Source organism: Phyllobates terribilis, unplaced genomic scaffold, assembly GCF_046119375.1.
Source record: "Phyllobates terribilis strain yellow unplaced genomic scaffold, ASM4611937v1 Scaffold_4__5_contigs__length_816908805, whole genome shotgun sequence".
Classification (NCBI taxonomy): Eukaryota; Metazoa; Chordata; class Amphibia; order Anura; family Dendrobatidae; genus Phyllobates; species Phyllobates terribilis.
Window position 1 is genome coordinate 9725938 of NW_027362764.1, and position 288358 is coordinate 10014295.

Here is a 288358-nt window from a genome sequence, read left to right on the forward strand (position 1 = left end):
GGTTATTAATGGAGAGGGGTCTATCAGACATCAAGCCCTGGGGTCAGTAATGGAGAGGGGTCTATCAGGAATCAAGCCCCGGGGTCAGTAATGGAGACGAGTTTATTACACATGTAGCCCTGGGGTTATTAATGGAGAGGGGTCTATCAGACATCAAGCCCTGGGGTCAGTAATGGAGAGGGGTCTATCAGACATCAAGCCCTGGGGTCAGTAATGGAGAGGGGTCTATCAGAAATCAAGCCCCGGGGTCAGTAATGGAGAGGGGTCTATCAGACATAAAGCCCTGGGGTTAGTAATGGGGAGGGGTCTATCAGACACCAAGCCCTCCGGTTAGTAATGGAGAGGGGTCTATCAGACATCAAGCCCTGGGGTCAGTAATGGAGAGGGGTCTATCAGACATCAAGCCCTGGGGTTAATAATGGAGAGGGGTCTATCAGACATCAAGGCCCGGGGTCAGTAATGGAGAGGGGTCTATCAGACATCAAGCCCCGGGGTTAGTAATGGAAAGGGGTCTATCAGACATCAAGCCCCGGGGTTAGTAATGGAGAGGGGTCTATCAGACATCAAGCCCCGGGGTTAGTAATGGAAAGGGGTCCATCAGACATCAAGCCCTGGGGTCAGTAATGGAGAGGGGTCTATCAGACATCAAGCCCTGAAGGTCAGTAATGGAGAGGGGTCTATCAGACATCAAGCGCTGGGGTCATTAATGGAGGGCGGGCTATTAGACATCAAGCCCTGGTGTCAGTAATGGAGAGGGGTCTATCAGACATCAAGCCCTGGGTTCAGTAATGGAGAGGGGTCTATCAGACATCAAGCCCTGGGGTTAGTAATGGAGAGGGGTCTATCAGACATCAAGCCCTGGGGTTAGTAATGGAGATGGGTCTATCAGACATCAAGGCCTGGGGTCAGTAATGGAGAGGGGTCTATCAGACATCAAGCCCTGGGGTTAGTAATGGAGAGGGGTCTATCAGACATCAAGCCCCGGGGTAAGTAATGGAGAGGGGTCTATCAGACATCAAGCCCCGGGGTTAGTAATGGAAAGGGGTCCATCAGACATCAAGCCCTGGGGTCAGTAATGGAGAGGGGTCTATCAGACATCAAGCCCTGGAGTTAGTAATGGAGAGGGGTCTATCAGACATCAAGCCCTGGGGTTAGTAATGGAGAGAGGTCTATCAGACATCAAGCTCCGGAGTCCGTAATGGAGAGGGGTCTCTCAGACATCAAGCCCTGGGGTTAGTAATGGAGAGGGGTCTATCAGACATCAAGCGCTAGGGTCAGTAATGGAGAGGGGTCTATCAGACATCAAGCCCCGGGGTTAGTAATGGAGAGGGGTCTATCAGACATCAAGCCCTGGGGTCAGTAATGGAGAGGAGTCTATCAGACATCAAGCCCCGGGGTCAGAAATGGAAAGGGGGCTATCAGACATCAAGCCCCGGGGTCAGTAATGGAGAGGGGTCTATCAGACATCAAGCCCTGGGGTCAGTAATGGAGAGGGGTTTATCAGATATCAAGCCCTGGGGTTAGTAATTGAGAGGGGTGTATCAGACATCAAGCCCTGGGGTCATTAATGGAGGGCGGGCTATTAGACATCAAGCCCTGGGGTTAGTAATGGACAGGGATCTACCAGACATCAAGCCCTGGGGATAGTAATGGAGAGGGGTCTATCAGACATCAAGCCCTGGGGTTAGTAATGGAGAGGGGTCTATCAGACATCAAGAACTGGGGTTAGTAATGGAGAGGCGTCTATCAGACATCAAGCTCTGGTGTTAGTAATGGGGAGGGGTCTATCAGACATCAAGCCCTGGGGTTAGTAATGGAGAGGGGTCTATCAGACATCAAGCCCTGGGGTCAGTAATGGAGATGGGTCTATCAGAGATCAAGCCCCGGGGTCAGTAATGGAAAGGGGGCTATCAGACATCAAGCCCCGGGGTCAGTAATGGAGAGGGGTCTATCAGACATTAAGCCCCGGGGTTAGTAATGGAAAGGGGTCCATCAGACATCAAGCCCTGGGGTCAGTAATGGAGAGGGGTCTATCAGACATCAAGCCCTGGAGTTAGTAATGGAGAGGGGTCTATCAGACATCAAGCCCTGGGGTTAGTAATGGAGAGAGGTCTATCAGACATCAAGCTCCGGAGTCCGTAATGGAGAGGGGTCTCTCAGACATCAAGCCCTGGGGTTAGTAATGGAGAGGGGCCTATCAGACATCAAGCGCTAGGGTCAGTAATGGAGAGGGGTCTATCAGACATCAAGCCCCGGGGTTAGTAATGGAGAGGGGTCTATCAGACATCAAGCCCTGGGGTCAGTAATGGAGAGGGGTCTATCAGACATCAAGCCCCGGGGTCAGTAATGGAAAGGGGGCTATCAGACATCAAGCCCCGGGGACAGTAATGGAGAGGGGTCTATCAGACATCAAGCCCTGGGGTCAGTAATGGAGAGGGGTTTATCAGATATCAAGCCCTGGGGTTAGTAATTGAGAGGGGTCTATCAGACATCAAGCCCTGGGGTCATTAATGGAGGGCGGGCTATTAGACATCAAGCCCTGGGGTTAGTAATGGACAGGGGTCTACCAGACATCAAGCCCTGGGGATAGTAATGGAGAGGGGTCTATCAGACATCAAGCCCTGGGGTTAGTAATGGAGAGGGGTCTATCAGACATCAAGAACTGGGGTTAGTAATGGAGAGGCGTCTATCAGACATCAAGCTCTGGGGTTAGTAATGGGGAGGGGTCTATCAGACATCAAGCCCTGGGGTTAGTAATGGAGAGGGGTCTATCAGACATCAAGCCCTGGGGTCAGTAATGGAGATGGGTCTATCAGAGATCAAGCCCCGGGGTCAGTAATGGAAAGGGGGCTATCAGACATTAAGCCCCGGGGTCAGTAATGGAGAGGGGTCTATCAGACATCAAGCCCTGGGGTCAGTAATGGAGAGGGGTCTATCAGACATCAAGCCCTGGGGTTAGTAATGGAGAGGGGTCTATCAGAAATCAAGCCCTGGGGTCAGTAATGGAAAGGGAGCTATCAGACATCAAGCCCCGGGGTCAGTAATGGAGAGGGGTCTATCAGACATCAAGCCCTGGGGTTATTAATGGAGAGGGGTCTATCAGACATCAAGCCCTGGGGTCAGTAATGGAGAGGGGTCTATCAGAAATCAAGCCCCGGGGTTAGTAATGGACAGGCGTCAATCAGATATCAAGCCCTGGGGTTATTAATGGAGAGGGGTCTATCAGACATCAAGCCCTGGGGTCAGTAATGGAGAGGGGTCTATCAGACATCAAGCCCTGGGGTCAGTAATGGAGAGGGGTCTATCAGAAATCAAGCCCCGGGGTCAGTAATGGAGAGGGGTCTATCAGACATAAAGCCCTGCGGTTAGTAATGGAGAGGGGTCTATCAGACATCAAGCCCCGTGGTTAGTAATGGAGAGTCGTCTATCAGACATCAGGCCCTTGGGTCAGTAATGGAGAGGGGTCTATCAGACATCAAGCCCTGGGGTCAGTAATGGAGAGGGGTCTATCAGATATCAAGCCCTGGGGTCAGTAATGGAGAGGAGTCTATCAGACATCAAGCCCCGGGGTCAGTAATGGAGAGAGGTCCATCATACATCAAGCCCTGGGGTTAGTAATGGACAGGGGTCTATCAGACATCAAGCCCTGGGGATAGTAATGGAGAGGGGTCTATCAGACATCAAGCCCTGGGGTTAGTAATGGAGAGGGTTCTATCAGACATCAAGAACTGGGGTTAGTAATGGAGAGGCGTCTATCAGACATCAAGCTCTGGGGTTAGTAATGGGGAGGGGTCTATCAGACATCAAGCCCTGGGGTTAGTAATGGAGAGGGGTCTATCAGACATCAAGCCCCGGGGTTAGTAATGGAGAGGAGTCTATCAGACATCAAGCCCCGGGGTCAGTAATGGAGAGGGGTCTATCAGACATCAAGCCCTGGGGTTATTAATGGAGAGGGGTCTATCAGACATCAAGCCCTGGGGTCAGTAATGGAGAGGGGTCTATCAGAAATCAAGCCCTGGGGTCAGTAATGGAGAGGAGTTTATTACACATGTAGCCCTGGGGTTATTAATGGAGAGGGGTCTATCAGACATCAAGCCCTGGGGTCAGTAATGGAGAGGGGTCTATCAGACATCAAGCCCTGGGGTCAGTAATGGAGAGGGGTCTATCAGAAATCAAGCCCCGGGGTCAGTAATGGAGAGGGGTCTATCAGACATAAAGCCCTGGGGTTAGTAATGGGGAGGGGTCTATCAGACACCAAGCCCTCCGGTTAGTAATGGAGAGGGGTCTATCAGACATCAAGCCCTGGGGTCAGTAATGGAGAGGGGTCTATCAGACATCAAGCCCTGGGGTTAGTAATGGAGAGGGGTCTATCAGACATCAAGGCCCGGTGTCAGTAATGGAGAGGGGTCTATCAGACATCAAGCCCCGGGGTTAGTAATGGAAAGGGGTCTATCAGACATCAAGCCCCGGGGTTAGTAATGGAGAGGGGTCTATCAGACATCAAGCCCCGGGGATAGTAATGGAAAGGGGTCCATCAGACATCAAGCCCTGGGGTCAGTAATGGAGAGGGGTCTATCAGACATCAAGCCCTGAAGGTCAGTAATGGAGAGGGGTCTATCAGACATCAAGCCCTGGGGTCATTAATGGAGGGAGGGCTATCAGACATCAAGCCCTGGTGTCAGTAATGGAGAGGGTTCTATCAGACATCAAGCCCTGGGTTCAGTAATGGAGAGGGGTCTATCAGACATCAAGCCCTGGGGTTAGTAATGGAGAGGGGTCTATCAGACATCAAGCCCTGGAGTTAGTAATGGAGAGGGGTCTATCAGACATCAAGGCCCGGGGTCAGTAATGGAGAGGGGTCTATCAGACATCAAGCCCTGGGGTTAGCAATGGAGAGGGGTCTATCAGACATCAAGCCCCGGGGTTAGTAATGGAGAGGGGTCTATCAGACATCAAGCCCCGGGGTTAGTAATGGAAAGGGGTCCATCAGACATCAAGCCCTGGGGTCAGTAATGGAGAGGGGTCTATCAGACATCAAGCCCTGGGGTTAGTAATGGAGAGAGGTCTATCAGACATCAAGCTCCGGAGTCCGTAATGGAGAGGGGTCTCTCAGACATCAAGCCCTAGCGTTAGTAATGGAGAGGGGTCTATCAGACATCAAGGCCCGGGGTCAGTAATGGAGAGGGGTCTATCAGACATCAAGCCCCGGGGTTAGTAATGGAAAGGGGTCTATCAGACATCAAGCCCCGGGGTTAGTAATGGAGAGGGGTCTATCAGACATCAAGCCCCGGGGTTAGTAATGGAAAGGGGTCCATCAGACATCAAGCCCTGGGGTCAGTAATGGAGAGGGGTCTATCAGACATCAAGCCCTGAAGGTCAGTAATGGAGAGGGGTCTATCAGACATCAAGCCCTGGGGTCATTAATGGAGGGCGGGCTATTAGACATCAAGCCCTGGTGTCAGTAATGGAGAGGGGTCTATCAGACATCAAGCCCTGAAGGTCAGTAATGGAGAGGGGTCTATCAGACATCAAGCCCTGGGGTCATTAATGGAGGGAGGGCTATCAGACATCAAGCCCTGGTGTCAGTAATGGAGAGGGGTCTATCAGACATCAAGCCCTGGGTTCAGTAATGGAGAGGGGTCTATCAGACATCAAGCCCTGGGGTTAGTAATGGAGAGGGGTCTATCAGACATCAAGCCCTGGAGTTAGTAATGGAGAGGGGTCTATCAGACATCAAGGCCCGGGGTCAGTAATGGAGAGGGGTCTATCAGACATCAAGCCCTGGGGTTAGCAATGGAGAGGGGTCTATCAGACATCAAGCCCCGGGGTTAGTAATGGAGAGGGGTCTATCAGACATCAAGCCCCGGGGTTAGTAATGGAAAGGGGTCCATCAGACATCAAGCCCTGGGGTCAGTAATGGAGAGGGGTCTATCAGACATCAAGCCCTGGAGTTAGTAATGGAGAGGGGTCTATCAGACATCAAGCCCTGGGGTTAGTAATGGAGAGAGGTCTATCAGACATCAAGCTCCGGAGTCCGTAATGGAGAGGGGACTCTCAGACATCAAGCCCTAGCGTTAGTAATGGAGAGGGGTCTATCAGACATCAAGGCCCGGGGTCAGTAATGGAGAGGGGTCTATCAGACATCAAGCCCCGGGGTTAGTAATGGAAAGGGGTCTATCAGACATCAAGCCCCGGGGTTAGTAATGGAGAGGGGTCTATCAGACATCAAGCCCCGGGGTTAGTAATGGAAAGGGGTCCATCAGACATCAAGCCCTGGGGTCAGTAATGGAGAGGGGTCTATCAGACATCAAGCCCTGAAGGTCAGTAATGGAGAGGGGTCTATCAGACATCAAGCCCTGGGGTCATTAATGGAGGGCGGGCTATTAGACATCAAGCCCTGGTGTCAGTAATGGAGAGGGGTCTATCAGACATCAAGCCCTGGGTTCAGTAATGGAGAGGGGTCTATCAGACATCAAGCCCTGGGGTTAGTAATGGAGAGGGGTCTATCAGACATCAAGCCCTGGGGTTAGTAATGGAGAGGGGTCTATCAGACATCAAGGCCCGGGGTCAGTAATGGAGAGGGGTCTATCAGACATCAAGCCCTGGGGTTAGTAATGGAGAGGGGTCTATCAGACATCAAGCCCCGGGGTTAGTAATGGAGAGGGGTCTATCAGACATCAAGCCCCGGGGTTAGTAATGGAAAGGGGTCCATCAGACATCAAGCCCTGGGGTCAGTAATGGAGAGGGGTCTATCAGACATCAAGCCCTGGAGTTAGTAATGGAGAGGGGTCTATCAGATATCAAGCCCTGGGGTTAGTAATGGAGAGAGGTCTATCAGACATCAAGCGCTAGGGTCAGTAATGGAGAGGGGTCTATCAGACATCAAGCCCCGGGGTTAGTAATGGAGAGGGGTCTATCAGACATCAAGCCCTGGGGTCAGTAACGGAGAGGGGTCTATCAGACATCAAGCCCCGGGGTCAGTAATGGAAAGGGGGCTATCAGACATCAAGCCCCGGGGTCAGTAATGGAGAGGGGTCTATCAGACATCAAGCCCTGGGGTCAGTAATGGAGAGGGGTTTATCAGATATCAAGCCCTGGGGTTAGTAATTGAGAGGGGTCTATCAGACATCAAGCCCTGGGGTCATTAATGGAGGGCGGGCTATTAGACATCAAGCCCTGGGGTTAGTAATGGACAGGGATCTACCAGACATCAAGCCCTGGGGATAGTAATGGAGAGGGGTCTATCAGACATCAAGCCCTGGGGTTAGTAATGGAGAGGGGTCTATCAGACATCAAGAACTGGGGTTAGTAATGGAGAGGCGTCTATCAGACATCAAGCTCTGGTGTTAGTAATGGGGAGGGGTCTATCAGACATCAAGCCCTGGGGTTAGTAATGGAGAGGGGTCTATCAGACATCAAGCCCTGGGGTCAGTAATGGAGATGGGTCTATCAGAGATCAAGCCCCGGGGTCAGTAATGGAAAGGGGGCTATCAGACATCAAGCCCCGGGGTCAGTAATGGAGAGGGGTCTATCAGACATCAAGCCCTGGGGTCAGTAATGGAGAGGGGTCTATCAGACATCAAGCCCTGGGGTTAGTAATGGAGAGGGGTCTATCAGAAATCAAGCCCTGGGGTCAGAAATGGAAAGGGAGCTATCAGACATCAAGCCCCGGGGTCAGTAATGGAGAGGGGTCTATCAGACATCAAGCCCTGGGGTTATTAATGGAGAGGGGTCTATCAGACATCAAGCCCTGGGGTCAGTAATGGAGAGGGGTCTATCAGAAATCAAGCCCCGGGGTTAGTAATGGACAGGCGTCTATCAGACATCAAGCCCTGGGGTTATTAATGGAGAGGGGTCTATCAGACATCAAGCCCTGGGGTCAGTAATGGAGAGGGGTCTATCAGACATCAAGCCCTGGGGTCAGTAATGGAGAGGGGTCTATCAGAAATCAAGCCACGGGGTCAGTAATGGAGAGGGGTCTATCAGACATAAAGCCCTGCGGTTAGTAATGGAGAGGGGTCTATCAGACATCAAGCCCCGTGGTTAGTAATGGAGAGTCGTCTATCAGACATCAAGCCCTTGGGTCAGTAATGGAGAGGGGTCTATCAGACATCAAGCCCTGGGGTCAGTAATGGAGAGGGGTCTATCAGATATCAAGCCCTGGGGTCAGTAATGGAGAGGAGTCTATCAGACATCAAGCCCCGGGGTCAGTAATGGAGAGAGGTCCATCATACATCAAGCCCTGGGGTTAGTAATGGACAGGGGTCCATCAGACATCAAGCCCTGGGGATAGTAATGGAGAGGGGTCTATCAGACATCAAGCCCTGGGGTTAGTAATGGAGAGGGGTCTATCAGACATCAAGAACTAGGGTTAGTAATGGAGAGGCGTCTATCAGACATCAAGCTCTGGGGTTAGTAATGGGGAGGGGTCTATCAGACATCAAGCCCTGGGGTTAGTAATGGAGAGGAGTCTATCAGACATCAAGCCCTGGGGTTAGTAATAGAGAGGAGTCTATCAGACATCAAGCTCTGGGGTTACTAATGGAGAGGGGTCTATCAGACATAAAGCCCTGGGGTTAGTAATGGAGAGGAGTTCATCAGACATCAAGCCCTGGGGTTAGTAATGGAGAGGGGTCTATCAGATATCAAGCCCTGGGGTCAGTAATGGAGAGGAGTCTATCAGACATCAAGCCCCGGGGTCAGTAATGGAGAGAGGTCCATCATACATCAAGCCCTGGGGTTAGTAATGGACAGGGGTCTATCAGACATCAAGCCCTGGGGATAGTAATGGAGAGGGGTCTATCAGACATCAAGCCCTGGGGTTAGTAATGGAGAGGGTTCTATCAGACATCAAGAACTGGGGTTAGTAATGGAGAGGCGTCTATCAGACATCAAGCTCTGGGGTTAGTAATGGGGAGGGGTCTATCAGACATCAAGCCCTGGGGTTAGTAATGGAGAGGGGTCTATCAGACATCAAGCCCCGGGGTTAGTAATGGAGAGGAGTCTATCAGACATCAAGCCCCGGGGTCAGTAATGGAGAGGGGTCTATCAGACATCAAGCCCTGGGGTTATTAATGGAGAGGGGTCTATCAGACATCAAGCCCTGGGGTCAGTAATGGAGAGGGGTCTATCAGAAATCAAGCCCTGGGGTCAGTAATGGAGAGGAGTTTATTACACATGTAGCCCTGGGGTTATTAATGGAGAGGGGTCTATCAGACATCAAGCCCTGGGGTCAGTAATGGAGAGGGGTCTATCAGACATCAAGCCCTGGGGTCAGTAATGGAGAGGGGTCTATCAGAAATCAAGCCCCGGGGTCAGTAATGGAGAGGGGTCTATCAGACATAAAGCCCTGGGGTTAGTAATGGGGAGGGGTCTATCAGACACCAAGCCCTCCGGTTAGTAATGGAGAGGGGTCTATCAGACATCAAGCCCTGGGGTCAGTAATGGAGAGGGGTCTATCAGACATCAAGCCCTGGGGTTAGTAATGGAGAGGGGTCTATCAGACATCAAGGCCCGGTGTCAGTAATGGAGAGGGGTCTATCAGACATCAAGCCCCGGGGTTAGTAATGGAAAGGGGTCTATCAGACATCAAGCCCCGGGGTTAGTAATGGAGAGGGGTCTATCAGACATCAAGCCCCGGGGATAGTAATGGAAAGGGGTCCATCAGACATCAAGCCCTGGGGTCAGTAATGGAGAGGGGTCTATCAGACATCAAGCCCTGAAGGTCAGTAATGGAGAGGGGTCTATCAGACATCAAGCCCTGGGGTCATTAATGGAGGGAGGGCTATCAGACATCAAGCCCTGGTGTCAGTAATGGAGAGGGTTCTATCAGACATCAAGCCCTGGGTTCAGTAATGGAGAGGGGTCTATCAGACATCAAGCCCTGGGGTTAGTAATGGAGAGGGGTCTATCAGACATCAAGCCCTGGAGTTAGTAATGGAGAGGGGTCTATCAGACATCAAGGCCCGGGGTCAGTAATGGAGAGGGGTCTATCAGACATCAAGCCCTGGGGTTAGCAATGGAGAGGGGTCTATCAGACATCAAGCCCCGGGGTTAGTAATGGAGAGGGGTCTATCAGACATCAAGCCCCGGGGTTAGTAATGGAAAGGGGTCCATCAGACATCAAGCCCTGGGGTCAGTAATGGAGAGGGGTCTATCAGACATCAAGCCCTGGGGTTAGTAATGGAGAGAGGTCTATCAGACATCAAGCTCCGGAGTCCGTAATGGAGAGGGGTCTCTCAGACATCAAGCCCTAGCGTTAGTAATGGAGAGGGGTCTATCAGACATCAAGGCCCGGGGTCAGTAATGGAGAGGGGTCTATCAGACATCAAGCCCCGGGGTTAGTAATGGAAAGGGGTCTATCAGACATCAAGCCCCGGGGTTAGTAATGGAGAGGGGTCTATCAGACATCAAGCCCCGGGGTTAGTAATGGAAAGGGGTCCATCAGACATCAAGCCCTGGGGTCAGTAATGGAGAGGGGTCTATCAGACATCAAGCCCTGAAGGTCAGTAATGGAGAGGGGTCTATCAGACATCAAGCCCTGGGGTCATTAATGGAGGGCGGGCTATTAGACATCAAGCCCTGGTGTCAGTAATGGAGAGGGGTCTATCAGACATCAAGCCCTGAAGGTCAGTAATGGAGAGGGGTCTATCAGACATCAAGCCCTGGGGTCATTAATGGAGGGAGGGCTATCAGACATCAAGCCCTGGTGTCAGTAATGGAGAGGGGTCTATCAGACATCAAGCCCTGGGTTCAGTAATGGAGAGGGGTCTATCAGACATCAAGCCCTGGGGTTAGTAATGGAGAGGGGTCTATCAGACATCAAGCCCTGGAGTTAGTAATGGAGAGGGGTCTATCAGACATCAAGGCCCGGGGTCAGTAATGGAGAGGGGTCTATCAGACATCAAGCCCTGGGGTTAGCAATGGAGAGGGGTCTATCAGACATCAAGCCCCGGGGTTAGTAATGGAGAGGGGTCTATCAGACATCAAGCCCCGGGGTTAGTAATGGAAAGGGGTCCATCAGACATCAAGCCCTGGGGTCAGTAATGGAGAGGGGTCTATCAGACATCAAGCCCTGGAGTTAGTAATGGAGAGGGGTCTATCAGACATCAAGCCCTGGGGTTAGTAATGGAGAGAGGTCTATCAGACATCAAGCTCCGGAGTCCGTAATGGAGAGGGGACTCTCAGACATCAAGCCCTAGCGTTAGTAATGGAGAGGGGTCTATCAGACATCAAGGCCCGGGGTCAGTAATGGAGAGGGGTCTATCAGACATCAAGCCCCGGGGTTAGTAATGGAAAGGGGTCTATCAGACATCAAGCCCCGGGGTTAGTAATGGAGAGGGGTCTATCAGACATCAAGCCCCGGGGTTAGTAATGGAAAGGGGTCCATCAGACATCAAGCCCTGGGGTCAGTAATGGAGAGGGGTCTATCAGACATCAAGCCCTGAAGGTCAGTAATGGAGAGGGGTCTATCAGACATCAAGCCCTGGGGTCATTAATGGAGGGCGGGCTATTAGACATCAAGCCCTGGTGTCAGTAATGGAGAGGGGTCTATCAGACATCAAGCCCTGGGTTCAGTAATGGAGAGGGGTCTATCAGACATCAAGCCCTGGGGTTAGTAATGGAGAGGGGTCTATCAGACATCAAGCCCTGGGGTTAGTAATGGAGAGGGGTCTATCAGACATCAAGGCCCGGGGTCAGTAATGGAGAGGGGTCTATCAGACATCAAGCCCTGGGGTTAGTAATGGAGAGGGGTCTATCAGACATCAAGCCCCGGGGTTAGTAATGGAGAGGGGTCTATCAGACATCAAGCCCCGGGGTTAGTAATGGAAAGGGGTCCATCAGACATCAAGCCCTGGGGTCAGTAATGGAGAGGGGTCTATCAGACATCAAGCCCTGGAGTTAGTAATGGAGAGGGGTCTATCAGATATCAAGCCCTGGGGTTAGTAATGGAGAGAGGTCTATCAGACATCAAGCGCTAGGGTCAGTAATGGAGAGGGGTCTATCAGACATCAAGCCCCGGGGTTAGTAATGGAGAGGGGTCTATCAGACATCAAGCCCTGGGGTCAGTAACGGAGAGGGGTCTATCAGACATCAAGCCCCGGGGTCAGTAATGGAAAGGGGGCTATCAGACATCAAGCCCCGGGGTCAGTAATGGAGAGGGGTCTATCAGACATCAAGCCCTGGGGTCAGTAATGGAGAGGGGTTTATCAGATATCAAGCCCTGGGGTTAGTAATTGAGAGGGGTCTATCAGACATCAAGCCCTGGGGTCATTAATGGAGGGCGGGCTATTAGACATCAAGCCCTGGGGTTAGTAATGGACAGGGATCTACCAGACATCAAGCCCTGGGGATAGTAATGGAGAGGGGTCTATCAGACATCAAGCCCTGGGGTTAGTAATGGAGAGGGGTCTATCAGACATCAAGAACTGGGGTTAGTAATGGAGAGGCGTCTATCAGACATCAAGCTCTGGTGTTAGTAATGGGGAGGGGTCTATCAGACATCAAGCCCTGGGGTTAGTAATGGAGAGGGGTCTATCAGACATCAAGCCCTGGGGTCAGTAATGGAGATGGGTCTATCAGAGATCAAGCCCCGGGGTCAGTAATGGAAAGGGGGCTATCAGACATCAAGCCCCGGGGTCAGTAATGGAGAGGGGTCTATCAGACATCAAGCCCTGGGGTCAGTAATGGAGAGGGGTCTATCAGACATCAAGCCCTGGGGTTAGTAATGGAGAGGGGTCTATCAGAAATCAAGCCCTGGGGTCAGAAATGGAAAGGGAGCTATCAGACATCAAGCCCCGGGGTCAGTAATGGAGAGGGGTCTATCAGACATCAAGCCCTGGGGTTATTAATGGAGAGGGGTCTATCAGACATCAAGCCCTGGGGTCAGTAATGGAGAGGGGTCTATCAGAAATCAAGCCCCGGGGTTAGTAATGGACAGGCGTCTATCAGACATCAAGCCCTGGGGTTATTAATGGAGAGGGGTCTATCAGACATCAAGCCCTGGGGTCAGTAATGGAGAGGGGTCTATCAGACATCAAGCCCTGGGGTCAGTAATGGAGAGGGGTCTATCAGAAATCAAGCCACGGGGTCAGTAATGGAGAGGGGTCTATCAGACATAAAGCCCTGCGGTTAGTAATGGAGAGGGGTCTATCAGACATCAAGCCCCGTGGTTAGTAATGGAGAGTCGTCTATCAGACATCAAGCCCTTGGGTCAGTAATGGAGAGGGGTCTATCAGACATCAAGCCCTGGGGTCAGTAATGGAGAGGGGTCTATCAGATATCAAGCCCTGGGGTCAGTAATGGAGAGGAGTCTATCAGACATCAAGCCCCGGGGTCAGTAATGGAGAGAGGTCCATCATACATCAAGCCCTGGGGTTAGTAATGGACAGGGGTCCATCAGACATCAAGCCCTGGGGATAGTAATGGAGAGGGGTCTATCAGACATCAAGCCCTGGGGTTAGTAATGGAGAGGGGTCTATCAGACATCAAGAACTAGGGTTAGTAATGGAGAGGCGTCTATCAGACATCAAGCTCTGGGGTTAGTAATGGGGAGGGGTCTATCAGACATCAAGCCCTGGGGTTAGTAATGGAGAGGAGTCTATCAGACATCAAGCCCTGGGGTTAGTAATAGAGAGGAGTCTATCAGACATCAAGCTCTGGGGTTACTAATGGAGAGGGGTCTATCAGACATAAAGCCCTGGGGTTAGTAATGGAGAGGAGTTCATCAGACATCAAGCCCTGGGGTTAGTAATGGAGAGGGGTCTATCAGACATCAAGCCCTGGGGTTAGTAATGGAGAGGGTTCTATCAGACATCAAGCCCCGGGGTTAGTAATGGAGAGGAGTCTATCAGACATCAAGCCCCGGGGTCAGTAATGGAGAGCGGTCTATCAGACATCAAGCCCTGGGGTTATTAATGGAGAGGGGTCTATCAGACATCAAGCCCTGGGGTCAGTAATGGAGAGGGGTCTATCAAAAATCAAGCCCCGGGGTCAGTAATGGAGAGGAGTTTATTACAAAAGTAGCCCTGGGGTTATTAATGGAGAGGGGTCTATCAGACATCAAGCCCTGGGGTCAGTAATGGAGAGGGGTCTATCAGACATCAAGCCCCGGGGTCAGTAATGGAGAGGGGTCTATCAGAAATCAAGCCCCGGGGTCAGTAATGGAGAGGGGTCTATCAGACATAAAGCCCTGGGGTTAGTAATGGGGAGGGGTCTATCAGACACCAAGCCCTCCGGTTAGTAATGGAGAGGGGTCTATCAGACATCAAGCCCTGGGGTCAGTAATGGAGAGGGGTCTATCAGACATCAAGCCCTGGGGTTAGTAATGGAGAGGGGTCTATCAGACATCAAGGCCCGGGGTCAGTAATGGAGAGGGGTCTATCAGACATCAAGCCCCGGGGTTAGTAATGGAAAGGGGTCTATCAGACATCAAGCCCCGGGGTTAGTAATGGAGAGGGGTCTATCAGACATCAAGCCCCGGGGTTAGTAATGGAAAGGGGTCCATCAGACATCAAGCCCTGGGGTCAGTAATGGAGAGGGGTCTATCAGACATCAAGCCCTGAAGGTCAGTAATGGAGAGGGGTCTATCAGACATCAAGCCCTGGGGTCATTAATGGAGGGCGGGCTATTAGACATCAAGCCCTGGTGTCAGTAATGGAGAGGGGTCTATCAGACATCAAGCCCTGGGTTCAGTAATGGAGAGGGGTCTATCAGACATCAAGCCCTGGGGTTAGTAATGGAGAGGGGTCTATCAGACATCAAGCCCTGGGGTTAGTAATGGAGAGGGGTCTATCAGACATCAAGGCCCGGGGTCAGTAATGGAGAGGGGTCTATCAGACATCAAGCCCTGGGGTTAGCAATGGAGAGGGGTCTATCAGACATCAAGCCCCGGGGTTAGTAATGGAGAGGGGTCTATCAGACATCAAGCCCCGGGGTTAGTAATGGAAAGGGGTCCATCAGACATCAAGCCCTGGGGTCAGTAATGGAGAGGGGTCTATCAGACATCAAGCCCTGGAGTTAGTAATGGAGAGGGGTCTATCAGACATCAAGCCCTGGGGTTAGTAATGGAGAGAGGTCTATCAGACATCAAGCTCCGGAGTCCGTAATGGAGAGGGGTCTCTCAGACATCAAGCCCTGGGGTTATTAATGGAGAGGGGTCTATCAGACATCAAGCGCTAGGGTCAGTAATGGAGAGGGGTCTATCAGACATCAAGCCCTGGGGTCAGTAATGGAGAGGGGTCTATCAGAAATCAAGCCCCGTGGTCAGTAATGGAGAGGGGTCTATCAGACATAAAGCCCTGGGGTTAGTAATGGGGAGGGGTCTATCAGACACCAAGCCCTCCGGTTAGTAATGGAGAGGGGTCTATCAGACATCAAGCCCTGGGGTCAGTAATGGAGAGGGGTCTATCAGACATCAAGCCCTGGGGTTAGTAATGGAGAGGGGTCTATCAGACATCAAGGCCCGGGGTCAGTAATGGAGAGGGGTCTATCAGACATCAAGCCCCGGGGTTAGTAATGGAAAGGGGTCTATCAGACATCAAGCCCCGGGGTTAGTAATGGAGAGGGGTCTATCAGACATCAAGCCCCGGGGTTAGTAATGGAAAGGGGTCCATCAGACATCAAGCCCTGGGGTCAGTAATGGAGAGGGGTCTATCAGACATCAAGCCCTGAAGGTCAGTAATGGAGAGGGGTCTATCAGACATCAAGCCCTGGGGTCATTAATGGAGGGCGGGCTATTAGACATCAAGCCCTGGTGTCAGTAATGGAGAGGGGTCTATCAGACATCAAGCCCTGGGTTCAGTAATGGAGAGGGGTCTATCAGACATCAAGCCCTGGGGTTAGTAATGGAGAGGGGTCTATCAGACATCAAGCCCTGGGGTTAGTAATGGAGAGGGGTCTATCAGACATCAAGGCCCGGGGTCAGTAATGGAGAGGGGTCTATCAGACATCAAGCCCCGGGGTTAGTAATGGAAAGGGGTCCATCAGACATCAAGCCCTGGGGTCAGTAATGGAGAGGGGTCTATCAGACATCAAGCCCTGGAGTTAGTAATGGAGAGGGGTCTATCAGACATCAAGCCCTGGGGTTAGTAATGGAGAGAGGTCTATCGGACATCAAGCTCCGGAGTCCGTAATGGAGAGGGGTCTCTCAGACATCAAGCCCTGGGGTTAGTAATGGAGAGGGGTCTATCAGACATCAAGCGCTAGGGTCAGTAATGGAGAGGGGTCTATCAGACATCAAGCCCCGGGGTCAGTAATGGAAAGGGGGCTATCAGACATCAAGCCCCGGGGTCAGTAATGGAGAGGGGTCTATCAGACATCAAGCCCTGGGGTCAGTAATGTAGAGGGGTTTATCAGATATCAAGCCCTGGGGTTAGTAATTGAGAGGGGTCTATCAGACATCAAGCCCAGGGGTCATTAATGGAGGGCGGGCTATTAGACATCAAGCCCTGGGGTTAGTAATGGACAGGGGTCTACCAGACATCAAGCCCTGGGGATAGTAATGGAGAGGGGTCTATCAGACATCAAGCCCTGGGGTTAGTAATGGAGAGGGGTCTATCAGACATCAAGAACTGGGGTTAGTAATGGAGAGGCGTCTATCAGACATCAATCTCTGGGGTTAGTAATGGGGAGGGGTCTATCAGACATCAAGCCCTGGGGTTAGTAATGGAGAGGGGTCTATCAGACATCAAGCCCTGGGGTCAGTAATGGAGATGGGTCTATCAGAGATCAAGCCCCGGGGTCAGTAATGGAAAGGGGGCTATCAGACATCAAGCCCCGGGGTCAGTAATGGAGAGGGGTCTATCAGACATCAAGCCCTGGGGTCAGTAATGGAGAGGGGTCTATCAGACATCAAGCCCTGGGGTTAGTAATGGAGAGGGGTCTATCAGAAATCAAGCCCTGGGGTCAGTAATGGAAAGGGAGCTATCAGACATCAAGCCCCGGGGTCAGTAATGGAGAGGGGTCTATCAGACATCAAGCCCTGGGGTTATTAATGGAGAGGGGTCTATCAGACATCAAGCCCTGGGGTCAGTAATGGAGAGGGGTCTATCAGAAATCAAGCCCCGGGGTTAGTAATGGACAGGCGTCTATCAGACATCAAGCCCTGGGGTTATTAATGGAGAGGGGTCTATCAGAAATCAAGCCCTGGGGTCAGTAATGGAGAGGGGCTATCAGACATCAAGCCCTGGGGTCAGTAATGGAGAGGGGTCTATCAGAAATCAAGCCCCGGGGTCAGTAATGGAGAGGGGTCTATCAGACATAAAGCCCTGCGGTTAGTAATGGAGAGGGGTCTATCAGACATCAAGCTCCGGAGTCCGTAATGGAGAGGGGTCTCTCAGACATCAAGCCCTGGGGTTAGTAATGGAGAGGGGTCTATCAGACATCAAGCGCTAGGGTCAGTAATGGAGAGGGGTCTATCAGACATCAAGCCCCGGGGTTAGTAATGGAGAGGGGTCTATCAGACATCAAGCCCTGGGGTTAGTAATGGAGAGGGGTCTATCAGACATCAAGCCCTGGGGTTAGTAATGGAGAGGAGTCTATCAGACATCAAGCCCTGGGGTCAGTAATGGAAAGGGGTCTATCAGACATCAAGCCCCGGGGTTAGTAATGGAGAGGGGTCTATCACACATGAAGCCCCGGGGTTAGTAATGGAGAGGGGTCTATCACACATGAAGCCCCGGGGTTAGTGATGGAGAGGGGTCTATCAGACATCAAGCCCCGTGGTTAGTAATGGAGAGTCGTCTATCAGACATCAAGCCCTTGGGTCAGTAATGGAGAGGGGTCTATCAGACATCAAGCCCTGGGGTCAGTAATGGAGAGGGGTCTATCAGATATCAAGCCCTGGGGTCAGTAATGGAGAGGAGTCTATCAGACATCAAGCCCCGGGGTCAGTAATGGAGAGAGGTCCATCATACATCAAGCCCTGGGGTTAGTAATGGAGAGGGGTCTATCAGACATCAAGCCCCGGGGTCAGTAATGGAGAGAGGTCCATCATACATCAAGCCCTGGGGTTAGTAATGGAGAGGGGTCTATCAGACATCAAGCCCTGGAGTTAGTAATGGAGAGGGGTCTATCAGACATCAAGCCCTGGGGTTAGTAATGGAGAGAGGTCTATCAGACATCAAGCTCCGGAGTCCGTAATGGAGAGGGGTCTCTCAGACATCAAGCCCTGGGGTTAGTAATGGAGAGGGGTCTATCAGACATCAAGCGCTAGGGTCAGTAATGGAGAGGGGTCTATCAGACATCAAGCCCCGGGGTTAGTAATGGAGAGGGGTCTATCAGACATCAAGCCCTGGGGTTAGTAATGGAGAGGGGTCTATCAGACATCAAGCCCTGGGGTTAGTAATGGAGAGGAGTCTATCAGACATCAAGCCCTGGGGTCAGTAATGGAAAGGGGTCTATCAGACATCAAGCCCCGGGGTTAGTAATGGAGAGGGGTCTATCACACATGAAGCCCCGGGGTTAGTAATGGAGAGGGGTCTATCACACATGAAGCCCCGGGGTTAGTGATGGAGAGGGGTCTATCAGACATCAAGCCCCGGGGTTAGTAATGGAGAGCGGTCTATCAGACAGCAAGCCCCGGGGTTAGTAATGGAGAGCGGTCTATCAGACATCAAGCTCCGGGGTCAGTAATGGAGAGGGGTCTATCAGACATCAAGCCCTGAAGGTCAGTAATGGAGAGGGGTCTATCAGACATCAAGTCCTGGGGTCATTAATGGAGGGTGGGCTATTAGACATCAAGCCCTGGGCTCATTAATGGAGGGCGGGCTATTAGACATCAAGCCCTGGTGTCAGTAATAGAGAGGGGTCTATCAGACATCAAGCCCTGGCGTCAGTAATGGAGAGGGGTCTATCAGACATCAAGCCCTGGGGTTAGTAATGGAGAGGGGTCTATCAGACATCAAGCCCTGGGGTTAGTAATGGAGAGGGGTCTATCAGACATCAAGGCCTGGGGTCAGTAATGGAGAGGGGTCAATCAGACATCAAGCCCTGAAGGTCAGTAATGGAGAGGGGTCTATCAGACATCAAGTCCTGGGGTCATTAATGGAGGGCGGGCTATTAGACATCAAGCCCTGGTGTCAGTAATGGAGAGGGGTCTATCAGACATCAAGCCCCGGGGTTAGTAATGGAGAGGGGTCTATCAGACATCAAGCCCTGGGGTTAGTAATGGAGAGGGGTCTATCAGAAATCAAGCCCTGGGGTTAGTAATGGAGAGGAGTCTATCAGACATCAAGCCCTGGGGTCAGTAATGGAGAGGGGTCTATCAGACATCAAGCCCTGGGGTCAGTAATGGAGAGGGGTCTATCAGACATCAAGCCCTGGGGTTAGTAATGGAGAGGGGTCTATCAGACATCAAGCCCTGGGGTTAGTAAAGGAGAGGGGTCTATCAGACATCAAGGCCCGGGGTCAGTAATGGAGAGGGGTCTATCAGACATCAAGCCCTGGGGTTAGTAATGGAGAGGGGTCTATCAGACATCAAGCCCCGGGGTTAGTAATGGAGAGGGGTCTATCAGACATCAAGCCCTGGGGTTAGTAATGGAGAGGGGTCTATTAGACATCAAGCCCTGGGGTTAGTAATGGAGAGGGGTCTATCAGACATCAAGCCCTGGGGTTAGTAATGGAGAGGGGTCTATCAGACATCAAGCACTGGGATCAGTAATGGAGAGGGGTCTATCAGACATCAAGCCCTGGGTTAGTAATGGAGAGGGGTCTATCAGAAATCAAGCCCTGGGGTCAGTAATGGAAAGGGAGCTATCAGACATCAAGCCCCGGGGTCAGTAATGGAGAGGGGTCTATCAGACATCAAGCCCTGGGGTTATTAATGGAGAGGGGTCTATCAGACATCAAGCCCTGGGGTCAGTAATGGAGAGGGGTCTATCAGAAATCAAGCCCCGGGGTTAGTAATGGACAGGCGTCTATCAGACATCAAGCCCTGGGGTTATTAATGGAGAGGGGTCTATCAGACATCAAGCCCTGGGGTCAGTAATGGAGAGGGCTCTATCAGACATCAAGCCCTGGGGTCAGGAATGGAGAGGGGTCTATCAGAAATCAAGCCCCGGGGTCAGTAATGGAGAGGGGTCTATCAGACATAAAGCCCTGGGGTTAGTAATGGAGAGGGGTCTATCAGACATCAAGCCCCGTGGTTAGTAATGGAGAGTCGTCTATCAGACATCAAGCCCTTGGGTCAGTAATGGAGAGGGGTCTATCAGACATCAAGCCCTGGGGTCAGTAATGGAGAGGGGTCTATCAGATATCAAGCCCTGGGGTCAGTAATGGAGAGGAGTCTATCAGACATCAAGCTCCGGGGTCAGTAATGGAGAGAGGTCCATCATACATCAAGCCCTGGGGTTAGTAATGGAGAGGGGTCTATCAGACATCAAGCCCTGGAGTTAGTAATGGAGAGGGGTCTATCAGACATCAAGCCCTGGGGTTAGTAATGGAGAGAGGTCTATCAGACATCAAGCTCTGGAGTCCGTAATGGAGAGGGGTCTCTCAGACATCAAGCCCTGGGGTTAGTAATGGAGAGGGGTCTATCAGACATCAAGCGCTAGGGTCAGTAATGGAGAGGGGTCTATCAGACATCAAGCCCCGGGGTTAGTAATGGAGAGGGGTCTATCAGACATCAAGCCCTGGGGTCAGTAATGGAGAGGGGTCTATCAGACATCAAGCCCCGGGGTCAGTAATGGAAAGGGGGCTATCAGACATCAAGCCCCGGGGTCAGTAATGGAGTGGGGTCTATCAGACATCAAGCCCTGGGGTCAGTAGTGGAGAGGGGTTTATCAGATATCAAGCCCTGGGGTTAGTAATTGAGAGGGGTCTATCAGACATCAAGCCCTGGGGTCATTAATGGAGGGCGGGCTATTAGACATCAAGACCTGGGGTTAGTAATGGACAGGGGTCTATCAGACATCAAGCCCTGGGGATAGTAATGGAGAGGGGTCTATCAGACATCAAGCCCTGGGGTTAGTAATGGAGAGGGGTCTATCAGAGATCAAGCCCCGGGGTCAGTAATGGAGAGGGGTCTATCAGACATCAAGCCCTGGGGTCAGTAATGGAGAGGGGTCTATCAGACATCAAGCCCTGGGGTTAGTAATGGAGAGGGGTCTATCAGAAATCAAGCCCTGGGGTCAGTAATGGAAAGGGAGCTATCAGACATCAAGCCCCGGGGTCAGTAATGGAGAGGGGTCTATCAGACATCAAGCCCTGGGGTTATTAATGGAGAGGGGTCTATCAGACATCAAGGCCTGGGGTCAGTAATGGAGAGGGGTCTATCAGAAATCAAGCCCCAGGGTTAGTAATGGACAGGCGTCTATCAGACATCAAGCCCTGGGGTTATTAATGGAGAGGGGTCTATCAGACATCAAGCCCTGGGGTCAGTAATGGAGAGGGGTCTATCAGACATCAAGCCCTGGGGTCAGTAATGGAGAGGGGTCTATCAGACATCAAGCCCTGGGGTTAGTAATGGAGAGGGGTCTATCAGACATCAAGCCCTGGGGTTAGTAATGGAGAGGAGTCTATCAGACATCAAGCCCTGGGGTCAGTAATGGAAAGGGGTCTATCAGACATCAAGCCCCGGGGTTAGTAATGGAGAGGGGTCTATCACACATGAAGCCCCGGGGTTAGTAATGGAGAGGGGTCTATCACACATGAAGCCCCGGGGTTAGTGATGGAGAGGGGTCTATCAGACATCAAGCCCCGGGGTTAGTAATGGAGAGCGGTCTATCAGACATCCAGACCCGGGGTTAGTAATGGAGAGCGGTCTATCAGACATCAAGCTCCGGGGTCAGTAATGGAGAGGGGTCTATCAGACATCAAGCCCTGAAGGTCAGTAATGGAGAGGGGTCTATCAGACATCAAGTCCTGGGGTCATTAATGGAGGGCGGGCTATTAGACATCAAGCCCTGGTGTCAGTAATGGACAGGGGTCTATCAGACATCAAGCCCTGGGGATAGTAATGGAGAGGGGTCTATCAGACATCAAGCCCTGGGGTTAGTAATGGAGAGGGGTCTATCAGACATCAAGAATTGGGGATAATAATGGAGAGGGGTTTATCAGACATCAAGCCCTGGGGTTAGTAATGGAGAGGGGTCTATCAGACATCAAGCCCTGGGGTTAGTAATGGAGAGGGGTCTATCAGACATCAAGCCCTGGGGTTAGTAATGGAGAGGGGTCTATCAGACATCAAGCTCTGGGGTTAGTAATGGGGAGGGGTCTATCAGACATCAAGCCCTGGGGTTAGTAATGGAGAGGGGTCTATCAGACATCAAGCCCTGGGGTTAGTAATGGAGAGGGGTCTATCAGACATCAAGGCCCGGGGTCAGTAATGGAGAGGGGTCTATCAGACATCAAGCCCTGGGGTTAGTAATGGAGAGGGGTCTATCAGACATCAAGCCCCGGGGTTAGTAATGGAGAGTGGTCTATCAGACATCAAGCCCTGGGGTTAGTAATGGAGAGGGGTCTATCAGACATCAAGCCCTGGGGTTAGTAATGGAGAGGAATCTATCAGACATCAAGCCCTGGGGTCAGTAATGGAGAGGGGTCTATCAGAAATCAAGCCCCGGGGTCAGTAATGGAAAGGGAGCTATCAGACATCAAGCCCCGGGGTCAGTAATGGAGAGGGGTCTATCAGACATCAAGCCCTGGGGTTATTAATGGAGAGGGGTCTATCAGACATCAAGCCCTGGGGTTAGTAATGGAGAGGGGTCTATCAGACATCAAGCCCTGGGGTTAGAAATGGAGAGGAGTCGATCAGACATCAAGCCCTGGAGTTAGTAATGGAGAGGGGTCTATCAGAAATCAAGCCCCGGGGTCAGTAATGGAAAGGGAGCTATCAGACATCAACACCCGGGGTCAGTAATGGAGAGGGGTCTATCAGACATCAAGCCCTGGGGTTATTAATGGAGAGGGGTCTATCAGACATCAAGCCCTGGGGTCAGTAATGGAGAGGGGTCTATCAGAAATCAAGCCCCGGGGTTAGTAATGGACAGGCGTCTATCAGACATCAAGCCCTGGGGTTATTAATGGAGAGGGGTCTATCAGACATCAAGCCCTGGGGTCAGTAATGGAGAGGGGTCTATCAGACATCAAGCCCTGGGGTCAGTAATGGAGAGGGGTCTATCAGAAATCAAGCCCCGGGGTCAGTAATGGAAAGGGAGCTATCAGACATCAAGCCCCGGGGTCAGTAATGGAGAGGGGTCAATCAGACATCAAGCCCTGGGGTTATTAATGGAGAGGGGTCTATCAGACATCAAGCCTTGGGGTCAGTAATGGAGAGGGGTCTATCAGACATTAAGCCCTGGGGTTAGTAATGGACAGGCGTCTATCAGACATCAAGCCCTGGGGTTATTAATGGAGAGGGGTCTATCAGACATCAAGCCCTGGGGTCAGTAATGGAGAGGGGTCTATCAGACATCAAGCCCTGGGGTTAGTAATGGACAGGCGTCTATCAGACATCAAGCCCTGGGGTCAGTAATGGAGAGGGGTCTATCAGAAATCAAGCCCCGGGGTCAGTAATGGAAAGGGAGCTATCAGACATCAAGCCCTGGGGTTATTAATGGAGAGGGGTCTATCAGACATCAAGCCCCGGGGTCAGTAATGGAGGGGGGTCTATCAGACATCAAGCCCTGGGGTCAGTAATGGAGAGGGGTCTATCAGACATCAAGCCCTGGGGTTAGTAATGGAGAGGGGTCTATCAGACATCAAGCCCTGGGGTCAGTAATGGAGAGGGGTCTATCAGACATCAAGCCCCGGGGTCAGTAATGGAGAGGGGTCTATCAGACATCAAGCCCTGGGGTTAGTAATGGAGAGGGGTCTATCAGACATCAAGCCCCGTGGTTAGTAATGGAGAGTCGTCTATCAGACATCAAGCCCTTGGGTCAGTAATGGAGAGGGGTCTATCAGACATCAAGCCCTGGGGTCAGTAATGGAGAGGGGTCTATCAGATATCAAGCCCTGGGGTCAGTAATGGAGAGGAGTCTATCAGACATCAAGCCCCGGGGTCAGTAATGGAGAGAGGTCCATCATACATCAAGCTCTGGGGTTAGTAATGGAGAGGGGTCTATCAGACATCAAGCCCTGGAGTTAGTAATGGAGAGGGGTCTATCAGACATCAAGCCCTGGGGTTAGTAATGGAGAGAGGTCTATCAGACATCAAGCGCTAGGGTCAGTAATGGAGAGGGGTCTATCAGACATCAAGCCCCGGGGTTAGTAATGGAGAGGGGTCTATCAGACATCAAGATCCGGAGTCCGTAATGGAGAGGGGTCTCTCAGACATCAAGCCCTGGGGTTAGTAATGGAGAGGCGTCTATCAGACATCAAGCGCTAGGGTCAGTAATGGAGAGGGGTCTATCAGACATCAAGCCCCGGGGTTAGTAATGGAGAGGGGTCTATCAGACATCAAGCCCCGGGGTCAGTAATGGAGGGGGGTCTATCAGACATCAAGCCCTGGGGTCAGTAATGGAGAGGGGTCTATCAGAAATCAAGCCCCAGGGTTAGTAATGGACAGGCGTCTATCAGACATCAAGCCCTGGGGTTATTAATGGAGAGGGGTCTATCAGACATCAAGCCCTGGGGTCAGTAATGGAGAGGGGTCTATCAGACATCAAGCCCTGGGGTCAGTAATGGAGAGGGGTCTATCAGACATCAAGCCCTGGGGTTAGTAATGGAGAGGGGTCTATCAGACATCAAGCCCTGGGGTTAGTAATGGAGAGGAGTCTATCAGACATCAAGCCCTGGGGTCAGTAATGGAAAGGGGTCTATCAGACATCAAGCCCCGGGGATAGTAATGGAGAGGGGTCTATCACACATGAAGCCCCGGGGTTAGTAATGGAGAGAGGTCTATCACACATGAAGCCCCGGGGTTAGTGATGGAGAGGGGTCTATCAGACATCAAGCCCCGGGGTTAGTAATGGAGAGCGGTCTATCAGACATCCAGACCCGGGGTTAGTAATGGAGAGCGGTCTATCAGACATCAAGCTCCGGGGTCAGTAATGGAGAGGGGTCTATCAGACATCAAGCCCTGAAGGTCAGTAATGGAGAGGGGTCTATCAGACATCAAGTCCTGGGGTCATTAATGGAGGGCGGGCTATTAGACATCAAGCCCTGGTGTCAGTAATGGACAGGGGTCTATCAGACATCAAGCCCTGGGGATAGTAATGGAGAGGGGTCTATCAGACATCAAGCCCTGGGGTTAGTAATGGAGAGGGGTCTATCAGACATCAAGAATTGGGGATAATAATGGAGAGGGGTTTATCAGACATCAAGCCCTGGGGTTAGTAATGGAGAGGGGTCTATCAGACATCAAGCCCTGGGGTTAGTAATGGAGAGGGGTCTATCAGACATCAAGCCCTGGGGTTAGTAATGGAGAGGGGTCTATCAGACATCAAGCTCTGGGGTTAGTAATGGGGAGGGGTCTATCAGACATCAAGCCCTGGGGTTAGTAATGGAGAGGGGTCTATCAGACATCAAGCCCTGGGGTTAGTAATGGAGAGGGGTCTATCAGACATCAAGGCCCGGGGTCAGTAATGGAGAGGGGTCTATCAGACATCAAGCCCTGGGGTCAGTAATGGAGAGGGGTCTATCAGACATCAAGCCCCGGGGTCAGTAATGGAGAGGGGTCTATCAGACATCAAGCCCTGGGGTTATTAATGGAGAGGGGTCTATCAGACATCAAGCCCTGGGGTTAGTAATGGAGAGGGGTCTATCAGACATCAAGCCCTGGGGTTAGAAATGGAGAGGAGTCGATCAGACATCAAGCCCTGGAGTTAGTAATGGAGAGGGGTCTATCAGAAATCAAGCCACGGGGTCAGTAATGGAAAGGGAGCTATCAGACATCAAGACCCGGGGTCAGTAATGGAGAGGGGTCTATCAGACATCAAGCCCTGGGGTTATTAATGGAGAGGGGTCTATCAGACATCAAGCCCTGGGGTCAGTAATGGAGAGGGGTCTATCAGAAATCAAGCCCCGGGGTTAGTAATGGACAGGCGTCTATCAGACATCAAGCCCTGGGGTTATTAATGGAGAGGGGTCTATCAGACATCAAGCCCTGGGGTCAGTAATGGAGAGGGGTCTATCAGACATCAAGCCCTGGGGTCAGTAATGGAGAGGGGTCTATCAGAAATCAAGCCCCGGGGTCAGTAATGGAAAGGGAGCTATCAGACATCAAGCCCCGGGGTCAGTAATGGAGAGGGGTCAATCAGACATCAAGCCCTGGGGTTATTAATGGAGAGGGGTCTATCAGACATCAAGCCTTGGGGTCAGTAATGGAGAGGGGTCTATCAGACATTAAGCCCTGGGGTTAGTAATGGACAGGCGTCTATCAGACATCAAGCCCTGGGGTTATTAATGGAGAGGGGTCTATCAGACATCAAGCCCTGGGGTCAGTAATGGAGAGGGGTCTATCAGACATCAAGCCCTGGGGTTAGTAATGGACAGGCGTCTATCAGACATCAAGCCCTGGGGTCAGTAATGGAGAGGGGTCTATCAGAAATCAAGCCCCGGGGTCAGTAATGGAAAGGGAGCTATCAGACATCAAGCCCTGGGGTTATTAATGGAGAGGGGTCTATCAGACATCAAGCCCCGGGGTCAGTAATGGAGGGGGGTCTATCAGACATCAAGCCCTGGGGTCAGTAATGGAGAGGGGTCTATCAGACATCAAGCCCTGGGGTTAGTAATGGAGAGGGGTCTATCAGACATCAAGCCCTGGGGTCAGTAATGGAGAGGGGTCTATCAGACATCAAGCCCCGGGGTCAGTAATGGAGAGGGGTCTATCAGACATCAAGCCCTGGGGTTAGTAATGGAGAGGGGTCTATCAGACATCAAGCCCCGTGGTTAGTAATGGAGAGTCGTCTATCAGACATCAAGCCCTTGGGTCAGTAATGGAGAGGGGTCTATCAGACATCAAGCCCTGGGGTCAGTAATGGAGAGGGGTCTATCAGATATCAAGCCCTGGGGTCAGTAATGGAGAGGAGTCTATCAGACATCAAGCCCCGGGGTCAGTAATGGAGAGAGGTCCATCATACATCAAGCTCTGGGGTTAGTAATGGAGAGGGGTCTATCAGACATCAAGCCCTGGAGTTAGTAATGGAGAGGGGTCTATCAGACATCAAGCCCTGGGGTTAGTAATGGAGAGAGGTCTATCAGACATCAAGCGCTAGGGTCAGTAATGGAGTGTGGTCTATCAGACATCAAGCCCCGGGGTTAGTAATGGAGAGGGGTCTATCAGACATCAAGATCCGGAGTCCGTAATGCAGAGGGGTCTCTCAGACATCAAGCCCTGGGGTTAGTAATGGAGAGGCGTCTATCAGACATCAAGCGCTAGGGTCAGTAATGGAGAGGGGTCTATCAGACATCAAGCCCCGGGGTTAGTAATGGAGAGGGGTCTATCAGACATCAAGCCCCGGGGTCAGTAATGGAGGGGGGTCTATCAGACATCAAGCCCTGGGGTCAATAATGGAGAGGGGTTTATCAGACAGCAGTCTACTCTACAGCAGATAACAAGGGTCTGCTCAGGGTGGAGACCAGTCTACTCTACAGCAGGTAACACAGGTCTGCTCAGGGTGGAGAGCAGTCTATTGTACAGCAGGTAACACAGGTCTGCTCAGGGTGGAGAGCAGTCTATTGTACAGCAGGTAACACAGGTCTGCTCAGTGTGGAGAGCAGTCTACTCTACAGCAGGTAACACAGGTCTGCTCAGTGTGGAGAGCAGTCTACTCTACAGCAGGTAACAGGTCTGCTCAGTGTGGAGAGCAGTTTACTCTACAGCAGGTAACACAGGTCTGCTCAGGGTGGAGAGCAGTTTACTCTACAGCAGGTAACACAGGTCTGCTCAGTGTGGAGAGCAGTCTACTCTACAGCAGGTAACACAGGTCTGCTCAGTGTGGAGAGCAGTCTACTCTACAGCAGATAACACAGGTCTGCTCAGTGTGGAGAGCAGTCTGCTCTACAGCAGGTAACACAGGTCTGCTCAGGGTGGAGAGCGGTCTACTCTACAGCAGGTAACACAGGTGTGCTCAGTGTGGTGAGCGGTCTACTCTACAGCAGATAACACAGGTCTGCTCAGTGTGGAGAGCAGTCTACGCTACAGCAGGTAACAAAGGTCTGCTCAGTGTGGTGAGCAGTCTACTCTACAGCAGATAACACAGGTCTGCTCAGTGTGGTGAGCGGTCTACTCTACAGCAGGTAACACAGGTGTGCTCAGTGTGGAGAGCAGTCTACTCTACAGCAGGTAACACAGGTCTGCTCAGTGTGGTGAGCGGTCTACTCTACAGCAGATAACACAGGTCTGCTCAGTGTGGAGAGCAGTCTACTCTACAGCAGATAACACAGGTCTGCTCAGTGTGGAGAGCAGTCTACTCTACAGCAGGTAACACAGGTCTGCTCAGTGTGGAGAGCAGTCTACTCTACAGCAGGTAACACAGGTCTGCTCAGTGTGGAGAGCTGTCTACTCTACAGCAGGTAACACAGGTCTGCTCAGTGTGGAGAGCAGTCTACTCTACAGCAGGTAACACGGGTCTGCTCAGTGTGGAGAGCAGTGTATTGTACAGCAGGTAACACAGGTCTGCTCAGTGTGGAGAGCAGTCTACTCTACAGCAGATAACACAGGTCTGCTCAGTGTGGAGAGCAGTCTACTCTACAGCAGATAACACAGGTCTGCTCAGTGTGGAGAGCAGTCTACTCTACAGCAGGTAACACAGGTCTGCTCAGGGTGGAGACCAGTCTACTCTACAGCAGGTAACACAGGTCTGCTCAGAGTGGAGAGCAGTCTACTCTACAGCAGGTAACACAGGTCTGCTCAGGGTGGAGAGCAGTCTACTCTACAGCAGGAAATACAGATCTGCTCAGTGTGGAGAACGGTCTACTCTATAGCAGGTAACACGGGTCTGCTCAGTGTGGAGAGCAGTCTACTCTACAGCAGGTAACACAGGTCTGCTCAGTGTGGAGAGCAGTCTACTCTACAGCAGGTAACACAGGTCTGCTCAGTGTGGAGAGCAGTCTACTCTACAGCAGGTAACACAGGTCTGCTCAGTGTGGAGAGTAGTCTACTCTACAGCAGGTAACACAGGTCTGCTCAGTGTGGAGAGCAGTCTACTCTACAGCAGGTAACACAGGTCTGCTCAGTGTGGAGACCAGTCTACTCTACAGCAGATAACACATGTCTGCTCAGTGTGGAGAACAGTCTACTCTATAGCAGATAACACAGGTCTGCTCAGTGTGAAGAGCGGTCTACTCTACAGCAGGTAACACAGGTCTGCTCAGTGTGGAGAGCAGTCTACTCTACAGCAGGTAACACAGGTGTGCTCAGTGTGGAGAGCAGTCTACTCTACAGCAGGTAATACGGGTCTGCTCAGTGTGGAGAGCAGTCTACTCTACAGCAGGTAACACAGGTCTGCTCAGTGTGGAGAGCAGTCTACTCTTCAGCAGGCAACACAGGTCTGCTCAGTGTGGAGAGCAGTCTACTCTACAGCAGGTAACACAGGTCTGCTCAGTGTGGAGAGCAGTCTATTGTACAGCAGGTAACACAGGTCTGCTCAGGGTGGAGAGCAGTCTACTCTACAGCAGGTAACACAGGTCTGCTCAGTGTGGAGAGCAGTCTACTCTACAGCAGGTAACACAGGTCTGCTCAGTGTGGAGAGCAGTCTACTCTACAGTAGGTAACACAGGTCTGCTCAGTGTGGAGAGCAGTCTACTCTACAGCAGGTAACACAGGTCTGCTCAGTGTGGAGAGCGGTCTACTCTACAGCAGGTAACACAGGTGTGCTCAGTGTGGAGAGCAGTCTACTCTACAGCAGATAACACGGGTCTGCTCAGTGTGGAGAGCAGTCTGTTGTACAGCAGATAACACAGGTCTGCTCAGTGTGGAGAGCAGTCTACTCTACAGCAGGCAACACAGGTCTGCTCAGTGTGGAGAGCAGTCTACTCTACAGCAGATAACACAGGTCTGCTCAGTGTGGAGACCAGTCTACTCTACAGCAGATAACACAGGTCTGCTCAGTGTGGAGAGCAGTCTACTCTACAGCAGGTAACACAGGTCTGCTCAGTGTGGAGAGCAGTCTACTCTACAACCGATAACACGGGTCTGCTCAGTGTGGAGAGCAGTCTGTTGTACAGCACATAACACAGGTCTGCTCAGTGTGGAGAGCAGTCTACTCTACAGCAGGTAACACAGGTCTGCTCAGTGTGGAGAGCAGTCTACTCTACAGCAGGTAACACGGATCTGCTCAGTGTGGAGAGCAGTCTACTCTACAGCAGATAACACAGGTCTGCTCAGTGTGGTGAGCGGTCTACTCTACAGCAGGTAACACAGGTGTGCTCAGTGTGGAGAGCAGTCTACTCTACAGCAGGTAACACAGGTCTGCTCAGTGTGGTGAGCGGTCTACTCTACAGCAGATAACACAGGTCTGCTCAGTGTGGAGAGCAGTCTACTCTACAGCAGATAACACAGGTCTGCTCAGTGTGGAGAGCAGTCTACTCTACAGCAGGTAACACAGGTCTGCTCAGTGTGGAGAGCAGTCTACTCTACAGCAGGTAACACAGGTCTGCTCAGTGTGGAGAGCTGTCTACTCTACAGCAGGTAACACAGGTCTGCTCAGTGTGGAGAGCAGTCTACTCTACAGCAGGTAACACGGGTCTGCTCAGTGTGGAGAGCAGTCTATTGTACAGCAGGTAACACAGGTCTGCTCAGTGTGGAGAGCAGTCTACTCTACAGCAGATAACACAGGTCTGCTCAGTGTGGAGAGCAGTCTACTCTACAGCAGATAACACAGGTCTGCTCAGTGTGGAGAGAGGTCTACTCTACAGAAGGAAATACAGGTCTGCTCAGTGTGGAGAGCAGTCTACTCTACAGCAGGTAACACAGGTCTGCTCAGGGTGGAGACCAGTCTACTCTACAGCAGGTAACACAGGTCTGCTCAGAGTGGAGAGCAGTCTACTCTACAGCAGGTAACACAGGTCTGCTCAGGGTGGAGAGCAGTCTACTCTACAGCAGGAAATACAAATCTGCTCAGTGTGGAGAACGGTCTACTCTATAGCAGGTAACACGGGTCTGCTCAGTGTGGAGAGCAGTCTACTCTACAGCAGGTAACACAGGTCTGCTCAGTGTGGAGAGCAGTCTACTCTACAGCAGGTAACACAGGTCTGCTCAGTGTGGAGAGCAGTCTACTCTACAGCACGTAACACAGGTCTGCTCAGTGTGGAGAGCAGTCTACTCTACAGCAGGTAACACAGGTCTGCTCAGTGTGGAGAGCAGTCTACTCTACAGCAGATAACACATGTCTGCTCAGTGTGGAGAACAGTCTACTCTACAGCAGATAACACAGGTCTGCTCAGTGTGAAGAGAAGTCTACTCTACAGCAGGTAACACAGGTCTGCTCAGTGTGGAGAGCAGTCTACTCTACAGCAGGTAACACAGGTGTGCTCAGTGTGGAGAGCAGTCTACTCTACAGCAGGTAACACAGGTCTGCTCAGTGTGGAGAGCAGTCTACTCTACAGCAGGTAACACAGGTCTGCTCAGTGTGGAGAGCAGTCTACTCTTCAGCAGGCAACACAGGTCTGCTCAGTGTGGAGAGCAGTCTACTCTACAGCAGGTAACACAGGTCTGCTCAGGGTGGAGAGCAGTCTATTGTACAGCAGGTAACACAGGTCTGCTCAGGGTGGAGAGCAGTCTACTCTACAGCAGGTAACACAGGTCTGCTCAGTGTGGAGAGCAGTCTACTCTACAGCAGGTAACACAGGTCTGCTCAGTGTGGAGAGCAGTCTACTCTACAGTAGGTAACACAGGTCTGCTCAGTGTGGAGAGCAGTCTACTCTACAGCAGGTAACACAGGTCTGCTCAGTGTGGAGAGCGGTCTACTCTACAGCAGGTAACACAGGTGTGCTCAGTGTGGAGAGCAGTCTACTCTACAGCAGATAACACGGGTCTGCTCAGTGTGGAGAGCAGTCTGTTGTACAGCAGATAACACAGGTCTGCTCAGTGTGGAGAGCAGTCTACTCTACAGCAGGCAACACAGGTCTGCTCAGTGTGGAGAGCAGTCTACTCTACAGCAGATAACACAGGTCTGCTCAGTGTGGAGACCAGTCTACTCTACAGCAGATAACACAGGTCTGCTCAGTGTGGAGAGCAGTCTACTCTACAGCAGGTAACACAGGTCTGCTCAGTGTGGAGAGCAGTCTACTCTACAACCGATAACACGGGTCTGCTCAGTGTGGAGAGCAGTCTGTTGTACAGCACATAACACAGGTCTGCTCAGTGTGGAGAGCAGTCTACTCTACAGCAGGTAACACAGGTCTGCTCAGTGTGGAGAGCAGTCTACTCTACAGCAGGTAACACAGGTCTGCTCAGTGTGGAGAGCAGTCTACTCTACAGCAGGTAACACAGGTCTGCTCAGTGTGGAGAGCAGTCTACTCTACAGCAGGTAACACAGGTCTGCTCAGTGTGGAGAGCAGTCTACTCTACAGCAGATAACACAGGTCTGCTCAGTGTGGAGAGCGGTCTACTCTATAGCAGGTAACACAGGTCTGCTCAGTGTGGAGAGCAGTCTACTCTACAGCAGATAACACAGGTCTGCTCAGTGTGAAGAGCGGCCTACTCTACAGCAGGTAACACAGGTCTGCTCAGTGTGGAGAGCAGTCTACTCTACAGCAGGTAACACAGGTCTGCTCAGTGTGGAGAGCAGTCTACTCTTCAGCAGGCAACACAGGTCGGCTCAGTGTGGAGAGCAGTCTATTGTACAGCAGGTAACACAGGTCTGCTCAGGGTGGAGAGCAGTCTACTCTACAGCAGATAAAACAGGTCTGCTCAGGGTGGAGAGCAGTCTACTCTACAGCTGGTAACACAGGTCTGCTCAGTGTGGAGAGCGGTCTACTCTATAGCTGGTAACACAGGTCTGCTCAGTGTGGAGAGCAGTCTACTCTACAGCAGGTAACACGGGTCTGAACAGGGTGGAGAGCGGTCTACTCTACAGCAGGTAACACAGTTCTGCTCAGTGTGGAGAGCGGTCTACTCTACAGCAGGTAACACAGGTCTGCTCAGTGTGGAGAGCAGTCTATTGTACAGCAGGTAACACAGGTCTGCTCAGGGTGGAGAGCAGTCTACTCTACAGCAGATAACACAGGTCTGCTCAGGGTGGAGAGCAGTCTACTCTACAGCTGGTAACACAGGTCTGCTCAGTGTGGAGAGCGGTCTACTCTATAGCAGGTAACACAGGTCTGCTCAGTGTGGAGAGCAGTCTACTCTACAGCAGGTAACACAGGTCTGCTCAGTGTGGAGAGCAGTCTACTCTACAGCAGGTAACACAGGTCTGCTCAGTGTGGAGAGCGGTCTACTCTACAGCAGGTAGCACAGGTGTGCTCAGTGTGGAGAGCGGTCTACTCTACAGCATATAACACAGGTCTGCTCAGTGTGGAGAGCAGTCTACTCTACAGCAGGTAACACAGGTCTGCTCAGTGTGGAGAGCAGTCTGTTGTACAGCAGATAACACAGGTCTGCTCAGTGTGGAGAGCAGTCTACTCTACAGCATGTAACAAAGGTCTGCTCAGTGTGGAGACCAGTCTAGTCTACAGCAGATAACACAGGTCTGCTCAGTGTGGAGAGCAGTCTACTCTACAGCAGGTAACACAGGTCTGCTCAGTGTGGAGAGCAGTCTACTCTACAACAGATAACACGGGTCTGCTCAGTGTGGAGAGCAGTCTGTTGTACAGCAGATAACACAGGTCTGCTCAGTGTGGAGAGCAGTCTACTCTACAGCAGGTAACACAGGTCTGCTCAGTGTGGAGAGCAGTCTACTCTACAGCAGGTAACACAGGTCTGCTCAGTGTGGAGAGCAGTCTACTCTACAGCAGATAACACAGGTCTGCTCAGGGTGGAGAGCAGTCTACTCTACAGCAGGTAACACAGGTGTGCTCAGTGTGGAGAGCAGTCTACTCTACAGCAGGTAACACAGGTCTGCTCAGTGTGGAGAGCAGTCTACTCTACAGCAGGTAACACGGGTCTGCTCAGTGTGGAGACCAGTCTACTCTACAGCAGATAACACAGGTCTGCTCAGTGTGGAGAGCAGTCTACTCTATAGCAGGTAACACAGGTCTGCTCAGTGTGGAGAGCAGTCTACTCTACAGCAGGTAACACGGGTCTGCTCAGTGTGGAGACCAGTCTACTCTACAGCAGATAACACAGGTCTGCTCAGTGTGGAGAGCAGTCTACTCTATAGCAGGTAACACAGGTTTGCTCAGTGTGGAGAGCAGTCTACTCTACAGCAGGTAACACAGGTCTGCTCAGGGTGGAGAGCAGTCTACTCTACAGCAGGTAACACAGGTCTGCTCAGGGTGGAGAGCAGTCTACTCTACAGCAGGTAACACAGGTCTGCTCAGTGTGGAGAGCAGTCTACTCTACAGCAGGCAACACAGGTCTGCTCAGTGTGGAGAGCAGTCTAATCTACAGCAGGTAACACAGGTCTGCTCAGTGTGGAGAGCAGTCTACTCTACAGTAGGTAACACAGGTCTGCTCAGTGTGAAGAGCAGTCTAATGTATAGCAGGTAACACGGGTCTGCTCAGTGTGGAGACCAGTCTATTGTACAGCAGGTAACACAGGTCTGCTCAGTGTGGAGAGCAGTCTACTCTACAGCAGGTAATACAGGTCTGCTCAGTGTGGAGACCAGTCTACTCTACAGCAGGTAACACGGGTCTGCTCAGTGTGGAGAGCAGTCTACTCTACAGCAGGTAACACGGGTCTGCTCAGTGTGGAGAGCAGTCTACTCTACAGCAGATAACACAGGTCTGCTCAGTGTGGTGAGCGGTCTACTCTACAGCAGGTAACACGGGTCTGCTCAGTGTGGAGAGCAGTCTACTCTACAGCAGGCAACACAGGTCTGCTCAGTGTGGAGAGCAGTCTACTCTACAGCAGGTAACACAGGTCTGCTCAGTGTGGAGAGCAGTCTACTCTACAGCAGGCAACACAGGTCTGCTCAGTGTGGAGAGCAGTCTACTCTACAGCAGATAACACAGGTCTGCTCAGTGTGGTGAGCAGTCCAATCTACAGCAGGTAACACGGGTCTGCTCAGTGTGGAGACTAGTCTATTGTACAGCAGGTAACACAGGTCTGCTCAGTGTGGAGAGCAGTCTACTCTACAGCAGGTAACACAGGTCTGCTCAGTGTGGAGAGCAGTCTACTCTACAGCAGGTAATACAGGTCTGCTCAGTGTGGAGACCAGTCTACTCTACAGCAGGTAACACGGGTCTGCTCAGGGTGGAGAGCAGTCTACTCTACAGCAGATAACACAGGTCTGCTCAGGGTGGAGAGCAGTCTACTCTACAGCAGGTAACACAGGTCTGCTCAGTGTGGAGAGCAGTCTACTGTACAGCAGGTAACACGGGTCTGCTCAGTGTGGAGACCAGTCTACTCTACAGCAGATAACACAGGTCTGCTCAGTGTGGTGAGCGGTCTACTCTACAGCAGGTAACACGGGTCTGCTCAGTGTGGAGAGCGGTCTACTCTACAGTAGGTAACACAGGTCTGCTCAGTGTGGAGAGCAGTCTAATCTACAGCAGGTAACACGGGTCTGCTCAGTGTGGAGAGCAGTCTACTCTACAGCAGGTAACACGGGTCTGCTCAGTGTGGAGAGCAGTCTACTCTACAGCAGGTAACACGGGTCTGCTCAGTGTGGAGAGCAGTCTACTCTACAGCACGTAACACGGGTCTGCTCAGTGTGGAGAGCAGTCTACTCTACAGCAGGTAACACGGGTCTGCTCAGTGTGGAGAGCAGTCTACTCTACAGCAGGTAACACGGGTCTGCTCAGTGTGGAGAGCAGTCTACTCTACAGCAGGTAACAGGTCTGCTCAGTGTGGAGAGCAGTCTACTCTACAGCAGGTAACACGGGTCTGCTCAGTGTGGAGAGCAGTCTACTCTACAGCAGGTAACACGGGTCTGCTCAGTGTGGAGAGCAGTCTACTCTACAGCAGGTAACACGGGTCTGCTCAGTGTGGAGAGCAGTCTACTCTACAGCAGGTAACAGGTCTGCTCAGTGTGGAGAGCAGTCTACTCTACAGCAGGTAACACGGGTCTGCTCAGTGTGGAGAGCAGTCTACTCTACAGCAGGTAACACAGGTCTGCTCAGTGTGGAGAGCAGTCTACTCTACAGTAGGTAACACAGGTCTGCTCAGTGTGGAGAGCAGTCTACTCTACAGCAGGTAACACGGGTCTGCTCAGTGTGGAGAGCAGTCTACTCTACAGCAGGTAACTCGGGTCTGCTCAGGGTGGAGAGCAGTCTAATCTACAGCAGGTAACTCGGGTCTGCTCAGGGTTGAGAGCAGTCTAATCTACAGCAGGTAACACGGGTCTGCTCAGTGTGGAGAGCAGTCTAATCTACAGCAGGTAACACAGGTCTGCTCAGTGTGGAGAGCAGTCTAATCTACAGCAGGTAACACGGGTCTGCTCAGTGTGGAGAGCAGTCTACTCTACAGCAGGTAACTCGGGTCTGCTCAGGGTGGAGAGCAGTCTAATCTACAGCAGATAACACAGGTCTGCTCAGTGTGGAGAGCAGTCTACTCTACAGCAGGTAACACATGTCTGCTCAGTGTGGAGAGCAGTCTACTCTACAGCAGATAACACAGGTCTGCTCAGTGTGGAGAGCGGTCTACTCTACAGCAGGTAACACAGGTCTGCTCAGTGTGGAGAGCAGTCTACTCTACCGCAGGTAACACAGGTCTGCTCAGTGTGGAGAGAAGTCTACTCTACAGCAGGTAACACAGGTCTGCTCAGTGTGGAGAGCAGTCTACTCTACAGCAGATAACACAGGTCTGCTCAGTGTGGAGAGCGTTCTACTCTACAGCAGTTAACACAGGTCTGCTCAGTGTGGAGAGCAGTCTACTCTACAGCAGGTAACACAGGTCTGCTCAGGGTGGAGAGCAGTCTACTGTACAGCAGGTAACACAGGTCTGCTCAGTGTGGAGAGCAGTCTAATCTACAGCAGGTAACACGGGTCTGCTCAGTGTGGAGAGCGGTCTACTCTACAGCAGGTAACACGGGTCTGCTCAGTGTGGAGAGCGGTCTACTCTACAGCAGGTAACACGGGTCTGCTCAGTGTGGAGAGCGGTCTACTCTACAGCAGGTAACACGGGTCTGCTCAGTGTGGAGAGCAGTCTACTCTACAGCAGGTAACACAGGTCTGCTCAGGGTGGAGAGCAGTCTACTGTACAGCAGGTAACACAGGTCTGCTCAGTGTGGAGAGCAGTCTACTGTACAGCAGGTAACACAGGTCTGCTCAGTGTGGAGAGAGGTCTACTGTACAGCAGGTAACACAGGTCTGCTCAGTGTGGAGAGAGGTCTACTCTACAGCAGGTAACACAAGTCTGCTCAGTGTGGAGAGCAGTCTACTCTACAGCAGGTAACACGGGTCTGCTCAGTGTGGAGAGCAGTCTACTCTACAGCAGGTAACACGGGTCTGCTCAGTGTGGAGAGCAGTCTACTCTACAGCAGGTAACACAGGTCTGCTCAGGGTGGAGAGCAGTCTACTGTACAGCAGGTAACACAGGTCTGCTCAGTGTGGAGAGCAGTCTACTGTACAGCAGGTAACACAGGTCTGCTCAGTGTGGAGAGAGGTCTACTCTACAGCAGGTAACACAAGTCTGCTCAGTGTGGAGAGCAGTCTGCTCTACAGCAGGTAACACGGGTCTGCTCAGTGTGGAGAGCAGTCTACTCTACAGCAGGTAACACGGGTCTGCTCAGTGTGGAGAGCAGTCTACTCTACAGCAGGTAACACAGGTCTGCTCAGTGTGGAGAGCAGTCTACTCTACAGCAGGTAACACAGGTCTGCTCAGTGTGGAGAGCAGTCTACTGTACAGCAGGTAACACAGGTCTGCTCAGTGTGGAGAGCAGTCTACTCTACAGCAGGTAACACAGGTCTGCTCAGTGTGGAGAGCAGTCTACTCTACAGCAGGTAACACAGGTCTGCTCAGTGTGGAGACCAGTCTACTCTACAGCAGATAACACAGGTCTGCTCAGTGTGGTGAGTGGTCTACTCTACAGCAGGTAACACGGGTCTGCTCAGTGTGGAGAGCAGTCTAATCTACAGCAGGTAACACAGGTGTGCTCAGTGTGGAGAGCAGTCTACTCTACAGCAGGTAACACGGGTGTGCTCAGTGTGGAGAGCAGTCTACTCTACAGCAGGTAACACGGGTCTGCTCAGTGTGGAGAGCAGTCTACTCTACAGCAGGTAACACGGGTCTGCTCAGTGTGGAGAGCAGTCTACTCTACAGCAGGTAACACGGGTCTGCTCAGTGTGGAGAGCAGTCTACTCTACAGTAGGTAACACAGGTCTGCTCAGTGTGGAGAGCAGTCTAATCTACAGCAGGTAACACGGGTCTGCTCAGTGTGGAGAGCAGTCTAATCTACAGCAGGTAACACGGGTCTGCTCAGTGTGGAGAGCAGTCTAATCTACAGCAGGTAACACGGGTCTGCTCAGTGTGGAGAGCAGTCTAATCTACAGCAGGTAACACGGGTCTGCTCAGTGTGGAGAGCAGTCTACTCTACAGCAGGTAACACAGGTCTGCTCAGTGTGGAGAGCAGTCTACTCTACAGCAGGTAACACAGGTCTGCTCAGTGTGGAGAGCAGTCTACTCCACAGCAGATAACACAGGTCTGCTCAGTGTGGAGAGCAGTCTACTCTACGGCAGGTAACACAGGTCTGCTCAGTGTGGAGAGCAGTCTACCCTACAGCAGGTAACAGGTCTGCTCAGTGTGGAGAGCGGTCTACTCTACAGCAGGTAACACAGGTCTGCTCAGTGTGGAGAGCAGTCTACTCTACAGCAGGTAACACAGGTCTGCTCAGTGTGGAGAGCAGTCTACTCTACAGCAGGTAACAGGTCTGCTCAGTGTGGAGAGCGGTCTACTCTACAGCAGGTAACACAGGTCTGCTCAGTGTGGAGAGCAGTCTACTCTACCGCAGGTAACACAGGTCTGCTCAGTGTGGAGAGAAGTCTACTCTACAGCAGGTAACACAGGTCTGCTCAGTGTGGAGAGCAGTCTACTCTACCGCAGGTAACACAGGTCTGCTCAGTGTGGAGAGAAGTCTACTCTACAGCAGGTAACACAGGTCTGCTCAGTGTGGAGAGCGGTCTACTCTACAGCAGGTAACACAGGTCTGCTCAGTGTGGAGAGCGTTCTACTCTACAGCAGTTAACACAGGTCTGCTCAGTGTGGAGAGCAGTCTACTCTACAGCAGGTAACACGGGTCTGCTCAGTGTGGAGAGCAGTCTACTCTACAGCAGGTAACACAGGTCTGCTCAGGGTGGAGAGCAGTCTACTGTACAGCAGGTAACACAGGTCTGCTCAGTGTGGAGAGAGGTCTACTCTACAGCAGGTAACACAAGTCTGCTCAGTGTGGAGAGCAGTCTACTCTACAGCAGGTAACACGGGTCTGCTCAGTGTGGAGAGCAGTCTACTCTACAGCAGGTAACACGGGTTTGCTCAGTGTGGAGAGCAGTCTACTCTACAGCAGGTAACACAGGTCTGCTCCGGGTGGAGAGCAGTCTACTGTACAGCAGGTAACACAGGTCTGCTCAGTGTGGAGAGCAGTCTACTGTACAGCAGGTAACACAGGTCTGCTCAGTGTGGAGAGAGGTCTACTCTACAGCAGGTAACACAAGTCTGCTCAGTGTGGAGAGCAGTCTACTCTACAGCAGGTAACACGGGTCTGCTCAGTGTGGAGAGCAGTCTACTCTACAGCAGGTAACACGGGTCTGCTCAGTGTGGAGAGCAGTCTACTCTACAGCAGGTAACACGGGTCTGCTCAGTGTGGAGAGCAGTCTACTCTACAGCAGGTAACACAGGTGTGCTCAGTGTGGAGAGCAGTCTACTCTACAGCAGGTAACACAGGTCTGCTCAGTGTGGAGAGCAGTCTACTCTACAGCAGGTAACACAGGTCTGCTCAGTGTGGAGAGCAGTCTACTCCACAGCAGATAACACAGGTCTGCTCAGTGTGGAGAGCAGTCTACTCTACAGCAGGTAACACAGGTCTGCTCAGTGTGGAGAGCAGTCTACCCTACAGCAGGTAACAGGTCTGCTCAGTGTGGAGAGCGGTCTACTCTACAGCAGGTAACACAGGTCTGCTCAGTGTGGAGAGCAGTCTACTCTACAGCAGGTAACACAGGTCTGCTCAGTGTGGAGAGCAGTCTACTCTACAGCAGGTAACAGGTCTGCTCAGTGTGGAGAGCGGTCTACTCTACAGCAGGTAACACAGGTCTGCTCAGTGTGGAGAGCAGTCTACTCTACCGCAGGTAACACAGGTCTGCTCAGTGTGGAGAGAAGTCTACTCTACAGCAGGTAACACAGGTCTGCTCAGTGTGGAGAGCAGTCTACTCTACCGCAGGTAACACAGGTCTGCTCAGTGTGGAGAGAAGTCTACTCTACAGCAGGTAACACAGGTCTGCTCAGTGTGGAGAGCGGTCTACTCTACAGCAGGTAACACAGGTCTGCTCAGTGTGGAGAGCAGTCTACTCTACAGCAGATAACACAGGTCTGCTCAGTGTGGAGAGCGTTCTACTCTACAGCAGTTAACACAGGTCTGCTCAGTGTGGAGAGCAGTCTACTCTACAGCAGGTAACACGGGTCTGCTCAGTGTGGAGAGCAGTCTACTCTACAGCAGGTAACACAGGTCTGCTCAGGGTGGAGAGCAGTCTACTGTACAGCAGGTAACACAGGTCTGCTCAGTGTGGAGAGAGGTCTACTCTACAGCAGGTAACACAAGTCTGCTCAGTGTGGAGAGCAGTCTACTCTACAGCAGGTAACACGGGTCTGCTCAGTGTGGAGAGCAGTATACTCTACAGCAGGTAACACGGGTTTGCTCAGTGTGGAGAGCAGTCTACTCTACAGCAGGTAACACAGGTCTGCTCCGGGTGGAGAGCAGTCTACTGTACAGCAGGTAACACAGGTCTGCTCAGTGTGGAGAGCAGTCTACTGTACAGCAGGTAACACAGGTCTGCTCAGTGTGGAGAGAGGTCTACTCTACAGCAGGTAACACAAGTCTGCTCAGTGTGGAGAGCAGTCTACTCTACAGCAGGTAACACGGGTCTGCTCAGTGTGGAGAGCAGTCTACTCTACAGCAGGTAACACGGGTCTGCTCAGTGTGGAGAGCAGTCTATTGTACAGCAGGTAACACAGGTCTGCTCAGTGTGGAGAGCAGTCTATTGTACAGCAGGTAACACAGGTCTGCTCAATGTGGAGAGCAGTCTACTCTATAGCAGGTAACACAGGTCTGCTCAGTGTGGAGAGCAGTCTACTCTATAGCAGGTAACACAGGTTTGCTCAGTGTGGAGAGCAGTCTACTCTATAGCAGGTAACACAGGTCTGCTCAGTGTGGAGAGCAGTCTACTCTACAGCAGGTAACACGGGTCTGCTCAGTGTGGAGAGCAGTCTACTCTACATCAGATAACACAGGTCTGCTCAGTGTGGAGAGCAGTCTACTCTACAGCAGGTAACACAGGTCTGCTCAGTGTGGACAGCAGTCTACTCTACAGCAGGTAACACAGGTCTGCTCAGTGTGGAGAGCAGTCTACTCTACAACAGATAACACGGGTCTGCTCAGTGTGGAGAGCAGTCTGTTGTACAGCAGATAACACAGGTCTGCTCAGTGTGGAGAGCAGTCTACTCTACAGCAGGTAACACAGGTCTGCTCAGTGTGGAGAGCAGTCTACTCTACAGCAGATAACACAGGTCTGCTCAGTGTGGAGAGCAGTCTACTCTACAGCAGATAACACAGGTCTGCTCAGTGTGGAGAGCAGTCTACTCTACAGCAGATAACACAGGTCTGCTCAGGGTGGAGAGCAGTCTACTCTACAGCAGATAACACAGGTCTGCTCAGGGTGGAGAGCAGTCTACTCTACAGCAGGTAACACAGGTGTGCTCAGTGTGGAGAGCAGTCTACTCTACAGCAGGTAACACGGGTCTGCTCAGTGTGGAGAGCAGTCTACTCTACAGCAGGTAACACGGGTCTGCTCAGTGTGGAGAGCAGTCTACTCTACAGCAGGTAACACGGGTCTGCTCAGTGTGGAGAGCAGTCTACTCTACAGCAGGTAACACAGGTCTGCTCAGGGTGGAGAGCAGTCTACTCTACAGCAGGTAACACAGGTCTGCTCAGGGTGGAGAGCAGTCTACTCTACAGCAGGTAACACAAGTCTGCTCAGTGTGGAGAGCAGTCTACTCTACAGCAGGCAACACAGGTCTGCTCAGTGTGGAGACCAGTCTATTGTACAGCAGGTAACACAGGTCTGCTCAGTGTGGAGAGCAGTCTACTCTACAGCAGGTAACACGGGTCTGCTCAGTGTGGAGAGCAGTCTACTCTACAGCAGGTAACACAGGTCTGCTCAGTGTGGTGAGCGGTCTACTCTACAGCAGGTAACACGGGTCTGCTCAGTGTGGAGAGCAGTCTAATCTACAGCAGGTAACACAGGTCTGCTCAGTGTGGAGAGCAGTCTAATCTACAGCAGGTAACACGGGTCTGCTCAGTGTGGAGAGCAGTCTACTCTACAGCAGGTAACACGGGTCTGCTCAGTGTGGAGAGCAGTCTACTCTACAGCAGGTAACACAGGTCTGCTCAGGGTGGAGAGCAGTCTACTCTACAGCAGGTAACACAAGTCTGCTCAGTGTGGAGAGCAGTCTACTCTACAGCACGCAACACAGGTCTGCTCAGTGTGGAGACCAGTCTATTGTACAGCAGGTAACACAGGTCTGCTCAGTGTGGAGAGCAGTCTACTCTACAGCAGGTAACACGGGTCTGCTCAGTGTGGAGAGCAGTCTACTCTACAGCAGATAACACAGGTCTGCTCAGTGTGGTGAGCGGTCTACTCTACAGCAGGTAACACGGGTCTGCTCAGTGTGGAGAGCAGTCTAATCTACAGCAGGTAACACAGGTCTGCTCAGTGTGGAGAGCAGTCTAATCTACAGCAGGTAACACGGGTCTGCTCAGTGTGGAGAGCAGTCTACTCTACAGCAGGTAACACGGGTCTGCTCAGTGTGGAGAGCAGTCTACTCTACAGCAGGTAACACAGGTCTGCTCAGTGTGGAGAGCAGTCTACTCTATAGCAGGTAACACAGGTCTGCTCAGTGTGGAGAGCAGTCTACTCTACAGCAGGTAACACGGGTCTGCTCAGTGTGGAGACCAGTCTACTCTACAGCAGGTAACACGGGTCTGCTCAGTGTGGAGAGCGGTCTACTCTACAGCAGGTAACACGGGTCTGCTCAGTGTGGAGAGCAGTCTAATCTACAGCAGGTAACACAGGTCTGCTCAGTGTGGAGAGCAGTCTAATCTACAGCAGGTAACACAGGTCTGCTCAGTGTGGAGAGCAGTCTAATCTACAGCAGGTAACACAGGTCTGCTCAGTGTGGAGAGCAGTCTACTCTACAGCAGGTAACACAGGTCTGCTCAGTGTGGAGAGCAGTCTACTCTACAGCAGGTAACACGGGTCTGCTCAGTGTGGAGAGCAGTCTACTCTACAGCAGGTAACACAGGTCTGCTCAGTGTGGAGAGCAGTCTACTCTACAGCAGGTAACACAGGTCTGCTCAGTGTGGAGAGCAGTCTACTCTACAGCAGGTAACACGGGTCTGCTCAGTGTGGAGAGCAGTCTACTCTACAGCAGGTAACACAGGTCTGCTCAGTGTGGAGAGCAATCTACTCTACAGCAGGTAACTCGGGTCTGCTCAGGGTGGAGAGCAGTCTAATCTACAGCAGGTAACTCAGGTCTGCTCAGGGTGGAGAGCAGTCTAATCTACAGCAGGTAACACGGGTCTGCTCAGTGTGGAGAGCAGTCTAATCTACAGCAGGTAACACGGGTCTGCTCAGTGTGGAGAGCAGTCTACTCTACAGCAGGCAACACAGGTCTGCTCAGTGTGGAGAGCAGTCTAATCTACAGCAGGTAACACGGGTCTGCTCAGTGTGGAGAGCGGTCTACTCTACAGCAGGTAACACGGGTCTGCTCAGTGTGGAGAGCAGTCTACTCCACAGCAGGTAACACAGGTCTGCTCAGTGTGGAGAGCAGTCTACTCTACAGCAGGCAACACAGGTCTGCTCAGTGTGGAGAGCAGTCTACTCTACAGCAGGTAACACGGGTCTGCTCAGTGTGGAGAGCAGTCTACTCTACAGCAGGTAACACGGGTCTGCTCAGTGTGGAGAGCGGTCTACTCTACAGCAGGTAACACGGGTCTGCTCAGTGTGGAGAGCAGTCTACTCCACAGCAGGTAACACAGGTCTGCTCAGTGTGGAGAGCAGTCTACTCTACAGCAGGTAACACGGGTCTGCTCAGTGTGGAGAGCGGTCTACTCTACAGCAGGTAACACGGGTCTGCTCAGTGTGGAGAGCAGTCTACTCCACAGCAGGTAACACAGGTCTGCTCAGTGTGGAGACCAGTCTACTCTACAGCAGATAACACAGGTCTGCTCAGTGTGGAGAGCAGTCTACTCTACAGCAGGTAACACAGGTCTGCTCAGTGTGGAGAGCAGTCTACTCTACAGCAGATAACACAGGTCTGCTCAGTGTGGAGAGCGGTCTACTCTACAGCAGGTAACACAGGTCTGCTCAGTGTGGAGAGCAGTCTACTCTACAGCAGGTAACACAGGTCTGCTCAGCGTGGAGAGCAGTCTACTGTACAGCAGGTAACACAGGTCTGCTCAGTGTGGAGAGCGTTCTACTCTACAGCAGTTAACACAGGTCTGCTCAGTGTGGAGAGCAGTCTACTCTACAGCAGGTAACACGCGTCTGCTCAGTGTGGAGAGCAGTCTACTCTACAGCAGGTAACACAGGTCTGCTCAGGGTGGAGAGCAGTCTACTGTACAGCAGGTAACACAGGTCTGCTCAGTGTGGAGAGCAGTCTACTGTACAGCAGGTAACACAGGTCTGCTCAGTGTGGAGAGAGGTCTACTCTACAGCAGGTAACACAAGTCTGCTCAGTGTGGAGAGCAGTCTACTCTACAGCAGGTAACACGGGTCTGCTCAGTGTGGAGAGCAGTCTACTCTACAGCAGGTAACACAGGTCTGCTGAGGGTGGAGAGCAGTCTACTGTACAGCAGGTAACACAGGTCTGCTCAGTGTGGAGAGCAGTCTACTGTACAGCAGGTAACACAGGTCTGCTCAGTGTGGAGAGAGGTCTACTCTACAGCAGGTAACACAAGTCTGCTCAGTGTGGAGAGCAGTCTACTCTACAGCAGGTAACACGGGTCTGCTCAGTGTGGAGAGCAGTCTACTCTACAGCAGGTAACACGGGTCTGCTCAGTGTGGAGAGCAGTCTATTGTACAGCAGGTAACACAGGTCTGCTCAGTGTGGAGAGCAGTCTATTGTACAGCAGGTAACACAGATCTGCTCAATGTGGAGAGCAGTCTACTCTATAGCAGGTAACACAGGTCTGCTCAGTGTGGAGAGCAGTCTACTCTATAGCAGGTAACACAGGTCTGCTCAGTGTGGAGAGCAGTCTACTCTATAGCAGGTAACACAGGTCTGCTCAGTGTGGAGAGCAGTCTACTCTACAGCAGGTAACACGGGTCTGCTCAGTGTGGAGAGCAGTCTACTCTACAGCAGATAACACAGGTCTGCTCAGTGTGGAGAGCAGTCTACTCTACAGCAGGTAACACAGGTCTGCTCAGTGTGGAGAGCAGTCTACTCTACAGCAGGTAACACAGGTCTGCTCAGTGTGGAGAGCAGTCTACTCTATAGCAGGTAACACAGGTCTGCTCAGTGTGGAGAGCAGTCTACTCTACAGCAGGTAACACGGGTCTGCTCAGTGTGGAGAGCAGTCTACTCTATAGCAGGTAACACGGGTCTGCTCAGTGTGGAGAGCAGTCTACTCTACAGCAGGTAACACAGGTCTGCTCAGTGTGGAGAGCAGTCTACTCTACAGCAGGTAACACGGGTCTGCTCAGTGTGGAGAGCAGTCTACTCTACAGCAGATAACACAGGTCAGCTCAGTGTGGAGAGCAGTCTACTCTACAGCAGATAACACAGGTCTGCTCAGTGTGGAGAGCAGTCTACTCTACAGCAGATAACACAGGTCTGCTCAGTGTGGAGAGCGGTCTACTCTATAGCAGGTAACACAGGTCTGCTCAGTGTGGAGAGCAGTCTACTCTACAGCAGGTAACACGGGTCTGCTCAGTGTGGAGAGCAGTCTACTCTACAGCAGATAACACAGGTCAGCTCAGTGTGGAGAGCAGTCTACTCTACAGCAGGTAACACAGGTCTGCTCAGTGTGGAGAGCAGTCTACTCTACAGCAGGTAACACGGGTCTGCTCAGTGTGGAGAGCAGTCTACTCTATAGCAGGTAACACGGGTCTGCTCAGTGTGGAGAGCAGTCTACTCTACAGCAGGTAACTCGGGTCTGCTCAGGGTGGAGAGCAGTCTAATCTACAGCAGGTAACTCGGGTCTGCTCAGGGTTGAGAGCAGTCTAATCTACAGCAGGTAACACAGGTCTGCTCAGTGTGGAGAGCAGTCTACTCTACAGCAGATAACACAGGTCTGCTCAGTGTGGAGAGCAGTCTACTCTACAGCAGATAACACAGGTCTGCTCAGTGTGGAGAGAGGTCTACTCTACAGCAGGTAACACGGGTCTGCTCAGTGTGGAGAGCAGTCTACTCTACAGCAGGTAACACAGGTCTGCTCAGTGTGGAGAGCAGTCTACTCTACAGCAGGTAACACAGGTCTGCTCAGTGTGGAGAGCAGTCTACTCTACAGCAGATAACACAGGTCTGCTCAGTGTGGAGAGCTCTGCTTATTCTTGCAGTAATGACGATGAGGAAGGCCGGGGAGCGCGGACCAGGGCCGGCAGGGAAGGGGTTACTGGTCAGCGACTATTCTTGGTCCGAGGTTCAGTGTTTCCATATATTCATCCTGTCCAGGATGGAGGAAGAGGAAGGACACGAGGAAGTAATGACTCCGACCTCCCAGCAATCACATGTGTATGAGGCACCCGGGACTCCCATCATCCACAGGACAACTCAGGTCATCATCCGTGCGGGGCTGAGAAATGGGGAAGCTGTGAAGTGTGCGACATAGGGGGCGCTGCACCGTGCGACATAGGGGGCGCTGCACCGTGCGACATAGGGGGCGCTGCACTGTGTGACATAGGTGGCGCTGCACTGTGTGACATAGGGGGCGCTGCACCGTGCGACATAGGGGGCGCTGCACCGTGCGACATAGGGGGCGCTGCACCGTGCGACATAGGGGGCGCTGCGTGTATACAGCACTGTGTGACATAGGGAGCGATGCGTGTATACAGCACTGTGTGACATAGGGGGCGCTGCACCGTGTGACATAGGGGGCGCTGCGTGTATACAGCACCGTGTGACATAGGGGGCGCTGCACCGTGTGACATAGGGGGCGCTGCGTGTATACAGCACCGTGTGACATAGGGGGCGCTGCGTGTATACAGCACTGTGTGATATAGGGGGCGCTGCGTGTATACAGCACTGTGTGACATAGGGGGCGCTGCGTGTATACAGCACCGTGTGACATAGGGGGGGCTGCGTGTATACAGCACCGTGTGACATAGGGGGCGCTGCGTGTATACAGCACTGTGTGACATAGGGGGCGCTGCGTGTATACAGCACCATGTGACATAGGGGGCGCTGCGTGTATACAGCACCGTGTGACATAGGGGGCGCTGTGTGTATACAGCACTGTGTGACATAGGGGGCGCTGCGTGTATACAGCAAAGTGTGACATAGGGGGCGCTGCGTGTATACAGCACAGTGTGACATAGGGGGCGCTGCGTGTATACAGCACTGTGTGACATAGGGGGCGCTGCACTGTGTGACATAGGGGGCGCTGTGTGTATACAGCACAGTGTGACATAGGGAGTGATGCGTGTATACAGCACTGTGTGACATAGGGGGCGCTGCGTGTATACAGCACAGTGTGACATAGGGGGCGCTGCGTGTATACAGCACAGTGTGACATAGGGGGCGCTGCGTGTATACAGCACAGTGTGACATAGGGGGCGCTGCGTGTATACAGCACAGTGTGACATAGGGGGCGCTGCGTGTATACAGCACTGTGTGACATAGTGGGCGCTGCACCGTGTGACATAGGGGGCGCTGTGTGTATACAGCACTGTGTGACATAGAGGGCGCTGCACTGTGTGACATAGGGGGCGCTGTGTGTATACAGCACTGTGTGACATAGGGAGCGATGCGTGTATACAGCACCGTGTGACATAGGGGGCGCTGCGTGTATACAGCACTGTGTGACATAGGGGGCGCTGCGTGTATACAGCACAGTGTGACATAGGGGGCTCTGCACTGTGTGACATAGGGGGCGCTGCGTGTATACAGCACAGTGTGACATAGGGGGCGCTGCGTGTATACAGCACAGTGTGACATAGGGGGCGCTGTGTGTATACAGCACTGTGTGACATAGGGGGCGCTGCACCGTGTGACATAGGGGGCGCTGCACTGTGTGATATAGGGGGCGCTGCGTGTATACAGCACCGTGTGACATAGGGGGCGCTGCGTGTATACAGCACTGTGTGACATAGGGGGCGCTGCGTGTATACAGCACCGTGTGACATAGGGGGCGCTGTGTGTATACAGCACTGTGTGACATAGGGGGCGCTGTGTGTATACAGCACAGTGTGACATAGGGGGCGCTGTGTGTATACAGCACTGTGTGACATAGGGGGCGCTGCACCGTGTGACATAGGGGGCGCTGCACTGTGTGATATAGGGGGCGCTGCGTGTATACAGCACCGTGTGACATAGGGGGCGCTGCGTGTATACAGCACTGTGTGACATAGGGAGCGATGCGTGTATACAGCACCGTGTGACATAGGGGGCGCTGTGTGTATACAGCACTGTGTGACATAGGGGGCGCTGTGTGTATACAGCACTGTGTGACATAGGGGGCGCTGCATGTATACAGCACTGTGTGACATAGGGGGCGCTGCATGTTTACAGCACTGTGTGACATAGGGGGCGCTGCATGTATACAGCACTGTGTGACATAGGGGGCGCTGCGTGTATACAGCACTGTGTGACATAGGGGGCGCTGTGTGTATACAGCACTGTGTGACATAGGGGGCGCTGCGTGTATACAGCACTGTGTGACATAGGGGGCGCTGTGTGTATACAGCACTGTGTGACATAGGGGGCGCTGCACTGTGTGATATAGGGGGCGCTGCGTGTATACAGCACTGTGTGACATAGGGAGTGATGCGTGTATACAGCACCGTGTGACATAGGGGGCGCTGCGTGTATACAGCACTGTGTGACATAGGGAGCGATGCGTGTATACAGCACCGTGTGACATAGGGGGCGCTGCGTATATACAGCACTGTGTGACATAGGGGGCGCTGCGTGTATACAGCAATGTGTGACAAAGGGGGCGCTGCGTGTATACAGCACTGTGTGACATAGGGAGCGCTGTGTGTATACAGCACCGTGTGACATAGGGGGCGCTGTGTGTACACAGCACTGTGTGACATAGGGGGTGCTGTGTGTATACAACACTGTGTGACATAGGGGGCGCTGTGTGTATACAGCACTGTGTGACATAGGGGGCGCTGCGTGTATACAGCACTGTGTGACATAGGGGGCGCTGCACTGTGTGACATAGGGGGCGCTGTGTGTATACAACACTGTGTGACATAGGGGGCGCTGCGTGTATACAGCACTGTGTGACATAGGGGGCGCTGCGTGTATACAGCACTGTGTGACATAGGGGGCGCTGCGTGTATACAGCACCGTGTGACATAGGGGGCGCTGCGTGTATACAGCACCGTGTGACATAGGGGGCGCTGCGTGTATACAGCACTGTGTGACATAGGGGGCGCTGCGTGTATACAGCACTGTGTGACATAGGGGGCGCTGTGTGTATACAGCACTGTGTGACATAGGGGGCGCTGTGTGTATACAGCACTGTGTGACATAGGGAGCGCTGCGTGTATACAGCACTGTGTGACATAGGGGGGGCTGCGTGTATACAGCACTGTGTGACATAGGGGGCGCTGTGTGTATACAGCACTGTGTGACATAGGGGGCGCTGTGTGTATACAGCACTGTGTGACATAGGGGGCGCTGTGTGTATACAGCACTGTGTGACATAGGGAGCGCTGCGTGTATACAGCACTGTGTGACATAGGGGGGGCTGCGTGTATACAGCACTGTGTGACATAGGGGGCGCTGCGTGTATACAGCACTGTGTGACATAGGGGGCGCTGTGTGTATACAGCACTGTGTGACATAGGAGGCGCTGTGTGTATACAGCACTGTGTGACATAGGGGGTGCTGCGTGTATACAGCACTGTGTGACATAGGGGGCGCTGCGTGTATACAGCACTGTGTGACATAGGGGGCGCTGTGTGTATACAGCACTGTGTGACATAGGGGGCGCTGTGTGTATACAGCACTGTGTGACATAGGGGGCGCTGTGTGTATACAGCACTGTGTGACATAGGGGGCGCTGCGTGTATACAGCACCGTGTGACATAGGGGGAGCTGCGTGTATACAGCACCGTGTGACATAGGGGGTGCTGCGTGTATACAGCACCGTGTGACATAGGGAGCGCTGCGTGTATACAGCACCGTGTGACATAGGGGGCGCTGTGTGTATACAGCACCGTGTGACTTAGGGAGCGCTGCGTGTATACAGCACCGTGTGACATAGGGGGCGCTGTGTGTATACAGCAGTGTGTGACATAGGGGGTGCTGTGTGTATACAGCACTGTGTGACATAGGGGGCGCTGTGTGTATACAGCACCGTGTGACATAGGGGGCGCTGTGTGTATACAGCACTGTGTGACATAGGGGGCGCTGCGTGTATACAGCACCGTGTGACATAGGGGGAGCTGCGTGTATACAGCACCGTGTGACATAGGGGGTGCTGCGTGTATACAGCACCGTGTGACATAGGGGGCGCTGTGTGTATACAGCACTGTGTGACATAGGGGGTGCTGCGTGTATACAGCACCGTGTGACATAGGGGGAGCTGCGTGTATACAGCACCGTGTGACATAGGGGGTGCTGCGTGTATACAGCACCGTGTGACATAGGGGGAGCTGCGTGTATACAGCACCGTGTGACATAGGGGGCGCTGTGTGTATACAGCAGTGTGTGACATAGGGGGCGCTGCGTGTATACAGCACTGTGAGACATAGGGGGTGCTGGGTGTATACAGCACTGTGTGACATAGGGGGCGCTGCGTGTATACAGCACTGTGTGACATAGGGGGCGCTGTGTGTATACAGCACTGTGTGACATAGGGAGCGCTGTGTGTATACAGCACCGTGTGACATAGGGGGCGCTGTGTGTATACAGCACCGTGTGACATAGGGGGCGCTGTGTGTATACAGCACTGTGTGACATAGGGGGCGCTGCGTGTATACAGCACTGTGTGACATAGGGGATGCTGTGTGTATACAGCACCGTGTGACATAGGGGGAGCTGCGTGTATACAGCACTGTGTGACATAGGGGGCGCTGCGTGTATACAGCACTGTGTGACATAGGGGGAGCTGTGTGTATACAGCACCGTGTGACATAGGGGGAGCTGCGTGTATACAGCACTGTGTGACATAGGGGGCGCTGCGTGTATACTGCACTGTGTGACATAGAGGGCGCTGCACTGTGTGATATAGGGGGCGCTGCGTGTACACAGCACCGTGTGACATAGGGGGCGCTGCGTGTATACAGCACCGTGTGACATAGGGGGCGCTGCGTGTATACAGCACTGTGTGACATAGGGGGCGCTGTGTGTATACAGCACTGTGTGACATAGGGGGCGCTGCGTGTATACAGCACCGTGTGACATAGGGGGCGCTGCGTGTATACAGCACCGTGTGACATAGGGGGCGCTGCACCGTGTGACATAGGGAGCGCTGCGTGTATACAGCACTGTGTGACATAGGGGGCGCTGCGTGTATACAGCACCGTGTGACATAGGGGGCGCTGCGTGTATACAACAGTGTGTGACATAGGGGGCGCTGCGTGTATACAACAGTGTGTGACATAGGGGGCGCTGCACTGTGTGACATAGGGAGCGCTGCGTGTATACAGCACAGTGTGACATAGGAGGCGCTGTGTGTATACAGCACTGTGTGACATAGGGGGCGCTGCGTGTATACAGCACCGTGTGACACAGGGGGCGCTGCGTGTATACAGCACCGTGTGACATAGGGGGCGCTGCGTGTATACAGCACTGTGTGACATAGGGGGTGCTGTGTGTATACAGCACTGTGTGACATAGGGGGCGCTGTGTGTATACAGCACTGTGTGACATAGGGGGCGCTGTGTGTATACAGCACCGTGTGACATAGGGGGCGCTGTGTGTATACAGCACTGTGTGACATAGGGGGCACTGCGTGTATACAGCACTGTGTGACATAGGGGGCGCTGCGTGTATACAGCAGTGTGTGACATAGGGGGCGCTGTGTGTATACAGCACTGTGTGACATAGGGGGCGCTGTGTGTATACAGCACTGTGTGACATAGGGGGAGCTGTGTGTATACAGCACCGTGTGACATAGGGGGAGCTGCGTGTATACAGCACTGTGTGACATATGGGGCGCTGCGTGTATACAGCACTGTGTGACATAGGGGGCGCTGCACTGTGTGATATAGGGGGCGCTGCGTGTATACAGCACCGTGTGACATAGGGGGCGCTGCGTGTATACAGCACTGTGTGACATAGGGGGGGCTGCGTGTATACAGCACCGTGTGACATAGTGGGCGCTGCGTGTATACAGCACTGTGTGACATAGGGGGCGCTGCGTGTATACAGCAGTGTGTGACATAGGGGGCGCTGCGTGTACACAGCACCGTGTGACATAGGGGGCGCTGCGTGTATACAGCACCGTGTGACATAGGGGGCGCTGCGTGTATACAGCACTGTGTGACATAGGGGGCGCTGTGTGTATACAGCACCGTGTGACATAGGGGGCGCTGCACCGTGTGACATAGGGAGCGCTGCGTGTATACAGCACAGTGTGACATAGGGGGCGCTGTGTGTATACAGCACTGTGTGACATAGGGGGCGCTGCGTGTATACAGCACCGTGTGACATAGGGGGCGCTGCGTGTATACAGCACCGTGTGACATAGGGGGCGCTGCGTGTATACAGCAGTGTGTGACATAGGGGGCGCTGCACTGTGTGACATAGGGGGTGCTGCGTGTATACAGCACCGTGTGACATAGGGAGCGCTGCGTGTATACAGCACTGTGTGACATAGGAGGCGCTGTGTGTATACAGCACTGTGTGACATAGGGGGCGCTGCGTGTATACAGCACCGTGTGACACAGGGGGCGCTGCGTGTATACAGCAGTGTGTGACATAGGGGGCGCTGCACTGTGTGACATAGGGGGTGCTGCGTGTATACAGCACCGTGTGACATAGGGAGCGCTGCGTGTATACAGCACTGTGTGACATAGGAGGCGCTGTGTGTATACAGCACTGTGTGACATAGGGGGCGCTGCGTGTATACAGCACCGTGTGACACAGGGGGCGCTGCGTGTATACAGCATCGTGTGACATAGGGGGCGCTGCGTGTATACAGCACCGTTTGACATAGGGGGCGCTGCGTGTATACAGCACTGTGTGACATAGGGGGCGCTGCGTGTATACAGCACTGTGTGACATAGGGGGCGCTGCGTGTATACAGCACTGTGTGACATAGGGGGCGCTGCGTGTATACAGCACCGTGTGACATAGGGGGCGCTGCGTGTATACAGCACCGTGTGACATAGGGGGCGCTGCGTGTATACAGCACTGTGTGACATAGGGGGCGCTGTGTGTATACAGCACTGTGTGACATAGGGGGCGCTGCGTGTATACAGCAGTGTGTGACATAGGGGGCGCTGCGTGTATACAGCACTGTGTGACATAGGGGGCTCTGCGTGTATACAGCACCGTGTGACATAGGGGGCGCTGCGTGTATACAGCACTGTGTGACATAGGGGGCGCTGCGTGTTTACAGCAGTGTGTGATATAGGGGGCGCTGCGTGTATACAGCACCGTGTGACATAGGGGGCGCTGCGTGTATACAGCACCGTGTGACATAGGGGGCGCTGCGTGTATACAGCAGTGTGTGACATAGGGGGCGCTGCGTGTATACAGCACTGTGTGATATAGGGGGCGCTGCGTGTATACAGCACCGTGTGACATAGGGGGCGCTGCGTGTATACAGCACCGTGTGACATAGGGGGAGCTGCGTGTATACAGCACCATGTGACATAGGGGGCTCTGCGTGTATACAGCACCGTGTGACATAGGGGGCGCTGCGTGTATACAGCACCGTGTGACATAGGGGGAGCTTTGTGTATACAGCACTGTGTGACATAGGGGGCGCTGTGTGTATACAGCACTGTGTGACATAGGGGGCTCTGCGTGTATACAGCACTGTGTGACATAGGGAGCGATGCGTGTATACAGCACTGTGTGACATAGGGGGCGCTGCATGTATACAGCAGTGTGTGACATAGGGGGCGCTGCGTGTATACAGCACCGTGTGACAGAAGGAGCTGCGTGTATACAGCACCGTGTGACATAGGGGGCGCTGCGTGTATACAGCAGTGTGTGACATAGGGGGCGCTGCGTGTATACAGCACCGTGTGAGATAGGGGGCGCTGCGTGTATACAGCACTGTGTGACATAGGGGGCGCTGCGTGTATACAGCACTGTGTGACATAGGGGGCGCTGCGTGTATACAGCATTGTGTGACATAGGGGGCGCTGTGTGTATACAGCACTGTGTGACATAGGGGGCGCTGCACTGTGTGACATAGGGGGCGCTGCACTGTGTGACATAGGGGGCGCTGCACTGTGTGACATAGGGGGCACTGCACTGTGTGACATAGGGGGAGCTGCGTGTATACAGCACTGTGTGACATAGGGGGCGCTGTGTGTATACAGCACTGTGTGACATAGGGGGCGTTGCGTGTATACAGCACTGTGTGACATAGGGGGCGCTGCACTGTGTGACATAGGGGGCGCTGCACTGTGTGACATAGGGGGCGCTGCACTGTGTGACATAGGGGGCACTGCACTGTGTGACATAGGGGGAGCTGCGTGTATACAGCACTGTGTGACATAGGGGGCGCTGTGTGTATACAGCACTGTGTGACATAGGGGGCGTTGCGTGTATACAGCACTGTGTGACATAGGGGGCGCTGCACTGTGTGACATAGGGGGCGCTGCACTGTGTGACATAGGGGGCGCTGCACTGTGTGACATAGGGGGCGCTGCGTGTATACAGCACTGTGTGACATAGGGGGCGCTGCACTGTGTGACATAGGGGGCGCTGCGTGTATACAGATGCGTGAGATGATGGGAGTTATGAAATCGTCTGAGTATTAGAGATTGGAGAAGAGAAGTTTATAATCTTCAGCAGCAACAAAAGAGGCTGCTGCTCCCCCTGCAGGTCACAGAGGAGATGACAGCGAACTTCTCAGAAGTCTGCTTCTCCCACCTCTGCATGGTGGGGGACTTGGTGACGTCTTCAGGGGAGCACGGAGGGGGCTCGGTGACGTTTACAGGGGAGCACGGCGGGGGAGCTCGGTGACATCTACAGGGGAGCACGATGGGGGGGCTCGGTGACGTCTACAGGGGAGCACGGCGGGGGAGCTCGGTGACATCTACAGGGGAGCACGATGGGGGGGCTCGGTGACGTCTACAGGGGAGCACGGCGGGGGGCTCGGTGACGTCTACAGGGGAGCACGGGGGGGGGGGCTCGGTGACGTCTACAGGGGAGCACGGCGGGGGGGCTCGGTGATGTCTACAGGGGAGCACGGCGGGGGGGGCTCGGTGATGTCTACAGGGGAGCACGGTGGGGGGGCTCGGTGATGTCTACAGGGGAGCACGGTGGGGGGGCTCGGTGACGTCTACAGGGGAGCACGGCGGGGGGGGCTCGGTGATGTCTACAGGGGAGCACGGTGGGGGGGCTCGGTGACGTCTACAGGGGAGCACGGCGGGTGGGCTTGGTGACGTCTACAGGGGAGCACGGCGGGGGGGCTCGGGGATGTCTACAGGGGAGCACGGCGGGGGGGTTCGGTGACATCTACAGGGGAGCACGGTGGGGGGGGCTCGGTGATGTCTACAGGGGAGCACGGCGGGGGGGGCTCGGTGATGTCTACAGGGGAGCACGGTGGGGGTGCTCGGTGACGTCTACAGGGGAGCACGGTGGTGGGCTCGGTGACGTCTACAGGGGAGCACGGCGGGGGGGCTCGGGGATGTCTACAGGGGAGCACGGCGGTGGGGCTCGGTGACATCTACAGGGGAGCACGGTGGGGGGGGCTCGGTGACGTCTACAGGGGAGCACGGCGGGGGGCTCGGTGACGTCTACAAGGGAGCACGGCGGGGGAGGGCTCGGTGATGTCTACAGGGGAGCACGGTGGGGGGCTTGGTGACGATACAGTAAAGTGACGTACCCCTTGGGGCCGTGGGGGTACTCGGTAGCCGGGCCGGTCCTTTCTATTTGGGGTAGTCACGGCGGCAGTGACCCGGTCCGTGGCCCACGGCGGTCAATCAATAAAAAGTCAGTTGGGGGAATAAAGTTTGTGACGCCACCTGTGGTATGTGGCTATAGGGGGCCGCCGCTGCGGTGCAGATCCTCTGGAGCTGATGGTGACGCAGCAGAGATAGTGCAGCTCTCCACCGGCAGAGCTCAGCTCCAGGGTGGGATATAGTGGATAATGAGGTAGATGTAGCTGATGTTGTGCAGGGCAGGTGACGCAGCAATTAGTCTAGGACACGGTGGGGTGCAGTCTTCAAGTGTTTACTCACAGTTATCAAGCTGCTCCAGGTTACAATGGTCAGATTATAATCGCCCATGTCGTCCTGTGTCCTCCGGGGAAGTGATCCAGCCAACTCTCAGATAACTTGGGTGCACTAGATCGGGACCCCCTTCTTGTGTACCTTTCCAGGTCGTCTCTCTCTTTGCTGGCTCTTGCCCTCCTGCCCTGCGCCTCACACACAGTGTCCTGAGATAGTGGCCGTGGGCCTTGTCGGGCGATGTCCTCTCGGTCCCCTTGGTCCTATATGGCCACCTTTTCAGCGAATGTGTGTGGTTTTCGGCTATGGCACATGAAGATACTGCAACCTCAGGTTTGCTAGCTGAGTCTTGTAGTCCTCCACTAGTCTGGGGCCGGTCCCCTCCTGCGGCCTGATCCCTCCACGATCAACGTTAACTCGGGTGCACGGGTGGACTCCGCACTTCCCGTGCCCCTAGGTTCCCTTCTATCTCTGGAGCCCTCTTCACTGCTCCGGTCTTCTCTTCTCACTCTCCTACTGGGCCTCTCTCTTCTAGAACTCCTAACTCCTTCTAGATGTTTCTACCCTTGTTTTATGCTGTTCTGTCAGTGCTCCCCTAAACTCCTTCCTCCACCCACCTCCTCCACTTAGTTCCACCCTCCAGACGGGGACCAGGCCTGTGCTCTCCCTCAGGAGCTATCTGGACCTCCCGTTACGAGGTGGTGTAGTGTTGGATGTGGGTGGTTGGGTCCCGGGTAGTGCTCCCTCCTTACCTGAGAGTGGGGTACCACACCTCTGGCTGAGATGCAGTACCTCTGTGGCAACTGGACCCGCAGGGGTGCCACAAAAGCATGGTGGAGACTCGGTGATAATACAGTAAAGCATGGTGGAGGCTCGGTGATAATACAGTAAAGCATGGTGGAGGCTCGGTGATAATACAGTAAAGCATGGTGGAGGCTCGGTGATAATACAGTAAAGCATGGTGGAGACTCGGTGATAATACAATACAGCATGGTGGAGGCTCGGTGACAGTATAGTAAAGCATGCTGGAGGTTCTACAATCACGCCTCTCATTGCCATCACCCATTATTGCCGTTCACGTCCCCCGCGCTCAGAAACGAAGAGCACAATGGAAGAGACCGAGTGACAGCAGAAATAAATTATTCCTCCATTTCTTGTTAACCCTCAACTGGTGAGGTGGGGTTTTGTCACACGACTGGTCAGGTGGGGTTTTGTCACACGACTGGTCAGGTGGGGTTTTGTCACACGACTGGTCAGGTGGGTTTTGTCACACGACTGGTGAGGTGGGGTTTTGTCACACGGCTGGTGATGGGGGGGTTTTGTCACACGACTGGTGATGGGGGAGTTTTGTCACACGACTGGTGATGGGGGGGTTTTGTCACACGACTGGTCAGGTGGGTTTTGTCACACGACTGGTGAGGTGGGGTTTTGTCACACGACTGGTGAGGTGGGGTTTTGTCACACGACTGGTGATGGGGGGTTTTGTCACACGTCTGGTGATGGGGGGGGTTTTGTCACACGACTGGTGATGGGGGGGGTTTTGTCACACGACTGGTGATGGGGGGGTTTTGTCACACGACTGGTGAGGTGAGGTTTTGTCATACGACTGGTGAGGTGGGTTTTGTCACACGACTGGTGAGGTGGGGTTTTGTCACACGACTGGTGAGGTGAGGTTTTGTCACACGACTGGTGATGGGGGGGTTTTGTCACACGACTGGTGATGGGGGGGGGGTTTTGTCACACGACTGGTGATGGGGGGGTTTGTCACACGACTGGTGATGGGGGGGTTTTGTCACACGACTGGTGAGGTGGGGTTTTGTCACACGACTGGTGAGGTGGGGTTTTGTCACACGACTGGTGATGGGGGGGTTTTGTCACACGACTGGTGATGGGGGGGTTTTGTCACACGACTGGTGATGGGGGGGTTTTGTCACACGACTGGTCGGGTGGGGTTTTGTCACACGACTGGTGATGGGGGGGTTTTGTCACATGACTGGTGATGGGGGGGTTTTGTCACACGACTGGTCAGGTGGGGTTTTGTCACACGACTGGTCGGGTGGGGTTTTGTCACACGACTGGTGATGGGGGGGTTTTGTCACACGACTGGTCGGGTGGGGTTTTGTCACACGACTGGTGAGGTGGGGTTTTGTCACACGACTGGTGATGGGGGGGTTTTGTCACACGACTGGTGAGGTGGGGTTTTGTCACACGACTGGTGATGGGTGGGTTTTGTCACACGACTGGTGATGGGGGGGTTTTGTCACACGACTGGTGATGGGGGGGTTTTGTCACACGACTGGTGATGGGGGGGTTTTGTCACACGACTGGTGATGGGGGGGTTTTGTCACACGACTGGTCAGGTGGGGTTTTGTCACACGACTGGTCAGGTGGGTTTTGTCACACGACTGGTGAGGTGGGGTTTTGTCACACGACTGGTCGGGTGGGGTTTTGTCACACGACTGGTCGGGTGGGGTTTTGTCACACGACTGGTGAGGTGGTTTTTTTTTTCACACGACTGGTGAGGTGGGGTTTTGTCACACGACTAGTCAGGTGGGGTTTTGTCACACGACTGGTCGGGTGGGGTTTTGTCACACGACTGGTGATGGGGGGGCTTTGTCACACGACTGGTCGGGTGGGGTTTTGTCACACGACTGGTGATGGGGGGGGGTTTTGTCACACGACTGGTCGGGTGGGGTTTTGTCACACGACTGGTGAGGTGGGTGTAACATACCCGGCGGCGTCCTTGCATGGTGGTCCATCTCCCACTGTGCAAGAGGGCGCACTTGATCTCCTGTCCAGAATGTCTCTCTGGCTTCCCTCCATGCTGTCTGTTTGTGTCTGTTTCTGCTGCTTAAGGGCGGCGCCCGATCACTTCCTGCCTTTTGTACCTGCTGTGGGTCACACCCCTTGTGCGTCCTCAGCCTATTGCTGTCTGTCACTTGGTATATAGCTCAGCAGCTCCCTTCTTTCCCGGCCTGAGCATAGTGTTTCCTTCAGTGTGTGCTTGCACTCTGAAGGTGCCAGGTCCCGTCTCTTGTCTCCTGCTTTTTGTATCAGTTCCCGTGTCTGAACTGAGTCCTGTATGCCTCCTGCTTTGCGGTATCAGCTCCCGTGTCTGAACTGTGTCCTGTATGTTTCCTGCTTTGCGGTATCAGCTCCCGTGTCTGAACTGACTCCTTTCTGTGTTCTCTTGTCTGTCCTGTCTGAACACGCTCCTTGCCTGTTCGTTCCGCCTTCTAGTGGCCGATTTCCTAGACCCGCTCCTGTGTCTGGTCTGTCCTGTCTGAACACGCTCCTTGCCTGTTCGTTCCGCCTTCTAGTGGCCGATTTCCTAGACCCGCTCCTGCGTCTGGTCTGTCCTGTCTGAACACGCTCCTTGCCTGTTCGTTCCGCCTCTCTGGGGGCCGTATTCCCAGACCCGCTCCTGTATCCCTCTGCAGTGTCGGTCTCCTCCGTACACTCAGTTCCAGTCTGATCTCTCTCCTGTCCTTTACCTGTTTTGCCTCTATGTCCGTTCCCTTCCTTTTTCTGCAGAGTCTGAACTCGTACCTAACTCCTGCTTGTTGTCTCTGCAAGTACTGTGTGAGTATCTGGCTCTGTCTTTCCCTTCCTGTCTGTTCCGTGTGAACAGAGCCCTGTCCTCCCTGCTCAGCCTTGTCTGCACTCTAGCTGTGCTTGCCTGTAACCCTCTGCCTGTATTGTTCCTGAGTCCCGGTGTGTACTGGGTTCTATCCCGCCTGTGTTCCTACCTGCTAGTGCCTCCCTGTCTGCACTCTAGCTGTGCTTGCCTTTACCCCCCTGCCTGCATACCCGCCTGCCTGCATACCAGTCGTGCCTGCCTATACCCTCCAGTCTGTGTGCCAGCCTACCAGCCTGTTCCTGTATTCCCCTGTGTGGGTCAACAGCCGTGTCCGGGGTCTGACCTGGAGTAGCACCTGGTCCCTCTGCTCGGTTCCTCCTTGGTGCACTGGCGTCGTATGCCGTCGTGCGACCCTGGTCGGATCGGGTGAATACTTAGTCACGCCCCTCCAGGCATTCACTCTCCGGCACGGTCCAGTGGAATCACTACCAATCCCACGCACACGCCGCTTAGCCCGGGCGTGTGCATAACAGCATGCTCAGGCCATGGTTCCCGTTGAGCCCCACGGCCTTCGCTCTTTGAGAAGTTTTTCCAGCGAATACATGCATTAAAATAAAATAAATAAATTTTTTTCCCCCTTTAGCTGAGTTCCAGGCGAATTACGCACCCGTCCAGATGGATCTATCAGCCCTCGTTCCTGCGGATCCGCCACGTTACTATGGGGATCCAAGACAGTGTCGTGCATTTGTGGAGCAATGCATGCTACACTTTAAGGCCTACCCTCTCTATTTTCCTTCCGATTGGGCTAAAGTGGCCTTTATGATTGACTACCTAGCGGGTGATGCCTTGAAATGGGTCACTCTCCTATGGGAAGCATGGGATCCTGTCATCCTTGACCTGCAGGCCTTCCTGGTGGCCTTTCGTATGGTCTTCGAGGACCCTAACTCTGAAGCCCCTGCTGAAGCTTCACTTCCCAATATCCCGGAGCAGCCCCGACGGGTAATGTGTGTGGGTAGCGCAATAGTCCTCCAGCCCAATGAGACTACTGCCCACCCAGAATCCTCACAGGGTGACTACGCTTTCCGGAATACTTCTCTCAACCTCAAGAGGCAGTCCAGACGTGCTAGACTTAGAGGCAAGCCGTCACGCCAGGGTCTGTCCTCCCTGAGACCTCCTGACCCCAACCTTGAAGTCCCTACTGAAGCTTCATCTCCCTGTATCCCGGAGAAACCCCAATGGGTAATGTGCGTGGGTAGTGCACCAGTTCTCCTGGCCGAAGAGACTCCTGCCCATCCAGACTCCACACAGGAGAACTTCCTGCACCCGGCATCAGATGCTTCTTTCTCTTTAACCGGTGTGCATGTCCAAGGATGCTCCAAAGCTGTGGTTACCTCAGAGTCTGTGCACCTCTACTACCTGGCGGAGGATCCCCTGTTGCCTCCTGAACCCTCCGGGATACCACTCGATGACAAATGGAGAGAGACTTCTCTACACCCGGTACTCAATACTTTGTCCGCTTCGTCCTGTGAGCCTGACAATGGGTACCCCAAAGTGGTAGTTACCTCCGAGTCTCTACACCCCTCCGACCAGGCGGAGGATCTCCAGTTGTCTCCTGAACCCTTCGGGGTGCTACCTGGTAGCGAAAGGACAGAGACTCTCCTATACTCTGTACCTGATACCTCGCTCGCTTCGTCCAGTGAGTCCAACCTAGTGTACTCCGAAGCAGAGGTTACTCCTGAGTCTCTACACCCCTCCGACCAGGCGGAGGACCTCCAGTTGTGTTCAGAATCCTTCGGGGTGCCACCTGGTGGTGAATGGACAGAGACTTTCCTATATCCTGGATCTGATACCTCGCTTGCTTCGTCCAGTGAGTCCGACCTAGTGTACTCTGAAGCAGAGGTTACCCGTGAGTCTCTACACCCCTCTGACCAGGCGGAGGACCGCCAGCTGTCTCCAGAACCCTTCAGGGTGCCACCTGGTGGTGAATGGACAGAGACTTTCCTATACTCGGTACCCGATACCTCGCCTGCTTCCTCCAGTGAGTCCGACCTAGTGTACTCTGAAGCAGTTGTTTTCTCTGAGCCTCTGCACTCTTCTGACCCGGCGGAGGACCTCCAGTTGTTTCCTGAATCCTCCGGGATACCACCAGATAACAAAGAGACAGTGACTTTTCCTCATTATGTACCTGATAACCCGTCTATTTCTTCCTGTGAGCTTGACAAGATGTACCTCGAAGCAGAGATTACCCTTAAGTCTCTGTCCCCCTCCAACCCAGTGAACGACTGGTCCTCGAATTCCCTGCGGAAGATTCTGGCAGGCCTGAAGAAGAGGGGGCGTAAGGGGGGAGGTACTGTAACATACCCGGCGGCGTCCTTGCATGGTGGTCCATCTCCCACTGTGCAAGAGGGCGCACTTGATCTCCTGTCCAGAATGTCTCTCTGGCTTCCCTCCATGCTGTCTGTTTGTGTCTGTTTCTGCTGCTTAAGGGCGGCGCCCGATCACTTCCTGCCTTTTGTACCTGCTGTGGGTCACACCCCTTGTGCGTCCTCAGCCTATTGCTGTCTGTCACTTGGTATATAGCTCAGCAGCTCCCTTCTTTCCCGGCCTGAGCATAGTGTTTCCTTCAGTGTGTGCTTGCATTCTGAAGGTGCCAGGTCCCGTCTCTTGTCTCCTGCTTTTTGTATCAGTTCCCGTGTCTGAACTGAGTCCTGTATGCCTCCTGCTTTGCGGTATCAGCTCCCGTGTCTGAACTGTGTCCTGTATGTTTCCTGCTTTGCGGTATCAGCTCCCGTGTCTGAACTGACTCCTTTCTGTGTTCTCTTGTCTGTCCTGTCTGAACACCCTCCTTGCCTGTTCGTTCCGCCTTCTAGTGGCCGATTTCCTAGACCCGCTCCTGTGTCTGGTCTGTCCTGTCTGAACACGCTCCTTGCCTGTTCGTTCCGCCTTCTAGTGGCCGATTTCCTAGACCCGCTCCTGCGTCTGGTCTGTCCTGTCTGAACACGCTCCTTGCCTGTTCGTTCCGCCTCTCTGGGGGCCGTATTCCCAGACCCGCTCCTGTATCCCGCTGCAGTGTCGGTCTCCTCCGTACACTCAGTTCCAGTCTGAACTCTCTCCTGTCCTTTACCTGTTTTGCCTCTATGTCCGTTCCCTTCCTTTTTCTGCAGAGTCTGAACTCGTACCTAACTCCTGCTTGTTGTCTCTGCAAGTACTGTGTGAGTATCTGGCTCTGTCTTTCCCTTCCTGTCTGTTCCGTGTGAACAGAGCCCTGTCCTCCCTGCTCAGCCTTGTCTGCACTCTAGCTGTGCTTGCCTGTAACCCTCTGCCTGTATTGTTCCTGAGTCCCGGTGTGTACTGGGTTCTATCCCGCCTGTGTTCCTACCTGCTAGTGCCTCCCTGTCTGCACTCTAGCTGTGCTTGCCTTTACCCCCCTGCCTGCCTGCATACCAGTCGTGCCTGCCTATACCCTCCAGTCTGTGTGCCAGCCTACCAGCCTGTTCCTGTATTCCCCTGTGTGGGTCAACAGCCGTGTCCGGGGTCTGTCCTGGAGTAGCACCTGGTCCCTCTGCTCGGTTCCTCCTTGGTGCACTGGCGTCGTATGCCGTCGTGCGACCCTGGTCGGATCGGGTGAATACTTAGTCACGCCCCTCCAGGCATTCACTCTCCGGCACGGTCCAGTGGAATCACTACCAATCACACGCACACGCCGCTTAGCCCGGGCGTGTGCATAACAGTGGGGTTTTGTCACACGACTGGTGATGGGGGGGTTTTGTCACACGACTGGTGATGGGGGGGTTTTGTCACACGACTGGTGATGGGGGGGGTTTCTTATAACCCAGTGTTTAGTAATCTCTTATCTTTACAGAAAGCTCCGTTTGTTTTAATCGTTTTCTTGTTGGCGAGTGATTACACATTTTTGACACCTACAAATGGATGGAAGCTCGTGAGACACGTTTCCTCACACCAGCATCTTTCAATGAATGGCAGCCGAACAAAAATTCCCTGGGGTGTGGAAACCCCACCTCACCAGCTGAGGGTTAAGCAGCACATCTTCCTTGGGCTCCGTCCACACCTGTAGACTCCCTCATTGATGGGCGGCCGGTAACGCACCTCACCTGATAACAGCAGCTAAGTACCTTGCGCTGGCAATCACGTGTTTACTACAGATCATGTGACCCTCCCTATGTCATGTGACGATTTGGAGTCGCGTGACGTGCGGCGCTGGGCGGCTCTGTCGCGGGGTCTGTCGGGATGTGTAGTTCGTACATGATGGGAAGTTCAGCGCAAACGGCGGAGTCAGGACTACGCCTCCCAGCGTGCACCGCGGCTGCAGCCTGTGTCCGGGCCGCCAGGAGCTGTACGGCTGAGTGAAGCCTGCAGGGGGCAGGATGGAGGTCGCAGGGCAGGTAAGGTAGGGGGGATAGCTCCGGGTATACTGGGGTCAAGAGGAGCGCTATACCGAGCTGACGTCACTGACAGACTTCTCATATGTGTTATTAAAGGAGACTGCAAAGAATTGTCTACAGTGACGTCACCAAACTGCAGAGACCCCCTATATATAGATAGAGAGCAGAGACCCCCCATATATATAGAGATAGACTGCAGACACTCCCCATATACAGAGAGAGTGAGAGGAGAGACCCCCATTTATAGAGGGAGAGCAGAGACCACCATATAGAAAGAGAGGAGAGACCCCGATATATAGAAAGAGAGGAGAGACCCCCCATATATTTATAGAGAGAGAGAGCAGAGACCCCCCCATATATAGAGAGAGAGAGGAGAGACCCCCATATATATATAGAAAGAGAGGAGAGACCCCCATATATAGAGAGAGAGACTGCAGAGACCCCCATATATATATAGAAAGAGAGGAGAGACCCCGATATATAGAAAGAGAGGAGAGACCCCCCCATATATTTATAGAGAGAGAGAGCAGAGACCCCCCCATATATATAGAGAGAGAGGAGAGACCCCCATATATAGAAAGACTGCAGAGACCACCATATATATATAGAAAGAGAGGAGAGACCCCCATATATAGAGAGAGAGACTGCAGAGACCCCCATATATATATAGAAAGAGAGGAGAGACCCCCATATATAGAGAGAGACTGCAGAGACCCCCATATATATATAGAAAGAGAGGAGAGACCCCCCATATATAGAGAGAGAGACTGCAGAGACCACCATATATATATAGAAAGAGAGGAGAGACCCCCATATATAGAGACTGCAGAGACCCCCATATATATATAGAAAGAGAGGAGAGACCCCCATATATAGAGAGAGAGACTGCAGAGACCCCCATATATATATAGAAAGAGAGGAGAGACCCCCCCATATATTTATAGAGCGAGAGAGCAGAGACCACCATATAGAGAGAGAGGAGAGACCCCCCATATATTTATAGAGAGAGAGCAGAGACCCCCCCCATATATATATATATATATATATATATACAGAGAGAGAGACTGAAGAGACCCCCCATATATATATATATATATATATATAGAGAGAGAGAGGAGAGACCCCCCCATATATATATAGAAAGAGAGGAGAGACCCCCCATATATTTATAGAGCGAGAGAGCAGAGACCACCATATAGAGAGAGAGGAGAGACCCCCCCATATATTTATAGAGAGAGAGAGAGCAGAGACCCCCCCCCATATATAGAGAGAGCAGAGACCCCCCATATATAATTACAGTTATATGGAAAAGTTTGGGCACCCCTATTAATCTTAATGTTTTATAAAAATTGGTGTTTTTGCAGCAGCTCTTTCAGTTTGATCTATGTAATAACTGTTGGACACAGTAATGTTTCTGCCTTGAAATGAGGTTTATTGTACTAACAGAAAATGTGCAATCTGCATTCAAACAAAATGTGACAGGTGCATAAGTATGGGCACCTCACCAGAAAAGTGACATTAATAGTTAGTAGATCCTCCTTTTGCCTCTAGTCGCTTCCTGTAGCTTTTAATGAGTTCCTGGATCCTGGATGAAGGTATTTTTGACCATTCCTCTTTACAAAACAATTCCAGTTCAGTTAAGTTTGATGGTCGCCCCCGAGCATGGACAGCCCTCTTCAAATGAACCCACAGATGCTCAATGATATTCAGGTCTGGGGACTGGGATGGCCATTCCAGAACATTGTAATTGTTCCTCTGCATGAATGCCTGAGTAGATTTGGAGCGGTGTTTTGGATCATTGTCTTGCTGAAAGATCCATCCCCTGCGTAACTTCAACTTTATCACTGATTCTTGAACATTATTGTCAAGAATCTGCTGATACTGAGTGGAATCCATGCGTCCCTCAACTTTAACAAGATTCCCGGTGCCGGCATTGGCCACACAGCCCTAAAGCATGATGGAACCTCCACCAAATTTTACTGTGGGTAGCAAGTGTTTTTCTTGGAATGCTGTGTTTTTTTGCCGCCATGCATAACGCCTTTTTGTATGACCAAACAACTCAATCTTGGTTTCATCAGTCCACAGGACCTTCTTCCAAAAAGAAATTGGCTTCGTCCAATGTGCTTTTGCATACCTCAGCCGACTCTGTTTGTGGCGTGCTTTCAGAAACGGCTTCTTTCGCATCACTCTCCCATACAGCTTCTCCTTGTGCAAAGTGCGTTGTATAGTTGACCGATGCACAGTGACACCATCTGCAGCAAGTTGATGCTGCAGCTCTCCAACTATGTTGAATAATCTTTGTTTTCAGATCATTTGACAGTTGTTTTGAGGAGCCCATGATGCCACTCTTCAGAGGAGATTCAAACAGGAGAACAACTTGCAAGTGGCCACTTTAAGTAGCTTTTCTCATGATTGCATACACCTGGCTATGAAGTTCAAAGCTCAATGAGGTTACAAAACCAAAAAAGTGCTTTAGTAAGTCAGTAAAAAGTAGGTAGGAGTATTTAAAACAAGAAAATGATAAGGGTGCCCATACTTATGCACCTGTCAAATTTTGTTTGAATGCAGATTGCACATTTTCTGTTAGTACAATAAACCTCATTTCAAGGCAGAAACATTACTGTGTCCAACAGTTATTACATAGATCAAACTGAAAGAGCTGCTGCAAAAACACCAATTTTTATAAAACATTAAGCTTAAGATTAATAGGGGTGCCCAAACTTTTTCATATAACTGTAGAGAGAGAGGAGAGACCCCCCCCATATATATAGAAAGAGAGGAGAGACCCCCCATATATATATAGAGAGAGAGCAGAGACCCCCCATATATATAGAGAGAGAGCAGAGACCCCCCATATATATAGAGAGAGAGAGAGAGGAGAGACCCCCCATATATATAGAGAGAGGCGAGACCCCCCCCCCATATATATATAGAGAGAGAGAGAGGAGAGACCCCCCATATAGAGAGAGCAGAGACCCCCCCCATATATATAGAAAGAGAGACCACCCCCATATATATAGAGAGAGAGCAGAGACCCTCCATATATATATATATATATATATATTATATAATATATAGAGAGAGAGCAGAGACCCCCATATATACTGTATATAGAGAGAGCAGAGGCCCTCCATATATATATAGAGAGAGAGCAGAGACCCCCATATATACTGTATATATAGAGACAGCAGAGACCCCCATATATAGAGAGAGAGGAGAGACCCCCATATATACTGTATATAGAGAGAGCAGAGACCCTCCATATATATATAGAGAGAGAGAGAGCAGAGACCCCCATATATACTGTATATAGAGAGAGCAGAGACCCCCATATATAGAGAGAGAGGAGAGACCCCCCCATATATATAGAGAGAGAGAGAGAGCAGAGACCCCCCCCATATATATAGAGAGAGAGACCGGGGATGCGTGTTTCTGTCTGAAGCCTCGATAGACGGCACATGCGTGACGCACAGTCCGGCTCCAGACAGAAGAGGCATCCAGCCGTTGCAGGTAAGAGGAGGTGTATGGCGCTAGAGATCGCAGTATGCGTAGGCACTGAACGCACACTGCGATCTCCCGCGCCATACTTACCTGATGGGGAAGAGCGTTGCCGCGGCGCCTCTCTTCAGCGGAGACCGGGGGCGGAGTGAGATGTCGGATCGGCGCAGGCGCACAACGCTATCCGGCGCCATTTTACAGTGTGTCTTCAGCAAAATGGTGCCGGACAGCGCGGTGCTCTGGCGCCGCACTCCTCCCCCGGCCTCCGGCAGAACAGGACGCTGCAGCGCTGGAGCACAGAGAAGAAAGGTGAGTATAACGGTTTATTTTTTGGGGGATGCTTGTATAGTGGGGGGGTGAGGGGTGCCACGCATACCGGGATTAGGGAAGTCATGCATACCAGAATAGGGATGAGGGGTGCCACGCATATTGGGATGAGGGGTGCCACGCATACCGGGATTTGGGATGAGGGGTGCCACGCATACTGGGATTTGGGATGAGGGGTGCCACGCATACTGGGATTTGGGATGAGGGGTGCCACGCATACTGGGATTTGGGATGAGGGGTGCCACGCATACCGGGATTTGGGATGAGGGGTGCCACGCATACCGGGATTGGGGATGAGGGGTGCCACGCATACCGGGATTGGGGATGAGGGGTGCCACGCATACCGGGATTGGGGATGAGGGGTGCCACGCATACCGGGATTGGGGACGAGGGGTGCCACGCATACCGGGATTGGGGACGAGGGGTGCCACGCATACCGGGATTGGGGACGAGGGGTGCCACGCATACCGGGATTGGGGACGAGGGGTGCCACGCTTACCGGGATTGGGGACGAGGGGTGCCACGCTTACCGGGATTGGGGATGAGGGGTGCCACGCTTACCGGGATTGGGGATGAGGGGTGCCACGCATACCGGGATTGGGGATGAGGGGTGCCACGCATAATGGGATAGGATGGTGGGGGCAGCACATACCAACATGGGAGACCATATACCAATAAAAATGCTCGCCAGGCGTAGAACGGGTTCAGTAGCTAATATATATATATACAGTACAGACGAAAAGTTTGGACACACCTTCTCATTTAAAGATTTTTCTGTATTTTCAGGACTATGAAAATTTGTACATTCACACTGAAGGCATCAAAACTATGAATTAACACATGTGGAATTATATACTTAACAAAAAAGTGTGAAACAACTGAAAATATGTCTTATATTCTAGGTTCTTCACAGTAGCCACCTTTTGCTTTGATGACTGCTTTGCACACTCTTGGCATTCTCTTGATGAGCTTCAAGAGGTAGTCACCGGAAATGGTCTTCACTTCACAGGTGTGCCCTGTCAGGTTTAATAAGTGGGATTTCTTGCCTTATAAATGGGGTTGGGACCATCAGTTGTGTTGTGCAGAAGTCATGTGGATACACAGCTGATAGTCCTACTGAATAGACTGTTAGAATTTGTATTATGGCAAGAAAAAAGCAGCTAAGTAAAGAAAAACGAGTGGCCATCATTACTTTAAAAAATTAAGGTCCAGCAGTCCGAAAAATTGGGCAAACTTTGAAAGTGTCCCCAAGTGCAGTTGCAAAAACCATCAAGCGTACAAAGAAACTGGCTCACATGAGGACCTCCCCAGGAAAGGAAGACCAAGAGTCACCTTTGCTTCTGAGGATAAGTTTATCCGAGTCACCAGCCTCAGAAATCGCAGGTTAACAGCAGCTCAGATTAGAGACCAGGTCAATGCCACACAGAGTTCTAGCAGTAGACACATCTCTACAACAACTGTTAAGAGGAGACTTTGTGCAGCAGGCCTTCATGGTAAAATAGCTGCTAGGAAACCACTGCTAAGGACAGGCAACAAGCAGAAGAGACTTGTTTGGGCTAAAGAACACAAGGAATGGACATTAGACCAGTGGAAATCTGTGCTTTGGTCTGATGAGTCCAAATTTGAGATCTTTGGTTCCAACCACCGTGTCTTTGTGCGACGGAGAAAAGGTGAACGGATGGACTCTACATGCCTGGTTCCCACCGTGAAGCATGGAGGAGGAGGTGTGATGGTGTGGGGGGCTTTGCTGGTGACACTGTTGGGGATTTATTCAAAATTGAAGGCATACTGAACCAGCATGGCTACCACAGCATCTTGCAGCGGCATGCTATTCCATTCGGTTTGCGTTTAGTTGGACCATCATTTATTTTTCAACAGGACGATGACCCCAAACACACCTCCAGGCTGTGTAAGGGCTATTTGACCAAGAAGGAGAGTGATGGGGGGCTACGCCAGATGACCTGGCCTCCACAGTCACCAGACCTGAACCCAATCGAGATGGTTTGGGGTGAGCTGGACCGCAGAGTGAAGGCAAAAGGGCCAACAAGTGCTAAGCATCTCTGGGAACTCCTTCAAGATTGTTGGAAGACCATTTCCGGTGAAGACCTCTTGAAGCTCATCAAGAGAATGCCAAGAGTGTGCAAAGCAGTCATCAAAGCAAAAGGTGGCTACTGTGAAGAACCTAGAATATAAGACATATTTTCAGTTGTTTCACACTTTTTTGGTAAGTATATAATTCCACATGTGGTAATTCATAGTTTTGATGCCTTCAGTGTGAATGTACAATTCTCATAGTCATGAAAATACAGAAAAATCTTTAAATGAGAAGGTGTGTCCAAACTTTTGGTCTGTACTGTATATAGAGAGAGAGCAGAGACCCCCCATATATAGAGAGAGAGCAGAGACCCCCCATATATAGAGAGAAGAGACCACCTGTATATTTAAAGAGAGAGAGAGAGCAGAGACCCCCCCCCATATATAGAGAGAGAGCAGAGACCCCCCATATATAGAGAGAGAGCAGAGACCCTCCCATATATAGAGAGCAGAGACCCCCCATATAGAGAGAGCAGAGACCCCCCCCATATATTTAAAGAGAGAGAGAGATCAGAGACCGCCATATATATAGAATAAGAGAGCAGAGACCCCCCATATAGAGAGAGAGAGCAGAGACCCCCCATATAGAGAGAGAGAGCAGAGACCCCCCATATAGAGAGAGCAGAGACCCCCCATATAGAGAGAGAGAGCAGAGACCCCCCATATAGAGAGAGCAGAGACCCCCCATATAGAGAGAGAGAGCAGAGACCACCTGTATATTTAAAGAGAGAGAGAGATCAGAGACCGCCATATATATAGAATAAGAGAGCAGAGACCCCAATATATTTATATATTTAGAGAGAGGGATAGAGAAGAGACCCCCCCATATATATAGAGCAGGACCCCCCATATATATATAGAGAGAGAGAGAGAGAGAAGAGACCCCCATATATATAGAGAGCAGAGACCCCCCCCATATATATAGAGAGAGAGCTGAGACACCTCATATTTAGAGAGAGCAGAGACCCCCATATATATATATATATATATATATATATATATATATATATATATATATATATATATATATATATATAGAGCTGAGACCCCCATATATAGCGAGAGAGAGCTGAGACCCCCCCATATATATAGAGAGCTGAGACACCCCATATATAGAGGGAGCAGAGACCCCCCCATATATATATAGAGAGAGAGAGATCAGAGACCCATATATATAGAGAGCAGAGACCACCTCTATATTTAAAGAGAGAGATCAGAGACCGCCATATATATAGAATAAGAGAGCAGAGACCCCAATATATTTATATATAGAGCAGAGACCCCCCATATACAGTTGTACTCAAAAAGTTCACATTCCCCAGTTCTTAATACTGTGTATTGCCCCCTCTAACATCAATGACAGCTTGAAGTCTTTTGTGGTAGTTGTGGATGAGGGTCTTTATTTTCTCAGATGGTAAAGCTGCCCATTCTTCTTGGCAAAAAGCCTCCAGCTCCTGTAAATTCCTGGGCTGTCCAGCATGAGCTGCACTCTTGAGATCTCCCCAGAGTGGCTCAATGATATTGAGGTCTGGAGACTGAGATGGCCACTCCAGAACCTTCCCTTTGTTCTGCTGTAGCCAATGACAGGTCGACTTGGCCTTGTGTTTTGGATCATTGTCATGTTGGAACGTCCAAGTACGTCCCATGAGCAGCTTCCGGGCTGATGAGTGCAAATTTGCCTCCAGTATTTGCTGATAACATGCTGCATTCATCTTTCCTTCAACTTTCACCAAGTTTCCTGTGCCTTTGTAGCTCACACATCCCCAAAATATCAGCGATCCACCTCCGTGCTTTACTGTAGGAATGGTGTTCCTTTCATCATAGGCCAAAAAGTTCAATTTTGGTCTCATAACTCCAAATGACCTTGTTCCAGAGGTTTTGAGGCTTGTCTCTGTGCTGTTTGGCGTATTGTAGGCGAGATGCTTTGTGGCATTTGCGCAGTAATGACTTTCTTCTGGCGACTCGACCATACAGCCCATTTTTCTTCAAGTGCCTCCTTATTGTGCATCTTGAAACAGCCACACCGTTAGTTTTCAGAGAGTCCTGAATTTCAGCTGATGTTATTTGTGGGATTTCTTTGCATCCCGAACAGTTTTCCTGGCAGTTGTGGCCGAAATCGTTTTGTCTACCTGACCGTGGTTTGGTTTTTACAGAGCCCCTGATTTTCCATTTGTTAATCACAGGTTGAACGCTGCTGACTGGCATTATGAATACTTTGGATATCTTTTTGTATCCCTTTCCTGTGTTATACAGTTCAGCTACCTTTTCCCGTAGATCCGTTGACAATTCTTTTGCTTTCCCCATGACTCACAATCCAGAAACGTCAGCGGCTGGATGAAAGATGCAAGAGTCTGTCTGGATCCCAGAAACTCACTCAGCTTTTATGCACATACACTGATTAAAAGCAAACCGGTCACAGGTGAGGATGTTACCTTTAGTAGCCATTCAAACCCATTTGTGTCAAATTCTGTGCATGTTATCAGGCCAAAATCACCGGGGTATGTGAACTTTTGATCAGGGTCATTTGGATGTTTTTAGTTGTCTTTAAGATTTAAAAAGAGAAAACACAGTAGTTTGACAATAAATGGCTTCACCCAACCAATAACCATGAGGGGAGAAAAAGGTTTTTATTATCATTCATATTCTCTGAAACAAGGCCAAGAAAGGAAAAATTCTGCTGGGGTGTGTAAACTTTTGAGCACAACTGTATTTGCCATCTCTATCTGGTGCTCTGCTTACTTATTCATCTGTATGCTCTTATAACAGCTCACTGATTGGTCACTGACCTGCCTCCTATTTTACATAATGCATCTAGTAGTGCAGGGCTCGGTAAAATAGGAGGCAGGTCAGTGACCGATCAGTGAGCAGAGCACCAGATAGAGCGCCCCCCACAGGCCGCCCCGGAGCACCAGATAGAGTGCCCCCCACAGGTCGCCCCGGAGCACGAGCATATCATTATCTCCAAACTGAAAGTAAAGATTACACAAGAACCACAGAGCGGATTTCATCAACCAAAGTATCATTTTAATCAATGTAATGTCGCCCACCTGACAGGGCATGTAGTATAGTGAGCACAATCCTGCTGACAGGTGTGTTTTAAGAAGGTCAGTCAGGGGTGCTGCCATCATGGCAAAGTTTGGGATGAACCTCCTGTAGTATCCCACGATTCCTAGAAAGGCTCTAACTTGCTTTTTTAAAAATGGTCTTGGTCAGGTTTGGATTGCCTCCACTTTACTGATTTGGGATTTGATCTCACCTCTACCCACTACATATCCCAGGTATTTTGCTTTTTGTTTCCTCATGGCACATTTTTTTGGGTTTAGGGCATCAAACACCGCCTGGACCTTTTCCAAATGACTTCCCCAGTCTGGGCTGAAGTTTACAATATCGTCCAGGTATGCTGCGGCTTATTCATTATAGGGTGCAAAGATTCGGTCCATGACCCTCTGGAAGGTGGCCGGGGCCCCCTGCAGTCCAAATGGCATCCGGACATATTGGAAGCATCCGTCCGGTGTAGAAAACTGTCTTCTCCTTGGCTTCCAGTGACAAGGTGATCTGCCAATATCCCTTTCGTTAAATCCAAGATTCTTATATACCTTGCTGGTCCAAGTCTCTTGATCAGCTCATCGACACGCGGCATTGGATATTCTTCGAATTTGGAGACCTCATTCAACTTCCGACAATCACTGTAGAATCACCATTGGGTTTTGGGACCAGGACAATCGGGCTCAACCAACTGCTCTTGGATTCCTAAACGACCCCGAGTTTCAACATACGCACCACCTCCTTGGTCAATTCTCGTCAGGCCTCCGAAATTCGATAGGGCTTCAAGTTTACGCGCATATGTGGTTCCGTCAGAACTTCGTGCTCTACGACCTTTGTGCACCCCTGCAATTCCAAGAACAGATCCCTGTTCTTCTACAGTCATGGCCAAAAGTTTTGAGAATGACACCAATGATCTTTTCCCATGATCTGCTGGCCTCTGGTTTTTCTTAGTGTTTGTCTGATGTTTATATCACATACAGAAATATAATTGCAATCATATTATGAGAACCAATAGGTTATATTGACAGTTAGAATGAGTTAATGCAGCAAGTCAATATTTGCAGTGTTGCCCCTTCTTCTTCAAGACCTCTGTAATTCTCCCTGGCATGCTCTCAATCAACTTTTGGACCAAATCCTGACTGATAGCAGTCCATTCTTGCATAATCAATGCTTGCATTTTGCCAGAATTTGTTGGTTTTTGTTTGTCCACCCGTCTCTTGATGATTGACCACAAGTTCTCAATGGGATTAAGATCTGGGAAGTTTCCAGGCCATGGACCCAAAATCTCTGTTTTGTTCCATGAGCCATTTAGTGATCACCTTTGCTTTATGGCAAGGTGCTCCATCATGCTGGAAAAGGCATTGTTGGGCGCCAAACTGCTCTTGGACGGTTGGGAGAAGTTGCTCTTGGAGGACATTCTGGTACCTTTCTTTATTCATGGCTGTGTTTTTAGGCAAGAGTGAGCCGATTCCCTTGGCTGATAAGCAACCCCACACATGAATGGTTTCAGGATTCTTTACAGTTGGCATGAGACAAGACTGGTGGTAGCGCTCACCTCTTCTTCTCCGAATAAGCTGTTTTCCAGATGTCCCAAACAATCGAAAAGGGGATTCATCAGAGAAAATGACTTTGCCCCAGTCCTCAGCAGTCCACTCCCTGTACCTTTTGCAGAATATCAGTCGGTCCCTGATGTTTTTTCTCGAGAGAAGTGGCTTCTTTGCTGCCCTCCTTGAAACCAGCCCTTGCTCAAAGAGTCTCCGCCTCACAGTGCGTGCAGAAGCACTCACACCAGCCTGCTGCCATTCCTGAGCAAGCTCGGCACTGCTGGTAGTCCGATCCCGCAGCTGAAACAGTTTTAAGATACGGTCCTGGCGCTTGCTGGTCTTTCTTGGGCGCCCTAGAGCCTTTTTGACAACAATGGAAGCTCTCTCCTTGAAGTTCTTGATGATGCGATAGATTGTTGACTGAGGTGCAATCTTTGTAGCTGCGATACTCTTCCCTGTTAGGCCATTTTTGTGCAGTGCAATGATGACTGCACGTGCTTCTTTAGATATAACCATGGTTAACTGAAGAGAAACAATGATACCAAGAACCAGCCTCCTTTTAAAGTGTCCAGTGATGTCATTCTTACTTAATCATGACTGATTGATCGCCAGCCCTGTCCTCATCAACACCCACACCTGTGTTAATGGATCAATCACTAAAACGATGTTAGCTGCTCCTTTTAAGGCAGGACTGCAATGATGTTGAAATGTGTTTTGGGGGTTAAAGTTCATTTTCTGGGCAAATATTGACTTTGCAAGTACAGTAATTGCTGTTAAGCTGATCACTCTTTGACATTCAGGAGTATATGCAAATTGCCATTACAAAAAATGAAGCAGTAAACTTTTGAAAAATTACTATTTGTCTCATTCTCAATACTTTTGGCCATGGCTGTACAGCAACTCCTGCTCAGCAAGCACAGAGTTTCAGCCGGCTCTCTGTCTTGCTATGGCTTGATGAGGTTGACGTGGTAGATCTGATATGTTTTCCGTCTTCCTGGTTGATGAATCTTATAATTCACAAAACCAAGCTTCTCAACCACCTCATACTGCCCTTGCCATTGGGCCAAGAATTTACTCTTCACAATTGGAATTGGCACGAGGACTCGGTCTCCTGGATTGAACTGCCTCACTCTGGCTGACCGGTTGTAGACCCCTGCCTGAGCTTCTTGTGCCTGGCGGAGATGTCCTTTCACGATGGGCATCACCTTCGCAATCCTCTGCTGCATCAGTGCAACGTGCTCGACACAGGCTTCTGTGGGGCGTGACTTCAGCATCCCAGGTTTCCTTTGCTATGTCAAGGAGACCTCGCGGATGTCGGCCATACAGGAGTTCAAATGGCGAGAACCCCCGTAGAGGCCTGTGGAACCTCACGGATAGAGAACAACAGATACGGTAGGAGACAGTACCAGTCTCTACCGTCCTTTTCTATGGCCTTCCTCCACATACTCTTCAGCGTTTTATTAAACCTTTCCACAAGGCCATCTGTCTGAGGATGGTACACTGAAGTCCTCAGTTGGGAGATTTGCAGGACCTTGTATAACTCCCTCATCACCTTACTCATAAAAGGTGTTCCCTGGTCGGTCAGGATCTCCTTTGGTAAACCTGTCCAGGAAAAAACGTGAACCAATTCGCGAGCTATACGCTTTGCGGAGGAGTTTGTCAAGGGGATCTCTTCAGGATAGCATGTGGCATAGTCCAGGATGACCCATATATATTGATGCCCACGGGCAGATTTAACCAGGGGACCGACCAAGTCCATAGCAATTCTCTCGAATGGCACTTCAATAATGGGCAATGGCACGAGTGGACTTCGAAAGTGAGATGTGGGGGGCGGTTAACTGGCATGTAGGGCAGGACCTGCAATATTTCCCGGTGACACCCAGGCCAATAGAACCTCTGCACGATCTGTTCCTGCATTTTTTACACTCCCAGATGGCCCCCAAGATATATGAATGGGCCATGTACGACACCTTACGTCTATAGGGCCCCGGCACCAACAACTGTTCCACAAGCTCCTCCCTCACTTTTGTAACCCGGTACAACAACTCCCCATTCAACGTAAAATAGGGAAACCTTGTGTCAGCCCCCGTCTCCTGAGCATACCCCATTTATGGCTGTGACATTATTAAAGGCTTCCCTCAGAGTTAGGTCCCTATGTTGGGCAGACCCAAAATTCTTGCTGGTCGCCCGTAACTCTGGAATGTCAGACTCAGGGGATACTACCTCCTCATCCCCTACAAGGACACAAAAGGGAAACCCGTCTGACTCGGTGTGGGGATACCTCATCAGAGTTAACTGGTTTCTTAACCAAGCCAGCGAACTCTGAAACCTTCCCCCACAGGTCCCAAAATAAACAAAAGTCCCGGCCTACAATAACCGTGGGCAACAAGTCCTGAATGACGCCGACCTCGTGGACTGAGTACTATGGGCCGTTTCAATGTCCACTCTGGCCATGGAGTAGTCCTTAGCATCACCATGAATGCACCGTACGCCAACCTTTTTCCCTGCTGGATCAGTAGGAGAGGAAGCTTGGTCCGCACAAGGGTTAACAGACTCCTGGAGTCTAGCAGTGCCGTTACCTGCCGACCGTTCACCTTCACGGGACATGCTTGTGGGCCCTTTCTGGGTGGACAGTTCACACTGCAGGCCGGATACGCATAATGTGAACAACGGCGTCCTATGCTGCAATCCATTTGTTCACAGGGCAGCAGGCTGCTACATTGCCTGGGCCGTGACACCGCCAACAAATAATCTCTCCCGCAGGGACTTTGGGTACCACTTCCCCCGCCCTTTTTGACCTTGAACGCGCCACTCCCTTTTGGGCCTCCGCCCCCGACTGGGACCCCGTATACGGAGTGGGCTGTTTTCCCACGGAACCCTCGACCCCTTGGTACCTCTCAACCAGACCAACCAGTTCATCAGCGTTCCGGGAATCACCCTGGGCAACCCAAGTCTGCATTGGCCTTGGCAGGTAATGTACGAACCGGTCCATAACCACTCGCTCTACCATCTGCGCAGGGGTAGAGGACTCAGGCTGCAACCATTTTTGGACCAGGTGCAGTAAGTCAAACATTTGGAAGTGAGGGAGTTTCTCACGGTGATACGCCCAACGATGGACCCGCTGCCCCCTGACAGAAATTTTGACGCGCCTGGGGATGACAATAACTGTTTTTAGATTTCCATATTCCTGGTAGTCTTGCAGGGCCAAGTCATAGTAAGCCTTCTGGGGCTCCCCCATCAAGTATGGCATCAGCACCTCTGCCCATTGCTCTGGCAGCAATTTCTCCCTCTCTGCCACCCTCTCAAAAACAGTCAGGAACGCCTCAACGTCATCACCCGGGGTCATCTTTTGCAAAGCTCTTCTTACCGTCTTCGTGACGTGTGAGTCATCACCTGGACCTGGGGGATGGGCGGTTTCTCTGCCGTGGACCTTCCCTGCTAGGTTTTCCATCTGGTGTTGCTGCTGTTGGATCTGTTGCATCAGGAGTTTATTTGTCTCCTGCTGTACCTAATACTGCTGCTGCATCTGCTGTTGCTGGAACTGCTCCTGCTGCTGCGCCTGCTGTGCATGAAGCAGATGTTTGAGCAGGTCCTCAACTTTGTCCAGCGTCGCTTGCTGGCTTGTGGCAGACTTCACCCATGGCATGCAGTCCTTCCTGTAACAGTCACACGTATCAGCTGGGAACACTGCCCGCACTACTAACACCAATTGTAGGGATTTTACTACTCACTTGGGTGCGACGGGAGGCAAACAGGAAGCATGTTCCCTTAAATGTCAGTTTATTACCACATTAACCCAGCAACACGCAAAAAGGGAAACAAACAGCTTTTAATTCAGGCAAAATGAAGTAAAGTGTCCTTTAAGCAAGTCTCTGCTTAGCCAGTCTTGTGGGCACACAGGCTGGGTAGCATTCAGCTCACTGGCTCAGTCCGGAGATAACAACACACAGGAGGCCTTCTCCCTCCAAACACAGACCATGTGCCAAACAATAGCCTCCATTTTATAGGTTTTTAACCACACACAGAGGTGAGATATGTGTACCCACCCATCTCTCCAAGCTACCCATAACCTGGTTCCAGGTCCATTAATCAGTCCTCTTAGTGCTTACATGCACTAGAGAAACACACCAGATTACATCACAGAGGACAGCCATCTCTGTTATACATACATCCCATCAACTATACGACAATTACCACCTTACAATGTACACGGCTTAAAAAAATAAAGGGACCCCTGAAATCCCCCCTCCTAGATCTGAATGAATGAAATCTTCTCATTGAATACTTTGTTCTGTAGAAGCTGAATGTGCTGACAACAAAATCACACAACAATCATCAATGGAAATCACATTTATTAACCAATGGAGGCCTGGATTTGGAGTCACCCCCAAAATTAAAGTGGAAAAACCCACTACAGGCCGATCCAACTGTGATGTAATGTCCTTAAAACAAGTCACAATGAGGCTGAGTATTGTGTGTGGCCTCCACGTGCCTGTATGACCCCCTACAACGCCTGGGCATGCTCCTGATGAGGCTGAGTATTGTGTGTGGCCTCCACGTGTCTGTATGACCTCCCTACAACGCCTGGGCATGCTCCTGATGAGGCTGAGTATTGTGTGTGGCCTCCACGTGCCTGTATGACCTCCCTACAACGCCTGGGCATGCTCCTGATGAGGCTGAGTATTGTGTGTGGCCTCCACGTGCCTGTATGACCCCCTACAACGCCTGGGCATGCTCCTGATGAGGCTGAGTATTGTGTGTGGCCTCCACGTGTCTGTATGACCTCCCTACAACGCCTGGGCATGCTCCTGATGAGGCTGAGTATTGTGTGTGGCCTCCACGTGCCTGTATGACCTCCCTACAACGCCTGGGCATGCTCCTGATGAGGCTGAGTATTGTGTGTGGCCTCCACGTGCCTGTATGACCTCCCTACAACGCCTGGGCATGCTCCTGATGAGGCTGAGTATTGTGTGTGGCCTCCACATGCCTGTATGACCTCCCTACAACGCCTGGGCATGCTCCTGATGAGGCTGAGTATTGTGTGTGGCCTCCACGTGCCTGTATGACCTCCCTACAACGCCTGGGCATGCTCCTGATGAGGCTGAGTATTGTGTGTGGTCTCCACGTGCCTGTATGACCTCCCTACAACGCCTGGGCATGCTCCTGATGAGGCTGAGTATTGTGTGTGGCCTCCACATGCCTGTATGACCTCCCTACAACGCCTGGGCATGCTCCTGATGAGGCTGAGTATTGTGTGTGGCCTCCACGTGCCTGTATGACCTCCCTACAACGCCTGGGCATGCTCCTGATGAGGCTGAGTATTGTGTGTGGCCTCCACGTGCCTGTATGACCTCCCTACAACGCCTGGGCATGCTCCTGATGAGGCTGAGTATTGTGTGTGGCCTCCACGTGCCTGTATGACCTCCCTACAACGCCTGGGCATGCTCCTGATGAGGCTGAGTATTGTGTGTGGCCTCCACGTGCCTGTATGACCTCCCTACAACGCCTGGGCATGCTCCTGATGAGGCTGAGTATTGTGTGTGGCCTCCACGTGCCTGTATGACCTCCCTACAACGCCTGGGCATGCTCCTGATGAGGCTGAGTATTGTGTGTGGCCTCCACGTGCCTGTATGACCTCCCTACAACGCCTGGGCATGCTCCTGATGAGGCTGAGTATTGTGTGTGGCCTCCACGTGCCTGTATGACCTCCCTACAACGCCTGGGCATGCTCCTGATGAGGCTGAGTATTGTGTGTGGCCTCCACGTGCCTGTATGACCCCCTACAACGCCTGGGCATGCTCCTGATGAGGCTGAGTATTGTGTGTGGCCTCCACGTGTCTGTATGACCCCCTACAACGCCTGGGCATGCTCCTGATGAGGCTGAGTATTGTGTGTGGCCTCCACGTGCCTGTATGACCTCCCTACAACGCCTGGGCATGCTCCTGATGAGGCTGAGTATTGTGTGTGGCCTCCACGTGCCTGTATGACCTCCCTACAACGCCTGGGCATGCTCCTGATGAGGCTGAGTATTGTGTGTGGCCTCCACGTGCCTGTATGACCTCCCTACAACGCCTGGGCATGCTCCTGATGAGGCTGAGTATTGTGTGTGGTCTCCACGTGCCTGTATGACCTCCCTACAACGCCTGGGCATGCTCCTGATGAGGCTGAGTATTGTGTGTGGCCTCCACATGCCTGTATGACCTCCCTACAACGCCTGGGCATGCTCCTGATGAGGCTGAGTATTGTGTGTGGCCTCCACGTGCCTGTATGACCTCCCTACAACGCCTGGGCATGCTCCTGATGAGGCTGAGTATTGTGTGTGGCCTCCACGTGCCTGTATGACCTCCCTACAACGCCTGGGCATGCTCCTGATGAGGCTGAGTATTGTGTGTGGCCTCCACGTGCCTGTATGACCTCCCTACAACGCCTGGGCATGCTCCTGATGAGGCTGAGTATTGTGTGTGGCCTCCACGTGCCTGTATGACCTCCCTACAACGCCTGGGCATGCTCCTGATGAGGCTGAGTATTGTGTGTGGCCTCCACGTGCCTGTATGACCTCCCTACAACGCCTGGGCATGCTCCTGATGAGGCTGAGTATTGTGTGTGGCCTCCATGTGCCTGTATGACCTCCCTACAACGCCTGGGCATGCTCCTGATGAGGCTGAGTATTGTGTGTGGCCTCCACGTGCCTGTATGACCTCCCTACAACGCCTGGGCATGCTCCTGATGAGGCTGAGTATTGTGTGTGGCCTCCACGTGCCTGTATGACCTCCCTACAACGCCTGGGCATGCTCCTGATGAAGCTGAGTATTGTGTGTGGCCTCCACGTGCCTGTATGACCTCCCTACAACGCCTGGGCATGCTCCTGATGAGGCTGAGTATTGTGTGTAGCCTCCACGTGCCTGTATGACCTCCCTACAACACCTGGGCATGCTCCTGATGAGACTGAGTATTGTGTGTGGCCTCCACGTGCCTGTATGACCTCCCTACAACGCCTGGGCATGCTCCTGATGAGGCTGAGTATTGTGTGTGGCCTCCACGTGCCTGTATGACCTCCCTACAACGCCTGGGCATGCTCCTGATGAGGCTGAGTATTGTGTGTGGCCTCCACATGCCTGTATGACCTCCCTACAACGCCTGGGCATGCTCCTGATGAGGCTGAGTATTGTGTGTGGCCTCCACGTGCCTGTATGACCTCCCTACAACGCCTGGGCATGCTCCTGATGAGGCTGAGTATTGTGTGTGGCCTCCACGTGCCTGTATGACCTCCCTACAACGCCTGGGCATGCTCCTGATGAGGCTGAGTATTGTGTGTGGCCTCCACGTGCCTGTATGACCTCCCTACAACGCCTGGGCATGCTCCTGATGAGGTTGTGGATGGTCTCCTGTGGGATCTCCTCCCAGACCTGGACTAAAGCATCCGCCAACTCCTGGACAGCCTGTAGTGCAACGTGACGCTGGTGGATGGAGCGAGACATGATGTCCCAGATGTGCTCAATCGGATTCAGGTCTGGGGAACGGGCGGCCAGTCCATAGCTTCAATGCCTTCATCTTGCAGGAACTGCTGACACACTCCAGCCACATGAGGTCTGGCATTGTCCTGCATTAGGAGGAACCCAGGGCCAACCGCACGAGCATATGGTCTCACAAGGGGTCTGAGGATCTCATCTCGGTACCTAATGGCAGTCAGGCTACCTCTGGCGAGCACATGGAGGGCTGTGCTTCCCTCCAAAGAAATGCCACCCCACACCATTACTGACCCACTGCCAAACCGGTCATGCTGAAGGATGTTGCAGGCAGCAGATCGCTCTCCACGGCGTCTCCAGACTCTGTCACGTCTGTCACATGTGCTCAGTGTGAACCTGCTTTCATCTGTGAAGAGCACAGGGCGCCAGTGGCCACTTTGCCAAGCGTCCTGCATGGTGTTGTGCTGTGAGCACAACCCCCATCTGTGGACGTCGGGGCCTCATACCACCCTCATGGAGTCGGTTTCTAACCGTTTGTGCAGACACATGCACATTTGTGGCCTGCTGGAGGTCATTTTGCAGAGCTCTGGCAGTGCTCCTCCTGTTCCTCCTTGCACAAAGGTGGAGGTAGCGGTCCTGCTGCTGGGTTGTTGCCCTCCTACGGCCCCCTCCATGTCTCCTGGTGTACTGGCCTGTCTCCTGGTAGCCCCTCCAGCCTCTGGACACTGCGCTGACAGACACAGCAAACCTTCTTGCCACAGCTCGCATTGATGTGCCATCCTGGATGAGCTGCACTACCTGAGCAACTTCTGTGGGTTGTAGAGTCCGTCTCATGCTACCACGAGTGTGAAAGCACAACCAACATTCAAAAGTGACCAAAACATCAGCCAGAAAGCATTGGTACTGAGATGTGGTCTGTGGTCCCCACCTGCAGAACCACTCCTTTATTGAGGGTGTCTTGATAATTGCCAATAATTTCCATCTATTGTCTATTCCATTTGCACAGCAGCATGTGAGATTGATTGTCAATCAGTGTCGCTTCCTAAGTGGACAGTTTGATTTCACAGAAGTTTCATGTACTTGGAGTTATATTCTGGTGTTTAAGTCTTCCCTTTATTTTTTTGAGCAGTGTATATAGAGAGAAAGCAGAGACCCCCCATTTATATAGAGAGATTAGAGACTTCTCATATACAGTGAGTTGTGAAAGTATTTGCCCCCTTGAACTTTTCTGCCTTTTGCCACATTTCTGGCTTCAAACATAAAGATATAAAATTCTAATTTTTTGGGAAGAATCAACAACAAGTGGGACACAATCGTTAAGTGGAACCAAATTTATTGGATATTTTAATCTTTTTTTAACAAATTAAAAACTGAAAAGTCGGGCGTGCAATATTATTCGGCCCTTTACTTTCAGTGCATTAGTTCAGTGAGGATCTCTGAAGGATCCAATGTTCTCCTAAATGACTGGTAATGATAAGTAGAATCCACCTGTGTGTAATCAAGTCTCCGTATAAATGCACCTGCTCTGTGATAGTCTCAGGGGTCTCTGCTCTATGATAGTCTCAGGGGTCTCTGCTCTATGATAGTCTCAGGGGTCTCTGCTCTGTGATAGTCTCAGGGTTGTGTTTCAAGTGCAGAGAGCATCATGAAGACCAAGGAACACACCAGGCAGGTCCGAGATACTGTTGTGGCGAAGTTCAAAGCCGGATTTGTATACAAAAAGATTTCCCAAGTTTTAAACATCTCAAGGAGAACTGTGCAAGCGATCATATTGAAATGGAAGGAGTATCAGACCACTGCAAAACTACCAAGACCCGGCCGTCCTAAACTTTCATCTCGAACAAGGAGAAGACTGATCAGAGATGCAGCCAAAAGGCCCATGATCACTCTGGATGAACTGCACAAATCTGGCCTTTATGGAAGAGTGGCAAGAAGAAAGCCATTTCTCAAAGATATGCATAAAAAGTCTCGTTTGAAATTTGCCACAAGCCACCTGGGAGACACACCAAACATGTGGAATAAGGTGCTCTGGTCAGATAAAACCAAAATCGAACTTTTTGGCCACAATGCAAAACTATATGTTTGGCGTAAAAGCAACACAGCTCATCACCCTCAAAACGCCATCCCCACTGTCAAACATGGTGGTGGCAGCATCTTGGTTTGGGACTGCTTTTCTTCAGCAGGGACAGAGAAGATGGTTAAAATTGATGGGAAGATGGACGGAGCCAAATACAGGACCATTCTGGAAGAAAACCTGTTGGAGTCTGCAAAAGACCTATAACTGGGACGAAGATTTATCTTCCAACAAGACAATGATCCCAAACATAAAGCAAAATCTACAATGGAATGGTTCAAAAATAAACTTATCCAGGTGTTAGAATGGCCAAGTCAAAGTCCAGACCTGAATCCAATCGAGAATCTGTGGAAAGAGCTGAAAACTGCTGTTCACTGTCAGGAATATTATAAAATATTAATATCAGGGAAATGTTCGTCCATATCTGCCTGAGATAAATGTTCACCCCCCTCCCTTATTCCCCTTCTGCTCAGCACAAAAGCCCCAATTAGTCCACGCCTGGTAAATAGTTTACGCAAACAAGGCCAGGCAAGGAGTGTTATAACTTCGTTAAGAAGCAAGCATCTTGTCCCTGAAAGACACAGGAGGTAATTAAAATGCAGGCTTGCACTAATTTGCGTGTAACTGTTGAAGCTGCTTCCCGAGCTTCAAAGGGGAATTTGCAGACATGAGTTCCATACGTCCGGCAATAACGAGACCCAAATGGGTAGTGACCAAATCAGCCCAGGAATGTGTAGGTAGTTTTCCAGGGCTGTAACCAAAATCAGGGAGCTGCAGCGCAAAAACACCAGAATGGCAGACTGCAGCTATGTGAAGTGTGATATCAAAATAAAGATAAAATCATAAGGGAAAAAATGGCGTAGTCTGCAAGCTTCTGCGATCAACGGGTGATGAGTTATCGCAGAAGTTAGCGTTTCTAATAAAAATGTACAGGCTGGAGACCGGCCCACATGATGTCACCACAAGGGGCGTGTGGCCAGATCTCCCTTAGGTTTAAAAGAGTTTATGGAGAAGACAGGAGCACTCATTGCCAGGGGGGAATAAGAATTATAAGCAAGGGGTCCTGTTCAATAACAGCATATTCCAACTGGAGAGCCCCTCCACCTATATTGAATCGTCTCCACGATCGTATAGAGTAAGTTGTCTTCTTTTTACCCTGTTTATTTTATGTAACTGCTTATGTATTTTAATGTCTCCTTTGTAACATCCTTGTATATATTTTTCCTAAACACTGCTTCCCTTTTGGATTAAATATAAAATTTAATAGTTCTGTTTCTTTTGTTCTGTAATCGTTCCCTTCCCCGAAGCCATATTAGCTACTCAAACGCAGGCGTCCAGCCAGGCCTGTATTTTATTTCAAACTCGGCCGGTGGTGGCAGAGAGTATTAATAATTGGGCTATCGTGAAGCGAACAGTGACCGTACGGAGGGCGTTAAACACGGTTTCCAGGCTGTGGAACCCAGGGTGTTGTGCCATACGCTCACTGGTCGCTTACCGATACCTACGTAGAGAGTAGTCTGGATCGCGTGCTCGCGACTCCGGACGAAATATGGACAGCGTGACAGCACGGTGAGATATTGTGTGATCTCCCCGGTGTCGTCCTGACTGTGTGTGTGGGTGGAATCCCTGACAAATTGGTGGCAGCGGTGGGATATTGTGTGATCCTGCCGGTGTCGTTCTTGACATTCACAAACGCTCTCCATCCAACCTCACTGAGCTCGAGCTGTTTTGCAAGGAAGAATGGGCAAGAATTTCAGCCTCTCGATGTGCAAAACTGATAGAGACGTACCCCAAGTGACTTGCAGCTGTAATCGCAGCAAAAGGTGGCGCTACAAAGTATTAACTCAAGGGGGGCGAATAATATTGCACGCCCCACTTTTCAGTTTTTAATTTGTTAAAAAATATTAAAATATCCAATAAATTTCGTTCCACTTCACGATTGTGTCCCACTTGTTGATTCTTCCCCCCAAAAATTAGAATTTTATATCTTTATGTTTGAAGCCAGAAATGTGGCAAAAGGTATAAAAGTTCAAGGGGGCAAATACTTTCACAATGCACTGTATATAGAGAGAACAGAGACATATGTATATATATAATGAGAGAGAGCAGAGACCCCCCACAACCCCTTTAAATATTTCACGCTTTGTTTCATTGCAGCCATTTGGTAAATTCTAAAAAGTTCATTTTTTTCTCATTAAAGTACATTCTGCACCCCATCTTGACTGAAAAAAACCAGAATTGTAGACATTTTTGCAAATTTATTAACAAAAAATCTGAAATATCACATGGTCATAAGTATTCAGACCCTTTGCTCAGACACTCATAATTAAGTCACTTGCTGTCCATTTCCTTGTGATCCTCCTTGAGATGGGTCTACTCCTTCATTGGAGTCCAGCTGTGTTTAATTAAACTGATAGGACGTGATTTGGAAAGGCGCACACCTGTCTATATAAGACCTCACAGCTCACAGTGCATGTCAGACCAAATGAGAATCATGAGCGCAAAGGAACAGCCCAAGGAGCTCAGAGACAGAACTGTGGCAAGGCACTGATCTGGCCAAGGTTATGAAAGAATTTCTGCATTACTCAAGGTTCCTAAGAGCACATTGGCCGCCATAATCTTTAAATGGAAGAAGTTTGGGACCACCAGAAGTCTTCCTAGACCTGGCCGTCCAGCCAAACTGAGCAATTATGGGAAAAGAGCCTTGGTGAGAGAGGTAAAGAAGAACCCAAAGATCACTGTGGCTGAGCTCCAGAGATGCAGTTGGGAGATGGGAGAAAGTTCCACAAAGTCAACTATCACTGCAGCCCTCCCCCAGTCTGTCTTTTATGGCAGAGTGGCCTGACGGAAGCCTCTCCTCAGTGCAAGACATACGAAAGCCCCCATAGAGTTTGCTCAAAAACACATGAAGGAATCCCAGACTATGAGAAATAAGATTCTCTGGTCTGATGAGACGAAGATAGAATTTTTTGGTGATAATTCTAAGCGGTATGTGTGGAGAAAACCAGGCACTGCTCATCACCTGCCCAATACAATCCCAACAGTGAAACATGGTGGTGGCAGCATTATGCTATGGGGGTGTTTTTCAGCTGCAGGGACAGGACGACTGGTTGCAATTGAAGGAAACATGAATGCGGCCAAGTACAGAGATATCCTGGATGAAAACCTCTTCCAGAGTGCGCTGGACCTCAGACTTGGCCGAAGGTTCACCTTCCAACAAGACATTGACCCTAAGCACACAGCTAAAATAACAAAGGAGTGGCTTCAGATCAACTCTGTGACCATTCTTGACTGGCCCAGCCAGAGCCCTGACCTAAACCCAATTGAGCATCTCTGGAGAGACCTGAAAATGGCTGTCCACCAACGTTCACCATCCAACCTGACGGAGCTGGAGAGGAACTGCCAGGAAGAATGGCAGAGGATCCCCAAATCCAAGTGTGAAAAACTTGTTGCATCATTCCCAAGAAGACTCATGGCTGTACTAGCTCAAAAGGGGGCTTCTACTCAATACTGAGCAAAGGGGCTGAATACTTATGACCATGTGGTATTTCAGTTTTTCTTTTTCAACCCTTTAACAACCTTGGGATTTTCCGCTTTTGCGCTTTCGTTTTTTTCTCCCTTTGTTCCCAGAGCCATAGCGTTTTTATTTTTCTGTCAATATGGCCATGCGAGGGCTTATTTTTTGCGGGATGAGTTGTACTTTTCAAACGCCATTACTTGGTTTACCATATTGTGTACTGGAAAACGGGAAAAAATTCCAAGTGCGGTGAAATGGCAAAAAAAATGCAATTCCACAGTTGTTTTTTTTTTACCACATTCACGGAATGCTAAAACTGACCTGCCGTTATGATTCTCCAGGTTTTTACGAGTTTGTAGACGCCAAACATGGGTAGGTTCTTTTACATTAAAGTGGTGAAAAAAAAATCCAAAGTTTGCTTAAAAAAAAAAAATGGCACCGTTTTCCGAGACCTGTAGCGTCTCCATTTTTCGTGATCTGGGGCTGGGTGAGGGCTTATTTTTTGCGTGCCGAGCTGACGTTTTTATTGATAACATTTTGGGGTAGATCCGATGTTTTGATCGCCCGTTATTGCATTTTATTGCAATGTTGCGGCGTCCAAAAAACCTTAATTCTGGAGTTTAGAATTTTTTTCTCGTTACGCCGTTTACTGATCGGATTAATTATTTTTTATTTTAACTTTTTTTTTTTTTTACTTTTTACATGCTTCTATAGTCTCCATGAGAGACTAGAAACTGCACTTGTCTGATTGCTTCTTCTGCATACAGGAGACGAGCAGATCCCCTGTATGCAGCAAAAATGCTCACTTGCTATGAGCGCCGACCACTGGGCGGCACTCATAGCAATCAGGACATGACAACCACTGGAGTCTGCGATTGACCCGCAGAGATTGACAGCGGCATTTAACTAGTTAACAGCCGCAGGTGGATCGCGATTCCACCCACGGCTGTTGCGGGCACATGTCAGCTGTATTTATCAGCTGACTTGTGTCCAGTTCAGTGCTGGCTCAGCGCCGGAGCCCGCGCTGAACCGGGGGTGCTAGCCTGCGCCGTACTAATACGGCAAAGGCTAGAAAGGGGTTAATAAATTTGCAAAAATTTCTACATTTCTGTTGTTTTTTTCAGTCAAGATGGGGTGCAGAGTGGACTTTAATGAGAAAAAAATGAACTTTTTAGAATTTACCAAATGGCGGCAATGAAACAAAGAGTGAAAAATTTAAAGGGGTCGGAATACTTTCCGTACCCACTGAATATAGAGAAAGCAGAGATCACCCATATATATTTAGAGAGAGCAGAGATCCTCTATATATAGATAGAGAGAGAGCAGTGACACCCCATATATAGAGAAAGCAGAGACCCCCAATATACAGTACAGACCAACAGTTTGGACACACCTTCTCATTTAAAGATTTTTCTGTATTTTCATGACTATGAAGATTGTACATTCACACTGAAGGCATCAAAACTATGAATTACCACATGTGGAATTATATACTTAACAAAGAAGTGTGAAACCACTGAAAATATGTCTTATATTCTAGGTTCTTCACAGTAGCCACCTTTTGCTTTGATGACTGCTTTGCACACTCTTGGCATTCTCTTGATGAGCTTCAAGAGGTAGTCACCGGAAATGGTCTTCCAACAATCTTGAAGGAGTTCCCAGAGATGCTTAGCACTTGTTGGCCCTTTTGCCTTCACTCTGCGGTCCAGCTCACCCCAAACCATCTCGATTGGGTTCAGGTCTGGTGACTGTGGAGGCCAGGTCATCTGGCGTAGCACCCCATCACTCTCCTTCTTGGTCAAATAGCCCTTGCACAGCCTGTAGGTGTGTTTGGGATCATTGTCCTGTTGAAAAATAAATGATGGTCCAACTAAACGCAAACCGGATGGAATGGCATGCCGCTGCAAGATGCTGTGGTAGCCATGCTGGTTCAGTATGCCTTCAATTTTGAATAAATCCCCAACAGTGTCACCAGCAAAGCCCCCCACACCATCACATCTCCTCCTCCATGCTTCACGGTGGGAACCAGGCATGTAGAGTCCATCCGTTCACCTTTTCTGCGTCGCACAAAGACACGGTGGTTGGAACCAAAGATCTCAAATTTGGACTCATCAGACAAACCACAGATTTCCACTGGTCTAATGTCCATTCCTTGTGTTCTTTAGCCCAAAGAAGTTTCTTCTGCTTGTTGCCTGTCCTTAGCAGTGGTTTCCTAGAAGCTATTTTACCATGAAGGCCTGCTGCACAAAGTCTCCTCTTAACAGTTGTTGAAGAGATGTGTCTGCTGCTAGAACTCTGTGTGGCATTGACCGGGTCTCTAATCTGAGCTGCTGTTAACCTGCAATTTCTGAGGCTGGTGACTCGGATAAACTTATCCTCAGAAGCAGAGGTGACTCTTGGTCTTCCTTTCCTGGGGCTGTCCTCATGTGAGCCAGTTTTTTTGTAGCGCTTGATGGTTTTTGCAACTGGACTTGGGGACACTTTCAAAGTTTTCCCAATTTTTCGGACTGACTGACCTTCATTTCTTAAAGTAATGATGGCCACTCGTTTTTCTTACTTAGAATTTGTATTATGGCAAGAAAAAAGCAGCTAACAGTCTATTCAGTAGGACTATCAGCTGTGTATCCACCAGACTTCTGCACAACACAACTGATGGTCCCAACCCCATTTATAAGGAAAGAAATCCCACTTATTAAACCTGACAGGGCACACCTGTGAAGTGAAAACCATTTCCGGTGACTACCTCTTGAAGCTCATCAAGAGAATGCCAAGAGTGTGCAAAGCAGTCATCAAAGCAAAAGGTGGCTACTGTGAAGACGCTAGAATATAAGACATATTTTCAGTTGTTTCACACTTTTTTGTTAAGTATATAATTCCACATGTGGTAATTCATAGTTTTGATGCCTTCAGTGTGAATGTACCATTTTCATAGTCATGAAAATACAGAAAAATCTTTAAATGAGAAGGTGTGTCCAAACTTTTGGTCTGTACTGTACATGCATGCATACATACATACATACATACATACATACATGCATACATATATTGTGAAAGTTCACAGCCGGGAAGTTCGCGCGGATCCCACCCTCTGCCTCCAATCGTGAGGACAATTGCACAATTGAGTGACATGAATGAGGCTGCGGCTGCTTCCACTACTAGGCCGGTTATTGGGAAACTAACAGTGAGCATATGGTATACACACCTCCAATTCCAAGGCATGGAATACATGCATACCCCCGTGCAGTCACTGCTAATTCCACAATATCAAAAGGAACTGCTAGCTGCCATCACCAATCGTTCATACAGGCTGTTTGGACGCCCTTTACAGGTAGCGTATGGCTTCAGGGATGTGGTTTACAGAGCAAAGGAACAGAGCTATTAAATGTTATATTTATTCCAGAAAGATAAGCAATGTTTTTATAAAATTATACAAAAGATTTTACAAAGGGGACAAAACAATACAGCATATAAAATTATATAAAATAAAAAGTAATAACGAAAGAAAATTCCTAAACCTGGGTCTCGGAAATGGCTCAGATTTAAGGAGGGAAGAACTCCAGTGAAACGTGGATCAACCCTACACAGCATACACCCTAAAATTTAACTACATATCTTTAAAAGTATCCTAAATAGTATATAAGGGACTATCCAAATAAAAGTATGGGGAGGGGTAGCAGAATAACTAATAGACTGCCAGACTTACCCTACCCCGAAGACAGGCTGAATACCATCTGTGCTGTGTGAATGGAAGCTTTGTGCCCAGTAAACTCCTCATTTTGGCATCTGTTTTCCAAAATAAAACCTTTCCTGTTTAATTACCTGTAAACTACAGGGAGCCCCGGCTTCACAGAGGTATAGCGTTATCTCTCTTGCCAATTCCCTTGTTTAATTACTTTCTCTTCCCCTTAGGTCTACGTAATCACAGATGTCCCATGTGTAATTCTACTTCAAAAGGTTTTGAGTGTCTGCTCTTTTACTTCTGGAGATGTATTATGAATTTTAATTTTCCCTTTCTTGAGATTACATTGGACACTGATTTACAGATCGTCTCCTCGACATCCCCCTGGCCAGACAACCCATCAGCGTTGCCATGTTCGCTACTCTACTTGTGCTGAATCGTAAAATCGTATTGCTGTAGAGCCAATCTCCACCGCAGTAGTTTACCATTGTCACCGGCCTCCCGATGATGCCAGCTGAGCGGGCTCTGGCCAGTCACTATGGTGAAATTGCACCCATATAGGCAGCGCTGCAGATTCCACATGGCCCACACTATAGCGAGACACTCCTCCGCTTCCACAGGGCCCACACTATAGTGAGACACTCCTCCGCTTCCACAGGGCCCACACTATAGCGAGACACTCCTTCTTCGCTTCCACAGGGCCCACACTATAGTGAGACACTCCTCCGCTTCCACAGGGCCCACACTATAGCGAGACACTCCTTCTCCGCTTCCACAGGGCCCACACTATAGCGAGACACTCCTTCTCCGCTTCCACAGGCCCACACTATAGTGAGACACTCCTCCGCTTCCACAGGGCCCACACTATAGTGAGACACTCCTCCGCTTCCACAGGGCCCACACTATAGCGAGACACTCCTTCTCCGCTTCCACAGGGCCCACACTATAGTGTGACACTCCTCCGCTTCCACAGGGCCCACACTATAGTGAGACACTCCTTCTCCGCTTCCACAGGGCCCACACTATAGCGAGACACTCCTCCGCTTCCACAGGGCCCACACTATAGCGAGACACTCCTTCTCCGCTTCCACAGGGCCCACACTATAGCGAGACACTCCTTCTCCGCTTCCACAGGGCCCACACTATAGCGAGACACTCCTTCTCCGCTTCCACAGGGCCCACACTATAGCGAGACACTCCTTCTCCGCTTCCACAGGGCCCACACTATAGCGAGACACTCCTTCTCCGCTTCCACAGGGCCCACACTATAGCGAGACACTCCTTCTCCGCTTCCACAGGGCCCACACTATAGCGAGACACTCCTTCTCCGCTTCCACAGGGCCCACACTATAGCGAGACACTCCTCCGCTTCCACAGGGCCCACACTATAGTGAGACACTCCTTCTCCGCTTCCACAGGGCCCACACTATAGCGAGACACTCCTTCTCCGCTTCCACAGGGCCCACACTATAGTGAGACACTCCTTCTCCGCTTCCACAGGGCCCACACTATAGTGAGACACTCCTCCGCTTCCACAGGGCCCACACTATAGTGAGACACTCCTCCGCTTCCACAGGGCCCACACTATAGTGAGACACTCCTCCGCTTCCACAGGGCCCACACTATAGTGAGACACTCCTTCTCCGCTTCCACAGGGCCCACACTATAGTGAGACACTCCTTCTCCGCTTCCACAGGGCCCACACTATAGTGAGACACTCCTCCGCTTCCACAGGGCCCACACTATAGTGAGACACTCCTTCTCCGCTTCCATTGGGCCCACACTATAGCGAGACACTCCTCCGCTTCCACAGGGCCCACACTATAGTGAGACACTCCTTCTCCGCTTCCACAGGGCCCACACTATAGTGAGACACTCCTTCTCCGCTTCCACAGGGCCCACACTATAGTGAGACACTCCTTCTCCGCTTCCACAGGGCCCACACTATAGTGAGACACTCCTTCTCCGTTCCACAGGGCCCACAATATAGCGAGACACTCCTTCTCCGCTTCCACAGGGCCCACACTATAGTGAGACACTCCTCCGCTTCCACAGGGCCCACACTATAGTGAGACACTCCTCCGCTTCCACAGGGCCCACACTATAGTGAGACACTCCTTCTCCGCTTCCATTGGGCCCACACTATAGCGAGACACTCCTCCGCTTCCACAGGGCCCACACTATAGCGAGACACTCCTCCGCTTCCACAGGGCCCAAACTATAGTGAGACACTCCTTCTCCGCTTCCACAGGGCCCACACTATAGTGAGACACTCCTTCTCCGCTTCCACAGGGCCCACACTATAGTGAGACACTCCTTCTCCGCTTCCACAGGGCCCACACTATAGTGAGACACTCCTTCTCCGTTCCACAGGGCCCACAATATAGCGAGACACTCCTTCTCCGCTTCCACAGGGCCCACACTATAGTGAGACACTCCTTCTCCGCTTCCACAGGGCCCACACTATAGCGAGACACTCCTTATCCACAGTGGCGTAGGCCGCTTCTCGCAGTAAGAGCTTGCAGCTGAGGAACATCACCGGATGTTTTTCGCCCTCACCATTTACCTGGCTGAGCCCAGCACCAAGGCCATATGCACTGGCATCTGTTTGAACTACAAACTGCCGGGTGAAGTCCAGCGCTTGTAGGACTGGGGAACTGGTGAGGGCAGCTTGAAACGCTGCAAAGCATCACTCACAGTCAGCCGTTTCGTTGACTGTTTGCGATAACTTTTTGGTGAGGTTCATCAGAGGCTTGGCAAGGGCACTATAGTTGGGAATGAACTTCCTCCTGTACCCTGCGATACCTAAGAAGGACATCACCTGCTTCTTGGTTTTGGGGGTAGGCCAAGAGGTGATGGCATCAACCTTCCCAGGCTCTGGCTTTAGAGTTCCGCCACCTACTCGGTGACCGAGGTACTACACCTTCGTCATGTCTATCTGACACTTTCTTGGCTTTAAAGTCAAACCAGCGCCCTGAACACGCCTGAGTACCTGCTCCAGGTGGGACAATGTCGTCCAAGTAAGCGACCTCAAACCCAAATGCCAAAGTGCCTGATTAGGGATTCATACAGTCTGAATGGGGTAATGAAGGCGCATCTCTCCTGTGCCTCCTTGGACATAGAAATCTGTCAGTAACCCCGACTTAAGTCCATGATTGTCAAGTACCAGGCACCGGCTAAGCGAACCAGCAGCTCATCAATGCGTGGCATTGAGTATCCATCTGGGGCTATGATGGCATTTATCCTCCTGTAGTCCACGCAGAACCGGATCGTTTTCGGGACCAGGACTACAGACGAGGCCCATGCATTTTTGGTCCTTTGGATCACCCCCAGACACAACATTTTCATCTATCTACTTATTTATGTCATTTTGCTCCTCTAGTGAGACACGGTATGCAGGTTGGTGGCTTTTGAGGTGACTCCCTGTGTCCACCAGGTGGATGGCTAGCTGCATTCTTCCTGGTACACCCGTGAAGATAGTCGGGTAGGGCCTGAACACCTCCTGCAGCTGGGACCTCTGGTCCATGGATAGTTTCGGGTTGAATTCCACATTCTCAAAAGACCCTCCGTCCCGGGCTTCTGCTAGCAAATCCTCCAGGACTTCTGTCTCGCTTTCATCGGGAAAGCTACACACAGGAAGGCTACAGGCTTCCTTGTCATGATGTAACTAGCAAATAAAAGCTGCACTCTGCAGCGCTATAATATGCAAACATGAAATATATAAAATTGGAATTGCATTACTGCTCTAGAAAATAGGAAAAAACTAAGATACTTATTGCATAAATTGGCTGTCAGGGATTCCAACACACACAGAGGGACGACACCGGGGAGATCACACGATATCTCACCGTGCCGTCACGCTGTCAGTATTTCCTCCGGAGTCGCGAGCACACGATCCAGACTACTTGCTACGTGGATATCGGCAAGCGACCAGTGAGAGTATGGTGTCACACCTCAGGGATTCCAATGCATGGAATCCGTGTTTAACGCCCTCCGTACGGTCACTGTCAGCTTCACGATAGCCCAATTATTAATATTCTCTGCCACCACCGGCCGAGTTTGAAATATCATACAGGCCTGGGCGGATGCCTGCGTATATGGCTTCAGGGAAGGGAACGATTACAGAACAAAAGAAACAGGACTATTACATTTTATATTTAATCCAAAAGGGAGGCAGTGTTTGGGAAAAATGTATACAAGGATGTTACAAAGGAAACATTAAAATACATAAGCGATTACATAAAATAAACAGGATAAAAAACGATAACTTACACTATACGATCGCTGAGACGATTCAGTATAGGTGGAGGGGAGACACTCCCTTTATTGTTATCAAACAGGGTCCTCCGCTATGATAGACATATACTCCCAGGCAAAGAACACAGCTTCAGCCTCAACAAACTATTTTATGCTGAAGTGAGAGACCCCCCTGTGATGACATAACAGAGGCTGGGCTCCACCTTTCAGATTTGTATTAAAAACCTGTTTTTTGGGATAACTCATTGCGCGTTGGTCCCAGAATCCCAAAAGTGATATCATATTTTCTATTATGATTTTATCTTCAGTCAGAGACCACACATCGCATAGCAGCAGTCTGCTATTCTGGTGTTTTTGCGCTACAGCTCCCTGATTTTGCTTATAGCCCTGGAAAACTACCTATACATTCCTGGGCTTATTTGGTCACTAAACATATGGGTCCCGTTACTGTCGGACGTATGGAACTCACAATATTTCATATTTCATTTCGGAGTCGACCTGGCTATGGCTAGTGGCTGGGAATTGTTTGTGAGTGCCTTTGAACTTAGCGAACCATTTCTTCTTTCATCCAAACTCTGGCCTGGGAGAAGATGTTAATCTATCTCAGGTCTGTGTTAAGAGGAAATACATTTGCATTTTAGTTAGCTTGTACAGTTCTTGGCTGGCATTTGTTTGTGTAAGGCCTCCCTCACGACTGTGCTAATTGGGGCTTTTGTGCTGAGCAGAAGGGGAATAAGGGAGGGGGATGAACATCTATGTCAGGCAAATATGGACGAACATTTTTTTGACATTAATATTTCCCTGACATTGGCCAATTTATGTGAACCCAGCTGCCATAAGGCAATCTTCTTTCCTGGGAAACAAGCCTAATGTGATTCCTCTCCTGGGCTGATATTTATATGGGTAGGTAGGATCCTGCTGTGATTAAAACTGCCATAGGCTGATGGGATGAGTGGACTTTATTTGTTGGATACATATATGGAGATGGATACTCTTAGTATGCACCTGTTCACACCTGTTCTGTTTAGAAGTGACGGTCAGTCTTTGATTTTTGCATACACAGGCTTCCTGACTGAGCACTCCACCCATCAGCATATTGGTCTGTGGGTGATACGAACTCTATACCGGGTGCTGCACCTGCATTTTCTTAGAGAGCCTTTATTAAACGAGACTTGAACGGAGTCCCCTGATCTATAAGCATCGACCTAGGATATCCTACTCAGGGAAAATATGCCCAAAAGGGCATCTGCCACCTTACCGGCCATAATTGAGGACAGAGCCACTGCCTCCGGGTACCGGGAAGCCTACCACAGTAAGGTTGAAACGTTTTCCAGAGCTGCTGGGGATTGTCAGCAGACCAACAATGTCCACAACAACCCTCTGGAACAGCTCCTCTATCACCGGCACAGGGATCAGATGAGCCTTGGGCATACGCTCAGAGTTCCTCACTCTTCGACACATGAAACCGTATAGGACCTGTTCTGGATCCACAACTGGTTCTGTTATCCCTCTGGAGGATCAAGGTCCATAAAGCAATGCGTTACCTGCGTTCTGGGCACTCTGACTGCGCATGACAGTGGCTATGTAGGCTGTCTTCCCGCGGGATCACAGTCCTTTCCCATCAGCTTGACAGGCTGTAGGTACCACTTTCCCTTCCTCCCCTAATACCTTAGGAGCAGTGCTAATCATGGGGCAGCTACCACCGTGCATGTCTCAGTTCATTGTGACACTGGTCAGCTGCACGGGACCACCTGCTTCATGATCCCAGTGCCTGTTCCCATTGCCCTTAGCACTTGCGCTGGCTCCTTTTAGGGGATCCTCAGCAACATCACCCCGCAGTGTGACATGGCTGAGTTCTCCTGTAACACAAAATCCATTATCCTTATGCATCACATTGACTTTCACATTATCAACATTTGAAATCCATGACGTACCAGATCTGGGAGGGTTGTCAGGAATGTATTGGGCAACCAACCGTCCCAGATCAGTTCCCAATAGCACATTAGTGGGGAGATTCTCCGTAACCCCTACTTCCCTTAACTCACATCTAGGAAAGCCCAGGCCATCGGCAAAAGACGGTGGACACCCCCAATCCTGGCGACAGTCAGGGTCTAGTCAGTGATTTCCCTGGGGCTCTATTGTCCTGGTCAGGGATTTCTCTGGGCAATATGGTCCTGGTCATTGATTTCTCGGGGCGCTATGGTTCTGGTCATTGATTTCTTGGGGGCTCTATGGCTCTGGCCAGTGATTTTCCGGGGATGCTATGATCCTGGTCAGTGATTTTTCGGGGGTTCTATTGTCCTGGTAATTGATTTTTTTGGGGTTCTATTGTCCCGGTCAGTGATTTCTCGGGGGCTCTATTTCCCTGGTCAGTGATTTCTCGGGCGCTCTATGGCCTGATCAGTGTTTTCTCGGGGGCTATATGGCCCTGATCAGTGATTTTTTGGGGGCTCTATGGCCCTGGTCATTGATTTCTTGGGGGCTCTATGTCCCCAAGAAATCAATGACCAGGGCCATAGAAATCAGTGATTTCTTAGGGCTCTGTGGCCCTGGTCAGTGATTTCTCGGGGGCTCTATGGCCCTGATAGTGATTTCTCTGGGGCTCTATGGCCCTGATAGTGATTTCTCTAGGGCTCTATGTCCCTGATAGTGATTTCTCGGGGGCTCTATGGCCCTAATCAGTGATTTCGTAGGGCTCTGTGGCCCTGGTCAGTGATTTCTCGGGGGCTCTATGGCCCTGATAGTGATTTCTCGGGGCCTCTATGGCCCTGATAGTGATTTCTCTGGGGCTCTATGGCCCTGATAGTAATTTCTTGGGAGCTCTATGGCCCTGGTCAGTGATTTCTCTGGATTCTGTGGTCCTGGTCAGTGATTGCTCGGGGGCTTTATGGCTCTGGTGTTACACACGGTGTGGGAAGACTAAAGCAACACGAAGGGAAGAGGGGAAGGAAGCCCAAACACTAGTTAAAGGGGGAGTGGAGACCCCCTAGGCAGATCTAATAACACCCTGCCTACCCTACCATCCCTATATTGGTTCCACACCAATTGCCGAGCAGGAAACCTAAGACCTGTTCAGTGATTTCCCAAGAGTTTTATGGCCCTGGTCAATGATTTCTCGAGCTCTATGGTCCTGGTCAATGATTTCTCAGGGGCTTTATGTCCCGGTCAGTGATTTCTCAGGGTGTCTTTGCTCCTGGTCAGTGATTTTTTTGCGAGTTTTATAGCTGTGGTGAGTGATTTCTCAAGCTCTATGGATCTGATTCTCCTTGTGCGCTATGCTTTTCGTTGAAGATTGGCTTTGTGTTTTGAGCACTGTGTCCCTCGTGTGTTGTCTATGTACTGTCAAGATTATTTCCTTTTTGCCACTTTCTAGGAACCTCTGATGTTTGATGATGTGGCCATATATTTCACTCTAGAGGAGTGGGGGAGCTTAGAAGAATGGCAGAAGGATCTGTACAAGGAGGTGATGATGGACAATTACCACACGCTCCAGTCACTAGGTAAGAAGACGGGGAGCGACTGATAAATAGATCTGATGTAAGAGCTCAGGACAATCACTAGTGACAGCCAGTGTCTTCCTAGCCCACAACCTTCTTACTAGTCACAGCTAATGTCTTCCTAACCCACACCCTTTTCACTAGTCACAGCCAGTGTCTTCCTAACCCACACCCTTCTTGGTAGTCACATCTGTAGTCTTAGCCCATATACTTCTGAGTAGTCAGAGGTGCTGCTGCCTGTGTGACGCATGGTCTCAGGCGCTGCACACTCTTTGTGGTGTTAGAGGATCCTGTGGACAGCAGTGAGAAGGTTTGTCTGGCTCAGTCTTATTCTGAGGGCCTGCAATGAAGGACTGGTGAACCGACGGTGCTGAGATTCCACCACCACATGTGCACCTGGGATACACAACACTAACTCCAGAAAAGTTTGGCCTCTGTGTAAAATATGCAGGAACAAGAATGTGATGATCAAGAAACCTCTTATCTCCATATTTTATCAAGGGATTGGATGTTAGAGATTTCTCCATTTCATTTGGTAAATTGCCTCATTTAGAAACTGATGGCAGCAACAAATCTCAGAAGAGTTGGGACAAAGATAACAGAAGGCTGGAAATGTAAGTGATACTAATGAAAAACTGCTGCAGGGTCAAGACATAACAGTGTATAAGGATCATGGGAGGGAGACAGAGTCTCTCCAAAGCAAAGATGGTCGGAGTTCACAATATGTGACCTGTGTCTAACTGTGGAACAATTTCAGAGACGGTCTGGGCATAATCGGGGATATGACCCAGGAACAATGGGGGACATGTCCCAAGCGCAAGGGTGGACACGACCCAAGCACCATGGGGGACACAGGCCTGGCACTATGGTGGACATAGCCCTGGTACAACTCTTCCATGTCCATCATGGTGCCCGGCCTGTGTCCCCCATGGCGCTTGGGTCATGTCCACCATTGCGTTCAGGTCTGGTCCCCCATTGTTCCTGGGTCTTATCCCCAATTATGCCCAGGCCATCTCCGAAATTGTTCCACAGTTAGACGCAGTTCACATATCGTGACCTCTGACCATCTTTGCTTTGGCGAGACTCTGCCTCTCTCCCATGAGCCTTATACACAGTCATGTCTCAACGCTGCTGGAATTTTTTTTATTAGTACCACTTTCTTTTCCAGCCTTTTGTTATCCTTGTCCCAACTCTTCTGAGATTTGTCACTGTCATCAGTTTCTAAATGAGGTAATTTATCAAATGTAAAGGTGAAATGTCCTATCTGTTGTGTGCTAAATATGGAGACTAGAAGTTCCTGATCATCGGACTATGTTTTCTGCACATGTTACACAAAGGTCAAACTTTCATGGAATTGTGGTTGTAAATCAGAAGTGTCGGTCATCACCAGGACTGCTACGTGCTTACAGTATGGGGGGAGCCATCGCCAGGTCATGGCACTAGGACCCGCCAGCGCTGACATTTATAGGTGGTCTGGTGACTCCTCTTTATCTCGGGGCAGGGATTCCCGTGGTCAAGTCGGAGCTCCTGTTACTGATCGAAGGAGGAGAGGAGCCGTGTGTTCAGGGGCATCCAAGATGGGAGAAACTGGGCTGCGAACCAAAACCCGTGCAAGGTGCGTGTTGACCTGAGACCTCCATATTGTGTGCTGTGAGCGGGGGATAGAAACGGTTGAGGGGTCCGATCTGGAACCAGTCAACATGTGACATGGGGGACGGACATGTGACGTGGGTGGATTGTGTGATGGGAGATGGACTTGACGTGGAGCGTGTGATGGGTAAGGACATGTGACGTGGAGTGTGCGACAGATGACAAACGTGTGACGTGGACCGTGTGGCGAGGAAGGACATGGGGGCGTATCCGGATGAGGAGCTGAGCGGCTGCAAGTAACATCGGTTCTGTTCTTCCACGACCTATAAGAGGCTCACATCAGTACAAACAGCAGGGAATCCCCCCGATTCGAGGCAGCACAAGTACCAGGACACTCTGGTCTGCGATGAGGAGCAGGGACGCGGCATCGGGCAGAATCTCTGTCTTTGTGCCAGCGCCCAGGAAAAATCAAGATGGCCGCATCAGCACTTGCCATGCAGCTAGAGACGCTGCAGAGGGCTCCATGAGGTCTGATCCACTGCCATCGGGTCAGGCCTCGCCAGATAAGAGCGTATACAGCCCCAGGCCATTACCGGAGCATCATACCCTGACAGGGGACCTGAGCATCTCGTCATCCAGCAGCCCAGAGAGACCCCCAGGCACAAAACCGCAAGTATCTGCTGCACCTGACACCGGGCACAGCTCTGCCCCCATCACAGGGGCTACACTAAAGCCGCCATCGACGTCACCTCAGCCTTCACTGCATTACAGAAGGATATTGTCCATATTGGAGATAGAACTGCACATAGAGGAGAAGCTGGAGGAGTTTATTACCGCATGCAGTCACTTGGTGGACGCTCATAATCAGGCAGATGAGGAGATTACCGCTTTAAATTGGTACTGGCGGATCCGGAGATGCAACAATCTGCGGTTCAGGCGGAAACCGGAAAGCATTGCTGCAGACGCATTGAAGGAGTTCTTAACAGACTTCTTCACCGCATTAATCCCCGAAATGGACCAACGGGACCTCCTAATAGACAGGGCGCACAGGATCCCCAAACCCAAAAGTGCCCCCAACTCTGCACCCAGGGGTGTGATCGCCTGGCTACATAATAGACAAGGTGCACAGGATCCCCAAACCTAAAACTGCCCCCACCTCTGCACCCAGGGATGTGATCACCCGGCTACATAATAGACAAGGTGCACAGGATCCCCAAACCTAAAACTGCCCCCACCTCTGCACCCAGGGATGTGATCACCCGGCTACATGATAGATAGGGCACACAGGATCCCCAAACCTAAAACTGCCCCCACCTCTGCACCCAGGGATGTGATCACCCGGCTACATGATAGATAGGGCACACAGGATCCCCAAACCCAAAAGTGCCCGCACCTCTGCACCCAGGGATGTGATCACCCGGCTACATGATAGATAGGGCACACAGGATCCCCAAACCCAAAAGTGCCCCCAGCTCTGCACCCAGGGATGTGATCGCCCAGCTACATGATAGATAAGGCACACAGGATCCCCAAACCCAAAAGTGCCCGCACCTCTGCACCCAGGGATGTGATCACCCGGCTACATGATAGATAGGGCACACAGGATCCCCAAACCTAAAACTGCCCCCACCTCTGCACCCAGGGATGTGATCACCCGGCTACATGATAGATAAGGCACACAGGATCCCCAAACCCAAAAGTGCCCGCACCTCTGCACCCAGGGATGTGATCACCCGGCTACATGATAGATAGGGCACACAGGATCCCCAAACCTAAAACTGCCCCCATCTCTGCACCCAGGGATGTGATCACCCGGCTACATGATAGATAGGGCACACAGGATCCCCAAACCCAAAAGTGCCCGCACCTCTGCACCCAGGGATGTGATCACCCGGCAACATAATAGACGAGGTGCACAGGATCCCCAAACCCAAAAGTGCGCCCAACTTTGCACCCAGGGGTGTGATCGCCTGGCTACATAATAGATAGGGTACACAGGATCCCCAAACCTAAAACTGCCCCCACCTCTGCACCCAGGGATGTGATCACCCGGCTACATGATAGATAGGGCACACAGGATCCCCAAACCCAAAAGTGCCCGCACCTCTGCACCCAGGGATGTGATCACCCGGCAACATAATAGACGAGGTGCACAGGATCCCCAAACCCAAAAGTGCCCCCAACTTTGCACCCAGGGGTGTGATCGCCTGGCTACATAATAGATAAGGTGCACAGGATCCCCAAACCTAAAACTGCCCCCACCTCTGCACCCAGGGATGTGATCACCGGCTACATGATAGATAGGGCACACAGGATCCCCAAACCTAAAACTGCCCCCACCTCTGCACCCAGGGATGTGATCACCCGGCTACATGATAGATAGGGCGCACAGGATCCCCAAATTCAAAAGTGCCCGCACCTCTGCACCCAGGGATGTGATCACCCAGCAACATAATAGACAAGGTGCACAGGATCCCCAAACCCAAAAGTGCCCGCACCTCTGCACCCAGAGATGTGATCATCCGGCTACATGATAGATAGGGCACACAGGATCCCCAAACCCAAAAGTGCCCGCACCTCTGCACCCAGAGATGTGATCACCCGGCTACATGATAGATAGGGCGCACAGGATCCCCAAACCCAAAAGTGCCCGCACCTCTGCACCCAGAGATGTGATCACCCGGCTACATGATAGATAGGGCACACAGGATCCCCAAACCCAAAAGTGCCCGCACCTCTGCACCCAGAGATGTGATCACCCGGCTACATGATAGACAAGGTGCACAGGATCCCCAAACCCAAAAGTGCCCCCACCTCTGCACCCAGAGATGTGATCACCCAGCAACATAATAGACAAGGTGCACAGGATCCCCAAACCCAAAAGTGCCCGCACCTCTGCACCCAGAGATGTGATCACCCAGCAACATAATAGACAAGGTGCACAGGATCCCCAAACCCAAAAGTGCCCCCACCTCTGTACCCAGGGATGTGATCACCCGGCTACATGATAGATAGGGTACACAGGATCCCCAAACCCAAAAGTGCCCCCAGCTCTGCACCCAGGCATGTGATCACCCTGCTACATGATAGATAGACAAGGTGCACAGGATCCCCAAACCCAAAAGTGCCCGCACCTCTGCACGCAGAGATGTGATCACCCGGCTACATGATAGGGCTCACAGGATCCCAAAACCAAAAAGTGCCCCCAGCTCTGCACCCAGGCATGTGATCACCCTGCTACATGATAGATAGACAAGGTGCACAGGATCCCCAAACCCAAAAGTGCCCGCACCTCTGCACGCAGAGATGTGATCACCCGGCTACATGATAGGGCTCACAGGATCCCAAAACCAAAAAGTGCCCCCAGCTCTGCACCCAGGCATGTGATCACCCTGCTACATGATAGATAGACAAGGTGCACAGGATCCCCAAACCCAAAAGTGCCCCCAGCTCTGCACCCAGAGATGTGATCACCCGGCTACATGATAGGGCTCACAGGATCCCAAAACCAAAAAGTGCCCCCAGCTCTGCACCCAGGGATGTGGTCGCCCAGCTACATAATAGATAGGGCACACAGGATCCCCAAACCCAAAAGTGCCCCCAGCTCTGCACCCAGGGATGTGATCACCCGGCTACATAATAGATAGACAAGTCGGTACATTTCCCTCCTGGTGTGTGAAGACTTTATTATCAGCCCGTGTCCCCAGTGCCCCGACGTAGGCAAGGTGTGTATACATGGGGTCTTCCGTGGGCATAATACCACAGGGTGAGGGTTAAACAGCGCGGCAATACTTTATTGAACCACAAGAGACAATAAACATATAGAACAGTCCCAGCAAATACCCAAGATGGTGCAAAGTTACACAGTCTCACCCTTCCGCCCGCTGAAAATAGAGCAGCTGCGACTTTGGGACTTCCAAGGTCAACTACCTCAACCAGTGGCCCCCTCCCTGCTTTTGGCAGGCCCCCACAAAGAGGAGGTAGCGGCAAGCTTAGGAAGCTGACAGTCCATCGAGATACAAGGTCAGGTGACCGAGGGTCCCACCCTGGCCTCCAAGAGTTTCCATGGGGCCAGAAGACTGGCTGATCACAATCTGGCTTCTTTGAACGTCTCCATGGGTTCCAGGCAACCGGAGGGTCCCACCTGGCAACCCCAAACAACATATCCATGGGGCCAGGTGACCTCTCTGATGGTCAGTGGAGCAGATCTGTATCCTTCCAGTCAGGGCCTTATACACTTAGGCTGGAAACCTGTAGAATCCAAATCTGTGTGTCTCTGTCCTGAAGAATGTCTGTCTGATTCTTTATTCTCTTTGCAGCAGGATAGAAAAACCCTTTTTATATTTACATATGTGGCTAAAGTCATCATTCACAGGTCGGGGGAAAGGTGCAGTGCTCAGGTCTCATTGTTTGAGCATTTAATGAATTTGCATATTTTGTCCTCCTGTTTTGTGAGTCAACAAGCCACAGGGTCCACACAATATTTAATCAACATATTTAGCAAACATTCTTTGTTCCACCCTATGTCACAGTCCCTCTTGACCAGCCAAAGAAACATACATTCAAAAGTCAATACAAACACAATAGTGTTTTTCTCTTGGCTTAACAAATCTAGACGCCACACGTCTGTACATTCCTCTTTATTATTACCCCGTGCCGCAACATAGACAAATCTGTACATTCCCCTCCTGGTGTGTGAGGACTTTATTATCACCCTGTGCCCCGACATACATACAGTGAAGGAAATAAGTATTTGATCCCTTGCTATTGTTGTACGTTTGCCCACTGACAAAGACATGAACAGTCTATAATTTTAAGGGTAGGTTAATTTTAACATTGAGCAATAGAATATCCAAAAAAAAACCGAGAAAATCAAATTGTATAAATTAGATAATTTTTTTTGCATTTTGCAGTGAGAAATAAGTATTTGATCCCTCTGGCAAACAACACTTAATACTTGGTGGCAAAACCCTTGTTGGCAGCACAGCAGTTAGACGTTGTTTGTAGTTGATGATGAGGTTTGCGGACATGTCAGGAGGAGTTTTGGTCCTCTTTGCATATCATCTCTAAATCATTCAGATTTTGAGGCTGTCGCTTGGCAACTCGGAGCTTCAACTCCCTCCATAAGTTTTCTATGGGATTAAGGTCTGGAGACCGGCTAGGCCACTCCATGACCTTACTGTGCTTCTTTTTGAGACACTCCTTTGTTGCCTTGGCTGTATGTTTTGGGTCATTGTCTTGCTGGAAGACCCAGCCACGACCCATTTTTAATGTCCTGGCGGAGGGGAAGGAGGTTGTCACTCAGGATTTTACGGTACATGGCTCCATCCATTCTCCCATTGATGCAGTGAAGTAGTCCTGTGCCCTTAGCAGAGAAACACCCCCAAAACATAATGTTTCCACCTCCATGCTTGACAGTGAGGATGGTGTTCTTTGGGTCATAGGCTGCATTTCTCTTCCTCCAAACACGGCGAGTTAAGTTAAGGCCAAAGAGCTCAATTTTTGTCTTATCTGACCACAGCGCCTTCTCCCAATAGCTCACAGAATCATCCAGGTGTTCATTGGCAAACTTCAGACGGGCCTGCCCATGTGCCTTCTTGAGCAGGGGACCTTGTGGGCACTGCAGGATTTTAAACCTTTAAGGCATAATGTGTTACCAATGGTTTTCTTGGTGACTGTGGTCTCAGCTGCCTTGAGATAATTAACAAGTTCCCCCCGTGTAGTTTTAGGCTGCTCTCTCACCTTCCTCATGATCAAGGATACCCCACAAGGTGAGATTTTGCATGGTGCCCCAGATCGATATCGATTGACAGTCATTTTGTATTTTTCATTTTCTTACTATTACACCAACAGTCGTCTCCTTCTCACCCAGCGTCTTACTTATGGTTTTGTAGCCCATTCCAGCTTTGTGCAGGTCTATGATCTTGTCCCCAACATCCTTAGAAAGCTCTTTGGTCTTGCCCATGTTGTAGAGGTCAGAGTCTGACTGATTGAGTCTGTGGACAGGAGTCTTTTATACAGGTGACTATGTAAGACAGCGGTCTATAATGCAGGTAACGAGCTGATTAGAAGCGTCTAACTGGTCTGTAGGAGTCAGAACTCATAATGGTTTGTAGGGGATCAAATACTTATTTCTCACTGCAAAATGCAAAAAAATTATCTAATTTATACAATGTGATATTCTTGATTTTTTTTTGGGATATTCTATCTCTCAATGTTAAAATTAACCGACCCTTAAAATTATAAACTGTTCATGTCTTTGTCACTGGGCAAACTTACAAAAACAGCAAGGGATCAAATACTTATTTCTCCCACTGTAGACAAGTGTGTACATTCCCCTCCTGGTGTGTGGGGACTTTATTATCACCCCGTGTCCCTGTAACAGAGTGCACCCCCTCAGCCTATTTTCATGGACCATACTGGACATAGGCCTATGCTAGCATTTTCTGTCCTGCATCTAGTGGGGGCCTGGGGGTCTTTGTTCCTCTCTGCAGGGGTCTTCCCTTGAATACACATCTCTGCTGACAGACTGAAGTTCTGGAAGTGTCTTCATTATTTGAGGTACCTGTAGTAAATGTTTTAGGGGGTGGGTTGTGAGTATCTCTGCCCCCCCAGGGGACTGATCCCAAGAGAAGGAGAACAATAAGCCCCATGTTTGGTTTGTTAGATGATGCTGAGGCCAGGTCCTGGTGCCGTATATGAAGATTGGAGATCAGTTGCCACGTGGGATTGGGATTTCTTGCCACCCTGCTGGATTTGAGGACTTAGTCTAAGACTGTTGTTGCATTTTACTTGGCGTCGGATTAGCGGGTGGCGCCCCCGGATTTGTCCTTGTTGTGTGGTCACCTTGAAGACTCTAAGGAACCTGATCTATGTTTGGTGTTATATTCTCTCAGTCCCAATAAAGGTTGTCGGATTGTTCACCGGCCTGCTGTCCCCGCCTGCTTCGTCACACACCCCGTCACATACTGATGGCAGCAATGGGTATCAGAGCAGAGGGAATGGATAGCGGCCCAGCAACGAATGGAGTCAGAACCTGAGGATGCAGGAATTGGACTGTGGGGAACCTACAAACAAAGGCCCGTGAATTAGGGGTCAGTTACAAAGAACTGTCCAAAGATCAACTGATTGAGGCTTTGGAAGGAGCCAGCCTTCAAGACTGCACAAGAGAGGGATTCCCAGAACAATTGGAGGAAAGACAGGACCTGGAGGTAAATACTCCAAAAAGTCAGTGTGTTGTGTGGTATGAGGAGGAGATGGCATTGCTTGGGTTTGAAGCCACCATAGAAGATAAACAGAAGGCCATTCAAAGAGTTCATGAAGGAAAGCTCGCTGTGGAAGCAGCTAGAAGCCCCAGGCGGACAATAATCACAACGCCCACCATGAGGGAAGCCCCAAGCTTGGCCCGTAAGGACTTTAAGCTATTTAATGAGGCTTCACGGGACATTGAGGGATTCTTCCAAGACTTTGAACATCAATGTCAGTTAATGGAAGTTCCAGAAATGGAGCGGGTCAGACATCTGGTGGGCTCTTAGAGGGTGGAGTCCTTACATTCCCCTCCTGGTATGTGGGGACTTTAATATCACCCTGTGCCCCAACATAGACAAGTTCCCAAAAGAAAGAAAAATCCTGTTCACTCTGACTCTGCTGGCAGAAGAACTCTATGATATGTGGCGGGTTTTGCCGACTCCGAATGTGATTACACGTTCTATTCACATAAAGGTTACTCAAGAATTGATGTAATTATCACAGATTAATAGTCATTGCAGGACATCCAAACAGCCATGATAGGCAACATCATGTGTTCGGACCAGGCCCCTGTCTCGTGTCACAATAAAGAGGGATTCAACTACCCAACATATTCCCCATGGAGAGTAAGTAATTACCTAATTGCATCCATATAATTAGGAAAAAAAAGTTTTGAAATTTTGGAAATTGGATACCACTTCGCTGGAAAACTTTTTCTTCTATGTTGATTACTGGTCACAGGACGGTGTCCGTGCGAGTGAGTATCTAACGGGGCAGATTTATACTACTGGCTGGGGAGCTGCTTCACCTCTTTTTATTACATATAATGAGGCCCCAACTACAGGAGAATATTTCATGATCAATAATACGCCTGACATGTCCCTATCAACAGTATGGTGCAGTCACAAGGCTTACATCGGGGGAAAATGAATCCAAATCCCGAAATAAAAAAGATAGTCTACGCCAAATAGAGAAAATTCATCCAAAATATCGCCTCTTTAGAAGAGACGCCCAAACATAGCCTCACAAGCACAAATCTCCAAAAACTAAGGTATGAGCGATAAGAACTGCTCCAACACAAATACGAGCATAACTTATGGAAAAGCAGAGCCAAAGACTACTGGCAAGGAAACCGGGCCGGGAAAATACTAGCCAACAAAGTCAAAGCCAAAGTGACCAAACAAAGGTTACCCCATATATACAACTACCAAAACAATACAATATATAACCCTAAAGAGATTGTCAACAGCTTCACAAACTACTATTCATCCCTCTACAATTTACAAGAAAATAATTGGGCGCCACAACCCAACGCCCAACTGATAGAGAAATATAAAACTACCCAAAATACCAGAGGACAAATTAATCATTTTAAACCAACCAATATCCCAGTCTGAAAAAAAGCAAACGATATTAGAGAAAGGAAAAGCAAAAGTCCCTCGGCCCTGATGGGCTAACAAACCAATGCTTCAAATTGTTTGAAGACCTTAACCCCTCATGTAGCTTCAGTTTTCCAAAAATATCATTGAAAATGGCAAAATCCTGAAAGAAATGATCCAGGCAACAATTGTACACCTCCCAAAACCAGGTAAAACACCTGACCGAGCCATCAGGCCGATATCATTACTGAATGAGAATCTAAAAATCAACTGCAAAATTCTAGCTAATAGTATCTCCGAAATAATCCCGGTGTTAGTGCAAAAGATCAAGTAGTATTTGTTAAATGTAGACAAACGCTGGACGTCACGAGGAGGATGATGGATATCATCCATATAGTGAGGAGGAGTTGGACGGCACGAGGTGGATGATCATTATCATCCATACAGCAGGAAGGAGTCGGACGGCACAAGGAGGATGATCATTATCATCCATATAGTGAGGAGGAGTTAGACGGCATGAGGAGGATGATGGATATCATCCATACAGCTGGGAGGAGTCGGACGGCTCGAGGAGGATGATCATTATCATCCATACAGCAGGAAGGAGTCGGACGGCTCGAGGAGGATGATTGATATCATCCATACAGCAGGAAGGAGTCGGACGGCTCGAGGAGGATGATTGATATCATCCATACAGCAGGAAGGAGTCGGACGGCTCGAGGAGGATGATTGATATCATCCATACAGCAGGAAGGAGTCGGACGGCTCGAGGAGGATGATTGATATCATCCATACAGCAGGGAGGAGTAAAACTGCTCGAGGAGGATGATCGATATCATCCATACAGCAGGAAGGAGTCGGACGGCTCGAGGAGGATGATTGATATCATCCATACAGCAGGAAGGAGTCGGACGGCTCGAGGAGGATGATTGATATCATCCATACAGCGGGGAGGAGTCGGACGGCACAAGGAGGATAATCGATATCATCCATACAGCGGGGAGGAGTCGGACGGCACAAGGAGGATGATCGATATCATCCATACAGCAGGGAGGAGTCGGACGGCTCAAGGAGGATGATCGATATCATCCATACAGCCGGGAGGAGTTGGACGGCTCGAGGAGGATGATTGATATCATCCATACAGCAGGAAGGAGTCGGACGGCACAAGGAGGATGATTGATATCATCCATACAGCAGGAAGGAGTCGGACGGCTCGAGGAGGATGATCGATATCATCCATACAGCGGGAAGGAGTCGGACGGGACAAGGAGGATGATCGATATCATCCATACAGCAGGAAGGAGTCGGACGGGACAAGGAGGATGATTGATATCATCCATACAGCAGGAAGGAGTCGGACGGCTCGAGGAGGATGATCGATATCATCCATACAGCGGGGAGGAGTCGGACGGCACAAGGAGGATGATTGATATCATCCATACAGCAGGAAGGAGTCGGACGGCTCGAGGAGGATGATCGATATCATCCATACAGCGGGAAGGAGTCGGACGGGACAAGGAGGATGATCGATATCATCCATACAGCAGGAAGGAGTCGGACGGGACAAGGAGGATGATTGATATCATCCATACAGCAGGAAGGAGTCGGACGGCTCAAGGAGGATGATCGATATCCATACAGCAGGAAGGAGTCGGACGGGACAAGGAGAATGATTGATATCATCCATACAGCAGGAAGGAGTCGGACGGCTTGAGGAGGATGATCATTATCATCCATACAGCAGGAGGAGTAAAACTGCTCGAGGAGGATGATCGATATCATCCATACAGCAGGAAGGACTCGGACGGGACAAGGAGGATGATTGATATCATCCATACAGCAGGAAGGAGTCGCACGGGACAAGGAGGATGATTGATATCATCCATACAGCGGGAAGGAGTCGGACGGCTCGAGGAGGATGATTGATATCATCCATACAGCAGGAAGGAGTCGGACGGCTCGAGGAGGATGATTGATATCATCCATACAGCAGGAAGGAGTCGGACGGCTCGAGGAGGATGATTGATATCATCCATACAGCAGGGAGGAGTAAAACTGCTCGAGGAGGATGATCGATATCATCCATACAGCAGGAAGGAGTCGGACGGCTCGAGGAGGATGATTGATATCATCCATACAGCAGGAAGGAGTTGGACGGCTCAAGGAGGATGATCGATATCATCCATACAGCCGGGAGGAGTTGGACGGCTCGAGGAGGATGATTGATATCATCCATACAGCGGGGAGGAGTCGGACGGCACAAGGAGGATGATCGATATCATCCATACAGCGGGGAGGAGTCGGACGGCACAAGGAGGATGATCGATATCATCCATACAGCGGGGAGGAGTCGGACGGCTCAAGGAGGATGATCGATATCATCCATACAGCCGGGAGGAGTTGGACGGCTCGAGGAGGATGATTGATATCATCCATACAGCAGGAAGGAGTCGGACGGCACAAGGAGGATGATTGATATCATCCATACAGCAGGAAGGAGTCGGACGGCTCGAGGAGGATGATCGATATCATCCATACAGCGGGAAGGAGTCGGACGGGACAAGGAGGATGATCGATATCATCCATACAGCAGGAAGGAGTCGGACGGGACAAGGAGGATGATTGATATCATCCATACAGCAGGAAGGAGTCGGACGGCTCGAGGAGGATGATCGATATCATCCATACAGCGGGGAGGAGTCGGACGGCACAAGGAGGATGATTGATATCATCCATACAGCAGGAAGGAGTCGGACGGCTCGAGGAGGATGATCGATATCATCCATACAGCGGGAAGGAGTCGGACGGGACAAGGAGGATGATCGATATCATCCATACAGCAGGAAGGAGTCGGACGGGACAAGGAGGATGATTGATATCATCCATACAGCAGGAAGGAGTCGGACGGCTCAAGGAGGATGATCGATATCCATACAGCAGGAAGGAGTCGGACGGGACAAGGAGGATGATTGATATCATCCATACAGCAGGAAGGAGTCGCACGGGACAAGGAGGATGATTGATATCATCCATACAGCAGGAAGGAGTCGCACGGGACAAGGAGGATGATTGATATCATCCATACAGCGGGAAGGAGTCGGACGGCTCGAGGAGGATGATCGATATCATCCATACAGCGGGGAGGAGTCGGACGGCACAAGGAGGATGATTGATATCATCCATACAGCAGGAAGGAGTCGGACGGCTCGAGGAGGATGATCGATATCATCCATACAGCAGGAAGGAGTCGGACGGCTTGAGGAGGATGATCATTATCATCCATACAGCAGGAGGAGTAAAACTGCTCGAGGAGGATGATCGATATCATCCATACAGCAGGAAGGACTCGGACGGGACAAGGAGGATGATTGATATCATCCATACAGCAGGAAGGAGTCGCACGGGACAAGGAGGATGATTGATATCATCCATACAGCGGGGAGGAGTCGGACGGCTCAAGGAGGATGATCGATATCATCCATACAGCCGGGAGGAGTCGGACGGCTCGAGGAGGATGATTGATATCATCCATACAGCGGGGAGGAGTTGGACGGCACAAGGAGGATGATTGATATCATCCATACAGCGGTAAGGAGTCGGACGGCTCGAGGAGGATGATTGATATCATCCATACAGCGGGGAGGAGTTGGACGGCACAAGGAGGATGATCGATATCATCCATACAGCAGGAAGGAGTCGGACGGCTCGAGGAGGATGATCATTATCATCCATACAGCAGGAAGGAGTCGGACTGCACAAGGAGGATGATCGATATCATCCATACAGCCAGGAGGAGTCGGACGGCACAAGGAGGATGATCGATATCATCCATACAGCCAGGAGGAGTCGGACGGCACAAGGAGGATGATCGATATCATCCATACAGCCAGGAGGAGTCGGACGGCACAAGGAGGATGATCGATTTCATCCATACAGCAGGAAGGAGTCGGACGGCTCGAGGAGGATGATCATTATCATCCATACAGCAGGAAGGAGTCGGACGGCACAAGGAGGATGATCGATATCATCCATACAGCCAGGAGGAGTCGGACGGCACAAGGAGGATGATCGATATCATCCATACAGCCAGGAGGAGTCGGACGGCTCGAGGAGGATGATGGATATCCATACAGCGGGGAGGAGTCGGACGGCACAAGGAGGATGATCGATATCATCCATACAGCCAGGAGGAGTCGGACGGCACAAGGAGGATGATCGATATCATCCATACAGCCAGGAGGAGTCGGACGGCACAAGGAGGATGATCGATATCATCCATACAGCCAGGAGGAGTCGGACGGCACAAGGAGGATGATCGATATCATCCATACAGCAGGAAGGAGTCGGACGGGACAAGGAGGATGATCGATATCATCCATACAGCCAGGAGGAGTCGGACGGCTCGAGGAGGATGGTGGATATTAACCATATACGAAAACCAAAAATAAATTAGACCCTTAAAATATAGATTTTAATAAATTATCTAAAAAGGACTAATCAATCCACACAAAAACAACAAAATACATTATTAGGGAGTATCAAGGTTAGGTTGAGTTGGTGGTAATACTTCCCATTGAACAAAAATAAGTTATGTCGCAGGACAAAATCCAATAATTCCGAAAGGAACTTATTGTGTGGCCCCAGGTATGTCCCTCTGCCCCTCAAGTAATGCTCAACTGCCTCCAAACCCACTTCATTTCGAATACTACGCTACAAGGCCTCAACGTCAATTGTGGCCACGACAGTAGTAGAGTTTATGGACAACACCGTCCAGCTTATTTAAGAGATCCATCGTATCCCTCAAATATGATGGAAGAGCCAGTACGAATGGTCTCAAATGGTACTTTGGCCCCCCTTTGGCGTCTGAGGACTCAAGGTCGGAGGAAGAGATGTCTACAGGGAAATTGGTCCCCTCACATAAGGCTGGATAGGCACGCTTCTCACGAAAGTCCGCATAATTTCTCAAGAATCTCTTGTGCTTTCTATCTTTGATATTTAGTTGAAATCGTTCTACCGCATTCTTAAGGTTCTCTTCTTTGTTCAAAAAGTCAGGATTAATCTTACGTTTCAAAGCTCTGTTCTTTTAATCTTATGGAGGTTTTTTCTAATGTTACCTTCTCTTCGTCCAACAAAAGTTGAATGAACCTCACTGAGGATGCTATTGACTCTTCTTCCCACTTAGAAAACAGGCTGGGGGTCCTGCACCTCGGAGCTGGTGAAATATATATCCCAAGACCCCACGGAACTATTTTTTGCTTAATATAGCTATCAAGAGATTGCACCTTATACCACGACTTGATATTGTCTTTAAATGCACCAAGAAGCTCACTAAACACTGCTTTAAGGGTGGGGACTGCTGAGGAACTATTATCCAACTCCACCTCAGAAAAAAACTTCTTGAGCGTCATCCATCCATCTCTTCGTATCAAGAGGGCCTGACAAGAAACCAGCCGTGCTACTAATCTGTTAAACATCTAGGCAAAAATGAGTAAGCACGGCCCAATTCAACATGAAAACCCCCCAAAAATTAGACCCCTAATCTATAGCTTTTAATAAATTATCTAAAAAGGACTAATCAATCCACACAAAAACAACAAAATACATTATTAGAGAATATCAAGGTTAGGTAACACACTGGCCAGGAGAGAAAACGGGCTATTCCTGTCCTTTTGTCCCTTATTTCTCTCCCTTCCTGACAGCGGAGGTTGGCACCCTAATTTGTGCTACGTGGCGCCCCAGCTCAACGTCGGTGTCCCTTATGTCCCTAAAAAAAAAACTATCCTAGTATGTAAAAACTACAATCGTGAACGAAGAAGAAAAGTGAACATATAGATTCAGAAGCCGACAATTATCATAAATATTCTTTTAAAAAGACCAAGTCTGCTCATTAGAACAGATAGCAGCGCTAGTGGGATTAGGAGGCGATATTTGTCTCAGAATGGCTGGACTGGTAAATTCATATATAAGATACAGTGGTTAATACCATAATCCAGCATATGATTACATACAATGGTTATTCTTGCTTTCTTAGCTGTACACCAAGAGAGTCCCTAGAACATAGTCATGAAAATACAGAAAAATCTTTAAATGAGAAGGTGTGTCCAAACTTTTGGTCTGTACTGTATATATACTAGCTATTGAGCCCGTTCTACGCCCAGGTGGCGAGCATTTTTATTGGTATATGCTCTCCCACCCTGATATTTGTGCTGCCCCCATCCTGTTGTGTGCTGCCGTCATCCCTATCCTGATAATAATAATAATTTTTATTTATATAGCTCCAACATATTCCGCAGCACTTTACAATTAAGTGGGGACATGTACAAACAATAAATTCAATACAAGGTAAGACAGTTTAAACAGTCACATTAGGAGCGAGGGTCCCTTCTCGCTTCTTACATTCTACAAGGAAATGGGGGGACACAATAGTTAGCTTTTTAAAGCGCGCTTGAAGACATGGGGGCTAGGCATCATTCGGATAGTCTGGGGTAGAGCATTCCAGAGAACTGGTGCCGCACGAGAGAAGTCTTGGAGACGGAGGTGCCAGGTTTGGATTATGGGGGATGTTAGTCTTAGGTCATTTGTAGAACGGAGGGCACGTGTAGGACGATAGAATGAGATGAGAGAGGAGATATAAGGTGGTGCAGAACTGTGGAGAGCTTTGTGGGTGAGAGCAATGAGTTTATATTGGACCCTGTAGTGAATGGGTAACCAGTGTAATGACTGGCACAAGATGGAGGCATCGGTGAAATGGCTGGACAGAAATACGACCCTGGCTGCCGCATTCAGGATGGATTGGAGAGGAGAAAGTTTGGTAAGAGGGAGACCGATCAGAAGAGAGTTGCAGTAGTCCAGACGAGAGTGAATAAGAGCGACAGTCAGAGTTTTAGCAGTTTCAAAGGTGAGAAAAGGTCAGATTCAGGAGATGTTTTTAAGATGCAGGTGACACGAGCGAGTGAGTGATCGGATATAGGGGGTAAAGGAAAGGTTAGTGTCGAATATCACCCCAAGGCAGCAAGTGTTCTGCTGGGAGTTATGGTTGAACCCTCCAAGGTAATTTCGATGTTAGGTAGAGTTGGGTTAGTAGAGGGGGGAAACACAAGAAGTTCAGTTTTAGAGAGATTCAGTTTAAGATAGAGGGAGGACATTATGTTAAAAGACAGCAGACAGACAATCCTTGGTCTTTTGTAGTAATGCAGGGGTGACGTCAGGGGAAGAAGTGTATAGTTGGATGTCGTCAGCATAGAGATGATACTGGAACCCAAATCTGCTGATTGTTTGTCCAATAGGGGCAGTGTATAGAGAGAAGAGGAGGGAGCCAAGGACTGAGCCCTGCGGACCCCGATAGTAAGGGGATGAGGAGAGGAAGAGGAGCCGGCAAAAGATACAGTGAAGGAGCGGTCAGAGAGGTAGGAGGAGGACCAGGAGAGAACAGTGTCCTTGAGGCCAATAGAGCAGAGGAGCATAGTGAGGAGTAGCTGGTGATCCACAGTGTCGAATGCTGCAGAGAGATCCAGTAGAATCAGCAGAGAGATCCAGGAGATCAGCAGGGAGCAGTGACCTTTGGATTTAGCTGTTAGTAGATCATTAGAGACTTTAGTGAGGGCAGTTTCAGTGGAGTGTGAAGAGCGGAAACCAGATTGTAGAGGGTCAAGAAGAGAGTTATCTGAGAGATAGCGGATTAGACGGGAGTGGACCAAGAGTTCCAGGAGTTTAGAGATGAAAGGAAGGTTAGAGACCGGTCTGTAGTTAGCAGCTCAGTTCTGGTCCAGGGATGGCTTTTTAAGTAAAGGGGTTATGATGGCGTGTTTAAATGAGGAGGGAAAGATACCTGAAGAAAGAGAGAGGTTAAATATTTTAGTCAGGTGAGTGGTGACCACCGGTGAGAGAGACTGCAGGAGATGTGAAGGAATGGGGTCACTGTTGCAGGTTGTAGGTCGAGAAGAAGCGAGGAGCTGGGTAACTTCTTCTTCTGTAACAGGCTCAAAGATGGCTAGTGAGCTTGAAGTGCAGCAGGGAAGGGGATCCAGACGCTGAGGAGATTGGGCTGAGATGTCCTGATGGATGTGGTTGATTTTTTTCTAGGAAATTAGTGGCCAGATCCTCCCCGCTGAGGTTGGCGGTGGGGGCCTGTGCTTTAGGTTTCAGCAGGGAGTTTAAGATTTCAAAAAGTCGCTTTGGATAGTGAAGTGATGAGGGTGGTGAAGTAGGATTGTTTAGCCAGATGAAGGGCAGAGTTAGAGGTTTTGAACATGAATTTATAGTGGATGAAGTCCTCTGCTAAGAGATTTCTCAATACGCCTTCCACAACAGCATTGGAGGATGTTGTCCACGCCCTACTGGGGGACAGGAACATAGAGAGTTTAAAAGCCCCTCCCCACCGTCAATCCCCAGTGTTTTCCTGTCCCCCTTGGGGCATGGAGAGATCCTGCAGTGCTGTCGGGCCGGCAGGGCAGCGCGCTGTATTTTTTACCTGTGTTGCCGGGCAGTGGTCGGTCGGGGTGCTCCCTCCTCCCTAATTGCTTCTCCCCTTTGGGGACCACCCTGGCTTCCTGCTCCCCACTGAGGGTAAAGCAAGCCAGGGGATCGTTCATGCCGGAGGCCGCTCCTGCCCTCCGGCATCTCTTTCCTGGAGCGCCGATGTGACGTTGACGCGCGCGCACCGGAAGTGGCGTCGCCTCAGGCCCTGCCTCTCCGGCCTGAGCATTCTATGCCGAGATGTGTGTTCCACGCTCCTGAGCCGACGGGCGGTTTGGGCGTGCGCCGGGTAACGTCACTGCGGGTCCCATCGCTCCGGTCGGGGCGTTCCACGTGGACGCTGAATGGTGTCCAGGACCATCAAGGCCCATACCAACCCTGGATTATTATTATTATTATTATTATTTATTATTATAGCGCCATTTATTCCATGACGCTTTACATGTGATAGGGATATACATAACAAAAGCATTTACATAATCTTAACAAAACGAGTCAGCGACTGGTACAGGAGGAGCGAGGACCCTGCCCGCGAGGGCTCACAGTCTACAAGGGATGGGTGAGGATACAGTAGGTGAGGGTAGAGCTGGTCGTGCAGTGGTGTTTACTGCAGGTTGTAGGCTTGTCGGAAGAGGTGGGTCTTCAGGTTCCTTTTGAAGGTTTCTACGGTCGGCGAGAGTCTGATATGTTGGGGTAGAGAGTTCCAGAGTAGGGGGGATTTCGGGAGAAATCTTGTATACGATTGTGGGAGGAGGAGATAAGAGGGGAGTAGAGCAGGAGATCTTGTGAGGATCGGAGGTTGCGTGCAGGTAAGTACCGGGAGACTAGGTCACAGATGTATGGGGGAGACAGGTTGTGGATGGCTTTGTATGCCATGGTTAGAGTTTTGAACTGAATTCTCTGGGCAATAGGGAGCCAGTGAAGGGATTGGCCCTTTAAAGTGACCGGAAAGGGGAGGGGTGACGTCCCTTGCTGGGAGGCACGGTTTTATTTAAAACCCGCCTGAAGACACCAAAAGGTAAGGCTATTCCCACCATATTCCCACTATGGAAGGTGATAGGTCCTGTACCCCTGCATTTGCAGAGCCCAGCATGCCCTCGGCTACAGTGAGTAGTACCTGGGTGGTCACTATGGGATTATCTCGGCCTCCTTTTTTAGATGTCATTAGATCTCCCCTCCTTCTAGTTACATGAGTCCCCTTCTCTTCCCTTTTCTTAGGAAGACAAGGCCCCCGCCGCTAAGAAGGATGAAGACCAGCCCCGTAGATGTGACATCTGTACAAAAAAGCTGTCCTCATCCTATAAGAAGTTGTCAGCCCTGTATGGATAAAGCAATTAGAGAAGAAAACCCCTCACTGATCGAGGAGTTTAGATCATTTGGCATCCGTAGGGCCTGCCAAAACAGTAGAAACCGGTAGCTATTATTTTTCCTCGGACAACTTAGAGGAACTACTGGACGCAGTTAGAGGCACTATGGGGCTGGAGGAAGTGGAGGTTCCCTGTTCTGTTCAGGACGAGATGTTTAGGGGTCTTAAAACCAAGAAGCAGACTGGTTTTCCAGTCCATAAGGTAATTAGGGATCTCATCCGACAGGAATGGGAGTCCCCAGAAAATCGTCTTACCACCCCTTCGGAATTAAAACATAGGTTTCCGTTAGAGGGTGAAGGATTTGAGTGGGAAGTCCCTAAGGTGGACATCCAGGTGGCTAGGGTAGTGAGGAAAACCTCACTTCCCTTTGAGGACTCGTCCCAATTAAAGGATCCTTTGGACCGCAAAATGGAAAGCGTCCTTAAAAAATCATGGGAAACCTCCTCTGCCTCTCTCAAAGTCAATATTTCCTCGACTTGTGTGGCCAGATCCCTCTTCAAATGACTGACCCAACTGGAGGAACATCTGTCTCAGGGCACGTCCAGGGCAGATCTGCTTGACTCCATCCCTCTCCTTCAAAAAGCCACAGGTTTCTTAGCGGATGCCTCGGCTGAGTCAGTCCGTATCGCAGCCAGGGCAGCTGTCCTGTCCAATACTGCTCGCCGTGCACTATGGCTCAAAACATGGAGTGGGGACATCACCTCTAAAGTCAAGCTCTGTTCCATTCCATTTCCAAGGAAAATATGTATTTGGCCCAGCCCTGTATGAAATCCTGGAAAAGGCCTCGGACAGGAAGAAAACCCTTCCCGAATAGAAACAGGCTAAGAAACGTTCTTTTCGGCCTTCCCAAAGTCACCCCTCACAGTATAGAAGAAAGGGAAAATCTGGGCGCTGGAGCTATCCTAAAGGAGGCAAGGGCCGCAATATCCTTGTACCCCAGAAACAACACCAGCAGCAGGACAGGCAATGACTTGGTCCGTGTAGGGGGGTGTCTCTCGAATTTATTTCCCCAGTGGCGGGCAATATCTTCCTGCCAGTGGATCCTCAATACCATCGAGGAAGGTCTATAAAATCAACTATTCCCCTAATAGGAAAAGACTTCGTCATGGCGACCATAGATTTTAAAGATGCGTACTACCATGTGCTGATTCATCAGTTCACTACCAGTACAACGTACTGCCCTTCGGCATCTCTTCAGCACCCCGGGTTTTTACGAAGATTATGGCAGAAGTCATTGCACTCATCCAGAAACGGGGAGTGTGCATAATTCCATACTTGGACGACATGTTGATTGTCGCTCCTTCAGTAGCAACTCTCAATCTTCACGTCTCTATAACCTTAAGAACCCTTCGGTCTTTAGGTTGGGTTCCAAACCTAAAAAAATCCGAACTCCTCCCTTCATCAAGGAGGAAGTTCATTGGTGTACTACTGGACTCCAACAAACCGATGTCCTTTCTACCATTGGAGCATCAGTCAGCTCTCAAATTCAAAATCTCAAATTTCAGACACCAAGAGAATTCAACGTTGAGAGCAACAATGTCTATGACAGCCTGTATCCAGTCAGTGTTGTGGGCCCAGGCCCACTCAAGGCCTCTCCAGGATCATATCCTAAGATCCCGGAACAGACAAAGGGACTCGCTAAACAAACGGTTCAGGACCCCCGGTCGGATAAAAGCTTCTCTTTCTTGGTGGCTAAGCTCCCGAAATCTTCAGAGGGGGATTTCTTGGACCCAGGACCCGCTAATTACTGTGACTACCGACAACAGTCTACGAGGCTGGGGAGCTATGGTGGCCCAGATTCCCTGTCAAGGCAGATGGAGTCCCGAGATCCAGTGCCAGATCTTCCAACTTCAGGGAGCTAATGGCAGTAGAAAAAACGCTCAGAGCGGCAGTCAACTTAATCCAGGGTTCTCACATCAAGATTCTCTCGGACAACGTGACTACAGTTGCCTTCCTTCGTCATCAAGGAGGTATGAAGGTACACAGCCTAAAATCGATTGCAGGCCGAATATTTTTTTGGGCAGAACAACATCTATCACTTTCAGCAATCCACCTGAAAGGCTCAAACAACGTTCAAGCAGACTTTCTAAGCAGGAAAGATATCCAGCCAGGAGAATGGAGCCTGAATCCTCAGATTTTCCAGTCGCTGGTAGCAAAATGGGGTCTCCCCGAGGTAGATCTCTTTGCCAGTCAGTCAGACACAAAACTTCCCCTCTTCATTGGACAGACGAGACAATGCCATGAATTTGGACGCATTAGCCCATCCCTGACATTTCAAGCTGGCCTATGTGTTTCCTCCGATACCGCTGATAGCAAGAACCATCCAGAAAGTCAGGTTAGAGAGAGGCAACAATTCTGGTGGCCCTTCTGTGGCCCAAAAGGCCTTGGTTTGGGGCCATCACAGCTCTCTGCCTAGAGGGTCCGGTAATACTACCACAGGTCAACAACCTTCCCTCTCAAGGGCCCCTGTTCCATCCCAATCCTCAGTGGCTAAACCTAGCAACCTGGTTACTTATGCCAAGATCTTAAGATCCAAAGGTCTCTCGGAAGAAGTTATAAAAACTCTTCAACAGAGTAGGAAGCCAGTAACCAACGCGATATATGGCAAAATATGGAAAAAATTCCAATCATGGTACGCCCCGGATATTCCTGATACCTCACATCCCAACATTGCTCGGATCCTTGATTTTCTACAGAGTGGAATGGAGTTGGGTCTCAAACCCAGGACTCTTAAGGTGCAGATTTCAGCCCTAAGATTTGGCCTCTCATAGGTGGATCAAGAGATTCATAACTTCAGCACTCGGACTTCAACCAAGAATTCAGTCTCAGGTCCCATCCTGGGATCTAAATGTGGTACTCAAGGGTTTAACCCTCTCTCCCTTTGAGCCTCTATCCTCTAGCACAATACAGACTCTCTCTCATAAGACTGCCTTCTTAGTAGCCATCACTTCAGCACGGAGAGTAGGAGAACTTCAGGCCCTTTCTATCAGAGAACCTTACATGAATGTGACCGAAGATAGAATTACGCTTCGCCTGGACCCTTCCTTTCTCCCAAAGGTAGTTACGGACTTCCATCATTCCCAGGAAATCATCCTTCCCTCCTTCTGCCAGAATCCTTCCAATCCAAAGGAAGCAGAGTTCCACCTCTTAGATGTCCGCAGAACTGTCCTTTATTATCTTCAACAAACTGAGTCTTGGAGATTGGATGGGAACCTATTTATACAGCACTCAGGGCAGAACTGAGGAAGGAAGGCAGCTAAATCCACTATAGCAAACTGGATCAAAGAGGCAATTGGGGAAGCTTATAGCAATCAACAAATTAATCCACAGATTGCCTTAAAGGCTTATTCTACCAGATCCACATCAACTTCATGGGCCGAAAGAGCGGGCGCTTCTACTGAGCAGATTTGCAGGGCAGATACATGGTCTTCCCTTCATACGTTTTCTAAACATTATAGATTAGACTTATCATCCACTAGGGATTTAGCCTTTGGTGGGAAAGTCCTACAAGCTATGGTCCCTCCTTAATAAAATATCGTTGGTATTCTTCCAATGCTGTCGTGGAAGGCGTATTGAGAAAATAGAATTAGTCCTTACCGGTAATTCGGTTTCTAGAAGCCTTCCACGACAGCACGAATTTCCCTCCCTTTGGATTCCATATAACTGTCAGGTAACCATTTTTCCAGGTGATCTTGGTAAACACTGGGGATTGACGGTGGGGAGGGGCTTTTGAACTCTCTATGTTCCTGTCCTCCAATAGGGCGTGGACAAAATCCTTCAATGCTGTCGTGGAAGGCTTCTAGAAACCGAATTACGGGTAACAACTAATTCTATTTTTCTCCACTGACGCTCAGCACACCTTGAGCAACGCTGAAGAAAGCGTGTTTGCATTGTGTGCCAGGGCTGCTGTTGTCTGTCGGGTCTTTCTGCGTGTAGAAGGAGCTGCTTCATCTAGGGCGCTGTTCAGTGTATTATTGTAGTGTGACAATGCTAAGTCCGGACAGGAGAGGGAGGAGATGGGGGCTAAAGATGTGTGGAGATTGTCCATAAGCTGCTGAGTATTAATGGTACGTGTATTCCTATAAGTGTGGTAAGTGGGGGTGTCCCAGGTGAGGAGACAGTTCTTGACAGAGAACCAAAGAAGGTTGTGGTCCGAGAGCAGAGAGGCGAGTTAGTAAAGTCATGCAGCGAGCAGAGACGGGAGAAGACCAGGTCCAGAGTATTCCCGTCTTTGTGCTTAGAAGAAATAGTAAATTGTGAGAGGTCGAATGAGGAGGTTAGAGAATGTAGATGAGAGGCAGATTGAGAGAGGGGATCATTGATGGCGATACTAAATTCTCCCATGATGATGGTGGGGATGTCACAGGATAGAAAGTGAGGAAGCCAGGTGGCAAAGTGATCCAGGAACTGGCGGGAGGAGCCTGGAGGGCGATACACAACCGCCACTCGCAGGGAGAAGGGTTTGAAGAGTCTGATGGTGTGCACTTCAAAGGAAGGAAACATAATTGAGGGAACCGGGGGAGCGGGGGGATGACCTGGAAAGCACATTGTGGTGAAAGGAGCTGACCAACACCTCCACCCTGTCTGTTCTCAGGTCTGGCGGTATGTGAAAATTTCAGCCCACCAAATGAGAGAGCAGCAGCTGCGGTGGTGTCTGAATGCTGAATCCAGGTTTCAGTAATAGCCAGAAGGTTAAGGGAATTAGAGAGGAAAAAATTGTGAGTGTAAGTTAGTTTGTTACACACAAACCGTGCGTTCCAGAGAGCGCAATGGAAAGCGATAGGAGAGGGCATGCACTGAATGTTAGTAAGATTAGCAGGGTTTCTATATTCAGCTGGAGGAGAGTGGTGTATGCTAGTGGAGGGAGGCCCAGGGTTGGGGGAGATGTTGCCAGCGACTAGGAGAAGGAGAAAAAAGAGCAGGTGGTGCAATGATTTGTATGAACGTTTTGAGTGCTGTATGGAGGTAGTGGATGGTTTGGAATGGGTGAGAAATGTCAGTAGAGCCTCAGAGTTATACATGGGAGAGGGTAGAAGGGAGGGGTGGATATGGAGAGAGTGCACAGAAGGTGTTAAAGGGCGGGCCCGATGTGAGAAAGCTGAGGTTAAAACAAGTAAGAAACAGATTGCTATGACCAATGCATAATGCAATACAACTGACCAACAAGCAGCATGTTTGTATGAATATCTTATACACCTTACCTGTCTCCTGCCCTGTCTCACTGCCGTTGTATAACTGCTTATTAAAAGCACTTTAAGCTATTGCACTTAAAGTCTGTTGCACGCGTGCTATCCTTAGCCAGAGCTGAATATATATGAATTGAAATGTCTGCTAACATGCAGCACCAATTGGCCAAACTGAGTAATTAGCCAAATAGCACCAGGCCAGAGCAGGCAATTCTATGCAGGATAAACCAACCATTAGACAACACGGGGCCATAAAACAGTGAAATAGATAGCTTTGAACACTTTAAAAAAGAACCAAAGAAAAACCACAGCAGCAATGGATGAAATACCATGTAGAAATCTTGCTGGAATATGACTTTGTTCACACCCAGACAGCTATGGTATGCATGGCCCCCTCACCCTCCAATCCTGGTATGCATGGCCCCCTCACCCTCCAATCCTGGTATGCATGGCCCCCTCACCCTCCAATCCTGGTATGCATGGCCCCCTCACCCCCAATCCTGGTATGCATGGCCCCCTCACCCCCCAATCCTGGTATGCATGGCCCCCTCACCCCCCAATCCTGGTATGCATGGCCCCCTCACCCCCCAATCCTGGTATGCATGGCCCCCTCACCCTCCAATCCTGGTATGCATGGCCCCCTCACCCTCCAATCCTGGTATGCATGGTATCCTCTGCACACATACAAAAAAAATAAACACTTATACTCACCTTTCTTCTCTGTGCTCCAGCCTCTTCTGTGTCCTCTTCTGCTGGAGGCCGGGGGAGGAGTGCGGCGCCACTGTAAATGTGTCTTCAGTAAAATGGCGCCGGATAGCACTATGCGCATGCGTCAATTCCGACGCCTTCACTCCGCCCCCGGTCTCCGGCCAGAAGAGAGGTGCCGAGGCAACGCTCCTCCCGGTTAGGTAAGTATGGTGCCGGAGATCGCGGTATGCGTTTAGTGTCTACACATACCGTGATCTCCAGCGCCATACACCTCCTCTTACCTGTAACGGCTCCATGCGTTCTGTCTGGAGCCAGACTGCGCGTTGCGCATGCGCAGTCTATAGAGGCTTCAGACAGAGGGACGCATCCCCGGTTATATTATAGATAGGGAATAGCACTTATTGTTAGTAGTCCCTTATATGATGTCCTGACGTGTTTCTCCCTGGTTGCCACCAGGGTTCATCAGGGGACCAGGGGAGGACATCATTCTCTCTCCCCAGACGGCCAGTTAATGCTGCATATACGGAAATGAAGCACAACATCCCAAATATATAGACAACCACCCTCCCGATGTTTAATCATTGTACCTGTGATATGGTGCCCATTCTACACGTGTCCTCAAAGGGTTCACAGGGTCTGTGGAACGCACGCTCAATGACCGGAAATGACGCTCCCATGTCTTCATTGGCAAGTGATGATGCGGACTGGAAGTGAGGTCACTGGAACGCATACTGTGCATGTAAAACGCACGTTCAATAACCGGAAGTGACGCTCCTATACCACTATTGGTCAGCGATGACGTGGGCCGGAAGTGAGGTCACTGGAGCGCACAACCGGCGAGCGGAACTGATGCCCACAACAAGCCGACAGCTAGAATTCACCCACAGCTGCCATGTTAACCTAAAAGGACGCCCGTAACTGCCCGGCAGCCACAATCTGCAAATAGCTGTCTTAGACTATACTAGATCCATAGATAATACAGGAACACAAACACCATTGTAATGCTAGGTGAAATGATGTATTAGCCTTTCTAAAGAGGGGAGAGAAAAATAGAAAATAATAAATATAGGGGCATACATATCAAATTTGGTAAGGTTAATTAACATATCCCTACTGATAATAAAAAGAGGGATGATCACATTTCCTATAATACAATATAAGTGTTATCCACACATCTCATCTGCCCTTTATTCATTTCAAAGTTGTTAGAATAAGGATATAATACAGATAAAAAATCACCATAATGGGTAAATGTCAGTGATAGGACACACAGGCCAATATCACATTGATGCTGGTTCTATTTGGTCCTTAATATCATAATCTGGACTTAAATGAAGCTGGAGAAGCTCAACTGCTCTTGAAGACCCCCCAAAGGGGCCGTAGACTCCATCCAAAAAATCCAACGGGACGGAGGCTGACGCAGATATGATGCTTATCTGGTGGAACTGCGATAAAGTAAAGCGGCTCTGGGACGCAATCTCCCATCTAATATCTCAGGTCAGCCGCATCCCGCTGACCATCACTAAGGAGCCGGCGCTGCTGCCAATCATCTGGACTTAATTCCGTACAAATCTCAAACACTGATCGTGCAGATCCTCACAGCTACTAAAATTAAAATCACAAGCAATGGATGATAAACGTGTGACGTGGAGCATGCGATGGATGACAAACGTGTGACGTGCAGCACGTGATGGATGACAAACACGTGACGTGGAGCGTGCAACAGATGACAAACATGTGACGTGGAGCGTGCAACAGATGACAAACATGTGACGTGGAGCGTGCAACAGATGACAAACGTGTGATGTAGAGTACGCAATCGATGATAAACGTGGAGCGTGCAACAGATGACAAACGTGTGACGTGGAGCGTGCAACAGATGACAAACGTGTGACATGTAGCGTGCAACAGATGCAAAACGTGTGACTTAAAGCATGCGATGGATGACAAACGTGTGACGTGGAGCGTGCAACAGATGACAAACGTGTGATGTGGAGCGTGCAACAGACGACAAACGTGTGATGTGGAGCGTGCAACAGACGACAAACGTGTGACGTGGAGCGTGCAACAGATGACAAACGTGTGACGTGGAGCGTGCAACATGACAAACGTGTGATGTGGAGCGTGCAACAGACGACAAACGTGTGACGTAGAGCGTGCGATAGATGACAAACGTGTGACGTGTAGCACGTGATGGATGACAAACGTGTGACGTGGAGCGTGCAACAGATGACAAACGTGACGTGGAGCGTGCGACAGATGACAAACGTGTGATGTGGAGTATGCAACAGATGACAAACGTGTGACATGGAGCATGCAACAGATGACAAACGTGTGACTTAAAGCATGCGATGGATGACAAACGTGTGACGTGGAGCGTGCAACATATGCAAAACGTGTGACTTAAAGCATGCGATGGATGACAAACGTGTGACGTGGAGCGTGCAACATATGACAAACGTGTGACGTGGAGCATGCAACAGATGACAAACGTGTAACGTGGAGCATGCAACAGATGACAAACGTGTAACGTGGAGCGTGCAACAGGTGACAAACGTGTGATGTGGAGTACGCAATCGACGTGCCGCACGTGATGGATGACAGACGAATGACGTGGAGCGTGCAACAGATGCCAAACTTGTGACGTAGAGCGTGCGATGGATGACAAACGTGCAACGTGAAGGGTGCAACAGATGACAAACGTGTGACGTAGAGCGTGCGATGGATGACAAACATGTGACGTGAAGCGTGTGATGGATGACAAACGTGTGACGTGGAGTGTGCGATGGATGACAAACGTGTGACGTGATGTGTGCGATGGATGACAAACGTGTCACGTGAAGCGTGCAACAGATGACAAACGAGTGACGTGAAGCGTGCAACAGATGACAAATGTGTGACGTGGAGCGTGCGATGGATGATAAACGTGTGACGTGGAGCATGCAACAGATGACAAACGTGTGACATGGAGCGTGCAACAGATGCAAAATGTGTGACGTAGAGTGTGCGATGGATGACAAACGTGTGACGTGGAGCGTGCAACAGATGACAAACGTGTGACATGGAGCGTGCAACAGATGCAAAACGTGACGTAGAGCGTGCGATGGATGACAAACGTGTGACGTGGAGCGTGCAACATATGACAAACGTGTGACGTAGAGCGTGCGATGGATGACAAACGTGTGACGTGGAGCGTGCAAGATGACAAACGTGTGACGTGGAGCATGCAACAGATGACAAACGTGTGACATGGAGCGTGCAACAGATGCAAAATGTGTGACGTAGAGTGTGCGATGGATGACAAACGTGTGACGTGGAGCGTGCAACAGATGACAAACGTGTGACGTGGAGCGTGCAACAGATGACAAACGTGTGACATGGAGCGTGCAACAGATGCAAAACGTGACGTAGAGCGTGCGATGGATGACAAACGTGTGACGTGGAGCGTGCAACATATGACAAACGTGTGACGTAGAGCGTGCGATGGATGACAAACGTGTGACGTGGAGCGTGCAAGAGATGACAAACGTGTGACGTGGAGCGTGCAAGAGATGACAAACGTGTGACGTGGAGCGTGCAACAGGTGACAAACGTGTGATGTGGAGTACGCAATCGATGATAAACGTGTGACGTGCCGCACGTGATGGATGACAAACGAATGACGTGGAGCGTGCAACAGATGCTAAACTTGTGACGTAGAGCGTGCGATGGATGACAAACGTGCGACGTGAAGGGTGCAACAGATGACAAACGTGTGACGTAGAGCGTGCGATGGATGACAATCATGTGACGTGAAGTGTGTGATGGATGACAAACGTGTGACGTGGAGTGTGCGATGGATGACAAACGTGTGACGTGAAGTGTGCGATGGATGACAAACGTGTTACGTGAAGCGTGCAACAGATGACAAACGTGTGACGTGAAGCGTGCGATGGATGACAAACGAGTGACGTGAAGCGCGCGACAGATGACAAATGTGTGACGTGGAGCGTGCAACAGATGACAAACGTGGAGCGTGCAACAGATGAAAAACGTGTGACGTAGAGCGTGCAACAGATGATAAATGTGTGACGTAGAGCGTGCGATGGATGACAAACGTGTGACGTGGAGCGTGCAACAGATGACAAACGTGGAGCGTGCAACAGATGAAAAACGTGTGACGTAGAGCGTGCAACAGATGACAAACGTGTGACGTGGAGCGTGCAACAGATGACAAACGTGTGATGTGGAGTACGCAATCGATGATAAACGTGTGACGTGAAGCGTGTGATGGATGATAAACGTGTGACGTGGAGCGTGCGATGGATGACAAACGTGTGACGTGAAGCGTGCAACAGATGACAAACGTGTGACTTAGAGCGTGTGACGTGAAGCGTGCAACAGATGACAAACGTGTGACGTGGAGCGTACAAGAGATGACAAACGTGTGATGTGGAGTACGCAATCGATGATAAACGTGTGACGTGAAGCGTGCAAGAGATGACAAACGTGTGATGTGGAGTACGCAATCGATGATAAACGTGTGACGTGAAGCGTGCGATGGATGACAAACGTGTGACATGAGGCATGCGATGGATGACAAACGTGTGATGTGAAGCGTGCGATGGATGACAAACGTGTGACGTGAAGCGTGCGATGGATGACAAACGTGTGACATGAAGCATGCGATGGATGACAAACGTGTGATGTGAAGCGTGTGATGGATGACAAACGTGTGACGTAGAGCGTGCGATGGATGACAAATGTGTGACGTGGAGCGTGCGACGGATGACAAACGTGTGACGTGAAGCGTGCGACGGATGACAAACGTGTGACGTGAAGCGTGCAACAGATGACAAACGTGTAACGTAGAGTGTGCGATGGATGACAAACGTGTGACGTGAAGCGTGTGATGGATGACAAACGTGTGACGTAGAGCGTGCGACGGATGACAAACGTGTGACATAGAGCATGCGATGGATGACAAACGTGTGACGTGAAGCGTGCAACATGACAAACGTGTGACGTAGAGCGTGCGATGGATGACAAACGTGTGACGTGAAGCATGCAACAGATGACAAACGTGTGACGTAGAGCATGCGATGGATGAAAAACGTGTGACGTGAAGCGTGCAACAGATGACAAACGTGTGACGTAGAGCGTGCGATGGATGACAAACGTGTGACGTGAAGCGTGTGATGGATGACAAACGTGTGACGTGAAGCGTGCAACAGATGACAAACGTGTGACGTAGAGCATGCGACGGATGACAAACGTGTGACGTAGAGCGTGCGACGGATGACAAACGTGTGACGTGGAGCGTGCAACAGATGACAAACGTGGAGCGTGCAACAGATGAAAAACGTGTGACGTAGAGCGTGCAACAGATCATAAAAGTGTGACGTGGAGCGTGCGATAGATGACAAACGTGTGACGTGAAGCGTGCAACAGATGACAAACATGTGTCTTAGAGCATGCGAAGGATGACAAACGTGTGACGTGAAGCGTGCAACAGATGACAAACGTGTGACGTAGAGCGTGCGATGGATGACAAACTTGTGACGTGAAGCGTGCAACAGATGACAAACGTGTGACGTAGAGCGTGCGATGGATGCCAAACGTGTGACGTAGAGCGTGCGATGGATGACAAACGTGTGACGTGAAGCGTGCGATGGATGACAAACGTGCAGCGTGCAACAGATGACAAACGTGTGGCGTAGAGCGTGCGATGGATGACAAACGTGTGACGTGAAGCGTGTGAAGGATGACAACCGTGTGACGTGAAGCGTGCAACAAATGACAAACGTGTGACGTAGAGCGTGCGATGGATGACAAACGTGTGACGTGAAGCGTGCAACAGATGACAAACGTGTGACGTGAAGCGTTCAACAGATGACAAACGTGTGACGTAGAGCGTGCGATGGATGACAAACGTGTGACGTGAAGCGTGCGATGGATGACAAACTTGCGACGTGAAGCGTGCAACAGATGAGAAACGTGTGACGTAGAGCGTGTGATGGATGACAAACGTGTGACGTAGAGCGTGCAACAGATGACAAACGTGTGACGTAGAGCGTGCGATGGATGACAAATGTGTGACGTGAAGCGTGTGATGGATGACAAACGTGTGACGTAGAGCGTGCGATGGATGACAAACGTGTGACGTGAAGCGTGTGATGGATGACAACCGTGTGACGTGAAGCGTGCAACAAATGACAAACGTGTGACGTAGAGCGTGCGATGGATTACAAACGTGTGACGTGGAGCGTGCGATGGATGACAAACGTGTGACGTGAAGCGTGTGATGGATGACAAATGTGTGACGTGGAGCGTGCGATGGATGACAAACGTGTGACGTGAAGCGTGCAACAGATGACAAACGTGTGACGTGAAGCGTGCAACAGATGACAAACGTGTGACGTGAAGCGTGTGATGGATGACAAACGTGTGACGTGAAGCGTGCAACAGATGACAAACGTGTGACGTAGAGCGTGCGATGGATGACAAACGTGTGACGTGAAGCGTGCGATGGATGACAAACGTGTGACGTAGAGCGTGCGATGGATGACAAACGTGTGACGTGAAGCGTGCAACAGATGACAAACGTGTGACGTGAAGCGTTCAACAGATGACAAACGTGTGATGTGAAGCGTGTGATGGATGACAAACGTGTGACGTGAAGCGTGCAACAGATGACAAACGTGTGACGTGAAGCGTGCAACAGATGACAAACGTGTGACGTGAAGCGTGTGATGGATGACAAACGTGTAACGTGAAGCGTGTGATGGATGACAAACGTGTGACGTAGAGCGTGCGATGGATGACAAACGTGTGACGTGAAGCGTGCAACAGATGACAAACGTGTGACGTGGAGCGTGCGATGGATGACAAACGTGTGACGTGGAGCGTGCGATGGATGACAAACGTGTGACGTGAAGCGTGCAACAGATGACAAACGTGTGACGTGAAGCGTGTGATGGATGACAAACGTGTGACATGAAGCGTGTGATGGATGACAAACGTGTGACGTGAAGCGTGCAACAGATGACAAACGTGTGACGTAGAGCGTGCGATGGATGACAAACGTGTGACGTGAAGCGTGCGATGGATGACAAACTTGCGACGTGAAGCGTGCAACAGATGACAAACGTGTGACGTAGAGCGTGCGATGGATGACAAATGTGTGACGTGAAGCGTGGGATGGATGACAAATGTGTGACGTGAAGCGTGCAACAGATGAAAAACGTGTGACGTGAAGCGTGCGATGGATGACAAACGTGTGACGTGAAGCGTGCAACAGATGAAAAACGTGTGACGTGAAGCGTGTGATGGATGACAAACGTGTGACGTGGAGCGTGTGATGGATGACAAACGTGTGACGTGAAGCGTGTGATGGATGACAAATGTGTGACGTGGAGCGTGCGATGGATGACAAATGTGTGACGTAGAGCGTGCGATGGATGACAAACTTGCGACGTGAAGCGTGCAACAGATGACAAACGTGTGACGTAGAGCGTGCGATGGATGACAAATGTGTGACGTGAAGCGTGTGATGGATGACAAATGTGTGACGTGGAGCGTGCGATGGATGACAAACGTGTGACTTGAAGCGTGCGATGGATGACAAATGTGTGACGTGGAGCGTGTGATGGATGACAAACGTGTGACGTGAAGCGTGTGATGGATGACAAACGTGTGACGTGAAGCGTGTGATGGATGACAAATGTGTGACGTGGAGCGTGCGATGGATGACAAACGTGTGACGTGGAGCGTGCGATGGATGACAAACGTGTGACGTGGAGCGTGCGATGGATGACAAACGTGTGACGTGAAGCGTGTGATGGATGACAAACGTGTGACGTGGAGCGTGTGATGGATGACAAACGTGTGACGTGAAGCGTGTGATGGATGACAAACGTGTGACGTGGAGCGTGTGATGGATGACAAACGTGTGACGTGAAGCGTGTGATGGATGACAAATGTGTGACGTGGAGCGTGCGATGGATGACAAACGTGTGACTTGAAGCGTGCGATGGATGACAAATGTGTGACGTGGAGCGTGTGATGGATGACAAACGTGTGACGTGAAGCGTGTGATGGATGACAAACGTGTGACGTGAAGCGTGTGATGGATGACAAATGTGTGACGTGGAGCGTGCGATGGATGACAAATGTGTGACGTGGAGCGTGCGATGGATGACAAACGTGTGACGTGGAGCGTGCGATGGATGACAAACGTGTGACGTGAAGCGTGTGATGGATGACAAACGTGTGACGTGGAGCGTGTGATGGATGACAAACGTGTGACGTGAAGCGTGTGATGGATGACAAACGTGTGACGTGGAGCGTGTGATGGATGACAAACGTGTGACGTGAAGCGTGTGATGGATGACAAATGTGTGACGTGGAGCGTGCGATGGATGACAAACGTGTGACGTGAAGCGTGTGATGGATGACAAATGTGTGACGTGGAGCGTGCGATGGATGACAAACGTGTGACGTGAAGCGTGTGATGGATGACAAACGTGTGACGTGGAGCGTGTGATGGATGACAAATGTGTGACGTGGAGCGTGCGATGGATGACAAACGTGTGACGTGAAGCGTGCAACAGATGAAAAACGTGTGACGTGAAGCGTGTGATGGATGACAAACGTGTGACGTGAAGCGTGTGATGGATGACAAATGTGTGACGTGGAGCGTGCGATGGATGACAAACGTGTGACGTGAAGCGTGTGATGGATGACAAATGTGTGACGTGGAGCGTGCGATGGATGACAAACGTGTGACGTGAAGCGTGTGATGGATGACAAACGTGTGACATGAAGCGTGTGATGGATGACAAACGTGTGACGTAGAGCGTGCAACAGATGACAAACGTGTGACGTAGAGCGTGTGATGGATGACAAATGTGTGACGTGAAGCGTGCGATGGATGACAAACGTGTGACGTGAAGCGTGCAACAGATGAAAAACGTGTGACGTGAAGCGTGTGATGGATGACAAACGTGTGACGTAGAGCGTGCGATGGATGACAAACGTGTGACGTGAAGCGTGTGATGGATGACAACCGTGTGACGTGAAGCGTGCAACAAATGACAAACGTGTGACGTAGAGCGTGCGATGGATGACAAACGTGTGACGTGGAGCGTGCGATGGATGACAAACGTGTGACGTGAAGCGTGCGATGGATGACAAACGTGTGACGTGGAGCGTGCGATGGATGACAAACGTGTGACGTGAAGCGTGCAACAGATGACAAACGTGTGACGTGAAGCGTGTGATGGATGACAAACGTGTGATGTGGAGCGTGTGATGGATGACAAACGTGTGACGTGGAGCGTGCGATGGATGACAAACGTGTGACGTGGAGCGTGCAACAGATGACAAACGTGTGACGTGAAGCGTGTGATGGATGACAAACGTGTGACGTGGAGCGTGTGATGGATGACAAACGTGTGACGTGAAGCGTGTGATGGATGACAAACGTGTGACGTGAAGCGTGTGATGGATGACAAACGTGTGACGTGAAGCGTGCAACAGATGAAAAACGTGTGACGTGAAGCGTGTGATGGATGACAAACGTGTGACGTGAAGCGTGTGATGGATGACAAATGTGTGACGTGGAGCGTGCGATGGATGACAAACGTGTGACGTGAAGCGTGTGATGGATGACAAACGTGTGACGTGAAGCGTGTGATGGATGACAAACGTGTGACGTGGAGCGTGTGATGGATGACAAACGTGTGACGTAGAGCGTGCGATGGATGACAAACGTGTGACGTAGAGCGTGCGATGGATGACAAACGTGTGACGTGGAGCGTGCGATGGATGACAAACGTGTGACGTGGAGCGTGTGTTGGATGACAAACGTGTGACGTAGAGCGTGCGATGGATGACAAACGTGTGACGTGGAGCGTGCGATGGATGACAAACGTGTGACGTAGAGCATGCGATGGATGACAAACGTGTGACGTGGAGCGTGCGATGGATGACAAACGTGTGACGTGAAGCGTGTGTTGGATGACAAACGTGTGACGTAGAGCATGCGATGGATGACAAACGTGTGACGTGGAGCGTGCGATGGATGACAAACGTGTGACGTGGAGCGTGTGTTGGATGACAAACGTGTGACGTAGAGCATGCGATGGATGACAAACGTGTGACGTGGAGCGTGTGATGGATGACAAACGTATGACGTGAAGCGTGTGATGGATGACAAACGTGTGACGTGGAGCGTGTGATGGATGACAAACGTGTGACGTGAAGCGTGTGATGGATGACAAACGTGTGACGTGGAGCGTGCAACAGATGACAAACGTGTGACGTGGAGCGTGCGATGGATGACAAACGTGTGACGTGAAGCGTGGGACAGATGTGGGACATTACACGTCTGGTGACATCATCTCTCTGGGGGGCACTGACATCACATCCTCTTACACGTCTGGTGACATCATCTCTCTGGGGGGCACTGTGACATCACACCCTCTTACACGTCTGGTGACATCATCTCTCTGGGGGGCACTGTGACATCACACCCTCTTACACGTCTGGTGACATCATCTCTGGGGGGGCACTGTGACATCACGCCCTCTTACATGTCTGGTGACATCATCCCTGGGGGGCACTGTGACATCACATCCTCTTACACTTCTGGTGACATCATCTCTGGGGGGCACTGTGACATCACATCCTCTTACACGTCTGGTGACATCATCTCTGGGGGGGGCACTGTGACATCACATTCTCTTACACGTCTGGTGACATCATCTCTCTGGGGGGCACTGACATCACATCCTCTTACACGTCTGGTGACATCATCTCTCTGGGGGGCACTGTGACATCACACCCTCTTACACGTCTGGTGACAACATCTCTCTGGGGGGCACTGTGACATCACACCCTCTTACACGTCTGGTGACATCATGTCTCTGGGGGGGCACTGTGACATCACATCCTATTACACATCTGGTGACATCATCTCTCTGGGGGGCACTGTGACGTCACACCCTCTTACACGTCTGGTGACATCATCTCTCTGGGGGGGCACTGTGACATCACACCCTCTTACACGTCTGGTGACATCATCTCTCTGGGGGGCACTGTGACATCACACCCTCTTACACGTCTGGTGACTTCATGTCTCTGGGGGGCACTGTGACATCACACCCTCTTACATGTCTGGTGACATCATCTCTGGGGGGCACTGTGACCTCATATTCTCTTACACGTCTGGTGACATCATCTCTCTGGGGGGCACTGTGACATCACACCCTCTTACATGTCTGGTGACATCATCTCTGGGGGGCACTGTGACATCACATTCTCTTACACGTCTGGTGACAACATCTCTCTGGGGGGCACTGTGACATCACACCCTCTTACACGTCAGGTTACATCATGTCTCTGGGGGGGCACTGTGACATCACATCCTCTTACACGTCTGGTGACATCATGTCTCTGGGGGGCACTGTGACATCACATCCTCTTACACGTCTGGTGACATCATCTCTCTGGGGGGCACTGTGACATCACATCCTCTTACACGTCTGGTGACATCATCTCTGGGGGGGCACTGTGACATCACACCCTCTTACACGTCTGGTGACATCATCTCTGGGGCGCACTGTGACATCACACCCTCTTACACGTCTGGTGACATCATCTCTCTGGGGGGCACTGTGACATCACACCCTCTTACACGTCTGGTGACATCATCTCTCTGGGGGGCACTGTGACATCACACCCTCTTACACGTTGGTGACATCATCTCTGGGGGGGCACTGTGACATCACACCCTCTTACACGTCTGGTGACATCATCTCTGGGGGGCACTGTGACATCACACCCTCTTACACGTCTGGTGACATCATCTCTGGGGGGCACTGTGACATCACACTTTCTTACACGTCTGGTGACCTCATCTCTGGGGGGGCACTGTGACATCACACCCTCTTACACGTCTGGTGACATCATCTCTGGGGGGGCACTGTGACATCACACCCTCTTACACGTCTGGTGACATCATTTCTGGGGGGCACTGTGACATCACACCCTCTTACACGTCTGATGACATCATCTCTCAGGGGGGCACTGTGACATCACACACTTGCACGTCTGGTGACATCATCTCTCTGGGGGGCACTGTGACATCACATTCTCTTACACGTCTGGTGACATCATCTCTCTGGGGGGCACTGTGACATCACATTTTCTTACACGTCTGGTGACATCATCTCTCTGGGGGGGCACTGTGACATCACATCCTCTTACACGTCTGGTGACATCATCTCTCTGGGGGGCACGGTGACATCACATCCTCTTACACGTCTGGTACTGTGACATCACACCCTCTTACACGTCTGGTGACATCATCTCTCTGGGGGGCACTGTGACATCACACCCTCTTACACGTCTGGTGACATCATCTCTCTGGGGGGCACTGTGACATCACACCCTCTTACACGTCTGGTGACATCATCTCTGGGGGGGCACTGTAACATCACACCCTCTTACACGTCTGGTGACATCATCTCTGGGGGGCACTGTGACATCACACCCTCTTACACGTCTGGTGACATCATCTCTGGGGGGCACTGTGACATCACACTTTCTTACACGTCTGGTGACATCATCTCTGGGGGAGCACTGTGACATCACACCCTCTTACACGTCTGGTGACATCATCTCTGGGGGGGCACTGTGACATCACACCCTCTTACACGTCTGGTGACATCATCTCTGGGGGGAACTGTGACATCACACCCTCTTACACGTCTGGTGACATCATCTCTGGGGGGGCACTGTGACATCACACCCTCTTACACGTCTGGTGACATCATCTCTGGGGGGGCACTGTGACGTCACACCCTCTTACACGTCTGGTGACATCATCTCTGGGGGGCACTGTGACATCACACCCTCTTACACGTCTGGTGACATCATCTCTGGGGGGGCACTGTGACATCACACCCTCTTACACGTCTGGTGACATCATCTCTGGGGGGAACTGTGACATCACACCCTCTTACACGTCTGGTGACATCATCTCTGGTGGGGCACTGTGACATCACACCCTCTTACACGTCTGGTGACATCATCTCTGGGGGGGCACTGTGACGTCACACCCTCTTACACGTCTGGTGACATCATCTCTGGGGGGCACTGTGACATCACACCCTCTTACACGTCTGGTGACATCATCTCTGGGGGGCACTGTGACATCACACTTTCTTACACGTCTGGTGACATCATCTCTGGGGGGGCACTGTGACATCACACCCTCTTACACGTCTGGTGACATCATCTCTGGGGGGGCACTGTGACGTCACACCCTCTTACACGTCTGGTGACATCATCTCTGGGGGGCACTGTGACATCACACCCTCTTACACGTCTGGTGACTTCATCTCTGGGGGGCACTGTGACATCACATCCTCTTACACGTCTGGTGACATCATCTCTGGGGGGCACTGTGACATCACACCCTCTTACACGTCTGGTGACATCATCTCTGGGGGGCACTGTGACATCACACCCTCTTACACGTCTGGTGACATCATCTAAGGGGGGGCACTGTGACATCACACCCTCTTACACGTCTGGTGACATCATCTCTGGGGGGCACTGTGACATCACACCCTCTTACACGTCTGGTGACATCATCTCTGGGGGGGCACTGTGACGTCACACCCTCTTACACGTCTGGTGACATCATCTCTGGGGGGCACTGTGACATCACACCCTCTTACACGTCTGGTGACATCATCTCTGGGGGGCACTGTGACATCACACCCTCTTACACGTCTGGTGACATCATCTAAGGGGGGGCACTGTGACATCACACCCTCTTACACGTCTGGTGACATCATCTCTGGGGGGCACTGTGACATCACACCCTCTTACACGTCTGATGACATCATCATCCTGCCCTCATGTCTTGCAGGTTGTCAGAGCCGGGGACACACAGCGGAGTTGGGCCGATATGATGGCGTGTGGCGGGATCGCCGGCCGCTCGCGTACCGCAGACGTGAGTTCAGGGTGCGCCTTTATCCCCTTGTTACGGCCCCACATATATTACGGCACACGCTGTTTACGTTCCAGGGGTGGTGAGGAAGCGCAGTGGCCGCAGATCCCCCAACTTCTCCCGCGTAGAACTGGAGTGCTTCGTCTCATTGATGGATCGTTACCTGCCAGACGAGCTGCAGAGGGCGGGGGCCATCTCTCTGCGCCAGCGCCGCGCCATCCTCCAGGAGATCGCCCGTAGCCTGGAGCCCATGTCCGGCTGCCTCCGCACCCCGCGCCAGCTGCTCCACCGATGGGCAGATTTCAACAATAGAGACCCCGAGCGGCTGATGGAAATAAGGATGCAACTGCTCTATGGTGAGAGCTGGGAGATGGGCTCATGGAAGTGATGGCGGGTACCATCATACACACGGTACACGTGATACATGCGATACCGCAAGGAGGGATAAAGGGTCCGCTGTCTGGGGGGATATGGAAACAAAGAGTTGATTATGGAGGGGCCCCCTGATAATGGCACCTGACCAGGTAACAAACTCTTCTCATCTGTTGATGCAGCCGCCAGTTGTGACCAGAGCTGGGACTCCTCGGCTGTGCAGACAGCGCCCTCACCAGGTACGAGTCACGTACTGCAGCTTGTGATGTGTTTGGTCAGAGCTCAAGTGGTGACAGGCGCCCCATGTGGATGAGTAGAGTGGTGACAGGAGCCCGTGTGGGTGAGGAGAGCAGTGACAGGAGCCTGTGTGGGTGAGGAGAGCGGTGACAGGAGCCCTTGTGGGTGAGGAGAGCGGTGACAGGAGCCCGTGTGGGTGAGGAGAGCAGTAACAGAAGCCCGTTTGGATGAGTAGAGCGGTGACAGGAGCCTGTGTGGGTGAGGAGAGCAGTGACTGGAGCCCGTGTGGGTGAGGAGAGCGGTGACAGGAGCCCGTGTGGGTGAGGAGAGCAGTAACAGAAGCCCGTGTGGGTGAGGAGAGCAGTGACAGGAGCCCGTGTGGGTGAGGAGAGCAGTGACTGGAGCCCGTGTGGGTGAGGAGAGCGGTAACAGGCGCCCCGTGTGGGTGAGGAGAGCAGTGACTGGCGCCCCATGCGGGTGAGGAGAGCGGTGACAGGAGCCCGTGTGGGTGAGGAGAGCAGTGACAGGAGCCCGTGTGGGTGAGGACAGTGGTAACAGGAGCCCGTGTGGGTGAGGAGAGCAGGGACAGGAGCCCGTGTGGGTGAGGAGATCAGTGACAAGAGCCCGTATGGGTGAGGAGAGCAGTGACAGGAGCCCGTGTGGGTGAGGAGAGCAGTGACATGAGCCCGTGTGGGTGAAGAGAGCAGTGATAGGAGCCCGTGTGGGTGAGGAGAGCAGTGACAGGAGCCCGTGTGGGTGAGGAGAGCAGTGACATGAGCCCGTGTGGATGAGGAGAGCGGTAACAGGCGCCCCGTGTGGGTGAGGAGAGCAGTGACTGGCGCCCCATGCGGGTGAGGAGAGCGGTGACAGGAGCCCGTGTGGGTGAGGAGAGCAGTGACAGGAGCCCGTGTGGGTGAGGACAGTGGTAACAGGAGCCCGTGTGGGTGAGGAGAGCAGGGACAGGAGCCCGTGTGGGTGAGGAAATCAGTGACAAGAGCCCGTGTGGGTGAGGAGAGCAGTGACAGGAGCCCGTGTGGGTGAGGAGAGCAGTGACATGAGCCCGTGTGGGTGAAGAGAGCAGTGACAGGAGCCCGTGTGGGTGAGGAGAGCAGTGACAGGAGCCCGTGTGGGTGAGGAGAGCAGTGACATGAGCCCGTGTGGATGAGGAGAGCGGTAACAGGCGCCCCGTGTGGGTGAGGAGAGCAGTGACTGGCGCCCCATGCGGGTGAGGAGAGTGGTGACAGGAGCCCGTGTGGGTGAGGAGAGCAGTGACAGGAGCCCGTGTGGGTGAGGACAGTGGTAACAGGTGCCCGTGTGGGTGAGGAGCGTAGTGACAGGAGCCCGTGTGGGTGACGAGAGTAGTGACAGGAGCCCGTGTGGATGAGGAGAGCGGTGACAGGAGCCCGTGTGGGTGAGAAGAGCGGTGACAGGAGCCCGTGTGGGTGAGGAGAGTGTTGCAGGAGCCCGTGTGGGTGAGGAGAGCGGTGACAGGAGCCCGTGTGGGTGAGGAGAGCGGTGACAGGCGCCCGTGTGGGTGAGGAGAGCAGAGACTGGCGCCCCATGCGGGTGAGGAGAGCGGTCACAGGAGCCCGTGTGGGTGAGGAGAGCAGTGACAGGAGCCCGTGTGGGTGAGGACAGTGGTAACAGGAGCCCGTGTGGGTGAGGAGCGTAGTGACAGGAGCCCGTGTGGGTGAGGAGAGTAGTGACAGGAGCCCGTGTGGGTGAGGAGAGTAGTGACAGGAGCCCGTGTGGGTGAGGAGAGTAGTGACAGGAGCCCGTGTGGGTGAGGAGAGCAGTGACAGGAGCCCGTGTGGGTGAGGAGAGCAGTGACAGGAGCCCGTGTGGGTGAGAAGAACGGTGACAGGAGCCCGTGTGGGTGAGGAGAGTGGTGACAGGAGCCCGTGTGGGTGAGGAGAGCGGTAACAGGAGCCCATGTGGGTGAGGAGACTAGTGACAGGAGCCCCGTGTGGGTGAGGAGAGTGGTGACAGGAGCCCGTGTGGGTGAGGAGAGCAGTGACAGGAGCCCATGTGGGTGACGAGAGGAGTGACAGGAGCCCGTGTGGGTGACGAGAGGAGTGACAGGAGCCCGTGTGGGTGAGGAGAGTGGTAACAGGCGCCCGTGTGGGTGAGGAGAGCAGTGACAGGAGCCCGTGTGGGAGAGGAGAGTTGTAAAAGGCGCCCCATGTGCGTGAGAAGAGTTTTAAGAGGCGCCCCGTGTGGGTGAGGAGAGCAGTGACAGGCACCCTTGTGGATAAGTTGAGTGGTAACAGGCGCCCCATGTGGGTGAGGAGAGTAGTGACTGGCACCCGTGTGGGTGAGGAGAGTGGTAACAGGCACCCGTGTGGGTGAGGAGAGCAGTGACAGGCGCCCGTGTGGGTGAGGAGAGTGGTAACAGGCTCCCATGTGGGTGAGGAGAGCGGTAAGAGGTGCCCCGTGTGGGTGAGGAGAGCAGTAACAGGCGCCCCGTGTGGGTGAGGAGAGCAGTAACAGGCGCCCCGTGTGGGTGAGGAGATCAGTGACAGGAGCCCGTGTGGGTGAGGAGAGCAGTGACAGGAGCCCGTGTGGGTGAGGAGAGCATTGACAGGAGCCCGTGTGGGTGAGGAGAGCGGTGACAGGAGCTCGTGTGGGTGAGGAGAGCAGTAACAGAAGCCCGTGTGGATGAGTAGAGTGGTAACAGGCACCCTTGTGGGTGAGGAGAGCAGTGACAGGAGCCTGTGTGGGTGAGGAGAGCGGTGACTGCCGCCCCGTGCGGGTGAGGAGAGCGGTGACAGGAGCCTGTGTGGGTGAGGAGAGAAGTGACAGGCGCCCGTGTGGATGAGTAGAGTGGTAGCAGGCGCCCGTGTGGGTGAGGACAGCAGTGACAGGAGCCTGTGTGAGTGAGAAGAGCTGTGACAGGAGCCCTTGTGGGTGAGGAGAGCAGTGACAGGCGCCTGTGTGGGTGAGGAGAGCGGTGACAGGAGCCCGTGTGGGTGAGGAGAGCGGTGACAGGCGCCCGTGTGGGTGAGGAGAGCGGTGACAGGAGCCCGTGTGGATGAGGAAAGCGGTGACAGGCGCCTGTGTGGATGAGGAGAGCAGTGACAGGAGCCCGTGTGGGTGAGGAGAGCAGTGACAGGAGCCCGTGTGGATGAGGAGAGCGGTGACAGGAGCCCGTGTGGATGAGGAGAGCGGTGATAGGAGCCCGTGTGGGTGAGGAGAGCGGTGACAGGAGCCCGTGTGGATGAGGAGAGCGGTGACAGGCGCCCCGTGTGGGTGAGGAGAGCAGTGACAGGCGCCCCGTGTGGGTGAGGAGAGCAGTGACAGGAGCCCGTGTGGGTGAGGAGAGCAGTGACAGGAGCCCGTGTGGATGAGGAGAGCGGTGACAGGCGCCCCGTGTGGGTGAGGAGAGCAGTGACAGGCGCCCCGTGTGGGTGAGGAGAGAGGTGACAGGAGCCCGTGTGGGTAAGTAGGGCAGTGACAGGAGCCCGTGTGGATGAGGAGAGCGGTGACAGGAGCCTGTGTGGATGAGGAGAGCGGTGACAGGTGCCCTTGTGGGTGATGAGAGCGGTAACAGGCACCCATGTGGGTGAGGAGAGCGGTAAGAGGTGCCCCGAGTGGGTGAGGAGAGCAGTAACAGGCGCCTCGTGTGGGTGAGGAGAGCAGTAACAGGCGCCCCGTCTGGGTGAGGAGATCAGTGACAGGAGCCCGTGTGGGTGAGGAGAGCAGTGACAGGAGCCCGTGTGGGTGAGGAGAGTAGTGACAGGAGCCCGTGTGGGTGAGGAAAGCAGTGACAGGAGCCGTGTGGGTGAGGAGAGCAGTAACAGAAGCCCGTGTGGATGAGTAGAGTGGTAACAGGCACCCTTGTGGGTGAGCAGAGCAGTGACAGGAGCCCGTGTGGGTGAGGAGAGCAGTGACAGGAGCCCGTGTGGGTGAGGAGAGTAGTGACAGGAGCCCGTGTGGGTGAGGAGAGCAGTGACAGGAGCCCGTGTGGGTGAGGAGAGCGGTGACAGGAGCTCGTGTGGGTGAGGAGAGCGGTAACAGAAGCCCGTGTGGATGAGTAGAGTGGTAACAGGCACCCTTGTGGGTGAGGAGAGCAGTGACAGGAGCCCGTGTGGGTGAGGAGAGCGGTGACTGCCGCCCCGTGCGGGTGAGGAGAGCGGTGACAGGAGCCTGTGTGGGTGAGGAGAGCAGTGACAGGAGCCCTTGTGGATGAGTAAAGTGGTAACAGAAGCCCGTGTGGGTGAGGAGAGTGGTAACAGGCACCCGTGTGGGTGAGGAGAGCAGTGACAGGCGCCCGTGTGGATGAGTAGAGTGGTAGCAGGCGCCCGTGTGGGTGATGAGAGCGGTGACAGGAGCCCATGTGGGTGAGGACAGCAGTGACAGGAGCCTGTGTGAGTGAGAAGAGCTGTGACAGGAGCCCTTGTGGGTGAGGAGAGCAGTGACAGGCGCCTGTGTGGGTGAGGAGAGCGGTGACAGGAGCCCGTGTGGGTGAGGAGAGCGGTGACAGGAGCTCGTGTGGGTGAGGACAGCGGTGACAGGAGCCCGTGTGGGTGAGGAGAGCGGTGACAGGAGCCCGTGTGGATGAGGAAAGCGGTGACAGGCGCCTGTGTGGATGAGGAGAGCAGTGACAGGCACCCGTGTGGGTGAGGAGAGCGGTGACAGGAGCCCGTGTGGGTGAGGAGAGCGGTGACAGGAGCCCGTGTGGGTGAGGAGAGCGGTGACAGGAGCCCGTGTGGATGAGGAGAGCGGTGACAGGAGCCCGTGTGGATGAGGAGAGCGGTGACAGGAGCCCGTGTGGGTGAGGAGAGCGGTGACAGGCGCCCGTGTGGGTGAGGAGAGCGGTGACAGGCGCCCGTGTGGATGAGGAGAGCGGTGACAGGCGCCCGTGTGGATGAGGAGAGCGGTGACAGGAGCCCGTGTGGGTGAGGAGAGCAGTGACAGGAGCCCGTGTGGGTGAGGAGAGCGGTGACAGGCGCCCGTGTGGATGAGGAGAGCGGTGACAGGCGCCCGTGTGGATGAGGAGAGCGGTGACAGGAGCCCGTGTGGGTGAGGAGAGCAGTGACAGGAGCCCGTGTGGGTGAGGAGAACAGTGACAGGAGCCCGTGTGGGTAAGTAGGGCAGTGACAGGAGCCTGTGTGGATGAGGAGAGCGGTGACAGGAACCTGTGTGGATGAGGAGAGCGGTGACAGGTGCCCTTGTGGATGAGGAGAGCAGTGACAGGCGCCTGTGTGGGTGAGGAGAGCGGTTACAGGTGCCTGTGTGGGTGAAGAGAGCGGTTACAGGTGACTGTGTGGGTGAGGAGAGCGGTGACAGGCGCCCGTGTGGGTGAGGAGAGCAGTGACAGGAGCCTGTGTGGATGAGGAGAGCGGTGACAGGAGCCCGTGTGGGTGAGGAGAGCGGTGACAGGCGCTTGTGTGGGTGAGGAGAGCGATGACAGGCGCCCGTGTGGGTGAGGAGAGCGGTGACAGGAGCCCGTGTGGGTGAGGAGAGCAGTGACATGCGCCTGTGTGGGTGAGGAGAGCAGTGACAGGAGCCTGTGTGCCTGAGGAGAGCTGTGACAGGCGCCTGTGTGGGTGCGGAGAGCGGTGACAGGCGCCTGTGTGGGTGAGGAGATCCGTGACAGGCGCCCGTGTGGATGAGGAGGGTGTTGACAGGTGCCTGTGTGGATGAGGAGAGCAGTGACAGGAGCCCGTGTGGGTGAGGAGAGCGGTGACAGGCGCCTGTGTGGATGAGGAGAGCAGTGACAGGAGCCCGTGTGGGTGAGGAGAGCTGTGACAGGCGCCCGTGTGGGTGAGGAGAGCGGTGACAGGCACCCGTGTGGGTGAGGAGAGCGGTGACAGGAGCCCGTGTGGGTGAGGAGAGCGGTGACAGGAGCCCGTGTGGGTGAGGAGAGCGGTGACAGGAGCCCGTGTGGGTGAGGAGATCGGTGACAGGAGCCCGTGTGGATGAGGAGAGCGGTGACAGGAGCCCGTGTGGGTGAGGAGAGCGGTGACAGGAGCCCGTGTGGATGAGGAGAGCGTTGACAGGAGCACGTGTGGGTGAGGAGAGCGGTGACTGGAGCCCGTGTGGATGAGGAGAGCTGTGACAGGCGCTTGTGTGGGTGAGGAGAGCGGTGACAGGCGCCCGTGTGGGTGAGGAGAGCGGTGACAGGAGCCCGTGTGCATGAGGAGAGCGGTGACAGGAGCCCGTGTGGATGAGGAGAGCGGTGACAGGAGCCCGTGTGGGTGAGGAGAGCAGTGACAGGAGCCCGTGTGGGTGAGGAGAGCGGTCACAGGCGCCTGTGTGGATGAGGAGAGCGGTGACAGGAGCCCGTGTGGGTGAGGAGAGCTGTGACAGGCGCCCGTGTGGGTGAGGAGAGCGGTGACAGGCACCCGTGTGGGTGAGGAGAGCGGTGACAGGAGCCCGTGTGGGTGAGGAGAGCGGTGACAGGAGCCCGTGTGGGTGAGGATAGCGGTGACAGGAGCCCGTGTGGATGAGGAGAGCGGTGACAGGAGCCCGTGTGGGTGAGGAGAGCGGTGACAGGAGCCCGTGTGGATGAGGAGAGCGGTGACAGGAGCCCGTGTGGGTGAGGAGAGCGGTGACAGGAGCCCGTGTGGGTGAGGAGAGCTGTGACAGGCGCCTGTGTGGGTGCGGAGAGCGGTGACAGGCGCCTGTGTGGGTGAGGAGAGCCGTGACAGGCGCCCGTGTGGATGAGGAGGGTGTTGACAGGTGCCTGTGTGGATGAGGAGAGCGGTGACAGGAGCCCGTGTGGGTGAGGAGAGCGGTGACAGGCGCCTGTGTGGATGAGGAGAGCAGTGACAGGAGCCCGTGTGGGTGAGGAGAGCTGTGACAGGCGCCCGTGTGGGTGAGGAGAGCGGTGACAGGCACCCGTGTGGGTGAGGAGAGCGGTGACAGGAGCCCGTGTGGGTGAGGAGAGCGGTGACAGGAGCCCGTGTGGGTGAGGAGAGCGGTGACAGGAGCCCGTGTGGGTGAGGAGAGCGGTGACAGGAGCCCGTGTGTGTGATGAGAGCTGTGACAGGAGCCCGTGTGGGTGAGGAGATCGGTGACAGGAGCCCGTGTGGATGAGGAGAGCGGTGACAGGAGCCCGTGTGGATGAGGAGAGCGGTGACAGGAGCCCGTGTGGGTGAGGAGAGCGGTGACTGGAGCCCGTGTGGGTGAGGAGAGCGGTGACAGGAGCCCGTGTGGATGAGGAGAGTGGTGACAGGAGCCTGTGTGGGTGAGGAGAGCGGTGACAGGAGCCCGTGTGGATGAGGAGAGCGGTGACAGGAGCCCGTGTGGGTGAGGAGAGCAGTGACAGGAGCCCGTGTGGGTGAGGAGAGCGGTGACAGGCGCCTGTGTGGATGAGGAGAGCGGTGACAGGAGCCTGTGTGGGTGAGGAGAGCGGTGACAGGAGCCCGTGTGGATGAGGAGAGCGGTGACAGGAGCCCGTGTGGGTGAGGAGAGCAGTGACAGGAGCCCGTGTGGGTGAGGAGAGCGGTGACAGGCGCCTGTGTGGATGAGGAGAGCGGTGACAGGAGCCCGTGTGGGTGAGGAGAGCTGTGACAGGCGCCCGTGTGGGTGAGGAGAGCGGTGACAGGAGCCCGTGTGGGTGAGGAGAGCGGTGACAGGAGCCCGTGTGGGTGAGGAGAGCGGTGACAGGAGCCCGTGTGGGTGAGGAGAGCGGTGACAGGAGCCCGTGTGGGTGAGGAGAGCGGTGACAGGAGCCCGTGTGGATGAGGAGAGCGGTGACAGGAGCCCGTGTGGGTGAGGAGAGCAGTGACAGGAGCCCGTGTGGGTGAGGAGAGCGGTCACAGGCGCCTGTGTGGATGAGGAGAGCGGTGACAGGAGCCCGTGTGGGTGAGGAGAGCTGTGACAGGCGCCCGTGTGGGTGAGGAGAGCGGTGACAGGCACCCGTGTGGGTGAGGAGAGCGGTGACAGGAGCCCGTGTGGGTGAGGAGAGCGGTGACAGGAGCCCGTGTGGGTGAGGATAGCGGTGACAGGAGCCCGTGTGGATGAGGAGAGCGGTGACAGGAGCCCGTGTGGGTGAGGAGAGCGGTGACAGGAGCCCGTGTGAATGAGGAGAGCGGTGACAGGAGCCCGTGTGGGTGAGGAGAGCGGTGACAGGAGCCCGTGTGGGTGAGGAGAGCTGTGACAGGCGCCTGTGTGGGTGCGGAGAGCGGTGACAGGCGCCTGTGTGGGTGAGGAGAGCCGTGACAGGCGCCCGTGTGGATGAGGAGGGTGTTGACAGGTGCCTGTGTGGATGAGGAGAGCAGTGACAGGAGCCCGTGTGGGTGAGGAGAGCGGTGACAGGCGCCTGTGTGGATGAGGAGAGCAGTGACAGGAGCCCGTGTGGGTGAGGAGAGCTGTGACAGGCGCCCGTGTGGGTGAGGAGAGCGGTGACAGGCACCCGTGTGGGTGAGGAGAGCGGTGACAGGAGCCCGTGTGGGTGAGGAGAGCGGTGACAGGAGCCCGTGTGGGTGAGGAGAGCGGTGACAGGAGCCCGTGTGTGTGATGAGAGCTGTGACAGGATCCCGTGTGGGTGAGGAGATCGGTGACAGGAGCCCGTGTGGATGAGGAGAGCGGTGACAGGAGCCCGTGTGGGTGAGGAGAGCGGTGACTGGAGCCCGTGTGGGTGAGGAGAGCGGTGACAGGAGCCCTTGTGGATGAGGAGAGTGGTGACAGGAGCCTGTGTGGGTGAGGAGAGCGGTGACAGGAGCCCGTGTGGATGAGGAGAGCGGTGGCAGGAGCCTGTGTGGGTGAGGAGAGCGGTGACAGGCGCCCGTGTGGGTGAGGAGAGCAGTGACAGGCGCCCGTGTGGGTGAGGAGAGCGGTGACAGGAGCCCGTGTGGGTGAGGAGAGCGGTGACAGGAGCCCATGTGGATGAGGAGAGCGGTGACAGGAGCCTGTGTGGGTGAGGAGAGCGGTGACAGGAGCCCGTGTGGGTGAGGAGAGCGGTGACAGGCGCCCGTGTGGGTGAGGAGAGTGGTGACAGGCGCCTGTGTGGGTGAGGAGAGCGGTGACAGGCGCCCGTGTGGGTGTAGAGCTGCGTTTGGTCAGGCCTGATGGGTGGCACTGCTGGGAGAAGTGCACCGTTTATGGGACTGTTGTTGTCACTTGTCTCATGTTCTGATTTTATCTTTGATAGTGATAGGAGCCCGTGTGGATGAGGAGAGCGGTGACAGGAGCCCGTGTGGGTGAGGAGAGCGGTGACAGGAGCCCGTGTGGATGAGGAGAGCGGTGACAGGAGCCCGTGTGGGTGAGGAGAGCTGTGACAGGCGCCCGTGTGGGTGAGGAGAGCGGTGACAGGCACCCGTGTGGGTGAGGAGAGCGGTGACAGGAGCCCGTGTGGGTGAGGAGAGCGGTGACAGGAGCCCGTGTGGGTGAGGAGAGCGGTGACAGGAGCCCGTGTGGGTGAGGAGAGCGGTGACAGGAGCCCGTGTGGGTGAGGAGAGCGGTGACAGGAGCCCGTGTGGATGAGGAGAGCGGTGACAGGAGCCCGTGTGGGTGAGGAGAGCGGTGACAGGAGCCCTTGTGGATGAGTAAAGTGGTAACAGAAGCCCGTGTGGGTGAGGACAGTGGTAACAGGCACCCGTGTGGGTGAGGAGAGCAGTGACAGGCGCCCGTGTGGATGAGTAGAGTGGTAGCAGGCGCCCGTGTGGGTGATGAGAGCGGTGACAGGAGCCCATGTGGGTGAGGACAGCAGTGACAGGAGCCTGTGTGAGTGAGAAGAGCTGTGACAGGAGCCCTTGTGGGTGAGGAGAGCAGTGACAGGCGCCTGTGTGGGTGAGGAGAGCGGTGACAGGAGCCCCTGTGGGTGAGGAGAGCGGTGACAGGAGCTCGTGTGGGTGAGGAGAGCGGTGACAGGAGCCCGTGTGGATGAGGAGAGCGGTGACAGACGCCCGTGTGGGTGAGGAGAGCGGTGACAGGAGCCCGTGTGGATGAGGAAAGCGGTGACAGGCGCCTGTGTGGATGAGGAGAGCAGTGACAGGAGCCCGTGTGGGTGAGGAGAGCAGTGACAGGAGCCCGTGTGGATGAGGAGAGCGGTGACAGGAGCCCGTGTGGATGAGGAGAGCGGTGATAGGAGCCCGTGTGGGTGAGGAGAGCGGTGACAGGAGCCCGTGTGGATGAGGAGAGCGGTGACAGGAGCCTGTGTGGATGAGGAGAGCAGTGACAGGCGCCCCGTGTGGGTGAGGAGAGCAGTGACAGGAACCCGGGTGGGTGAGGAGAACAGTGACAGGAGCCCGTGTGGGTAAGTAGGGCAGTGACAGGAGCCTGTGTGGATGAGGAGAGCGGTGACAGGAGCCTGTGTGGATGAGGAGAGCGGTGACAGGTGCCCTTGTGGGTGAGGAGAGCGGTTACAGGTGCCTGTGTGGGTGAAGAGAGCGGTTACAGGTGCCTGTGTGGGTGAGGAGAGCGGTGACAGGCGCCCGTGTGGGTGAGGAGAGCAGTGTCAGGAGCCTGTGTGGATGAGGAGAGCGGTGACAGGAGCCCATGTGGGTGAGGAGAGCGGTGACAGGAGCCCGTGTGGGTGAGGAGAGCTGTGACAGGCGCCTGTGTGGGTGCGGAGAGCGGTGACAGGCGCCTGTGTGGGTGAGGAGATCCGTGACAGGCGCCCGTGTGGATGAGGAGGGTGTTGACAGGTGCCTGTGTGGATGAGGAGAGCAGTGACAGGAGCCCGTGTGGGTGAGGAGAGCGGTGACAGGCGCCTGTGTGGATGAGGAGAGCAGTGACAGGAGCCCGTGTGGGTGAGGAGAGCTGTGACAGGCGCCCATGTGGGTGAGGAGAGCGGTGACAGGCACCCGTGTGGGTGAGGAGAGCGGTGACAGGAGCCCGTGTGGGTGAGGAGAGCGGTGACAGGAGCCCGTGTGGGTGAGGAGAGCGGTGACAGGAGCCCGTGTGGGTGAGGAGATCGGTGACAGGAGCCCGTGTGGATGAGGAGAGCGGTGACAGGAGCCCGTGTGGGTGAGGAGAGCAGTGACAGGAGCCCGTGTGGATGAGGAGAGCGTTGACAGGAGCACGTGTGGGTGAGGAGAGCGGTGACAGGAGCCCGTGTGGGTGAGGAGAACGGTGACTGGAGCCCGTGTGGACGAGGAGAGCTGTGACAGGCGCTTGTGTGGGTGAGGAGAGCGGTGACAGGCGCCCGTGTGGGTGAGGAGAGCGGTGACAGGAGCCCGTGTGCATGAGGAGAGCGGTGACAGGAGCCCGTGTGGATGAGGAGAGCGGTGACAGGAGCCCGTGTGGGTGAGGAGAGCAGTGACAGGAGCCCGTGTGGATGAGGAGAGCGGTGACAGGAGCCCGTGTGGGTGAGGAGAGCGGTGACAGGCGCCCGTGTGGGTGAGGAGAGTGGTGACAGGCGCCTGTGTGGGTGAGGAGAGCGGTGACAGGCGCCCGTGTGGGTGAGGAGAGCGGTGACAGGCGCCCGTGTGGGTGAGGAGAGTGGTGACAGGCGCCTGTGTGGGTGAGGAGAGCGGTGACAGGCGCCTGTGTGGGTGAGGAGAGCGGTGACAGGCGCCCGTGTGGGTGTAGAGCTGCGTTTGGTCAGGCCTGATGGGTGGCACTGCTGGGAGAAGTGCACCGTTTAAGGGACTGTTGTTGTCACTTGTCTCATGTTCTGATTTTATCTTTGATAGTGACAGGAGCCCGTGTGGATGAGGAGAGCGGTGACAGGAGCCCGTGTGGGTGAGGAGAGCGGTGACAGGAGCCCGTGTGGATGAGGAGAGCGGTGACAGGAGCCCGTGTGGGTGAGGAGAGCTGTGACAGGCGCCCGTGTGGGTGAGGAGAGCGGTGACAGGCACCCGTGTGGGTGAGGAGAGCGGTGACAGGAGCCCGTGTGGGTGAGGAGAGCTGTGACAGGCGCCCGTGTGGGTGAGGAGAGCCGTGACAGGCGCCCGTGTGGATGAGGAGGGTGTTGACAGGTGCCTGTGTGGATGAGGAGAGCAGTGACAGGAGCCCGTGTGGGTGAGGAGAGCGGTGACAGGCGCCTGTGTGGATGAGGAGAGCAGTGACAGGAGCCCGTGTGGGTGAGGAGAGCTGTGACAGGCGCCCGTGTGGGTGAGGAGAGCGGTGACAGGCACCCGTGTGGGTGAGGAGAGCGGTGACAGGAGCCCGTGTGGGTGAGGAGAGCGGTGACAGGAGCCCGTGTGGGTGAGGAGAGCGGTGACAGGAGCCCGTGTGTGTGAGGAGAGCTGTGACAGGAGCCCGTGTGGGTGAGGAGATCGGTGACAGGAGCCCGTGTGGATGAGGAGAGCGGTGACAGGAGCCCGTGTGGGTGAGGAGAGCGGTGACTGGAGCCCGTGTGGGTGAGGAGAGCGGTGACAGGAGCCCGTGTGGATGAGGAGAGTGGTGACAGGAGCCTGTGTGGGTGAGGAGAGCGGTGACAGGAGCCCGTGTGGATGAGGAGAGCGGTGGCAGGAGCCTGTGTGGGTGAGGAGAGCGGTGACAGGCGCCCGTGTGGGTGAGGAGAGCAGTGACAGGCGCCCGTGTGGGTGAGGAGAGCGGTGACAGGAGCCCGTGTGGGTGAGGAGAGCGGTGACAGGAGCCCATGTGGATGAGGAGAGCGGTGACAGGAGCCTGTGTGGGTGAGGAGAGCGGTGACAGGAGCCCGTGTGGGTGAGGAGAGCGGTGACAGGCGCCCGTGTGGGTGAGGAGAGCGGTGACAGGAGCCCGTGTGGGTGAGGAGAGCTGTGACAGGCGCCCGTGTGGGTGAGGAGAGCGGTGACAGGAGCCCGTGTGGGTGAGGAGAGCGGTGACAGGAGCCCGTGTGGGTGAGGAGAGCGGTGACAGGAGCCCGTGTGGATGAGGAGAGCGGTGACAGGAGCCCGTGTGGGTGAGGAGAGCTGTGACAGGCGCCCGTGTGGGTGAGGAGAGCGGTGACAGGCGCCCGTGTGGGTGAGGAGAGCGGTGACAGGAGCCCGTGTGGGTGAGGAGAGCGGTGACAGGAGCCCGTGTGGGTGAGGAGAGCGGTGACAGGAGCCCGTGTGGGTGAGGAGAGCGGTGACAGGAGCCCGTGTGGGTGAGGAGAGCGGTGACAGGAGCCCGTGTGGATGAGGAGAGCGGTGACAGGAGCCCGTGTGGGTGAGGAGAGCGGTGACAGGAGCCCGTGTGGGTGAGGAGAGCTGTGACAGGCGCCTGTGTGGGTGCGGAGAGCGGTGACAGGCGCCTGTGTGGGTGAGGAGAGCCGTGACAGGCGCCCGTGTGGATGAGGAGAGCGGTGACAGGCGCCTGTGTGGATGAGGAGAGCGGTGACAGGAGCCTGTGTGGATGAGGAGAGCGGTGACAGGAGCCCGTGTGGGTGAGGAGAGCGGTGACAGGCGCCTGTGTGGATGAGGAGAGCAGTGACAGGAGCCCGTGTGGGTGAGGAGAGCTGTGACAGGCGCCCGTGTGGGTGAGGAGAGCGGTGACAGGCACCCGTGTGGGTGAGGAGAGCGGTGACAGGAGCCCGTGTGGGTGAAGAGAGCGGTGACAGGAGCCCGTGTGGGTGAGGAGAGCGGTGACAGGAGCCCGTGTGGGTGATGAGAGCTGTGACAGGAGCCCGTGTGGGTGAGGAGATCGGTGACAGGAGCCCGTGTGGATGAGGAGAGCGGTGACAGGAGCCCGTGTGGGTGAGGAGAGCGGTGACTGGAGCCTGTGTGGGTGAGGAGAGCGGTGACAGGAGCCCGTGTGGATGAGGAGAGTGGTGACAGGAGCCTGTGTGGGTGAGGAGAGCGGTGACAGGAGCCCGTGTGGATGAGGAGAGCGGTGGCAGGAGCCTGTGTGGGTGAGGAGAGCGGTGACAGGCGCCCGTGTGGGTGAGGAGAGCAGTGACAGGCGCCCGTGTGGGTGAGGAGAGCGGTGACAGGAGCCCGTGTGGGTGAGGAGAGCGGTGACAGGAGCCCATGTGGATGAGGAGAGCGGTGACAGGAGCCTGTGTGGGTGAGGAGAGCGGTGACAGGAACCCGTGTGGGTGAGGAGAGCGGTGACAGGCGCCCGTGTGGGTGAGGAGAGTGGTGACAGGCGCCTGTGTGGGTGAGGAGAGCGGTGACAGGCGCCCGTGTGGGTGTAGAGCTGCGTTTGGTCAGGCCTGATGGGTGGCACTGCTGGGAGAAGTGCACCGTTTATGGGACTGTTGTTGTCACTTGTCTCATGTTCTGATTTTATCTTTGATAGTGACAGGAGCCCGTGTGGATGAGGAGAGCGGTGACAGGAGCCCGTGTGGGTGAGGAGAGCGGTGACAGGAGCCCGTGTGGGTGAGGAGAGCGGTGACAGGAGCCCTTGTGGATGAGTAAAGTGGTAACAGAAGCCCGTGTGGGTGAGGACAGTGGTAACAGGCACCCGTGTGGGTGAGGAGAGCAGTGACAGGCGCCCGTGTGGATGAGTAGAGTGGTAGCAGGCGCCCGTGTGGGTGATGAGAGCGTTGACAGGAGCCCATGTGGGTGAGGACAGCAGTGACAGGAGCCTGTGTGAGTGAGAAGAGCTGTGACAGGAGCCCTTGTGGGTGAGGAGAGCAGTGACAGGCGCCTGTGTGGGTGAGGAGAGCGGTGACAGGCGCCCGTGTGGGTGTAGAGCTGCGTTTGGTCAGGCCTGATGGGTGGCACTGCTGGGAGAAGTGCACCGTTTATGGGACTGTTGTTGTCACTTGTCTCATGTTCTGATTTTATCTTTGATAGTGATAGGAGCCCGTGTGGATGAGGAGAGCGGTGACAGGAGCCCGTGTGGGTGAGGAGAGCGGTGACAGGAGCCCGTGTGGATGAGGAGAGCGGTGACAGGAGCCCGTGTGGGTGAGGAGAGCTGTGACAGGCGCCCGTGTGGGTGAGGAGAGCGGTGACAGGCACCCGTGTGGGTGAGGAGAGCGGTGACAGGAGCCCGTGTGGGTGAGGAGAGCGGTGACAGGAGCCCGTGTGGGTGAGGAGAGCGGTGACAGGAGCCCGTGTGGGTGAGGAGAGCGGTGACAGGAGCCCGTGTGGGTGAGGAGAGCGGTGACAGGAGCCCGTGTGGATGAGGAGAGCGGTGACAGGAGCCCGTGTGGGTGAGGAGAGCGGTGACAGGAACCCGTGTGGGTGAGGAGAGCTGTGACAGGCGCCTGTGTGGGTGCGGAGAGCGGTGACAGGCGCCTGTGTGGGTGAGGAGAGCCGTGACAGGCGCCCGTGTGGATGAGGAGAGCGGTGACAGGCGCCTGTGTGGATGAGGAGAGCGGTGACAGGAGCCTGTGTGGATGAGGAGAGCAGTGACAGGAGCCCGTGTGGGTGAGGAGAGCGGTGACAGGCGCCTGTGTGGATGAGGAGAGCAGTGACAGGAGCCCGTGTGGGTGAGGAGAGCGGTGACAGGCGCCCGTGTGGGTGAGGAGAGCGGTGACAGGCACCCGTGTGGGTGAGGAGAGCGGTGACAGGAGCCCGTGTGGGTGAGGAGAGCGGTGACAGGAGCCCGTGTGGGTGAGGAGAGCGGTGACAGGAGCCCGTGTGGGTGATGAGAGCTGTGACAGGAGCCCGTGTGGGTGAGGAGATCGGTGACAGGAGCCCGTGTGGATGAGGAGAGCGGTGACAGGAGCCCGTGTGGGTGAGGAGAGCGGTGACTGGAGCCTGTGTGGGTGAGGAGAGCGGTGACAGGAGCCCGTGTGGATGAGGAGATTGGTGACAGGAGCCTGTGTGGGTGAGGAGAGCGGTGACAGGAGCCCGTGTGGATGAGGAGAGCGGTGGCAGGAGCCTGTGTGGGTGAGGAGAGCGGTGACAGGCGCCCGTGTGGGTGAGGAGAGCAGTGACAGGCGCCCGTGTGGGTGAGGAGAGCGGTGACAGGAGCCCGTGTGGGTGAGGAGAGCGGTGACAGGAGCCCATGTGGATGAGGAGAGCGGTGACAGGAGCCTGTGTGGGTGAGGAGAGCGGTGACAGGAACCCGTGTGGGTGAGGAGAGCGGTGACAGGCGCCCGTGTGGGTGAGGAGAGTGGTGACAGGCGCCTGTGTGGGTGAGGAGAGCGGTGACAGGCGCCCGTGTGGGTGTAGAGCTGCGTTTGGTCAGGCCTGATGGGTGGCACTGCTGGGAGAAGTGCACCGTTTATGGGACTGTTGTTGTCACTTGTCTCATGTTCTGATTTTATCTTTGATAGTGACAGGAGCCCGTGTGGATGAGGAGAGCGGTGACAGGAGCCCGTGTGGGTGAGGAGAGCGGTGACAGGAGCCCTTGTGGATGAGTAAAGTGGTAACAGAAGCCCGTGTGGGTGAGGACAGTGGTAACAGGCACCCGTGTGGGTGAGGAGAGCAGTGACAGGCGCCCGTGTGGATGAGTAGAGTGGTAGCAGGCGCCCGTGTGGGTGATGAGAGCGGTGACAGGAGCCCATGTGGGTGAGGACAGCAGTGACAGGAGCCTGTGTGAGTGAGAAGAGCTGTGACAGGAGCCCTTGTGGGTGAGGAGAGCAGTGACAGGCGCCTGTGTGGGTGAGGAGAGCGGTGACAGGAGCCCGTGTGGGTGAGGAGAGCGGTGACAGGAGCTCGTGTGGGTGAGGAGAGCGGTGACAGGAGCCCGTGTGGATGAGGAGAGCGGTGACAGACGCCCGTGTGGGTGAGGAGAGCGGTGACAGGAGCCCGTGTGGATGAGGAAAGCGGTGACAGGCGCCTGTGTGGATGAGGAGAGCAGTGACAGGAGCCCGTGTGGGTGAGGAGAGCAGTGACAGGAGCCCGTGTGGATGAGGAGAGCGGTGACAGGAGCCCGTGTGGATGAGGAGAGCGGTGATAGGAGCCCGTGTGGGTGAGGAGAGCGGTGACAGGAGCCTGTGTGGATGAGGAGAGCAGTGACAGGCGCCCCGTGTGGGTGAGGAGAGCAGTGACAGGAACCCGGGTGGGTGAGGAGAACAGTGACAGGAGCCCGTGTGGGTAAGTAGGGCAGTGACAGGAGCCTGTGTGGATGAGGAGAGCGGTGACAGGAGCCTGTGTGGATGAGGAGAGCGGTGACAGGTGCCCTTGTGGGTGAGGAGAGCGGTTACAGGTGCCTGTGTGGGTGAAGAGAGCGGTTACAGGTGCCTGTGTGGGTGAGGAGAGCGGTGACAGGCGCCCGTGTGGGTGAGGAGAGCAGTGACAGGAGCCTGTGTGGATGAGGAGAGCGGTGACAGGAGCCCATGTGGGTGAGGAGAGCGGTGACAGGCGCTTGTGTGGGTGAGGAGAGCGATGACAGGCGCCCGTGTGGGTGAGGAGAGCGGTGACAGGCGCCTGTGTGGGTGAGGAGAGCGGTGACAGGAGCCCGTGTGGGTGAGGAGAGTGGTGACAGGAGCCCGTGTGGATGAGGAGAGCGGTGACAGGAGCCTGTGTGGGTGAGGAGAGCGGTGACAGGAGCCCGTGTGGGTGAGGAGAGCGGTGACAGGCGCCCGTGTGGGTGAGGAGAGTGGTGACAGGCGCCTGTGTGGGTGAGGAGAGCGGTGACAGGCGCCCGTGTGGGTGTAGAGCTGCGTTTGGTCCGGCGTGCTGGGTGGCACTGCTGGAAGAAGTGCACCGTTTATGGGACTGTTGTTGTCACTTGTCTCATGTTCTGATTTTATCTTTGATAGTGACAGGAGCCTGTGTGGGTGAGGAGAGCGGTGACAGGAGCCCGTGTGGGTGAGGAGAGAGGTGACTGGAGCCCGTGTGGGTGAGGAGAGCGGTGACAGGAGCCCGTGTGGGTGAGGAGAGTGGTGACAGGAGCCCGCGTGGATGAGGAGAGCGGTGACAGGAGCCCGTGTGGGTGAGGAGAGCGGTGACAGGAGCCCGTGTGGATGAGGAGAGCGGTGACAGGAGCCCATGTGGATGAGGAGAGCGGTGACAGGAGCCCGTGTGGGTGAGGAGAGCGGTGACAGGAGCCCGTGTGGGTGAGGAGAGCAGTGACATGCGACTGTGTGGATGAGGAGAGCGGTGACAGGAGCCCGTGTGGATGAGGAGAGCGGTGACAGGCGCCTGTGTGGGTGAGGAGAGCCGTGACAGGCGCCCGTGTGGATGAGGAGGGTGTTGACAGGTGCCTGTGTGGGTGAGGAGAGCAGTGACAGGAGCCCGTGTGGATGAGGAGAGCGGTGACAGGAGCCCGTGTGGATGAGGAGAGCGGTGACAGTCGCCTGTGTGGGTGAGGAGAGCTGTGACAGGCGCCCGTGTGGGTGAGGAGAGTGGTGACAGGCACCTGTGTGGGTGAGGAGAGCTGTGACAGGCGCCCGTGTGGGTGAGGAGAGTGGTGACAGTCGCCTGTGTGGGTGAGGAGAGCTGTGACAGGCGCCCGTGTGGGTGAGGAGAGTGGTGACAGGCGCCTGTGTGGGTGAGGAGAGCGGTGACAGGAGCCCGTGTGGATGAGGAGAGCGGTGACAGGAGCCCGTGTGGATGAGGAGAGCGGTGACAGGAGCCCGTGTGGATGAGGAGAGCGGTGACAGGAGCCCGTGTGGATGAGGAGAGCGGTGACAGGAGCCCGTGTGGGTGAGGAGAGCGGTGACAGGAGCCCGTGTGGATGAGGAGAGCGGTGACAGGAGCCCGTGTGGATGAGGAGAGTGGTGACAGGAGCCTGTGTGGGTGAGGAGAGCGGTGACAGGAGCCCGTGTGGATGAGGAGAGCAGTGACAGGAGCCCGTGTGGGTGAGGAGAGCTGTGACAGGCGCCCGTGTGGGTGAGGAGAGCGGTGACAGGCACCCGTGTGGGTGAGGTGAGCGGTGACAGGAGCCCGTGTGGGTGAGGAGAGCGGTGACAGGAGCCCGTGTGGGTGAGGAGAGCGGTGACAGGAGCCCGTGTGGGTGAGGAGAGCGGTGACAGGAGCCCGTGTGGGTGAGGAGAGCGGTGACAGGAGCCCGTGTGGGTGAGGAGAGCGGTGACAGGAGCCCGTGTGGATGAGGAGAGCGGTGACAGGAGCCCGTGTGGGTGAGGAGAGCGGTGACAGGAGCCCGTGTGGGTGAGGAGAGCGGTGACAGGAGCCCGTTTGGATGAGGAGAGCGGTGACAGGAGCCCGTGTGGTTGAGGAGAGCGGTGACAGGAGCCCGTGTGGATGAGGAGAGCGGTGACAGGAGCCTGTGTGGGTGAGGAGAGAGGTGACAGGCGCCCGTGTGGGTGAGGAGAGCAGTGACAGGCGCCTGTGTGGGTGAGGAGAGCGGTGACAGGAGCCCGTGTGGGTGAGGAGAGTGGTGACAGTAGCCCGTGTGGATGAGGAGAGCGGTGACAGGAGCCTGTGTGGGTGAGGAGAGCGGTGACAGGAGCCCGTGTGGGTGAGGAGAGCGGTGACAGGCGCCCGTGTGGGTGAGGAGAGTGGTGACAGGCGCCTGTGTGGGTGTGGAGAGCGGTGACAGGCGCCCGTGTGGGTGTAGAGCTGCGTTTGGTCCGGCCTGATGGGTGGCACTGCTGGGAGAAGTGCACCGTTTATGGGACTGTTGTTGTCACTTGTCTCATGTTCTGATTTTATCTTTGATAGTGACAGGAGCCTGTGTGGGTGAGGAGAGCGGTGACAGGAGCCCGTGTGGGTGAAGAGAGCAGTGACAGGAGCCCGTGTGGGTGAGGAGAGCAGTGACAGGAGCCCGTGTGGGTGAGGAGAGCAGTGACAGGAGCCCGTGTGGATGAGGAGAGCGGTAACAGGCGCCCCGTGTGGGTGAGGAGAGCAGTGACTGGCGCCCCATGCGGGTGAGGAGAGTGGTGACAGGAGCCCGTGTGGGTGAGGAGAGCAGTGACAGGAGCCCGTGTGGGTGAGGAGAGCAGTGACATGAGCCCGTGTGGGTGAAGAGAGCAGTGACAGGAGCCCGTGTGGGTGAGGAGAGCAGTGACAGGAGCCCGTGTGGGTGAGGAGAGCAGTGACAGGAGCCCGTGTGGGTGAGGAGAGCAGTGACATGAGCCCGTGTGGGTGAAGAGAGCAGTGACAGGAGCCCGTGTGGGTGAGGAGAGCAGTGACAGGAGCCCGTGTGGGTGAGGAGAGCAGTGACATGAGCCCGTGTGGATGAGGAGAGCGGTAACAGGCGCCCCATGTGGGTGAGGAGAGCAGTGACTGGCGCCCCATGCGGGTGAGGAGAGTGGTGACAGGAGCCCGTGTGGGTGAGGAGAGCAGTGACAGGAGCCCGTGTGGGTGAGGACAGTGGTAACAGGCGCCCGTGTGGGTGAGGAGCGTAGTGACAGGAGCCCGTGTGGGTGACGAGAGTAGTGACAGGAGCCCGTGTGGATGAGGAGAGCGGTGACAGGAGCCCGTGTGGGTGAGAAGAGCGGTGACAGGAGCCCGTGTGGGTGAGGAGAGTGTTGCAGGAGCCCGTGTGGGTGAGGAGAGCGGTGACAGGAGCCCGTGTGGGTGAGGAGAGCGGTGACAGGCGCCCGTGTGGGTGAGGAGAGCAGAGACTGGCGCCCCATGCGGGTGAGGAGAGCGGTGACAGGAGCCCGTGTGGGTGAGGAGAGCAGTGACAGGAGCCCGTGTGGGTGAGGACAGTGGTAACAGGAGCCCGTGTGGGTGAGGAGCGTAGTGACAGGAGCCCGTGTGGGTGAGGAGAGTAGTGACAGGAGCCCGTGTGGGTGAGGAGAGTAGTGACAGGAGCCCGTGTGGGTGAGGAGAGTAGTGACAGGAGCCCGTGTGGGTGAGGAGAGCAGTGACAGGAGCCCGTGTGGGTGAGGAGAGCAGTGACAGGAGCCCGTGTGGGTGAGAAGAACGGTGACAGGAGCCCGTGTGGGTGAGGAGAGTGGTGACAGGAGCCCGTGTGGGTGAGGAGAGCGGTAACAGGAGCCCGTGTGGGTGAGGAGACTAGTGACAGGAGCCCCGTGTGGGTGAGGAGAGTGGTGACAGGAGCCCGTGTGGGTGAGGAGAGCGGTAACAGGAGCCCGTGTGGGTGAGGAGACTAGTGACAGGAGCCCCGTGTGGGTGAGGAGAGTGGTAACAGAAGCCCGTGTGGGTGAGGAGAGCAGTGACAGGAGCCCGTGTGGGTGACGAGAGGAGTGACAGGAGCCCGTGTGGGTGAGGAGAGCGGTGACAGGAGCCCGTGTGGGTGAGGAGAGCGGTGACAGGAGCCTGTGTGGGTGAGGAGTGCGGTGACAGGCGCCTGTGTGGGTGAGGAGAACGGTGACAGGAGCCCGTGTGGATGAGGAGAGCGGTGACAGGAGCACGTGTGGGTGAGGAGAGCGGTAACAGGAGCCCATGTGGGTGAGGAGACTAGTGACAGGAGCCCCGTGTGGGTGAGGAGAGTGGTGACAGGAGCCCGTGTGGGTGAGGAGAGCAGTGACAGGAGCCCATGTGGGTGACGAGAGGAGTGACAGGAGCCCGTGTGGGTGACGAGAGGAGTGACAGGAGCCCGTGTGGGTGAGGAGAGTGGTAACAGGCGCCCGTGTGGGTGAGGAGAGCAGTGACAGGAGCCCGTGTGGGAGAGGAGAGTTGTAAAAGGCGCCCCATGTGCGTGAGAAGAGTTTTAAGAGGCGCCCCGTGTGGGTGAGGAGAGCAGTGACAGGCACCCTTGTGGATAAGTTGAGTGGTAACAGGCGCCCCATGTGGGTGAGGAGAGTAGTGACTGGCACCCGTGTGGGTGAGGAGAGTGGTAACAGGCACCCGTGTGGGTGAGGAGAGCAGTGACAGGCGCCCGTGTGGGTGAGGAGAGTGGTAACAGGCTCCCATGTGGGTGAGGAGAGCGGTAAGAGGTGCCCCGTGTGGGTGAGGAGAGCAGTAACAGGCGCCCCGTGTGGGTGAGGAGAGCAGTAACAGGCGCCCCGTGTGGGTGAGGAGATCAGTGACAGGAGCCCGTGTGGGTGAGGAGAGCAGTGACAGGAGCCCGTGTGGGTGAGGAGAGCATTGACAGGAGCCCGTGTGGGTGAGGAGAGCGGTGACAGGAGCTCGTGTGGGTGAGGAGAGCAGTAACAGAAGCCCGTGTGGATGAGTAGAGTGGTAACAGGCACCCTTGTGGGTGAGGAGAGCAGTGACAGGAGCCTGTGTGGGTGAGGAGAGCGGTGACTGCCGCCCCGTGCGGGTGAGGAGAGCGGTGACAGGAGCCTGTGTGGGTGAGGAGAGAAGTGACAGGAGCCCTTGTGGATGAGTAAAGTGGTAACAGAAGCCCGTGTGGGTGAGGAGAGTGGTAACAGGCACCCGTGTGGGTGAGGAGAGCAGTGACAGGCGCCCGTGTGGATGAGTAGAGTGGTAGCAGGCGCCCGTGTGGGTGAGGACAGCAGTGACAGGAGCCTGTGTGAGTGAGAAGAGCTGTGACAGGAGCCCTTGTGGGTGAGGAGAGCAGTGACAGGCGCCTGTGTGGGTGAGGAGAGCGGTGACAGGAGCCCGTGTGGGTGAGGAGAGCGGTGACAGGCGCCCGTGTGGGTGAGGAGAGCGGTGACAGGAGCCCGTGTGGATGAGGAAAGCGGTGACAGGCGCCTGTGTGGATGAGGAGAGCAGTGACAGGAGCCCGTGTGGGTGAGGAGAGCAGTGACAGGAGCCCGTGTGGATGAGGAGAGCGGTGACAGGAGCCCGTGTGGATGAGGAGAGCGGTGATAGGAGCCCGTGTGGGTGAGGAGAGCGGTGACAGGAGCCCGTGTGGATGAGGAGAGCGGTGACAGGCGCCCCGTGTGGGTGAGGAGAGCAGTGACAGGCGCCCCGTGTGGGTGAGGAGAGCAGTGACAGGAGCCCGTGTGGGTGAGGAGAGCAGTGACAGGAGCCCGTGTGGATGAGGAGAGCGGTGACAGGAGCCCGTGTGGATTAGGAGAGCGGTGACAGGCGCCCCGTGTGGGTGAGGAGAGCAGTGACAGGCGCCCCGTGTGGGTGAGGAGAGAGGTGACAGGAGCCCGTGTGGGTAAGTAGGGCAGTGACAGGAGCCTGTGTGGATGAGGAGAGCGGTGACAGGAGCCTGTGTGGATGAGGAGAGCGGTGACAGGTGCCCTTGTGGGTGATGAGAGCGGTAACAGGCACCCATGTGGGTGAGGAGAGCGGTAAGAGGTGCCCCGAGTGGGTGAGGAGAGCAGTAACAGGCGCCTCGTGTGGGTGAGGAGAGCAGTAACAGGCGCCCCGTGTGGGTGAGGAGATCAGTGACAGGAGCCCGTGTGGGTGAGGAGAGCAGTGACAGGAGCCCGTGTGGGTGAGGAGAGTAGTGACAGGAGCCCGTGTGGGTGAGGAAAGCAGTGACAGGAGCCGTGTGGGTGAGGAGAGCAGTAACAGAAGCCCGTGTGGATGAGTAGAGTGGTAACAGGCACCCTTGTGGGTGAGCAGAGCAGTGACAGGAGCCCGTGTGGGTGAGGAGAGCAGTGACAGGAGCCCGTGTGGGTGAGGAGAGTAGTGACAGGAGCCCGTGTGGGTGAGGAGAGCAGTGACAGGAGCCCGTGTGGGTGAGGAGAGCGGTGACAGGAGCTCGTGTGGGTGAGGAGAGCGGTAACAGAAGCCCGTGTGGATGAGTAGAGTGGTAACAGGCACCCTTGTGGGTGAGGAGAGCAGTGACAGGAGCCCGTGTGGGTGAGGAGAGCGGTGACTGCCGCCCCGTGCGGGTGAGGAGAGCGGTGACAGGAGCCTGTGTGGGTGAGGAGAGCAGTGACAGGAGCCCTTGTGGATGAGTAAAGTGGTAACAGAAGCCCGTGTGGGTGAGGAGAGTGGTAACAGGCACCCGTGTGGGTGAGGAGAGCAGTGACAGGCGCCCGTGTGGATGAGTAGAGTGGTAGCAGGCGCCCGTGTGGGTGATGAGAGCGGTGACAGGAGCCCATGTGGGTGAGGACAGCAGTGACAGGAGCCTGTGTGAGTGAGAAGAGCTGTGACAGGAGCCCTTGTGGGTGAGGAGAGCAGTGACAGGCGCCTGTGTGGGTGAGGAGAGCGGTGACAGGAGCCCGTGTGGGTGAGGAGAGCGGTGACAGGAGCTCGTGTGGGTGAGGACAGCGGTGACAGGAGCCCGTGTGGGTGAGGAGAGCGGTGACAGGAGCCCGTGTGGATGAGGAAAGCGGTGACAGGCGCCTGTGTGGATGAGGAGAGCAGTGACAGGCACCCGTGTGGGTGAGGAGAGCGGTGACAGGAGCCCGTGTGGGTGAGGAGAGCGGTGACAGGAGCCCGTGTGGGTGAGGAGAGCAGTGACAGGAGCCCGTGTGGATGAGGAGAGCGGTGACAGGAGCCCGTGTGGATGAGGAGAGCGGTGACAGGAGCCCGTGTGGGTGAGGAGAGCGGTGACAGGCGCCCGTGTGGGTGAGGAGAGCGGTGACAGGCGCCCGTGTGGATGAGGAGAGCGGTGACAGGCGCCCGTGTGGATGAGGAGAGCGGTGACAGGAGCCCGTGTGGGTGAGGAGAGCAGTGACAGGAGCCCGTGTGGGTGAGGAGAGCGGTGACAGGCGCCCGTGTGGATGAGGAGAGCGGTGACAGGCGCCCGTGTGGATGAGGAGAGCGGTGACAGGAGCCCGTGTGGGTGAGGAGAGCAGTGACAGGAGCCCGTGTGGGTGAGGAGAACAGTGACAGGAGCCCGTGTGGGTAAGTAGGGCAGTGACAGGAGCCTGTGTGGATGAGGAGAGCGGTGACAGGAACCTGTGTGGATGAGGAGAGCGGTGACAGGTGCCCTTGTGGATGAGGAGAGCAGTGACAGGCGCCTGTGTGGGTGAGGAGAGCGGTTACAGGTGCCTGTGTGGGTGAAGAGAGCGGTTACAGGTGACTGTGTGGGTGAGGAGAGCGGTGACAGGCGCCCGTGTGGGTGAGGAGAGCAGTGACAGGAGCCTGTGTGGATGAGGAGAGCGGTGACAGGAGCCCGTGTGGGTGAGGAGAGCGGTGACAGGCGCTTGTGTGGGTGAGGAGAGCGATGACAGGCGCCCGTGTGGGTGAGGAGAGCGGTGACAGGAGCCCGTGTGGGTGAGGAGAGCAGTGACATGCGCCTGTGTGGGTGAGGAGAGCAGTGACAGGAGCCTGTGTGCCTGAGGAGAGCTGTGACAGGCGCCTGTGTGGGTGCGGAGAGCGGTGACAGGCGCCTGTGTGGGTGAGGAGATCCGTGACAGGCGCCCGTGTGGATGAGGAGGGTGTTGACAGGTGCCTGTGTGGATGAGGAGAGCAGTGACAGGAGCCCGTGTGGGTGAGGAGAGCGGTGACAGGCGCCTGTGTGGATGAGGAGAGCAGTGACAGGAGCCCGTGTGGGTGAGGAGAGCTGTGACAGGCGCCCGTGTGGGTGAGGAGAGCGGTGACAGGCACCCGTGTGGGTGAGGAGAGCGGTGACAGGAGCCCGTGTGGGTGAGGAGAGCGGTGACAGGAGCCCGTGTGGGTGAGGAGAGCGGTGACAGGAGCCCGTGTGGGTGAGGAGATCGGTGACAGGAGCCCGTGTGGATGAGGAGAGCGGTGACAGGAGCCCGTGTGGGTGAGGAGAGCGGTGACAGGAGCCCGTGTGGATGAGGAGAGCGTTGACAGGAGCACGTGTGGGTGAGGAGAGCGGTGACTGGAGCCCGTGTGGATGAGGAGAGCTGTGACAGGCGCTTGTGTGGGTGAGGAGAGCGGTGACAGGCGCCCGTGTGGGTGAGGAGAGCGGTGACAGGAGCCCCTGTGCATGAGGAGAGCGGTGACAGGAGCCCGTGTGGATGAGGAGAGCGGTGACAGGAGCCCGTGTGGGTGAGGAGAGCAGTGACAGGAGCCCGTGTGGGTGAGGAGAGCGGTCACAGGCGCCTGTGTGGATGAGGAGAGCGGTGACAGGAGCCCGTGTGGGTGAGGAGAGCTGTGACAGGCGCCCGTGTGGGTGAGGAGAGCGGTGACAGGCACCCGTGTGGGTGAGGAGAGCGGTGACAGGAGCCCGTGTGGGTGAGGAGAGCGGTGACAGGAGCCCGTGTGGGTGAGGATAGCGGTGACAGGAGCCCGTGTGGATGAGGAGAGCGGTGACAGGAGCCCGTGTGGGTGAGGAGAGCGGTGACAGGAGCCCGTGTGGATGAGGAGAGCGGTGACAGGAGCCCGTGTGGGTGAGGAGAGCGGTGACAGGAGCCCGTGTGGGTGAGGAGAGCTGTGACAGGCGCCTGTGTGGGTGCGGAGAGCGGTGACAGGCGCCTGTGTGGGTGAGGAGAGCCGTGACAGGCGCCCGTGTGGATGAGGAGGGTGTTGACAGGTGCCTGTGTGGATGAGGAGAGCAGTGACAGGAGCCCGTGTGGGTGAGGAGAGCGGTGACAGGCGCCTGTGTGGATGAGGAGAGCAGTGACAGGAGCCCGTGTGGGTGAGGAGAGCTGTGACAGGCGCCCGTGTGGGTGAGGAGAGCGGTGACAGGCACCCGTGTGGGTGAGGAGAGCGGTGACAGGAGCCCGTGTGGGTGAGGAGAGCGGTGACAGGAGCCCGTGTGGGTGAGGAGAGCGGTGACAGGAGCCCGTGTGTGTGATGAGAGCTGTGACAGGAGCCCGTGTGGGTGAGGAGATCGGTGACAGGAGCCCGTGTGGATGAGGAGAGCGGTGACAGGAGCCCGTGTGGATGAGGAGAGCGGTGACAGGAGCCCGTGTGGATGAGGAGAGCGGTGACAGGAGCCCGTGTGGGTGAGGAGAGCGGTGACTGGAGCCCGTGTGGGTGAGGAGAGCGGTGACAGGAGCCCGTGTGGATGAGGAGAGTGGTGACAGGAGCCTGTGTGGGTGAGGAGAGCGGTGACAGGAGCCCGTGTGGATGAGGAGAGCGGTGACAGGAGCCCGTGTGGGTGAGGAGAGCAGTGACAGGAGCCCGTGTGGGTGAGGAGAGCGGTGACAGGCGCCTGTGTGGATGAGGAGAGCGGTGACAGGAGCCTGTGTGGGTGAGGAGAGCGGTGACAGGAGCCCGTGTGGATGAGGAGAGCGGTGACAGGAGCCCGTGTGGGTGAGGAGAGCAGTGACAGGAGCCCGTGTGGGTGAGGAGAGCGGTGACAGGCGCCTGCCTGTGTGGATGAGGAGAGCGGTGACAGGAGCCCGTGTGGGTGAGGAGAGCTGTGACAGGCGCCCGTGTGGGTGAGGAGAGCGGTGACAGGAGCCCGTGTGGGTGAGGAGAGCGGTGACAGGAGCCCGTGTGGGTGAGGAGAGCGGTGACAGGAGCCCGTGTGGGTGAGGAGAGCGGTGACAGGAGCCCGTGTGGGTGAGGAGAGCGGTGACAGGAGCCCGTGTGGATGAGGAGAGCGGTGACAGGAGCCCGTGTGGGTGAGGAGAGCAGTGACAGGAGCCCGTGTGGGTGAGGAGAGCGGTCACAGGCGCCTGTGTGGATGAGGAGAGCGGTGACAGGAGCCCGTGTGGGTGAGGAGAGCTGTGACAGGCGCCCGTGTGGGTGAGGAGAGCGGTGACAGGCACCCGTGTGGGTGAGGAGAGCGGTGACAGGAGCCCGTGTGGGTGAGGAGAGCGGTGACAGGAGCCCGTGTGGGTGAGGATAGCGGTGACAGGAGCCCGTGTGGATGAGGAGAGCGGTGACAGGAGCCCGTGTGGGTGAGGAGAGCGGTGACAGGAGCCCGTGTGGATGAGGAGAGCGGTGACAAGAGCCCGTGTGGGTGAGGAGAGCGGTGACAGGAGCCCGTGTGGTTGAGGAGAGCTGTGACAGGCGCCTGTGTGGGTGCGGAGAGCGGTGACAGGCGCCTGTGTGGGTGAGGAGAGCCGTGACAGGCGCCCGTGTGGATGAGGAGGGTGTTGACAGGTGCCTGTGTGGATGAGGAGAGCAGTGACAGGAGCCCGTGTGGGTGAGGAGAGCGGTGACAGGCGCCTGTGTGGATGAGGAGAGCAGTGACAGGAGCCCGTGTGGGTGAGGAGAGCTGTGACAGGCGCCCGTGTGGGTGAGGAGAGCGGTGACAGGCACCCGTGTGGGTGAGCAGAGCGGTGACAGGAGCCCGTGTGGGTGAGGAGAGCGGTGACAGGAGCCCGTGTGGGTGAGGAGAGCGGTGACAGGAGCCCGTGTGTGTGATGAGAGCTGTGACAGGATCCCGTGTGGGTGAGGAGATCGGTGACAGGAGCCCGTGTGGATGAGGAGAGCGGTGACAGGAGCCCGTGTGGGTGAGGAGAGCGGTGACTGGAGCCCGTGTGGGTGAGGAGAGCGGTGACAGGAGCCCTTGTGGATGAGGAGAGTGGTGACAGGAGCCTGTGTGGGTGAGGAGAGCGGTGACAGGAGCCCGTGTGGATGAGGAGAGCGGTGGCAGGAGCCTGTGTGGGTGAGGAGAGCGGTGACAGGCGCCCGTGTGGGTGAGGAGAGCAGTGACAGGCGCCCGTGTGGGTGAGGAGAGCGGTGACAGGAGCCCGTGTGGGTGAGGAGAGCGGTGACAGGAGCCCATGTGGATGAGGAGAGCGGTGACAGGAGCCTGTGTGGGTGAGGAGAGCGGTGACAGGAGCCCGTGTGGGTGAGGAGAGCGGTGACAGGCGCCCGTGTGGGTGAGGAGAGTGGTGACAGGCGCCTGTGTGGGTGAGGAGAGCGGTGACAGGCGCCCGTGTGGGTGTAGAGCTGCGTTTGGTCAGGCCTGATGGGTGGCACTGCTGGGAGAAGTGCACCGTTTATGGGACTGTTGTTGTCACTTGTCTCATGTTCTGATTTTATCTTTGATAGTGATAGGAGCCCGTGTGGATGAGGAGAGCGGTGACAGGAGCCCGTGTGGGTGAGGAGAGCGGTGACAGGAGCCCGTGTGGATGAGGAGAGCGGTGACAGGAGCCCGTGTGGGTGAGGAGAGCTGTGACAGGCGCCCGTGTGGGTGAGGAGAGCGGTGACAGGCACCCGTGTGGGTGAGGAGAGCGGTGACAGGAGCCCGTGTGGGTGAGGAGAGCGGTGACAGGAGCCCGTGTGGGTGAGGAGAGCGGTGACAGGAGCCCGTGTGGGTGAGGAGAGCGGTGACAGGAGCCCGTGTGGGTGAGGAGAGCGGTGACAGGAGCCCGTGTGGGTGAGGAGAGCGGTGACAGGAGCCCGTGTGGATGAGGAGAGCGGTGACAGGAGCCCGTGTGGGTGAGGAGAGCGGTGACAGGAGCCCTTGTGGATGAGTAAAGTGGTAACAGAAGCCCGTGTGGGTGAGGACAGTGGTAACAGGCACCCGTGTGGGTGAGGAGAGCAGTGACAGGCGCCCGTGTGGATGAGTAGAGTGGTAGCAGGCGCCCGTGTGGGTGATGAGAGCGGTGACAGGAGCCCATGTGGGTGAGGACAGCAGTGACAGGAGCCTGTGTGAGTGAGAAGAGCTGTGACAGGAGCCCTTGTGGGTGAGGAGAGCAGTGACAGGCGCCTGTGTGGGTGAGGAGAGCGGTGACAGGAGCCCGTGTGGGTGAGGAGAGCGGTGACAGGAGCTCGTGTGGGTGAGGAGAGCGGTGACAGGAGCCCGTGTGGATGAGGAGAGCGGTGACAGACGCCCGTGTGGGTGAGGAGAGCGGTGACAGGAGCCCGTGTGGATGAGGAAAGCGGTGACAGGCGCCTGTGTGGATGAGGAGAGCGGTGACAGGAGCCCGTGTGGGTGAGGAGAGCGGTGACAGGAGCCCGTGTGGATGAGGAGAGCGGTGACAGGAGCCCGTGTGGGTGAGGAGAGCTGTGACAGGCGCCCGTGTGGGTGAGGAGAGCGGTGACAGGCACCCGTGTGGGTGAGGAGAGCGGTGACAGGAGCCCGTGTGGGTGAGGAGAGCGGTGACAGGAGCCCGTGTGGGTGAGGAGAGCGGTGACAGGAGCCCGTGTGGGTGAGGAGAGCGGTGACAGGAGCCCGTGTGGGTGAGGAGAGCGGTGACAGGAGCCCGTGTGGGTGAGGAGAGCGGTGACAGGAGCCCGTGTGGATGAGGAGAGCGGTGACAGGAGCCCGTGTGGGTGAGGAGAGCGGTGACAGGAGCCCTTGTGGATGAGTAAAGTGGTAACAGAAGCCCGTGTGGGTGAGGACAGTGGTAACAGGCACCCGTGTGGGTGAGGAGAGCAGTGACAGGCGCCCGTGTGGATGAGTAGAGTGGTAGCAGGCGCCCGTGTGGGTGATGAGAGCGGTGACAGGAGCCCATGTGGGTGAGGACAGCAGTGACAGGAGCCTGTGTGAGTGAGAAGAGCTGTGACAGGAGCCCTTGTGGGTGAGGAGAGCAGTGACAGGCGCCTGTGTGGGTGAGGAGAGCGGTGACAGGAGCCCGTGTGGGTGAGGAGAGCGGTGACAGGAGCTCGTGTGGGTGAGGAGAGCGGTGACAGGAGCCCGTGTGGATGAGGAGAGCGGTGACAGACGCCCGTGTGGGTGAGGAGAGCGGTGACAGGAGCCCGTGTGGATGAGGAAAGCGGTGACAGGCGCCTGTGTGGATGAGGAGAGCAGTGACAGGAGCCCGTGTGGGTGAGGAGAGCAGTGACAGGAGCCCGTGTGGATGAGGAGAGCGGTGACAGGAGCCCGTGTGGATGAGGAGAGCGGTGATAGGAGCCCGTGTGGGTGAGGAGAGCGGTGACAGGAGCCCGTGTGGATGAGGAGAGCGGTGACAGGAGCCTGTGTGGATGAGGAGAGCAGTGACAGGCGCCCCGTGTGGGTGAGGAGAGCAGTGACAGGAACCCGGGTGGGTGAGGAGAACAGTGACAGGAGCCCGTGTGGGTAAGTAGGGCAGTGACAGGAGCCTGTGTGGATGAGGAGAGCGGTGACAGGAGCCTGTGTGGATGAGGAGAGCGGTGACAGGTGCCCTTGTGGGTGAGGAGAGCGGTTACAGGTGCCTGTGTGGGTGAAGAGAGCGGTTACAGGTGCCTGTGTGGGTGAGGAGAGCGGTGACAGGCGCCCGTGTGGGTGAGGAGAGCAGTGTCAGGAGCCTGTGTGGATGAGGAGAGCGGTGACAGGAGCCCATGTGGGTGAGGAGAGCGGTGACAGGCGCTTGTGTGGGTGAGGAGAGCGATGACAGGCGCCCGTGTGGGTGAGGAGAGCGGTGACAGGAGCCCGTGTGGGTGAGGAGAGCAGTGACATGCGCCTGTGTGGGTGAGGAGAGCAGTGACAGGAGCCTGTGTGCCTGAGGAGAGCTGTGACAGGCGCCTGTGTGGGTGCGGAGAGCGGTGACAGGCGCCTGTGTGGGTGAGGAGATCCGTGACAGGCGCCCGTGTGGATGAGGAGGGTGTTGACAGGTGCCTGTGTGGATGAGGAGAGCAGTGACAGGAGCCCGTGTGGGTGAGGAGAGCGGTGACAGGCGCCTGTGTGGATGAGGAGAGCAGTGACAGGAGCCCGTGTGGGTGAGGAGAGCTGTGACAGGCGCCCATGTGGGTGAGGAGAGCGGTGACAGGCACCCGTGTGGGTGAGGAGAGCGGTGACAGGAGCCCGTGTGGGTGAGGAGAGCGGTGACAGGAGCCCGTGTGGGTGAGGAGAGCGGTGACAGGAGCCCGTGTGGGTGAGGAGATCGGTGACAGGAGCCCGTGTGGATGAGGAGAGCGGTGACAGGAGCCCGTGTGGGTGAGGAGAGCAGTGACAGGAGCCCGTGTGGATGAGGAGAGCGTTGACAGGAGCACGTGTGGGTGAGGAGAGCGGTGACAGGAGCCCGTGTGGGTGAGGAGAACGGTGACTGGAGCCCGTGTGGACGAGGAGAGCTGTGACAGGCGCTTGTGTGGGTGAGGAGAGCGGTGACAGGCGCCCGTGTGGGTGAGGAGAGCGGTGACAGGAGCCCGTGTGCATGAGGAGAGCGGTGACAGGAGCCCGTGTGGATGAGGAGAGCGGTGACAGGAGCCCGTGTGGGTGAGGAGAGCAGTGACAGGAGCCCGTGTGGATGAGGAGAGCGGTGACAGGAGCCCGTGTGGGTGAGGAGAGCGGTGACAGGCGCCCGTGTGGGTGAGGAGAGTGGTGACAGGCGCCTGTGTGGGTGAGGAGAGCGGTGACAGGCGCCCGTGTGGGTGAGGAGAGCGGTGACAGGCGCCCGTGTGGGTGAGGAGAGTGGTGACAGGCGCCTGTGTGGGTGAGGAGAGCGGTGACAGGCGCCTGTGTGGGTGAGGAGAGCGGTGACAGGCGCCCGTGTGGGTGTAGAGCTGCGTTTGGTCAGGCCTGATGGGTGGCACTGCTGGGAGAAGTGCACCGTTTAAGGGACTGTTGTTGTCACTTGTCTCATGTTCTGATTTTATCTTTGATAGTGACAGGAGCCCGTGTGGATGAGGAGAGCGGTGACAGGAGCCCGTGTGGGTGAGGAGAGCGGTGACAGGAGCCCGTGTGGATGAGGAGAGCGGTGACAGGAGCCCGTGTGGGTGAGGAGAGCTGTGACAGGCGCCCGTGTGGGTGAGGAGAGCGGTGACAGGCACCCGTGTGGGTGAGGAGAGCGGTGACAGGAGCCCGTGTGGGTGAGGAGAGCGGTGACAGGAGCCCGTGTGAGTGAGGAGAGCGGTGACAGGAGCCCGTGTGGGTGAGGAGAGCGGTGACAGGAGCCCGTGTGGGTGAGGAGAGCGGTGACAGGAGCCCGTGTTGGTGAGGAGAGCGGTGACAGGAGCCCGTGTGGATGAGGAGAGCGGTGACAGGAGCCCGTGTGGGTGAGGAGAGCGGTGACAGGAGCCCGTGTGGGTGAGGAGAGCTGTGACAGGCGCCTGTGTGGGTGCGGAGAGCGGTGACAGGCGCCTGTGTGGGTGAGGAGAGCCGTGACAGGCGCCCGTGTGGATGAGGAGGGTGTTGACAGGTGCCTGTGTGGATGAGGAGAGCAGTGACAGGAGCCCGTGTGGGTGAGGAGAGCGGTGACAGGCGCCTGTGTGGATGAGGAGAGCAGTGACAGGAGCCCGTGTGGGTGAGGAGAGCTGTGACAGGCGCCCGTGTGGGTGAGGAGAGCGGTGACAGGCACCCGTGTGGGTGAGGAGAGCGGTGACAGGAGCCCGTGTGGGTGAGGAGAGCGGTGACAGGAGCCCGTGTGGGTGAGGAGAGCGGTGACAGGAGCCCGTGTGTGTGAGGAGAGCTGTGACAGGAGCCCGTGTGGGTGAGGAGATCGGGGACAGGAGCCCGTGTGGATGAGGAGAGCGGTGACAGGAGCCCGTGTGGGTGAGGAGAGCGGTGACTGGAGCCCGTGTGGGTGAGGAGAGCGGAGACAGGAGCCCGTGTGGATGAGGAGAGTGGTGACAGGAGCCTGTGTGGGTGAGGAGAGCGGTGACAGGAGCCCGTGTGGATGAGGAGAGCGGTGGCAGGAGCCTGTGTGGGTGAGGAGAGCGGTGACAGGCGCCCGTGTGGGTGAGGAGAGCAGTGACAGGCGCCCGTGTGGGTGAGGAGAGCGGTGACAGGAGCCCGTGTGGGTGAGGAGAGCGGTGACAGGAGCCCATGTGGATGAGGAGAGCGGTGACAGGAGCCTGTGTGGGTGAGGAGAGCGGTGACAGGAGCCCGTGTGGGTGAGGAGAGCGGTGACAGGCGCCCGTGTGGGTGAGGAGAGTGGTGACAGGCGCCTGTGTGGGTGAGGAGAGCGGTGACAGGCGCCCGTGTGGGTGTAGAGCTGCGTTTGGTCAGGCCTGATGGGTGGCACTGCTGGGAGAAGTGCACCGTTTATGGGACTGTTGTTGTCACTTGTCTCATGTTCTGATTTTATCTTTGATAGTGATAGGAGCCCGTGTGGATGAGGAGAGCGGTGACAGGAGCCCGTGTGGGTGAGGAGAGCGGTGACAGGAGCCCGTGTGGATGAGGAGAGCGGTGACAGGAGCCCGTGTGGGTGAGGAGAGCTGTGACAGGCGCCCGTGTGGGTGAGGAGAGCGGTGACAGGCACACGTGTGGGTGAGGAGAGCGGTGACAGGAGCCCGTGTGGGTGAGGAGAACGGTGACAGGAGCCCGTGTGGGTGAGGAGAGCGGTGACAGGAGCCCGTGTGGGTGAGGAGAGCGGTGACAGGAGCCCGTGTGGGTGAGGAGAGCGGTGACAGGAGCCCGTGTGGATGAGGAGAGCGGTGACAGGAGCCCGTGTGGGTGAGGAGAGCGGTGACAGGAGCCCGTGTGGGTGAGGAGAGCTGTGACAGGCGCCTGTGTGGGTGCGGAGAGCGGTGACAGGCGCCTGTGTGGGTGAGGAGAGCCGTGACAGGCGCCCGTGTGGATGAGGAGAGCGGTGACAGGCGCCTGTGTGGATGAGGAGAGCGGTGACAGGAGCCTGTGTGGATGAGGAGAGCAGTGACAGGAGCCCGTGTGGGTGAGGAGAGCGGTGACAGGCGCCTGTGTGGATGAGGAGAGCAGTGACAGGAGCCCGTGTGGGTGAGGAGAGCTGTGACAGGCGCCCGTGTGGGTGAGGAGAGCGGTGACAGGCACCCGTGTGGGTGAGGAGAGCGGTGACAGGAGCCCGTGTGGGTGAGGAGAGCGGTGACAGGAGCCCGTGTGGGTGAGGAGAGCGGTGACAGGAGCCCGTGTGGGTGATGAGAGCTGTGACAGGAGCCCGTGTGGGTGAGGAGATCGGTGACAGGAGCCCGTGTGGATGAGGAGAGCGGTGACAGGAGCCCGTGTGGGTGAGGAGAGCGGTGACTGGAGCCTGTGTGGGTGAGGAGAGCGGTGACAGGAGCCCGTGTGGATGAGGAGAGTGGTGACAGGAGCCCGTGTGGGTGAGGAGAGCGGTGACAGGAGCCCGTGTGGATGAGGAGAGCGGTGGCAGGAGCCTGTGTGGGTGAGGAGAGCGGTGACAGGCGCCCGTGTGGGTGAGGAGAGCAGTGACAGGCGCCCGTGTGGGTGAGGAGAGCGGTGACAGGAGCCCGTGTGGGTGAGGAGAGCGGTGACAGGAGCCCATGTGGATGAGGAGAGCGGTGACAGGAGCCTGTGTGGGTGAGGAGAGCGGTGACAGGAACCCGTGTGGGTGAGGAGAGCGGTGACAGGCGCCCGTGTGGGTGAGGAGAGTGGTGACAGGCGCCTGTGTGGGTGAGGAGAGCGGTGACAGGCGCCCGTGTGGGTGTAGAGCTGCGTTTGGTCAGGCCTGATGGGTGGCACTGCTGGGAGAAGTGCACCGTTTATGGGACTGTTGTTGTCACTTGTCTCATGTTCTGATTTTATCTTTGATAGTGACAGGAGCCCGTGTGGATGAGGAGAGCGGTGACAGGAGCCCGTGTGGGTGAGGAGAGCGGTGACAGGAGCCCGTGTGGGTGAGGAGAGCGGTGACAGGAGCCCTTGTGGATGAGTAAAGTGGTAACAGAAGCCCGTGTGGGTGAGGACAGTGGTAACAGGCACCCGTGTGGGTGAGGAGAGCAGTGACAGGCGCCCGTGTGGATGAGTAGAGTGGTAGCAGGCGCCCGTGTGGGTGATGAGAGCGGTGACAGGAGCCCATGTGGGTGAGGACAGCAGTGACAGGAGCCTGTGTGAGTGAGAAGAGCTGTGACAGGAGCCCTTGTGGGTGAGGAGAGCAGTGACAGGCGCCTGTGTGGGTGAGGAGAGCGGTGACAGGCGCCCGTGTGGGTGTAGAGCTGCGTTTGGTCCGGCCTGATGGGTGGCACTGCTGGGAGAAGTGCACCGTTTATGGGACTGTTGTTGTCACTTGTCTCATGTTCTGATTTTATCTTTGATAGTGATAGGAGCCCGTGTGGATGAGGAGAGCGGTGACAGGAGCCCGTGTGGGTGAGGAGAGCGGTGACAGGAGCCCGTGTGGATGAGGAGAGCGGTGACAGGAGCCCGTGTGGGTGAGGAGAGCTGTGACAGGCGCCCGTGTGGGTGAGGAGAGCGGTGACAGGCACCCGTGTGGGTGAGGAGAGCGGTGACAGGAGCCCGTGTGGGTGAGGAGAGCGGTGACAGGAGCCCGTGTGGGTGAGGAGAGCGGTGACAGGAGCCCGTGTGGGTGAGGAGAGCGGTGACAGGAGCCCGTGTGGGTGAGGAGAGCTGTGACAGGCGCCCGTGTGGGTGAGGAGAGCGGTGACAGGCACCCGTGTGGGTGAGGAGAGCGGTGACAGGAGCCCGTGTGGGTGAGGAGAGCGGTGACAGGAGCCCGTGTGAGTGAGGAGAGCGGTGACAGGAGCCCGTGTGGGTGAGGAGAGCGGTGACAGGAGCCCGTGTGGGTGAGGAGAGCGGTGACAGGAGCCCGTGTGGGTGAGGAGAGCGGTGACAGGAGCCCGTGTGGGTGAGGAGAGCGGTGACAGGAGCCCGTGTGGATGAGGAGAGCGGTGACAGGAGCCCGTGTGGGTGAGGAGAGCGGTGACAGGAGCCCGTGTGGGTGAGGAGAGCTGTGACAGGCGCCTGTGTGGGTGCGGAGAGCGGTGACAGGCGCCTGTGTGGGTGAGGAGAGCCGTGACAGGCGCCCGTGTGGATGAGGAGGGTGTTGACAGGTGCCTGTGTGGATGAGGAGAGCAGTGACAGGAGCCCGTGTGGGTGAGGAGAGCGGTGACAGGCGCCTGTGTGGATGAGGAGAGCAGTGACAGGAGCCCGTGTGGGTGAGGAGAGCTGTGACAGGCGCCCGTGTGGGTGAGGAGAGCGGTGACAGGCACCCGTGTGGGTGAGGAGAGCGGTGACAGGAGCCCGTGTGGGTGAGGAGAGCGGTGACAGGAGCCCGTGTGGGTGAGGAGAGCGGTGACAGGAGCCCGTGTGTGTGAGGAGAGCTGTGACAGGAGCCCGTGTGGGTGAGGAGATCGGTGACAGGAGCCCGTGTGGATGAGGAGAGCGGTGACAGGAGCCCGTGTGGGTGAGGAGAGCGGTGACTGGAGCCCGTGTGGGTGAGGAGAGCGGTGACAGGAGCCCGTGTGGATGAGGAGAGTGGTGACAGGAGCCTGTGTGGGTGAGGAGAGCGGTGACAGGAGCCCGTGTGGATGAGGAGAGCGGTGGCAGGAGCCTGTGTGGGTGAGGAGAGCGGTGACAGGCGCCCGTGTGGGTGAGGAGAGCAGTGACAGGCGCCCGTGTGGGTGAGGAGAGCGGTGACAGGAGCCCGTGTGGGTGAGGAGAGCGGTGACAGGAGCCCATGTGGATGAGGAGAGCGGTGACAGGAGCCTGTGTGGGTGAGGAGAGCGGTGACAGGAGCCCGTGTGGGTGAGGAGAGCGGTGACAGGCGCCCGTGTGGGTGAGGAGAGTGGTGACAGGCGCCTGTGTGGGTGAGGAGAGCGGTGACAGGCGCCCGTGTGGGTGTAGAGCTGCGTTTGGTCAGGCCTGATGGGTGGCACTGCTGGGAGAAGTGCACCGTTTATGGGACTGTTGTTGTCACTTGTCTCATGTTCTGATTTTATCTTTGATAGTGATAGGAGCCCGTGTGGATGAGGAGAGCGGTGACAGGAGCCCGTGTGGGTGAGGAGAGCGGTGACAGGAGCCCGTGTGGATGAGGAGAGCGGTGACAGGAGCCCGTGTGGGTGAGGAGAGCTGTGACAGGCGCCCGTGTGGGTGAGGAGAGCGGTGACAGGCACCCGTGTGGGTGAGGAGAGCGGTGACAGGAGCCCGTGTGGGTGAGGAGAGCGGTGACAGGAGCCCGTGTGGGTGAGGAGAGCGGTGACAGGAGCCCGTGTGGGTGAGGAGAGCGGTGACAGGAGCCCGTGTGGGTGAGGAGAGCGGTGACAGGAGCCCGTGTGGATGAGGAGAGCGTTGACAGGAGCCCGTGTGGGTGAGGAGAGCGGTGACAGGAACCCGTGTGGGTGAGGAGAGCTGTGACAGGCGCCTGTGTGGGTGCGGAGAGCGGTGACAGGCGCCTGTGTGGGTGAGGAGAGCCGTGACAGGCGCCCGTGTGGATGAGGAGAGCGGTGACAGGCGCCTGTGTGGATGAGGAGAGCGGTGACAGGAGCCTGTGTGGATGAGGAGAGCAGTGACAGGAGCCCGTGTGGGTGAGGAGAGCGGTGACAGGCGCCTGTGTGGATGAGGAGAGCAGTGACAGGAGCCCGTGTGGGTGAGGAGAGCGGTGACAGGCGCCCGTGTGGGTGAGGAGAGCGGTGACAGGCACCCGTGTGGGTGAGGAGAGCGGTGACAGGAGCCCGTGTGGGTGAGGAGAGCGGTGACAGGAGCCCGTGTGGGTGAGGAGAGCGGTGACAGGAGCCCGTGTGGGTGATGAGAGCTGTGACAGGAGCCCGTGTGGGTGAGGAGATCGGTGACAGGAGCCCGTGTGGATGAGGAGAGCGGTGACAGGAGCCCGTGTGGGTGAGGAGAGCGGTGACTGGAGCCTGTGTGGGTGAGGAGAGCGGTGACAGGAGCCCGTGTGGATGAGGAGAGTGGTGACAGGAGCCTGTGTGGGTGAGGAGAGCGGTGACAGGAGCCCGTGTGGATGAGGAGAGCGGTGGCAGGAGCCTGTGTGGGTGAGGAGAGCGGTGACAGGCGCCCGTGTGGGTGAGGAGAGCAGTGACAGGCGCCCGTGTGGGTGAGGAGAGCGGTGACAGGAGCCCGTGTGGGTGAGGAGAGCGGTGACAGGAGCCCATGTGGATGAGGAGAGCGGTGACAGGAGCCTGTGTGGGTGAGGAGAGCGGTGACAGGAACCCGTGTGGGTGAGGAGAGCGGTGACAGGCGCCCGTGTGGGTGAGGAGAGTGGTGACAGGCGCCTGTGTGGGTGAGGAGAGCGGTGACAGGCGCCCGTGTGGGTGTAGAGCTGCGTTTGGTCAGGCCTGATGGGTGGCACTGCTGGGAGAAGTGCACCGTTTATGGGACTGTTGTTGTCACTTGTCTCATGTTCTGATTTTATCTTTGATAGTGACAGGAGCCCGTGTGGATGAGGAGAGCGGTGACAGGAGCCCGTGTGGGTGAGGAGAGCGGTGACAGGAGCCCGTGTGGGTGAGGAGAGCGGTGACAGGAGCCCTTGTGGATGAGTAAAGTGGTAACAGAAGCCCGTGTGGGTGAGGACAGTGGTAACAGGCACCCGTGTGGGTGAGGAGAGCAGTGACAGGCGCCCGTGTGGATGAGTAGAGTGGTAGCAGGCGCCCGTGTGGGTGATGAGAGCGGTGACAGGAGCCCATGTGGGTGAGGACAGCAGTGACAGGAGCCTGTGTGAGTGAGAAGAGCTGTGACAGGAGCCCTTGTGGGTGAGGAGAGCAGTGACAGGCGCCTGTGTGGGTGAGGAGAGCGGTGACAGGAGCCCGTGTGGGTGAGGAGAGCGGTGACAGGAGCTCGTGTGGGTGAGGAGAGCGGTGACAGGAGCCCGTGTGGATGAGGAGAGCGGTGACAGACGCCCGTGTGGGTGAGGAGAGCGGTGACAGGAGCCCGTGTGGATGAGGAAAGCGGTCACAGGCGCCTGTGTGGATGAGGAGAGCAGTGACAGGAGCCCGTGTGGGTGAGGAGAGCGGTGACAGGAGCCCGTGTGGGTGAGGAGAGCGGTGACAGGAGCCCGTTTGGATGAGGAGAGCGGTGACAGGAGCCCGTGTGGTTGAGGAGAGCGGTGACAGGAGCCCGTGTGGATGAGGAGAGCGGTGACAGGAGCCTGTGTGGGTGAGGAGAGCGGTGACAGGCGCCCGTGTGGGTGTAGAGCTGCGTTTGGTCAGGCCTGATGGGTGGCACTGCTGGGAGAAGTGCACCGTTTATGGGACTGTTGTTGTCACTTGTCTCATGTTCTGATTTTATCTTTGATAGTGACAGGAGCCCGTGTGGATGAGGAGAGCGGTGACAGGAGCCCGTGTGGGTGAGGAGAGCGGTGACAGGAGCCCGTGTGGGTGAGGAGAGCGGTGACAGGAGCCCTTGTGGATGAGTAAAGTGGTAACAGAAGCCCGTGTGGGTGAGGACAGTGGTAACAGGCACCCGTGTGGGTGAGGAGAGCAGTGACAGGCGCCCGTGTGGATGAGTAGAGTGGTAGCAGGCGCCCGTGTGGGTGATGAGAGCGGTGACAGGAGCCCATGTGGGTGAGGACAGCAGTGACAGGAGCCTGTGTGAGTGAGAAGAGCTGTGACAGGAGCCCTTGTGGGTGAGGAGAGCAGTGACAGGCGCCTGTGTGGGTGAGGAGAGCGGTGACAGGAGCCCGTGTGGGTGAGGAGAGCGGTGACAGGAGCTCGTGTGGGTGAGGAGAGCGGTGACAGGAGCCCGTGTGGATGAGGAGAGCGGTGACAGACGCCCGTGTGGGTGAGGAGAGCGGTGACAGGAGCCCGTGTGGATGAGGAAAGCGGTGACAGGCGCCTGTGTGGATGAGGAGAGCAGTGACAGGAGCCCGTGTGGGTGAGGAGAGCGGTGACAGGAGCCCGTGTGGGTGAGGAGAGCGGTGACAGGAGCCCGTTTGGATGAGGAGAGCGGTGACAGGAGCCCGTGTGGTTGAGGAGAGCGGTGACAGGAGCCCGTGTGGATGAGGAGAGCGGTGACAGGAGCCTGTGTGGGTGAGGAGAGAGGTGACAGGCGCCCGTGTGGGTGAGGAGAGCAGTGACAGGCGCCTGTGTGGGTGAGGAGAGCGGTGACAGGAGCCCGTGTGGGTGAGGAGAGTGGTGACAGTAGCCCGTGTGGATGAGGAGAGCGGTGACAGGAGCCTGTGTGGGTGAGGAGAGCGGTGACAGGAGCCCGTGTGGGTGAGGAGAGCGGTGACAGGCGCCCGTGTGGGTGAGGAGAGTGGTGACAGGCGCCTGTGTGGGTGTGGAGAGCGGTGACAGGCGCCCGTGTGGGTGAGGAGAGCGGTGACAGGAGCCCGTGTGGATGAGGAGAGCGGTGACAGGAGCCCGTGTGGGTGAGGAGAGCGGTGACAGGAGCTCGTGTGGGTGAGGAGAGCGGTGACAGGAGCCCGTGTGGATGAGGAGAGCGGTGACAGACGCCCGTGTGGGTGAGGAGAGCGGTGACAGGAGCCCGTGTGGATGAGGAAAGCGGTGACAGGCGCCTGTGTGGATGAGGAGAGCAGTGACAGGAGCCCGTGTGGGTGAGGAGAGCAGTGACAGGAGCCCGTGTGGATGAGGAGAGCGGTGACAGGAGCCCGTGTGGATGAGGAGAGCGGTGATAGGAGCCCGTGTGGGTGAGGAGAGCGGTGACAGGAGCCTGTGTGGATGAGGAGAGCAGTGACAGGCGCCCCGTGTGGGTGAGGAGAGCAGTGACAGGAACCCGGCTGGGTGAGGAGAACAGTGACAGGAGCCCGTGTGGGTAAGTAGGGCAGTGACAGGAGCCTGTGTGGATGAGGAGAGCGGTGACAGGAGCCTGTGTGGATGAGGAGAGCGGTGACAGGTGCCCTTGTGGGTGAGGAGAGCGGTTACAGGTGCCTGTGTGGGTGAAGAGAGCGGTTACAGGTGCCTGTGTGGGTGAGGAGAGCGGTGACAGGCGCCCGTGTGGGTGAGGAGAGCAGTGACAGGAGCCTGTGTGGATGAGGAGAGCGGTGACAGGAGCCCATGTGGGTGAGGAGAGCGGTGACAGGCGCTTGTGTGGGTGAGGAGAGCGATGACAGGCGCCCGTGTGGGTGAGGAGAGCGGTGACAGGCGCCTGTGTGGGTGAGGAGAGCGGTGACAGGAGCCCGTGTGGGTGAGGAGAGTGGTGACAGGAGCCCGTGTGGATGAGGAGAGCGGTGACAGGAGCCTGTGTGGGTGAGGAGAGCGGTGACAGGAGCCCGTGTGGGTGAGGAGAGCGGTGACAGGCGCCCGTGTGGGTGAGGAGAGTGGTGACAGGCGCCTGTGTGGGTGAGGAGAGCGGTGACAGGCGCCCGTGTGGGTGTAGAGCTGCGTTTGGTCCGGCGTGCTGGGTGGCACTGCTGGGATAAGTGCACCGTTTATGGGACTGTTGTTGTCACTTGTCTCATGTTCTGATTTTATCTTTGATAGTGACAGGAGCCTGTGTGGGTGAGGAGAGCGGTGACAGGAGCCCGTGTGGGTGAGGAGAGAGGTGACTGGAGCCCGTGTGGGTGAGGAGAGCGGTGACAGGAGCCCGTGTGGGTGAGGAGAGTGGTGACAGGAGCCCGCGTGGATGAGGAGAGCGGTGACAGGAGCCCGTGTGGGTGAGGAGAGCGGTGACAGGAGCCCGTGTGGATGAGGAGAGCGGTGACAGGAGCCCATGTGGATGAGGAGAGCGGTGACAGGAGCCCGTGTGGGTGAGGAGAGCGGTGACAGGAGCCCGTGTGGGTGAGGAGAGCAGTGACATGCGACTGTGTGGATGAGGAGAGCGGTGACAGGAGCCCGTGTGGATGAGGAGAGCGGTGACAGGCGCCTGTGTGGGTGAGGAGAGCCGTGACAGGCGCCCGTGTGGATGAGGAGGGTGTTGACAGGTGCCTGTGTGGGTGAGGAGAGCAGTGACAGGAGCCCGTGTGGATGAGGAGAGCGGTGACAGGAGCCCGTGTGGATGAGGAGAGCGGTGACAGTCGCCTGTGTGGGTGAGGAGAGCTGTGACAGGCGCCCGTGTGGGTGAGGAGAGTGGTGACAGGCACCTGTGTGGGTGAGGAGAGCTGTGACAGGCGCCCGTGTGGGTGAGGAGAGTGGTGACAGTCGCCTGTGTGGGTGAGGAGAGCTGTGACAGGCGCCCGTGTGGGTGAGGAGAGTGGTGACAGGCGCCTGTGTGGGTGAGGAGAGCGGTGACAGGAGCCCGTGTGGATGAGGAGAGCGGTGACAGGAGCCCGTGTGGATGAGGAGAGCGGTGACAGGAGCCCGTGTGGATGAGGAGAGCGGTGACAGGAGCCCGTGTGGATGAGGAGAGCGGTGACAGGAGCCCGTGTGGGTGAGGAGAGCGGTGACAGGAGCCCGTGTGGATGAGGAGAGCGGTGACAGGAGCCCGTGTGGATGAGGAGAGTGGTGACAGGAGCCTGTGTGGGTGAGGAGAGCGGTGACAGGAGCCCGTGTGGATGAGGAGAGCAGTGACAGGAGCCCGTGTGGGTGAGTAGAGCTGTGACAGGCGCCCGTGTGGGTGAGGAGAGCGGTGACAGGCACCCGTGTGGGTGAGGTGAGCGGTGACAGGAGCCCGTGTGGGTGAGGAGAGCGGTGACAGGAGCCCGTGTGGGTGAGGAGAGCGGTGACAGGAGCCCGTGTGGGTGAGGAGAGCGGTGACAGGAGCCCGTGTGGGTGAGGAGAGCGGTGACAGGAGCCCGTGTGGATGAGGAGAGCGGTGACAGGAGCCCGTGTGGGTGAGGAGAGCGGTGACAGGAGCCCGTGTGGGTGAGGAGAGCGGTGACAGGAGCCCGTTTGGATGAGGAGAGCGGTGACAGGAGCCCGTGTGGTTGAGGAGAGCGGTGACAGGAGCCCGTGTGGATGAGGAGAGCGGTGACAGGAGCCTGTGTGGGTGAGGAGAGAGGTGACAGGCGCCCGTGTGGGTGAGGAGAGCAGTGACAGGCGCCTGTGTGGGTGAGGAGAGCGGTGACAGGAGCCCGTGTGGGTGAGGAGAGTGGTGACAGTAGCCCGTGTGGATGAGGAGAGCGGTGACAGGAGCCTGTGTGGGTGAGGAGAGCGGTGACAGGAGCCCGTGTGGGTGAGGAGAGCGGTGACAGGCGCCCGTGTGGGTGAGGAGAGTGGTGACAGGCGCCTGTGTGGGTGTGGAGAGCGGTGACAGGCGCCCGTGTGGGTGTAGAGCTGCGTTTGGTCCGGCCTGATGGGTGGCACTGCTGGGAGAAGTGCACCGTTTATGGGACTGTTGTTGTCACTTGTCTCATGTTCTGATTTTATCTTTGATAGTGACAGGAGCCTGTGTGGGTGAGGAGAGCGGTGACAGGAGCCCGTGTGGGTGAGGAGAGCGGTGACTGGAGCCCGTGTGGGTGAGGAGAGCGGTGACAGGAGCTCGTGTGGGTGAGGAGAGTGGTGACAGGAGCCCGTGTGGATGAGGAGAGCGGTGACAGGAGCCCGTGTGGGTGAGGAGAGCGGTGACAGGAGCCCGTGTGGATGAGGAGAGCGGTGACAGGAGCCCGTGTGGATGAGGAGAGCGGTGACAGGAGCCCGTGTGGGTGAGGAGAGCGGTGACAGGAGCCCGTGTGGATGAGAAGAGCGGTGACAGGAGCCCGTGTGGGTGAGGAGAGCGGTGACAGGAGCCCGTGTGGGTGAGGAGAGCGGTGACAGGAGCCCGTGTGGATGAGGAGAGCGGTGACAGGAGCCTGTGTGGGTGAGGAGAGCGGTGACAGGATCCCGTGTGGGTGAGGAGAGCGGTGACAGGAGCCCGTGTGGATGAGGAGAGCGGTGACAGGAGCCCGTGTGGGTGAGGAGAGCGGTGACAGGAGCCCGTGTGGGTGAGGAGAGCGGTGACAGGAGCCCGTGTGGATGAGGAGAGCGGTGACAGGAGCCCGTGTGGATGAGGAGAGCGGTGACAGGAGCCCGTGTGGGTGAGGAGAGCGGTGACAGGAGCCCGTGTGGATGAGGAGAGCGGTGACAGGAGCCCGTGTGGATGAGGAGAGCGGTGACAGGAGCCCGTGTGGGTGAGGAGAGCGGTGACAGGCGCCCGTGTGGGTGAGGAGAGCGGTGACAGGCGCCCGTGTGGGTGAGGAGAGCGGTGACAGGAGCCCGTGTGGGTGAGGAGAGCGGTGACAGGAGCCCGTGTGGATGAGGTGAGCGGTGACAGGAGCCCGTGTGGGTGAGGAGAGCGGTGACAGGAGCCCGTGTGGGTGAGGAGAGCGGTGACAGGCGCCCGTGTGGGTGAGGAGAGCGGTGACAGGCGCCCGTGTGGGTGAGGAGAGCGGTGACAGGCGCCCGTGTGGGTGAGGAGAGCGGTGACAGGCGCCCGTGTGGGTGAGGAGAACGGTGACAGGAGCCCGTGTGGGTGAGGAGAGCGGTGACAGGCGCCCGTGTGGGTGAGGAGAGCGGTGACAGGCGCCCGTGTGGGTGAGGAGAGCGGTGACAGGCGCCCGTGTTGGTGAGGAGAGCGGTGACAGGAGCCCGTGTGGGTGAGGAGAGCGGTGACAGGAGCCCGTGTGGGTGAGGAGAGCGGTGACAGGAGCCCGTGTGGATGAGGAGAGCGGTGACAGGAGCCCGTGTGGGTGAGGAGAGCGGTGACAGGAGCCCGTGTGGGTGAGGAGAGCGGTGACAGGAGCCTGTGTGGGTGAGGAGAGCGGTGACAGGATCCCGTGTGGGTGAGGAGAGCGGTGACAGGAGCCCGTGTGGATGAGGAGAGCGGTGACAGGAGCCCGTGTGGGTGAGGAGAGCGGTGACAGGAGCCCGTGTGGGTGAGGAGAGCGGTGACAGGAGCCCGTGTGGATGAGGAGAGCGGTGACAGGAGCCCGTGTGGGTGAGGAGAGCGGTGACAGGAGCCCGTGTGGATGAGGAGAGCGGTGACAGGAGCCCGTGTGGGTGAGGAGAGCGGTGACAGGCGCCCGTGTGGGTGAGGAGAGCGGTGACAGGCGCCCGTGTGGGTGAGGAGAGCGGTGACAGGAGCCCGTGTGGGTGAGGAGAGCGGTGACAGGAGCCCGTGTGGATGAGGTGAGCGGTGACAGGAGCCCGTGTGGGTGAGGAGAGCGGTGACAGGAGCCCGTGTGGGTGAGGAGAGCGGTGACAGGCGCCCGTGTGGGTGAGGAGAGCGGTGACAGGCGCCCGTGTGGGTGAGGAGAGCGGTGACAGGCGCCCGTGTGGGTGAGGAGAGCGGTGACAGGCGCCCGTGTGGGTGAGGAGAGCGGTGACAGGCGCCCGTGTGGGTGAGGAGAGCGGTGACAGGCGCCCGTGTGGGTGAGGAGAGCGGTGACAGGAGCCCGTGTGGGTGAGGAGAGCGGTGACAGGCGCCCGTGTGGGTGAGGAGAGCGGTGACAGGCGCCCGTGTTGGTGAGGAGAGCGGTGACAGGAGCCCGTGTGGGTGAGGAGAGCGGTGACAGGAGCCCGTGTGGATGAGGAGAGCGGTGACAGGAGCCCGTGTGGGTGAGGAGAGCGTTGACAGGAGCCCGTGTGGATGAGGAGAGCGGTGACAGGAGCCCGTGTGGGTGAGGAGAGCGGTGACTGGATCCCGTGTGGGTGAGGAGAGCGGTGACAGGAGCCCGTGTGGATGAGGAGAGCGGTGACAGGAGCCCGTGTGGGTGAGGAGAGCGGTGACAGGAGCCCGTGTGGGTGAGGAGAGCGGTGACAGGAGCCCGTGTGGGTGAGGAGAGCGGTGACAGGAGCCCGTGTGGATGAGGAGAGCGGTGACAGGAGCCCGTGTGGGTGAGGAGAGCGGTGACAGGCGCCCGTGTGGGTGAGGAGAGCGGTGACAGGCGCCCGTGTGGGTGAGGAGAGCGGTGACAGGCGCCCGTGTGGGTGAGGAGAGCGGTGACAGGAGCCCGTGTGGGTGAGGAGAGCGGTGACAGGAGCCCGTGTGGATGAGGTGAGCGGTGACAGGAGCCCGTGTGGGTGAGGAGAGCGGTGACAGGAGCCCGTGTGGGTGAGGAGAGCGGTGACAGGCGCCCGTGTGGGTGAGGAGAGCGGTGACAGGAGCCCGTGTGGGTGAGGAGAGCGGTGACAGGCGCCCGTGTGGGTGAGGAGAGCGGTGACAGGCGCCCGTGTTGGTGAGGAGAGCGGTGACAGGAGCCCGTGTGGGTGAGGAGAGCGGTGACAGGAGCCCGTGTGGGTGAGGAGAGCGGTGACAGGAGCCCGTGTGGATGAGGAGAGCGGTGACAGGAGCCCGTGTGGGTGAGGAGAGCGGTGACAGGAGCCCGTGTGGATGAGGAGAGCGGTGACAGGAGCCCGTGTGGGTGAGGAGAGCGGTGACAGGCGCCCGTGTGGGTGAGGAGAGCGGTGACAGGCGCCCGTGTGGGTGAGGAGAGCGGTGACAGGAGCCCGTGTGGGTGAGGAGAGCGGTGACAGGAGCCCGTGTGGATGAGGTGAGCGGTGACAGGAGCCCGTGTGGGTGAGGAGAGCGGTGACAGGAGCCCGTGTGGGTGAGGAGAGCGGTGACAGGCGCCCGTGTGGGTGAGGAGAGCGGTGACAGGCGCCCGTGTGGGTGAGGAGAGCGGTGACAGGCGCCCGTGTGGGTGAGGAGAGCGGTGACAGGCGCCCGTGTGGGTGAGGAGAGCGGTGACAGGCGCCTGTGTGGGTGAGGAGAGCGGTGACAGGAGCCCGTGTGGGTTAGGAGTGCGGTGACAGGAGCCCGTGTGGGTGAGGAGAGCGGTGACAGGAGCCCGTGTGGATGAGGAGAGCGGTGACAGGAGCCCGTGTGGGTGAGGAGAGCAGTGACATGCGCCCGTGTGGGTGAGGAGAGCAGTGACATGCGCCCGTGTGGGTGAGGAGAGCAGTGACATGCGCCCGTGTGGGTGAGGAGAGCAGTGACATGCGCCTGTGTGGGTGAGGAGAGCAGTGACCGGAGCCTGTGTGCCTGAGGAGAGCGGTGACAGGCGCCCGTGTGGGTGAGGAGAGCGGTGACAGGAGCCCGTGTGGGTGAGGAGAGCGGTGACAGGAGCCCGTGTGGATGAGGAGAGCGGTGACAGGAGCCCGTGTGGGTTAGGAGTGCGGTGACAGGAGCCCGTGTGGGTGAGGAGAGCGGTGACAGGAGCCCGTGTGGATGAGGAGAGCGGTGACAGGAGCCCGTGTGGGTGAGGAGAGCGGTGACAGGAGCCCGTGTGGGTGAGGAGAGCGGTGACAGGAGCCCGTGTGGGTTAGGAGTGCGGTGACAGGAGCCCGTGTGGGTGAGGAGAGCGGTGACAGGAGCCCGTGTGGATGAGGAGAGCGGTGACAGGAGCCCGTGTGGGTGAGGAGAGCAGTGACATGCGCCCGTGTGGGTGAGGAGAGCAGTGACATGCGCCCGTGTGGGTGAGGAGAGCAGTGACATGCGCCCGTGTGGGTGAGGAGAGCAGTGACATGCGCCTGTGTGGGTGAGGAGAGCAGTGACCGGAGCCTGTGTGCCTGAGGAGAGCGGTGACAGGCGCCCGTGTGGGTGAGGAGAGCGGTGACAGGAGCCCGTGTGGGTGAGGAGAGCGGTGACAGGAGCCCGTGTGGATGAGGAGAGCGGTGACAGGAGCCCGTGTGGGTGAGGAGAGCGGTGACAGTAGCCCGTGTGGGTGAGGAGAGCGGTGACAGGAGCCCGTGTGGGTGAGGAGAGCGGTGACAGGCGCCCGTGTGGGTGAGGAGAGTGGTGACAGGCGCCTGTGTGGGTGAGGAGAGCGGTGACAGGAGCCCGTGTGGATGAGGAGAGCGGTGACAGGAGCCCGTGTGGATGAGTAGAGCGGTGACAGTCGCCTGTGTGGGTGAGGAGAGTGGTGACAGGCGCCTGTGTGGGTGAGGAGAGCGGTGACAGGAGCCCGTGTGGATGAGGAGAGCGGTGACAGGAGCCCGTGTGGATGAGTAGAGCTGTGACAGGCGCCCGTGTGGGTGAGGAGAGTGGTGACAGGCACCTGTGTGGGTGAGGAGAGCTGTGACAGGCGCCCGTGTGGGTGAGGAGAGTGGGGACAGTCGCCTGTGTGGGTGAGGAGAGCGGTGACAGGAGCCCGTGTGGATGAGGAGAGCGGTGACAGGCGCCTGTGTGGGTGAGGAGAGCGGTGACAGGCGCCTGTGTGGGTGAGGAGAGCGGTGACAGGCGCCCGTGTGGGTGAGGAGAGCTGTGACAGGAGCCCGTGTGGATGAGGAGAGCGGTGACAGGCGCCTGTGTGGGTGAGGAGAGCGGTGACAGGCGCCCGTGTGGGTGAGGAGAGCTGTGACAGGCGCCCGTGTGGGTGAGGAGAGCGGTGACAGTCGCCTGTGTGGGTGAGGAGAGCGGTGACAGTCGCCTGTGTGGGTGAGGAGAGCGGTGACAGGCGCCTGTGTGGGTGAGGAGAGCGGTGACAGGCGCCTGTGTGGGTGAGGAGAGCGGTGACAGGCGCCTGTGTGGGTGAGGAGAGCGGTGACAGGCGCCCGTGTGGGTGAGGAGAGCTGTGACAGGCGCCCGTGTGGGTGAGGAGAGCGGTGACAGGCGCCCGTGTGGGTGTACAGCTGCGTTTGGTCAGGCCTGATGGGTGGCACTGCTGGGAGAAGTGCACCGTTTATGTTGTTGTCACTTGTCTCATGTTCTGATTTTATCTTTGTTTTCTACAGGAAGGAAATGGAGACGGAGGATCTCTCGCCCACTGTCATCATCATCCTCCTCCTGCTCAGAGGATGGAGATGACACTCAGGGGGATCCTCTATGGGATGAGGGGCTCTCCGAGTCCTCCACTCATTATTGCCCATTACTGGCTGACCCTGATCTGCCGACACCATTAGCCACCTATAAAGATTTTCAGGGGCACTACATTGTACCTCCCCCACTCCCGACATCAGGTGAGTTCCACTGCGATGGTCGTACAATACAATGTGGACCCTTTAGGGTGGGATGGAAGTGATAACCTCATATGAGTGTTCTGAGGACCAGAGGCATGGGAGCGGAGGAATGATTGGTTGACGAGGACCGAAGAAAGTGGGTGACCAGGACCAGAGAGAGTATAGTACAAAGCGGGGTGTTGCTAATGAGCGCCAGAGAGGGTGTGTTATGAGGGACAGAGAGATTAGATGACAACCTTCGAAGATTTGCTGACAAAGGCCAGAGTTAGCAGATGAGAACTACTAGGGAGAAACACTGTCAAGGGCCAAAGAGAGTGGATGGATAGGGCAGGGCTGATGAGAACCAAAGAGAGCTGCTGATGTCAAAGGGAGAGAGAGGATGATGAGTGTCTAAAAGAGTCGCTGATGAGGACCAGAGACAGGATGAAGAGTACCCGCAAGAGTCACTAACGAGGACCATAGAGAAGACGACGAGTGCCTGAAAGAGTCGCTGATGAGGACCAGAGACAGGATGAAGAGTACCCGCAAGAGTCACTAACGAGGACCATAGAGAAGACGACGAGTGCCTGAAAGAGTCGCTGATGAGGACCAGAGACAGGATGAAGAGTACCCGCAAGAGTCACTAACGAGGACCATAGAGAAGACGACGAGTGCCTGAAAGAGTCGCTGATGAGGACCAGAGACAGGATGAAGAGTACCCGCAAGAGTCACTAACGAGGACCATAGAGAAGACGACGAGTGTCTGAAAGAGTCGCTGATGAGGACCGGAGAGAGGATGATGAGTGCCTGAAAAAGTCACTGATGAAGACCACAGAGACTGGATGACGAATGCCTGAGCCACTGATGAGAACTGGAGTGGATGGAGAGGGCAGGGCTGATGAGAATCAAAGAGAGCTGATGATTTCAAAGGCAGAGAGAGGATGATGAGTGTCTAAAAGAGTCGCTGATGAGGACCGGAAAGAGTCACTAATGAGGACCATAGAGAAGACGACGAGTGCATGAAAGATTCGCCGATGAGGACCGTAGAGAGGTTGACGACGAGTGCCTGAAAAAGTCAGTGATTAGGACTGGAGAGAGGTTGATGAGTGCGTGAAAGAGTCGCTGATATGGACTGTAGATATAATGATGACGAGTGCCTGAAAGAGTCGTTGATGAGGACCGTAGAGAAGATGACGAGTACCTGAAAGAGTCGATGATGAGGACTGTACAGAGGATGATGAATGCCTGAATGAGTCGCTGATGAGGCCCACAGAGATAGTGATGAGTGCATGAAAGAGTCCATGATTAGGTCTGGAAAGTTGATGATGAGTGCCTGAAAGAGTTGGTGATGAGGACCAGAGAGAGTGTGGACCCACTGTGCCACAGACCGGGCCTACCCTGGAGGGGCGTGACTAAGCAAGCTACCTTAGTGTTCACTGGAGCCTTTAGGGGAAAGGACAGGCTTGTGCAGCAGTTAGCTGCCAGATACCACTCCAGGGTGGTGTCTGGCATTAGCTGCTGACCCCAGGGGTCAGGTGAGCTGACACGGATTAGGGCTTCGTTCAGACTCAGTAGGTACAGTCCAGGATTACTGACATGGAGACTCAAATAGGGAACATTCAGATACTGGCTGCACCGGGATCATGGGACTTCAGGAGCAGGACTGGCTGCACTGGGACCAGGAGACAGGAACTTCAGGGACAGGGCTGGCCGCACCAGGACCAGAGGACAATGTTCAGGCACTGACTGCTCAGGGACTAGGGGACAAGAGTTCAGGCACTGGCCGCTGTGGAACCAGGGAAAGAGGGTTCAGGCCTCTCCGGGACTAGGGGACGAAGGTTCAGACACTGGCCGCTCCAAGGCCAGGTGACTTCGCACACAGGGCTGGCCACTCCAGGACCAAAAATTCGGGTACAGGACTCTGGCCACACTGGGATCAAGGGACTTCACAACTCACTAACTGCACACCTAACAGTACACATTACTAACTAATGATTCAACTCTTTACTTGGCGACTGCCTAGGGGTGAGGGGGTCTTTTATACAAGATTCCTCCCAGCTATTGTCTTTACGTCCCCTCTTCTTCAAGTCTGCGAGGACTTTCTGCAGAGAAGTTGGAGGCCCACACCTCTTCACGGACTCCCACGACTTCTCTTCAGAACCACGACTTCTTCTGTGCACTAGAAGAAAAGTGACATCTCTCACCATCTTCTCGACTAGGAAGCTTCTCTCAATCAAGCCATCCTCCACATAGGACGAAGCGGGCGTAGTACCAAAAACTGGGCATTGGAAAGTCTCTCTGTACATTGAGATCAGCTACCACTCTGAAGGATTCAAGCACCGACTGGAATTCCTCTGCCTGGTTGGTGGATTGCAGAGACTTGGAAGATGCCACCACCTTGACGTTCTCTTCACCAGACCTACTATAGACTGAAGATACCTGCTAAGGGTCTGTCTTCAGTCTGGCCTCCAATACTGCATGTGCATGAGGTGGGTGGGTTCCTGGAGGCAGATCATTGGCAGAATCATCGGGACTGTGTGTGCACATCGCCTCCGGTTCCCTTCTTTCGGAGGTAACTGCACAAAGCGACTTGGCGACTATCAGACCTAGCGGAGAAGATGGCGACATTGCCGACTGATCTTGACGAATGGGGACCAGACACCTCTTGTGACTCACCTGTCCCCAATGAATCAACACGTGGGGTCTCCAGACTAGAACAGGTACCTGAGTTCTCAGCTCTGGACGACCGATAGGAATACCAGACAGCAGGTGAAAGGTGATCCTCTCTGTGTATAATGCTCCTATCTGGAGCTTAAGTTGTTGCTTCGTGACTTGACTGTTTCTGAGTAGGGCTCGTTCTTCACCTAACAACACCCTCACCGGATTCTGGAGCTGTTGGACCGGATTTTGAACTGACTCCTCACGGTTTGCAGACTGAACTTTCCAGCCGACCCAAAGCCTTCTCTTGCCACGGATACAGTCACAGTCATCTGTGGAGAGGTAATACTCCTGCCAAGAGCAGCCTCTCCCACTATCCCAAGGTTTTGGAGTTTTTTATGCTTCACCTTGAAGAAGGTGTTCAATACACCGAAACGTGCGTAGGGGCACGAGGTCCAGCTACTGGGCATATGGGTAAGACCTATTTTACACCATGATTCACCTGTTACCATTATATGTAGTAGAATCATGTCTGCTTTGCTAACACTCGGACAGTCTGTATTTACCATTACTCTGGCTGCTCCCACTTGGGATATATGTTGCAATATAGGCATTTATCGTGTAGCCGGGTGTCATGGAACGCACGGAGATGACACCGGGGAGATCAACCAATATCTCACCTTTGCCGTCACGCTGTCAAGATTTCGTCAGGGATCCGCGAGCACACGGTCCCGACTACTCGCTACGTAGGTATCGGCAAGCGACCAGTGAGCGTATGGCGTCACACCTCCGGATTCCAACGCATGGAATATGTGTATACGCCCCCAGTAGGTCACTGTCAGTTTCACGATAGCCCAATTATTAGTATTCTCTGCCACCACAGTCCAGATTTGAAATATAATACAGGCCTGGGAGGATGCCTGCATTCTGGTAGTGTATATGGCTTCGGGGGAGGGAACGATTACAGGACAAAAGAAACAGAACTATTACATTTTATATTTAATCCAAAAGGGTGGCAGTGTTTAGGAAAAATATACAAGGATTTTACAAAGAGGACAATTACAATACAGAATAGACAGTTACACAAAATGAAACAGGATTAAAGAAGATTTACTATACGATCGCTGAGATGATTCAATATAGGTGAAGGAGGGGCTCCCCGATTTGATTAGACTGTTATCGAACAGGATCCTTTGCTTATAGTACCTGTACCCCCTTGGCAAAGAATATGGATCAATCTTCAGTGGGCTATTTTATGCCGAAGAGGGGACCTACCCACCCGCCCCTTGTGCTGACATCATGTGGGCTGAGCCCCACCCTTCATGTTTTATTAAAAACGCTAATTTCTGTGATAACTCATCCCCGGTTGCTCGCTGAAGCTTGCAAGCGACGCCATATATTCCGTTATGAATTTAGCTTAATTTAGAGACCACACATGGTGTAGTTGTGATCTGATATTTTGTTACTTTTGCGCCACAGCTCCCCGGAGGGGCATACTGCTGCGAAAAAATAAGCATCTTGTTCCTTGGCTGACCCTGCCACTAAAAATATGGGTCCCATTATTATCAGAATTATGGAACTTCAGTTATTCCATATTTCGTATTGGCTCCAGTCGGACTGGGGCTTCGGCTAAAACTCCCTTTGACGTCCTGGGAATCAAGCTTCAACATTTACGTGTAAATTGATCGCAAGCCTGTGTCTAATCATCTTCTGCTTCTGCCAGGGAGAAAAACACTCGCATTTTAATTAGGTTGTAGCTTTACAAGTCACTTCTGCTGTAGGTGATAAATTGCAGAGAGACAGATGCTGGACTGTCAGTTCCCCTCTTATGACAGATGGGGGATAAGGGAGGAGTGAAGAGGGGCTTGGGAGAAATGGTTAATATTTTCTTAATATCTCGCTGACACCGGGTATTTGGCATACTGGCCTGTACTGTAGGCTCTTTTGCTCAACTCATGCTGTATGTACTTAGGTGTATCATGGAGAAGGTATTAATCTGATCCACATAGCTCTGTTTACTGGTCCTCTATTGAGTTGTGAGTCTAACCAATCACCTCTGTAATATTAATGGGAGGCACTGTCCTCTTGAACTTGTGCTATCGAGCATGGCTCTCATATGTATTTTAGATGGTATGTTGTGTCAATAATAAAAATAATTGTATGTTTTCATTACATATGGCCTTTTGTTGACTCGTTTTTGGTGCTCTGTAGGTTGAATTATATTGAGTTTTGGTCAGTTACGGTGATGCCGGTCCGGAGATTTTTTGTTCACTGCACAAAGACCTTCTGGATGCTCCACACAACCGCAGCGATACCGCAATCCCAACTCATGACTGAGTTCCGGATTCTGCTTTGCCTGCCAAACACGGTCGACCTTCACAGATTCTGCGAGGTTAGCTGCCTTTACAGGCTGGGGAACAGGTGGTCTTTGAAAAGGACATGGCCAGACGTGATGGTTTACCCGTCTGGTGTGCTCCTGGAAGCTAGAAAGGGAAGTTCCTGCAGAAGATTCTGGGTTTGGCTCGTCGAAGACCGCACGGAAGGCCACAAGGAAAGTCTGCAGGTCCGAGGTGATAGGAGCTCCCTTTTCCATAGGGGGTTGAGCTATGCCAGGGCATATCCTGCTTGGTAGGACATTAGGAATCCCCCTTTGGCCCGATCAGAGGAAAACTGCTGGCTGAAAACTTTATAGTGCTGCATGCCCTGATCCAGGAACCAACGGCACTGCTTCGGATCCCCATAGTACGAAAGCAGATAAGATAGGACTGGTTCCGTTATGGGAGCACAAGTTTCAGATTGTTCAAACATCGGGGCTTCCAATCAGGCATCTAGTGTCATCAGTTGGTACAAAAATATTTCCTGTCTCTCTCGCTGGTAGATCAGCTGGTGACACAGCTCCAAGCACAGAGAGGGTTAGGTCATCAGCTACTGCCAGACACCACACTTTAATGGTACCTGGCAGCTCCGTGCCGCACCTCTCTACTAGAGGCTCCAGTGAACACGAAGGTTATGCTTAGTCACGCCCCTACAGGGTAGGCCTGGTATGTGGCACAGTGGGTCCACAAATCCACGTGCGCCACCGGTGGGCATAACAGAGGATGACGAGTGCCTGAAAGAGTCACTGATGAGGGCCACAGAGACAGGGTGACGAGTGCCTGAGCCACTGATGAGGGCTGGAGAGAGGATGAGTAGTGTCTGAAAGAGTCGCCAATGAGGACTAGAGAAAATGGTTGATATCACTAAAGAGACTGAATGTCAAGTTCTAGAGAAAGTGCTTGACAAGGACTGAAGAGAATGGGAGATGAGGACTGAGGACTGAAGATGAAATGATGTCTGCAGGAGATGTATAGCCTTGGATTGTATGTAGAGGAAGATTGCCGGATGTAGTCGCACCCTATGACTTCTCTGTTACAACAGCCGTTGAACAATGTGCAGCGTAAACTTCAAACTTAAACTAAACGAGATACAACAAGCTGAACATTACACCAGGATCTGGCAATGGCTGTCAATCAGTGTAAATAGAGGTAAAACTGGTGTTTGATACACACTGTGAAGTTCCTCATGACGGAGTTGACATCTTCTAACACTGGTGTATGATGGACAGACATCTGAGGTCCTCAGGTTGGAGATGACATCTTCTGTCGCTGGTGTATGATGGACAGACATCTGAGGTCCTCAGGGTGGAGATGACATCTTCTGTCGCTGGTGTATGATGGACAGACATCTGAGGTCCTCAGGGTGGAGATGACATCTTCTGTCACTGGTGTATGATGGACAGACATCTGAGGTCCTCAGGGTGGAGATGACATCTTCTGTCGCTGGTGTATGATGGACAGACATCTGAGGTCCTCAGGGTGGAGATGACATCTTCTGTCGCCGGTGTATGATGGACAGACATCTGAGGTCCTCAGGGTGGAGATGACATCTTCTGTCACTGGTGTATGATGGGACAGACATCTGAGGTCCTCAGGGTGGAGATGACATCTTCTGTCGCTGGTGTATGATGGACAGACATCTGAGGTCCTCAGGGTGGAGATGACCTCTTCTGTCGCTGGTGTATGATGGACAGACATCTGAGGTCCTCAGGGTGGAGATGACATCTTCTGTCGCTGGTGTATGATGGACAGACATCTGAGGTCCTCAGGGTGGAGATGACATCTTCTGTCGCTGGTGTATGATGGACAGACATCTGAGGTCCTCAGGGTGGAGATGACATCTTCTGTCGCTGGTGTATGATGGACACCTATTGAAGGTCCACAGGATGGAATCCTGATACTGGTGTATGTTTCTTCTCAGAGGAGAGGTGGTGGCAGCATGGGCCCAGTAGGTGGATGGAGGAGCAGAGTGGTCTGCAGGGATTCCCAGACCCAGAAGAAATATCTTCAGTGGGCAAGACTTCTGCACCATTCTACCCAGCTCTACATGAGAGTGGTAAACGTACAGTTTCCGGGATGTCCACCTGCTTCATGGCACTCCTTGTATGCTATCTAATTCCAGCTCTAATCTCCAGGAGAAAGAACTCACAATCTAAATCCCTTTTGGAAGTAGGACAACATGTTTAACATATAGGAAGATAGTAAATTACAGTGGCATGTAAAAGTTTGTGCACCCCTGGTCAAAGTTACTGTTATTGTGAACAGTTAAGCAAGTTGAGAATGAAATGATCTCTAAAAGGCCTAAAGTTAAATGACACATTTCCTTTGTATTTTACGCAAAAAAAGTCTTCTTTTTTTTATTTAAAACTTACGAAAGGGAAAATGGTTTGATGCAAAAGTTTGGGCACCGTTGGAGATTTGTGTGCTCCGATACAGTGGCATGAAAAAGTTTGGGCGCCCCTGGTCAAAATTACTGTTATTGTGAACAGTTAGGCAAGTTGAAGATGAAATGATCTATAAAAGGCTTAAAGTTAAAGATGACACATTTCCTTTGTATTTTAGGAAAATATATATATATATATATATATATATATATATATATATATATATATTGTAATTTATTTCATTTTAAAAATTAAAAAAAGGAACTGGGCCTATGCAGAAGTTTGGGCACCCTTGGAGATTTGTGTGCTCCGATAACTTTGACCAAGGTTTCAGACCTTATGGCTTGTTCACCATCATCGTTAGGAAAGGCCAGGTGATGCAAATGTCCCAGCTTTATTAAAAAAAAAAAAAACAGCCTCCTCTAAGCTTGTGCTAAAAAACAGCAGCCATGGGTTTTTCTAAGCATCTGCCTAGCACTCTGAAAATGAAAATGGTGGAGGCCCACAAAGCAAGAGAAGGCTATAAGGAGATGGCAAAGCATTTTCAAGTTGAAGTTGCCCTTTCATCAGTTCGAAATGTAATTAAGAGTTACCAGGAACAGTGAAGGTTAAGATAAGGTCCGGAAGACCAAGCAAAATTTCAGTGAGAGCTGCTCTTAGGATTGCTAGAGAGGCAAATCAGAACCCTCTGCTTGACTGCAAAAGACCATCAGATAAATTTAGCAGACTCTGGAGTTGTGGTACATTGTTCTACTGTTCAGAGACACCAGCACAAATATGATCTTCATGGAAGAGTCATCAGAAAAAAACCTCTCCTGCGTCCTCACCATACAATTCAGTGTCAGAAGTAGCAAAAGAACATCTAAACTAACCTGTAGCTAGACCTCAAAATAGCAGTGCATGCAAGACGACCCAGGATTCTCACAGAACTGGAGGAATTGTCCAAGGAAGAATGGTTGAAAATCCCTCAAACAAAAATTGGAAGACTCTTGGCTGGCTACAAAAAGAGTTTATAAGCTGTGATACTTGCAAAAGGGGCTGCTACTAGGTACTAACCATGCAGATTGCCCAAACTTTTACATCAGCCCATTTTCCTTTTTGTAATTTTTTAAATGAAAAAAATGACAATTGTCATAGAAAATATTAAAATCTCTGCCGCCACCAATGAGGGAGGCAATCTCCCTCCTCCTCTCTCTTTCACAGAAGAACAAGAGCAGGCAATCTAACTGACACTCTTAGATAGACTTAGACAATGGACATAAAGGAGTAGGAAGTTATCCTCATTAACATGCAAAAGCTCCTTTTAGGACAAAAGATGGCAGCAGTACTAACTAGGATGTCTATTGTCAATAGACAAAGAAATTTAGAGTTATAATTGAGGCAGGAAAAGTCTTTTCAGTGGGTTTAATAACAAAAGTACTTGTGTTTACACACAGACAGAGCAGTGGAAGAGGCCTCCTTTGTCCCCAGGAATGAATTTTGGATTCAGGTGACACTGTGGTTTTCTGCAAAGGAAATTTTATACATTTATTGAATATCGAAGTTTGTATAAATCCGATTGTGATAGTCCTGAAGCCGAAAAGGTTTGTCCTAGTATTGGAAGAAGATGCAAATTTTTTTCTAACTACAACCCCTGCCAATAGGCCACAAATCGATAATGGGCAAATCGCTGTCAGCAGCCATGTCTGGTAGTGGCAACGAGTAGTACTTGGGTTATTGTTGAGTTCAGTGACCGTACCAGGGTTATATACACATATTCCAGGCATTGGAATCGGAGGTGTATATACCATACGCTCACTGTTAGTTTCCCAATAACCAGCCTATTAGTGGAAACAGCCTGCGGCCTCCTCCGTTGATCGTCGGCCAATCGTGTAATTGTCTGGACGATAGGGGGTGGCAGAGAGCTGTTCGCTCCAAAGATAATAGCATGGGCTGTTTAGTTATGACTTCCCCTGGCTGCGATCCTCAACAATGGGTGGCAGCGGTGGGATATTACAGAGCATCAGTGATCTGGTTTGAGAAACCTGTCACTGAAGACTTGCACGGTTCTTGCAAGAATTCTGTGCAGAGTTTTGACGCATCAGACTCAGTGTTGTTGTTATTTCTTATCTGGGACATTACTATACGTGTAGCAGTTGCATCCCCCCCTTCTCTTGTTTTTCTGTCCTATCTTTTGTTTGGCAATGATGGCTAACAAAGATAGCGACAAGATGAGCGTTGTTACCAGCTGTAGTTAGCCCGAATCCAGAAGGAGCCACCCACTCCACAGAACAGTGAGTCCAGCAATGTCAATGGCTTTAAACCCCGTCCTGAGCATTTTCCTGTCATGTACAAGGACAGGGACTTGGACATATTTCTGCGGGGGTTTGAAAAATCCTGCAGACAGTACCAGCTGTCTGAGGATCAGTGGGCCTTATATTTAACCCCAGGGCTCCGAGGAAAAGCTCTGGAGGTGTTTGCTTCTCTCCATCAAGACCAAGATGGAGACTATGAGGCCATAAAGCAGGCCTTGATAAAAAAAATAAAGTAACAGCTGACTCCAGAGGTGTACCGGAAAAAAATTCCCTTCCCTCCAGCGTGGACCACATGACAGCTATAGTGATGTAGTGGACAGGCTCAGAACCAACTTCAAGCAGTGGATCCAGTGATTATCAGTTACCACCTTCAAGGATATGGAGGACCTGATGGTGAAAGACCAGTTCTTCATCTCTGCCCTGTGGAGGTGCGACAGTTCGTTCTGGACCGGGAGCCAAAGGAGGCCGCCAAAGCCTCACAGATCGCAGATACCTATGAGGCCAACCATACATCTGAGATGCGGAAGTCAGCGGTCACCAGCTGGAAAGGGGGTAAGCTGACAACCACCACCAGTGCCCCTGCCAGCCGGCCCTCAGGAGGTCCTGCCCCATCTTCCAGCAAATGGCTTGCATATGATTCCCAGCGGTGTTATACTTGTGACCGAACTGGTCACATCAGCCGCGTGTACCTGGGGAGGCAGAGGACGAACCCTATTCCTGAGGCCCATGGGCCTAGTACAGCTAGGGGCCCGTGAAAATTTACAACTGGTTACTGTGGGCAACACTGCCACTTGCTTAACTGTTCACAATAACAGTAATTTTGACCAGGGGTGCTCAAACTTTGACATGCAAATTAAAATCCCCATTGAAGCAGTGGCTCCCTGCAGTGCCAAGGTGATTAAAACCGGATATCTATTGTGGAGAACAGGATATCTGTTCTGGGAAAATGACAACCAGGCTGAAACACGCCATCTCTGATGGTCAGATATGAATATTGGGGTTTGTGGATATGCGATATTTATGAGCTATAGATTTTCGGCATCATAGCAAAGGGACGGATGGGATGCAGTCACTCACAATGTCGTGGGTCCACTAGATCTCTCCAATTGAATAACGGTCTGATAGGTGATGCTATACTTGTCATATTTGGTATCTATGTAATATTAAAATCATGATAAAAATTATTACATCAATATCTAACGCCTGGAACATTCCAGAACGAAGATATCTTATGACCTGGGGGTTTTATAAAATTCTAACAAAACCAGGACATCCCACAATCTGACCCAAATGGGGTCATCAAGGGGAGGCATGTGGGTGTAACTTGGGAGCTAATAAAAACAGAACCTGGGTCTGGATCAATGGTCAGTTCAAGAAGGTAAACTTACTGTGGTTCTGTCCGTTTTCCTAAGGAGCACCTCACGTTTCCATGACTGAGATTTAGTAAGTTTCTTTTGTTAATCCTTTTTATTTTATGTAATTGTATATGTTGTATTGTTTTTTCCCTTTTGTATCATCTTGTATATTTTTAGAAACACTGCCCATCGTTCTGGGTTAAATATAAAATGTATTAGTTCTGTTCCTCTTGTTTTGTAAATTGCACCCCGAAGCCATACGCTACCTGTTATAGGTGTACATTCTGCTTGTAATACAATTGCTGGTGGCAGCTAGAAGGTTCTTGGGTTATTGTGGCGCTGACAGTGACCGTACCGGGGTATATATATTCCATGTGTTAGAATCGGTTGTATATATACCATACGCTCACTGATTTCCCCAATAATCAGCCTAGTAGTGGAAACGCCCGCGGCCTCCTCCGTTAATCGTCGGTCAATTGTGTAACTGTCTTGAAGATAGGACAGTCCCCTGACAAAAAGATGACATGGGGTGGATCTACGCGACCCCCCGGCTGTGTGATCTTTGACAATTGGTGGCAGCGGGGGGATATTACAGAACATCAGTGGCCAGATTGAGCAATCGTTCCTGCCACTGAAGACTTGGTTCTTGCGAGGATTTTGCGCAGAGTTTTGAGGAATCAGACTCGGTGTATTATTTTTTTTCACCTGGGACGTTACTGTACGTGTAGCAGTCACACCCATCCCTCCGGTATTTTTCTGTCCTATCTTTTGTTTGTCACTTATGGCTGCAGTTGGGCGTGGTACAAACAGAAGATCAAGGAGGTTCTTTTTGCCATCTGTTACATGGAACATATTGACTCCATTGGCAAACCAGGCAGCAAATGATTACGGATCTGTTGCGGGTTGACACAGAGCAAGCCCATCACCCGAGCACTGATGAAGGGGGAGGCCAGCTAAGGCTTAGATTGCGCTGCCGCAGAGGTCCCACCTGTGGATGCCAGCCACAGCAGGAACCACGGTAGTGTGAACCTCCTCCTGCAGATGGCCTTACGGCAATTCAGCGCGGTTGTCTCATTCAGCAATATCAAGAGCGAGAGGCTAGAGCAACAGGCCCAAGCCGACCAAGAGGCTGCTGAGCGACAAGCCGAGCGTCAGTACCAGCTGGAGTTAGACCGACTCCAGAAGGAGCCATCGACCTCACTGAACAGTGAGTCCAGTAATATCTCCACCTTTAAACCTCGTCCTCAGCATTTTCCTGTCATGGATAAGTGCGCGGACCTGGACACATTTTTGTGGGGGTTTGAAAAGGACTGCAGACAGTACCAGTTGCCCAATGACCAGTGGGCCTGATATTTGACCCAAGGGCTACGAGGAAAAACTCTGAAGTTGTTCTCCGCTCTCCCTCGAGATCAAGATGGAGACTGAGGCCATCAAAAGGCCCTGATCAGGAAATATCAGTTGACTCTTGAGGTATACCGCAAAAAGTTCTGGGCCCTCCAGCATGGTCCCTATAACAGCTACAGTGATGTGGTGGATGGGCTCAGAACCAACTTCGAGTAGTGGGTCCAAGGACCATCCGTCACTACCTTCGAGGAACTGAAGGACCTGATGGTGAAGGACCACTTTCTTCATCTTTGCCCTGTAGGGGTGCAACAGTTTGTGGTGGACTGGGAGCCAAAGGAGGCCACCAAGGCTGCACAGATTGAAGATGCCTATGAGGCCAACCATACACATGAGGTACGGAAGTCAGACATCGCCAGCTGGAAAGGGGGTAAGCCGACAACCACCACCAATGCCCCTGCCAACCGATCTTCAGGAGGTCCCGCACCATCTTCCAGCACCTGACCAGCATCTCACTCCCGCAGTTGCTATACCTGCGACTGGACTGGTCACATACTCCTCGTCTGCCTGGAGAGGCAGAAGATGTACCCCATGTCTGAGGCCCAGGGGCCTTGTGCCACTGTTATTATTGTGGATGGAGCAGTTGGGAGGTCCCGTGAAAATTTGCAACAGTTTTACTGTGGGTGACAACGTCACTGTAGGGCTCATGGTCAATGGCGCAAAACAAACTCATCCACCCTGAGTTTGTGGTACCTGAAGAACTAATCCATGGGAAGACCATGACTGTCTCCAGGTTTGGGGGTGTTCCTCGACCCTTACCAATGGCCCAAGTTTTTGTGGACTGGAGGGGGTTAAGGGAAGTGGGGGTGTTCAAAAACCTCCCCACAAATGTTTTATTGGGAACTTATCTAGGACGGTTGGTTGCCCAATACATTCCTGACAAACCCTCACACATTTGGTACATCGTGTCTCCAATGTTGATAATGTGAATGTCAATTGTGATACATAACAATAATGTATCTTGTGGTTCAGAAGTCAGCCATGTCACATTGCGGGGTGATGTTGCTGAAGATCCCCTTAAAGGAGCCAGCGTAAGTGCCAAGGGCGATGGGAACAGGCACTGGGATCATGAAGCAGGTGGTCCCGTGCAGCTGACCAGTGTCACAATCAGCTGAGACATGGACGGTGGTAGCTGCCCCATGATTAGTACGGCTCCTAAGGTATTAGGAGAGGATGGGAAGAAGCACGGGGATCATAAGGATGGGGATCATAAGAAAGATGGTCGCGTGCAGCCCACCAGTGGCACAACAGACTGTGATAGGGCTGGTGGTAGCTGCCCCATGATTAGCACTGCTCCTAAGGTATCAGGAGAGGATGGGAAGAAGCACGGGGATCATAAGAAAGGTGGTCGCGTGCAGCCCACCAGTGTCCCAACAGACTGTGACAGGGCTGGTGGTAGCTGCCCCATGATTAGCACTGCTCCTGAGGTATCAGGAGAGGATGGGCAGAAGCACGGGGATCATAAGGATGGGGATCATAAGAAAGATGGTCACGTGCAGCCCACCAGTGTCACAACAGACTGACAGGGCTGGTGGTAGCTGCCCCATGATTAGCACTGCTCCTGAGGTATCAGGAGAGGATGGGAAGAAGCACGGGGATCATAAGGATGGGGATCATAAGAAAGATGGTCGCATGCAGCCCACCAGTGTCACAACAGACTGTGACAGGGCTGGTGGTAGCTGCCCCATGATTAGCACTGCTCCTAAAGTATCAGGAGAGGATGGGAAGAAGCACGGGGATCATAAGAAAGGTGGTCGCGTGCAGCCCACCAGTGTCACAACAGACTGTGACAGGGCTGGTGGTAGCTGCCCCATGATTAGCACTGCTCCTCAGGTATTAGGAGAGGATGGGAAGAAGCACGGGGATCATAAGGATGGGGATCATAAGAAAAATGGTCGCGTGCAGCCCACCAGTGGCACAACAGACTGTGACAGGGCTGGTGGTAGCTGCCCCATGATTAGCACTGCTCCTAAGGTATCAGGAGAGGATGGGAAGAAGCACGGGGATCATAAGAAAGGTGGTCGCATGCAGCCCACCAGTGTCCCAACAGACTATGACAGGGCTGGTGGTAGCTGCCCCATGATTAGCACTGCTCCTGAGGTATCAGGAGAGGATGGGCAGAAGCACGGGGATCATAAGGATGGGGATCATAAGAAAGATGGTCACGTGCAGCCCACCAGTGTCACAACAGACTGACAGGGCTGGTAGTAGCTGCCCAATGATTAGCACTGCTCCTCAGGTAACAGGGAAGACGGGAAAAGTTTCACCACAGCCAGCCGGTCAGGCTGAGAGAAAAGTGTTATCTACAGTCTGTCAGGATGATGGGAAAACGGTACCCATAACCTTTCAGGGTGGTGGGAAAGATATGTCCCCAACATGTCCGGATTGTGGGAAAGTGTGTTCCACAGGCAATCAGGGTGAAGAAAAAGTGTCTCACATCCTTTCAAGGTGAGGGAAAAGTGTTACCCATAGCCTGGCAGGAAGGTGGGAAAGTAGGGTCCCAGTCTGTCAGGACGGTGGGAAGGTGTGTCCCACAACCTGTCATAGTGATAGTAAAACAGGATCCCCAGTCTGTCAGGGTGGTAGAAAATTAGCATCCTCAGTCCGTCAGTGTGAGGGGAAAGTTGGGTCCGCAGCCTGTCAGGCTAATGAAAAGCATTGTTATCCCCCAGGAGGACGGCCTACACAGCCGCTGTCACCCGCAGTCAGAGTTCCCAGAACGCAGGTAACACTCTACCTTCTGGACCCTCATCATCTAGCAGGACAACGAGACCAGTTACTGACCCAGAATTGGTCCCAGAGGGCTCCCGTGAGGTTGGGGCCTTAGTGTCACTTCTGGCGGCACTGAGTGACCTCCCGGAGAAGCTCATCTCCAAATCTGAGAAGGAGATCAGTCCCCCATGCCACCTAAAAAATGGGGAGGTCTCAAAGAATAATTAAGATCAATAAAAACTCCAGGAGAAAGAACTGACAATCTAAATTCATTTTGGAAGTAGGATCACAGGTTTAACTTATGGGAAGAGAGTACATTACGTATAGCTAAGAAGTGACAAAAACAAATTGAAAGCCCCTTTGAAGCAGAGGCTCCCTTCAGTGCCCAGGTGATTAAAACAGGATATCTGTTCTGGGAAAATAACAACCAGGTGAAATGTGTTTACACATGGGAGAACTATGCTTTCCCAGGAATAAATTGCTGACACACCGGCTCCGATGGTCAGACATGAATATTGGGGTTCGGGTCGATCTGATATTTATGAGATATAGATTTTCGGCGTTGTAGCGAAGGGACAGATGTGACACTTTCACTCACATTGCCGTGGGGTCACTAGGATCCCTCCAAATGTATAACAGACTGATAGATGATGCTACACCACTCATATTTGGAACCTTCTGGTGCAAAGATATCTCATTAGTTGGGGGTCTCATAAAATTCTAACAAAACCAGGACATTATCCGACCCACATGAGGTCATCAAGGGGAGGTGTGTAGGTGTAACCTAGGAGCTAATAAAAAGCAGAACTTGGGTCTGGATCAATGGTCAGTACAAGAAGGTACAGCCTGCTGTGGTCCTGTCCGTTTTCCTTAGGAGCACCTCCCTCCGCTGAGCTCTGACCCATTTCCGTGTCTCAGATTTAGTAAGTTTCTTTAGTTAATCTTTTTTATTTTATGTGATTGTATGTATTATATTGCTTTGTACCCTTTATAAAATCTTTTGTATACACTGTATACTGTATACACTGCCATTCGTTCTGGATTAAATATAAAATGTAATAGTTCTGTTCCTTTTGTTCTGTAAACCTGTTAAATATTAATTACGGATATACATTTTATTTTTAATTCTGTATCCATAGAGAAGATTGCATCAGCCTCGTGCTAGACCTATTCTTAGCTCGGTGTATGTTAATGCCATATATAGATAACAGATGCTATGAGGGGGCTATATAACCCCATGTTAGAGACAGGGTGCGGCTCTCTTGCACTACACATGACACCAGACGGAGGATCTACGACATGTAGGCCCTGACACACGTGCTGGACACAGACAGACGCAACCTACCATCCAGGATCTCAGAAAAAGATGGGTGAATCTATGGACAAATGGACAATCACTTTGTAACTATTTCACCCATTTTATGTAACTACTGCAATTGTTCTTTTTAATGGACAATCCAAAAATAAACTGCTACATTTATTTATAAGAATATCGTGATATATATTCTTTAATAAATCGCATCTGATAAGAAGTCCTCTATAAAAAATATACGTAAATAAGTATTTTTTACAAAACCGCATCCCAAAGCCATATGCGACCTGCATGGGTGTCCCATCGGCTTGTATAAACGAATGGTGGTGGCAGCTAATTAACTTTCTTGGGTTACTGTGGAGTTGGCAGTGACTGTACCGAGGTGTATATATATATTCCATGCCTTGGAATCGATTGTATATATATAAAATACGCTCACTGTGAGTTCCCCAAAAATTGGCCTAGTAGTGGAAATAGCCGCGGCCTCCTCCATTAATCGTCGGTCAATTGTACAACTGTCCTGACGGTAGGAGACGGCATTCCCCTGAGGTAACAGCGGGATTACCTGCGACCTGCCCTTTCCCCTGGCTGTGATCTTTGACAATAAGTAAACTATTCAGAAACCTGCACAGGTGCCATTTTTTTGAAAATTTTTTGCTGACTTTTCGCTATGGTTGTGCTATTATTGTGAATGGGAGTCGTAGCAGTTTGTGTCTTATATTTGCTACACTTTATCTCTATTTAAGTCAATGTACCATTGAAAATGACAGTCATCATGATGACTGACCAACACGCAGAACAAGGATGCTCATTGTCGTACAGTAGCTGGTCATGGACAAGGTTTCTCTTGCATAAGTGTTGGCGTGTGAAGGTACCTGCCACACTCCATGCAGACATTTCACCTTGGATATGTGACCCTATGATGGACCGTGACTGAGAAATGCATATAGGGCTCACAGACACAGGTAATGGTGTGAGAAGTAAGACCCCGAGTCCCATATCACATGCCGAGCTCTCTAGATCTTACACTCTCTCCAATGTGTTGTGGTCCATGACCTCTTCTCAGGGTGTCTGGTGTTATATCGCATTAATGGCCGCCAGATCCGGATGTCATTATTATCATCCGGACTATGGTATTATGATCTGGTGCTACGATTGGGACGATAATGCTATGATCGAGGAAATTTTTTTTTTGTGATCTGGACAATGGTGCTATGAATAGGGTGATGCTGCTTTAATTCGAACGATGGTGTTATGATCTGGCGCTACAATCGGGACAATGGTGCAATGATCGGGGTGATGGTTTTCTCCTGACAATTTCCTCATGTGATTCATTCCCAGGTCTACGGACAATAAAATCAGAGCCGGACAGTGAAGAAGATGAAGGAGGTGAGGAATGACTATGGTGCTATGATGCAGATGATGGTGTTGTGATTTGAATGATGGTGTTATGTTCGGGGTGATGGTGTTATGATCCGGATGATTGTATTGTGATCAGAACGATGGTGTTATGATCAGGGTGATGCTGCTTCGATCGGAACAATAGTATTGTGATCAGGACTATAGTGCTGTGATTGGGGTGATGTTGTTATGATCAGGGTGAAGGTGCTATGATGCGGGCAATGGTATTGGGATCAGGACGATGCTGTTATGATCGAGGTGATGGTATTGTGATTGGGACGATGTTATTGTGATCGGGACGATGGTATTGGGATCGGGACAATAGTGCTATGATCCAGATGATGGTGTTATGATTCGGGGTGAAGGTGTTATGATCGGGACAATGGTGTGATGATCGGGATGATTGTATTGTGATCTGGACAATGGTGCTATGAATAGGGTGATGGTGTTGTGATTGAGACAATGGTGTTATGATCCGGACAATGGTGCTATGTTTGGGGTGATGCTGCTTTAATCTGGACGATGGTGTTATGATCTGGCGCTACAATCGGGACAATGGTGCAACGATCGGGGTTTTGTTTTTATTTTCTCTTGACAATTTCCTCATGTGATTCATTTCCAGGTCTGCGGACGATAAAATCAGAGCCGGACAGTGAAGAAGATGAAGGAGGTGAGGAATGTTTTCCATACATGAGGTTTTTACATTTTCAGTTTCCTTATAGCATCAGTCAGCTGGCAGCTCCAATAGAACAAGATGACTGCCATTCTCTTATCTGGTACTAAAGACGATCTGTTGTAACCAGTGATATCCAACCTGTTCTGGAAAGATTCTCCAAGGGGACAATTCTTAATATCCTGGGTGTCATAGAAAATATTAAAATCCCTGCAGCCACTGTAGTGCAGGGACATTCATCCACCCCCCTCCCTCCTCCCTTTTCCTCTATCACACAGATTAGCAGTTGGACAAGAGCTTACAATATCCTAGACTTAGACTATGGACATAAAGGAATAGGAAGTTAGTTATAGCTGGATAGTGAACCATATTAATTAACATGCAAGAACTCCTTTTAGGAAAAATGACCCCAGCAGTATCAATGAGGATGTCTTTTGTGTGAAGACAAAGACTTATAATTGAGACAGGAAAAATCTTTCCAGAGGTTTGGGTAACAATAGGGACATGTGTGTACAGCCAGACTCAGAAATGGAAGAAGCCTTTTGTCCCCAGGAAATACATTGTCCCTTCAAGGGAAATATTACATTTGTGGCCAGTCAAGCAGGCACCTATGAAAAGATAGGAATATAAGGGAGTGTATACATCCGCTATTGATGAGACATACATTTTCATCTTCAGGGCTTATCAGAAAAGAAGATGCATATTTTCTCATAACTGTAACGCCTGCCTATGAGCCACAAATCAATAGTGGGCAGACCGCTGACAACAGCCAGGTCATGTTTGGTCTCTGAGTAACGGTAAAATCCCAATAAAAAATATGGTGTCTATCTTGAACTTCTGCGATCATCCGGAGAGGAGTTATCACATAAATTGGGAATTTAATGAAGGACTGAGGACAGCCCCCAACCCGGCCCAAGTGAGGTCATCACGGGGGGGGAGTGTGTGGATGTAATTCAGGTGCTGATAAAAGATCAAGCCGAATTATGATCTTGGTTCCTATAGAAAGATACATGTTGTGTATGCATGAATCCCGTTCACTGAACCTCCCCAAGCGAAGCGCTCTCCTTCGGCTAAGTTGACTCATCTCTGTGAGTGGCGTAGTAAGTTCTTTTGTTAATCCCTTTTATTTTCTGTAATTGTAACACTGTATTGCTTTGTCCCCTTTGCAAAATCTTTTGTATATTTTTTTTAAACACTGCCTCATTTTGAATTAAATAAAAAATGTAATAGTTCTTTTCCTTTTGTTCTGTAAACAGCGCCTCAAAGCCATACGCTACCTATGAAGCCTCCAGTCTGCCTCTAAAAACGACTGATGGTGGCAGTTAATAATCTTTCTTTAACGTGCAGTTAGTGGTGACCGTATGGGGGTATATACATATTCCATGTGTTGGAATCAGAGGTGTATACACCATACGCTCACTGTTAGTTTCCCAGTAACCAGCCTATTAGTGGAGCCAACCCGTGGCCTCCTCCGTTAATCGTCGGCCAATTGTGTAATTGTCCAGATGATATGGGGCAGCAGAGAGCTGTTCGTTCTAAAGATAACAGCAGGTGGGTTCAGTGATGACACCCCCTGGCTGCGATCTTTGACAAATTGGTGGCAGCGGAGGGATTCTGCGTGATCTCTCCGATGTCATCCTTGACACTGGGAAACATCCATTTATAATTGACCCTGACGGCCCAAATCGTAGAAATCTCTGAGAGCTCAAAGGATCTTATAGTCTTTGTCCGATTTACTGCTCAGGTATTGAATTCTCATGATGGATGGGGTAACTTCAGATGACAATCGCTGTCACTCCCCACAGCTGCGGCCATTTCATATGTTGTCCTCACTCTCGGGAATGTTTTTGGATAGCACTTTTATCTCCTCTTATTATTACCTATTTCCTTTAGATCCTGAACTTTCTTACTGATTTCTGAATATCCGGCTTTTTCTCTTAGGAGGAAGTTGGAGTAATGACATTCCCTCCCCAGAGTCAGTGATGTCCAGCCAAAATCACAAGAGGAAAGGGAGTGAGAGGAAGGGCACTGAGCAGCCATCTTCAAATGTTGCATCACCAGAAGACTCGTACCCCTGGATGGAGCCTGAAGGTGAGAATCTGATGTTGTCTACAGGCTTATAGATGGCGACTCCTGTGACTCTATATACCGCAGGCTTGAGGTAGTCATCCCCTTGCTCCAAGTTGCAGAGCTTGTTAGAAAGCATGGTAACATCCTATCTTTGCCCAGCCCAGTTGTATTGTTGAGGTCTCCTGAGACCCACCCATTGCACTAGACATTATTATAAAGTCCGTGTGATGCAACTCTCTTCATAACTCTCCGCAGATCACACGATGGTCAAGCTGGAGTCTGATCTTCTATCAGGTCCTTGCATCCTGGAGTCACAGACCTGTTCGGAGGAAGGTGAGAGGACTGCTCTGTACTGTCCTGTAATAAGTCCCCCAGCCGCACAGATGCCCAATCACTTCTCTCCTGACAGACTCCCCTGGAGCAAGATCCATCAGGAGGTCCCCAAACTTCTCTGCAGCAGAGCTGGAGTATTTTGTGGCGCTAATGGATCACTTCCTGCCAGATAATCTCATTCGAGCTGGGGCTATTCCCATCAGGCAGCGTAAATCTATCCTTCAGGAGATCGCCAGACGTTTGGAGCCTCTGTCTGGCTGTCTGCGCACCCCCCGGCAGCTCCGACATCGCTGGACTGACTTCAACAACAGGGACCCAGACCGACTAGAAGAGATACGAAGCCGCCTAAGGAGAGGTAACTGGAGGGATCACAGATATAGGCAAATAATGGACGTCAGGGAATAGATCCAGTAATGGGAAATCCCTCCATGCTGCCGGCATTCTCAGAGTCACCTTGTGGAGGCGCTGTACAGAGTTCTGGCAGCTTGTAGATCCAGGTTGTGAGAACCGATTCCAGACTGATCTTGGGATTGTCCTGTTCCTGCGGTGATTACTGATCTGTATCTCTGATTACAGCTGCCCGGCTGGAATCCTGTAAGAAGCTCAGTAAAGCAGCAGAGTGGGTCCCCGGAGCAGGCAACACCACTCGCCTCGTCCCCCATTCAGGCGGCAGGAGATTCCACGCTGACCGTGTAGAGCGCTACAGACTGAAGTCTGGGGTCCGCCATGCTGTCCTTTAATGAAGGGTGCCATTCACTATCTGCACCACTCTCATATTGCAGAACTGTTGGGATTTTATTTCCATATTACTGTTTGTAATAAAAAACAAATCCTGAAATGCTGCAGTTTTCAGTTTGGGCCACTAAGCCCGAAGTCTCCGTCCCATCGGTTATGGTGAGATGAGCCGGCCAGGCAAATGGAGGAAGAGAAACGAGTGTGCGGCCCCCAGCGGAGCGCAGTGCGCCCCCAACCAGAGATCTGCACCCAGCAGAGCTCAGTTTTCCCCCAACCTGAGATCTGCACCCAGCAGGCATTTATGGGCATCCGCAGGATCTGCCCTAAATCTCCAAAATGGGACAACCAACTGTTGATCCACTGTAATTGGTCCCATAGATGACAGATCCCCTGCTCCCTCACTGTTGATCCACTGTGATTGGTCCCATAGATGGCAGATCCCCTGCTCCCTCACTGTTGATCCACTGTGATTGGTCCCATAGATGGCAGATCCCCTGATCTCTCACTGTTGATCCACTGTGATTGGTCTCCTAGATGGCAGATCCCCTGCTCCCTCACTGTTGATCCACTGTGATTGGTCTCCTAGATGGCAGATCCCCTGCTCCCTCACTGTTGATCCACTGTGATTGGTCCCATAGATGGCAGATCCCCTGCTCCCTCACTGTTGATCCACTGTGATTGGTCCCATAGATGGCTGATCCCCTGCTCCCTCACTGTTGATCCACTGTGATTGGTCCCATAGATGGCAGATCCCCTGATCTCTCACTGTTGATCCACTGTGATTGGTCCCATAGATGGCAGATGCCCTGCTCCCTCATTGTTGATCCACTGTGATTGGTCCCATAGATGGCAGATCCCCTGATCTCTCACTGTTAATCGACTGTGATTGGTCCCATAGATGGCAGATCCCCTGCTCCCTCACTGTTGATCCACTGTGATTGGTCCCAGAGATGGCAGATCCCATGCTCCCTCACTGTTGATCCCACTGTGATTGGTCCCAGAGATGGCAGATCCCCTGCTCCCTCATTGTTAATCCACTGTGATTGGTCCCATAGATGGCAGATCCCCTGCTCCCTCACTGTTGATCCACTGTGATTGGTCCCAGAGATGGCAGATCCCATGCTCCCTCACTGTTGATCCACTGTGATTGGTCCCATAGATGGCAGATCCCCTGCTCCCTCACTGTTGATCCACTGTGATTGGTCCCATAGATGGCAGATCCCCTGATCTCTCACTGTTGATCCACTGTGATTGGTCCCATAGATGGCTGATCCCCTGCTCCCTCACTGTTGATCCACTGTGATTGGTCCCATAGATGGCAGATCCCCTGATCTCTCACTGTTGATCCACTGTGATTGGTCCCATAGATGGCAGATCCCCTGATCTCTCACTGTTGATCCACTGTGATTGGTCCCATAGATGGCAGATCCCCTGATCTCTCACTGTTGATCCACTGTGATTGGTCCCATAGATGGTAGATCCCCTGCTCCCTCACTGTTGATCCACTGTGATTGGTCCCATAGATGGCTGATCCCCTGCTCCCTCACTGTTGATCCACTGTGATTGGTCCCATAGATGGCTGATCCCCTGCTCCCTCACTGTTGATCCACTGTGATTGGTCCCATAGATGGCAGATCCCCTGCTCCCTCACTGTTGATCCACTGTGATTGGTCCCATAGATGGTAGATCCCCTGATCTCTCACTGTTGATCCACTGTGAATGGTCCCATAGATGGCTGATCCCCTGCTCCCTCACTGTTGATCCACTGTGATTGGTCCCATAGATGGTAGATCCCCTGATCTCTCACTGTTGATCCACTGTGATTGGTCCCATAGGTGGCAGATCCCCTGCTCCCTCACTGTTGATCCACTGTGATTGGTCCCATAGATGGCAGATCCCCTGATCTCTCACTATTGATCCATTGTGATTGGTCCCATAGATGGTAGATCCCCTGATCTCTCACTGTTGATCCACTGTGATTGGTCCCATAGATGGCAGATCCCCTGATCTTACTGTTGATCCACTGTGATTGGTCCCATAGGTGGCAGATCCCTTGATCTCTCACTGTTGATCCACTGTGATTGGTCCCATAGATGGTAGATCCCCTGCTCCCTCACTGTTGATCCACTGTGATTGGTCCCATAGATGGCTGATCCCCTGCTCCCTCACTGTTGATCCACTGTGATTGGTCCCATAGATGGCAGATCCCCTGCTCCCTCACTGTTGATCCACTGTGATTGGTCCCATAGATGGCAGATCCCCTGATCTCTCACTGTTGATCCACTGTGATTGGTCCCATAGATGGCTGATCCCCTGCTCCCTCACTGTTGATCCACTGTGATTGGTCCCATAGATGGCAGATCCCCTGATCTCTCACTGTTGATCCACTGTGATTGGTCCCATAGATGGCAGATCCCCTGATCTCTCACTGCTGGTCCACTGTGATTGGTCCCATAGATGGGAGATCCCCTGCTCCCTCACTGTTGATCCACTGTGATTGGTCCCAGAGATGGCAGATCCCATGCTCCCTCACTATTGATCCCACTGTGATTGGTCCCAGAGATGGCAGATCACCTGCTCCCTCACTGTTGATCCACTGTGATTGGTCCCATAGATGGCAGATCCCCTGATCTCTCACTGTTGATCCAGTGATTGGTCCCATAGATGGTAGATCCCCTGCTCCCTCACTATTGATCCATTGTGATTGGTCCCATAGATGGTAGATCCCCTGATCTCTCACTCTTGATCCACTTTGATTGGTCCCATAGATAGCAGATCCCCTGATCTTACTGTTGATCCACTGTGATTGGTCCCATAGATGGCAGATCCCTTGATCTCTCACTGTTGATCCACTGTGATTGGTCCCATAGATGGCATATCCCCTGCTCCCTCACTGTTGATCCACTGTGATTGGTCCCAGAGATGGCAGATCCCCTGCTCCCTCACTGTTGATCCATTGTGATTGGTCCCATAGATGGCAGATCCCCTGATCTCTCACTGTTGATCCACTGTGATTGGTCCCATAGATGGCTGATCCCCTGCTCCCTCACTGTTGATCCACTGTGATTGGTCCCAGAGATGGCAGATCCCATGCTCCCTCACTATTGATCCCACTGTGATTGGTCCCAGAGATGGCAGATCACCTGCTCCCTCACTGTTGATCCACTGTGATTGGTCCCATAGATGGCAGATCCCCTGATCTCTCACTGTTGATCCAGTGATTGGTCCCATAGATGGTAGATCCCCTGCTCCCTCACTATTGATCCATTGTGATTGGTCCCATAGATGGTAGATCCCCTGATCTCTCACTCTTGATCCACTTTGATTGGTCCCATAGATGGCAGATCCCCTGATCTTACTGTTGATCCACTGTGATTGGTCCCATAGATGGCAGATCCCTTGATCTCTCACTGTTGATCCACTGTGATTGGTCCCATAGATGGCATATCCCCTGCTCCCTCACTGTTGATCCACTGTGATTGGTCCCAGAGATGGCAGATCCCCTGCTCCCTCACTGTTGATCCATTGTGATTGGTCCCATAGATGGCAGATCCCCTGATCTCTCACTGTTGATCCACTGTGATTGGTCCCATAGATGGCTGATCCCCTGCTCCCTCACTGTTGATCCACTGTGATTGGTCCCATAGATGGCAGATCCCCTGATCTCTCACTGTTGATCCACTGTGATTGGTCCCATAGATGGCAGATCCCCTGCCCCCTCACTGTTGATCCACTGTGATTGGTCCCATAGATGGCAGATCCCCTGATCTCTCACTGTTGATCCACTGTGATTGGTCCCATGGATGGCTGATCCCCTGCTCCCTCACTGTTGATCCACTGTGATTGGTCCCATAGATGGCAGATCCCCTGATCTCTCACTGTTGATCCACTGTGATTGGTCCCATAGGTGGCAGATCCCCTGCTCCCTCACTGTTGATCCACTGTGATTGGTCCCAGAGATGGCAGATCCCATGCTCCCTCACTGTTGATCCACTGTGATTGGTCCCATAGATGGCAGATCCCCTGCTCCCTCACTGTTGATCCACTGTGATTGGTCCCATAGATGGCAGATCCCCTGATCTCTCACTGTTGATCCACTTTGATTGGTCCCATAGATGGCTGATCCCTTGCTCCCTCACTGTTGATCCACTGTGATTGGTCCCATAGATGGCAGATCCCCTGATCTCTCACTGTTGATCCACTGTGATTGGTCCCATAGGTGGCAGATCCCCTGCTCCCTCACTGTTGATCCACTGTGATTGGTCCCATAGATGGCAGATTCCCTGATCTCTCACTGCTGGTCCACTGTGATTGGTCCCATAGATGGGAGATCCCCTGCTCCCTCACTGTTGATCCACTGTGATTGGTCCCAGAGATGGCAGATCCCATGCTCCCTCACTGTTGATCCACTGTGATTGGTCCCATAGATGGCAGATCCCCTGCTCCCTCACTGTTGATCCACTGTGATTGGTCCCATAGATGGCAGATCCCCTGATCTCTCACTGTTGATCCACTTTGATTGGTCCCATAGATGGCTGATCCCTTGCTCCCTCACTGTTGATCCACTGTGATTGGTCCCATACATGGCAGATCCCCTGATCTCTCACTGTTGATCCACTGTGATTGGTCCCATAGGTGGCAGATCCCCTGCTCCCTCACTGTTGATCCACTGTGATTGGTCCCATAGATGGCAGATTCCCTGATCTCTCACTGCTGGTCCACTGTGATTGGTCCCATAGATGGGAGATCCCCTGCTCCCTCACTGTTGATCCACTGTGATTGGTCCCAGAGATGGCAGATCCCATGCTCCCTCACTGTTGATCCCACTGTGATTGGTCCCATAGATGGCAGATCCCCTGATCTCTCACTGTTGATCCAGTGATTGGTCCCATAGATGGTAGATCCCCTGCTCCCTCACTGTTGATCCATTGTGATTTGTCCCATAGATGGCAGATCCCCTGATCTCTCACTGTTGATCCACTGTGATTGGTCCCATAGATGGCAGATCCCCTGATCTTACTGTTGATCCACTGTGATTGGTCCCATAGATGGCAGATCCCTTGATCTCTCACTGTTGATCCACTGTGATTGGTCCCATAGATTGCATATCCCCTGCTCCCTCACTGTTGATCCACTGTGATTGGTCCCAGAGATGGCAGATCCCCTGCTCCCTCACTGTTGATCCATTGTGATTGGTCCCATAGATGGCAGATCCCCTGATCTCTCACTGTTGATCCACTGTGATTAGTCCCATAGATGGCTGATCCCCTGCTCCCTCACTGTTGATCCACTGTGATTGGTCCCATAGATGGCAGATCCCCTGATCTCTCACTGTTGATCCACTGTGATTGGTCCCATAGATGGCAGATCCCCTGCTCCCTCACTGTTGATCCACTGTGATTGGTCCCATAGATGGCAGATCCCCTGATCTCTCACTGTTGATCCACTGTGATTGGTCCCATAGATGGCTGATCCCCTGCTCCCTCACTGTTGATCCACTGTGATTGGTCCCATAGATGGCAGATCCCCTGATCTCTCACTGTTGATCCACTGTGATTGGTCCCATAGGTGGCAGATCCCCTGCTCCCTCACTGTTGATCCACTGTGATTGGTCCCAGAGATGGCAGATCCCATGCTCCCTCACTGTTGATCGACGGTGATTGGTCTCATAGATGGCTGATCCCCTGCTCCCTTACAGTTGATCCACTGTGATTGGTCCCATAGATGGCAGATCCCCTGCTCCCTCACTGTTGATCCACTGTGATTGGTCCCATAGATGGCAGATCCCTTGATCTCTCACTGTTGATCCACTGTGATTGGTCCCAGAGATGGCAGATCCCCTGCTCCCTCACTGTTGATCCATTGTGATTGGTCCCATAGATGGCAGATCCCCTGATCTCTCACTGTTGATCCACTGTGATTAGTCCCATAGATGTCTGATCCCCTGCTCCCTCACTGTTGATCCACTGTGATTGGTCCCATAGATGGCAGATCCCCTGATCTCTCACTGTTGATCCACTGTGATTGGTCCCATAGATGGCAGATCCCCTGCTCCCTCACTGTTGATCCACTGTGATTGGTCCCATAGATGGCAGATCCCCTGATCTCTCACTGTTGATCCACTGTGATTGGTCCCATAGATGGCTGATCCCCTGCTCCCTCACTGTTGATCCACTGTGATTGGTCCCATAGATGGCAGATCCCCTGATCTCTCACTGTTGATCCACTGTGATTGGTCCCATAGGTGGCAGATCCCCTGCTCCCTCACTGTTGATCCACTGTGATTGGTCCCAGAGATGGCAGATCCCATGCTCCCTCACTGTTGATCGACGGTGATTGGTCTCATAGATGGCTGATCCCCTGCTCCCTTACAGTTGATCCACTGTGATTGGTCCCATAGATGGCAGATCCCCTGCTCCCTCACTGTTGATCCACTGTGATTGGTCCCATAGATGGCAGATCCCTTGATCTCTCACTGTTGATCCACTGTGATTGGTCCCATAGATGGCAGATCCCTTGATCTCTCACTGTTGATCCACTGTGATTGGTCCCATAGATGGCAGATCCCCTGCTCCCTCACTGTTGATCCACTGTGATTGGTCCCATAGATGGCAGATCCCCTGATCTCTCACTGTTGATCCACTGTGATTGGTCCCATAGGTGGCAGATCCCCTGCTCCCTCACTGTTGATCCACTGTGATTGGTCCCATAGATGGCAGATTCCCTGATCTCTCACTGCTGGTCCACTGTGATTGGTCCCATAGATGGGAGATCCCCTGCTCCCTCACTGTTGATCCACTGTGATTGGTCCCAGAGATGGCAGATCCCATGCTCCCTCACTGTTGATCGACGGTGATTGGTCTCATAGATGGCTGATCCCCTGCTCCCTTACAGTTGATCCACTGTGATTGGTCCCATAGATGGCAGATCCCCTGCTCCCTCACTGTTGATCCACTGTGATTGGTCCCATAGATGGCAGATCCCTTGATCTCTCACTGTTGATCCACTGTGATTGGTCCCATAGATGGCAGATCCCTTGATCTCTCACTGTTGATCCACTGTGATTGGTCCCATAGATGGCAGATCCCTTGATCTCTCACTGTTGATCCACTGTGATTGGTCCCATAGATGGCAGATCCCCTGCTCCCTCACTGTTGATCCACTGTGATTGGTCCCATAGATGGCAGATCCCCTGATCTCTCACTGTTGATCCACTGTGATTGGTCCCATAGATGGCAGATCCCCTTCTCCCTCACTGTTGATCCACTGTGATTGGTCCCATAGATGGCAGATCCCCTGATCTCTCACTGCTGGTCCACTGTGATTGGTCCCATAGATGGGAGATCCCCTGCTCCCTCACTGTTGATCCACTGTGATTGGTCCCATAGATGGCAGATCCCCTGCTCCCTCACTGTTGATCCACTGTGATTGGTCCCATAGATGGCAGATCCCCTGATCTCTCACTGTTGATCCACTGTGATTGGTCCCATAGATGGCAGATCCCCTGATCTCTTACTGTTGATCCACTGTGATTGGTCCCATAGATGGCAGATCCCTTGATCTCTCACTGTTGATCCACTGTGATTGGTCCCATAGATGGCAGATCCCTTGATCTCTCACTGTTGATCCACTGTGATTGGTCCCATAGATGGCAGATCCCCTGCTCCCTCACTGTTGATCCATTGTGATTGGTCCCATAGATGGCAGATCCCCTGATCTCTCACTGTTGATCCACTGTGATTGGTCCCATAGATGGCTGATCCCCTGATCTCTCACTGTTGATCCACTGTGATTGGTCCCATAGATGGCAGATCCCCTGCTCCCTCACTGTTGATCCACTGTGATTGGTCCCATAGATGGCAGATCCCCTGATCTCTCACTGTTGATCCACTGTGATTGGTCCCATAGATGGCAGATCCCCTGCTCCCTCACTGTTGATCCACTGTGATTGGTCCCATAGATGGCAGATCCCCTGATCTCTCACTGTTGATCCACTGTGATTGGTCCCATAGATGGCTGATCCCCTGCTCCCTCACTGTTGATCCACTGTGATTGGTCCCATAGATGGCAGATCCCCTGATCTCTCACTGTTGATCCACTGTGATTGGTCCCATAGGTGGCAGATCCCCTGCTCCCTCACTGTTGATCCACTGTGATTGGTCCCTTAGATGGCAGATCCCCTGCTCCCTCACTGTTGATCCACTGTGATTGGTCCCTTAGATGGCAGATCCCCTGCTCCCTCACTCTTGATCCACTGTGATTGGTCCCATAGGTGGCAGATCCCTTGCTCCCTCACTGTTGATCCACTGTGATTGGTCCCATAGATGGCAGATCCTCTGCTCCCTCACTGTTGATCCACTGTGATTGGTCCCATAGATGGCAGATCCCCTGCTCCCTCACTGTTGATCCACTGTGATTGGTCCCATAGATGGCAGATCCCCTGCTCCCTCACTGTTGATCCACTGTGATTTGTCCCATAGATGGCAGATCCCCTGATCTTACTGTTGATCCACTGTGATTGGTCCCATAGATGGCAGATCCCTTGATCTCTCACTGTTGATCCACTGTGATTGGTCCCATAGATGGCAGATCCCTTGATCTCTCACTGTTGATCCACTGTGATTGGTCCCATAGATTGCATATCCCCTGCTCCCTCACTGTTGATCCACTGTGATTGGTCCCAGAGATGGCAGATCCCCTGCTCCCTCACTGTTGATCCACTGTGATTGGTCCCATAGATGGCTGATCCCCTGCTCCCTCACTGTTGATCCACTGTGATTGGTCCCATAGATGGCTGATCCCCTGATCTCTCACTGTTGATCCACTGTGATTGGTCCCATAGATGGCAGATCCCCTGCTCCCTCACTGTTGATCCACTGTGATTGGTCCCATAGATGGCAGATCCCCTGATCTCTCACTGTTGATCCACTGTGATTGGTCCCATAGATGGCAGATCCCCTGCTCCCTCACTGTTGATCCACTGTGATTGGTCCCATAGATGGCAGATCCCCTGCTCCCTCACTGTTGATCCACTGTGATTGGTCCCAGAGATGGCAGATCCCATGCTCCCTCACTGTTGATCCACTGTGATTGGTCCCATAGATGGCAGATCCCCTGCTCCCTCACTGTTGATCCACTGTGATTGGTCCCATAGATGGCAGATCCCCTGATCTCTCACTGTTGATCCACTTTGATTGGTCCCATAGATGGCCGATCCCCTGCTCCCTCACTGTTGATCCACTGTGATTGGTCCCATAGATGGCAGATCCCCTGCTCCCTCACTGTTGATCCACTGTGATTGGTCCCATAGATGGCAGATCCCCTGATCTCTCACTGTTGATCCACTGTGATTGGTCCCATAGATGGCAGATCCCCTGCTCCCTCACTGTTGATCCACTGTGATTGGTCCCATAGATGGCAGATCCCCTGATCTCTCACTGCTGGTCCACTGTGATTGGTCCCATAGATGGGAGATCCCCTGCTCCCTCACTGTTGATCCACTGTGATTGGTCCCATAGATGGCAGATCCCCTGCTCCCTCACTGTTGATCCACTGTGATTGGTCCCATAGATGGCAGATCCCCTGATCTCTCACTGTTGATCCACTGTGATTGGTCCCATAGATGGCAGATCCCCTGATCTCTTACTGTTGATCCACTGTGATTGGTCCCATAGATGGCAGATCCCTTGATCTCTCACTGTTGATCCACTGTGATTGGTCCCATAGATGGCAGATCCCCTGCTCCCTCACTGTTGATCCACTGTGATTGGTCCCAGAGATGGCAGATCCCCTGCTCCCTCACTGTTGATCCATTGTGATTGGTCCCATAGATGGCAGATCCCCTGATCTCTCACTGTTGATCCACTGTGATTGGTCCCATAGATGGCTGATCCCCTGCTCCCTCATTGTTGATCCACTGTGATTGGTCCCATAGATGGCAGATCCCCTGATCTCACTGTTGATCCACTGTGATTGGTCCCATAGATGGCAGATCCCCTGCTCCCTCACTGTTGATCCACTGTGATTGGTCCCATAGATGGCAGATCCCCTGATCTCTCACTGTTGATCCACTGTGATTGGTCCCATAGATGGCTGATCCCCTGCTCCCTCACTGTTGATCCACTGTGATTGGTCCCATAGATGGCAGATCCCCTGATCTCTCACTGTTGATCCACTGTGATTGGTCCCATAGGTGGCAGATCCCCTGATCTCTCACTGTTGATCCACTGTGATTGGTCCCATAGATGGCAGATCCCCTGCTCCCTCACTGTTGATCCACTGTGATTGGTCCCTTAGATGGCAGATCCCCTGCTCCTTCACTCTTGATCCACTGTGATTGGTCCCATAGATGGCAGATCCCCTGCTCCCTCACTGTTGATCCACTGTGATTGGTCCCATAGATGGCAGATCCTCTGCTCCCTCACTGTTGATCCACTGTGATTGGTCCCATAGTTGGCAGATCCCCTGCTCCCTCACTGTTGATCCACTGTGATTGGTCCCATAGATGGCAGATCCCCTGCTCCCTCACTGTTGATCCACTGTGATTGGTCCCATAGATGGCAGATCCTCTGCTCCCTCACTGTTGATCCACTGTGATTGGTCCCATAGATGGCAGATCCCCTGCTCCCTCACTGTTGATCCACTGTGATTGGTCCCATAGATGGCAGATCCCCAGGTCCCTCACTGTTGATCCACTGTGATTGGTCCCATAGATGGCAGATCCCCTGATCTCTCACTGTTGATCCACTGTGATTGGTCCCATAGATGGCAGATCCCCTGCTCTCTCACTATTGATCCACTGTAATTGGTCCCATAGATGGCAGATCCCCTGCTCCCTCACTGTTGATCGACGGTGATTGGTCTCATAGATGGCTGATCCCCTGCTCCCTCACAGTTGATCCACTGTGATTGGTCTCATAGATGGCAGATCCCCTGCTCCCCCACTGTTGATCCACTGTGATTGGTCTCCTAGATGGCAGATCCCCTGCTCCCTCACTGTTGATCCACTGTGATTGGTCCCATAGATGGCAGATCCCCTGCTCCCTCACTGTTGATCCACTGTGATTTGTCCCATAGATGGCAGATCCCCTGATCTTACTGTTGATCCACTGTGATTGGTCCCATAGATGGCAGATCCCTTGATCTCTCACTGTTGATCCACTGTGATTGGTCCCATAGATGGCAGATCCCTTGATCTCTCACTGTTGATCCACTGTGATTGGTCCCATAGATTGCATATCCCCTGCTCCCTCACTGTTGATCCACTGTGATTGGTCCCAGAGATGGCAGATCCCCTGCTCCCTCACTGTTGATCCACTGTGATTGGTCCCATAGATGGCTGATCCCCTGCTCCCTCACTGTTGATCCACTGTGATTGGTCCCATAGATGGCTGATCCCCTGATCTCTCACTGTTGATCCACTGTGATTGGTCCCATAGATGGCAGATCCCCTGCTCCCTCACTGTTGATCCACTGTGATTGGTCCCATAGATGGCAGATCCCCTGATCTCTCACTGTTGATCCACTGTGATTGGTCCCATAGATGGCAGATCCCCTGCTCCCTCACTGTTGATCCACTGTGATTGGTCCCATAGATGGCAGATCCCCTGCTCCCTCACTGTTGATCCACTGTGATTGGTCCCAGAGATGGCAGATCCCATGCTCCCTCACTGTTGATCCACTGTGATTGGTCCCATAGATGGCAGATCCCCTGCTCCCTCACTGTTGATCCACTGTGATTGGTCCCATAGATGGCAGATCCCCTGATCTCTCACTGTTGATCCACTTTGATTGGTCCCATAGATGGCCGATCCCCTGCTCCCTCACTGTTGATCCACTGTGATTGGTCCCATAGATGGCAGATCCCCTGCTCCCTCACTGTTGATCCACTGTGATTGGTCCCATAGATGGCAGATCCCCTGATCTCTCACTGTTGATCCACTGTGATTGGTCCCATAGATGGCAGATCCCCTGCTCCCTCACTGTTGATCCACTGTGATTGGTCCCATAGATGGCAGATCCCCTGATCTCTCACTGCTGGTCCACTGTGATTGGTCCCATAGATGGGAGATCCCCTGCTCCCTCACTGTTGATCCACTGTGATTGGTCCCATAGATGGCAGATCCCCTGCTCCCTCACTGTTGATCCACTGTGATTGGTCCCATAGATGGCAGATCCCCTGATCTCTCACTGTTGATCCACTGTGATTGGTCCCATAGATGGCAGATCCCCTGATCTCTTACTGTTGATCCACTGTGATTGGTCCCATAGATGGCAGATCCCTTGATCTCTCACTGTTGATCCACTGTGATTGGTCCCATAGATGGCAGATCCCCTGCTCCCTCACTGTTGATCCACTGTGATTGGTCCCAGAGATGGCAGATCCCCTGCTCCCTCACTGTTGATCCATTGTGATTGGTCCCATAGATGGCAGATCCCCTGATCTCTCACTGTTGATCCACTGTGATTGGTCCCATAGATGGCTGATCCCCTGCTCCCTCATTGTTGATCCACTGTGATTGGTCCCATAGATGGCAGATCCCCTGATCTCACTGTTGATCCACTGTGATTGGTCCCATAGATGGCAGATCCCCTGCTCCCTCACTGTTGATCCACTGTGATTGGTCCCATAGATGGCAGATCCCCTGATCTCTCACTGTTGATCCACTGTGATTGGTCCCATAGATGGCTGATCCCCTGCTCCCTCACTGTTGATCCACTGTGATTGGTCCCATAGATGGCAGATCCCCTGATCTCTCACTGTTGATCCACTGTGATTGGTCCCATAGGTGGCAGATCCCCTGATCTCTCACTGTTGATCCACTGTGATTGGTCCCATAGATGGCAGATCCCCTGCTCCCTCACTGTTGATCCACTGTGATTGGTCCCTTAGATGGCAGATCCCCTGCTCCTTCACTCTTGATCCACTGTGATTGGTCCCATAGATGGCAGATCCCCTGCTCCCTCACTGTTGATCCACTGTGATTGGTCCCATAGATGGCAGATCCTCTGCTCCCTCACTGTTGATCCACTGTGATTGGTCCCATAGTTGGCAGATCCCCTGCTCCCTCACTGTTGATCCACTGTGATTGGTCCCATAGATGGCAGATCCCCTGCTCCCTCACTGTTGATCCACTGTGATTGGTCCCATAGATGGCAGATCCTCTGCTCCCTCACTGTTGATCCACTGTGATTGGTCCCATAGATGGCAGATCCCCTGCTCCCTCACTGTTGATCCACTGTGATTGGTCCCATAGATGGCAGATCCCCAGGTCCCTCACTGTTGATCCACTGTGATTGGTCCCATAGATGGCAGATCCCCTGATCTCTCACTGTTGATCCACTGTGATTGGTCCCATAGATGGCAGATCCCCTGCTCTCTCACTATTGATCCACTGTAATTGGTCCCATAGATGGCAGATCCCCTGCTCCCTCACTGTTGATCGACGGTGATTGGTCTCATAGATGGCTGATCCCCTGCTCCCTCACAGTTGATCCACTGTGATTGGTCTCATAGATGGCAGATCCCCTGCTCCCCCACTGTTGATCCACTGTGATTGGTCTCCTAGATGGCAGATCCCCTGCTCCCTCACTGTTGATCCACTGTGATTGGTCCCATAGATGGCAGATCCCCTGCTCCCTCACTGTTGATCCACTGTGATTGGTCTCATAGATGGCAGATCCCTGATCAATCACTGTTAATCCGCCATCACGGTAGCCACAGATGGCAGATCCCCTCCATCTCCCACTGTTGATCTGCCATGATGGTTTCCACAGCTGTTCTCATTTGCTCTGTGAGATTAGGATCCTCCATTTTTTATGTGTTAATTTATTTACTCATGGAAGAAATGGAGAATGAGACGTCATCCTCTCCAGGAAGACATGGTGCAGGAGGAGCAGACCCCAGACCTCGTGCAGGAGGAGCAGACCCCAGTGCAGAGAAGGCTGGACACCTCTGAGGAGCATATACTCACAATTCCTTAGCACCAACCTGGGCTTCCGAAACCTAGAAACACCTTCTCTATGGCACGATTAAAAAAAAATCGTCACCTGGCGCTTCACATCTTACATACAGCAGCTCCTACAGGGGGCAGACGAGCATGACGGTGCTGAGCTGAAGACCTAGCAGCCGGGGAGACCATGATCCGGGACGTTCAGACGAGTCTGACGGTGCTGAGCTGAAGACCTCGCAGCCGGGGAGACCATGATCCGGGACGTTCAGACGAGCATGACGGTGCTGAGCTGAAGCCATCGCAGCCGGGGAGACCATGATTCGGGACGTTCAGACGAGCATGACGGTGCTGAGCTGAAGACCTCGCAGCCGGGGAGACCATGATCCGGGACGTTCAGACGAGCATGACGGTGCTGAGCTGAAGCCATCGCAGCCGGGGAGACCATGATTCGGGACGTTCAGACGAGCATGACGGTGCTGAGCTGAAGACCTCGCAGCCGGGGAGACCATGATCCGGGACGTTCAGACGAGCATGACGGTGCTGAGCTGAAGACCTAGCAGCCGGGGAGACCATGATCCGGGACGTTCAGACGAGCATGACGGTGCTGAGCAGAAGACCTCGCAGCCGGGGAGACCATGATCCGGGACGTTCAGACGAGCATGACGGTGCTGAGCTGAAGCCATCGCAGCCGGGGAGACCATGATCCGGGACGTTCAGACGAGCATGACGGTGCTGAGCTGAAGCCATCGCAGCCGGGGAGACCATGATCCGGGACGTTCAGACGAGCATGACGGTGCTGAGCTGAAGACCTCGCAGCCGGGAAGACCATGATCCGGGACGTTCAGACGAGCATGACGGTGCTGAGCTGAAGCCATCGCAGCCGGGGAGACCATGATCCGGGACGTTCAGACGAGCATGACGGTGCTGAGCTGAAGACCTAGCAGCCGGGGAGACCATGATCCGGGACGTTCAGACGAGTCTGACGGTGCTGAGCTGAAGACCTCGCAGCCGGGGAGACCATGATCCGGGACGTTCAGACGAGCATGACGGTGCTGAGCTGAAGCCATCGCAGCCGGGGAGACCATGATTCGGGACGTTCAGACGAGCATGACGGTGCTGAGCTGAAGACCTCGCAGCCGGGGAGACCATGATCCGGGACGTTCAGACGAGCATGACGGTGCTGAGCTGAAGCCATCGCAGCCGGGGAGACCATGATTCGGGACGTTCAGACGAGCATGACGGTGCTGAGCTGAAGACCTCGCAGCCGGGGAGACCATGATCCGGGACGTTCAGACGAGCATGACGGTGCTGAGCTGAAGACCTAGCAGCCGGGGAGACCATGATCCGGGACTTTCAGACGAGCATGACGGTGCTGAGCAGAAGACCTCGCAGCCGGGGAGACCATGATCCGGGACGTTCAGACGAGCATGACGGTGCTGAGCTGAAGCCATCGCAGCCGGGGAGACCATGATCCGGGACGTTCAGACGAGCATGACGGTGCTGAGCTGAAGCCATCGCAGCCGGGGAGACCATGATCCGGGACGTTCAGACGAGCATGACGGTGCTGAGCTGAAGACCTCGCAGCCGGGAAGACCATGATCCGGGACGTTCAGACGAGCATGACGGTGCTGAGCTGAAGCCATCGCAGCCGGGGAGACCATGATCCGGGACGTTCAGACGAGCATGACGGTGCTGAGCTGAAGACCTCGCAGCCGGGAAGACCATGATCCGGGACGTTCAGACGAGCATGACGGTGCTGAGCTGAAGACCTCGCAGCCGGGGAGACCATGATCTGAGACGTTCAGACGAGCATGACGGTGCTGAGCTGAAGACCTCGCAGCCGGGGAGACCATGATCTGGGACGTTCAGACGAGCATGACGGTGCTGAGCTGAAGCCATCGCAGTCGGGGAGACCATGATCCGGGACGCTCAGACGAGCATGACGGTGCTGAGCAGAAGCCATCGCAGTCGAGGAGACCATGATCCGGGACGTTCAGACGAGCATGACGGTGCTGAGCTGAAGCCATCGCAGTCGGGGAGACCATGATCCGGGACGTTCAGACGAGAATGACGGTGCTGAGCTGAAGACCTCGCAGCCGGGGAGACCATGATCTGAGACTTTTAGATTCTCCTGTAACAAGAAGGATTCATTCCTTCTATCGCCATCGACCTCACAAAGAATCCAGCAACCTCTGCTCTACTCCAGAGGATCTGTGGGTCCGACCATTACGGCTTTAGAGTCTGCTTGTGAATGTTGTGGGCCCCGACAGTATACAAGGGGGGGGGTCAAAAAATTATCCGCTTTCTGGCTGTAGAAATTATTTTAAGGCAGCACTCCAGCATTTTTGTATTCTACCACTGGAGTGGCGTTACTAATCCAGGTTCCCTGCACCTTGTACCATACTTACCAGCTGCCGTCTGCTATGGTTATCGGCACCACCCTGGTTGGTCTTCTGCTGGACGAGCCAGAATGAGGGTCTCATAGACTATCATTGAGAGACTGTGACCATTATGTTTGACTTCCGGTCAGTCAGAAGTTGCGGTCACAAGATGGTGGCGTGGGACCAGAGTGGCGCCAGAAAGAGCTGAAGATGGCCGATAGTGAGTAGAATACTAGGGTCAGGTAACTTACAGTCATGGCACCACTCCAGCGCTGGAATAATAATACAAAAAACTGCAGGAATGGTGCTTTAAAGGGAACGTGTCATCAGAAAAAACGCTATTTACCTGCAGATATGGGGTTACTAACTAGCCTGGCGCCTGTGCTTAGCCAGATGTTACTTTATTCTCCCTGGCTGCATTCGGTTTTCAGTCACATTCAGAATAGCGGCTGTAACCGGGCCCCGGCCCTGACTGACAGTCCCTCTGCACTGGGGCCGGCTGTCAGTCATAGGGACGGCTCTGGTTCAGTCACATACAGAACGGCAGCTGTAATCACGCCCCGGCCCTGACTGACACTCCCTCTACACTGGGCCCGGCTGTCAGTCATGGGGACGGCTCTGGTTCAGTCACATACAGAACGGCAGCTATAATCACGCCCCGGCCCTGACTGACACTCCCTCTACACTGGGCCCGGCTGTCAGTCATGAGGACGGCTCTGGTTCAGTCACATACAGAACGGCAGCTGTAATCGCGCCCCGGCACTGACTGACAGTCCCTCTACACTGGGCCCGGCTGTCAGTCATGGGGGCGGCTCTGGGTCAGTCACATACAGAACGGCAGCTGTAATCGCGCCCCGGCCCTGACTGACACTCCCTCTACACTGAGCCCGGCTGTCAGTCATGGGGACGGCTCTGGTTCAGTCACATACAGAACGGCAGCTATAATCGCGCCCCGGCCCTGACTGACACTCCCTCTGCACTGGGCCCGGCTGTCAGTCATGGGGACGGCTCTGGGTCAGTCACATACAGAACGGCAGCTATAATCGCGCCCCGGCTCTGACTGACACTCCCTCTACACTGGGCCCGGCTGTCAGTCATGGGGACGGCTCTGGGTCAGTCACATACAGAACGGCAGCTATAATCGCGCCCCGGCCCTGACTGACACTCCCTCTACACTGGGACCGGCTGTCAGTCATGGGGACGGCTCTGGTTCAGTCACATACAGAACGGCAGCTGTAATCACGCCCCGGCTCTGACTGACACTCCCTCTGCACTGGGCCCGGCTGTCAGTCATGGGGACGGCTCTGGGTCAGTCACATACAGAACGGCAGCTATAATAGCGCCCCGGCCCTGACTGACACTCCCTCTACACTGGGCCCGGCTGTCAGTCATGGGGACGGCTCTGGGTCAGTCACATACAGAACGGCAGCTATAATCGCGTCCCGGCACTGACTGACACTCCCTCTACACTGGGCCCGGCTGTCAATCATGGGGGCGGCTCTGGTTCAGTCACATACAGAACGGCAGCTGTAATCGCGCCCCGGCTCTGACTGACAGTCCCTCTACACTGGGCCCGGCTGTCAGTCATGGGGACGGCTCTGGGTCAGTCACATACAGAACGGCAGCTGTAATCGCGCCCCGGCTCTGACTGACACTCCCTCTACACTGTGCCCGGCTGTCAGTCATGGGGACGGCTCTGGTTCAGTCACATACAGAACGGCAGCTATAATCGCGCCCCGGCCCTGACTGACACTCTCTCTGTACTGGGCCCGGCTGTCAGTCATGGGGTCGGCTCTGGTTCAGTCACATACAGAACGGCAGCTGTAATCGCGCCCCAGCACTGACTGACAGTCCCTCTACACTGGGCCCGGCTGTCAGTCATGGGGACGGCTCTGGTTCAGTCACATACAGAACGGCAGCTATAATCGCGCCCCGGCCCTGACTGACACTCCCTCTGCACTGGGCCCGGCTGTCAGTCATGGGGACGGCTCTGGGTCAGTCACATACAGAACGGCAGCTATAATCGCGCCCCGGCTCTGACTGACAGTCCCTCTACACTGGGGCTGGCTGTCAGTCATGGGGACGGCTCTGGTTCAGTCACATACAGAACGGCAGCTATAATCGCGCCCCGGCCCTGACTGACACTCCCTCTACACTGGGCCCGGCTGTCAGTCATGGGGACGGCTCTGGGTCAGTCACATACAGAACGGCAGCTATAATCGCGCCCCGGCCCTGACTGACACTCCCTCTACACTGGGCCCGGCTGTCAGTCATGGGGACGGCTCTGGGTCAGTCACATACAGAACGGCAGCTATAATCGCGCCCCGGCCCTGACTGACACTCCCTCTACACTGGGCCCGGCTGTCAGTCATGGGGACGGCTCTGGGTCAGTCCCATACAGAACGGCAGCTGTAATCGCGCCCCGGTCCTCACTGACACTCCCTCTACACTGGGCCCGGCTGTCAGTCATGGGGACGGCTCTGGTTCAGTCGCATACAGAATGGCAGCTATAATCGCGCCCCGGCCCTGACTGACACTCCCTCTACACTGGGCCCGGCTGTCAGTCATGGGGACGGCTCTGGTTCAGTCCCATACAGAATGGCAGCTATAATCGCGCCCCGGCTCTGACTGACACTCCCTCTACACTGGGGCCGGCTGTCAGTCATGGGGACGGCTCTGGGTCAGTCACATACAGAACGGCAGCTGTAATCGCGCCCCGGCACTGACTGACAGTCCCTCTACACTGGGCCCGGCTGTCAGTCATGGGGGCGGCTCTGGGTCAGTCACATACTGAACGGCAGCTGTAATCGCGCCCCGGCCCTGACTGACACTCCCTCTACACTAAGCCCGGCTGTCAGTCATGGGGACGGCTCTGGTTCAGTCACATACAGAACGGCAGCTATAATCGCGTCCCGGCCCTGACTGACACTCCCTCTACACTGGGCCCGGCTGTCAGTCATGGGGACTGCTCTGGGTCAGTCACATACAGAACGACAGCTATAATCGCGCCCCGTTCCTGACTGACACTCCCTCTGCACTGGGCCCGGCTGTCAGTCATGGGGACGGCTCTGGGTCAGTCACATACAGAACGGCAGCTGTAATCGTGCCCCGGCCCTGACTGACACTCCCTCTGCACTGGGCCCGGCTGTCAGTCATGGGGACGGCTCTGGGTCAGTCACATACAGAACGGCAGCTATAATCGCGCCCCGGCTCTGACTGACACTTCCTCTGCACTGGGCCCGGCTGTCAGTCATGGGGACGGCTCTGCGGTAGTCACATACAGAACGGCAGCTATAATCGCGCCCCGGCCCTGACTGACACTCCCTCTGCACTGGGCCCGGCTGTCAGTCATGGGGACGGCTCTGGGTCAGTCACATACAGAACGGCAGCTATAATCGCGCCCCGGCTCCTGACACTTCCTCTGCACTGGGCCCGGCTGTCAGTCATGGGGACGGCTCTGGTTCAGTCACATACAGAACGGCAGCTATAATCGCTCCCCGGCACTGACTGACACTCCCTCTGCACTGGGCCCGGCTGTCAGTCATGGGGACGGCTCTGGGTCAGTCACATACAGAACGGCAGCTATAATCGCGCCCCGGCCCTGACTGACACTCCCTCTGCACTGGGCCCGGCTGTCAGTCATGGGGACGGCTCTGGGTCAGTCACATACAGAACGGCAGCTGTAATCGCGCCCCAGCACTGACTGACACTCCCTCTGCACTGGGGCCGGCTGTCAGTCATGGGGACGGCTCTGGGTCAGTCACATACAGAACGGCAGCTATAATCGTGCCCCGGCCCTGACTGACACTCCCTCTACACTGGGGCAGCTGTCAGTCATGGGGACGGCTCTGGTTCAGTCACATACAGAACGGCAGCTATAATCGCTCCCCGGCACTGACTGACAGTCCCTCTACACTGGGCCCGGCTGTCAGTCATGGGGACGGCTCTGGGTCAGTCACATACAGAACGGCAGCTGTAATTGCGCCCCGGCTCTGACTGACACTCCCTCTGCACTGGGCCCGGCTGTCAGTCATGGGGACGGCTCTGGGTCAGTCCCATACAGAACGGCAGCTATAATCGCGCCCCGGCCCTGACTGACACTCCCTCTACACTGGGCCCGGCTGTCAGTCATGGGGACGGCTCTGGGTCAGTCACATACAGAACGGCAGCTGTAATTGCGCCCCGGCTCTGACTGACACTCCCTCTGCACTGGGCCCGGCTGTCAGTCATGGGGACGGCTCTGGGTCAGTCCCATACAGAACGGCAGCTATAATCGCGCCCCGGCCCTGACTGACACTCCCTCTACACTGGGCCCGGCTATCAGTCATGGGGACGGCTCTGGTTCAGTCACATACAGAACAGCAGCTGTAATCGCGCCCCGGCCCTGACTGACACTCCTTCTGCACTGGGCCCGGCTGTCAGTCATGGGGGAGGCTCTGGTTCAGTCACATACAGAACGGCAGCTATAATCGCGCCCCGGCTCTGACTGACACTCCCTCTACACTGGGCCCGGCTGTCAGTCATGGGGACGGCTCTGGGTCAGTCGCATACAGAACGGCAGCTGTAACCGGGCCCCGGCTCTGACTGACACTCTCTCTGCACTGGGTCCGGCTGTCAGTCATGGGGACGGCTCTGGGTCAGTCACATACAGAACGGCAGCTGTAATCGCTCCCCGGCCCTGACTGACACTCCCTCTACACTGGGGCCGGCTGTCAGTCATGGGGACAGCTCTGGTTCAGTCACATACAGAACGGCAGCTGTAACCGGGCCCCGGCTCTGACTGACACTCTCTCTGCACTGGGCCCGACTGTCAGTCATGGGGACAGCTCTGGTTCAGTCACATACAGAACGTCCGCTGTAATCGCGCCCCGGCCCTGACTGACACTCCCTCTGCACTGGGCCTGGCTGTCAGTCATGGGGACGGCTCTGGGTCAGTCGCATACAGAACGGCAGCTGTAACCGGGCCCCGGCTCTGACTGACACTCCCTCTGCACTGAGCCCGGCTGTCAGTCATGGGGACGGCTCTGGGTCAGTCGCATACAGAACGGCAGCTGTAACCGGGCCCCGGCTCTGACTGACACTCCCTCTGCACTGAGCCCGGCTGTCAGTCATGGGGACGGCTCTGGGTCAGTCACATACAGAACGGCAGCTGTAACCGGGCCCCGGCTCTGACTGACACTCCCTCTGCACTGAGCCCAGCTGTCAGTCATGGGGACGGCTCTGGGTCAGTCACATACAGAACGGCAGCTGTAATCGCGCCCCAGCACTGACTGACACTCCCTCTACACTGGGCCCGGCTGTCAGTCATGGGGACGGCTCTGGGTCAGTCACATACAGAACGGCAGCTGTAATCGCGCCCCGGCTCTGACTGACACTCCCTCTACACTGGGTCCGGCTGTCAGTCATGGGGACGGCTCTGGGTCAGTCACATACAGAACGGCAGCTATAATCGCGCCCCGGCTCTGACTGACACTCCCTCTACACTGGGCCCGGCTGTCAGTCATGGGGACGGCTCTGGGTCAGTCACATACAGAACGGCAGCTGTAATCGCGCCCCAGCATTGACTGACACTCCCTCTGCACTGGGCCCGGCTGTCAGTCATGGGGACGGCTCTGGTTCAGTCACATACAGAACGGCAGCTGTAATCGCGCCCCGGCCCTGACTGACACTCCCTCTACACTGGGCCCGGCTGTCAATCATGGGGACGGCTCTGGGTCAGTCACATACAAAACGTCAGCTGTAATCGCGCCCCGGCACTGACTGACACTCCCTCTGCTCTGGGCCCGGCTGTCAGTCATGGGGACGGCTCTGGTTCAGTCACATACAGAACGGCAGCTATAATCGCGCCCTGGCCCTGACTGACACTCCCTCTACACTGGGCCCGGCTGTCAGTCATGGGGACGGCTCTGGGTCAGTCACATACAGAACGGCAGCTATAATCGCTCCCCGGCCCTGACTGACACTCCCTCTACACTGGGGCCGGCTGTCAGTCATGGGGACGGCTCTGGTTCAGTCACATACAGAACGGCAGCTATAATCGCTCCCCGGCTCTGACTGACACTCCCTCTGTACTGGGCCCGGCTGTCAGTCATGGGGACGGCTCTGGTCAGTCACATACAGAACGGCAGCTATAATCGCTCCCCGGCCCTGACTGACACACCCTCTGCACTGGGCCCGGCTGTCAGTCATGGGGACGGCTCTGGTTCAGTCACATACAGAACGGCAGCTATAATCGCACCTCGGCCCTGACTGACACTCCCTCTGCACTGGGCCCGGCTGTCAGTCATGGGGACGGCTCTGGGTCAGTCACATACAGAACCGCAGCTATAATCGCGCCCCGGCTCTGACTGACACTCCCTCTGCACTGGGCCCGGCTGTCAGTCATGGAGGCGGCTCTGGTTCAGTCACATACAGAACGGCAGCTATAATCGCGCCCCGGCCCTGACTGACACTCCCTCTACACTGGGGCCGGCTGTCAGTCATGGGGACGGCTCTGGTTCAGTCACATACAGAACGGCAGCTATAATCGCGCCCCGGCCCTGACTGACACTCCCTCTACACTGGGGCCGGCTGTCAGTCATGGGGACGGCTCTGGTTCAGTCACATACAGAACGGCAGCTATAATCGCGCCCCGGCCCTGACTGACACTCCCTCTGCACAGGGCCCGGCTGTCAGTCATAGGGGCGGCTCTGGTTCAGTCACATACAGAACGGCAGCTGTAATCGCGCCCCGGCCCTGACTGACACTCCCTCTGCACTGGGCCTGGCTGTCAGTCATGGGGGCGGCTCTGGGTCAGTCACATACAGAACGGCAGCTGTAATCGCGCCCCAGCACTGACTGACACTCCCTCTGCACTGGGCCTGGCTGTCAGTCATGGGGGCGGCTCTGGTTCAGTCACATACAGAACGGCAGCTGTAATCGCGCCCCGGCCCTGACTGACACTCCCTATGCACTGGGCCCGGCTGTCAGTCATGGGGACGGCTCTGGTTCAGTCACATACAGAACGGCAGCTATAATCGCGCCCCGGCCCTGACTGACACTCCCTCTACACTGGGGCCGGCTGTCAGTCATGGGGACGGCTCTGGTTCAGTCACATACAGAACGGCAGCTATAATCGCGCCCCGGCCCTGACTGACACTCCCTCTACACTGGGCCCGGCTGTCAGTCATGGGGACGGCTCTGGTTCAGTCACATACAGAACGGCAGCTATAATCGCGCCCCGGCCCTGACTGACACTCCCTCTACACTGGGGCCGGCTGTCAGTCATGGGGACGGCTCTGGTTCAGTCACATACAGAACGGCAGCTATAATCGCGCCCCGGTCCTGACTGACACTCCCTCTGCACTGGGCCTGGCTGTCAGTCATGGGGACGGCTCTGGTTCAGTCACATACAGAACGGCAGCTGTAATCGCGCCCCGGCCCTGACTGACACTCCCTCTACACTGGGCCTGGCTGTCAGTCATGGGAACAGCTCTGGTTCAGTCACATACAGAACGGCAGCTGTAATCGCGACCCAGCACTGACTGACACTCCCTCTACACTGGGCCCGGCTGTCAGTCATGGGGACGGCTCTGGGTAAGTCACATACAGAACGGCAGCTGTAATCGCGCCCCAGCATTGACTGACACTCCCTCTGCACTGGGCCCGGCTGTCAGTCATGGGGACGGCTCTGGGTCAGTCACATACAGAACGGCAGCTATAATCGCGCCCCGGTCCTGACTGACACTCCCTCTACACTGGGCCCGGCTGTCAGTCATGGGGGCGGCTCTGGGTCAGTCACATACAAAACGTCAGCTGTAATCGCGCCCCGGCCCTGACTGACACTCCCTCTGCACTGGGCCCGGCTATCAATCATGGGGACGGCTCTGGGTCAGTCACATACAGAGCGGCAGCTATAATCGCGCCCCGGTCCTGACTGACACTCCCTCTACACTGGGCCCGGCTGTCAGTCATGGGGACGGCTCTGGTTCAATCACATACAGAACGGCAGCTATAATCGTGCCCCGGCCCTGACTGACACTCCCTCTGCACTGAGCCCGGCTGTCAGTCATGGGGACGGCTCTGGGTCAGTCACATACAGAAGGGCAGCTATAATCGCGCCCCGGCACTGACTGACACTCCCTCTGCACTGGGCCCGGCTGTCAGTCATGGGGACGGCTCTGGTTCAGTCCCATACAGAATGGCAGCTATAATCGCACCTCGGCCCTGACTGACACTCTCTCTGCACTGGGACCGGCTGTCAGTCATGGGGACGGCTCTGGTTCAGTCACATACAGAACGGCAGCTATAATCGCGCCCCGGCCCTGACTGACACTCCCTCTACACTGGGCCCGGCTGTCAGTCATGGGGACGGCTCTGGGTCAGTCACATACAGAACGGCAGCTATAATCGCTCCCCGGCTCTGACTGACACTCCCTCTACACTGGGCCCGGCTGTCAGTCAAGGGGGCAGTGTTGGGTCAGTCACATACAGAACGGCAGCTATAATCGCTCCCCGGCTCTGACTGACACTCCCTCTGTACTGGGCCCAGCTGTCAGTCATGGGGACGGCTCTGGTCAGTCACATACAGAACGGCAGCTATAATCGCTCCCCGGCCCTGACTGACACACCCTCTGCACTGGGCCCGGCTGTCAGTCATGGGGACGGCTCTGGGTCTGTCACATACAGAACGGCAGCTGTAATCGCTCCCCGGCCCTGACTGACACTCCCTCTACACTGTGCCTGACTGTCAGTCATGGGGACGGCTCTGGTTCAGTCACATACAGAACGGCAGCTGTAATCGCTCCCCGGCCCTGACTGACACTCCCTCTACACTGTGCCTGACTGTCAGTCATGGGGACGGCTCTGGTTCAGTCCCATAGAGAACGGCAGCTGTAATCGCGCCCCAGTCCTGACTGACACTCCCTCTGTACTGGGCCTGGCTGTCAGTCATGGGGATGGCTCTGGTTCCGTCACATACAGAACGGCAGCTATAATCGCGCCCCGGCCCTGACTGACACTCCCTCTACACTGGGCCCGGCTGTCAGTCATGGGGACGGCTCTGGTTCAGTCACATACAGAACGGCAGCTGTAATCGCTCCCCGGCCCTGACTGACACTCTCTCTGCACTGGGCCTGGCTGTCAGTCATGGGGATGGCTCTGGTTCCGTCACATACAGAACGGCAGCTATAATCGCGCCCCGGCCCTGACTGACACTCCCTCTGCACTGGGCCCGGCTGTCAGTCATAGGGACGGCTCTGGTTCAGTCACATACAGAACGGCAGCTGTAATCGCTCCCCGGCCCTGACTGACACTCTCTCTGCACTGGGCCTGGCTGTCAGTCATGGGGACGGCTCTGGGTCAGTCACATACAGAACGGCAGCTATAATCGCTCCCCGGCTCTGACTGACACTCCCTCTACACTGGGCCCGGCTGTCAGTCAAGGGGGCAGTGTTGGGTCAGTCACATACAGAACGGCAGCTATAATCGCTCCCCGGCTCTGACTGACACTCCCTCTGTACTGGGCCCAGCTGTCAGTCATGGGGACGGCTCTGGTCAGTCACATACAGAACGGCAGCTATAATCGCTCCCCGGCCCTGACTGACACACCCTCTGCACTGGGCCCGGCTGTCAGTCATGGGGACGGCTCTGGGTCTGTCACATACAGAACGGCAGCTGTAATCGCTCCCCGGCCCTGACTGACACTCCCTCTACACTGTGCCTGACTGTCAGTCATGGGGACGGCTCTGGTTCAGTCCCATACAGAACGGCAGCTGTAATCGCGCCCCAGTCCTGACTGACACTCCCTCTGTACTGGGCCTGGCTGTCAGTCATGGGGATGGCTCTGGTTCAGTCACATACAGAACGGCAGCTATAATCGCGCCCCGGCCCTGACTGACACTCCCTCTACACTGTGCCCGACTGTCAGTCATGGGGACGGCTCTGGTTCAGTCACATACAGAACGGCAGCTGTAATCGCGCCCCGGCACTGACTGACAGTCCCTCTGCACTGGGCCCGGCTGTCAGTCATGGGGACGACTCTGGTTCAGTCACATACAGGACGGCAGCTATAATCGCGCCCCGGCCCTGACTGACACTCCCTCTACACTGGGCCCGACTGTCAGTCATGGGGACGACTCTGGTTCAGTCACATACAGAACGGCAGCTATAATCGCGCCCCGGCCTGACTGACACTCTCTCTGCACTGGGCCCGGCTGTCATTCATGGGGACGGCTCTGGGTCAGTCACATACAGAACGGCAGCTATAATCGCGCCCCTGCCCTGACTGACAGTCCCTCTGCACTGAGCCCGGCTGTCAGTCATGGGGACGGCTCTGGTTCAGTCACATACAGAACGGCAGCTATAATCGCGCCCCTGCCCTGACTGACACTCCCTCTGCACTGGGCCCGGCTGTCAGTCATGTGGACAGCTCTGGTTCAGTCACATACAAAACGGCAGCTATAATCGCGCCCCGGCCCTGACTGACAGTCCCTCTGCACTGAGCCCGGCTGTCAGTCATGGGGACGGCTCTGGTTCAGTCACATACAGAACGGCAGCTATAATCGCGCCCCGGCCCTGACTGACAGTCCCTCTGCACTGAGCCCGGCTGTCAGTCATGGGGACGGCTCTGGGTCAGTCACATACAGAACGGCAGCTATAATCGCGCCCCGGCCCTGACTGACACTCCCTCTACACTGGGCCCGGCTGTCAGTCATGGGGACGACTCTGGTTCAGTCACATACAGAACGGCAGCTATAATCGCGCCCCGGCCCTGACTGACACTCCCTCTACACTGGGCCCGGCTGTCAATCATGGGGACGGCTCTGGTTCAGTCACATACAGAACGGCAGCTATAATCGCGCCCCGACACTGACTGACACTCTCTCTGCACTGGGCCTGGCTGTCAGTCATGGGAACAACTCTGGTTCAGTCACATACAGAACGGCAGCTATAATCGCGCCCCGGCCCTGACTGACACTCCCTCTACACTGGGGCCGGCTGTCAGTCATGGGGACGGCTAGGGGTCAGTCACATACAGAACGGCAGCTATAATCGCGCCCCGGCCCTGACTGACAGTCCCTCTGCACTGAGCCCGGCTGTCAGTCATGGGGACGGCTCTGGTTCAGTCACATACAGAACGGCAGCTATAATCGCGCCCCGGCTCTGACTGACGCTCCCTCTGCACTGGGCCCGGCTGTCAGTCATGTGGACAGCTCTGGTTCAGTCACATACAAAACGGCAGCTATAATCGCGCCCCGGCTCTGACTGACACTCCCTCTGCACTGGGCCCGGCTGTCAGTCATGTGGACAGCTCTGGTTCAGTCACATACAGAACGGCAGCTATAATCGCGCCCCGGCCCTGACTGACAGTCCCTCTGCACTGGGCCCGGCTGTTAGTCATGTGGACAGCTCTGGTTCAGTCACATACAGAACGGCAGCTATAATCGCGCCCCGGCCCTGACTGACAGTCCCTCTGCACTGGGCCCGGCTGTCAGTCAAGGGGACGACTCTGGTTCAGTCACATACAGAACGGCAGCTATAATCGCGCCCCGGCCCTGACTGACAGTCCCTCTGCACTGGGCCCGGCTGTTAGTCATGTGGACAGCTCTGGTTCAGTCACATACAGAACGGCAGCTATAATCGCGCCCCGGCCCTGACTGACAGTCCCTCTGCACTGGGCCCGGCTGTCAGTCAAGGGGACGACTCTGGTTCAGTCACATACAGAACGGCAGCTATAATCGCGCCCCGGCTCTGACTGACACTCCCTCTGCACTGGGCCCGGCTGTCAGTCATGTGGACAGCTCTGGTTCAGTCACATACAGAACGGCAGCTATAATCGCGCCCCGGCCCTGACTGACAGTCCCTCTGCACTGGGCCCGGCTGTTAGTCATGTGGACAGCTCTGGTTCAGTCACATACAGAACGGCAGCTATAATCGCGCCCCGGCCCTGACTGACAGTCCCTCTGCACTGAGCCCGGCTGTCAGTCATGGGGACGGCTCTGGTTCAGTCACATACAGAACGGCAGCTATAATCGCGCCCCGGCCCTGACTGACACTCCCTCTACACTGGGCCCGGCTGTCAGTCATGGGGACGGCTCTGGTTCAGTCACATACAGAACGGCAGCTATAATCGCGCCCCAGCCCTGACTGACAGTCCCTCTGCACTGAGCCCGGCTGTCAGTCATGTGGACAGCTCTGGTTCAGTCACATACAGAACGGCAGCTATAATCGCGCCCCGGCACTGACTGACACTCTCTCTGCACTGGGCCCGGCTGTCAGTCATGGGAACAACTCTGGTTCAGTCACATACAGAACGGCAGCTATAATCGCGCCCCGGCCCTGACTGACACTCCCTCTACACTGGGGCCGGCTGTCAGTCATGGGGACGGCTCTGGGTCAGTCACATACAGAACGGCAGCTATAATCGCGCCCCGGCCCTGACTGACAGTCCCTCTGCACTGAGCCCGGCTGTCAGTCATGGGGACGGCTCTGGTTCAGTCACATACAGAACGGCAGCTATAATCGCGCCCCGGCCCTGACTGACAGTCCCTCTGCACTGAGCCCGGCTGTCAGTCATGGGGACGGCTCTGGGTCAGTCACATACAGAACGGCAGCTATAATCGCGCCCCGGTCCTGACTGACACTCCCTCTGCACTGGGCCCGGCTGTCAGTCATGGGGACGGCTCTGGGTCAGTCACATACAGAACGGCAGCTATAATCGTGCCCCGATCCTGACTGACACTCCCTCTGCACTGGACCCGGCTGTCAGTCATGGGGACGGCTCTGGGTCAGTCACATACAGAACGGCAGCTGTAATCGCCCCCGGCGCTGACTGACACTCCCTCTGCACTGGGCCCGGCTGTCAGTCATGGGAACAGCTCTTGTTCAGTCACATACAGAACGGCAGCTATAATCGCGCCCCGGCACTGACTGACACTCCCTCTACACTGTGCCTGGCTGTCAGTCATGGGGACGGCTCTGGGTCAGTCGCATACAGAACGGCAGCTGTAATCGCTCCCCGGCCGTGACTGACACTCCCTCTGCACTGGGCCCGGCTGTCAGTCACGGGGACGGCTCTGGGTCAGTCACATACAGAACGGCAGCTGTAATCGCGCCCCAGCACTGACTGACACTCCCTCTACACTGGGCCCGGCTGTCAGTGATGGGGGCGGCTCTGGGTCAGTCACATTACAGAACGGCAGCTATAATCGCGCCCCGGCCCTGACTGACACTCCCTCTGCACTGGGCCTGGCTGTCAGTCATGGGGACGGCTCTGGGTCAGTCACATACAGAAGGGCAGCTATAATCGCGCCCCGGCACTGACTGACACTCCCTCTGCTCTGGGCCCGGCTGTCAGTCATGGGGACGGCTCTGGTTCAGTCCCATACAGAATGGCAGCTATAATCGCACCTCGGCCCTGACTGACACTCCCTCTGCACTGGGCCCGGCTGTGAGTCATGGGGACGGCTCTGGTTAAGTCACATACAGAACGGCAGCCGTAATCGCGCCCCGGCTCTGACTGACACTCTCTCTGCACTGGGCCCGGCTGTCAGTCATGGGGGCGGCTCTGGTTCAGTCACATACAGAACGGCAGCTATAATCGCGCCCCCGGTCCTGACTGACAGTCCCTCTACACTGGGCCCGGCTGTCAGTCATGGGGACGGCTCTGGTTCAGTCACATACAGAACGGCAGCTATAATCGCGCCCCGGCCCTGACTGACACTCCCTCTGCACTGGGCCCGGCTGTCAGTCATGGGGATAGCTCTGGTTCAGTCACATACAGAACGGCAGCTGTAATCGCGCCCCGGCCCTGACTGACACTCCCTCTGCACTGGGCCGGCTGTCAGTCATGGGGACGGCTCTGGGTCAGTCACATACAGAACGGCAGCTATAATCACACACCGGCTCTGACTGACACTCCCTCTGCACTGGGCCGGCTGTCAGTCATGGGGATGGCTCTGGGTCAGACACATACAGAACGGCAGATATAATCGCGCCCCGGCCCTGACTGACACTCTCTGTGCACTGGGCCCGGCTGTCAGTCATGGGGACGGCTCTGGGTCTGTCACATACAGAACGGCAGCTATAATCACGCCCCGGCCCTGACTGACACTCCCTCTGCTCTGGGCCCGGCTGTCAGTCATGGGGATGGCTCTGGGTCAGTCACATACAGAACGGCAGCTATAATCGCACACCGGCCCTGACTGACACTCCCTCTGCACTGGGCCCGGCTGTCAGTCATGGGGATGGCTCTGGTTCACTCACATACAGAACGGCAGCTATAATCGCGCCTCGGTCCTGACTGACACTCCTTCTGCACTGGGGCCGGCTGTCCGTTATCGGGACGGCTCTGGGTCAGTCACATACAGAACGGCAGCTATAATCACGCCCCAGCACTGACTGACACTCCCTCTACACTGGGGCCGGCTGTCAGTCATGGGGACGGCTCTGGGTCAGTCACATACAGAACGGCAGCTATATTCGCGCCGCGGCCCTGACTGACACTCCCTCTGCACTGGGTCCGGCTGTCAGTCATGGGGACGGTTCTGGGTCAGTCACATACAGAAAGGTAGCTATAATCGCGCCCCGGTCCTGACTGACACTCCCTCTACACTGGGCCCGGCTGTCAGTCATGGGGGCGGCTCTGGTTCAGTCACATACAGAACGGCAGCTGTAATCGCGCCTCGGCTCTGACTGACACTCTCTCTGCACTGGGCCCGGCTGTCAGTCATGAGGACGGCTCTGGTTCAGTCACATACAGAACGGCAGCTGTAATCGCGCCCCGGCACTGACTGACGGTCCCTTTGCACTGGGCCCGGCTGTCAGTCATGGGGACGGCACTGGTTCAGTCACATACAGAATGGCAGCTATAATCGCTCCCCGACCCTGACTGACACTCCCTCTGCACTGGGCCCGGCTGTCAGTCATGGGGACGGCTCTGGTTCAGTCACATACAGAACGGCAGCTGTAATCGCGCCCCGGCCCTGACTGACACTCCCTCTACACTGGGCCCGGCTGTCAGTCATGGGGACGACTCTGGTTCAGTCACATACAGAACGGCAGCTGAAATCGCGCCCCGGCTCTGACTGACACTCCCTCTACACTGGGCCCGGCTGTCAGTCATGGGGACGGCTCTGGGTCAGTCACATACAGAACGGCAGCTATAATCGCGCCCCGGTCCTGACTGACACTTCCTCTGCACTGGGCCCGGCTGTCAGTCATGGGGACAGCTCTGGGTCAGTCACATACAGAACGGCAGCTATAATCGCGCCCCGGCCCTGACTGACACTCCCTCTGCACTGGGCCCGGCTGTCAGTCATGGGGACGGCTCTGGTTCAGTCACATACAGAACGGCAGCTATAATCGCGCCCCGGCACTGACTGACACTCCCTCTGCACTGGGGCCGGCTGTCAGTCATGGGGACGGCTCTGGGTCAGTCACATACAGAACGGCAGCTATAATCGCTCCCCGGCTCTGACTAACACTCCCTCTGCACTGGGCCCGGCTGTCAGTCATGGGGACGGCTCTGGGTCAGTCACATACAGAACGGCAGCTATAATCGCGCCCCGGTCCTGACTGACACTCCCTCTGCACTGGGCCCCGCTGTCAGTCATGGGGACGGCTCTGGTTCAGTCACATACAGAACGGCAGCTATAATCGCGCCCCGGCCCTGACTGACACTCCCTCTACACTGGGCCCGGCTGTCAGTCATGGGGACGGCTCTGGTTCAGTCACATACAGAACGGCAGCTATAATCACGCCCCGGCACTGACTGACAGTCCCGCTACACTGGGCCCGGCTGTCAGTCGTGCGGACGGCTCTGGTTCAGTCACATACAGAACGGCAGCTGTAATCGCGCCCCGGCCCTGACTGACACTCCCTCTACACTGGGCCCGGCTGTCAGTCATGGGGACGGCTCTGGGTCTGTCACATACAGAACGGCAGCTATAATCACGCCCCGGCACTGACTGACAGTCCCGCTACACTGGGCCCGGCTGTCAGTCATGCGGACGGCTCTGGTTCAGTCACATACAGAACGGCAGCTGTAATCGCGCCCCGGCCCTGACTGACACTCCCTCTGCACTGGGCCCGGCTGTCAGTCATGGGGACGGCTCTGGTTAAGTCACATACAGAACGGCAGCCGTAATCGCGCCCCGGCTCTGACTGACACTCTCTCTGCACTGGGCCCGGCTGTCAGTCATGGGGGCGGCTCTGGTTCAGTCACATACAGAACGGCAGCTATAATCGCGCCCCCGGTCCTGACTGACAGTCCCTCTACACTGGGCCCGGCTGTCAGTCATGGGGACGGCTCTGGTTCAGTCACATACAGAACGGCAGCTATAATCGCGCCCCGGCCCTGACTGACACTCCCTCTACACTGGGGCCGGCTGTCAGTCATGGGGACGGCTCTGGTTCAGTCACATTCAGAACGGCAGCTATAATCGCGCCCCGGCTCTGACTGACACTCCCTCTACACTGGGCCCGGCTGTCAGTCATGGGGACGGCTCTGGGTCAGTCACATACAGAACAGCAGCTATATTCGCGCCGCGGCCCTGACTTACACTCCCTCTGCACTGGGCCCGGCTGTCAGTCATGGGGATGGCTCTGGTTCAGTCACATACAGAACGGCAGCTGTAATCGCGCCCCGGCCCTGACTGACACTCCCTCTGCACTGGGCCGGCTGTCAGTCATGGGGACGGCTCTGGGTCAGTCACATACAGAACGGCAGCTATAATCGCACACCGGCTCTGACTGAAACTCCCTCTGCACTGGGCCGGCTGTCAGTCATGGGGATGGCTCTGGGTCAGTCACATACAGAACGGCAGCTATAATCGCGCCCCGGCCCTGACTGACACTCTCTCTGCACTGGGCCCGGCTGTCAGTCATAGGGACGGCTCTGGGTCTGTCACATACAGAACGGCAGCTATAATCACGCCCCGGCCCTGACTGACACTCCCTCTGCTCTGGGCCCGGCTGTCAGTCATGGGGATGGCTCTGGGTCAGTCACATACAGAACGGCAGCTATAATCGCACACCGGCCCTGACTGACACTCCCTCTGCACTGGGCCCGGCTGTCAGTCATGGGGACGGCTCTGGTTCACTCACATACAGAACGGCAGCTATAATCGCGCCTCGGTCCTGACTGACACTCCCTCTGCACTGGGGCCGGCTGTCAGTCATGGGGACGGCTCTGGTTCAGTCACATACAGAACGGCAGCTGTAATCGCGCCCCGGCTCTGACTGACACTCTCTCTGCACTGGGGCCGGCTGTCCGTTATCGGGACGGCTCTGGGTCAGTCACATACAGAACGGCAGCTATAATCACGCCCCAACACTGACTGACACGCCCTCTACACTGGGGCCGGCTGTCAGTCATGGGGACGGCTCTGGGTCAGTCACATACAGAACGGCAGCTATATTCGCGCCGCGGCCCTGACTGACACTCCCTCTGCACTGGGCCCGGCTGTCAGTCATGGGGACGGTTCTGGGTCAGTCACATACAGAAAGGTAGCTATAATCGCGCCCCGGCCCTGACTGACACTCCCTCTACACTGGGCCCGGCTGTCAGTCATGGGGGCGGCTCTGGTTCAGTCACATACAGAACGGCAGCTGTAATCGCGCCCCGGCTCTGACTGACACTCTCTCTGTACTGGGCCCGGCTGTCAGTCATGAGGACGGCTCTGGGTCAGTCACATACAGAACGGCAGCTGTAATCGCGCCCCGGCACTGACTGACGGTCCCTTTGCACTGGGCCCGGCTGTCAGTCATGGGGACGGCACTGGTTCAGTCACATACAGAACGGCAGCTATAATCGCTCCCCGGCCCTGACTGACACTCCCTCTGCACTGGGCCCGGCTGTCAGTCATGGGGACGGCTCTGGTTCAGTCACATACAGAACGGCAGCTATAATCGCGCCCCGGCTCTGACTGACACTCCCTCTACACTGGGCCCTTCTGTCAGTCATGGGGACGGCTCTGGTTCAGTCACATACAGAACGGCAGCTGTAATCGCGCCCCGGCCCTGACTGACACTCCCTCTACACTGGGCCCGGCTGTCAGTCATGGGGACGGCTCTGGGTCAGTCACATACAGAACGGCAGCTATAATCGCTCCCCGGTCCTGACTGACACTTCTTCTGCACTGGGCCCGGCTGTCAGTCATGGGGACAGCTCTGGGTCAGTCACATACAGAACGGCAGCTATAATCGCGCCCCGGCCCTGACTGACACTCCCTCTGCACTGGGCCCGGCTGTCAGTCATGGGGACGGCTCTGGTTCAGTCACATACAGAACGGCAGCTATAATCGCGCCCCGGCCCTGACTGACACTCCCTCTACACTGGGCCCGGCTGTCAGTCATGGGGACGGCTCTGGTTCAGTCACATACAGAACGGCAGCTATAATCACGCCCCGGCACTGACTGACAGTCCCGCTACACTGGGCCCGGCTGTCAGTCATGCGGACGGCTCTGGTTCAGTCACATACAGAACGGCAGCTATAATCGCGCCCCGGCCCTGACTGACACTCCCTCTACACTGGGTCCGGCTGTCAGTCATGGGGACGGTTCTGGGTCAGTCACATACAGAACGGCAGCTATAATAACACCCCGGCACTGACTGACAGTCCCTCTACACTGGGCCCGGCTGTCAGTCATGGGGACGGCTCTGGGTCAGTCACATACAGAACGGCAGCTGTAATCGCGCCCAGGCCCTGACTGACACTCCCTCAACACTGGGGCAGCTGTAATCACGCCCCGGCCCTGACTGACACTCCCTCTGCATTGGGCCGGCTGTCAGTCATGGGGACGGCTCTGGGTCAGTCAAAAACAGAACTGCAGCTGTAATCACGCCCCGGCCCTGACTGACACTCCCTCTACACTGGGGCCGGCTGTCAGTCATGGGGACGGCTCTGGTTCAGTCGCATACAGAGCGGCAGCTGTAATCGCGCCCGGGCCCTGACTGACACTCCCTCTGCACTGGGCCCGGCTGTCAGTCATGGGGACAGCACTGGGTCAGTCACATACAGAACGGCAGCAGTAATCGCGCCCCGGCCCTGACTGACACTCCCTCTACACTGGGGCCGGCTGTCAGTCATGGGGACGGCTCTGGCTCAGTCACATACAGAACGGCAGCTATAATTGCGCCCCGGCCCTGACTGACACTCCCTCTACACTGGGCCCGGCTGTCAGTCATGGGGACGGCTCTGGGTCAGTCACATACAGAACGGCAACTGTAATCGCGCCCCGGCCCTGACTGACACTCCATCTACACTGGGGCCGGCTATCAGTCATGGGGACGGCTCTGGGTCAGTCACATACAGAACGGCAGCTGTAATCGCGCCCCGGCCCTGACTGACACTCCATCTGCACTGGGCCCGGCTGTCAGTCATGGGGACGGCTCTGGGTCAGTCACATACAGAACGGCAACTGTAATCGCGCCCCGGCCCTGACTGACACTCCCTCTACACTGGGGCCGGCTGTCAGTCATGGGGACGGCTCTGGGTCAGTCACATACAGAACGGCAGCTGTAATCGCGCCCCGGCTCTGACTGACACTCCCTCTGCACTGGGGCCGGCTGTCAGTCATGGGGACGGCTCTGGGTCAGTCACATACAGAACGGCAGCTATAATCGTGCCCCGGTCCTGACTGACACTCCCTCTTCACTGGGCCCGGCTATCAGTCATGGGGACGGCTCTGGTTCAGTCACATACACAACGGCAGCTGTAATCGCGCCCCGGCCCTGACTGACAGTCCCTCTGCTCTGGGCCCGGCAGTCAGTCATGGGGACGGCTCTGGTTCAGTCACATACAGAACGGCAGCTATAATCGCGCCCCGGCCCTGACTGACAGTCCCTCTACACTGGGCCCGGCTGTCAGTCATGGGGACGGCTCTGGTTCAGTCACATACAGAACGGCAGCTATAATCGCGCCCCGGCTCTGACTGACACTCCCTCTACACTGGGCCCGGCTATCAGTCATGGGGATGGCTCTGGTTCAGTCACATACAGAACGGCAGCTATAATCGCTCCTCGGCTCTGACTGACACTCCCTCTACACTGGGGCTGGCTGTCAGTCATGGGAACGACTCTGGGTCAGTCACATACAGAACGGCAGCTATAATCGCGCCCCGGCACTGACTGACACTCCCTCTGCACTGGGCCGGCTGTCAGTCATGGGGACGGCTCTGGGTCAGTCACATACAGAACGGCAGCTATAATCACGCCCCGGCCCTGACGGACACTCCCTCTACCCTGGGCCTGGCTGTCAGTCATGGGGACGGCTCTGGGTCAGTCACATACAGAACGGCAGCTGTAATCGCGCCCGGTCTCTGACTGACACTCCCTCTACACTGGGGCAGGCTGTCAGTCATGGGGACGGCTCTGGGTCAGTCACATACAGAACGGCAGCTGTAATCGCGCCCAGGCCATGACTGACACTCCCTCTACACTGGGGCAGCTGTAATCGTGCCCTGTCCCTGACTGACACTCCCTCTGCATTGGGCCGGCTGTCAGTCATGGGGACGGCTCTGGGTCAGTCACATACAGAACTGCAGCTGTAATCACGCCCCGGCCCTGACTGACACTCCCTCTACACTGGGGCCGGCTGTCAGTCATGGGGACGGCTCTGGGTCAGTCACATACAGAACTGCAGCTGTAATCACGCCCCGGCCCTGACTGACACTCCCTCTACACTGGGGCCGGCTGTCAGTCATGGGGACGGCTCTGGTTCAGTCACATACAGAACGCAGCTGTAATCGCGCCCCGGCCCTGACTGACACTCCCTCTGCACTGGGCCCGGCTGTCAGTCATGGGGACGGCTCTGGGTCAGTCACATACAGAACGGCAGCTATAATCGCGCCCCGGCCCTGACTGACACTCCCTCTACACTGGGGCCGGCTGTCAGTCATGGGGGCGGCTCTGGTTCAGTCACATACAGAACGGCAGCTGTAATCGCGCCCCGGCCCTGACTGACACTCCCTCTACACTGGGGCCGGCTGTCAGTCATGGGGACGGCTCTGGGTCAGTCACATACAGAACGGCAGCTGTAATCGCGCCCCAGCACTGACTGACACTCCCTCTACACTGGGCCCGGCTGTCAGTCATGGGGACGGCTCTGGTTCAGTCACATACAGAACAGCAGCTGTAATCGCGCCCCGGCCCTGACTGACACTCCCTCTACACTGGGCCCAGCTGTCAGTCATGGGGACGGCTCTGGTTCAGTCACATACAGAACGGCAGCTATAATCGCGCCCCGGCCCTGACTGACACTCCCTCTACACTGGGCCCGGCTGTCAGTCATGGGGACGGCTCTGGTTCAGTCACATACAGAACAGCAGCTGTAATCGCGCCCCGGCCCTGACTGACAGTCCCTCTACACTGGGCCCGGCTGTCAGTCATGGGGACGGCTCTGGTTCAGTCACATACAGAACGGCAGCTGTAATCGCGCCCCAGCACTGACTGACACTCCCTCTACACTGGGCCCGGCTGTCAGTCATGGGGACGGCTCTGGTTCAGTCACATACAGAATAGCAGCTATAATCGCGCCCCGGCCCTGACTGACACTCCCTCTGCTCTGGGCCCGGCAGTCAGTCATGGGGACGGCTCTGGTTCAGTCACATACAGAACGGCAGCTATAATCGCGCCCCGGCCCTGACTGACAGTCCCTCTACACTGGGCCCGGCTGTCAGTCATGGGGATGGCTCTGGTTCAGTCACATACAGAACGGCAGCTATAATCGCGCCCCGGCTCTGACTGACACTCCCTCTACACTGGGCCCGGCTATCAGTCATGGGGACGGCTCTGGTTCAGTCACATACAGAACGGCAGCTATAATCGCTCCTCGGCTCTGACTGACACTCCCTCTACACTGGGGCTGGCTGTCAGTCATGGGGACGACTCTGGTTCAGTCACATACAGAACGGCAGCTATAATCGCGCCCCGGCACTGACTGACACTCCCTCTGCCCTGGGCCTGGCTGTCAGTCATGGGGACGGCTCTGGGTCAGTCACATACAGAACGGCAGCTGTAATCGCGCCCCGTCTCTGACTGACACTCCCTCTACACTGGGGCCGGCTGTCAGTCATGGGACGGCTCTGGGTCAGTCACATACAGAATGGCAGCTGTAATCGCGCCCAGGCCCTGACTGACACTCCCTCTACACTGGGGCAGCTGTTATCGCGCCCCGGCCCTGACTGACACTCCCTCTGCATTGGGCCGGCTGTCAGTCATGGGGACGGCTCTGGGTCAGTCACATACAGAACTGCAGCTGTAATCACGCCCCGGCCCTGACTGACACTCCCTCTACACTGGGGCCGGCTGTCAGTCATGGGGACGGCTCTGGGTCAGTCACATACAGAACTGCAGCTGTAATCACGCCCCGGCCCTGACTGACACTCCCTCTACACTGGGACCGGCTGTCAGTCATGGGGACGGCTCTGGTTCAGTCACATACAGAACGGCATCTGTAATCGCGCCCCGGCCCTGACTGACACTCCCTCTACACTGGGGCCGGCTGTCAGTCATGGGGGCGGCTCTGGTTCAGTCACATACAGAACGGCAGCTGTAATCGCGCCCCGGCCCTGACTGACACTCCCTCTACACTGGGGCCGGCTGTCAGTCATGGGGACGGCTCTGGGTCAGTCACATACAGAACGGCAGCTGTAATCGCGCCCCGGCCCTGACTGACACTCCCTCTGCACTGGGCCCGGCTGTCAGTCATGGGGACGGCTCTGGGTCAGTCACATACAGAACGGCAGCTATAATCGCGCCCCGGCCCTGACTGACACTCCCTCTACACTGCGGCCGGCTGTCAGTCATGGGGGCGGCTCTGGTTCAGTCACATACAGAACGGCAGCTGTAATCGCGCCCCGGCCCTGACTGACACTCCCTCTGCTCTGGGTCCGGCAGTCAGTCATGGGGACGGCTCTGGTTCAGTCACATACAGAACGGCAGCTATAATCGCGCCCCGTCCCTGACTGACAGTCCCTCTACACTGGGACCGGCTGTCAGTCATGGGGACGGCTCTGGTTCAGTCACATACAGAACGGCAGCTATAATCGCGCCCCGGCTCTGACTGACACTCCCTCTACACTGGGCCCGGCTATGAGTCATGGGGACGGCTCTGGTTCAGTCACATACAGAACGGCAGCTATAATCACGCCCCGGCCCTGACTGACACTCCCTCTGCACTGGGCCTGGCTGTCAGTCATGGGGACGGCTCTGGGTCAGTCACATACAGAACGGCAGCTGTAATCGCGCCCCGGCTCTGACTGACACTCCCTCTACACTGGGGCAGGCTGTCAGTCATGGGGACGGCTCTGGTTCAGTCACATACAGAACGTCAGCTGTAATCGCTCCCCGGCCCTGACTGACACTCCCTCTACACTGGGGCCGGCTGTCAGTCATGGGGACGGCTCTGGGTCAGTCACATACAGAACGGCAGCTATAATCGTGCTCCGGCCCTGACTGACACTCCCTCTGCACTGGGCCCGGCTGTCAGTCATGGGGACGGCTCTGGGTCAGTCACATACAGAACGGCAGCTATAATCGCGCCCCGGCCCTGACTGACACTCCCTCTGCACTGGGCCCGGCTGTCAGTCATGGGGACGGCTTTGGTTCAGTCACATACAGAAAGGCAGCTGTAATCGCGCCCCGGCACTGACTGACAGTCCCTCTACACTGGGGCCAGCTGTCAGTCATGGGGACGGCTCTGGGTCAGTCACATACAGAACGGCAGCTATAATCGCGCCCCGGCCCTGACTGACACTCCCTCTGCACTGGGCCCGGCTGTCAGTCATGGGGGCGGCTCTGGTTCAGTCACATACAGAACGGCAGCTGTAATCGCGCTACAGCACTGACTGACACTATCTCTGCACTGGGGGCGGCTCTGGGTCAGTCACATACAGAACGGCAGCTGTAATCGCTCCCCGGCCCTGACTGACACTCTCTCTGCACTGGGCCCGGCTGTCAGTCATGGGGGCGGTTCTGGGTCAGTCACATACAGAACGGCAGCTATAATCGCGCCCCGGCACTGACTGACATTCCCTCTGCACTGGGCCCGGCTGTCAGTCATGGGGACAGCTCTGGTTCAGTCACATACAGAACGGCAGCTGTAATCGCGCCCCGACCCTGACTGACACTCCCTCTACACTGGGCCCGGCTGTCAGTCATGGGGGCAGTGTTGGGTCAGTCACATACAGAAGGGCAGCTATAATCGCGCCCCGGCCCTGACTGACACTCCCTCTACACTGGGCCGGGCTGTCAGTCATGGGGACGGCTCTGGGTCAGTCACATAGAGAACTGCAGCTGTAATCGCGCCCCGGCCCTGACTGACACTCCCTCTGCACTGGGCCCGGCTGTCAGTCATGGGAACGGCACTGGGTCAGTCACATACAGAACGGCAGCTATAATCGCGCCCCGGCCCTGACTGACACTCCCTCTGCACTGGGCCCGGCTGTCAGCCATGGGGGCGGCTCTGGTTCAGTCACATACAGAACGGCAGCTATAATCACGCCCCGGCCCTGACTGACACTCCCTCTACACTGGGCCGGGCTGTCAGTCATAGGGACGGCTCTGGGTCAGTCACATAGAGAACTGCAGCTGTAATCGCGCCCCGGCCCTGACTGACACTCCCTCTGCACTGGGCCCGGCTGTCAGTCATGGGAACGGCACTGGGTCAGTCACATACAGAACGGCAGCTATAATCGCGCCCCGGCCCTGACTGACACTCCCTCTGCACTGGGGCCGGCTGTCAGTCATGGGGACGGCTCTGGTTCAGTCACATACAGAACGGCAGCTATAATCGCGCCCCGGCCCTGACTGACACTCCCTCTGCACTGGGCCCGGCTGTCAGTCATGGGGACGGCTCTGGTTCAGTCACATACAGAACGGCAGCTATAATCGCGCCCCGGCCCTGATTGACACTCCCTCTGCACTGGGGCCGGCTGTCAGTCATGGGGACGGCTCTGGGTCAGTCACATACAGAAGGGCAGCTGTAATCGCGCCCCGGCTCTGACTGACAGTCCCTCTACACTGGGCCCGGCTGTCAGTCATGGGGGCGGCTGTGGTTCAGTCACTTACAGAACGGCAGCTGTAATCGCGCTCCGGCTCTGACTGACAGTCCCGCTACACTGGGCCCGGCTGTCAGTTATGGGGACGGCTCTGGTTCAGTCACATACAGAACGGCAGCTGTAATCACGCCCCGGCCCTGACTGACACTCCCTCTGCACTGGGCCCGGCTGTCAGTCATGGGGACGGCTCTGGTTCAGTCACATACAGAACGGCAGCTATAATCGCACCTCGGCCCTGACTGACACTCCCTCTGCACTGGGCCCGGCTGTCAGTCATGGGGACGGCTCTGGGTCAGTCACATACAGAACGGCAGCTATAATCACGCCCCGGCTCTGACTGACACTCCCTCTGCACTGGGCCCGGCTGTCAGTCATGGGGGCGGCTCTGGTTCAGTCACATACAGAACGGCAGCTATAATCGCGCCCCGGCCCTGACTGACACTCCCTCTACACTGGGGCCGGCTGTCAGTCATGGGGACGGCTCTGGTTCAGTCACATACAGAACGACAGCTATAATCGCGCCCCGGCCCTGACTGACACTCCCTCTACACTGGGGCCGGCTGTCAGTCATGGGGACGGCTCTGGTTCAGTCACATACATAACGGCAGCTATTATCGCGCCCCGGCCCTGACTGACACTCCCTCTGCACTGGGCCCGGCTGTCAGTCATGGGGGCGGCTCTGGGTCAGTCACATACAGAACGGCAGCTGTAATCGCGCCCCAGCACTGACTGACACTCCCTCTGCACTGGGCCTGGCTGTCAGTCATGGGGGCGGCTCTGGTTCAGTCACATACAGAACGGCAGCTGTAATCGCGCCCGGCCCTGACTGACACTCCCTCTGCACTGGGCCCGGCTGTCAGTCATGGGGACGGCTCTGGTTCAGTCACATACAGAACGGCAGCTATAATCGCGCCCCGACCCTGACTGACACTCCCTCTACACTGGGGCCGGCTGTCAGTCATGGGGACGGCTCTGGTTCAGTCACATACAGAACGGCAGCTATAATCGCGCCCCGGCCCTGACTGACACTCCCTCTACACTGGGGCCGGCTGTCAGTCATGGGGACGGCTCTGGTTCAGTCACATACAGAACGGCAGCTATAATCGCGCCCTGGCCCTGACTGACACTCCCTCTACACTGGGGCCGGCTGTCAGTCATGGGGACGGCTCTGGTTCAGTCACATACAGAACGGCAGCTATAATCGCGCCCCGGTCCTGACTGACACTCCCTCTGCACTGGGCCTGGCTGTCAGTCATGGGGACGGCTCTGGTTCAATCACATACAGAACGGCAGCTGTAATCGCGCCCCGGCCCTGACTGACACTCCCTCTACACTGGGCCTGGCTGTCAGTCATGGGAACAGCTCTGGTTCAGTCACATACAGAACGGCAGCTGTAATCGCGACCCAGCACTGACTGACACTCCCTCTACACTGGGCCCGGCTGTCAGTCATGGGGACGGCTCTGGGTCAGTCACATACAGAACGGCAGCTGTAATCGCGCCCCAGCATTGACTGACACTCCCTCTGCACTGGGCCCGGCTGTCAGTCATGGGGACGGCTCTGGGTCAGTCACATACAGAACGGCAGCTATAATCGCGCCCCGGTCCTGACTGACACTCCCTCTACACTGGGCCCGGCTGTCAGTCATGGGGGCGGCTCTGGGTCAGTCACATACAAAACGTCAGCTGTAATCGCTCCCCGGCCCTGACTGACACTCCCTCTGCACTGGGCCCGGCTATCAATCATGGGGACGGCTCTGGGTCAGTCACATACAGAGCGGCAGCTATAATCGCGCCCCGGTCCTGACTGACACTCCCTCTACACTGGGCCCGGCTGTCAGTCATGGGGACGGCTCTGGTTCAATCACATACAGAACGGCAGCTATAATCGTGCCCCGGCCCTGACTGACACTCCCTCTGCACTGAGCCCGGCTGTCAGTCATGGGGACGGCTCTGGTTCAGTCACATACAGAACGGCAGCTATAATCGCGCCCCGGCACTGACTGACACTCCCTCTACACTGGGCCCGGCTGTCAGTCATGGGGACGGCTCTGGGTCAGTCACATACAGAACGGCAGCTATAATCGCTCCCCGGCTCTGACTGACACTCCCTCTACACTGGGCCCGGCTGTCAGTCAAGGGGGCAGTGTTGGGTCAGTCACATACAGAACGGCAGCTATAATCGCTCCCCGGCTCTGACTGACACTCCCTCTGTACTGGGCCCAGCTGTCAGTCATGGGGACGGCTCTGGTCAGTCACATACAGAACGGCAGCTATAATCGCGCCCCGGCCCTGACTGACACTCCCTCTGCACTGGGCCCGGCTGTCAGTCATGGGGACGGCTCTGGGTCTGTCACATACAGAACGGCAGCTGTAATCGCTCCCCGGCCCTGACTGACACTCCCTCTACACTGTGCCTGACTGTCAGTCATGGGGACGGCTCTGGTTCAGTCACATACAGAACGGCAGCTGTAATCGCTCCCCGGCCCTGACTGACACTCCCTCTACACTGTGCCTGACTGTCAGTCATGGGGACGGCTCTGGTTCAGTCCCATACAGAACGGCAGATGTAATCGCTCCCCAGTCCTGACTGACACTCCCTCTGTACTGGGCCTGGCTGTCAGTCATGGGGATGGCTCTGGTTCAGTCACATACAGAACGGCAGCTATAATCGCGCCCCGGCCCTGACTGACACTCCCTCTACACTGGGCCCGGCTGTCAGTCATAGGGACGGCTCTGGTTCAGTCACATACAGAACGGCAGCTGTAATCGCTCCCCGGCCCTGACTGACACTCCCTCTACACTGTGCCCGACTGTCAGTCATGGGGACGGCTCTGGTTCAGTCACATACAGAACGGCAGCTGTAATCGCGCCCCGGCACTGACTGACAGTCCCTCTGCACTGGGCCCGGCTGTCAGTCATGGGGACGGCTCTGGTTCAGTCACATACAGAACGGCAGCTGTAATCACGCCCCGGCCCTGGCTGACACTCCCTCTACACTGGGCCCGGCTGTCTGTCATGGGAACAACTCTGGTTCAGTCACATACAGGACGGCAGCTATAATCGCGCCCCGGCCCTGACTGACACTCCCTCTACACTGGGCCCGACTGTCAGTCATGGGGACGACTCTGGTTCAGTCACATACAGAACGGCAGCTATAATCGCGCCCCGGCCCTGACTGACACTCCCTCTACACTGGGCCCGACTGTCAGTCATGGGGACGACTCTGGTTCAGTCACATACAGAACGGCAGCTATAATCGCGCCCCGGCTCTGACTGACACTCCCTCTACACTGGGCCCGACTGTCAGTCATGGGGACGACTCTGGTTCAGTCACATACAGAACGGCAGCTATAATCGCGCCCCGGCCCTGACTGACACTCCCTCTACACTGGGCCCGACTGTCAGTCATGGGGACGACTCTGGTTCAGTCACATACAGAACGGCAGCTATAATCGCGCCCCGGCCCTGACTGACACTCCCTCTACACTGGGCCCGGCTGTCAGTCATGGGGACGGCTCTGGTTCAGTCACATACAGAACGGCAGCTATAATCGCGCCCCGACACTGACTGACACTCTCTCTGCACTGGGCCCGACTGTCAGTCATGGGGACGGCTCTGGTTCAATCACATACAGAACGGCAGCTATAATCGTGCCCCGGCCCTGACTGACACTCCCTCTGCACTGAGCCCGGCTGTCAGTCATGGGGACGGCTCTGGTTCAGTCACATACAGAACGGCAGCTATAATCGCGCCCCGGCACTGACTGACACTCCCTCTGCACTGGGCCCGGCTGTCAGTCATGGGGACGGCTCTGGGTCAATCACATACAGAACGGCAGCTATAATCGCGCCCCGGCCCTGACTGACACTCCCTCTACACTGGGGCCGGCTGTCAGTCATGGGGACGGCTCTGGGTCAGTCACATACAGAACGGCAGCTATAATCGCGCCCCGGCCCTTACTGACACTCCCTCTACACTGGGGCCGGCTGTCAGTCATGGGGACGGCTCTGGGTCAGTCACATACAGAACGGCAGCTATAATCGCGCCCCGGCCCTGACTGACACTCCCTCTGCACTGGGCCCGGCTGTCAGTCATGGGGACGGCTCTGGTTCAGTCACATACAGAACGGCAGCTATAATCGCGCCCCGGCTCTGACTGACGCTCCCTCTGCACTGGGCCCGGCTGTCAGTCATGTGGACAGCTCTGGTTCAGTCACATACAAAACGGCAGCTATAATCGCGCCCCGGCCTGACTGACACTCCCTCTGCACTGGGCCCGGCTGTCAGTCATGTGGACAGCTCTGGTTCAGTCACATACAAAACGGCAGCTATAATCGTGCCCCGGCCCTGACTGACACTCCCTCTGCACTGAGCCCGGCTGTCAGTCATGGGGACGGCTCTGGTTCAGTCACGTACAGAACGGCAGCTATAATCGCGCCCCGGCCCTGACTGACAGTCCCTCTGCACTGAGCCCGGCTGTCAGTCATGGGGACGGCTCTGGGTCAGTCACATACAGAACGGCAGCTATAATCGCGCCCCGGCCCTGACTGACACTCCCTCTACACTGGGCCGGACTGTCAGTCATGGGGACGGCTCTGGTTCAGTCACATACAGAACGACAGCTATAATCGCGCCCCGGCCCTGACTGACACTCCCTCTACACTGGGCCCGGCTGTCAGTCATGGGGACGACTCTGGTTCAGTCACATACAGAACGGCAGCTATAATCGCGCCCCGGCCCTGACTGACACTCCCTCTACACTGGGCCCGGCTGTCAGTCATGGGGACGGCTCTGGTTCAGTCACATACAGAACGGCAGCTATAATCGCGCCCCAACACTGACTGACACTCTCTCTGCACTGGGCCTGGCTGTCAGTCATGGGAACAACTCTGGTTCAGTCACATACAGAACGGCAGCTATAATCGCGCCCCGGCCCTGACTGACACTCCCTCTACACTGGGGCCGGCTGTCAGTCATGGGGACGGCTCTGGGTCAGTCACATACAGAACGGCAGCTATAATCGCGCCCCGGCCCTGACTGACAGTCCCTCTGCACTGAGCACGGCTGTCAGTCATGGGGACGGCTCTGGTTCAGTCACATACAGAACGGCAGCTATAATCGCGCCCCGGCCCTGACTGACAGTCCCTCTGCACTGAGCCCGGCTGTCAGTCATGGGGACGGCTCTGGTTCAGTCACATACAGAATGGCAGCTGTAATCGCGCCCCGGCCCTGGCTGACACTCCCTCTACACTGGGCCCGGCTGTCTGTCATGGGAACAACTCTGGTTCAGTCACATACAGGACGGCAGCTATAATCGCGCCCCGGCCCTGACTGACACTCCCTCTACACTGGGCCCGACTGTCAGTCATGGGGACGACTCTGGTTCAGTCACATACAGAACGGCAGCTATAATCGCGCCCCGGCCCTGACTGACACTCCCTCTACACTGGGCCCGACTGTCAGTCATGGGGACGACTTTGGTTCAGTCACATACAGAACGGCAGCTATAATCGCTCCCCGGCTCTGACTGACACTCCCTCTACACTGGGCCCGACTGTCAGTCATGGGGACGACTCTGGTTCAGTCACATACAGAACGGCAGCTATAATCGCGCCCCGGCCCTGACTGACACTCCCTCTACACTGGGCCCGACTGTCAGTCATGGGGACGACTCTGGTTCAGTCACATACAGAACGGCAGCTATAATCGCGCCCCGGCCCTGACTGACACTCCCTCTACACTGGGCCCGGCTGTCAGTCATGGGGACGGCTCTGGTTCAGTCACATACAGAACGGCAGCTATAATCGCGCCCCGACACTGACTGACACTCTCTCTGCACTGGGCCCGACTGTCAGTCATGGGGACGGCTCTGGTTCAATCACATACAGAACGGCAGCTATAATCGTGCCCCGGCCCTGACTGACACTCCCTCTGCACTGAGCCCGGCTGTCAGTCATGGGGACGGCTCTGGTTCAGTCACATACAGAACGGCAGCTATAATCGCGCCCCGGCACTGACTGACACTCCCTCTGCACTGGGCCCGGCTGTCAGTCATGGGGACGGCTCTGGGTCAGTCACATACAGAACGGCAGCTATAATCGCGCCCCGGCCCTGACTGACACTCCCTCTACACTGGGGCCGGCTGTCAGTCATGGGGACGGCTCTGGGTCAGTCACATACAGAACGGCAGCTATAATCGCGCCCCGGCCCTGACTGACACTCCCTCTACACTGGGGCCGGCTGTCAGTCATGGGGACGGCTCTGGGTCAGTCACATACAGAACGGCAGCTATAATCGCGCCCCGGCCCTGACTGACACTCCCTCTGCACTGGGCCCGGCTGTCAGTCATGGGGACGGCTCTGGTTCAGTCACATACAGAACGGCAGCTATAATCGCGCCCCGGCTCTGACTGACGCTCCCTCTGCACTGGGCCCGGCTGTCAGTCATGTGGACAGCTCTGGTTCAGTCACATACAAAACGGCAGCTATAATCGCGCCCCGGCCTGACTGACACTCCCTCTGCACTGGGCCCGGCTGTCAGTCATGTGGACAGCTCTGGTTCAGTCACATACAAAACGGCAGCTATAATCGTGCCCCGGCCCTGACTGACACTCCCTCTGCACTGAGCCCGGCTGTCAGTCATGGGGACGGCTCTGGTTCAGTCACGTACAGAACGGCAGCTATAATCGCGCCCCGGCCCTGACTGACAGTCCCTCTGCACTGAGCCCGGCTGTCAGTCATGGGGACGGCTCTGGGTCAGTCACATACAGAACGGCAGCTATAATCGCGCCCCGGCCCTGACTGACACTCCCTCTACACTGGGCCGGACTGTCAGTCATGGGGACGGCTCTGGTTCAGTCACATACAGAACGGCAGCTATAATCGCGCCCCGGCCCTGACTGACACTCCCTCTACACTGGGCCCGGCTGTCAGTCATGGGGACGACTCTGGTTCAGTCACATACAGAACGGCAGCTATAATCGCGCCCCGGCCCTGACTGACACTCCCTCTACACTGGGCCCGGCTGTCAGTCATGGGGACGGCTCTGGTTCAGTCACATACAGAACGGCAGCTATAATCGCGCCCCAACACTGACTGACACTCTCTCTGCACTGGGCCTGGCTGTCAGTCATGGGAACAACTCTGGTTCAGTCACATACAGAACGGCAGCTATAATCGCGCCCCGGCCCTGACTGACACTCCCTCTACACTGGGGCCGGCTGTCAGTCATGGGGACGGCTCTGGGTCAGTCACATACAGAACGGCAGCTATAATCGCGCCCCGGCCCTGACTGACAGTCCCTCTGCACTGAGCACGGCTGTCAGTCATGGGGACGGCTCTGGTTCAGTCACATACAGAACGGCAGCTATAATCGCGCCCCGGCCCTGACTGACAGTCCCTCTGCACTGAGCCCGGCTGTCAGTCATGGGGACGGCTCTGGTTCAGTCACATACAGAACGGCAGCTATAATCGCGCCCCGGCTCTGACTGACGCTCCCTCTGCACTGGGCCGGCTGTCAGTCATGTGGACGGCTCTGGTTCAGTCACATACAAAACGGCAGCTATAATCGCGCCCCGGCCCTGACTGACAGTCCCTCTACACTGGGCCCGGCTGTTAGTCATGTGGACAGCTCTGGTTCAGTCACATACAGAACGGCAGCTATAATCGTGCCCCGGCCCTGACTGACACTCCCTCTACACTGGGGCCGGCTGTCAGTCATGGGGACGGCTCTGGGTCAGTCACATACAGAACGGCAGCTATAATCGCGCCCCGGCCCTGACTGACAGTCCCTCTGCACTGAGCCCGGCTGTCAGTCATGGGGACGGCTCTGGTTCAGTCACATACAGAACGGCAGCTATAATCGCGCCCCGGCCCTGACTGACAGTCCCTCTGCACTGAGCCCGGCTGTCAGTCATGGGGACGGCTCTGGTTCAGTCACATACAGAACGGCAGCTATAATCGCGCCCCGGCTCTGACTGACACTCCCTCTACACTGGGCCCGACTGTCAGTCATGGGGACGGCTCTGGTTCAGTCACATACAGAACGGCAGCTATAATCGCGCCCCGGCCCTGACTGACACTCCCTCTACACTGGGCCCGGCTGTCAGTCATGGGGACGACTCTGGTTCAGTCACATACAGAACGGCAGCTATAATCGCGCCCCGGCCCTGACTGACACTCCCTCTACACTGAGCCCGGCTGTCAGTCATGGGGACGGCTCTGGTTCAGTCACATACAGAACGGCAGCTATAATCGCGCCCCGGCCCTGACTGACAGTCCCTCTGCACTGAGCCCGGCTGTCAGTCATGGGGACGGCTCTGGTTCAGTCACATACAGAACGGCAGCTATAATCGCGCCCCGGCTCTGACTGACACTCCCTCTACACTGGGCCCGACTGTCAGTCATGGGGACGGCTCTGGTTCAGTCACATACAGAACGGCAGCTATAATCGCGCCCCGGCCCTGACTGACACTCCCTCTACACTGGGCCCGGCTGTCAGTCATGGGGACGACTCTGGTTCAGTCACATACAGAACGGCAGCTATAATCGCGCCCCGGCCCTGACTGACACTCCCTCTACACTGGGCCCGGCTGTCAGTCATGGGGACGGCTCTGGTTCAGTCACATACAGAACGGCAGCTATAATCGCGCCCCAACACTGACTGACACTCTCTCTGCACTGGGCCTGGCTGTCAGTCATGGGAACAACTCTGGTTCAGTCACATACAGAACGGCAGCTATAATCGCGCCCCGGCCCTGACTGACACTCCCTCTACACTGGGGCCGGCTGTCAGTCATGTGGACAGCTCTGGTTCAGTCACATACAAAATGGCAGCTATAATCGCGCCCCGGCCTGACTGACACTCCCTCTGCACTGGGCCCGGCTGTCAGTCATGGGGACGACTCTGGTTCAGTCACATACAGAACGGCAGCTATAATCGTGCCCCGGCCCTGACTGACAGTCCCTCTGCACTGAGCCCGGCTGTCAGTCATGGGGACGGCTCTGGTTCAGTCACATACAGAACGGCAGCTATAATCGCGCCCCGGCCCTGACTGACAGTCCCTCTGCACTGAGCCCGGCTGTCAGTCATGGGGACGGCTCTGGTTCAGTCACATACAGAACGGCAGCTATAATCGCGCCTCGCCTCTGACTGACACTCCCTCTACACTGGGCCCGGCTGTCAGTCATGGGGACGACTCTGGTTCAGTCACATACAGAACGGCAGCTATAATCGTGCCCCGGCCCTGACTGACAGTCCCTCTGCACTGAGCCCGGCTGTCAGTCATGGGGACGGCTCTGGTTCAGTCACATACAGAACGGCAGCTATAATCGTGCCCCGGCCCTGACTGACACTCCCTCTGCACTGGGCCCGGCTGTCAGTCATGGGGACGACTCTGGTTCAGTCACATACAGAACGGCAGCTATAATCGTGCCCCGGCCCTGACTGACACTCCCTCTGCACTGGGCCCGGCTGTTAGTCATGTGGACAGCTCTGGTTCAGTCACATACAGAACGGCAGCTATAATCGCGCCCCGGCCCTGACTGACAGTCCCTCTGCACTGAGCCCGGCTGTCAGTCATGGGGACGGCTCTGGGTGAGTCACATACAGAACGGCAGCTATAATCGCGCCCCGGCACTGACTGACACTCTCTCTGCACTGGGCCTGGCTGTCAGTCATGGGAACAACTCTGGTTCAGTCACATACAGAACGGCAGCTATAATCGCGCCCCGGCCCTGACTGACACTCCCTCTACACTGGGGCCGGCTGTCAGTCATGGGGACGGCTCTGGTTCAGTCACATACAGAACGGCAGCTATAATCGCGCCCCGGCCCTGACTGACAGTCCCTCTGCACTGAGCCCGGCTGTCAGTCATGGGGACGGCTCTGGGTCAGTCACATACAGAACGGCAGCTATAATCGCGCCCCGGCCCTGACTGACACTCCCTCTACACTGGGCCCAACTGTCAGTCATGGGGACGGCTCTGGTTCAGTCACATACAGAACGGCAGCTATAATCGCGCCCCGGCCCTGACTGACACTCCCTCTACACTGGGCCCGGCTGTCAGTCATGGGGACGACTCTGGTTCAGTCACATACAGAACGGCAGCTATAATCGCGCCCCGGCCCTGACTGACACTCCCTCTACACTGGGCCCGACTGTCAGTCATGGGGACGACTCTGGTTCAGTCACATACAGAACGGCAGCTATAATCGCGCCCCGGCCCTGACTGACACTCCCTCTACACTGGGCCAGGCTGTCAGTCATGGGGACGGCTCTGGTTCAGTCACATACAGAACGGCAGCTATAATCGCGCCCCGACACTGACTGACACTCTCTCTGCACTGGGCCTGGCTGTCAGTCATGGGAACAACTCTGGTTCAGTCACATACAGAACGGCAGCTATAATCGCGCCCCGGCCCTGACTGACACTCCCTCTACACTGGGGCCGGCTGTCAGTCATGGGGACGGCTCTGGGTCAGTCACATACAGAACGGCAGCTATAATCGCGCCCCGGCCCTGACTGACAGTCCCTCTGCACTGAGCCCGGCTGTCAGTCATGGGGACGGCTCTGGTTCAGTCACATACAGAACGGCAGCTATAATCGCGCCCCGGCTCTGACTGACGCTCCCTCTGCACTAGGCCCGGCTGTCAGTCATGTGGACAGCTCTGGTTCAGTCACATACAAAACGGCAGCTATAATCGCGCCCCGGCCCTGACTGACAGTCCCTCTACACTGGGCCCGGCTGTCAGTCATGTGGACAGCTCTGGTTCAGTCACATACAAAATGGCAGCTATAATCGCGCCCCGGCCTGACTGACACTCCCTCTGCACTGGGCCCGGCTGTCAGTCATGTGGACAGCTCTGGTTCAGTCACATACAGAACGGCAGCTATAATCGTGCCCCGGCCCTGACTGACACTCCCTCTGCACTGGGCCCGGCTGTTAGTCATGTGGACAGCTCTGGTTCAGTCACATACAGAACGGCAGCTATAATCGCGCCCCGGCCTTGACTGACAGTCCCTCTGCACTGAGCCCGGCTGTCAGTCATGGGGACGGCTCTGGTTCAGTCACATACAGAACGGCAGCTATAATCGCGCCCCGGCCCTGACTGACAGTCCCTCTGCACTGAGCCCGGCTGTCAGTCATGGGGACGGCTCTGGGTCAGTCACATACAGAACGGCAGCTATAATCGCGCCCCGGCCCTGACTGACACTCCCTCTACACTGGGCCCGGCTGTCAGTCATGGGGACGGCTCTGGTTCAGTCACATACAGAACGGCAGCTATAATCGCGCCCCGGCACTGACTGACACTCTCTCTGCACTGGTCCTGGCTGTCAGTCATGGGAACAACTCTGGTTCAGTCACATACAGAACGGCAGCTATAATCGCGCCCCGGCCCTGACTGACACTCCCTCTACACTGGGGCCGGCTGTCAGTCATGGGGACGGCTCTGGGTCAGTCACATACAGAACGGCAGCTATAATCGCGCCCCGGCCCTGACTGACAGTCCCTCTGCACTGAGCCCGGCTGTCAGTCATGGGGACGGCTCTGGTTCAGTCACATACAGAACGGCAGCTATAATCGCGCCCCGGCTCTGACTGACGCTCCCTCTGCACTGGGCCCGGCTGTCAGTCATGTGGACAGCTCTGGTTCAGTCACATACAAAACGGCAGCTATAATCGCGCCCCGGCCTGACTGACACTCCCTCTGCACTGGGCCCGGCTGTCAGTCATGTGGACAGCTCTGGTTCAGTCACATACAGAACGGCAGCTATAATCGTGCCCCGGCCCTGACTGACACTCCCTCTGCACTGGGCCCGGCTGTCAGTCATGTGGACAGCTCTGGTTCAGTCACATACAGAACGGCAGCTATAATCGCGCCCCGGCCCTGACTGACAGTCCCTCTGCACTGAGCCCGGCTGTCAGTCATGGGGACGGCTCTGGTTCAGTCACATACAGAACGGCAGCTATAATCGCGCCCCGGCCTTGACTGACAGTCCCTCTGCACTGAGCCCGGCTGTCAGTCATGGGGACGGCTCTGGTTCAGTCACATACAGAACGGCAGCTATAATCGTGCCCCGGCCCTGACTGACGCTCCCTCTGCACTGGGCCCGGCTGTTAGTCATGTGGACAGCTCTGGTTCAGTCACATACAGAACGGCAGCTATAATCGCGCCCCGGCCTTGACTGACAGTCCCTCTGCACTGAGCCCGGCTGTCAGTCATGGGGACGGCTCTGGTTCAGTCACATACAGAACGGCAGCTATAATCGTGCCCCGGCCCTGACTGACACTCCCTCTGCACTGGGCCCGGCTGTCAGTCATGGGGACGGCTCTGGGTCAGTCACATACAGAACGGCAGCTATAATCGTGCCCCGATCCTGACTGACACTCCCTCTGCACTGGACCCGGCTGTCAGTCATGGGGACGGCTCTGGGTCAGTCACATACAGAACGGCAGCTGTAATCGCCCCCGGCGCTGACTGACACTCCCTCTGCACTGGGCCCGGCTGTCAGTCATGGGAACAGCTCTTGTTCAGTCACATACAGAACGGCAGCTATAATCGCACCCCGGCACTGACTGACACTCCCTCTACACTGGGCCTGGCTGTCAGTCACGGGGACGGCTCTGGGTCAGTCACATACAGAACGGCAGCTGTAATCGCGCCCCAGCACTGACTGACACTCCCTCTACACTGGGCCCGGCTGTCAGTCATGGGGGCTGCTCTGGGTCAGTCACATTACAGAACGGCAGCTGTAATCGCTCCCCGGCCCTGACTGACACTCCCTCTGCACTGGGCCTGGCTGTCAGTCATGGCGACGGCTCTGGTTCAGTCACATACAGAACGGCAGCTATAATCGCGCCCCGGCCCTGACTGACACTCCCTCTGCACTGAGCCCGGCTGTCAGTCATTGGGACTGCTCTGGGTCAGTCACATACAGAAGGGCAGCTATAATCGCGCCCCGGCACTGACTGACACTCCCTCTACACTGGGCCCGGCTGTCAGTCATGGGGACGGCTCTGGTTAAGTCACATACAGAACGGCAGCCGTAATCGCGCCCCGGCTCTGACTGACACTCTCTCTGCACTGGGCCCGGCTGTCAGTCATGGGGGCGGCTCTGGTTCAGTCACACACAGAACGGCAGCTATAATCGCGCCCCCGGTCCTGACTGACAGTCCCTCTACACTGGGCCCGGCTGTCAGTCATGGGGACGGCTCTGGTTCAGTCACATACAGAACGGCAGCTATAATCGCGCCACGGCCCTGACTTACACTCCCTCTGCACTGGGCCCGGCTGTCAGTCATGGGGATAGCTCTGGTTCAGTCACATACAGAACGGCAGCTATAATCGCACACCGGCTCTGACTGACACTCCCTCTGCACTGGGCCGGCTGTCAGTCATGGGGATGGCTCTGGGTCAGTCACATACAGAACGGCAGCTATAATCGCGCCCCGGCCCTGACTGACAGTCTCTCTGCACTGGGCCCGGCTGTCAGTCATGGGGACGGCTCTGGGTCTGTCACATACAGAACGGCAGCTATAATCACGCCCCGGCCCTGACTGACACTCCCTCTGCTCTGGGCCCGGCTGTCAGTCATGGGGATGGCTCTGGGTCAGTCACATACAGAACGGCAGCTATAATCGCACACCGGCCCTGACTGACACTCCCTCTGCACTGGGCCCGGCTGTCAGTCATGGGGACGGCTCTGGTTCACTCACAAACAGAACGGCAGCTATAATCGCGCCTCGGTCCTGACTGACACTCCCTCTGCACTGGGGCCGGCTGTCCGTTATCGGGACGGCTCTGGGTCAGTCACATACAGAACGGCAGCTATAATCACGCCCCAGCACTGACTGACACTCCCTCTACACTGGGGCCGGCTGTCAGTCATGGGGATGGCTCTGGGTCAGTCACATACAGCACGGCAGCTATATTCGCGCCGCGGCCCTGACTGACACTCCCTCTACACTGGGCCCAGCTGTCAGTCATGGGGGCGGCTCTGGTTCAGTCACATACAGAACGGCAGCTGTAATCGCGCCTCGCCTCTGACTGACACTCTCTCTGCACTGGGCCCGGCTGTCAGTCATGAGGACGGCTCTGGGTCAGTCACATACAGAACGGCAGCTGTAATCGCGCCCCGGCACTGACTGACGGTCCCTTTGCACTGGGCCCGGCTGTCAGTCATGGGGACGGCACTGGTTCAGTCACATACAGAACGGCAGCTATAATCGCTCCCCGACCCTGACTGACACTCCCTCTGCACTGGGCCCGGCTGTCAGTCATGGGGACGGCTCTGGTTCAGTCACATACAGAATGGCAGCTGTAATCGCGCCCCGGCCCTGACTGACACTTCCTCTGCACTGGGCCCGGCTGTCAGTCATGGGGACAGCTCTGGGTCAGTCACATACAGAACGGCAGCTATAATCGCGCCCCGGCCCTGACTGACACTCCCTCTGCACTGGGGCCGGCTGTCAGTCATGGGGACGGCTCTGGTTCAGTCACATACAGAACGGCAGCTGTAATCGCGCCCCGGCTCTGACTGACACTCTCTCTGCACTGGGGCCGGCTGTCCGTTATCGGGATGGCTCTGGTTCAGTCACATACAGAACGGCAGCTATAATCACGCCCCAGCACTGACTGACACTCCCTCTACACTGGGGCCGGCTGTCAGTCATGGGGACGGCTCTGGGTCAGTCACATACAGAACGGCAGCTATATTCGCGCCGCGGCCCTGACTGACACTCCCTCTACACTGGGCCCGGCTGTCAGTCATGGGGACGGCACTGGTTCAGTCACATACAGAATGGCAGCTATAATCGCTCCCCGGCCCTGACTGACACTCCCTCTGCACTGGGCCCGGCTGTCAGTCATGGGGACGGCTCTGGTTCAGTCACATACAGAACGGCAGCTATAATCGCGCCCCGGCTCTGACTGACACTCCCTCTACACTGGGCCCGGCTGTCAGTCATGGGGACGGCTCTGGTTCAGTCACATACAGAACGGCAGCTGTAATCGCGCCCCGGCCCTGACTGACACTCCCTCTGCACTGGGCCCGGCTGTCAGTCATGGGGACGGCTCTGGGTCAGTCACATACAGAACAGCAGCTGTAATCGCGCCCCGGCTCTGACTGACACTCCCTCTACACTGGGCCCGGCTGTCAGTCATGGGGACGGCTCTGGGTCAGTCACATACAGAACGGCAGCTATAATCGCGCCCCGGTCCTGACTGACACTTCCTCTGCACTGGGCCCAGCTGTCAGTCATGGGGACAGCTCTGGGTCAGTCACATACAGAACGGCAGCTATAATCGCGCCCCGGCCCTGACTGACACTCCCTCTGCACTGGGCCCGGCTGTCAGTCATGGGGACGGCTCTGGTTCAGTCACATACAGAACGGCAGCTATAATCGCGCCCCGGCCCTGACTGACACTCCCTCTACACTGGGCCCGGCTGTCAGTCATGGGGACGGCTCTGGTTCAGTCACATACAGAACGGCAGCTATAATCACGCCCCGGCACTGACTGACAGTCCCGCTACACTGGGCCCGGCTGTCAGTCATGCGGACGGCTCTGGTTCAGTCACATACAGAACGGCAGCTATAATCGCGCCCCGGCTCTGACTGACACTCCCTCTGCACTGGGCCCGGCTGTCAGTCATGGGGACGGTTCTGGGTCAGTCACATACAGAAAGGTAGCTATAATCGCGCCTCGGCCCTGACTGACAGTCCCTCTACACTGGGCCCGGCTGTCAGTCATGGGGACGGCTCTGGGTCAGTCACATACAGAACGTCAGCTGTAATCGCGCCCAGGCCCTGACTGACACTCCCTCAACACTGGGGCAGCTGTAATCACGCCCCGGCCCTGACTGACACTCCCTCTGCATTGGGCCGGCTGTCAGTCATGGGGACGGCTCTGGGTCAGTCAAAAACAGAACTGCAGCTGTAATCACGCCCCGGCCCTGACTGACACTCCCTCTACACTGGGGCCGGCTGTCAGTCATGGGGACGGCTCTGGTTCAGTCGCATACAGAGCGGCAGCTGTAATCGCGCCCCGGCCCTGACTGACACTCCCTCTGCACTGGGCCCGGCTGTCAGTCATGGGGACAGCACTGGGTCAGTCACATACAGAACGGCAGCAGTAATCGCGCCCCGGCCCTGACTGACACTCCCTCTACACTGGGGCCGGCTGTCAGTCATGGGGACGGCTCTGGCTCAGTCACATACAGAACGGAAGCTATAATTGCGCCCCGCCCCTGACTGACACTCCCTCTACACTGGGCCCGGCTGTCAGTCATGGGGACGGCTCTGGGTCAGTCACATACAGAACGGCAACTGTAATCGCGCCCCGGCCCTGACTGACACTCCATCTACACTGGGGCCGGCTGTCAGTCATGGGGACGGCTCTGGGTCAGTCACATACAGAACGGCAGCTGTAATCGCACCCCGGCCCTGACTGACACTCCATCTGCACTGGGCCCGGCTGTCAGTCATGGGGACGGCTCTGGGTCAGTCACATACAGAACGGCAACTGTAATCGCGCCCCGGCCCTGACTGACACTCCCTCTACACTGGGGCCGGCTGTCAGTCATGGGGACGGCTCTGGGTCAGTCACATACAGAACGGCAGCTGTAATCGCGCCCCGGCTCTGACTGACACTCCCTCTGCACTGGGGCCGGCTGTCAGTCATGGGGACGGCTCTGGATCAGTCACATACAGCACGGCAGCTATAATCGCCCCCGGCCCTGACTGACACTCCCTCTTCACTGGGCCCGGCTATCAGTCATGGGGACGGCTCTGGATCAGTCACATACAGAACGGCAGCTATAATCGCGCCCCAGCACTGACTGACACTCCCTCTACACTGGGCCCGGCTGTCAGTCATGGGGACGGCTCTGGTTCAGTCACATACAGAACAGCAGCTGTAATCGCACCCCGGCCCTGACTGACACTCCCTCTACACTGGGCCCGGCTGTCAGTCATGGGGACGGCTCTGGTTCAGTCACATACAGAACAGCAGCTGTAATCGCGCCCCGGCCCTGACTGACACTCCCTCTACACTAGGCCCGGCTGTCAGTCATGGGGACGGCTCTGGTTCAGTCACATACAGAACGGCAGCTATAATCGTGCCCCGGTCCTGACTGACACTCCCTCTACACTGGGCCCGGCTGTCAGTCATGGGGACGGCTCTGGTTCAGTCACATACACAACGGCAGCTGTAATCGCTCCCCGGCCCTGACTGACACTCCCTCTGCTCTGGGCCCGGCAGTCAGTCATGGGGACGGCTCTGGTTCAGTCACATACAGAACGGCAGCTATAATCGCGCCCCGGCCCTGACTGACAGTCCCTCTACACTGGGCCCGGCTGTCAGTCATGGGGACGGCTCTGGTTCAGTCACATACAGAACGGCAGCTATAATCGCGCCCCGGCTCTGACTGACACTCCCTCTACACTGGGCCCGGCTATCAGTCATGGGGACGGCTCTGGTTCAGTCACATACAGAACGGCAGCTATAATCGCTCCCCGGCTCTGACTGACACTCCCTCTACACTGGGGCTGGCTGTCAGTCATGGGGACGGCTCTGGTTCAGTCACATACAGAACGGCAGCTATAATCGCGCCCCGGCCCTGATTGACACTCCCTCTGCACTGGGGCCGGCTGTCAGTCATGGGGACGGCTCTGGTTCAGTCACATACAGAACGGCAGCTGTAATCGCGCCCCGGCCCTGACTGACACTCCCTTACACTGTGCCCGACTGTCAGTCATGGGGACGGCTCTGGGTCAGTCACATACAGAACGGCAGCTATAATCGCGCCCCGGCCCTGATTGACACTCCCTCTGCACTGGGGCCGGCTGTCAGTCATGGGGACGGCTCTGGTTCAGTCACATACAGAACGGCAGCTGTAATCGCGCCCCGGCCCTGACTGACACTCCCTTACACTGTGCCCGACTGTCAGTCATGGGGACGGCTCTGGGTCAGTCACATACAGAAGGGCAGCTGTAATCGCGCCCCGGCCCTGACTGACACTCCCTCTGCACTGGGCCCGGCTGTCAGCCATGGGGGCGGCTCTGGGTCAGTCACATACAGAACGGCAGCTGTAATCGCGCCCCGGCCCTGACTGACAGTCCCTCTACACTGGGGCCGGCTGTCAGTTATGGGGACGGCTCTGGTTCAGTCACATACAGAACGGCAGCTATAATCGCGCCCCGGCCATGACTGACAGTCCCTCTACACTGGGGCCGGCTGTCAGTCATGGGGGCGGCTGTGGTTCAGTCACTTACAGAACGGCAGCTGTAATCGCGCTCCGGCTCTGACTGACAGTCCCGCTACACTGGGCCCGGCTGTCAGTCATGCGGACGGCTCTGGTTCAGTCACATACAGAACGGCAGCTGTAATCACGCCCCGGCCCTGACTGACACTCCCTCTGCACTGGGCCCGGCTGTCAGTCATGGTGACGGCTCTGGGTCAGTCACATACAGAACGGCAGCTATAATCGCGCCCCGGACCTGACTGACACTCCCTCTACACTGGGTCCGGCTGTCAGTCATGGGGACGGTTCTGGGTCAGTCACATACAGAACGGCAGCTATAATAACACCCCGGCACTGACTGACAGTCCCTCTACACTGGGCCCGGCTGTCAGTCATGGGGACGGCTCTGGGTCAGTCACATACAGAACGGCAGCTGTAATCGCGCCCAGGCCCTGACTGACACTCCCTCAACACTGGGGCAGCTGTAATCACGCCCCGGCCCTGACTGACACTCCCTCTGCATTGGGCCGGCTGTCAGTCATGGGGACGGCTCTGGGTCAGTCAAAAACAGAACTGCAGCTGTAATCACGCCCCGGCCCTGACTGACACTCCCTCTACACTGGGGCCGGCTGTCAGTCATGGGGACGGCTCTGGTTCAGTCGCATACAGAGCGGCAGCTGTAATCGCGCCCCGGCCCTGACTGACACTCCCTCTGCACTGGGCCCGGCTGTCAGTCATGGTGACAGCACTGGGTCAGTCACATACAGAACGACAGCAGTAATCGCGCCCCGGCCCTGACTGACACTCCCTCTACACTGGGGCCGGCTGTCAGTCATGGGGACGGCTCTGGCTCAGTCACATACAGAACGGCAGCTATAATTGCGACCCGGCCCTGACTGACACTCCCTCTACACTGGGCCCGGCTGTCAGTCATGGGGACGGCTCTGGGTCAGTCACATACAGAACGGCAACTGTAATCGCGCCCCGGCCCTGACTGACACTCCATCTACACTGGGGCCGGCTGTCAGTCATGGGGACGGCTCTGGGTCAGTCACATACAGAACGGCAGCTGTAATCGCGCCCCGGCCCTGACTGACACTCCATCTGCACTGGGCCCGGCTGTCAGTCATGGGGACGGCTCTGGGTCAGTCACATACAGAACGGCAACTGTAATCGCGCCCCGGCCCTGACTGACACTCCCTCTACACTGGGGCCGGCTGTCAGTCATGGGGATGGCTCTGGGTCAGTCACATACAGAACGGCAGCTGTAATCGCGCCCCGGCTCTGACTGACACTCCATCTACACTGGGGCCGGCTGTCAGTCATGGGGACGGCTCTGGGTCAGTCACATACAGAACGGCAGCTATAATCGCCCTCGGCCCTGACTGACACTCCCTCTTCACTGGGCCCGGCTATCAGTCATGGGGACGGCTCTGGATCAGTCACATACAGAACGGCAGCTATAATCGCGCCCCAGCACTGACTGACACTCCCTCTACACTGGGCCCGGCTGTCAGTCATGGGGACGGCTCTGGGTCAGTCACATACAGAACGGCAGCTATAATCGCCCCCGGCCCTGACTGACACTCCCTCTTCACTGGGCCCGGCTATCAGTCATGGGGACGGCTCTGGATCAGTCACATACAGAACGGCAGCTATAATCGCGCCCCAGCACTGACTGACACTCCCTCTACACTGGGCCCGGCTGTCAGTCATGGGGACGGCTCTGGTTCAGTCACATACAGAACAGCAGCTGTAATCGCGCCCCGGCCCTGACTGACACTCCCTCTACACTGGGCCCGGCTGTCAGTCATGGGGACGGCTCTGGTTCAGTCACATACAGAACAGCAGCTGTAATCGCGCCCCGGCCCTGACTGACACTCCCTCTACACTGGGCCCGGCTGTCAGTCATGGGGACGGCTCTGGTTCAGTCACATACAGAACGGCAGCTATAATCGTGCCCCGGTCCTGACTGACACTCCCTCTACACTGGGCCCGGCTGTCAGTCATGGGGACGGCTCTGGTTCAGTCACATACACAACGGCAGCTGTAATCGCGCCCCGGCCCTGACTGACACTCCCTCTGCTCTGGGCCCGGCAGTCAGTCATGGGGACGGCTCTGGTTCAGTCGCATACAGAACGGCAGCTATAATCGCGCCCCGGCCCTGACTGACAGTCCCTCTACACTGGGCCCGGCTGTCAGTCATGGGGACGGCTCTGGTTCAGTCACATACAGAACGGCAGCTATAATCGCTCCCCGGCTCTGACTGACACTCCCTCTACACTGGGGCTGGCTGTCAGTCATGGGGACGACTCTGGTTCAGTCACATACAGAACGGCAGCTATAATCACGCCCCGGCCCTGACTGACACTCCCTCTACCCTGGGCCTGGCTGTCAGTCATGGGGACGGCTCTGGGTCAGTCACATACAGAACGGCAGCTGTAATCGCGCCCCGTCTCTGACTGACACTCCCTCTACACTGGGGCAGGCTGTCAGTCATGGGGACGGCTCTGGGTCAGTCACATACAGAACGGCAGCTGTAATCGCGCCCAGGCCCTGACTGACACTCCCTCTACACTGGGGCAGCTGTAATCGCGCCCCGGCCCTGACTGACACTCCCTCTGCATTGGGCCGGCTGTCAGTCATGGGGACGGCTCTGGGTCAGTCACATACAGAACTGCAGCTGTAATCACGCCCCGGCCCTGACTGACACTCCCTCTACACTGGGGCCGGCTGTCAGTCATGGGGACGGCTCTGGGTCAGTCACATACAGAACGGCAGCTATAATCGCGCCCCGGCCCTGACTGACACTCCCTCTACACTGGGGCCGGCTGTCAGTCATGGGGGCGGCTCTGGTTCAGTCACATACAGAACGGCAGCTGTAATCGCGCCCCGGCCCTGACTGACACTCCCTCTACACTGGGGCCGGCTGTCAGTCATGGGGACGGCTCTGGGTCAGTCACATACAGAACGGCAGCTGTAATCGCGCCCCAGCATTGACTGACACTCCCTCTACACTGGGCCCGGCTGTCAGTCATGGGGACGGCTCTGGTTCAGTCACATACAGAACAGCAACTGTAATCGCGCCCCGGCCCTGACTGACACTCCCTCTACACTGGGCCCGGCTGTCAGTCATGGGGACGGCTCTGGTTCAGTCACATACAGAACGGCAGCTATAATCGTGCCCCGGTCCTGACTGACACTCCCTCTACACTGGGCCCGGCTGTCAGTCATGGGGACGGCTCTGGTTCAGTCACATGCACAACGGCAGCTGTAATCGCGCCCCGGCCCTGACTGACACTCCCTCTGCTCTGGGTCCGGCAGTCAGTCATGGGGACGGCTCTGGTTCAGTCACATACAGAACGGCAGCTATAATTGCGCCCCGTCCCTGACTGACACTCCCTCTACACTGGGGCAGGCTGTCAGTCATGGGGACGGCTCTGGTTCAGTCACATACAGAACGTCAGCTGTAATCGATCCCCGGCCCTGACTGACACTCCCTTTACACTGTGCCCGGCTGTCAGTCATGGGGACGGCTCTGGGTCAGTCACATACAGAACGGCAGCTATAATCATGCTCCGGCCCTGACTGACACTCCCTCTGCACTGGGCCCGGCTGTCAGTCATGGGGACGGCTCTGGGTCAGTCACATACAGAACGGCAGCTATATTCGCGCCCCGGCCCTGACTGACACTCCCTCTGCACTGGGCCCGGCTGTCAGTCATGGGGACGGCTTTGGTTCAGTCACATACAGAAAGGCAGCTGTAATCGCGCCCCGGCACTGACTGACACTCCCTCTACACTGGGGCCAGCTGTCAGTCATGGGGACGGCTCTGGTTCAGTCACATACAGAACGGCAGCTGTAATCGCGCTACAGCACTGACTGACACTCTCTCTGCACTGGGCCCGGCTGTCAGTCATGGGGGCGGCTCTGGGTCAGTCACATACAGAACGGCAGCTGTAATCGCTCCCCGGCCCTGACTGACACTCTCTCTGCACTGGGCCCGGCTGTGAGTCATGGGGGCAGTTCTGGGTCAGTCACATACAGAACGGCAGCTATAATCGCGCCCCAGCACTGACTGACACTCCCTCTGCACTGGGCCCGGCTGTCAGTCATGGGGACAGCTCTGGTTCAGTCACATACAGAACGGCAGCTATAATCGCTCCCCGGCCCTGACTGACACTCCCTCTGCACTGGGCCTGGCTGTCAGTCATGGGGACAGCTCTGGTTCAGTCACATACAGAAGGGCAGCTATAATCGCGCCCCAGCACTGAGTGACACTCCCTCTACACTGGGCCCGGCTGTCAGTCATGGGGGCAGTGTTGGGTCAGTCACATACAGAAGGGCAGCTATAATCGCGCCCCGGCCCTGACTGACACTCCCTCTACACTGGGCCGGGCTGTCAGTCATGGGGACGGCTCTGGGTCAGTCACATAGAGAACTGCAGCTGTAATCGCGCCCCGGCCCTGACTGACACTCCCTCTGCACTGGGCCCGGCTGTCAGTCATGGGAACGGCACTGGGTCAGTCACATACAGAACGGCAGCTATAATCGCGCCCCGGCCCTGAGTGACACTCCCTCTGCACTGGGCCCGGCTGTCAGCCATGGGGGCGGCTCTGGTTCAGTCACATACAGAACGGCAGCTATAATCACGCCCCGGCCCTGACTGACACTCCCTCTACACTGGGCCGGGCTGTCAGTCATAGGGACGGCTCTGGTTCAGTCACATACAGAACGGCAGCTATAATCGCGCCCCGGCCCTGACTGACACTCCCTCTACACTGGGCCGGGCTGTCAGTCATAGGGACGGCTCTGGTTCAGTCACATACAGAACGGCAGCTGTAATCGCGCCCCGGCCCTGACTGACACTCCCTCTGCACTGGGGCCGGCTGTCAGTCATGGGGACGGCTCTGGTTCAGTCACATACAGAACGGCAGCTGTAATCGCGCCCCGGCCCTGACTGACACTCCCTTACACTGTGCCCGACTGTCAGTCATGGGGACGGCTCTGGGTCAGTCACATACAGAAGGGCAGCTGTAATCGCGCCCCGGCCCTGACTGACACTCCCTCTGCACTGGGCCCGCTGTCAGCCATGGGGGCGGCTCTGGGTCAGTCACATACAGAACGGCAGCTGTAATCGCGCCCCGGCCCTGACTGACAGTCCCTCTACACTGGGGCCGGCTGTCAGTTATGGGGACGGCTCTGGTTCAGTCACATACAGAACGGCAGCTATAATCGCGCCCCGGCCCTGACTGACAGTCCCTCTACACTGGGGCCGGCTGTCAGTCATGGGGGCGGCTGTGGTTCAGTCACTTACAGAACGGCAGCTGTAATCGCGCTCCGGCTCTGACTGACACTCTCTCTGCACTGGGCCTGGCTGTCAGTCATGGGGACGGCTCTGGGTCAGTCACATACAGAACGGCAGCTAAAATCGCGCCCCGGCCCTGACTGACACTCCCTCTGAACTGGGCCCGGCTGTCAGTCATGGGGACGGCTCTGAGTCAGTCCCATACAGAACGGCAGCTGTAATCGCGCCCCGGCCCTGACTGACACTCTCTCTGCACTGGGCCTGGCTGTCAGTCATGGGGACGGCTCTGAGTCAGTTGTTAGAACCTTGCTCTTAGGTTTTTTCCTTTGCTGGTCACATGACCTTGTTGGCCTATTTAATCCTGCTCCGCCCTTCTGGCTTTGCTGGACTTCATTGTATAAGTACTTTCTAGCTAGCCTGTGCTCTGTATCTAACTCTGTTAGTTTGCTTGGTCTACGGACCTCTATGTTCTATATATTTTGTTTGTTCGTCTGTCTGCTACTATTTCTGTTAGGAGGTGTCCCATATTCCTCCCAGTGCTTAGTACTTGTAGGGATTCCTTCCCCACATCTATAGGTCTCCGTACAGACTAGCTTAGGACTTTTGCAGGTCTGATCGCAGGATCAGGTCCCCTGTTACATCGTAGGGATTAAGCTGAGTTCTATCGTAGGGACAGATCTCTCTTTCCTTAGCTCTGGTAGCAGAACATAACAGTAAGTCCAGCCTGCAAATTCTCTAAGGAAAGATTTTTCTGTTCCATCATGGTGTCGGTTCAGGATTTGGCTCATCGCCTGCAGGGACTCTCTCTCGAGGTGGCCGAGCTCCGTCAGCACGTGAGTAACTGTCCTGGAGCACATTTCTTGGAGCCTAAGGTATGTTTGCCGGATTTATTTTTTGGTGAACACCGAGAATTTTTTTCATTTAAAAATGCTTGTGACGCGCCCCCTGGGCCATGTTGTGAAGCGTTGCGCACGCGGGGAATACCCGGAGCCGGATCCGATAGGGGTAGTAGTCCATGTGGCGGTGACCCGGTCCGTGCCGAGGGTGTCAAACTGTGTGGCGTTATTGGTATGATGGTATTAGTGTCCGACTACGCCACCCGTTGAATGCGGCCATGAAGCCGCCGCTGCAGGGCAGTCCGCTGAGGCCGGTGGTACGGATGTGCAGCGTGGATGGTATAACCCCCAACGGGAGGGGTATGGCCTCAGGGCAGAGGATGTGAATGATGTTGGGAGAGATGGTGTGTATGTCCCAGCACTGACGGTGCTGATCCGACGAGGAATCACTGAGACGTGCAATTGCAGTTTTCACAGCTTTACTCACAGTTCTTTATCAGGTCCCTTGTGCACAGTTAGGACCACCCGAGCCGTGCTGCGTCCACCAGGTGCGGGACTCGGTCAACTCCCAGGCAGTTCCAGAGCGTGGTCCTGAGCTCCCCTCTCTTCCTTCCTACTGGCCGTCCCCACCAGGGACCCACCTTTGTCCAGCTCCCTCGGGCCTTCTGGTGGTGAAACCTTTTCCCGGTTTCCCTGACCCTATATGGTATGCCTTCCTGGTGGATGTGGCGAGGGGTCGCGCCAAAACTTGACCACGACCTCCGGTTCCTGGCTGAGGATAATTGGCCTCCACCAGTTTGGGATCCGGTACCCTGTTCTGCCAACCCTTCACCCGGTATCTTGTGGGATCTCAGGGTTCCCTCTTCTCCTGCGTCTCTGGGCCTTTCCTGGTGGTTCTGTTCCTTCTTCCTCTTACTTCTCTCTCCCTCTCTCTGCTTCAGGCCTCCACTCCAGGCCTGGCTCTGGAGCTGGGCCCAGACTGAGCCACCGCTCCCTGTCAGCCCTCTCTGGCTGAGCTCCTCTCTGCACCGACAGACCCTATCCTAAGATGGTGCCCACCTTATATACCTCCTTCTGACACCCGAGCCCAGGTGACCAGCACCCAATGGGCTCCTACCTATGCCCAGAGTCCCTCCCCTGTCTGCTCCTACACCACTGGGATGTTCCTCCCCCCTCCCCACTCCAGCCAGGGACAGAAGCTGTCGTACCTGCACATCTATCTGGTGGGAGTACCGTTGGTCTGTCCCCCGGAAATGGGGTGAGTGTAGTGCATGCAGCCTACTGAGCCCCGGTCCACACTCCATCCTTACCCGGGAGTGGAATACCACACCTCTGGTTCGAGGTGCAATACCCCTGTAGCAACCGAGTCCTCAGGGTGCTACATTCCCCCCTGGTAAACCACAGCACGTCCTCGGGCTGGAATAGAGTAAAACAATTAGACATACAAAAATTTTAAAGTGCACTCACATATAAGATATTAACTTATGAAGTCATCCCTTTATGGGAGGTACTCTTTTCCTAGAACGTTACAGGTATAAAACATTTTCCTATGACATTATAAAATATCTGGCTAATGCCACCGGAACTCTTTTGTAAAACATTATGCAAGATTTTGGCATTACTGTATTAGCAGCATAATAAACTTTCTATTATAAGACATTTTCACATACAACGTTTTCAGAACATATTCTTGATTTCTGGCCACAGTGCAACTTGTGACCAGGTAAAGTGCGACAGTCACCAATTCCGTAGTAGAAAAACAGTTCCTTATAAAACCAGTAGGGGGCGCTTTAAGAAGCGCAACTATTTACAGGGTGGCCGCTCTCAGTCCTCGGCCAGTGGGGATAGGGGAATGGCTGCTCACAGTCCTCAGTCTGGTACGGGATTAGGGGCACACAGGTAATAGTTCACATAATCACCAATTTTACGACAGTTCTTGTACCCCGACGGGTAACTATATACAGTTTCGGTTACCGTTCATTAGTGACGATGTCCTCCTGCTCCTTCCTGAGGGTAGTCTTCAGACCCGTCCGGGTCCTCTTGGTCTTCCTCATACTGCATCTCCTCCTCAGTCAGCCAGTGTACGTGAAGGGCGTACGGTCCTTTAGCACACTGATGCCGGGTGAAGGCGACCACATCACCCGGGTAGAGGTCACGTCCGCGGTGTCCCTCCGGCAGGTGGCTCTCGACATCCCTGCGGGTGACAAAGACGTCGCCGGGGGTTTGGTGATCCCGGATAAAGCCCCAGCCGTTCTCCAGTTGAAACTTTATTACGGTCCCGTTGGCGCGGGGACCGTGGGCCGTACGGGGGTTTCGTCGGGCCCGGCATTTCTGCTCCGCGCTTTGGGCCTGCAGCTGTTCCTCGCGGATCCGCCTCTCTCGCCGTTCTCTCCCAAAGACCTCTAGCTGTTGACGGCAGCACTCCTCACGCCGGGCTCCGGCCGCCCGGGTCTCCTTGGTGAACCCCATGAGGTCCTCACCGGTCGGATCCCATGCGAATTGGGCCTCCTCCAGTGGAAGCGGAGTGATTTTGGCGGGCGCCGGAGCCGGGATCAGAGGCTCGCACAGGGGCCGTTCCTTCCGGAGTCGGGGGTTGATGTACTCCGGTGGCCACACGAAGGGCAGCCCGTCCGGGCTAGTATGCTGCGCGAAGAGATCTTCGCCCAGGGGCAGCACTGTGGAGGTCGAGAGCGCTGTGGGGGCAGCGGTGCCCGGAGGTACTCGGGCTTGCGTCCAGGCCGGAGGCATCCTCTTTGGGTCCAGGTATGGCACCTTTGGGGAGGAGGGCGCTGGAGGGGCAACGGCGCCCGAATGCACCAGGCCTTGCGACCAGGCCGGTGGCACAGTGGAGGTAGAGGGCGCTGTGGAGACCGCGGCGTCCGGGGGTACTCGGCCTTGCGACCAGGCCGGTGGCACTTCCTGTTTTGCCGCGCTCAGGGTCGAGGGGCGTGGCGTAACAGAGGGCGCGACCGCGGCTCCTGCCGCTTGAGGCCTAGTTGGGAGCAGCGGCGGTGCGGCAACGGGCGCGGTGAGTATGACTTCAGGCTCTGCGACGAGGAGCTGGGGCAGGCTTACGGCTACTGGGCACGGGGTGATGACGTCCCCATTACCTGCTTCCATCCCTGCGGCTCCCTCCGCGGCGTCGTCTCCGGCCTTCGTCCCTCCTGCACCATCCTCAGGGGCAGACATGCCCGATGTTGCGGGTGGCGTCCCCTGCTGGCGGGTTCCAGCCTGCTGGGCCATCTCCCTTCTCCACTCGGCCAACGCATCCTGCTGTGCCCGGGCCATCCTCCGGTCCAAGTCCTCCAGCGCGGTCTGTGCACGCTCCCGATCTCTGGAGAGCTGTGCCAGGATCTCCACCAGGCCTTCTGGGGTGGCGGCCTGCAGCAGGCCCCGGACTACGGGGTCGGTACCGCTTGTCTCTTCCTCCATCCCCGGGTGCGATCTGTCCAGACTCCTCCAGGCCGCACCCATCTTCTCAACTTTGTTCTCTATCCGCCCCCATTGGGAGTGGTCCCGGGGCAACTTGGTGACTGTCAGTTTCAGGGGCAGCCCCCCCACGCTGATGGACATTTCTATCATTGCAGTCTCTGCTGGTGGGGGCGGTTCCCGCTTTTGGCGCCCTTCTGGGACCACGCCCATGATGGGAGGTGGTCTCTTGCCACCCTCTGGCACGCCCACAATGGCGTCCGCTCTGCCAGGGCGGGAAACTGTCCAAGATGGCGGGAATCGTCCACTGTTGGCGGGAAACTGCGCGGATGGCGGGCAAAGGCTGCAGATGGCGGGCAAACGGCGGGAAACGACCCCAGATGGCGTCCGATGGCGGGAACCCTCTGGAATTGGCGGGAGACTCCTTTTTGAGGTATATATGCACTTTTCTTCAGGCACGCAGTACCCGGTGGTTGCGGGCACGAGATCCTGCCGACTACGCCAAAGTTGACGCGCCCCCTGGGCCATGTTGTGAAGCGTTGCGCACGCGGGGAATACCCGGAGCCGGATCAGATAGGGGTAGTAGTCCACGTGGCGGTGACCCGGTCCGTGCCCAGGGTGTCAAACTGTGTGGCGTTATTGGTATGATGGTATTAGTGTCCGACTACGCCACCCGTTGAATGCGGCTATGAAGCCGCCGCTGCAGGGCAGTCCGCTGAGGCCGGTGGTACGGATGTGCAGCGTGGATGGTATAACCCCCAACGGGAGGGGTATGGCCTCAGGGCAGAAGATGTGAATGATGTTGGGAGAGATGGTGTGTATGTCCCAGCACTGACGGTGCTGATCTGACGAGGAATCACTGAGACGTGCAATTGCAGTTTTCACAGCTTTACTCACAGTTCTTTATCAGGTCCCTTGTGCACAGTTAGGACCACCCGAGCCGTGCTGCGTCCACCAGGTGCGGGACTCGGTCAACTCCCAGGCAGTTCCAGAGCGTGGTCCTAAGGTCCCCTCTCTTCCTTCCTACTGGCCGTCCCCACCAGGGACCCACCTTTGTCCAGCTCCCTCGGGCCTTCTGGTGGTGAAACCTTTTCCCGGTTTCCCTGACCCTATATGGTATGCCTTCCTGGTGGATGTGGCGAGGGGTCGCGCCAAAACTTGACCACGACCTCCGGTTCCTGGCTGAGGATAATTGGCCTCCACCAGTTTGGGATCCGGTACCCTGTTCTGCCAACCCTTCACCCGGTATCTTGTGGGATCTCAGGGTTCCCTCTTCTCCTGCGTCTCTGGGCCTTTCCTGGTGGTTCTGTTCCTTCTTCCTCTTACTTCTCTCTCCCTCTCTCTGCTTCAGGCCTCCACTCCAGGCCTGGCTCTGGAGCTGGGCCCAGACTGAGCCACCGCTCCCTGTCAGCCCTCTCTGGCTGAGCTCCTCTCTGCACCGACAGACCCTATCCTAAGATGGTGCCCACCTTATATACCTCCTTCTGACACCCGAGCCCAGGTGACCAGCACCCAATGGGCTCCTACCTATGCCCAGAGTCCCTCCCCTGTCTGCTCCTACACCACTGGGATGTTCCTCCCCCCTCCCCACTCCAGCCAGGGACAGAAGCTGTCGTACCTGCACATCTATCTGGTGGGAGTACCGTTGGTCTGTCCCCCGGAAATGGGGTGAGTGTAGTGCATGAAGCCTACTGAGCCCCGGTCCACACTCCATCCTTACCCGGGAGTGGAATACCACACCTCTGGTTCGAGGTGCAATACCCCTGTAGCAACCGAGTCCTCAGGGTGCTACACTTGCTTATTGTATTTTCGTTTGAGACCCAAGTCCTCTGGGGATGAATCCCAGCGCATAGGGTTCATAATGTCACTTTTGCGCAAAGAGCCTCAGGAGTGGGCCTTTTCTTTGCAACCTAGTGATACATGTTTCAGATCAGTGGATAGTTTTTTTTCTGCTTTGGGACTATTATATGATGATCCTGACTGTGTCTCATCAGCTGAGACTGAGTTGAGACGTTTGAAACAGGGATCAGGTAATGTGGAAAAATATTGTACTCATTTACGTCGTTGGTCTACTCAAACAGGGTGGAACGATTCTGCTCTGAAAAGTCTATTTCTTGCTGGGCTCAATGAAAGGGTTAAAGACCTGCTAATTGCTTATCCTACACCTGAAGATTTGCAACAGGCTATGCAATTAGCTATACGGGTGGATAGGAGACTGCGTGCAAGGGTTAATGAGAGCAAATCCTCTACTATGTCAGTTTCTGGTTATGAGAATGTGTGTACTAACAGTGGTGAACCGATGGAGATTGGATCGGTGGCACCTCGCTCTCAAGAAAAAGACCGTAGATTTTCTGAAGGCTTGTGTTTCTATTGCGGAAAATCTGGTCATTTGATTAAAGGCTGTGAGCTTCGTATGAAGAAAGAAAAAAAAATGGTCAGTCATGCCCGTATTGCCTGTTTAAATTCCAAGGGTGTATTTTTAGCTGCTTCCACGATTGCTCAGGAAAAATTAATGGAATTTCGGGTGTTTGTTGATTGTGGGTCTACTCTGAATGTAATTGATGGGGGATTCTTGGAAAGACTCAATTTAAAACCCGAACCTTTATCATCCCCCATTGCTGTGGTTTCTGTGGATGGCTCCCCTTTGAAGAGTGTTACTCATAAGGTCTGTGAATTTCCCCTCATTATTAATGGTGTTCATCAAGAGAATTTGGATTTGGTAGTGTTGAATAACTTGCCTTCTCCAGTAATATTGGGATTGCCCTGGTTAAAATTTCACAATCCTGTACTGGATTGGTCTACCAGTGAAATTAAATCCTGGAGCCATAAATGTTATGACAAGTGTTGTAACGGGCGTATTGCAGCTTTGGATAGGGGGGAATTACCTGTTCCTATTCAGGATTTTTGGAGAGTTTTTTCTGAGGAGGAATCGCAGGTTTTGCCTTCCCATAGAGACTATGATTGTTCTATTGAATTTGTCCCTGGAGCGACTCTTCCTAAAAGTCGTTATTTAATCTGACTATTCCTGAGAGAAAGGCTTTGGAGGAATACATACAGACAAGTTTGGCCGCCGGTCACATTAGGCCTTCTAAGTCTCCTGTGGCGGTTGGATTTTTTTTGTAAAAAAAAAGGACGGCGGTTTACGTCCTTGTCTGGACTTTCGTGAGATTAACAAAATTACTGTACGCAATCCTTACCCACTGCCATTGATTCCTGATCTGTTTAACCAGTTAATGGGGGCCAAGTGGTTCTCTAAAATTGACCTTAAGGGGGCATACAATCTGTTGCGCATGAAGGAGGGTGATGAATGGAAGACTGCTTTTAACACTCCTGTGGGTCATTTTGAGAATCTGGTGATGCCTTTTGGTCTTACCAATGCTCCAGCATTTTTTCAGAATCTTATTAATGACATCCTTAGACCTTTGATCGGCAGAAGTGTGGTTGTGTATTTGGATGACATTTTGATTTATTCGCCGGATCTGGAGTCTCATTGGCGGAGCGTACGTGAGGTATTACAGTTGTTAATGGACAATTCGCTTTTTGCTAAGCTGGAGAAATGTGAGTTCGCTGTGCAGAGAATTAGTTTTTTGGGCTACATTATCTCCAGCGAGGGCTTTGAGATGGACCCGGTTAAAGTTCAGGCTGTACAGGAATGGCCTAGGCCTATTGGTTTGAAATCGATACAGAGGTTTTTAGGTTTCGCCAATTATTACAGAAAATTCATAAAAAATTTTTCTATTATTGTCAAACCTCTGACCGATCTCACCAGGAAAGGTGCTGATGCGATTCAGTGGACTTCTGAGGCCATTGAAGCTTTTGTGTATCTCAAGGAGAGGTTCACCTCTGCTCCCATCCTTATGCAGCCTGATGTGACTAAGCCGTTTTTGGTTGAGGTTGATGCTTCCTCTGTGGGGGTTGGCGCAGTATTGTCTCAGGATAACGGGGATGGATTACATCCCTGTGCCTTTTTTTCAAAAAAATTTTCGGAGACTGAACTGAATTACGATATTGGTAATCGGGAATTATTGGCTATTAAACTCGCATTTGAACACTGGCGCCACTTCTTGGAAGGTGCGGAATTTCCCGTTCAGGTTCTTACGGATCATAAAAATCTGATATATCTTGATGCTGCCAAGCGCCTGAATGCCCGTCAGGCTAGGTGGGCACTGTTTTTCTCGCGGTTTAATTTCTCCGTTACTTACATCCCTGGTACTAAGAATGTTAAGGCGGATGCCTTGTCTCGCAGTTTTTCTCCCATAGTCGGTGCTGAGAAAGAGGAGAACATTTTACAAGAAGGTGTTGTGATAGCTGCTTTGGACTCCGTTTTGGAAGATGAGATTCTTAAAGCTCAGGAGAATGCCCCATCTAACACTCCCCATGGGAGGTTGTTTGTGCCTGGGACCTTTAGGAGAGATTTGTTTGTTGAGTGTCACGAATCTCGGTTGGCAGGTCATCCCGGAATCTCTGAGACCAAGAGACTGGTGGGTCGCAGTTTTTGGTGGCCTGGATGGCAGAAGGAAGTCATTAAGTGGGTGCGTCAATGTACTATATGTGCTAGATCTAAGTCCTCACATACTCCTGCTGCGGGGTTGCTTTGTCCTTTGGAGGTTCCCAGTGCTCCTTGGACACATTTGGCTATGGACTTTATAACTGACCTTCCCCCCTCTGAGGGTTTTACTGTCATCTGGGTGGTCGTGGACCGTTTTAGCAAGATGTGTCACTTGGTTCCCTTCGTCAAACTGCCCTGCGCTAAAACTCTCGCTAAGGCCTTTGTCAAGGAAATTGTCAGACTTCATGGCGTTCCTACTGACATTGTTTCTGATAGGGGTCCTCAGTTCGTGGCTCGTTTTTGGCGTGCCTTTTGTGACAGGTTGGGAGTTCATTTGTCGTTCTCGTCCGGATATCATCCTGAATCTAATGGCCAGACAGAAAGGAAAAACCAGGATGTTGAGCAGTTCTTGCGTTGTTTTGTGGCAGACAATCAAGAGGGGTGGTCTGAGTTTCTGCCACTTGCTGAATTTGCTCTGAACAATCATACATCTTCTTCTGCTGGTTGTTCGCCTTTTTTTTTGTTGTTCTGGGAGACATCCGTCGTTTGGGTCGTTCTCCAAGTTGGGATCTGCCGTGCCTGAGGAGGAGAATTTTTCCGGTGATTTGGAGACAGTTTGGACGGATGTGCGTGGTAATCTTCAGGAGGCCAACAGAAAATCTAAAGACTACTTTGATAGGAAACGACAGGAGGTTTTGTTCGCTGTTGGTGACATGGTTTGGTTGTCCTCTAGGAATCTGCGGTTGAGGATTCCTTCTAAGAAATTGGGTCCCAAGTTTGTAGGGCCCTTTAAAGGTGCTTCAGGTTGTCAACCAATCTGCTGTTAGGTTGGAGGTTCCTACCTCCTGGAGAATTAATCCGGTATTTCATGTCTCTCTGTTGAAAAAAGCTGTTGTATCGGATTGTGACGCCTCTGCCTCTGTTCCTCCGGTGGTGGAGGACGGGGAATATGAAATTTCTCGCATCCTTAACTCTAGACGGTATAGAGGTAGTTTGCAGAATCTTGTGGCCTGGAAAGGTTTCGGACCCGAGGATAACTCTTGGGTGAGGTCGGATGATGTTTCCGCGTCCAGACTTATCAGAGCGTTTCACAGGAGATTTCCTGATAAGCCTGGTCCTAGGGGATCCGGAGGATCCTCTTAGAAGGGGGGGTACTGTTAGAACCTTGCTCTTAGGTTTTTTCCTTTGCTGGTCACATGACCTTGTTGGCCTATTTAATCCTGCTCCGCCCTTCTGGCTTTGCTGGACTTCATTGTATAACTACTTTCTAGCTAGCCTGTGCTCTGTATCTAACTCTGTTAGTTTGCTTGGTCTACGGACCTCTATGTTCTATATATTTTGTTTGTTCGTCTGTCTGCTATTATTTCTGTTAGGAGGTGTCCCATATTCCTCCCAGTCCTTAGTACTTGTAGGGATTCCTTCCCCACATCTATAGGTCTCCGTACAGACTAGCTTAGGACTTTAGCAGGTTTGATCGCAGGATCAGGTCCCCTGTTACATCGTAGGGATTAAGCTGAGTTCTATCGTAGGGACAGATCTCCTCTCTTTCCTTAGCTCTGGTAGCAGAACATAACATCAGTCACATACAGAACGGCAGCTGTAATCGCGCCCCGGCCCTGACTGACAGTCCCTCTACACTGGGCCCGGCTGTCAGTCATGGGGGCGGCTCTGGGTCAGTCACATACAGAACGGCAGCTGTAATCGCGCCCCGGACCTGACTGGCACTCCCTCTGCACTGGGCCCGGCTGTCAGTCATGGGGACGGCTCTGGGTCAGTCACATACAGAGCGGCAGCTATAATCGCGCCCCGGCTCTGACTGACAGTCCCTCTACACTGGGCCTGGCTGTCAGTCATGGGGACGGCTCTGGGTCAGTCACATACAGAACGGCAGCTATAATCGCGCCCCGGCTCTGACTGACAGTCCCTCTACACTGGGCCCGGCTGTCAGTCATGGGGACGGCTCTGGCTCAGTCACATACAGAACGGCAGCTGTAATCGCGCCCCGGCTCTGACTGACAGTCCCTCTGCACTGGGCCCGGCTGTCAGTCATGGGGGCGGCTCTGGTTCAGTCACATACAGAACGGCAGCTGTAATCGCGCCCCGGCCCTGACTGACAGTCCCTCTACATTGGGCCCGGCTGTCAGTCATGGGGGCGGCTCTGGGTCAGTCACATACAGAACGGCAGCTGTAATCGCGCCCCGGACCTGACTGGCACTCCCTCTGCACTGGGCCCGGCTGTCAGTCATGGGGACGGCTCTGGGTCAGTCACATACAGAGCGGCAGCTATAATCGCGCCCCGGCTCTGACTGACAGTCCCTCTACACTGGGCCCGGCTGTCAGTCATGGGGACGGCTCTGGGTCAGTCACATACAGAACGGCAGCTATAATCGCGCCCCGGCTCTGACTGACAGTCCCTCTACACTGGGCCCGGCTGTCAGTCATGGGGACGGCTCTGGCTCAGTCACATACAGAACGGCAGCTGTAATCCCGCCCCGGCTCTGACTGACAGTCCCTCTGCACTGGGGCTGGCTGTCAGTCATGGGGACACACTCCCTCTGCACTGGGGCCGGCTGTCAGTCATGGGGACACACTCCCTCTGCACTGGGGCCGGCTGTCAGTCATGGGGACACACTCCCTCTGCACTGGGGCCGGCTGTCAGTCATGGGGACACACTCCCTCTGCACTGGGGCCGGCTGTCAGTCATGGGGACACACTCCCTCTGCACTGGGGCCGGCTGTCGGTCAGTACAGCTGCTGCTCTCTATACTCAGAGTGATGACTGAATGCTGCTGGAAGGAATAAAGTTCATTTTCTCCCCGCAGTGTCCGGCTTTGTGCAGGTTGGTAACGCTATTAACCTTCAGATTAACCCCATACCTGCAGGTTATTAGCATTTTTTCTGGTGAAAGGTTCCATGTAATCATCTTTCGGAAAAGACAATGCAGAATTATTCGTCATAATCTCCCTGGTTTTCAATAACATTTTGTCCCTCTGTCAATAAGCTTTTGTATTCCCTCATTGAAAACTATTCTAGGCCGAGCTGCGAGCCATGGAGGCTCCGCTGTCTGCACCGCTTCATCCTCGTAAAGCTTCTTTACATATTGTCATCAGTGGTGGACGGACATCCGGCTTCGCCCTCACGGCCGACATCTGTGCAATCTTCCTGCATTTCACTGTTCTGTGCATAAAGTGTTCGAGAAATATCGCCACCAGACGCGGCCTCGGACCAGAAAAACAGATGACTGCACGTGGCTCTACGTTTGTGGAGATCACACGTGGGGCAGCTGCCATTGTGTCTCGCACCGCAGTCACCAAAGAAGTGACGGGAGAAGGTGGCCATGCGCAGAAAGCGCTGGGACAGCCGTGCGGCCAATAGAGGTTTCCATGTAACCAGAGTGCGGAAGATAATGTGTGTATGATACATATATGGAGATTGCTGTGAACGGCTGCCACGTTTATGTTTAGAATACTTATGAAGTGTGGAGAAAAAAATTCTAAGATTGATTGGTAGCTGACCAAGAGGCGGGGGTCAGGAAATTGTCGAACATCAAAGGTCACAGCAATTTGGGACTTTGGCACATATTCTGCCCGTCTCGTGTTACGCTAAGTTTGGGCCAGTAATATTGAATTGCAACTGATGTGTCGAAGGTATTAGATTGTGAGCTTCTGGGGACAGGATCATGGGAGGGTGACACTGTGGGAGAGAGCGTTTCATCATCTTTGGTGCCTACTATGAAGTATCTTCTGACCATCTTGTGTGTCTTCACCCGCCACCATAACCCCTCCATCAGCAGATTATTACTACACCTTGGTTCACGCCTAATAAATGATTTCTTCTGTGACTGGAACCGGATTCAGCAGATGATCTGCAGCGTCCATCGGGGTCGACAGCTTCATCTTATCTTGCAGTAACGGGGGTCTTGGGTTTAGATCGGACCTGAGGACACATCTTATTCTGGTGTGTTGCCATTGGCTCCGGTGGGTGAAGTCACCATTCGAGCCGGTGAGCACACAGACTAGAAATAATACTGGCACCTCATGGTCCGGCTTCAATACATGTTCACAATCAGAGTCACTCTGCTTAATGCACAA

General features: G+C 54.6%; 1 protein-coding gene across 3 annotated transcripts; it reads left to right on the top strand.

Moving 5' to 3' along the window:
* The first annotated feature begins 64553 nt into the window (after positions 1-64553).
* Positions 64554-210631, top strand: LOC141264803 (uncharacterized). 3 transcript variants are annotated; one of them, XM_073677133.1, is made up of 14 exons: positions 64581-64706; positions 72944-73044; positions 99581-99707; positions 101206-101319; positions 139582-139665; positions 139740-140018; positions 140217-140273; positions 188622-188846; positions 206658-206705; positions 207340-207387; positions 209332-209481; positions 209716-209793; positions 209870-210148; positions 210370-210631. In XM_073677133.1, the coding sequence occupies exons 3-14, from the start codon at positions 99590-99592 to the stop codon at positions 210531-210533; spliced, it is 1644 nt and encodes a 547-aa protein (XP_073533234.1). In that variant the 5' UTR covers positions 64581-64706; positions 72944-73044; positions 99581-99589; the 3' UTR covers positions 210534-210631. The 3 variants fall into 3 exon arrangements, with proteins under 3 accessions (XP_073533233.1, XP_073533235.1, XP_073533234.1); XM_073677132.1 differs by lacking the exon at positions 72944-73044 and having other exon boundaries at positions 64554-64706; XM_073677134.1 differs by lacking the exons at positions 72944-73044; positions 140217-140273; positions 188622-188846 and having other exon boundaries at positions 64554-64706.
* The last annotated feature ends 77727 nt before the right edge of the window (positions 210632-288358 follow it).

What these genes read in the sequence shown, in the direction of transcription:
- LOC141264803 (XM_073677132.1), top strand. An exon ending in AAGGATGCAACTGCTCTATG is followed by an intron (nt 140,019 to 140,216) that starts GTGAGAGCTGGG and finishes CTGTTGATGCAG; the next exon opens with CCGCCAGTTGTGACCAGAGC. An exon ending in CAGTGAAGAAGATGAAGGAG is followed by an intron (nt 207,388 to 209,331) that starts GTGAGGAATGTT and finishes TTTTTCTCTTAG; the next exon opens with GAGGAAGTTGGAGTAATGAC.